This window comes from Periophthalmus magnuspinnatus, chromosome 4 (assembly GCF_009829125.3).
Source record: "Periophthalmus magnuspinnatus isolate fPerMag1 chromosome 4, fPerMag1.2.pri, whole genome shotgun sequence".
NCBI lineage: Eukaryota > Metazoa > Chordata > Actinopteri > Gobiiformes > Gobiidae > Periophthalmus > Periophthalmus magnuspinnatus.
Window position 1 is genome coordinate 30,370,237 of NC_047129.1, and position 246,782 is coordinate 30,617,018.

General features: G+C 39.5%; 7 protein-coding genes and 1 long non-coding RNA gene across 8 annotated transcripts; 4 read left to right on the top strand and 4 right to left on the bottom strand.

Annotated features, from left to right (window-relative positions):
* Positions 1-23,409: 23,409 nt before the first annotated feature.
* On the bottom strand, positions 23,410-49,612 carry cp (ceruloplasmin). Its single transcript, XM_055221346.1, has 24 exons — positions 49,359-49,612; positions 47,031-47,275; positions 46,152-46,364; positions 44,892-45,065; positions 43,850-43,941; positions 42,365-42,527; positions 41,230-41,368; positions 40,212-40,351; positions 38,898-39,038; positions 38,767-38,811; positions 37,246-37,460; positions 35,770-35,920; positions 34,131-34,343; positions 32,814-33,018; positions 32,071-32,210; positions 31,215-31,343; positions 29,891-29,997; positions 29,760-29,815; positions 27,781-27,852; positions 27,610-27,701; positions 25,878-26,017; positions 25,707-25,763; positions 23,631-23,736; positions 23,410-23,554 (listed from the first exon to the last, which is right to left on the bottom strand). Exons 1-24 carry the CDS (start codon positions 49,520-49,522, stop codon positions 23,529-23,531), a joined length of 3,225 nt encoding a protein of 1,074 aa, XP_055077321.1. The 5' UTR covers positions 49,523-49,612; the 3' UTR covers positions 23,410-23,528.
* Positions 49,613-51,608: 1,996 nt separating this feature from the next.
* On the bottom strand, positions 51,609-72,124 carry tm4sf18 (transmembrane 4 L six family member 18). Its single transcript, XM_033965318.2, has 4 exons — positions 71,887-72,124; positions 59,342-59,410; positions 55,182-55,324; positions 51,609-53,702 (listed from the first exon to the last, which is right to left on the bottom strand). The coding sequence occupies exons 1-4, from the start codon at positions 72,064-72,066 to the stop codon at positions 53,504-53,506; spliced, it is 591 nt and encodes a 196-aa protein (XP_033821209.1). The 5' UTR covers positions 72,067-72,124; the 3' UTR covers positions 51,609-53,503.
* Positions 72,125-74,870: 2,746 nt separating this feature from the next.
* LOC117369768 (glutathione hydrolase-like YwrD proenzyme) lies at positions 74,871-96,432 on the bottom strand. The gene is made up of 12 exons (XM_033965102.2): positions 96,333-96,432; positions 95,088-95,241; positions 94,756-94,909; positions 94,129-94,335; positions 88,593-88,745; positions 87,234-87,321; positions 86,358-86,529; positions 81,751-81,907; positions 79,919-80,089; positions 78,585-78,669; positions 76,120-76,215; positions 74,871-75,467 (listed from the first exon to the last, which is right to left on the bottom strand). The coding sequence occupies exons 1-12, from the start codon at positions 96,430-96,432 to the stop codon at positions 75,319-75,321; spliced, it is 1,686 nt and encodes a 561-aa protein (XP_033820993.1). The 3' UTR covers positions 74,871-75,318.
* Positions 96,433-100,786: 4,354 nt separating this feature from the next.
* On the top strand, positions 100,787-108,754 carry tm4sf4 (transmembrane 4 L six family member 4). The gene is made up of 5 exons (XM_033965320.2): positions 100,787-101,006; positions 102,381-102,470; positions 104,247-104,386; positions 106,428-106,614; positions 108,546-108,754. The coding sequence occupies exons 1-5, from the start codon at positions 100,836-100,838 to the stop codon at positions 108,561-108,563; spliced, it is 606 nt and encodes a 201-aa protein (XP_033821211.1). The 5' UTR covers positions 100,787-100,835; the 3' UTR covers positions 108,564-108,754.
* A 1,320-nt stretch (positions 108,755-110,074) lies between these two features.
* On the top strand, positions 110,075-112,366 carry LOC117370001 (transmembrane protein 69). The gene is made up of 3 exons (XM_033965342.2): positions 110,075-110,172; positions 111,111-111,155; positions 111,493-112,366. Exons 2-3 carry the CDS (start codon positions 111,111-111,113, stop codon positions 112,219-112,221), a joined length of 774 nt encoding a protein of 257 aa, XP_033821233.1. The 5' UTR covers positions 110,075-110,172; the 3' UTR covers positions 112,222-112,366.
* A 4,796-nt stretch (positions 112,367-117,162) lies between these two features.
* On the bottom strand, positions 117,163-144,986 carry LOC117370174 (calcium-binding mitochondrial carrier protein SCaMC-1-like). The gene is made up of 10 exons (XM_033965558.2): positions 144,516-144,986; positions 138,616-138,742; positions 136,738-136,825; positions 131,895-132,006; positions 126,457-126,615; positions 124,699-124,851; positions 123,720-123,827; positions 121,765-121,932; positions 120,620-120,770; positions 117,163-119,276 (listed from the first exon to the last, which is right to left on the bottom strand). The coding sequence occupies exons 1-10, from the start codon at positions 144,693-144,695 to the stop codon at positions 119,095-119,097; spliced, it is 1,428 nt and encodes a 475-aa protein (XP_033821449.1). The 5' UTR covers positions 144,696-144,986; the 3' UTR covers positions 117,163-119,094.
* A 1,834-nt stretch (positions 144,987-146,820) lies between these two features.
* Positions 146,821-176,496, top strand: LOC117369676 (EEIG family member 2-like). Its single transcript, XM_033964985.2, has 11 exons — positions 146,821-147,066; positions 155,941-156,061; positions 156,251-156,280; positions 157,941-158,057; positions 159,156-159,202; positions 160,623-160,714; positions 166,504-166,602; positions 169,754-169,982; positions 170,403-170,539; positions 171,733-171,802; positions 171,988-176,496. The coding sequence occupies exons 1-11, from the start codon at positions 146,921-146,923 to the stop codon at positions 172,028-172,030; spliced, it is 1,131 nt and encodes a 376-aa protein (XP_033820876.1). The 5' UTR covers positions 146,821-146,920; the 3' UTR covers positions 172,031-176,496.
* A 36,806-nt stretch (positions 176,497-213,302) lies between these two features.
* Positions 213,303-218,747, top strand: LOC129456194 (uncharacterized). Its single transcript, XR_008648683.1, has 3 exons — positions 213,303-213,483; positions 214,614-214,779; positions 216,122-218,747. It is a non-coding gene; the product is annotated as an uncharacterized LOC129456194 (long non-coding RNA).
* Positions 218,748-246,782: the final 28,035 nt, after the last annotated feature.

Sequence of the window (246,782 nt, forward strand, 5' to 3'; positions counted from 1 at the left end):
CTTAGTAAGAGGGGCTACAGAGAACTTTAGAGAGCGTTATCTTCTTGTCCACACATCTTTGTAATTCCCCACGCTGGTCTCCATAGCGTCCTGGTGATCCTCCATGCGTTCCAGTTTGGAGTAGTGCCGTACTGCTCTGCTAGAAAATACCTTACACCGTATACCGTATCTTTGTTTTGACAACCCAACTCCAAATCTTGTAGTTCTGACGTGTTGGACAAAGATAAAACTTTAGGGACACAAAAGCGCAAATGCAAGATAAGTTCGTGACCTCGAGTTTCAGTTTTCTGCAGCTAAAACTTGGAACAGTCTTCTTTGAGATGTGAAACAGGCGCCGACTTTGACGATCCAGGCTCCAAACGGTTCTGTTTAGCTGTGGATATGACCTTTTAATCTTAATTTTGCGATGATTATTTATGTTTTGCTTTGTCGTGTTGTGATTTTAATGTTGTATTTCTTCTGTAAAGCACTTTGAATTACTTTGTCTACCAATTGCTCTACAAATAAACTTGCCCTGCCTTGCTTCCCTGTTATAATCTGCTAATATAACTCTAATAATAATTAAACCAGCGTGAGTGCTTTGACTACTTTTACTAAATCCTCTTTTAAACCGTGCAGCGCTGATCACAGAATGAGCATCTCTGGGGAGGCCTAATCTCATGTTGAAATAAATTTAAAAAACAAAAAAAACAAAAACAAAACACTACACCCTGAGAATGAAAGCGTGGGCTGTGAAGGTGCTTTGTCGAGGTTTGGTTAAATCTGAAACAAACCCAAGGTCGCTACATCAGAGCCGCTGAACAGAGAGACAGTAACGCTTGTGCCGGTTCCACCTGGAGACTCCGCACGTCCTTGGGTAAACAGTCAAACTCAATCAAAAGATGTCAAAACACAAAGCTACAGAATAAAACAAGAAAAGATGTTTTGGTGCAGAGTGTAAAGCGGTGACGCTGCTGGAGCCGCGACTGTGTATGCTAAAAGTACGCTAAATATATGTGGAAGTGTCAGAAACTGCACAGCAAGAGGTGTTGAGTTCGATCATAGACTGTATATGTAAATGGACATAGCTAACGTGCTAGCTTCAATTCACTTTACATTGAAAAACTGCACCTCTCTCTCTGTAACTGCTGCCACTTTCACCTTAAAATGTTCGTATTAACCCGCTCGACATGATCCTGGTGTTTTTATGTCACTATTGTGTCGGTAAATCCAGATGCAGCGGTTCCTCGTTTATCGCTGGGGTTACGTTCTAAAAACAAATGAAATCCGCAAAGTATCAGCTTTATTTTTTACAATTATTCTCTATGTTTTTTGTCTGTAAAACCCCTCACCACACACTTTATACACTTTTCTCACACAGGCGTTAACATTTTCTCACATTTCTCTCTCGTTTAAACTCTCTCAAAGTTCAAACCTTCGTAGGCGTCTTTGTCGGTGCAGAACGTTTCATCGAAATTGTGGGTTTTGTCGGGGAGAAAACAAATTGCAAACGCACAGCACTTCAGAGTCACACTGCGATCCAACGTTTGTGTAAATTTGAGGCCTCGAAAGGTGAGGGACAACTGTACATTAATAACAGAAAAATCAGGCACTTTCTTTCCATGAGGTCACTCCCGTTAGCGTTAGCAACAGGTTTGATTGGCAGCGTTGCTAAGCGCCCGCTCCCAGCTAAACCAGCAGCATGATAATATACATAATATATATACATACGTAATAAGAAACAGTGTGTTACATTAGAGTCTATTTTTAGTTTATTTTTAAGTTTATTTTGTAATTATTTTAAGCTAATCTAAATCTAAATCTATTATCTTTATTGCATGTACCATTTTCCTGCTGTTCTTGAACTGTGCGGTGCAATACTGGAATTTCCCCACTGTGGGACTAATAAAGGCATATCTTATCTTATCTTATATTGAACCCAAACCTGCCTATTCCTTTTTCAGACTTGTGTATTTGGATTGTTTCCTTGATTTAAGACTGAAACATCTGGAAAGAAATTAAATAAAGTATCAAGTATCAACCATAAAAGCAGAATTATCCTCAAAAAAGTATTCTAAATGTGCAAAATTGTTTAAAAAAAATGATATGAACTGCAAAATAACAGAACGCAACACTTTAGTTAGTTTAGTTTCCATCTATAACGAGTCAGAGAAGTTCATAACTCAACCTTTTACAGCTCAAATCTCATCGTAGAACAGAAAAACAACCAAAAAGTAAAAAAAAAAAAAGTGTCTCAATAAATATTAACCCTCAAAAACGATCGTTCCACGTGTCACGTCTGAACCTTAAGTCGATATCGTGTTTATCGTGACAGGTTTACGTTTGTTTCCCAGGTTGCACGATGGGTAAAAGGCTAGTTCGCTAATCATCCACGTAGTTCTGACCAAGATTAGTTCGAGATCTGGAGATGGGGTTCCTGGACACTGCGGAACCTGCTGCTCCTGACAGGTTGCCCCGGTTACGTTTGAAAAATGGGTCAAATGCAAAAGGACACGTCTCCGCACCTTAACCTGAGCTCCTTCTGAAGCCACAGCTGCTCTGGGGATGTAATTAGAAAGGATTTTATTGCCTAGTAACCAAGAAGCGCACTGTTAAACTGTTAGCGGTTGAAAAGTTACATAGTTCTCCTTTAACTAAAAACCCTGTACCCAATTTTGTCCATGTATTTGACAAAAAAACATGTCTATCCCTAGTACAGATATGTTATATAAGCAGTTCTTGAGGTAAAATAAAGCCTCTGTGTCCCGTGTGCATCGGATTTTAAAGCATTTTACTGTCCGATAATCAGGAAGTGTTTGCATGCTAGTTGTTGTTGCCATTACTGCAATCTCTGGTCTCTGAAAAGCACTTATAAACTCATCATGGTGAATACTTTGGATGCTCAAAATGCATAAGGTAATTGCGGAATAACCTTGAATCGCTGCAAAACCGTGAATTTGTTTTGATTTTAACATTTTTAAACGACAAAAACTGCTGCGGTGCCGTTCTTAGCAGTGTTTTTTTTTGTCTTCTTTGCAGTTCTGTACAGTTTAATTTGTGTAGTCTCGCTCACTGACCCACACATTGCTTCTGTGTTTGTCAGTGTGCTCATGGCTCTATCGTTTGGTGAGTATATTCTTTGGCAGCTGGAGCAGTTCTTTGGAGCAGATGGCGACAGGTTGAGTGGCAGTGCTTTTATTGCAGGGAAATGTGTGATGTTTGGATTGACAAGTAGCAATTCTTCTTCAAAGTTACTGGCAAACTTCTGCAAGAAAATTAACGGGCTTGTGCTCAAACTTATCTTCATGTTAGGACTTTGTTTTAAAGACGGGGGATTTTTTTTTGGAGGTTTCTACCTTGTTATAACACGGTTTCCTCGTCGAAAAACATGTCTGTAGTGGGTTTAGAGAATTTTTTTGTCAGATTTTGAATTTTAAATGAAGCTGAATGTCTCATTTTGAATTTTTTAGCTCTGACAAAACATGTTTTAATTGTTTTCCTTCTGCATTTCAATTGCTTATACCACTAATTGCTTACTTATACTGATAGATACTGTATAACTACCGTAAATTTCGGATTATAAGCCGCTACTTTTTTTCCACGCTTTGAACCCTGCGGCTTTTACAGCAGTGCGGCTTATATATGGAATTTTACTGGATAACGGCCCCTGGGGGGCGCTCTCTAGCTGTAAACGTAAAAGTGAGACAGACGTGGGGAAAGATTCTGCTCTGAAGAATTCACTAGTTTTGATTTTGAACGATCATTTTGCGCATCATGAAATGGATATGATGCAGTTTTTAAGATAAAGAAACAGAAAGGAAACAGAGCAGGGGTCGGCCTTTAACACGCAAAGAGCCATTTGGACCCACTTTCCACATAAAATAAAACACTGGGAGCCGCAAATACTTTTTGACATCTAAAATGAAGATAACACTGTATAATAACAATAATGTAACGGAATAATGTAGGTTTTACTTTCACGGACAAGCCTTCTACACGTGGCAGATAAATATGGCAAAAACAACTTAAGTGCATTAAAAAAATACAACTCACCAAACCGCTGCATCATGCATCGCGCTGATTATGTGATTATGTCTACTCTACTCCGCAGTTTCTTTAAAAAAACAACAACAAAAAAACTCGTAGCGTATCATTTAATCCCAGGTGCTTATTCTCCATGTGCCAAAGCAGTTTTGAAGGTTTCATTGCCTTATTTGCTTTTCCCGTATGTTACGCAGAGCGGACTGTGCGCGTGAGTCACCTGCAGCGACAAACCCAGATTTTAAGTAGGCATTGTCTGTTAAATTTATCTTTCTTTTTCTTGGAGGTCGTAGTCTCCTCTTCTGGCTCCTCAGTTGTCCTTTTCCCCTTTGTTAAAAAGATCTCCAAAGACTTTTGTTTTGGCTCATTTTCACTCGCTTGTGGCTCTACTTTTGTGCGTCGTGTCTGATGTGTTATACGTGAAACGTCACCGCGGAGACAAGAGCAGATAATAAACTTATCACTACATCAAATAGATTTCTGTGGCGATTTCCAGCAGGATTTTCATGATACATCTACGGACGAGCTTATTAGTGTGTCATTAGGGACGGGCCAAAGTTGCTCCTGACCCCTGTGCGCACAACGTCTGAAAATCAGGGCTCTTTACGCAGGACTGTGAGCTGTGTGTGTGTCAGTTCCCAAGCCACGCAGAGCCGCAGTATAAGGCTGAAAGAGGCGCATACGGCTCCGGAGCCGCGAGTTGCCGACCCCTGAAATAGAGCCACTGCACGTAAGCTCGACATCAATGAATCCAACTTGGTCAATGTAAAAAGACGGCAAAAGTTTTCAGAGGAAATAAAAGCAGATTTTCCGTGTTGGTGCAGCTTTATTTTCTAAACCTGCAGATGTGTTCATCCCGTGTTGTTGTCGTGTTGGTGCCAATTTTCAGGCACAGTTTAAAAAAAGCGTGTCGGTGCACCGTCTTTCTGTGTAAATATCTCATGTTACAATATGAAAACCTGCGGCTTTTATTCAGGTGCGGCTTATATATGTACAAAATTGATTTTCTCTTCAAATTTAGCTGGTGCGGCTTATATCAAGGTGCGCTCTGTAGTCCGAAATTTACGGTAGTAGTGGTACTGTGTGGTACTTACAGCAGTACTTATAGTGGTACAAGAAGTGATACTTGCACTGATAATTACTGGTACTAGTACTGTACTTACTGCAGTGTGTCGTATTAAGTGAATGTTTTAAAGAACATGTTGTTATGAGGCAGATGAATGTTTTATTTCATTATAAGTTCATAGAAAATACACAAGACAAAACTGTGAAAACACAAACACTTTATTATAACAAACTTCACACTGATACAACAAACAGACTGAAAAGAAATGTACAATAAAAACAAAAACAAATAAATTATATGTTTTAAATGAACATAACAGTGATACAAACTGGAACTATCAATACTTTAACTGGTATTTTAAAGAGAGACATTATGGCACTAGTAATTACTGGTATTATCTATAGTACTTACTGTAGTATATACTGGTAATTACCGTAGCAGTTACCAGTGAGACAGACTGTTTCCTATTGGCCTTTCTCTTCTGTGGGCGGGGCTTATAGTTATAGAATCAGAGAGATGAGATTTGATCGGGGCTAATTCTGAGCACTCTGTTCCCTACAGCGTTTCCTGGTTGTTACTGAGTTAGATCGACTTATTTCAGATCGATTACTTTTGTCTTGGCATCTTGGATCTTTGCTACGAAATATTTCTCGGCAAATTTTACACTCTGCATTTAGACTTGAAAATATTGTGAGGGTGATTTTCTTTTTATTGTGAAATTTTAAACACAAATTTATATCTAAAATCGAATCAACTGAAATTTAGGCTAAAAATAATTCAAACACGTTTCCGAGTTTAAAAATTCAAAGTAAGATATTCAACAGTATTTTAAAATTCAAAATATAAACTAATAAACTAAACTATAACTTCTCAAACCTGACGTGATGTGCAGTAGTTTCATTAGTGGCATGATTGTGTTGTGGTACAGCTCTGAAGGGGGAGTGAGTTAGCACAGAGAGCAACGGGAGGGGAGACTCTGAAACTGAAACCAATTAAACATTTTAATACGTTGTTTTTGTTGAATATCCCATTTTCAAAAACATGGCAACACGGCAATAATATCCCTTAAAAAACGTCTCGTCTGTGCGATTTTTCCAGTGCGTTAATGTAATACCCCCCATAACGCACTGATAAACACGTGTTCTATTAGTCATATAGTGTATAATTAATTAAAGGAGGATTGTGTAACTTTTCTAGCGGTCTGCCTGTCTCTATGAACATGTTTTTTGCCAGATTTTGTACGGTATATTTAACTTATCGATCTACTTTTACTGCTTTGAAATCCTGGGGGAAAAAAATCTGTCACTGTCTTGTTTCCACGACGACAGATAAGTAAAACGCTACGCCGCGGAACATTCTAGTTGCGCGGTACCCCCTTAAAAAAAACGTCTCGTCTGTGCGATTTTTCAAGTGCGTTTTAGATTCGCGGTGTCATTTTGTTAGATTTAGCTGCACAGTTTAAACACGTCAAAGGGAAAACACATTAGGCTGTTTGGAAGACTGAAATATGAGCTGTTTTGAAATATGAACGGCTAAACTAACACGAGAATCTAACGTGTTTGGGTTGGCGGGATTTACGCAGACTCCTCGGAGAAGACGTATTTACTTTCCAGCCGAGGATATTCTATTACCCGGGTAATTGCAGCCTTTGTGATTTGCTAATGAAATGAAATATGAAATAAAACCCTTTATTACTCCTGGAGGTGTTGTGTCTTTCAGCGAGAGTGTAACGTTACAAAGCCACAAGCCGAAATAAAGTGCAGAACATGAGAGGTATAAAATAAAAACTATAAAATTACGCAGGCATCACAAACATTCGGGCTTTATGGGCGTTCAAATCACAGTCTCGAGTTTACTGCGATTGCCTCGTAGCATGTGGAAACGCAATTATCAAATCAACATCCGCCGACGATTTCAAGCTACCATCTGTACCGGTAGATTACAGAAACGTCCCCCCCCCTCGCCTGCCGCCTCCACCCTCGCCTCCCACGTCCCCACAGCGTTCGGCTCCGGTCAAACGGAGCTCAACGAGGCTCGCGGTTACAAGGGGGAATTTGGAGTATCATAGCAACCAAAGAGCCAATCCGGAGCGAGGATGTTGAAGGTAAAGCCTCTTTCTGTCCACGCCGCTGGTTTAGCAGAGATCGGACGCTTAGCAACGCTGTCAATCAAACCTGTTGCTAACGTTACCGGAGCGACCTCGGGGGGGGGAAAGATGGCGCCTCGTTTGTCTGTTATTAAAAAATGGTAAATTAAGAAGTAATTTAATGAACAGGGATGTTAAGGGTAAACTAAACAGAAGGGGTCTTGCAACTTTTAAACAAAAATAACAGGTAAAGTTAACTAAAACGCAGATTTTACAGTAACATAACACAGTCTTGATTTATGGACAAAATAGCGATAAAAATAAAAATAGTACCAGGATCATGTATAGCGGGTTAATACGCACTTTTTAAGACCAAAACGACGAGCCTGACCGCAGCAGTTACAAAGAGAGGAGCCACAGTTTTTCAATACAAAGTGAACTGGAGCCAGAGTCGATGGAGCCGGGAGAACACCCATGATCGCTTCCTATTTGAACGCAGCTGCTAGCACGTTAGCTATGTCCATTTATATATACAGTCTTTAGTCTCGCCTGCGTTTTCCCGATCTTTTTCTCGGACTTAAGCTAGCACATTAGCAGACAGCGGTAACGTACACAACAGTAACACAACAGAGGCGAGTCGGCCAGTCCAATTACAGATGGTCGCTTTAATAAAATGAAAAAGAAATCCGGCGTATTTTCGGACAATTTTCGTTTACCAATGGCCAGTGGTTAATGATATTTAGCATTCGATCTATAGACTGTATTCACCTTATACTGTTTTTTGCGAGTTATTTTATTTTGTATTTTAAGTTTTAAGTTCTATACGCACAAAGGCGATTTTAAGCCTCCAGAGAAACGGCGAAGTATTGACACAAATAAACCTACTTTATATCATATTTTAGCAGCAAAACTTACCAAATTCTCCATTGAAATTAATTGGTTTCCTGTTTAGCAAAAGTGGGTTGGGTCTAAAAAAAAGTAGACTGAGGTTGACGTCACCCACAGTGTTCAGCTTCAACCAAATAAAGCCAATTGAAGCTAGCAGTTATAGCGTCTAATTTAGAGCCATGGCAACCAATTTGGAGTTCCACAGCAACCAAAGAGCCAATCAGGAGCGAGAATGTTGAAGATTCACGCCGTTTCTGGCCTGCACTGCTGTTTTTTGGCGGGCCGGGAGCTTAACGACGAGGCACGATAGCCGCCCGTCGATCCAACCTGTTGCTAACGCTAAAAGGAGCTACGTTGGGGAAAGAAGCAACCTGATTGGTCTAGCCACGCCCATGTATACACAGTCTACGAATCCAACAAAGTCAACGTAACTGAACTGAACCCACTTCCGGAAGCTGCACGTCGCACTGTCAGGTCAAACGCGCCGTGAATAGTTCTCGTTTATCGGCTCGGTCTTTTATTTTTGAAGTTTGTGCGCTACTAGTTAAATCTCCAAATGACTCCAAACAGCTAACGGTATTTTCTTTCCGCGTTCTATTGGTATGTTAGCGCCGCACATTAACATCGTCAGACGCCGGGCTTATCTCAAATTGGATCATTTAATTGCAGCGTGCTAAAATCTGAGAGACAATGAGAGCGAGTCTGGCACATTTCAGAAACATGCTCATATCCAACTCTCCAATGAACAGTAATCACGGGCTCATTATCTCACATTGAGCTTGTACTGATCTGATCCCATCCACCAATACCACTTTCGCTAAATCACTTTTGGATTTCAGCTCATAATGTACAAATGGGGGAATGATTTGACGGATATGACAGTTATTTTCCGGCCACTGCTTCTAATGTCCTTTAAAGGTGCATTATGTAACTTTTCTATTGGGTGATGTGCCACCTGCTTGTCTCCAGGCGTTGCCACATCCCTGATACATGCAACGTTTTGAAGACAATTCCCCATTCAAAAGGTGTAATAATCTGTTTAAAATTGTTAATCGCTATGACAATGGGCAGTACGGGAAATTATATTATAACAAATAACCAATTATTACATGGTTAAAAGTTCTTAAAGGTCGATTTTGCATAATATGTCAGCTTTAAAGGCACTGTACCTGATTTTTACAATCTTAGAAACAAAAAAACAAACAAAAAAAACAAACAGAATTAAATCATTTTAAATGGTTTTGCAGTGGTACAAAGTTATTCCTCACTCACTTTCAGGGATGTCAAACTCATTTTCACAAAGGGACACACTAACAAAATGGTCGCTCTCAAAGGGCCAGATGTAACTGGAGGATAAATGTAACTAAATGTAACCAAATGTAATGTAAAATAAATGCCACTACTTTTTAATCTTGTTAATTAACTGTTTCTATATTTATCACTTATTCAAGTTACAAATGTTGCATATGAATTTGCATAGATATGAAAAAATGTCTGTGTAACTGTGTATGTCCTGATAAACTGATATTTTAAGACAGTCATACCTTTAATTTACCTTATCGCGGGCCACATAAAATGACGTAGCGGGCCACATTTGGCCCACGGGCCTTGAGTTTGACAGATGTGCTTTATGCATTCAGAACATCCTAATTATTCACCAATTCATTTATGGATGATTTCCACAACTCCCAGAGACCAGAGCGGAGTATTATTGTGACGGTAAAGCTAAGAAACGTAGCATGCTAACTCGCACTTCCTGATTATCATTAAAATGCTTTCTAAATAGGACAACAGATGTAAACTGGCTATTGTGCTAATTGCGGCATATTTACATTGATGATGTTTGTTGACATGTTGATTAATATGCACTGTCCTAATTAAAATAAATAAATAAATAAAAAATAAATAAATAGATGCAGATGACACACAGCGACTTATTCTGACCTGCAAATACATGCAACAAAAACGAAAAAGAGTACAGGGCACTATTCTCTGGAGTAAAAATAAATACTATTTTGATTACATGGGGGTGTTTTGATGCTTTTGTCCGAGCTATTGTCTCATGATGACCTACTGGTATTGTTACTATGGAAACAGAGCGGTATTAGACCCAGTGGACGCTCTATGATGAGGTGGTCTGAATATAAACCTTACAAACACATCCCCGGAGAAACAGGACCACAAACCAATGCAATACTCTAGTGAATCAGAGCCTCCATCAACATAATCCTCCACACGCTCACTCTGATACTCTGATACTCTGATACTGTGATACTCTGATACTGTGATACTAAGGAAAGTACCTGCTCTACCAGCTCAGGTAAATGTGACGTTATGGCCAAGTCACACTCAAATAACAGTTATATTTATGTACACAAACTATGGGGATCCTTGGGTAAAGACTCAAATTAACTAGATCACCTTGTTGCAAAATAAAATGCGGTGTCTCTTCATGGGTTTCAGTTATATTGCGCTAAACTTCTGCAGAATCAATGAGCAAAGTACAAAACCCTGTTAATCTGAAGTGAGATCAGTTTGATTTTATTTGTAAATCATAGGTGACCAATGAGCTCCTTCGTTTCACACGTGTCACTGGAAAAAACAATAAAATCTGATCGATCATGTTTGACCGGGCTTAAGACTCATCAGAGGCGCAGGGACTGGACTGATACAAATCTATATGTGAAGTTGTCAGGATTTGGGTCTTTTGTGTGTTCTGCGCTGTCTTCCGCTTCACTTCTGTGTCTGTACCTGGAGCTGGGCGGAGACTCTGGCACCGCCTCCACACACCTGCCTCAAGCAATCAAGCCTTCGAGTCGAGAAAGGACTGAGGACCCGACACTCTGGGCCAGATCGTCTTGTCATTTTCCAGCATTTTCTTGTCATCTTCCGTTTTTTTCTTCATGTCATGCTCCGGTTTATTTGTTCGCGTATCCACAGTGATCCTGGAACCACTCTGCGCCTCCGTCTCCGACCCAGCTCTCCACGACCGGTACGAACACCTCAGCCTCTGACCCTGCGACCCACAACCTGCTCCAGGACGACTGCCTACGACACCGCTCCCAAGTGTCCGCTCTGTCCACCTTCATTCACAATTCTATATCTGCAAATAAACTCTTGAAGTGTTTCCCGAGTCTGTATCTTTGGTCCCCTCGTCAGTCTTTATAACAGAAGCATAAATATACAGAGACATATCGTTCTGGATTTGTCAGGCAAAATCACTACGGCAGCGGTCCCAATTTTTAATCATTCTGTACCCGTTCTGGATATAAAGAATGAAAAGAACAGGACCTAAAACAGACCCTTGTGGAATTCCTTTAGCCATATAGAAAGTCTGTTAAATCAGATCTCTAAAACGTGTATTGTTCCAGATAGATCTTATTCTGACTGTAACATTTATGCTAGGGGGTGCTGAGTGTTAATTTTGAGTTAATTTTGCATAGAAAAGTCTATCTATATAGACCAGGGGGTGTCAATCTCATTTTCACAGAGGGCCACATCAACAAAACGGTCGCTCTCAAAAGGCCAGATGTAACTGTAAAATAAATGCAACTAAATGTAACCAAATGTAATGTAAAATAAATGCAACTTCTTTTTGTAGTTAATTAACCGTTTCTGTATTTATTACTTATTCCAGGTACAAATATTGCATATGGATTTGCATAGATATGAAAAAATGGCTGTGTAACTGTCTATCTCCTGATAAACTGATATTTTATACAGTCATACGTTTAATTTTCCTTGCTGTGGGCCACATAAAATGACTTGTTGGACCACATTTGGCCCACGAGCCTTGAGTTTGACACATGTGATACAGACTGTAGGAAGGAAAACCAAATTAGTCTGCGCTAATACAGATAATTTAATCATAAATACCTTTGCAGATTAACTCTTTGCATGCAACCACGTATTATGTTTGGCTCTGGGTCTGCTCTTTTGGGCCGCAGAGGAGAAACGTTCGGGCATCCCTGATATAATGAATACGTCAGTAAAGCTCTGGCAGACTTTATGTTCTACCCTTCAGAATTAGCTGATACACTTAAATTAAACCCACAGATACATAACACACGCAAAAAACATCTGTACATAAAATATCTTCTCCATAAAGCCTCTGCATGACATTAACCATCTGTAAAAGCGTCATTTTTTTATATTTTTGTTTTGCTTCGAGTTATTTCTAAAGCGTGACACAGGCAGATGAACAGCTCCTAAAATACCATCTGTAATAGTCTTAAACCCACCTCAATCCTCCTCTATCCTTTTCTATAGCCCCACGCCGTCAATGTAAGACTAAAGCCCTGATAGACAGAGACAAAGACACCAACACGTGGAGCAGCGTGTGTGCAGAAATCCCCTTCACATCGAATTAGCCGTGCGTTAAGCTAACACATTTTGGATGCTAGCCTGTCTCCGCGCTCCCATGATGCCGCTGCACTTATCCAGCCATTAATTGAGCTTATGTTGGATCGTGTGTGGGAGAGATAGCAAGACGAAAAACCCAATCTGTTTTCAATGTGCGTGTGTCGCGGTTGATCAGTGGGAAAAAGAGCAGAACGAACGAAGCCAGGAGCCGTGTAGAGGCTGCTAACTTTGCACCGAGGAAATGTGGAAGCGTAATGTATTTAGATGTAAGGACAGAACAGTGCTTATGTGTCTGGATTAAACAAGCGACGGCGCTAAAATAGGCTGTAAATCCACTCCATTGTAAAACATGTGCGGTAAAAAAGACAGTTATGTAAGTTTAAATATGCAGAGCGTGGATTGACAACTGAAAAAGTCGCATTGGCGTTTCAGAAAATAGGATGCGTTCAAGTGATTACAGCTTTCTAGACTCGCTATAGTTTAAAACGGAGCTGGAGACAGGTCAGAATTCTATGAGATTTGCTGTTTAACTGTCAGATTGTAGATGTGTTGAGCCGTAATAACTGGATCTATCCACATGAAACAAAAACTGGCACCAAGTTCAGCATCTTTAGTGCGATTTTCCATGTTTTTTTTTTACATAGTATGAACGTGCGTTGTGTTCTGCGTCCTGATTGGCTGTTGGACTGTAGACCATTGTCCATCAGTCTCCTCCGTGCCGTGTCTCCTGTACAGTACAGAATGTGTTCAGACAAATTTACATAAACGTTGGATCGCAGTGTGACTCTGAAGTGCTGTACGTTTGCGATTTGTTTTCTCCCCGACAAAACCCACAATGTCGATGAAACGTTCTGCACCGACGAAGGCGCCTACGAAGGTTTGAACTTTGAGAGAGTTTAAACAAGAGAGAAATGTGAGAAAATGTTAACGCCTGTGTGAGAAAAGTGTATAAAGTGTGTGGTGAGGGGTTTTACAGCCAAAAACATAGAGAATAATTGTAAAAAATAAAGCTGACTATCGCAGATTTCACCTGTTGCGGGTTATTTTTTTAACGTAACCTCCGCGATAAACGAGGGACCACTGTACAAATAAACAAAAGTGAGTTTGAGGGTTTTTTTTCACTCCAGTAATTCAATTTGTGGAGCCAGTCCCAAACAAATCTTGCTAAGTTTCAAGATTTGTGGATCATAAGTTTGAATATTTCATGCAAAAAGAGTGAATCTCCTATAGAGCTATTTGGCCGCAACCATCCATCTGAAATTATGACATTATCCAATTCCCCTTACAAGAGACTGGGTCCACGAGAACTTGACAAGACAAGATTTTGACATAATTTATAATGGATACATCACCTATTCAGATGACTTTTTATATTACATTTTTGTCATTTTAGCACAGTGTTTTTGAAATACGGCTTCTTAAAAGGTTAGGGTTGGTCTTTATTGTTCCTCTGCTGCATTTGACCCATCCTTCAGTGCGACCGGGCAGGTATTTGATCCTTATTGGACCCATAGCTTTAATCTGGACTACTTTAGCTGGTGGAGTCTGGCTTTTGCATGTTTTTTTGGATGGTAGAAACCGTAGTGTGTGAAGGAAACCCACCGAGACACAAGGAGAAACATGCAAACTCCACCCAGAAAGGCCCAGGAATCAAAACTGCAACCTGCTCGCTGTTAGGTGAGGGTGCGAGCCATTCAACCGCCGAGCCGTACCACCGCCGTAACTCACAACCACTTAGCATCTTTTGTTCCTATCTAAACGTAACCAAAACACTAAAAATCTCTGTAATTACTGGGCACTGGGTAAAAACTGGCACAAGTTCAACGTCTCCTTTGTCAGTACAAATAAACAAAAGTGAGTTTAGGGAAATGTGTCCTCTGCATTTGACCCATTCTTCAATGCGACTGGGGCAGGTATTGGACCCATCGCTAGATCTTGAAGTATCTTTGGTCAGGGCTACTTTAGCGGGAGGAGGCTGGATTGACAGTAGAAACCATAGTGTCTGAAGAAAACCCACCGAGACACAAGGAGAAACATGCAAACTCCACACAGAAAGGAGTAGGAATCAAAACTGCAACCTTCTCGCTGTGAGGTGAGAGTGCGAGCCATTCAGCCACCGTGCTGGGGTAACTCACAAGCGCTTAGCATCTTTTTGTCCTATCTCAACATAATCGAAACGTTTCCATCAGTCCCGTTGCAATTTTATCATGCGAGATCTTGTTAGCTTGTAGCGTCTTGTTCCATCCCGTAGCGTCCAACCTTACTCAGTGTCAAATACTTAGCGCTTTCTAACCAGTTCCCATGTCTCCTGTCCGGACTGACATGTGTAGTTTATCTAAAGAGACGACATTTAGTCCAAGAGTTCTCCCTACACTGAATGATCACCCAGCGCGTCGACATTCCAGACCCTAAACACCTGATTCACATTCGAGAACAGCGTCGGAATGACACACAGACCTCATCCCTCTGGTTCTGCGGCGGGAGGGGGGAGGAGGAGGCGTCTGGGGAGCGGGAGGGCCGTTGAGCATCATGGTTCTGTAGTTGAATTTGACGGGGCAGTTAGCGCGTCATTGGGATTCAGCTCGGGTCTGGGCTCTGCAGACGTTAGTGGACACATTTCATGGTCTGGCTCTCCTAAATTCCATTTCCGCAGGGCTCACGGAGGAGAGGCTGCGATGGCATCTGCGGACAGTCGGAGCGGTTTTGGCACCAGATATTTCACCGTTTTAAATTGCAGATGTTTGGGATTAATCTGTAGAAAATAATTGTATTAAAGGTGCGCTACGTTGCTTTCCGGGTGCGGGTTCGCCATCTGCTGGACCGTGGAGTATTTCCTTGCCAAGAATATTCCAAAAACCTATTGATCCCGCGTTTTAATAGTGTGTTTGAACATGTCGGCTGGTTGTCCATGGAGAGCGAGAAAAGTCGTGTACCTGATTTCACGCCATGAGTCAGGAACATGTTTTAGAGAGTGATTTTTTTAGCTTCACACCGCAATATGACACAGAAACAACTCTCTGGCATAGTGTCATATGGTTGTTCCCTTGCAGTTTCCAATCTTTAACTATTATTTGCTTTTTTTAATCACTTTTGAAAATGCCCCATGACAGAGAATCAAGCGTCTGGAAGAGTGTCAGGGAGCTGCTGTCCCATAATTCTTAGTAATAATGTGTCTGATTGAGTCACTCCTCTGTCCGTACCTGAGAAAATGCAACGTTAAAGCGATAGATTATATTTTACTGACTAACATTTTCCGTATTTTAGCAGCTTTAACGTGTAATGCATGATGTAAGGAGCATTTATCATGACGAGAGTAATTAAAGGACACAGGCTCGTCAAGTTTAATCGAGGGCGACTGTAGCGCGATTGGTTGAGTATTTGTCCACTGAAACCTGCTCTTGACATAAACAGGGGCGTTAGACTTGTGGGGGGTAAGGAGTGTTGTTTAACCAGGGCCCCGTGCAACAAGGGGCCCCTCACAAAACTGTAAAATGCATTTTTCGTTCGACAATATGTAGTGCGGACATAAACATCACTGGTTGAACGGTTAGATCCACTGACTCACAGGTTGAACGTGCGATTCAGGCTCCCAAAGATGAAAATATGACCATTTAAAGCTGAACTGTGTAATATTCAAGTTAAAGCAATAACATTTCTAAGTAGACAAGACGGTAATGGACCTTCGAACAAAAACGTTACGTAGCGCGCATTTAATTTCATAAACTACAGTGTTTTTCAGTTTAAACGTGAGCTACACTTCATCATAAACTTACGGGTGTTAATCTATTACGCAATAAGTCAAAATAATCAAATGAGTAAATTGTAAATACTGCACCCTTAAACACTGTGGATAACCTTTGACCTCATTACCGCTGTTTTGAAGATTCAGGCTTAAATTAGAGGAAATAATTGGAACCTAAGTGCATTCTGTGGAAAATAAGACCTTAAAGAGTCTGCGTTATGTAAAAATGGACTTGTCAAAACTTCTTATGTGCCCTGTTCAAACATCGGAAGTTTTTTGTTTTGCTTCATTTGCGTCACAGTTCTGTCTGTTTTGTTGTTTATCCCCAGTCCAGCTTCGTTTCCCAGCCTGTCCCAGTCCCTCGTTTGCTGCCTCCCTGTTTTCCCCGCACCTGAAGTTCATGACTAATCAGGGGGGTAGAGCCTATATGTTCTCCCTCTTTTAGTTTGAGTTGCTGGATTGCCGTTTGTTCATGCCATTTGTTTATCTAGAAGACGCACGCAGGCTCTGTATTTCAAACAAACCTGATGTATTCACCGAGACAAGGAGTTTGGCTGAGTCCAGTTACTACCTGCGTGACAATTCGCCCACATTTGAACAATCCTATGTTCCCTGGCGCTGAGTTTTTTGTAAATAAAATGTAACAATGTTTGGTATTTATTAACCATAGACTGCTTATATAAATGGACATAGCTAACCTGCCAGCCGCTGCGTTCCAAACAGGAAGTGATCATGGGCGCGCTACCGGCTCCATCGACTCTGGCTCCAATTCACTTTACATTAGAAAACTGTCACTCCTCTCTCTGTAACTGCCGCTGCCACTCATCATTTTGGCCTTAAAACGTTATTTATTTTGGTCTTAAAACGTATTCATCCGCTCTACATGATCCTGGTGTTTTATTTCTCTATTGTCCCCGTAAATTAAGACATAAACAGCTGCCTTCGTTAGCGACAGGTTTGATTGACAGCGTTGCTAAGCGCCCGCTCCCTGCTAAACCAGTGGTGCAGGCGGGAAGAAGCGTTATCTCCAACAGCCTCGCTCCTGATTGGCTCTTTGGTCGCTATGATACTCGCGGTTGGAATTCCAAACATCAAACTCAGCCCAAAACTCGCCGCTATAACTGCTAGCCTCGATTAGCTTCATTTGACTTGAGCCGAACGCTATGGGTGACGTCACACTCACTTAGTCCACTTCTTTTACACATTTGGTTTCGTTTTTTGGTTTAATATTTCAAAATTTGCCATTAAATTTTCACACTCACACAATCTAATCTAGTCTATTTTAAACGTACTACTAGAAACCGAAGCTTTCAAATCCACCTCTAATTCATTTTTGTGTTATCTGCTGAATCAAAACCTTTTTTATTTCACGTGACATTGAGCAATACAATTCAAACTCTCTCCAAACCGTGCCGTTCTGTGGTACATCTGCTTTTATGACACCCATTTGTAGTCTTATACGGAAACATCATCTCTCATTCTACCACTTCCCCAAAGGTATAACATAATATAATTCAGTTCAGAGTGGCTCTATTTCCCATGAGCCCTCGCTGCAGCGGGGAGGAGACCCGGGGCATCTCACGGAGGGGCACCGAGTTCCCATCGACCCAAGGACCATCAGAGAAGCGACCGGAATAAATATTAAAACAGTAAAACGGCTCGTGCTTAAAGCGGAACTGAGCACGTTTTTTTTTTTTACTTTGAAAATGTATATATGGTATTTGAATAACACTGATTACTGTTTATAATCCAACTGCCGAGAAATTAAAGTACTACGTGACATCACACAGGGCCACTCTGATTACAGCCAGGCGATTACTGATGGATTCAAAATATATATTCAAGTTATATTATGTTATCTCACTGTTCATTTTAAAGGGACTGTAGGTACTGTAATGTTCACTCTTATTATAATCATTATATTCATTTCAATTATGTAAACTATGTAATCTGCACTAATGTTTGTTCTTGAGTCTTGCAGAAAATGTCTTTTGAAAGTTGCAGGATCCCACGGGAAGAAGGTCACTCTGAAACCCTGAAACAGAAACATCTTGGGAATGACCTTTAGAAATGCAAAAACAAAATATATTTCTCTGTGAATTTCTTCATATGTTTTTATTCTGCTTGCAAAGTATGTAAAGTATGTCCCCCATCCCTTGAGAACGCATTTGTAACTAGGGCCCCTAACTAAATAAAAGGAGGAGAAAGAGGGTGGAGACTTCAGAAAGGAGTGAGGTTGTAAACTGAAGGTTTTGCCTCTCCGCTCTTTCTCCTCAATATTGAGACAAAATAATCTCTCTTGTCTTCTCTTCTCTTTTGAACTGTAATATAGGTTAAAAAGGTGAACCTATCAATTACAAACACCTGGCTTCAGGGGCGGAGTTTAAAGTGTAGATACCTGTCAGACCAATCACACTGTCCCTCCCCGGTCACGCTCCCCTTTAGTCCGAGTGTGGTTGTGGGCGGAGTTTAGGCGTACAGTGGTCCCTTGTTTATCACGGGGGTTACGTTCTAAAAATAACCCGTGACAGCCGAAATCCACGAAGTATCAGCTTTATTTTTTGCAATTATTCTCTATGTTTTTTGTCTGTAAAACCCCTCACCACACACTTTATACACTTTTCTCACACAGGCGTTAACATTTCCTCACATTTCTCTCTTGTTTAAACTCTCTCAAAGTTCAAACCTTCGTCGGCGTCTTTGTCGGTGCAGAACGTTTCATCGACATTGTGGGTTTTGTCTGGGAGAAAACAAATTGCAAACGTACAGCACTTCAGAGTCACACCGCGATCGAATGTTTAAAAAAAAAGCATGCAAAACAGCGAGACCGCGAAATGTGAACCGCGATATAGCGAGGGACAACTGTAATCTGATTTTCAAACTGTAAAAAGAGGAAGTATGTAATTAAATCTCTCTGGCTGTGTCCGAACTTCCACACTATTCCCTACAGGGGGCACTATTCAGGGGTTACACCATTTTTAGTGGTGTCTGACTGTCCAGTTGGTGAAAAAGTAGTGCACTAAAAATGTCCTACAATTCTCCTTGAAAAGTAATGTCCAGCGCTGGTCAATATAACCCACAATGCACTGCAAGAGTTGGAAAAACAACAGTGGACAGCGACAGGTCTTTAACTGGACACAACACGACTGAATGAAGCAGAGTGACGCTCCTGATTATGAATAAAAACACAATTAAATAAACCGTTATGGTGTAAAGTTGCTAGCGTTCGCCCGAGCCGTTAAAAGAGTGATAATTTCCACATCTCAGGTAAAAACAAGTTTACGTGAGATCCAGCTTCACAAAAGCTTGCACGGTTATTATTAGTCCGTAAATACTCGCGCGACAGTCCAATTTGATCATTATTTACGACAGAAATCAAGTTTTATCGAAGTTTAGCAGACTTTTTTTTTCACTTAGACCTGGCGTTACATGACGAATGATGAAATGTAGTGAGCTGCGTGTCCGAATCGTGCTATAGAGTGCAGACCTGTGGCGTGAAAGAGGGGTTAGTTTCGAGGTTGGACGTTCAGACGCAGCCTCTGACTTGTCTTCAGCGCTCACAAACCCTTTGGCGCCGTGTTAATATCCACGTCTATAACGGTCCAGGCGTGTGTACATCTTTAAATGGTAAATGGACATATTGCTATACAGCGCTTTTATCACTTTCATGTCACTCAAACGCGCTTTACATCAAGAAATCACTCGCATATTCGTACACCAGTGTGCGCAGACAGTGGGGGCGAGGTGGGTTAAGTGTTTTGCCCAAGGACACAACGACAGCATTGATTTGTGAGAGCTGGAATCGCACCGCCAACCTGTGGGTCAGTGGATTTAACCCTCTGATGCATGAATTATGAAAGCCTTGGTCAAGATCTTTTTCAGAAGTGTTTTTATTCTCAGGACATGAAACAAAATTGTGAGCTGCCTGTAAAAATGAATTAACTTGTGTTCTATTTTAAATAAACAAACACAATGTTTCTTTTTATGCTTTGAAAAACATTTCAACAATTTTGGGGGAATTTCAACTCTGTATAGGTGCAATGTTTAGGCCTGAATAAGAAAACCAATCAAAAACTAAGGAAACAAAAACTACTTGCAGTTACACCGACTGACCACTGAACTGACCTCAATGGAGTGTGGCAGCAGAGAGCACTCTAGAGGCTGATATGCAGCTCCACCATTTAAACCAATGCATTAAAGAGAAAGTTATGTTTTAGTAGCTGTCCACTGCAGTGACCGCTGTGCACCAGAGGGTTAACCGCTCAACCAATGATATTTACCTTAACCTTCAGATCAGAGGCCAAACACTCGACCAACTGAGCTACTATCGTTCTTTTCGTCGTGTTTACTGTTTACCGCTCCGTGTTTTTGATAAATAAAATTCTTTATTATTAGCTGCAGACAGAGTACTGCTTTTTCCAACTCTCTCTAATGGGGAAAAACACCATTTCCTGACTTCTTTCTTCATAGTGTTGATGCAGGGGGTTTAATTGGACTATTGTTGTGGTAATGTAATGATTAAAAGTGTAGATAAAACCTCTGCGTGTGGAAGCCTATAATGAGAGAGTGCGTTTACTTCAAACAGCCTCTTATGGCTCCCAGATAAACTCATGATTCATATTTTTGATTGACACGTCGCCAATTAGGTTTAATATCCCGCCAAATGTCCAAGTTGTTTGTTTATCGCTGGGAAAGGAACAACTTGAGCTCGTACTTGATTCGATGATGAGATGGAAGAGTTTGGGAGCTTAGTGGATAAAGGGTCTCAAAATGTTTTAAAACTAAGCATCACCAGGACTAAACCCAGACTGGACGAGGTCTAAAAGTGGACTAAGAGCCTAAACTAGACCAAAACGTAAAGATGAACGATGGAAATTTCTAATAGTGCTGCTTGATTTTACTGTTTCGCTTAGAACGTTCTATATCAAGGGGTGTCAAACTCAATTTCACAGTGGGTCAGAATTAAAAACTGAGACAAATTCACAGGCTAAACTCAGTATTTATTAAAAAATGACTGCATCTGATGTGTAATGTTTAACCTTTTTATATGGAAACCAACTTTAGTTCGGCTTAAACACAAAATCGGGAACAGCTCAAGCCTGATATTTGCCAGGATTTGTTTGTTTTTTTTTGTGTCCTGTGCTGTTTTTTCCCTCCTCCTTTCTGTGTTTGAGGCTGGAGTTGGGTGGAGTCTTCACCTGTGACGACAAAAGGACTAAGGACCCGACACTCAGGGCCAGATCGTCTTGTCATTTTCCGTTTTTTTTTTTTTTTTTTCATGTCATGCTCCTCTGCACCTCCGCCTCCGTCCCAGCTCTCCCCACGACCGGTACAAACACCTCAGCCTCTGACCCTGCGACCCACAACCTGCTCCAACCAAGACGACAGCCTACGACACGCCGCTCCGTCTACCTTCATTCACATTCATGTATCTGCAAATAAACTCTGCTGAACTGTTCCACGAGTCTGAATCTTTGGTCCCTCCGTCAGTCTTTACGAGAATATTACACACATATTTGAAATAAAAGACGCATATAAATAAAAAAAACTTTTTCTGTAGTAATTAATTTGACCTATGTGACCAGTAGCGTGGTTGCTAATGAGTGTCAACAGAAAAGGAGGAGTGTTTTCTCGCCTCGACTGCAGCGTACTAGCAAAGCATTCTGAGATTTGTAGTATTAGTGGTGCATGCTCTATTTACCAGCAGGAAAGTTCTAACGCACATTTCATATGACCTCACGGCCCAAATATAATTACACCGCGGGCCAGATTTCGCCCCGGGACCTGAGTTTGACATATGTGTTCTAGAATAAAGCATTAAACATCTTACATGTATCCAGTTACAGTTGTTTTAATGCTGAAAAATGATCTTGATAAACACACATTTTTACCGAGAGCGTTGTCGTCACTCCACAGATCTGACGTGTAACTCGGCCTAACTGGTGTCACCTGCTTATTTACCGCTAGTTTAAAGCCATATTGTGAAACATTCTACGCAAAGAAACAACATCCATATGGTAAAAAAGCAAAAGTGGCAGATCCTACACTAGAAAAGTTCCAGATCGCACCTTTAGAATGCAGTAGACTGTATTTCTGTGATATTTAATGTGATAACTCATGTACTTTTGTGTTTGTCTTTTACATAACACCTCCTCCTTCCACCTCTGTATTGTTTTCTTGACATCTCACTGCCAAACGATGCCATATTTTTACTGTCCTGTTGCCCCGTGCACTATAAACGGATTTGACATTTTGAGTTTTATTATTGTTGCCGTGGCAGCTTTGCAAACGCCGTCCGTCTCTTTAAATATACTGTGTGTCCTACAGTCTTATAGTAATAATAAAAAGCACCGCCGTAATAGACGTTACAGCCTGGACACTATAATATCTGCTCATAGAATACATAATTTGTTTGTATTGTGACAGTGAATACAAACAACGACCGAGTTTAAAGCTGCACTGCGTAACTTTTCCTGTGTGTGTGTCAGTATCACACTATTTTCTGACCTTTTATAATGTTGTTTCCTCATCAAAAAACATACACCCGGAGTTGTGTTTTGTTTCATTCACACACGTTAAACCTCCACACCAATCCTTCATATTTAGACTCTAGGAAACACTCTGTTCCACCTTGTGATGTCATCAAGTGGTGATTCAGGAAGTGCTCCACTGTGTTTTTAAACCCCACACAACTTCACTAGAATCATTTGGATGATTTGAGCTCTGGAAATGCCAAATATCTACTGAACTAAAAGTTAAAAAAAAAAAAAAAAGTAGATGTTAACTTGAAAACTACAACTAGATGACATCACAAGGTGGAACAGAGCATTTTGAGCTTTGGAGATGTAACTCTGGGCATGTTTTTGAGGAAGTAGCAACATTATAACACAATTTGAAGCTCACAAGAGTCAATTTTGTGTAATATATGACCTTTACCCTCAACTTTTAACCCCAAACCTATATTTAAGTAGTTACTAAACCTGATTTCTTGTTATAAATCGTCTTTCTTCCTGCTTTATTAAGGCTGAAAATAGTGAAGTTGAGTCTTATTTCTTTTAAGTAGAGTTTTAAATCTGCATTTTAGGTGTTTTGGGTGGTTTTTTTTTTAAGAATATGATGTGGTGACATGTTTGCTTTGCTGACACTAAATGTAATCCTCTATTTAATGTGTAGTTTGGGCGCCCTCTAGTGGAATCCTTCTGCCAGTGTCAATAAAAAAAATCTTATAACATTTAAAACACAAAGGAAAATCTGTATGTTTTATTATCATCAGGCTGAAAATCAAATGACCTTTAATTATAAACGTATTTAAATATAAAACATCTTCAAATTTGGCCTTTTCTGTGTAGCAGTTTGTCCATGTTTTATCCAAAAATGCCTTTCTTCTTTTCTGTTGAATAAAAGTAACACATTAAAACGATATTATTTCATATATTTTACATGTGTGACTTGAAATCGACCTTCACCTTTTTCCCTGACGGTGTAGAGCGCCTCCATCCCTCCTTTGAGATGGTCGGTCACGTGACAGTGGAAGAGCCAGGTCCCTGCAAACTGAGGTCTCATCTTCACCGTCTGCACACAGCACGAGCAGAACGTGAACGTGGACGCGCTCAGGAGACGTTAGACTACTCGTTTTATTTATTTATCTTTATTTAAACAGAGGAACACAATGAGAGCACTTAAAGTCTTCTTCAGGACCCCCCCCCCACGAGGCTCCGTACGATGGGAGACGGAGCTTTATCTTCAGCTGCACCACGACTCTGGACCTGCCTCTCTGTCCCTTTTTTAAAGCTGATCTAAAGACCTTTTTATTTAGAAAAGCTTATTGTTGATGTTTGTAGCTTTTAGTAATTTAGTGTTAGTTTAAAGTTCTTGTATTATTGTAGCACTTTGAGATTCTATGGAATGACGAGTGTATTATAAAAAAAATAAATCATTATTATTATTATTATTATTATTATTATTATTATCAAAAAACAACAAAGAAACTATAAAAGTCCATATAAAACTTTAAACTTATTATTATTGCCATTATTATTATTATTATTATCATTTATATATTTTTTACTATTATTATTACTATTATTACTATTATTATTACTATTATTATTATTATTATTATTATTATTATTATTATTATTATTAAAAAGCTAAACAACAGCAAAACAAAAAAGTCCATATAAAACTTTAAAAATAGGTGCAGGTGTGAGTATAGATTTGGTGCCACAATCGCAGTTTAATAATCCGTTTGTTTTTTGAAATTTATTCTATTTTTGTGAAGAAAATCCGCTCGTCCTTAGCGTTACACTGTACAGTCATGTGATCTGGTATTAAATGTTCCACTATCAATGATTAACAAACAGATGGGAAATTCTGTCAGTTTTTGAAGTCGTTTCTTATAAATTCATTTCATACACTGTTGTTTTCTTTTAACACAGCGATGGCCAAAGAGAAACAGTGACGGGTTTATTTTACTCATAGTTGAAACATGATTAGATTTAAAGGAAATGTCTGAAACTTCCCCCCAAATGTTTTTCTTTAAAGTTTGAAGTTTGTCCGAGGCTCATGCAGTGACTAATAATAACCACAAGACCTGTAATATTATATAACACTATGATATATCTGTTTTTGGAGCCTAAAAAATTGCAAAGTTATTACAATATTTTGCTGAATTTAAAGTTTTAAATTTGCTTTTTGGACTGAAAACAAGCGTTGTCATGGATGTTCAGTTACCACACAGCAGTTTAGCCTGCGCCATGGCTTTAAACTTTTAATATTTTAATTTTTTACGCAAGTTTATGGAAAAAAAAGAGATTAAAATGGATATTTACTCCCAGAATCGGAGCGAGAGTTTTCCTTGTGTCAGTTTATGGACAGTTTTTACGGCAGAGACACTGATTCGTGATCGGCTGCAGGTGCTGGGGTTTATTTAGAGGATTCAGATCAGATCGAGGCCTTTTAGGTTTAAACCAGGGGTGTCCAAACTATGGCCCGGGGGCTAAATGCGGCCCTCAGACAGGTTTTTACTGGTCCTCAAGCCTCCTGCTGAACCGGCTGATCATAAGCAGCACTTTGAACAGCAAAATAAACTATTTCTACCACTATAACCTCAAACATCACAGTGCAGTGTGATACAGACCTAAAATGAATGTGTTTCGAGCTTTATTAATCCACAGCGGCTCTGTCAAAGCGCCGCACTGCATTGATCACCGTCTGTGTTTGAGATGTCGCCCTCGATTTACAAAAAAAAAAAAAAAAATGTGTCCACCTCTGATTTAAACCAATAGGATTTCAGCATTTAAACTGGCAGCCCAAATAAATGACTCATGTGAGGGTTATTTATTTATTTATTTTGAGCTGAGTGTTTGCGATTAAGAATAAATCAGCCTACGGTAAAATCTATATTCGATTGTAACGCGTTTTACTCGCATCTGGGACACAGCACTGAGACTAAACACAAAACGAAACCAGGACTAGAACATGACCAAGCAAATCCATAAACTTTGAACTTAACCTTAAAACATTTTGTGTTTTTTCTTTACCTGAAACGTTGCGGGGAACAGTTCATATGCGTCAGTGCGATGGGGCCCTCCCGCAAGCTGTGGACGCAAAAACAGCAGAATAAATGTCCCAGGTGTTACTGCACATTTAAATAAAGCTTAAATGTCACGTCCCTGGTGTCGCCGTGTATGTAAATAAAGCTGTTTTCTCACCTTGAACTCCACACTGTGCCCGTGCCAGTGCGCCGTGTGGATGTCCGTGTCCGTGCCCATCGCCATCAGATACCAGTACACCTTATCCCCCACCTCCATGTTCAGGCCCGGCACGTTAGCGTACATGTAACCGTTAATCGCTGCAAAACACAATCAATCAATTTTTATCCTTCCAACGGTTTAAATGGTGCACAAGAACTTAACAAATATAATGCTGGAGTCGAAGAAATTCTTGGTTCACTGAAGTCCTGTCCCTGCAGATCGATTGGTCGACAAAACTATTACGTGTCTCTATGTATCTGACCCAAACTGCACTGGTAAGACTACACCTGCAGGGGGAGCTCATGCAAAAACTACTATTTATGCGTTTAAAAAGTGCTACGAATGAATGTGTTTAAATAAAGCGAGATTAAACTTCTGGATCATGAGGTTAATCTACGTTGTTAGACATGAATATCAAAAAAAAAAAAAAAAAATCTTCAGCTAACTCACTCCCAAATAAGTCCTTATAACTTAAATAAAATGATTAATTGACTAATATAAATTTTGGTTGACTAACGCTCCATCAACTGATTAATTAACTACACAACAGCGCTACAACCTCTGCGATATCTGATAAAAAATAATGGATTTTTTTCATTTTTAGGATTTGGAGTGAGCGTTAGAACCGTTTCCATAGCAACAAAGAATTAGAAGAAGAACTACACATTTTAGCTTTCGAATGGTCGTCAGAGTCTTCAAAATGGCGCCTACGTACATTTAATCAAACGCGATTATCGATGTCATAGTAAAATTGTGTGGATTTTTGAACTAACTGCCTGATATCCAATGTTCTGTATGATTTCTCTGAATAGCAAAAGACGAAGGTTAAATCTGTCAACCGGACAAATCGTTGACAGATTTAAACTTTGTCTTTTGCTATGGATCAAACATCGACGACTGAGGGATTACACAGATATTTCTCTGAATAACTCAAACCCTACATCGAAATAACTCTCGTGCAGCAAAATAAACCAACATATGTTTGATCGAGCTGTTAATGGTGGTTTATTCTGATTCTGATTATTTTTCAGACCAAGGTTTAGTTCATTTTCACCTCTGACCTCCCCCCTAAGGTTGTCTACAAAACCTGGAGTGGAGGAAACAGGAGGTTAAAGCAGAACTAAGTAACTTTAGCAGTAGCGCTCCCCCTGCAGGTCGCTTGTGAGAATGCACTCTCGTAAGCGCTCCACCTGCTCACTATCGCTTTTCCTCAGTTTGGTCACATGATGTCGCCGTTCAGCTGATTTGGCGCTGTTTTCTTACCAGTGGAGGCAGGACGACAGCGCCATCTGCAGCCCGACTTCTTCAGGACAGTATCGCAGGTGCGTGAGAGTAAAAAAGGCCCCCTCGTCCCGGTTTACAGTCCCGTGGGCACGTTTCCGGGATACTGGGATACTGTGCTGAAGAAGTCGGACTGCAGATGGCGCCGTCGTCCTGCCTCCACCGGTAGAAAGACAGAAGAAGAAGACAAAACCTGTTTGAACCACTTTGAGGAACAGCGCAAGTGAGAAATCCAAACTGTTAGGGGTGAAAATAAACTAAACTTGTTCTGAAAAAAGAATCGATTAAAATAAATTAACAGAAGACCAGATGAACCTGATTGGACGATAATGTCGCTGTATAAGCTCGTGCGTTTTGAATATATTTCCCAATCCCTACATCATTATTGCACGTGTTTAAATAGTCTCACAGTGCATCATGTTGCTCTCAATAAAGCCGTCTTCACTCTTCAGGTTTGGTCTTGGATTTCTCACGTGGGTCCTGATATTTTCATCCAAATACCTTGAATATAAGAAAAATAGCAAATGCAATTAAATAGAAAAGCTGCGTAATGAGAAGAGAGTTGAAAAATAAACCGTACCAGCTTTCGTTCTCATTAAAGATCAGGAAAAGTGTTGCAAACTCCTCCACCTCCTTCTTCAAACCCAAACTCCTGCAAAAAACGGATCTATATGAGCCAACTGTGGAGTCACATGTGCAGATCTGTCCAGTGTCCAGGCATTTTATTGACTTCTTTGTTGAAAAATTGCTAAATATCACTCCACATCTCATTATTAGTGCAACAGACCTAGTTCCAGTTCTCTTAAAAGTGCAAAACCGCTCGTTCTGCACCGTCCGTTCTCATGAGGATTTGGCGGATTCTTGCCAAAATAAATCAATATTTAAATATCAGACAGCAGATGGGTGTTTAAAACCTTTACGACGATGTAAGCACTTAACCGGAGGAAACGTTTGTGTTTGTAAAAGTAGGTATTTGTGTCTCAAAGCTAATGCTAACGCTAACCTAATCTAAAACTCAAAATAGAACAAAAAAACTACTTTACAAAAACACATCTAATCACAAGTTGACTGTTTTTCTGTGCAAAATCATTCAGTTTGTTGCACTATTTTAGCATCACGTATTCATTTTAATTTCAGTTAGCATTAGCATTAGCTTCAAGGTATAAAAAAACTACTTTTGTAAACACGGAAGCTTCCTCCGGTGAAGTATTTACACCGTCGTAAAGCTCTGTCTGTGTTCATGCATGCGTGACTTGTTTTCCGCTGCCTGGTATTTGAATGTTGATTTATTTTAGCACGACTTGGCTAATTTCCAATCCACGATGAATGGAGTGTGAACAAGCCCCGGGGTCTAAACATTAAAGTCAATGGGCCGTGCTCGATGGCGCATGTCACGAGTTTAGCATTTAGCGGCTAGGTACGTCCGGTCCTGCCTTGCCCATGGACGATGCGCAGTTCAGTTACCTTCCCTGAGACTTTGAGCGACGAGAGCCAGCGCGACGGAGACAAGGGAATAATGAACAAATCACAAATAATAATGTTTATGCTTCTGAGTCATGTTTTAAACCTGTGGCTCATTCACGACAGTTGGACTCGTTCACATCGCTCACACGCTCGTTCATGTCATACCACGTGACCGATCTAACCAATCAGCACTTGAGCTTAGCTGGAACAGACATAGAACGGAGCTGAAGCTTACGATTAAAAAGCGTTTTTTTTTAAAGACAACAGATGGATTGAGCTGAAAATAGATATAGATAATAGAATAGATATGATCTGAAAATAGGTACAAAATTGCCACAAAATTCAACCTTTATGAAAGTCGTAGGTGCCCTGTCTGTCCCTGTCTGTCCCTGTCAGTCTCTGTCTGTCCCTGTCGGTCCCTGTCTGTCCCTGTCTGTTTCTGTCTGTCCCTGTCGGTCTCTGTCAGTCCCTGTCAGTCCCTGTCTGTCCCTGTCGGTCTCTGTCGGTCCCTGTCTGTCCCTGTCGGTCTCTGTCTGTCCCTGTCGGTCTCTGTTGGTCCCTGTCTGTCCCTGTCAGTCTCTGTCTGTCCCTGTCTGTCCCTGTCGGTCTCTGTCTCTCTGTCTGTCCCTGTCAGTCCCTGTCGGTCTCTGTCGGTCTCTATGAGAAAAATCTTTTCTGGCCACTCATTGGGCAGTACCAATAAGTGGCCACTAGTCCAACTCAAGACAACTCTAAGCTACCAAAACATTATCCAGTTATTTTAATAGATCCATGAGCAGTTTTTGAAGGAACCGGAACTTGCCAAGCAGCTCCGTGAAAAGGATCTATCATTATTTTTTTTTAAAGATTGCGATAGTTAGATGAAATACTTGAATTTGACATTTAACTTGCCAAGACTTTTGAGAAACCATTTAAGTTCTCCCGTCATTCATATTATCCGCAGAAAGTGTGTAGAAATATGCTTTGGAAACTGTTTAACTGATAACTTGATAAATATCTAGCACAGGTATGATCCCACCAAACCATGTAATAATTGAAAAAAAACTTGTAAACCTTATCTTCATATTCACTTAATGCGTTTAAACCTGCTCTTACCTGGCCCAGCTGCGGCGGCAGATGACTAATGGACCAATCAGGCCACTGTACAGGTCCTTAAAGAGACACACACACACAGTTAATGACACAGTATCACATAAGCAGGATGTATTTAACGTGTTTTATTGTACTTTAACGACGTCCACGGTGGAGTAATACGCTGACACGGAGCACTCCTCCTGTTCATTGGTGGGTCCGGTGTTTTTAGTCACGTACCAGTAGTAGTTGCGAGTCGCGCCTGGAGAGAAACGGTTTACATTTAAAATCCAGAACGGTGAAGAAAGATTGAATCTGCCAGTCGTGCAAAGACTATCGCCTTTTACAGTTCTTTTACGAAGGTATTTGGAGCCTTATTGCAGCCCTCGGAAAGCATAGTCTGTCGGTGTCAAAACAAACATGGCGGCTTACGAGTAAAAACAAAAAAATACCGGGGACGGAGAAACAGCTCGGCAATAAACTCTTCTGTATCTGAGGTAAAAAAAATTAAGAGTTCTAGCGTTTATTCTGAATGATACAAGAACATTCAAGAGGAGATGACTGAAGCGATGGAGGGAATTGTCAGGATTTGGGTTTTTTGTGCCGTCTGTGTCTTGCCTGGAGCTGGGCGGAGATTCTGGCTCCTCCCACTCACACCTGCAACTCATCATCTATCAAGCTGCACCAAAACGACTGAGGATCCAACAATCGGGGCCAGATCGTCCAGTCACCTTCCTGTATTTGTCCTTGTCATCGTCCGGTTTATTCGTCCGCGTATCCCCTGTGATCCCGCTACTGTTGGAATTACTCTGCACCTCCGCCTCCGACCCAGCTCTCCTCGACCGATACGAACACCTCAGCCTCTGACTCAGCGACCCACGACCTCCTCGAAGACTTCACCACACGACACCTGCTCCGTCAACCTACGTTTACGACAGGACAGTTTCTCTAATCTTAAGTAGGAACTAAGAAGGGCATTAAGGCTAAAGACCTGTCGAATCACAGCTTTGCACAATTCCTCTGTCAACTGTGTAAAACAAATAAACATAAACAACATTGCAGAAGGATTTTCAGACTAAATGGGCGTGAAGTGTTCTTTAGAGGTCCTATTTTACGCAAAGTGTGAGCTTTTATCCACGTTACCTCACCAAAAACATACCTGGAGTTGTGTTTTGTTTTGTTCTGTCTGTGATGAGGAAACAACATTTTAACATAGACTGGAAAAAGCGTAATATGGGCCCTTTGAGCTTAAAAATCTTTGTGTCCTTATCAGACGGCTGTGTGTTGGTATAATTTAAGAATCGAATGTGTTGTAATGTTTTGGAACGGCTGCTATAACGTTCCGACCTGCATCGTTTTCTCGTCGGAAAAAGTTTGAAAATGTTTGCATGTGAATGGGATGGGACCGTGGGGACAAGTTAGATTTACTGATGACAGTTTAAATGCCTCCTTGTTACTTCTTGGCTCTTGGTTTTGTACCTGGTTCAGTTTCCTGGACTTTTGGCACCTCTGTCTTCACTCCGTACGCGTGGATCGAGTACGGCCGAGACGCCATGTTTTTGAAAACCACCTTCACTTTGTCTCCGACGCTGGCGTGAATCATGGGACCTGGGAGGATGGAACAAGAGGATCATGTTATTTATTCTATTTAATTTTTTTAATTCAATCCTTTATAATAGAAACACATTGACACAGAGAAGTCAAACACATTTTCACCGAGGGCCACATCAGCAAAATGGCTGCTCTCAAAGGGCCAAATGTAAATAAATCTAACTACTTTTGTAACTTGTTAATTAACTGTTTTTATTATTATTATTTATTACTTATTCAAGTTACAAATATTACATATGCATTTGTCTAGATGTAAAATGTGGCTGTGTAACTGCGTATCTCCTGATAAAATGACATTTTAAGACCATCATACCTTTTAATTTACCTTGTCAAGGGCCACATAAAATGATATGGAGGACCACATTTGGCTCGGGGGCCTTGAGTTTGACACATGTGCATTAGAGGAACTGCATCTGATTTTTTTCCAATTTATTTGCGTAAAATTTGCCTCACCACAGTACAGATATATTTTAAAAGCAGCTCTTGAGGTCAAAAAATGTCCGCTGTAAAGTAATTATAAGGCGTTTTACTGTCCAGGAATCAGTAGGTGCACTGTTAGCATGCTAGTTGTTAGGGTTACCATGCGACAAAGCCTTCTGTGAACAATTAGCGGTAAGTGAGAAATAACTTTGGACCATTGCAAACCATTTAAAATCAACTAGTTCGTTTTTTTGCGTTTTTAAGACAGTAAAAATCAGGTACAGTGCATTTGCGTTATAATTACCCATAATGCCGAGATGCGCCATATCCGGCGGTCTCTCCACGGCTTTGGTGAACTTATCGTTGGTGTACTGCCGGTAAACGACTTTCTTGTATCGAGAGCCAATGTATCCTCCATCTTTGTCCAGGAAGGCTGTCGCTGGACTGGGTTTGAATAGGGAATAAGTATTATTCATGTTGTACTTTTTGAATATTTCTGATTTTCCTCAAACCACTTTTTAATTTTTTGACACTTTGGGCAGCTCAAGTAGTTTTAAATGTGCTGTGTGAATAAACTTGAGTTGAATTGAACAACCAGTGCAAGTAAAAATGTGTTTTCTCATGTAAGATAATAAATAATGATCATATTTCAGACTCTGTGTCAGTAACAAGAAGGGTAAGACAAGAGCGCCCCCTATCACCCTATCTGTTCATAGCACTATGGAATTATGAAACGTCAAAGTAAGATCAAGTTAATTTATAGAAGAGTTAAAAATTGGGAATGTGACTCATCTCTATGTCTGCAGATGACACCAGTTTCCTCATAAGACCCAAATGCTCCAGCTTCTATGCATTATTGGAACTTTTTGAACATATTTCACGTCTTTCAGGTTTAAAAATAAATTATGACGAATGCAAAGTCCTAAAATTGGGAGCCTAAACAGAACTGCATTCAAAATACAAAGTAATGCACCATTGGCAAGGACTGACAGCCCGGTTAATATATCTGTTCACATGATTCTTTGCAAAGTTGAAGTTAGTGTTTACTTGTCGTTGTTGAGGAAGAGCTGTTCCTCCCAGGTCCTGTTGAGGGCGTAGTCCCAGTCCACCTCCACCGCTGCGATGTAGTAAGTCGTTGAGTGCAGCATGGTCTCGCCCTGCCTCTGGAACATACTGCACTTTTGAACGGTGTAGTTGGCCCTCATGCCCGCGCGATAGTTACTCACTGTGGGGGACACCACCTCAAATTCGCCTATAGGGGGAGCAAGACTGCATTTTAGTAAGGCAACGTAATATGAATACAAATCAAATCATGATCTCATTACTGAGCCATAGTAAAAGCCAAAGTTTAAATCTGTCAACTGGACAAATCGTTGTAGGAGAGAAGACGTTTCGCTGCTCGTCCAAGTCGCTTCTTCAGTTCTGGTCAGATTATTGTTTATATCTGTCTGAAGGGAGGAGCTAGCGACACTGAAACTGTAAACAGCTGTTGTCTCCAGTTTCAGCCTTAAGGAGAAAGCCCTCTGTTTGTGGATATCCAAAATGGGCCTTCAATAGATCTAAAAGAGCTAAAAAAAACAACAAAAAAACAGGACAACAGGAAATCTAAACCTAAAAGGAGAGGTGTTACCATTCCGAAAAACTTCTCAGAATTTTCAGACGGTGTGACATTCCTGTCTTTTTCAAACCCACAAACACTTTAAGACAGAAACTGGTTCACCCTAAGGTCAAAACCCCGAGACACAAACAAAGTAATGTGGTCTACTCCATTCAGTGAAGTGAAGAGTGCAGTGAGCGTTACACTGGAGAAACTAAACAGCTACTTCATAAGAGGATGTGCCAACTCCGTCGTAAGAGCAGCTCAGGACCACAGTCTGCTGTTCATCTCCATCTCAAAGACACTAACCACCTCCTTTGAAGACAGTGAGGTTCAGATCTGTGCCAGAGAAAAGAAATGGTTTGAGAGAGGAGTTAAAGAAGACATTTTGTTAGGAAAGACAATCCTTCCTTCAACAGGAATGGAGGCCTGAGACATGATCTCTCACCGATCTACAACTCCATCCTCAGACTCAAAACAAACAGGAACAAAGAGAACAGTAGGGGCCCCTTAAGGGTTGAATAGGATTGTTAAGGCTGAAGCTGGAGACAATAGCTGTTTAGTTTCAGTGTAGTTAGCTCCTCACTTCAGACAGATATAAGGCAGTGTCCAGCAGTATCTGACCAGAACTAAAGAAGCGGCGAAACGTCTTCACTCTTATGATTTGTCCAGTTGACAGATTTAAACTTCGTCTTTTGCGATGGATCAGACCTGGACGATTGCGGGATTACACAGACAAGTAGTATCGCAGTGTACGGAGCAGTTACCCATGCTGTCGGGCTCCATGGTGACAGTGTGGGACACATGAGGAAACACGCTGATGCTGTCCCTGCGGTTCTGTCTGAAGAGGAAGCGGTTCCCCTCAAAGTGCAGAGAGTTCAGGTCCTGTTCAGAGCCCAGTCCAGAGAGGTGCCATGTGACCTTATCGCCCTTACACATCGTCAGACCCGGGGCGTTTCTGTACACGAAGCCGTTTATGGCTGAGACGGGACAAAGAAAGAGGAGTTTAATGGAAGAAATGCAAGAAAAACAATCGCTTTTCAAGAAAATTGGAAGTTATAGCTTCAGTTGGTTGAGAGTTTACGACGAACGGGACGGTATGAAACTTCCACAGTAGAATAACCACAAAAAATTAAGACTAGGCTGAAACCACACCCCTTCTCCCTGGCATTTAATACTAGATAGACAGGATATACAGGTGTTTTATTGTATCATTCTTATGTAACGTGCGGGGGCGGAGTCAGACATTTTTAGATGTAGGAGCTAAAGGGAGCTAAGGTCTTCCATGCGTTCATTTAACATGTAAATTTAGAGGACACGCCCCCGTCCCATCCCTAATGTCGACCCATGTGATTAATCATTAATAATTAACGTTTGAGTTTTATGTTTACCTAAATTACTTTTAATAATAATTTGGATTTATATAGCACATTTCAGGACGCTCCCTCCGACTACGGTCTCCCATCCGAGTACTAACCAGGCCACGCCCTTTTTAGCTTCTGAGATGTGACGAGATCAGGGTTTGACGAGGACATAGTTTTATTAAAGGAATAGACATACATTATATTTAGAGCTGTATATGACTCTTTTACCTCTACACTGCAGTTTAGGTCAGATACACAGAGATATGGAACAGTTTTGAGAGATTTTGCCCCATTTTAGTTGAATAATTGATCAGCAGAATTTCTTTAGTCGACCACAGCCCAACTGTTCAGATATGCCCTGCCCCTCTCACCCCCTCTCACCCCTGCCCTCTCACCCCGTCTCATCTCCTGTCACCTTCACCCTCTGCCACCCCCTCTGACCCCCTGTCCCTTTTCACCCCCTGACCCCTCACCCCTGTCCCTTTTCACCCCCTGACCCCTCTCACCCCCTGTCCCTTTTCACCCCCTGACCCCTCACCCCTGTCCCTTTTCACCCCCTGACCCCTCTCACCCTTGTCCCTTTTCACCCCCTGACCCCTCTCACCCCCTGTCCCTTCTCACCCCGTCTCACCCCCTGACCCCTCTCACCCCCTGTCCCTTATCACCCCCTGACCCCTCTCACCCCCTGTCCCTTTTCACCCCCTGACCCCTCTCACCCTTGTCCCTTTTCACCCCCTGACCCCTCTCACCCTTGTCCCTTTTCACCCCCTCACCCCTCTCGCCCCCTGTCCCTTATCACCCCCTGACCCCTCTCACCCCCTGTCCCTTCTCACCCCGTCTCACCCCCTGTCCCTTATCACCCCCTGACCCCTCTCACCCCCTGTCCCTTATCACCCCCTGACCCCTCTCACCCCCTGTCCCTTCTCACCCTGTCTCACCCCCTGCCACCCCTCTCGTCCTCTCACCCCCTGCCCCACCCACCCCCTCTCACCCCCTCTCACTCCCTCTCACCCGCCCTCACCCCCTTTCACTCCTCCCTCACCGTGCATCTTGTTGCTCTCCACAAACTCCTCATCGTCCTTCCTCACTGCGGTTGGAGATCTGCAGAAGTTCCGGATGTTCTCGTCCAGGTACCAGCTCTGGTTCTCGTCAAAGATCGAGGCCAAAAGGTGGAACTCTTTGTCATAGTTTCTCTACCAGGAAACAAACAGGTGGTTGGTTTGTTCATTTACATCTTTGAGTAAAGTTCTTGCTCATAGTTTAAAAGTAAGTTAGTCTGACACGGCTCTGCTTCAAACTTCCTCTTTGCTGTATCTCGTCTCACTGCCGCTGTTTTAAACGTCCATGGTGATAATTGGTCACATTTTTATACGGCGCTTTTCCATCTACAAAGTGCGTTACATCACAGAACCACTCACCCGTTCACACACTCTGGGGTGAGGCGGGTTAAGTGTCTCAGAGGATTATTAGTCTAATTGTGACCATTGTGCCATTTATATATGATTATTAGACATGATTTGACTCTTTTTTAAAGTGTGGTTGCTAGGTAACAGTTATGTACCTCTGTGTATGTCATAAGAGCGTTAATAATGCCCTACTGTAGAACATTCCAGGCCAAACAATTATATCTCCATGGAGACAAGCAGATGGCTGATTAGAAATGTAAAATAGTGAACTTTTTAAACTTATTTTCACTCCACAACTGTCAAAAAATGACTAAAATGAAAAGAAAAGAAGAAAAACGCAAGCATCTGAGAGTGAGACGGACAGATAGAAAGATAAATAGGTAGACAGATGGACAGAGAGATAGAAAGATAAATAGGTAGACAGATGGACAGAGAGATAGAAAGATAAATAGGTAGATAGCTAGACGGACGGATAGATAGATAAAAAGGTAGACAGATGGACAGACAGATAGAAAGATAAATAGGTAGACAGACGGACGGACAGATGGATAAAAAGGTAGATAGACGGACGGATGGACAGATGGACGGAGAGATAGATGGATTAAAAGGTAGATAGATGGATGGATAGACAGATAGATAAAAAGGTAGATAGACGGATGGACGGCTGGGTAGATAGATAAAAAGGTAGACGGACGGACGGATAGACGGACAGATTGATAAAAAGGTAGATAGATGGATGGACGGAGAGATAGGTAGATAAAAGGTAGATGGACGGACAGTTAGATGGATAAAAAGGTAGATAGACGGACGGATAGACGGACTGATTGATAAAAAGGTAGATAGCAGGATGGACGGATGGACAGATAGATAGATATATGGATGAAAAGGTAGACAGACGGATGGATAGACAGATAGATAGATAGATAGATAGATAGATAGATAGATAGATAAAAAGGTAGATAGACTGACAAACTGACAGATAGATAGATAAAAAGGTAGACAGACAGATGGACAGATAGATAAAAAGGTAGACAGATAGATGGACGGACAGAAAGATAGACAGATATAACCTGGAAACACCCATATAACCCTGTCTTGAGCCCCAGTCTGACCTGCGCCCCTCTCTTGAGCGTCCCGGGCCTGCAGATGAGCAGAGGCCCCACCAGCCCAGAGCTCGTGTCTTTGACGGGGTCCACGGCCGAGTAGTACAGGTAAGTGAGACAGTCCGGCTCCCCGTCCACCGGCCCCGCCCCGATGGGCACGGTCCACTCGTATGTGTGCACTGTCCCAGGACGCACAAGGGCTCCGGGGGCAGGGGCGACGACTCCTGCAGAACAACAGCTGTTTAAAGGGCCAATAGTTGTTCCTCATCAAAAACAGACCTGGAGTTGAGTTTTGTTTCATTCACAGATGTTTGAGTAACACTTTATTATTAGTCTGTAACATCTCCAAAGCTCAAAACGCTCTGTTCCACCTTGTGATGTCATCAAGTGTTAGTTTTCAAGTTAACAGCTACATTTTACCTTTTGTTCAGTAGAAATTGGCAAATCCCAGGCTGAAATAATCCAAATGATTCTACTGAAGGTGTGTGAAGTTTAAAAACACAACGGAGCACTTCCTGTATTACCACATGATGACATCACAAGGTGGAGCAGAGTGTTTTCTGTTTGAGAGAAGTTGTGCACTATGGAACTTTTCTGGCAGAAGTTTTTGTCTTTGTTCATCTTTGTGTCGCCTAAATTGTTCCACAGTATGACATTAAACATATCTGTCTCCATGGTGACAAGCAGATGATGCTATCAGACCAAGTTACAGATCATATTTGTGGAGAGGCAAGCTCCACAGTGCTATAGTTTGGCAATAACATGTCTATCAAAACAATTTGAACCAGAAAAGTTACATTGTGCTCCTTTAAATCAATTAATTGTCTAAAGGTGATAAAAGATAATAAAAAAAAAAATACTTATGCAAAGTTATTTCTATAATTTTAGATAATAATACAAAATATAAATAAATAAATAATAATAATAATAAAATAATAAATACATAAATAAAATAGAAAATAAAATACTTTAGAAATATGCAGTTATTTCTATATTTTTAGATAATAATACATAAAATAAATAAATAAATATAAATAATAATAATAATAAATTAATAATAATTAAAAAAGAAATTAAAATAGTTTAGAAATATGCAAAGTTATTTCTATTCTTTTAGATGATAATACATTAAATAAATAAATAAATATAAATAATAATAATAATAATAATAATAATAATAATAATAATAATAATAATAATAATAATAATAATAATAATAAAATAATTTATTAATTAATTAAATAGTTTAGAAATATGCAAAGTTATTTCTATACTTTTAGATAATAATACCAAAAATAAATAAATACATAAAATAAAATAGTTTATTTAATTATCATTTTAATTTTAATGACCATATTACACACCCAAGAATGATCAGTTTGCCTTCATGACTTTTTTTTTTTTTTTACAATTGAAAAGAAAATTTGTAGACCTATTTTTAATTTTAATATTGAATTTAAAAAAAACAAAAATTGAAAACTACTCTAAAATTTAAAAAATCCTCTCGCATTCGTAGTCGTTAAAACTCACGTGGCAGTTTCTTCAACTCCCTCAGTGTCCTCTCTGTGTGGGTCTCTGCTCACAAATACAAATCAAGACTGAGATTAACATTAAAACTTAAATAAATGCATAAATAAATCATTTTAAAGTGCACATGTTACCCTCCAGCTCGTTGTGGTAGAGCGTCCCGTCCTGCTCCACGCTGTACTGCACCCCGTGTGGCTGGATGGAGTAAGGGCGACTGGCTTTGTTCTTAAACACCACCCGGATCGTGTCCCGCTCCTGGGCTCGGATCACTGGGCCTGGATAGAGACGGGAACATGGAAGAGTTTATGTGTCCAGAGTGGAGGCAAAAATGAGATGGAAAATAATGTGATTTCAACTGAGAAAATGGGATTAACGTCAGAATATCACAAAATATCAAAAACAACAACATCAGAGCCTCGTTTAAAGACATTTACAACTGTTTTTGAGAGAGATTATGAAGGATGCTGGCATTTTGATGACAGTAAAACCATGATTTTTAGGTTTTACTGGACACATACTTTGATTTTTTTTTCCCAATTTATTCTTTTGGTGAAGATCAAATGCAACTTCGTACAACATAAAACCTGGAAAATCTAAATCGTGGTGTATTTGTTGTCACAGATAGAGCATTTTGATCTGATCTCAGGTAAAGTGCATGTTTGTTTACTCCATCCCGCTCTCGACATAAACGTCATTGGTTCATTGGTTGAGCTGCCGTTGTGTCCTTGGGCAAGACACTTAACCCACCTGTGTGTGTGAAATTTGACCATTATGCATTTTAAAGCGTTGTTCAGTTAGCACTTATTTTCATTTTCAGCTAACATCAAGAAAACCTGGAATGAAGGCAACTGGATGTTAAAGCAGAACTCTTAACTTTAGCAGTAGCGCTCCCCCTACAGGTCGCTTGTGAGAATGCACTCTCCCGACCTGCTCACTTGCGCCCTTCCTCAGTTTGGTCACGTGATGTCGCTGTGACGTGTCCGTTCGGCTGATTTAAACAGGTTTTGACGCCGTTTTCCTACCGGTGGAGATAGGACGACAGCGCCACCTGCAGTCCGACCTCTTCAGGACAGTATCCCAGGTGTGTGAGAGTAAAAAAAGCCCCCTCGTCCCGGTTTAACGTCTCATCGGCACATTTCTGCATTTCGATTGCCTCCTTCTTTCATTTACCGTGGTCAGAAATGGCTTTTTCTCAGGCATGAAATAAACTACACCTTGGTCTGACAAAAGAATCTATTCAAATAAATTATACGAAGACCAGATGAACCTCACTGGACTATTACCGTGATATTTAAAAACTACAAATTACATAAACTGATCCTATCTTAAAGCCAGACTCACTGTTCTGAGCCACTGACTATTTGCTGGAAGCTTCTGACTTGCCTTAACACTGACGTTAATCGTCCATAAACCACAATATTGAGAATGAAAGTGTTTATGTAAATTACCCATAATTCCCAGGTGCTGTTCCTCGGGCGTTCGTAACATCTTGGTCATGAAGCTGTTGTCGGTGTATTCCACATAACGGGCCTTTTTATAACGACTCCCGATGCGCTGGGCTCCTCTGCTCACGTACAGCTCTGCGTCCCTGTGAAGAGGAGGTCACAAGAACATACGATACACGACGGGAGAGAAATGATATATGAATACAGATCATTTAAATAATAAATAACAACAAAAAATAAATAATAAATAAATATACAATAAATAACAAATGATGGAGAAAGCTGTGCCTCAAAGTCCCGTATCAGAGCTTTACAACTTTGGGCCTTTGGTGTGTGAGTGTGTACAGTGAGACAGGTGTTTGTGTGTGTGTGTGTGTGTGTACAGTGAGACAGGTGGGGGTGTGTGTGTACAGTGAGACAGGTGTGTGTGTGTACATTGAGACAGGTGTGTGTACCGTGAGACAGGTGTGCGTGTGCGTGCGTGTGTGTGTGTACAGTGAGACAGGTGTGTGTGTGTGTGTGTGTGTGTGTGTGTACAGTGAGACAGGTGTGTGTGTGTGCACAGTGAGACAGGTGTGTGTGTGTACAGTGAGACAGGTGTGTGTGTACAGTGAGACAGGTGTGTGTGTGTGCACAGTGAGACAGGTGTGTGTGTACAGTGAGACAGGTCTGTCTGTGTGTACAGTGAGACAGGTGTGTGTGTGTGTGTACAATGAGACAGGTGTGTGTGTGTGTGTGTGTGTGTGTGTGTGTGTACAGTGAGACAGGTCTGTCTGTGTGTACAGTGAGACAGGTGTGTGTGTACAGTGAGACAGGTGTGTGTGTACCGTGAGACAGGTGTGCGTGTGCGTGCGTGCGTGTGTGTGTGTACAGTGAGACAGGTGTGTGTGTGTGTGTACAGTGAGACAGGTCTGTCTGTGTGTACAGTGAGACAGGTGTGTGTGTGTGTGTGTGTGTACAGTGAGACAGGTGTGTGTGTACAGTGAGACAGGTGTGTGTGTACAGTGAGACAGGTGCTGACCTCTCAGACGGGGCAGTCGGGGCATAGTCCCAAACTTCTTCTTCTGCTGCAATGAAAATCTCGCGGGTCTCACCGTGGGGGCGGGGCTTGTGTACGTTTGGGAAACACTTCTTAATCTCGAATAAAGCCTGCATCCCAGCTGCAGCAGACAGGAGGAAGAACATATGTGACCAGAAAGAACATATGTGTCATCAGACTAATCGACTTCATCTGAGTCTGTGAGTGATTTATTAATTATAGACAGTTTACTTCAGCACTGAGCTTGTTTGACAGAGCACGTTTGAGTCTCTGAGCTGTTTTTAAATGTTTTGACAAATAAAGTTTTAAAAAAAGGATTGAACACGTATTTGAATTTCTTCACTCCTCACTTAACTACATCTACTGCACGGCCTCCTGCTGTGATTTCTGCCCAACCGTCTGAACGTCAAAGTGCAGAAATTCAGTGAAACGTGGGTAAATGGCGGGAGTAACTATGACTTGATGAAAGTAGCTAAATGCCTCGTCATCTAATTAGCGACGCTCATGAATGGATGAACGAGATTCCCGCTGTCCCCGTCTGCCACTTTGCGAAACCACAGCCAAAGGAACAGGTTTGGCAGAATCAGAAAAGAAAAGAAGATCCTGTTGAACTTGACTCTAGTCACTGTGGAACGTAACGGAGTGGAAGTATTTAAGTACTGTGCTTAAGTATAAATTTTAAATATCTGTACTTTACTTAAGCAAATTTTAAAGCGGATACTGTTACTTGACTACATTTGAAAGCAGTATCTGTACTTTCTATCTTTTTATTTTATCTACTTTATATCTTTGAACAGGACTGAAAAATAACCTGCTGAAAAGGCTGAATTTTTTTTTTTTTTTTTTTTTAACACATTCGTACTTTGAGCAAACAAAAATATACAAATAAAACAAAATTCAGCACAAATCTTTATCAAAATCACTACATTTGAAGCCTTATAAGACCTCAAATCTGCATGAAATACTTGAACTTTTATCTCTTTAAGTATATTTTTAAACAGGTACTTTAATACTTTTACTTCAGTAACAAACGCGAGTACTTCTTCCTCCCCTGGTCAGCCTGATGGCACATGTTCTGTCTCAGCTTTAGTGCAGTGATTGTTATAAAGTCTTGTACCCATGAGGTGGTCGTTGACGTTGCAGGACAGGAGCCAGTTTCCCGTGTTGTCGGCGTCCATCTCGGCCACAGCGGTGGAGGCGGGGAACAGGCTGACGGTGTCTGTGTGGTGATTCTGAACGGTCAGCACCTGCCCGTGGAAGTGAACCGAGTGCATGTCCACCTGAACAAACATGGAGCGGGTTAAAGAGAGCGGAGAATACTGTCTGTGCAGATGTGAACAGAGGCGTGAACTTCAGCCCAGGTTTAGTCCTGGTTTAGTCCTGGTTTAGTCCTGGTTTAGTCCTGGGTTTAGTCCCGGTTTAGTCCCACTTAAGCCCAGGTTTAGTCCCGCTTTAGTCCCGGTTTAGCCCTGATTTAGCCCTGCTTTAGTCCCGGTTTAGTCCTGGTTTAGTCCCGCTTTAGTCCCAGTTTAGCCCAGGTTGAGTCCCGCTTTAGTCCTGGTTTAGTCCCACTTTAGCCCAGGTTTAGTCCCGATTTAGTCCCAGTTTAGCCCAGGTTTAGTCCCAGTTTAGTTCTGGATTATTCCTGGTTTAGTCCTGGTTTAGTCCCAGTTTAGTCCCACCTCAGCCCCGGTTTAGTCCCGGTTTAGTCCCGCTTTAGTCCTGGTTTAGTCCCAGTTTAGTCCCAGTTTAGTCCCAGTTTAGTACTGGTTTAGTCCTGGTTTAGTCCTGGTTTAGTCCCGCTTTAGTCCCAGTTTAGTCCCGGTTTAGTCCCGCTTCGGTCCCGCTTTAGTCCCGCTTTAGTCCTGGTTTAGTACTGCTTTAGTTCTGGATTATTCCTGGTTTAGTCCTGGTTTAGTCCCAGTTTAGTCCCGGTTTAGCCCCGGTTTAGTCCTGGTTTAGTCCCAGTTTAGTCCCAGTTTAGTCCCACCTCAGCCCCGGTTTAGTCCCAGTTTAATCCTGGTTTAGTCCCGCTTTAGTCCCGCTTTAGTCCTGGTTTAGTCCCGGTTTAGTCCCAGTTTAGTCCCAGTTTAGTCCCACCTCAGCCCCATTTTAGTCCTGTTTTAGTCCCACCTCAGCCCCAGTTTAGTCCCGGTTTAGTCCCAGTTTAGTCCCACCTCAGCCCCAGTTTAGTCCCAGTTCAGTCCCGCTTTAGTCCCGCTTTAGTCCCACTTTAGTCCCTCTTTAGTCCCGCTTTAATCGCAGTTTAGTCCCAGTTCAGTCCCACTTTAGTCCCTGTTTAGTCCCGGTTTAATCCTGGTTCTGGATTTGCACCTCTAACCTGTGCGTCAGTAGAACAGACGCTCTACCAACCGAGCTACTGTCAGTAAACGAACAACAGTAAACGTCGCCTAAATAAACCAAATCGAACCATTTTCAGCCCAAACAAGTCCACACAGGTCAGGCACCAGAGAGTACGACTGTTTGAGAACCAGTGTTTTAAAACATACACGCCTCCAAAGGTCAGAAGTGACGCCCCCAAAGGTCAGAAGTGACGCCCCCTGCCTGTCGTTTCCCTCAGTTCGATCATTTTTTGACTGACCTCGTTGCCCAGAGCCATCAGGTGCCAGAAGATCTTGTTTCCTTGGCACATGCTCAGTCCGGGTAAGTTTCCGTACACATAACCATTGATCGCTGCAACACAAATATACGAGAATCATGGGTAACACTTTAACAATGCACTGCACTTTTAATGGGCTTAATAAAACATGAACAAAGACTTAAATCATCATGAACAAATAGTTTATTAAAGGCCCCGTATTAGACTATTTTCTGATCTACGTTATAATCAGAAAATACACCTGGAGTTGTGTTTTTTGTGTTTCATTCTCACATGTTTAACACACAAACCCTGCATATTTCACTCTAACACTCTGTTCCACCTTGTGATGTCATCATGTGCTAATACAGGAAGTGCTCCGTTGTGTTTTTAAACTCCACGCACCTTCATTTCTAGAATCATTTGGATCATTTGAGCCCCGGAATTATCGATCGCTACTGAACTAAAGTTAAAACGTAGCTTAAAAACTACCACTTCATGACATCACAAGGTGGAACGGAGCATTTTGAGCGTCGGAGATGTAGACGGACTAATAATAAAGGATTATACAGACAAGTGCGAATGTTTTTGAGAAGGTAACGGCGACTAAACGCTCTCAAGAGTCAAATTTGCGTAATATAGGGTCTTTAAGAATGATTCTGACTTAGCAACTACTTAAAGCTACCATCTGCACTTTTATTTATTTATTTTTTCACCAGTAGATGGCAGATGTCAAACCTGCTCCACCCCCTCCACCCTCTCAGCTACTGCCTACTATCAGAAAGCAGTAACGTAGACAGCCTCTAGTGGTGAAATCAAGTATTACAACAGGGTCAGGTCTCATACTTTGGAAGACAGATGCAGTACGTCTTAAGCAATACTATGGAATTTTTGATGCTGAGACCACAAGGAAGAACATTTCCATGGTAACAAGACAGGAGAGAGAGGGGAGAAGCAGGAGGTGTTCTGTAGGACTAATCTGGACGAGTCAGGTTTGTGGACATGGGATGAATCGTGTAACATATCGTCCGCGTCGTGTTTTTACCGTGCATCTTGTTGCTCTCTATGAACTCCTCGCTCTCCTTCAAACCCTTCTGCGGATACGTGATGTACGTCTTTATGTTCTCGTCCAGGTACCAGCTGAAGTTCTCGTCCATGACCATGAAGAGCAGAGAGTACACGTAGTCCCCCGATCTGTCGCCGTGGAGATCCAGGCTTCCTACAGAGACAGGACAGTAAAAAAAAACAAAAAAACATCAACATTTATTCTCCTTTTAACACACATTATATTGACAATTATTATTTATTGTTAATTGTAGCAGATACGAACGAGCCTTTAAGTGTAGAGAATTTAAAGGGACGCCATGTAACTTTTCTGGTAGAGTCTTTTATTTGCTTGTCCCCGTAGATGTAATTACTTTTCCTGGAATGTTAAACTTGCATGTATTCAATTACAGGTGTGTTTATTGCTGAAAACAAACACACGTTCTTTCTGTGAGCGAGTTGCCCCTCCATAGACCTGATCTGTAACTTGGTCTACTTGTCTCCATGGTGATAGACATTTTGATTGCCTTATATCAGACGTGTCAAACTCAAACTCACAGTGGGCCAGAATTAAAAACTGAGACAAATTCACGGGTCAAATTCAATATTTATGGAAAAAATGTACTGCACCTGATGTGTGATATTTGACCTTTGACCTTACAGAAACAAACAAATTTTGCTTAAACACAAAATCTGGAGCAACTCAGCTTCATATTACAAACAAATGAGAAATTAAATAAATAAAATAAATTATGTCTTATGCTTTTCAAGTTCCTTTTTAAAGTAAATATTTTTTTACAAGCCAGAATAAATAAATAAATAAATAAATAAATAAATAAATAAATAAATAAATAAATAAATAAATAATTAATAATAATAATAATAATAATAATAATAATAATAATAATTTTGTTCAGTGAAAATTTGACTTTCAAACTTTAAACAGTTCATACCTAGGAGTAGAAAAAGTGTAGAGAAAACATATATTCAAGCTAAATTTGCTGCACTCTGATTTAGCAAAGCATACTGGGATTTGTAGTATTAGCGGAGCAGTGGGTCCCCTCTAATGTACATTTGACATGAGCTCACGGGCCACATATAATTACACCGCGGGCTAAATTTGGCTCCCGGGCCTGAGTTTGACATATGTGCCTTATAGTGTAAAATTCCAGGAAACGTTATAAAATCTATAAAAAACAAGCAGGTGAACAAACCCCCACCAGAAACGTTCCACAGTGCGTCTTTAACTCTGTGTCCAGACCTCTTTTACAGATGATGAGGGGTCCGATGAGGCCGGAGGCGATGTCCCGGGGAGCCTGTGTGTGGGAGTGGTAGAAGCGGGTCAGGCAGTTTGAGTCCTGGTTTGTGGGACTGTGCGACTCAGGGAGGGTCCACTCATACACCACTGTACCACCAGGGGGCACCGCGTCATCCCTCTTCAGCTGGGCATCTGTCCCGTCGGGGTAGAACGCTCCTGGATGGGACAAAGAGGATCAGGAAACGTTTATGAACACAGCACAGATGAGGAAAGTTAGATTAGCTTTAGAAAATATATCACTTTATGTATTTAAATGTGTAAACGTAAAAGCAGACGTGGGTAAAAGAGACAAAAACTGCAGTGATTTACTCAAAAATTATATTAATCAAGTAGAAGTACAAAGTAATGGTCCAAGAAATGACTCAACTAAGTAAATATTTGGGAAAAGTACTACAAATAAGAGTAATTTAAAGAGTAACATCGGATTTATAATGTGAAGTTAATGTAATTTGAGGGATTTAACTTTAAATAATGAATGAAAACTGGTCATTTTCAAAGGTTAGACCCAAAAATGAGACAAACTAACTCAAATTTTGAAGGAACGGTGCAAAAAAACAAATGTTCAAATCGTTTTATATTGTCTACTCAAGTAAAAGTACTGTATGCTGCTGGAAAAAGTACTCTGAAAAGTACAATTTCTTTAAAAAGTTACTCAAATAAATGTAGCTGGTTAGGTTTTTGCACATTTCTGACAACGCACCAAACATTTAACCCGTTTTCCAATACGTTATCAATTTAAATTTCAAAAAGTTTGTGTTTTCCGTGCTGTTTTCAAGTGCGACCTCAGACCCAGCTGTGTGTGGTTCCCGGGGGCCCCCTCACCTTCGTTGCCCTTGCTGTAGTTGAGTCCGTGCGGGTGGATGCTGTACGGTCTGGAGGCTGCGTTGCGGAGCTGCACCATAACCGTGTCGCCCTCCTCCGCCATGATGATGGGCCCCAGCAGACCCAGCCACTCCGGTTTGGTGATCTCTGTCCTGTAGAGGGCGTCTGTGTACTGTTTATACAAGGCCTTTTTGTACAAGGAGCCGATGGTCTGAGGGCCGCGTTTCAGGAACACAGAGGCCTCCCTGAAACCAGACAACACACACTGAAGGAGGCGTAATGGGACAAGACTAGACTGTATTTAGTATATGACAGTCCAGGTGTTTGCAAAGGCTTCGTTTAATTGTAGTGAGAAGAAATGTGTATAAAACCATTTTGTAAAACACTAAAAGCGTATTTTAAAATTTTAACTTAAAGGTCTCCCCTCCTTGTACCTCCACTTTTACACGGTGGAGGGGTTTGAACGCCTGAATGATGTCGTCAGGGACTTCATGCCCCTGGTCGGGTCACACATGGTTAACAGGTCTCTTGGGTTCAGAAGCCTCTTATGACGACTGTAATATCAAGGCCCAGTTACGTCGCCCGGATTGGCCTCACCGGGCTTCACCCTGGAGCCAGGCCTGGGGTGACCAGGTCTTTTCTCACTGGAGGGTGTGTTCCAACTACAGGGGAATCACACTCCTCAGCCTCTCCGGTCTCCCCGGTCTGTTCCAGGGAGAGGAGAATCAGACCAATAGTCGAACCTCGGATTCAGGAGGAGCAGTGTGGTTTTCTTTTCGTTGAACACTGGACCAGCTCTACACTCTCCATCAGGGGCTGGAGGGTTCATGGGAGTTTGCCCCAACCAGTCCACATGTGTTTTGTAGATCTGGAGAAGGCATTCGACCGTGTCCCTCTTGGGGCCCTTTGCTAAGGGCTGTCCGGTCCCTGTATGACCGGAGCAGGAGCTGTGTTCATTGCCGGCAGTAAGTCAGACCTGTTCCCGGTGCATGTTGGACTCTGCCAGGGCTGCCCTTTGTCACCGGTTCTGTTCATTGGACAGAATTTTCAGACACAGTCAGGGGCCAGAGGGGGGCTGATGGCTTCATCGAGCCAGGACCTGGAACAGGCACTGGGGCAGTTTGCAGCCGAGTGTGAAGCGGCTTGGATGAAAATCAACTTCTCTAAATCCGAGGCCATGGTTCTCAGCCGCAAACAGGTGGCCTGCCCTCTGCAGGTGGCTGAGGTAACATGGGCATCCATCCTGATGCCTCCACCGTGTCCTGGGAAGACCCAGGGCATGACTCAGTGTCACAGACTGAGAGCACCTTGGGGTCCCACCGCAGGAACTGGAGAGTGTCTGCTGCCCCTGTGCCCCGGGCTGAGACAAGCAGAAGAAAATGGATGGATGGAACTTAAAGATATTTAACTTTCTGGAGTTGGCAGGATGATTCCATGGAGATAGAAAGTTAAAACTATACTTAGGAACATTCCCCATGGAGATAGATGAGATACATGACATTCAGTGGAATATTATAGCCAAAGGAACAACATTTTTATGGAAACAAGCTGGAGGAGGCTCTTCTCTGGGCCAGGAAATAAACACAACCAAAATAATAAATAAAAACATAATTTATTTTTATTTTAAATTTTGGCTGAAAAGTTGCACACTGTGTCTTTAAACACACTTATTTAATCCACTTTTAAAACCTACACGTTAACAGTAGAGTGCAAATAACACAGGTTTTGTTGTGCTGCGACAGTGACGAATATTCAGCACAAAGAAAACCTCCTGAATCTGAACTCCTCTGGGCTCTGATAGGCTCCTCTGAGGGGAGTCCAACAGTTCACATCAGGCCAAACTAGATGCACTGTTGAGTCTAAACAACTCGCCTCCATGGAGATTTTAGACCTATTTCTTTGCCTGGAATGTTCCACAGCACATCTTGCATCTATTAAAATATTATACATTCTTACTGCGTGAGCTCACCTCTCCACAGATCTGACCTGTAACTTGGTCTGGTGCCATCACCTGCTGGTCTCCATGGAGATATTATCATTTGGCTTGGAATATTCAACTGTAGAGCATTATCTACACAGGGGATAGATACGTTTAATGCTGTACTGTTGAATATTCCAGGCTAAAGAATAACATCGCCGTGGAAACAAGCAGGTGGCAAACACTCCACTGGAAAAATTACATTGTACAACTTTAAAATATTGAGAATGAATGTGATATTAAGCCACTTTACAACAGGTCAACAATCTTTTCTTGCGGCATGACTTCAAATTGTTACAACATATATTTAATTTAATTTAAAATACATATTAAAAATCCCGTTTACTTACTCATCCTCTGCCAGCGTCTTGTTCTGGATAACATTCATCGCACTCGGAGCATAATTCCAGGTCGTTTCTTCAATTCGGATAAAATAAGTCCTGGTTATCGCTGAAACGTGGGATAGGGACAAACAGGAGAGGAGCAGGAGACACCCCAGCCTTAGAGAAGCCATTTTAACACAAAATAAATACAAAATATCTGTCTAAACACTTCCCTGTCCCTGTTTTTCGTGAGGACAGTCGTGTTGAGTTCTGCCCACTCCTGTCCAAACCCACATAGGTTTTATACGATGAGGACACTAAGGGCACTGACCGGACAGCAGGGCAAACGGACCAATCAGACGCGAGAATGAGACCCACAGTTACATAAGGACTCAACATATTACACCCAGGTTTGAATTAAAAGTCTGTTTAACTTTTCCAGTAAATCAAAACTTGTTTACGGTAAAACAAATGTGATGATGCAGTTATATTCTTCACTGATCGGGATAATGGCACGATACTAAAATTTCAAACTCGATTTCGATATTAAAGAATAGACTCGATACTTTCAGCTGTCCGATAGTTCCATAGACACTTTTAAATCTTCAGTAGCTCCTATAATTCTTAAGTTACACTCACCAAATTTTAGCAGTAGATAAACTGAACCTTCATAGATTTTTGACAATATATACGGTTATAATTGTTCACTTACACTTGAACTTATCACTACTTAAACTTGGGGTAAAAAGTAAAAATGACCAAATTTTCACCCTGAACAGCTCGATCCAACACACTTTGCATCACATTTTCAGCATTTCGGGGCTTATGTCTCTTATTTGATCCTCGATATTACGTTTTAAGTCGTTTATTAAGTCGTCTGAGGTTTATTCACAAACACCTTTTCTTTAAGATCGCCCCACAGGAAGAAATCAGGATGAGTCAGGTCTGTGGAGGTCACATACTGCCCCCTGTCTTTGAAAACCACTTATTATTCCTTTAATGGCGTTTACGCTCGGGGCATCTCTGGTGTTAAAATGTCGACGGTGAATTTGACCCATGTGACTCAAAGGTCCACTGTACAATGAGGGTTCGTTCCTCGGTGCTGTATTTGCTCAGATTAATGTGGGAAGGGTCGATCTAAATGCTCTGGAAAAATAAAAGAAACATATTTAGAAACAAAAGAGTTATGAAACAGCGGAAAATCGTTCGAAAGATATTCAGGAAAGGTTCATTTCTGTCCCGTGAATGTGACTTTTTCAGTATTGACAATTGCTCAAATGCGTGTTTAGCTTTGATACTAGTTTTACTTTTAACTGAGCCTTAACGCTGCACTCTGTCACTTTCCTCGTAGGGAGTCTGCCCCCTGTGAAGCCTCCGTGCTGTGCGTCCATAAACAGGAAACAGCTGGTGCGTTCTTGCTTTGTTTTGTTTTGTGGAGCAGTTTGACTCGACACTTAAGTCGCCATAACTGGAAATACTGCGTTTTATCACAAGATCACGTCAAAGTTTAGTCACAGATTATTACTTTATGTTTTAATGTGTCTTTTGCCGTTTTGCGTTCACCTGACTCTGCGTTCTCTCTTGTCCAATCATGTGTTTCGTCGTTATAACCACACCTGCAGCCCGCCCCAGACCCTTGAATGTTCCACAGTATGCCTTTAAACACCTCAGTCTGGTGTTTTAGTGCTCAGAAATACCAAGAAAAACATGCATTCTTACTTGGAGTAGTTGGCTTAAAAGTATGTTATAATTGAAAACAAAGTTAAAGAGGGAATCGTCCGTGCATCAGATAATTCTCCCGTAAATGGAGTTTGGATTTTAGCTCGAGTCCAGGGTTCACCGTGAGTTGACTCTAAATAAATATGACATTGGAAACTCCAGTGTGAGTCCGGGAATCATTACAACACACCGAATCCCCCCGGATGTGTACGGCATTACACAAATATGTATTTTTTGTTTGATTTGATATGCAATTACATTTTTTTCTGTGTCAAATTGCAGAAAAACACCTCGTAGTGTCTTGCCCAAAAGCACATTCACAGTGTAAGATGGAGAGAGCTGGAGTCGAACCACCAACCACTGAGATAATTGACAATTTTGTTTTCAGATTTCTGCTTTTAGGCGACATTTTGAGGACTTTTTAACACTGAAAAGATGTAATATTTGCTTCTGAATGGTTAATTTCCATGGCAACGGTGCAAATTTTTGTCTGAAACCCATGGATATAGGAGCTTCTGGGTCCTAAAAACAAAAAATGAATGAATCGGTAACAATAATCAAAGAAATAAAATGTTTTTAATTCACTTCAACACAAATGGACATTATAAAAATACAGTATTTTCCTACAATATATAAAAAGTCTAAATTCGAAGAAAAAAAAACAAAAAACAAAACCCAAAAACAAACAAATAAATGTAAAACAATATGTAATCTGGATTTACAGTGGGAAAAGTTAAAGGGCCCGTATTACACTATTTTCTGATCCGTTATAATGTTGTTTTCTAATCAAAAACAGACCTGGAGTTGTGTTTTGTGTCATTCACACATTGAAAAACACATAAACCCTGTGAATTTAGGCTCTTCTCAGACAGAAAACACTCTGTTCCACCTTGTGATGTCATCATGTGGTAATACAGGAAGTGCTCCACTGTGTTTTAAACTCCACACACCTTCATTTCTAGAATCATTTGGATCATTTCAACCCTGGAATTTCCGATCTCTACTGAACTTCTACAGGTAAAACGTAGCTGTTAATGTGAAAACTACCACTTCATGACATCACAAGGTGCAACAGCGTTTTGAGCTTTGGAAATGTAGACAGACTATTAATAAAGAGTTATTACGAAACAAAACACAAGTCTGGGTATGTTTTTGAGGAAGTAACAGCATTATAACATGATTTAAAGCTCATAAGAGTCAGTTTTGTGTAATATAGGCGCTTTAATTTAAACCTTACAATGTAGAATTCAACATTTACGTCACTTTTCTACTGTACAACACCAAAGAACAAATAGCTATAAATGAAAAACAGGCACAGATGAGTTTAATACCAGGAACACTTTTCACGTGTTATAATGAGTCCTTTTGGATTTAAAGATAATCAGGATTTACTATGTACAAGATTGTTGACAACTGTGAACTCTCAGGTCGTTTCTCGTCTTTTTGCGTCGGCTCTAATCAGCTGGTAAAATTACAATACAATAATGGACATGGCAAAGAAAAAACAGCCAACCAACAACTGGAATAACACTTTTTCTCTTGTATGTATCTGAATGTAAGACGGGGGCGTCCAAAGTATGGCCCAGGGGCAAAATGCGGCCCATTTTTAAACATTTTTTGGCCCGCAAGCTTCCTGCTGAATTGGCCAAATGATCATAAGCAGCACTTTTAACAACAGATTTAATAATTTCTACCACTATAACCTCAATAATGTTTCAAGCCTTATTAAAAGTAAAAAGGCTCGGTCAAAAATCAACTGTGACGATCACCAAACTGCGGCCCACAGCGACCAATATGTTTATGATGCTATACGAATTGTTTTTTTTTTGTTTTATGATTGTAGAAAAGGTAATAAAAAAACAATACCTGATACAAAACTGAAACTAAAAACTGATACAAGTCAAATTTCGGCTGGATACTTAGCTCTGTGCACAACGGTAGCGGCTAGTTCCAGTCAGAGAGACAGTTAGCTTGACCATTTCCGAGTAATTTTTCATTTTAATTTAATTTATCTATTCATTTCGAGCACACGTATCAGGCACAACCAGAGCACATCTCACAGATTTGTTCGTATACAAGCTCAAAAAGGAGTGGAAAGAAGGAAACTAGTCGATGCTAATGCTAATGCTAACTTGTATAAAATGTTAAATGTGACAAAGCAACAAAATTAAAGATGATGCAGTTATTTTTAGGTGTAGATTATCTCTCTGTCCACTGCCTGATCTGTCTGGATATTCATTACACGCACATTACACACGCTGACCGTCCGTCTGATTGGAGCTACGCGGCTAACGTTGTGCACACGAGCCAATCGCAACTGTTTAAACCGCCATTTTAACAATTACACCCCCCGAACACAGGTGGCACTGCTCTCCCATGACCAGAGTCCAGCCCAGCCCTAGACACAGTGACATTCATTCATAAAATACTACCGTTTTAGGTCAGTTGTATTTCTACGCGTTGAGGCTGTACTCCTGTTTGTAGCAGCAGGGTCGGCACACGGCGTTCACCAAACCGCTGCCGACCTGACACAGACAGATGATGAACTCCAACACGGACAGGCCCAAGAGCACGCAGAGCAGAGTGACGTTCCACTCCACGATGTTCAGCGGCTGGAGACAACGCGACCACGTCTCCGGCTCCAGAAGGTACCTGAGACACAGACGTACTTCAGCAATCCATAAAAATGACAATATCTTATTTGTTTTACAATTAACAAACCGGACGCACCGATAAACGCACTACTTAATGTTCAGTACCGTATTTTCTTTGTTTCATAGTTTGTCCGGAGGTGCGGCTTATACTCAGACGTGACTCATATGTGAAATTATTAAACTATAATTTCACAGTGTCTACTCCTCCTGTAACACTCCTGAACATTTAAATTTCAACATTACGGTAATTTAAAAGACATCTGAGAAAGACTGAACAAAAATGAAACCTGAAAGAAAATCATATTCTGCTGAGCCTGATGAGCCACGCGGAAGAGGAAGCGGCGTTTCATCTACGTCCGGAGTTGGTGGAGTTGTTCTGGAGCGACACCGAGGACGAAAAATTCAACGGATTTAGTGATTTGGAGTGAGATCCAGAGTAAACTTGTTTTTTATGCTTTAGTTATCTGATTAACTGTTAATATCTTACATGGATGGCGCTGGTGTGTGTGTAATACCTGTAAGAAAATTGACTTGGCTCGTTTTCTTTTACACATTTCATATTTAATTTCCCCTTATTTATTTCCTGTTGATTTATAAAACCATAAAAGGTGATCATTTTTCATTTGGAACAATATTGTAAATGTTTAGTTTATCATAAGTCTAGTTTAAGGTCGTAAAAACTACTTCCTGTTTTCCAGTTCAGCCTTTTACGCTAATGCTAAGTCTTACCTGACAGAGCACTATTTAAGAAACAAGTGAAAAGTTTTGTGTGTATATGTGATATCAGCCAGAATTTGTTATATTTGATGTGTTTGCTCGTTCTACGGTGTGAACTGTGACGTAGAAGTAAGACTACAGTGAACATCAGTGAAAAAAACGCATGTCTCTCGTGTTTGTGGACAAGCCACATATGTTACGTTAGCGTAGCGTATCTGATTAACTGTTAATATCTTACGTAAACAAACCAGACACGTGTTCAGTTCTGTCTGTGCTTCATGTCGCTGAATAAATATAAATGTGTTACGTTAGCGTGATGTACTGATATTCACCGTTGTTCTCTATTTTATTGTTTTTATTATAATTTGCCTTTAAAGATAAAATGTCTGTTCTTGGTCTCGGATTTTGTGAAATAAATTTCCCAAAAAAATGCGACTCATACTCCAGAGCGACTTATACTCCTGAAATACGCTACTCAATGTTCAAACTTTGTAAACTATTGTAGCCACAGCTGCCCAGGGGTGGACTGACAAAAGTGAGGCTTCAGTCTGCACCATCAGCTACTCCAACCACCGTCAATCATTCACTTTCACTTTCACTTTACACCATAGGCAGAGAGTGGGTGAAGTGCCTTGCCCAAGAACACAACAGAACTGGTTGGTTTTGCTCCTGTTTTCACTTACTTTTTCATTAACAGCGGTATTTGTCCCATATAGACTCAATCTAATAATGTTTTTAAGTAAACGGAAGCGCGTGTTACCTCCCGGTCTGGTCGTCGAAGGGGTAGATCCATCCAAACGCGGTGAAGCACCGGGGGCCCTGGAGCAGAGCGAATCCCGAGATCACAAAGGAGTAACTGGAGCCGAGGAGACCGACCACAGCCGCCATCACAGAGCCACACATCTGAGAGAAAATCAAAACGGAAATGTACATGAACAAAAAGATTCAACCGTGTTACATATTTGTACGAATCACCTGGACTGTCCAAGAAGGTAACAGCATGACGATGGGGATCAGATGTAGTGTTAAGAATTTTCTCAGTTGAATTATTTCTAAATTTGACCAAAATACGTTTTCTCAAGTTTGTTTTGAACCCAAGACTGTGACTGAACTAGAGTCACCAACCAGGAAAGAACCAGTGCACTGCAAAGTTTGTTAAAGGGTTAGGGTTCATCTGATAATTATTCTTTTAATAAAGGCAAGACAAGGTACAATTTGTACTTAAAGTAATTCAAAGAGCTTTACAGAATAAGAAAGACATTAAAATCACGCAAATAATCACGCACACATTAAAATCACGCAAATAACAAATAATCACAAATTATCATCATAAAATTAACATTAAAACAGAAGAGTGCAGAATAAAACCCTTTCAGTCACATGCACAGATAAACAGAACTGTTCCAGGTTTTAGCTGCAGAAAACTGAAACGCTGAGTCCCCGCTGTTTACTCCTGGTTTAGCCCTGGTTTAGTCCTGGTTTAGCCCTGGTTTAGCCCTGGTTTAGCCCTGATTTAGCCCTGGTTCAGTCCTGGTTCAGTCCTGGTTCAGTCCTGGTTCAGTCCTGTTCAGTCCTGTTCAGTCCTGGTTTAGCCCTGGTTTAGTCCTGATTTAGCCCTGGTTTAGTCCTGGTTTAGTCCTGGTTTAGCCCTGGTTTAGTCCTGGTTTAGCCCTGGTTTAGTCCTGGTTTAGCCCTGATTTAGCCCTGGTTCAGTCCTGGTTCAGTCCTGGTTCAGTCCTGGTTTAGCCCTGGTTTAGCCCTGATTTAGCCCTGATTTAGCCCTGGTTCAGTCCTGGTTCAGTCCTGGTTCAGCCCTGGTTTAGCCCTGGTTTAGCCCTGGTTTAGCCCTGGTTTAGCCCTGGTTTAGCCCTGGTTTAGCCCTGGTTTAGCCCTGATTTAGCCCTGATTTAGCCCTGATTTAGCCCTGGTTCAGTCCTGGTTCAGTCCTGGTTTAGTCCTGGTTTAGCCCTGGTTTAGCCCTGATTTAGCCCTGATTTAGCCCTGGTTTAGTCCTGGTTTAGTCCTGGTTTAGCCCTGGTTTAGTCCTGGTTTAGTCCTGGTTTAGCGCTGGTTTAGCGCTGGTTTAGTCCTGGTTTAGCCCTGGTTTAGTCCTGGTTTAGCTCTGGTTTAGTCCTGGTTTAACACTGGTTTAGTCTTGGTTTAGCACTGGTTTAGTGCTGGTTTAGTCCTGATTTAGCCCTGATTTAGTCCTGGTTTAGCCCTGGTTTAGTCCTGTTTTAGCCCTGATTTAGCCCTGGTTTAGTCCTGTTTTAGCCCTGGTTTAGCCCTGGTTTATGTACTTTGGTGCTGGTCAATTACTGTCGCTCCAAAAACATTGTAAAAATGTCTGTGCAGACGCTCGAGGACGTCCTGATGAAGCAGATTCACAGACAAAACTCTCGACATTAACTGATAATTATTTAAACAATCACGTTAATGCATCAGGTTTAGTAAATCACACCTTTACTGTGTTCTGTTCTTTCAGCCCTTCACTCTGGAGAATGTGGGTGAAGTGTCTTGCTTAAGGACACAGTTCTGCACACGGTTTAACTTGTGAAATCAAACTAAACTGTGCACAACCTGACTAGCTCCAGCCCGACCAGTAAGAACAAACTCCCAACACGACAGCTCGCTTGACCAGAGTGAGGTTTACTAAACGATGGACTCCTCGCTGTGTCTTGGCGATAGTGTGGAGTGAAACAGAGGCGTCCCTCAGTCCTGCAGCTGGACTGTGGTCTGAGCAGAGGGAGTGTGGCCAAAACAAAGAGACGCCTGTTTAAAAAGAGGATTATCATTCAGCTCCAAAACACTGCAGCTAATCAGGCTTTAATGCGCACTCAGAACAAGGAAATAGCTCAGGAATAAGTCAGAGCGGAGCGAGCGACGACTGCGCTCACGTTACATTCACGTTTTTAGCTCTGCGTTAAGAGATTTGATAAGATTTTGTTGGGTTAGACGCTAAAAACGCACAAAATCAAGTTAAATCGGAGTTAATTGACGCGAACGGTTGGAATTTTTACGCATTTTTACGCTGATTTAACCTGATCCGACGCAAAAATCAGCACAGAAGCGGAGCAGGCGACACGAGTGAGAGACTTGTGCACAAAAAAAACACATTTAGCATCATAATAACAGTTCGTTTTAGATTATTATAAGCCGCTCCTGACTATAAGCCGCAGGTTTTCATATTGTAACGTGAGATATTTACACAGAGAGACGGTACGCGGACACGCTTTTTAAAAAACTGTACCTGAAAATTGGCACCAACACGGCATCAACACGGGATGAACACACCTGCAGGTTTAGAAAATAAAGCTGCACCAACACGGGCCATCTGCTTTTATTTCCTCTGAAAACGTTTGTCGTCTTTTTACCATTGACCAAGTTGGATTCGTTGATGCCGAGCTTACGTGCAATGGCTCTATTTCCTTCCTTTCCTTCCTTTCCTTTCATGATGCGCAAAATGATCGTTCAAAATCAAAACTAGTGAATTCTTCAGAGCAGAATCTTTCCCCACGTCTGTCTCACTTTTACGTTTACAGCTAGAGAGCGCCCCCCGGTGGCCGTCATCCAGTAAAATTCTATAAATAAGCCGCGCTGTTGTATAGGCCGCGGGGTTCAAACCGTGGGGGAAAAAGTCCGAAATTTACGGTAGATGTATTCAGATTGTGGATGATTCCAAAGGGGAAACGCACTCCCGCTCTCAGTTTGAAGCGTCTGAGCTTTAGTCGTTTCTCTTAGCGATTGGTTTGTAGTTAAATGAGGTTTCACATTGGCTTCTGTCATATAATTAAATATAAAAAGAGTAAAAAAGCGGAACGGATCTGTCAGAATTCAGATCTGGAGCCTCCAACCCCAGCTCCCTACAACCAACTTCTGCAATTTTCCTTGTAATAAACTGTTCAATTTTTAAATCCTGAGTCTGCGTCTTTGATCCACCAACGTCACGACAGGATCCAAAAGATTCGGATCCCACAAAGGAGCCAAAGGTCCCGTCACTACGAACAATGTGTTTTGATTTGAGTGTGGACTGTGAATGGATAAAACACTTTTCGATATGATTTTACCAGTTTGAAAATGTCCACAAGTCTCACACAAGGCTAATTTTATGCCACATGTATATTTAAATTTAATGCCTTTACTTTTATCAGACAAAAATCACTAAAGCATTTAAAGTTTAAAAACCTCATTGCATAACATTACAAATATTTGATCGTTGAAATGTATTTTTGTAGGTTTTTTTTTTTATGTTTCTGCAACTTTTAAGTGTTCTGCGTTGTCTTTGTTCAACATAAAAACAGAAAAAAGATGAATTTCTGCCTTGGTAGATGTTCCATTATGGTCCAGAATTATGAAAAATGAAGACCGTTGCTATAGCGATTAACAATTTAAAAATACGTTATATCTTTTGAATGGGGAATAATGACTTTTTACATTTTAATTTAAGACTAGACTAAAAACTCACCTCTTCTCCCTGGTATTTAACTCGACACAATACACAGGTGTTACTGTACTTTTCCTATGTATTGTATCATCTGTGTACTTATTTTTAGTTTTGTTTTTTTTGTTTTTTTTGACGTCAATGTGAAGCACTTTGATCAGCTGAGGTTGTTTTAAATGCACAAAAAATAAATAAAATTGAGCTGAATTAATCACATTTGTTTTCATTCTGTTTTATATTTTCTCTTTTCTATTAAAAAATAAATAAATTAGCAATAGATAAAAGACAGTTATAGTTATATTTCATGAGTTGATGCAGGTTTTAAAGTTTTACAATCGTCATATGGAGTCAAGCATCCCAGAAAAGTTACATAATACAACTTTAAGAGGTATTTAGATAAACTATTTTCTATCAGAACAGTGTTTTTTATTTATTTTTTTAGTGTATGACTCATTTGAGGTTGTATCTCCGCGTCTCACCATGAGGCTCTCGTTCCAGCAGCAGCCACATTTCCCCAAAGTGATGAAGACGACAGCGGGAACCAGCATCTGCCGCACAAACACACAAACTAATTACCCCCACGGTGAAACGATAATGCAAATATTTACTTAATGATGTGTTCAACAGAGTCAAAAACACATCACAGTTATGGGTGATTTTATTGGAAACACGCTGTCGACTTTAAGAGGTAAATACAAATGGTAAACAGTCACTTTTTTATACAGAGCGTTTTCAAAATCTTCAAGACAAAGCACTTTACATCAAGACGAGGAAAGTTTATTTGTACAGCACAATCGTACACGAGGTCATTCAAAGTGATTTACAGAATAAGAAACACATTAAAGTCACAATATAAAAAATCATCATAAAATTAACATTAAAAGAGAAAAGTGCAAGTCCATGTTTAGTCCCAGTTTAGTCCTGCGTTTGTTCTGGTTTAGTCCTGGTTTAGTCCTGGTTTAGACCTGGTTTAGACCTGGTTTAGTCCTGCGTTTGTTCTGGTTTAGTCCTGGTTTAGTCCTGGTTTAGACCTGGTTTAGACCTGGTTTAGTCCTGCGTTTGTTCTGGTTTAGTCCTGCTTTAGACCTGGTTTAGTCCTGGTTTAGTCCTGCGTTTGTTCTGGTTTAGTCCTGCGTTTGTTCTGGTTTAGTCCTGCTTGAAACTTGTTTTAGTCCTGGTTTAGTCCTGCTTTACTCCCGGTTTAGCCCTTGCTTAGTCCTGCATTTGTCCTGCTTTACACCTGGTTTAGACCTGGTTTAGACCTGGTTTAGACCTGGTTTAGACCTGGTTTAGACCTGGTTTAGACCTGGTTTAGACCTGGTTTAGACCTGGTTTAGACCTGGTTTAGTCCTCCTCATGTGAGATGGTTCATGTGGGAGATGTTCTTTGGTGCTGGTCCATGGAGAGACTTGTTCACACTGAGCTGCTTTAAAGTCTCTGAGCCACAGGAGCCAGAGACCTGAGCACAGGACACATGTGTGAAGTACTTCCTGGTTCTAGTCCTGACCCGAGCAGCAGTGTTCTGGATGTTCTGGATGTTCTGGATGTTCTGGATGTTCTGGATGTTCTGGATGTTCTGTTCTGTGTTAAGGCTCGTTTGGAGAGTCCAATGAGCAGGACGTTACACTCGTCTAATCTACTGGACACAAATGCAGGACAAGTCTCTTTAAGTCTGGTTTTGACAGTTTACCTTTGGTTTTTACAGTGTTTTTTTAGATGGTAAAAAGCTGCAGATGTTATTGATTTGATGTGGCTGTTAAAGTCTGAGTCCTTTATTACCTCTAGATTTCTCGCCTGATTTGAAGGTTTTAGAGAGAGAGAGACTGGAGGTGACTGTTTCTCTATGTTTATGACAAAAATGGAAACTTATCCCAGGATTGAGATCACGATTTAAAGTTTATCATCTCTAATCACAACTGTTAAAGGACACAACTAAATATGAAGACAGTTTGAGGTTGACACACCCCAGAAAAGTTACATAGTGCAACTTTTAATAACTATAACAGCCCCTAAAATGATCTTGTTCGCACATTTTAAGCTGAAATCACAATTGAAATTCCTGTCTGAAAAAAACCAAAACAAAAATGACATGTTTCCTGAGTCCAGCCCTGACACAACTTTATAACGTTTACACAGAGTCAACGCCAAGGCCAGCGGGTCAAAATGGCGTCCTTACATTCTGCTTTAAAACACAGGGGAAGATGGAGAGAGGAGGAGACGAGGAGGAGGAGGAAGGAGATGAAGAATGGGAGGAAAATGGGAGAGGAGGGAATTTGGAAATTGATGATAATGTGTTGAGTTTCCTTTTCCCGATGCCCAGAGCGTTTTGCAGTGTTTTACTCATTCACTTGTACTATTGTAGCCACAGCTGCCCCGGGGCAGACTGACAGACCTGAGGCTGACAATCTGCGCCTCTGCCCCCTCCGGTCACTGTCATTCTACGCAGTTTGGGTGAAGTGTCTTGCCCAAGGACACAGTGACAGTATGAAAGAGGTCTGCAGTCAAACTACAGACCAAGGCCTGAGGAGAGGGAGAGAAGGATGGAGGAGTGGAGAATGGAAGAAAGATGGATAGGAGGAGGAGGAGGAGGAGGAGGAGGAGGAGGAGGGGGGACAGAGGGGAAAGAAGGAGGAGAGGAGAGAGGGATGGAAGAAAGATGGATAGGAGGAGGAGGAGGAGGAGGGGGGACAGGGGGGAAAGGAGGAGGAGAGGAGAGAAGGATGGAAGAAAGATGGATAAGAGGAGGAGGAGGAAGAGGAGGGACAGAGGGGAAAGAAGGAGGAGAGGAGAGAAGGATGGAAGAAAGATGGATAAGAAGAGGAGGGACAGAGGGGAAAGAAGGAGGAGAGGAGAGAAGGATGCAAGAAAGATGGATAAGAGGAGGAGGAGGAAGAGGGATAGAGGGGAAAGAAGGAGGAGAAGAGAGAAGGATGGAAGAAAGATGAGGAGGGACAAAGGGGAAAGAAGGAGGAGAGGAGAGAGGGATGGAAGAAAGATGGATAAGAGGAGGAGGAGGAGGAGGGACAGAGGGGAAAGAAGGAGCAGGGAAGGATGGAAGAAAGATGGAGGAGGAGGAAGATAAATAAACTATGGAAGAAAACAAATGTATAAGTGTAAAATAATGACAGAAGGGCAAGAGGAGGAGAGGAGAGAGGGAGGAGGAGTGACAGAGGGGAAAGAGAGATGAGGAGAGAAGGAAGGAAGAGAGGGGGGAAAGAAAAAGAGAAGGGGCAGGAGAAAAATAGGAGAGGGGGAGGAGAGGAGATGGAGGGGGAGGAGGGGAAGGGAGGAGAGAAGGAAGGTTGAGTGGGGAGATAAAGGGGAGAGAAGGGAAAGATCAGTGCAGAGGAGAAGGAGAAAAAAGAGAGGCAGGTGAGATGGAAAGGTGATAGAGAGAATGAGGACAATAGGAAGAGAGATGGGGAAGAGGAGTGAAGGAGAGGAGAAAACGGGAGAGAGGGAGGAGAGGAGAAGGAGAGGGGGAGGAGGGTAGAGAAATAAGTGAGGAGGAGAAAAGGAGAAGACATAAGAGGTAAAGGAAGAGAGGCGAGAAGGAAAGGTTGAGCAGGAGAAAAAGGGGAGAGAGGGAGGAGGAGAGGATGGGAGAAGGGAAAGAGGAGTAGGGAAAGATGAGTGGAGGGGAGGAAGGAAGGAATGAAGGAAGGAAGGAGAGAAGGGAGAGTGGAAGGACAGGGGGAGAAGAGAAAGAGGAGGGATAGAGGAGTGAAGAGGAGGAAACGAGGAGAGAAGGAAAAGGGAGAGAAGGGATAGAGGAGGGGAGAAGGAGGAAAGAAGGGAGAGGGGGGTTAGAGGAAGAGGAGGGGGCAAGAAAGCGAGGAGAGAAGGACAAAGTGAGAGGAAGAGAGGAGGGATAGAAGGGGTGGAAGGGAGGAGTTGAGGAAGGCAGGAGAGAAGGAATAGGGGGAGAAGGATAAAGTGAGAGGAAGTTAGTGGAGTGGAGGAGTGGAAGGGGGGAGGAGGAGTTGAGGAAGGAAGAAGATGGGAGAAGGGGCAGAGGAGTGAGGAGAAAAAGGAGAAAGGAAGGAGGGGTGAGGAGAGAAAGAAGAGGGGGGGAAAGGACAGAGGGAGAGGAAGAGAGGAGTGGAAGGGAGGATGAGAAAAAGGAGGAAGGAAGCGCACTCAAAATAGATTTCTCAGAGGACGTGTCTTCGAACTTTGACACTAATTCATTTTGTCGACTTCACACAAATATGAAAAACATGTGATTCCAGGAAGTTTTGGAGATTTTTAGTTTTTTGAAGATTCCACGAGCTGCGTTCAAGTGACGTCAGGACATTTTAGTTTAAAACGGAGCTGGAGGAAAGAGGTCAAAGGTCAGAATTTGCTGTTTAACTTGTCAGATCGTAGAGTTCTTGACCTGGTTTCAGTCGAGCAAAGTAACAAAGTAAAAGTAGTAAAGTACCGTGTATTTCAGAGAATAATCTGTACTTTCTCCTTCACTATGATTTGAACGGGACTGAAAAGTAAAAGTATTTTTTTTATTATTGTCTGAGACCTGAGATGTTCATAGTTTGAGCAAGAAAAATACACGAAAAAAAGAAAAACATAGAAAAAAAAAACTCAGTATAAATCTGTATCAAAATCACTACATTTAAAGCTTCATAAGACTCAAAATATGCACAGAATACTTTTACTTTTTACTCTTTAAGTACATTTTTAAACAGGGGGAAAGGACAAGAAGGGGGAAGGAAGAGAAGGGACGGAGAAGTGGAGGGGGAGAAAAATAGAGAGAGTATAAGTAGTAAAGTGCCGCGTATTTGAGAGAATATTTGTACTTTCTACTTCACTACGATTTTGAACGGGACTGAAAAGTAAAAGTATTATTTTATTATAGTAAAAAAAATATACAAAAAAAAAGGAAAAAAATAGAAAAAAATATTGTCTCTTAAAATACTTTTACATTTTACTCTTTAAGTACATTTTTAAACGCTTAAGTAGATTTTAAACTTTTACTTGAGTGTCTTTTTGCTCCAGTATCTGTACTTTTACTTAACAAAACAGAGTACTTCTTTCAGTACTGCCTGGTTTATAGTTTATATACTAAGCCTATCCACATGAAGAAACGCTAAATACTGTAGTTTTATCACAAAAACTTCAGAAAGTGATGCCGTCGTTCAAATCCAAACACACGATAACTGTCAGTTGTCAAGATCCCAGTCTGTTCTGTGTTTTGTTGTGCTGTTTTCCCTCCTCCTTTCTGTGTCAGAGCCTGGAGCTGGGCGGAGTCTCTGGACCCGCTCAGCTCCTCTGTCTCCGACCCAGCTCACCACGACCAGTACGAACCTCACACCTTCCGACTCGGCTCACTTGGACCGGTACGGATCACCTCGTCTCTGGCCCGTGATCTACTTCTGGACTACAGCAAACAACCCCCGCTCTCAACTGTCTGATCCATCTACTGTCATTTACACGTTAAAAATCTGTAAATAAACATTGTTAAACTGTTCCCCGAGTTCTGAATGTTTGGTCCCCCTGTCAGTTTTACGACATCGGTTGAAAAGTAATTGAGCAAAATGTGTCCCAGTGCAGATATATTGTAAAAGCAGCTCTTCAGGTTTAAATAAGCCCAGTTTGTGCTGTTTTGATTGAATTATAAAGTGTTTTCTTGTCCGGTTAGCATGCTAGTTGTTTGCTAGTTTTACCGTGATGGCAAAACTCTGCTCTGGTCTTTAAGCGCTGGGTAAATTTCTTATAAACTCATCACTGTGAATAGTTAGGATGTTCAGAATGCATAAGGGAAGTGAGGAGTATTTTTGGACCAGTGCAAATTATTTAAAATGAATCAGATCAGTTTTTCATGTTTTTTTAATAATAAGATACGGCGTCTTTAACCCTCTGGTGCACAGCGGTCACTGCAGTGGACAGTCACTAAAACATAACTTTCTCTTTAATGCATTGGTTTAAATGGTGGAGCTGCACATCAGCCTCTAGAGTGCTCTCTGCTGCCACACTCCATTGAGGTCAGTTCAGTGGTCAGTCGGTGTAACTGCAAGTAAATTTCCACTGATTGGTTTTCTTATTTCCTGCATCAGAGGGTTAATATGAAATGTTTGTGGGACCAATCCTGAATAAATCAAGATAAATTTCAACATTTGTGGATCATAAGTTTAAAGATTTCGCTCAAAAACAGTTAAGAGTTATAATGACCCCTGACCTCTGACCTCCATCTGAAATCATGACGTCATCAGGTTCCAGGAAGTTAATGCAGTTTATTCACTTTTTGCGCCTCTGGATCGCCCGTCCTGACTGTGAGTCCGGACGATAAGACGCTTTTCCAAACTGGTTCGGAGCACATGCGTTTTCCATGAATCCCTAATTATTCCCCCGATGATGGAAAGTCCTGGTTCGGCCATTTCCTTTTTCCTGGATCAGGTGTGGAGAAAAATAGATCCGAATTTTAAAACAATGGGCTCAAGTTGGCTGTGGTTTTACTCACGTTTTTACAGTGAAGGAGAGGAGGAGAAAGAGGAGAGATGGAAAGGTGATGGGGAGAAAAAGAGGAGACAATGAGAGGAGGATAGGAAGACAGACGGAGCAGAGGAGTGGAGGGGAGGAGGAGGAAACGGGAGAGAGGAAGGAGAGAAAGAAAAGTGAGGAGGAGAAAAGGAGAAGATAAGAGAGGTGAGAAGGAGAAGAGAAAAAGGGGAGGGGAGGAAAAAGGAGCGAGAGGGAGGAGGAGAGGATGGGAGAAGGAAAAGAGGAGTGGAGGGGAGGAGGAAGGAAGATGGATGAGAGGAAGAGAGAATGAGGAGGGGGGAGAAAGGTTAAGTAAAATATGGAAGAAAAGAAATATATAAGTGTAAAAGGATGACAGAAAGGCAAGAGGAGGAGAGGAGAGAGGGAGGAGGAGTGGAAGAGGGGAGGAGGAGATGAGGAGAGAAGGAAGGTTGAGAGGGGGAAAAGAAAAAGAAGGGGCAGAAGAGTGGAGGAGGAGAAAAACAGAGAGGGAGGAGAGGGGAAAAAGGGGAATGGAGGAGAGAAGGAAGGTTGAGTGGGAGATGAAGAGGAGAGGAGGAAAAGATCAGTGCAGGGGAGGAGGAGAAAAAGAGGAGAGAGGGAGGAGAGTTGGAAAGGTGATGGGGAGAAGAAGAGGAGAGAATGAGAAGATGATCGAGAGATGAGGCAGAGGAGTGGAGGGGAGGAGGAGGAAACCGGAGAGAAGGAGGGGAGGAGGAGAAAAGGAGGAGAGGACAAGAGGGGGAAAGAAAGAAAGAAGGGACAGAGGAGTGGAGGGGGAGAAGAATAGAGAGAGGGTGAGAAAGAAGGTTGAGTGAGGAGAAAAAGGGGAGGAGGAGAGAACGAGAGGAGGAAAGGAAGAGAGACGGAGGAGGAGAAAACCGGAGAGGGAGGAGAGGAGAAGGAATAGTGAGGAGGAGAAAAAGAGGAGAGGAAAGAGGGAGGAGGAGAGGACAAGAAGGGGAAAGAAAGAAAAGGGACAGGAGTGGAGGGGGAGAAAAATAGAGAGTGAGGTGAGAAAGAAGGTCGAACGAGGAGAAAAAGGGAGGAGGAGAGAATGATGGGGGAAAGGAAGAGAGACGGGACAGAGTGGAGTAGAGGGGGAGGAGGAGAAGTAAAATAGGAGAAAGGGAGGAGAGAAGAAGGTGAGGAGGAGAAAAGGAGAAGACATGAGAGGTAAAAGAAGAGAGAACGAGCTCAAATGGACTGTGTTTTTACTCATTTTTACAGGCCGTTATTGATAGTTTACAGCAACATCACGCCGGACGGGTTCTACATGTACGTCTATGGCAGAATGTTCAGCAAAAACGCAAACAGGTTTTAAACAGCACATTTTCAGGAGTCTGTGATCAAAACGAGCGTCCGTGGTCCTGTTTACGTGTTTGACATTCAACAAAAAATGTGAGCGTGACTGACTGAGAAACCGTTGGCTAACGCTAGCTAGCTCGTGATTATAACGTTATTTGAGAGGAAGTTGTTTAACAGCACGAATCAGCTCACCTTTTGTTGTAGATCAAACTAAGTCAGCTCTTTCCGGTCAGATTGTGTTGAAACGAAGATTAAAGTCGAACTTGAGTGACAGAGCTTCAGACGGAGCAGTGCCACCAGTTAGCATCATGGTGGAATTTGCTGTTTGAGTGTCAGATTACAGATTATTTGACCTGGTTTATGGTTAATATCTCTGTAATTACTGGGCCTATCCACATGAAACAAAAACTGTCACAAAGTTCAAAGCCGTCTCTGTCAGCGTGAATGTGGTGCCCCTTGTTATCAGTTAAAACGACTGTAAAGCTCCAAGACTAAAATGGAAAGTCAGTGGAGACAATCCTGGAGTAATAATCTCAGGGATTGGCTCGTAATCCACTCACGCCATGGAAAGATATAAGAACCATAAACACATCCATCACATTACTGCCACTGCAACTCTAATTGTCTTTAAAGGTCACATGTCACACAAAATTTGTATTCGTCTGTCTACATCTCCAACGCTCAAAATGCTCTGTTCCACTTTGTGATGTCATGAAGTGGTAGTTTTCAAGTTAACAGCTACTTTTTTACCTTTTGTTTCAGTACAGACTGGCAATTCTAGAGCTGAAATAATCCAAATGGTTCTAGAAATGAAGGTGTGTGGAGTTTAGAAACACAGTGGAGCACTTCCTGTATCGCCACATGATGACATCACAAGGTGGAACAGAGTGTTTTCTGTCTGAGAAGAGGCTAAATCTGCAGGGTTTTTGTGTTAAACATGTGTGAATGAAACAACTTTTCCCATTTTAAATCCAGACATATTGCTTTACATTTATTTGTTTGTTTTTGTTGGGTTTTTTTTTTTAGAATTTAGCCTTTTTATATATTGTAGGAAAATACTGTATTTTTATAAGGTCCATTTGTGTTGAAGTGAATTAAAAACATTTTATTTCTTTGATTTTTTTGTTTCGTTTTTCGGATCCCCAAAAGCTCCTATATCTATATCTATCGGTGCACCGTTGCCATGGAAATTAACCATTCAAACCCGAATATTACATCTTTTCCTCAAAATGTCGCCTAAAAAACTGAAATCTGAAAACAATCTATCTCTGTGGTTGGCCTTTATGCAATTTGACACAGAAAAAATATTCCAGTGAAGATGTATGGAGTTTAAAAACACAGTGGAGCACTTCCTGTATCACCACATGATGACATCACAAGGTGAAGCAGGGTGTTTTCTGTCCGAGAGAAGAACTCAGCCTAAATATGCAGCATTTGTGTGCGAAAAACAAAAACTCCAGGTATGTTTTTGATGAGGAAACGACATTATTACACAGATCAGAGCATGGCGTAATATGGGCCCTTTAAGCGTACACTGCATTCGATTCATTTTCACCCCTCTCTCTCCGCTCTCTCCGGGCTTAAGGTCGTTTGGTTCTGCGGCGTGGAGCGGGCCGATCACGCACACAGACCCTCATTGTTCACAAACAACAAACAACTTGAGCTGCTGCGAAGGAAGTTGTAAGTTTTTTTTTTCTGTGACAAAACCAGAATGGAGAAAAGACGAGCGTCAGCCGTTGCGTTTGGGGCTCAGTATCACGCATGTCATTCGCCGTCAAAGGGAGCGCACTGATATCGGAATCTCTGTGTTAATGAAACGTTAGCAATTGACGATTAAAAACAAAATATGACGTCTTTTAAATAGCCAACTGTCCTGAAAATGGCACCGTATAACAGGACGCTGGGAGGTCACGATACTTAAATTGACTTAAAATCGACTTGATACCACGATGATGATAAAAATTACTCAACAGAATGTGATTTTCAACATTTCAACTTTCTTTTCTAGTTCCACGCGTCCTTATATCTGTGTAATCCCTCAGTCGTCCAGTAGGTTCCATAGAGGTCCATGGGCGTATACTAGTCTATGTGTCTTATACTTGTTCTGATTCAGCTCAAGATAATGCTAAAGATTCAAAAAAGGTTCATTTCTGTCTGTGAATGTGACTATTTAGTATCGATACCTGCTCAAATGAGTATCTAGTTTCAATACTTGCTTTAATACCGATTAGCATCTGATTTTTGACACTTCTGACAACCCTACTGTGAATATGTTATTGAATAAAGGAACACAGGCATTAGCATTAGCATGTATTATATTTTTTTTTTAAAAGCAGAGGAGCAAGAACACAGCCCTGTGGAGCACCTCAGCCGAGTCTGTGTGTTTATGACGTTTTGCCTCCATTAATACACGTCTCATTCAAAAAATTCGATAAAACGGCGTACACACATCACATAGCGTTAGCAATTCCACAGCGCAACCACAAATTGGACGTCATTGGGAGTGGGATCAGGTAAATTTTGGAGTAAACGTAGGAAATTCAGTACACATCGAGCTCCATAAGATGAGTCTAAAGTTGAATTCGAGCACTGCGCTATGATAAACAGGAAGTCAGCCATATTGGATTGAAATTTTGTGGTCACTTTTACTGCTTTTGTATGAAACCAGTCTAGAATAATATTGTAATGTGTGAGCTACTGTGTCCAAATCATTTCCCTTGTGGATCAGTAAAGATTGTCCAAGTTTAAGCTGTGATCTGACCCGCTTGCCCCCGAGTCCTGGAGACATACAGGTCCTGGAGCGATGGGAGGCTGCAGTGGTCTCAGTTTAGCACACTGACGCTAACCAATGATGACCTTTCTTATAAAGCCCAAACTACCTTGTCACTGCTCTTCATATTTAAAAAAAAAAAAAAAAAGTAGAGGAGAAAGAACACAGCCCTGTGGAACACCTCAGCTGAGTCTGTGCATTTATGATGTTTTGCCTCATAAAAACACCACCATAAATACATGTTTCAATCGTCTTATGTTAAAGCAGAAATAACTAATTGGTCACAGTTAAAGACACGACAGAGTCACATGGTTCAACAGTGTACGCTCTGCTCAACACGTCCATTTCTGTTTGGAGTTTGACGATTTAAACATAAAAAGCCAAACCACCTCATTTCTTTCTGATCATGTTCCCTCTGATAACGCACCATTTTCGCAGTGTACATGTCCGTTAGTAATCTTAAAGCTCCAGAAATCAGAGTATAATCAGATTTCGGCGTGCATGTGAACAAGGCCAGTGGATGTGGCGACGCTCGGCGAAGTGTCTGGCCCAAGAACGCAACAACAGTATGCGCTCGGGGACTTTTGATACACAAACTTGATGGGTTCACAGTGTTTACAACTGTTTTTTATCATATGTTCGAGGTTAAAAAGTCCACAAATCTTATAAAGAAAGGTGTCGTCCAAGAAAATACTATTCGATTCTTTTTTGTTTATAAAGCGCACTTAAAAAGAACTTCATCTGACCAAAGTGCGCCCCATAAAAGCCCTAAAAAAACCAACTACGTCTGACTTATTTATTATTTTTAATCAGCTAATACAGTACTGGTGTGTGCAGTCATCTGATCTGAACACGAGCCAGTAACTATGTCATCCGTGTGGAAGAGCAGGACTTCCTTTTCAAAAGCATTGTTCTGTCATTTCCTCTCTTTCTTTGCAAAGTGGCATTGGGTAAACATTTAGATTTTGCATACAGGCTCTTAATTAGACGTACTTGAGATGTTTCGTAACTACAGTCTCTGCGTTTGAGTTTGAACGTCGATGGATAACTACATATGTTTGGGAAGGACAGTTAACATCCAAAGCAGATTTAAAAGTAAAAATCCTATTTTAAACTGGGCACTGAATGAATCACCTAACGAAATAATAGTTTTAGTACTTCAGATTCCAAATAGTTTTGTTTTCATGACAGTTTTAGTCAGTATAAAGTTGGATTCTTCCTTTAAACCCCATCTACGAGTGATGGAAGAAGTACTCCGTTTTGTTACGTAACAGGGAAAATACTCAAGTAAAAGTAAAAGTATCACATGAAGAAGTCTACCTAAGTAAAAGGATTAAAGTGCCTGTTTAAAAGTGTACTTAAAGAGTAGAGTACAAGTATTTGTGCGCAGATTTTCAGGTTTTATAAAGTTTCAAATGTAGTGATTTTGATTATTGTGCAGAATAAAACTTTAACCTTTTCAGCAAGTCTCAAAGAATGACAAAAAATACTTTTACTTTTTAGTCCTGTGCAAAAATGTAGTGCAGTATTTACCCAAGTAAGATACTGTACTACAGATTTATGCTCAGAAATGTAGTGAAGTACAGATTTATGCTCAGAAATGTAGTGAAGTACAGATATATACTCAGAAATGTAGTGAAGCAAAAGTAAAAAACATTAACTTTAACATGTACTCAAGTAAAATACAGATACCTAAAAGTACAGCACTTTACTAATTTTACTTTGTTACGTTCCAAGTAAGATACTGTACTACAGATATAAACTCAGAAATGTAGTGAAGTACAGACATATACTCATAAATGAAGTACAGATATACACATAAATATAGTGAAGTGAAGTACAGATATACACATAAATATAGTGAAGTGAAGTACAGATATATACTCAGAAATGTAGTGAAGTGAAGTACAGATATATACTCAGAAATGTAGTGAAGTGAAGTACAGATATATACTCAGAAATGTAGTGAAGTACAGATATATACTCAGAAATTAAGTGAAGTACATATATATACTCAGAAATGTAGTGAAGTACAGATATATACTCAGAAATGAAGTACAGATATATACTCAGAAATGAAGTACAGATATATACTCAGAAATGTAGTGAAGCAAAAGTAAAAAACATACACTTTAACATGTACTCAAGTAAAATACAGATACCTAAAAGTACAGCACTTTACTACTTTTACTTTGTTACATTCCACCAGTGTCTCCATAAATGAATGTTGTTGTGTCATTGGGCAACACACGTGCATTACTCACAGTGTCACTACTTTAAGAAATCCTACTCTTTTCTTTGGAAGTTACTAATACTCTGTTTAAAAAATGGGTCTAGTTTTACATATTCAGTGACGTTATCCAGATACACAAGCGTTTTGATATGAAAAGACACTAATTTAGCGCAGAAAATGGTTCAATTATGAGAAAATACATAGAAAATTCAAGTTGAAGTAGTTTTATCACTCACCAACACTCCTCCTCCACCAAGTCCTCCAAAGTACCAGATGAACTGGGCCAGTCGATCTTCCTGCAAGTATCTGATCTCCCCCATCGGAAACAACAGGAGCAGATTGGCCACGATGGAACATAACGACAGGGGCACCAGGGCCATGCCTAGGGACCGCGCGAATCCCACCGAGCAGCACATCTTTGGGGGGGCTACTACGTCCAACAACGTCCTGGGGTAGAGTGGATCCAAGCAGCTGGGAGAGAGGAAGCCAGAGAATGAGTGGTTTTGTGAGGGAGCGTTAAGCAGCCCCCCCCCCCCCCCCCCCAACCACCACCACCACCACCCGCCTCCTCCGCCTCCTTAATGATACAGACAGGAAGTGCACAAGGAACACCGGACCAATGGGTGAAGAGGTCCTAAGATCCAGCCCGGAGGAGTTCGTTCCCATCGCCTCTTATCCACGCGCTTCCTACAAAACAAGAAATGAAACTATAAACGTTTTTCTTGACATATTAACAGAGCAGATTGTGGTTATCTTAAAGAGGATTTGGGAAAGCTTATACAGGGATGTGTCCAGAAGTTTTCAAAAGAACGTTTTTTACATTTAGAGGGAAAAGTTGTCAGCTGATACTAAGCCGAAGGACGTCTGTTTAACAAATCCACACGTGGTTTATGAGTGTGAGGAAATCCAGCTGTGGAGGACGTCAAGAGCATTAAAACATCTGTCAACACGTCAGTACGAGGGAAAAAAACTAACAAAAACATGCAAATTATGAAATTATAAAGGATATTTAAAGGTGCACTATGTAATATACTTTTCTGGTTGAGGATTTTCCATAGTTTGGTGTTAAATAATCAGTCTAAATACATACAACATATATACCATAGACTGTATATATAAATAGATGTAGCTAACCTGCTAGCTGCCACGTTCCAAACAGGAAGTGACCAAGAGTGCGTGTCCGGCTCCATCGACTCTGGCTCCAGTTCACTTTCTATTGAAAAACTGTGGCCCCTCTCTCTGTAACTGCTGATGTCAGACTCATCATTTTCGTCTTAAAATTTTCGTACCGACCCGCTCTACGTGATTCTTGTGTTTTTATTTCACTATTGTATCCGTAAAAAATCAAAATATGAACATTAATAACAAGCGAATCAAGCGCCTTCTTTCTCTGAGGTCACTCCTACTAGCGTTAGCAACAGGTTTGATTGACAGCGTTGCTAAGCGCCCGCTCCACGCTAAATTAGAGTTGTAGGCGGGAAGAGGCGTTATTTTCAACAGCCTCTCTCAGGATTGGCTCTTTGGTTGCTATGATACTCGTGGTCGGAATTCCAAATATGGAAATCGGCTCCAAATTCGTTGCTATAACTGCTCTAGCCTCGATGAGCTTCATTTGACTGGAGCTGAACGATGAACACTTCTTTATACGGTCTATGATGCATAAATACATTCATACATAAATACCCCCCACCAGAAAAGTTCCAGAGTGCCCCTTTAAAAGTCAAACTGCACTTTTGGACATAAGTGACAGTGAAAGTAAAAACTGGTGGTTGGAAGTTGTAAACCCTCGAAATCTTGGAAAATTTGTGACCTTCGTCTTCTGTGTTTCCAAGTGTAATTTATTTTGCGTTCACTTTCACTTTGAGTTATATTTTTGAGTGGATTATAGAGACGAAGATGCTAGGAGTAGATAGAAAGTCAGGAAACACCTTCACCAGATCTGTTTACATTATTTCTGCCACAATCTGCTCGCACACATCCTCAAATAAGCTCTACCGCATTCACAACTGATGCCAGCAGGGGGCGCAGACACTAACCTTGTCATTCTTTATACTGTGTTCAATCAAAACCTTTCTCCTCTACAAAACAAAACTACAAAAATTAATCACTTTGTCACGTTTAGAACCACCAAGAATGCACCACATCCTGTAATCTGGAAGTGACCGCTAACAACCCGCCAAGCTAACGACGTGTTTGCGGCGCGATAGATTAGCGCAGATTAGCGAAAAAAGGCCGACGACGAACACAGCGTCTTTCACGGTCCGGACGGCTCCGTACCAGGACTTAAGGAGATCAACTACATTTCAAAGCCGATTTAAGACATGCTTCTGTTCTTGCACAATTGCTTAGAAAGGCATTTTAATAATAATTCAACTTTTGAATACAGTTTCTACGGACAGAGAACGCTACTGCAGTTATAAACAGTTCAATTACACAGCCTAAAGTATTTGAAACTTGTTATTAGGCCATTAAACGAACTGTATGCAGCTTTCACTCTTACAGTTTAAAAAAGCCTTAACCTGCAGACAGAGACGCAATCAACTTTTTCTCTTTTTTATTGTTTATTTGAAAAGGCACAGATACAACAAACGTAGATTAACAATTCAGTGATATAATGCAGGTATCACAGTGTTTATATCCAAGGCTAAGTCGTCCTCAGTTTATGCACAGGCCTCATGTGAAGCTCAAAACCTCCAGAATTCACTCCCTGAGCTGCGAAGGCTGCACTAGCACTGATTCATGTTTGTTCTGCAGGTGCTGGGGTTTAGGTAGTGACGATTCAGATCAGACAGAGGCATTTTAGGTTTAAATCAACTGAATTCTGGCACTGAAACTGGCAACACAATGAGAAACTGACGTGAGGCTCGTTCTGGTTTCTGAAAGGTCTTTTTAACCCTGGAGAACCTAAGAACCATTTTCTTCTTTGGAAAATTATGAACAATCCATTAAATTACAGCTATAAATTCAACACTGAAATATCCACTTTTTCAATTTTAACCCTTTATTTCCTAGTTTAGGATCAGGGCCCTTAAGAATATGATTTATCCAGAAACAATATAAAATGTACAACTACTACACATTCTGCAAGCTATTACTAAAAAGATGAACAAAAAAAAATTTGAAGACAATTTTGTTTGAGTAGTTGTGGTCAGCCATCTTGTCTTTACCATTATGGCTCATTTTAGTTCAATATTCATCCACTAGGTGTCACTATGCAGGGGTCAGAAGTGGCACTCTGGGCTTAAGTTGAAGTTAAATTTGACTTCTTTTTTTTTTAATTATATTTTTTTCTTTTTGTTCATTTTGGGTAGCGGTAGCAATTAACTGCGGCCAAATTTGACCCCGTGAGTTCTCCAGGGTTGAAAACACATGACAAAGACATATTTTGGTACAAATATCACAATAAATAACAGTACACTTCAGAGGCACATCATAAATATATGTAAACGTTATTACAATAATTCTATAAAGGCACTGATCATTGTTGAGGTAGTGAGAGGATGAAAACGACGGCTTTGGGCAAGTAGCACAAAGATCAAACATGTAATTATAAAAGTACCTTGTATTTTTAAAAAAACTGCATGATTAGAAAATACGACTACAAATAGATCAAAAGACCCATATCTTTAAAAGCTGTTCAAATGATCATCTTATTGTTGTGTCTGTTTCTAAAATCCCTGAGCACATCCGTCCGCTCGAGGGTCTGATCCCGCCCACAGCACTCTCGGGATTGGACGATCTGTTTGATTGACAGATGGATCCCACCAGTTACCCACAGTGATGATCTGGCCCCGCCCAAACTGACACCTCATGTGACCTAAGAGTGAAGCGGCATGAAAGAGAAAAAAAAATGACTTGAGCTGAAACAGGGAAGCAACAGTTGAGCTCTGAATCAACTTTAATGGACGTTTTGTACATTTTTGATTTGAAGATAAATATACTATTTTTCTGAAGTATAACCATAATCGGCAGAGGATGAAGTACTCAATTTTGTTACTTAAGTAAAAGTAAAAAGCTAAAAAGTTACTCAAGTAAAAGTAAAAGCATCACATGAAAAAAATCTGCTTAAGTAAAAGTAAAGTACCTGTTTAAAAATGTACTTCAAGAGTAAAAAGTAAAAGTATTTCGCACAAGTGTTGCTCATTTGTTAAAGTGTAAATGTAGTGATTAAAAATTATACATATTTTGGTCAACAGTAAAAATATGAACCACTTTCTTAATTTTTCTTATGAATGTTGTTTCTTTTTTTTTATTTTTGTTTGCTCAAAGTCAAAAACTTTAGTCAGGATGTCAAAAAAAAAAAAACTCAAATCATATGAAAAGTACAGATGCCTGCTCTCAAACGTACAGAAGTAAAAGTATTCACTGTAAAATGAACTTAAGTAAAGTACAGATACATAAAAACTCTACTTATGTGCAGTACTTTACTACTTGTACTTCGTTACCCTCCACTTCTGACCATAACCTACCTGTAACTGGGCTGTTTACATTATGACCTCTCCTCCTCAGCTCCTCTGCTACACTTTGGTCAATACCTTCTTCTAAATTCACCGTCCACTGTCCATCTGCACGAGACAAACAAAGAAAAACGTCATTATTATGTTTTACGTATCGAAACTGGGACTAAACTAGAACTAAACTTAGACTAGACCAGGACTAAAACAGCCCAAAACTACATCTAAAGTCTAAATCAGGACAAAACTGGGCTCAAAACTGGATCAAAACACTAAAAAACGCCATCAGAAGTGGGTAAAATATTATAAAAGATAGTAATAATTATTTTTGTCAATGCTCATTTTAAATACTTTTTAAAGGGCCCATGTTATAATGTTGTTTCCTCATCGCAAACAGACAAACTGAAGTCGTGTTTTTTTGTTTCATTCACACATGTTTAACACACCCTGCATATTTACACTGTTTTCTTCTCTCTAACTGAAAACGCTCTGTTCCACCTTGTGATGTCATTGTGTGGTAATGCAGGAAATGTCCCACTGTGTCTTTAAACTCCACACCTTCACTAGAATCATTTGGATCATTTCAACTGTGGGACTGTCGAACTTTGAAGCCACAGCCATTGTTTTAGTCTCATTGAAGCAGTTTCACTCCAGCGCCAGAAGATACTGGAGACTTTTTGTTGCGAAATTCAAGGTAAAAAAACAAAACAAAGGGCAACAGCTAAAAGTTATTGTAGTGTATTATAGAGAGAAAACGTAACTGTTAACTTTAAAACTACCACATAAAACAAAAACAAAAATGGGGAAAAGCTCACAGTAGACAATTTTGTGTTATATGGGACCTTTAAAACAACATAATCAAGTTTGTTGAATATACACTGCCTGGCCAAAAAAAAAGTCGCCACCTGGATTTAACTCAGCAAACAGGAGAAAGCAGGGAGAGATGCACAGAGAGAGAGAGAGAGAGAGAGATGCACAGAGAGAGAGAGAGAGAGAGAGATGCACAGAGAGAGAGAGAGAGAGAGAGATGCACAGAGAGAGAGAGAGAGAGAGAGATGCACAGAGAGAGAGAGAGAGAGAGAGATGCACAGAGAGAGAGAGAGAGAGAGATGCAGAGAGAGAGAGCAGGAGTGAGAGACCGAGACAGAGAGAGAGAGAGAGAGAGAGAGAGAGAGAGAGAGAGAGAGAGAGAGAGAGAGAGAAGCAGAGAGAGGAAGAAGCAGAAAGAGAGCAAGAGGCAGAGAGAGAGAAATGGAAGCAGAGAGGGGCAGATAGAGAGGGAGAAACAGAGTCAGAGAGAGATGCACAGAAAGAGACAGAGAGGGAAAGAGGGAGAGGGACAGAGTGAAAAAAAATCAGAGAGGGACAGAGAGAGAAAGAGAAGCAGACAGAGAGAGACAGAGACATCATTTTCACACATGGATCGTCCACCACAGAGTCCAGACCTTAACCCCATTGAGAATCTTTGGGATGAGCTGGAGAAGCTTTGAGCAGCGTCAGACTCGACCATCATCAATGTGAGATCAGGGAGAGAAATTAATGCAACACTGGATGGAAATAAATCTTGTGACGTTGCAGAAGCGAAATCGAAACAAAGCCACAGCGAATGTGCGACGTGATCAAAGCTAAAGGCGGAACAACCAAATATTAGAGTGTGAGACCTTATCTTTGTGGCGACTTTTTTTTTGGGCCAGGCAGTGTATATGAAATCAACATGTTTTTAAAGGTCCTATATAACTGTTACCTCCTCAAAATCAGACCTGGAGTTGTGTTTTGTTTCATTCACACATGTTTGAGTAACTTTTTATTATCAGTCTGTGACATCTCCAAATCTCAAAATGCTCTGTTCCACCTTGTGATGTCATGAAGTGGTAGTTTTCAACTTAACAGCTCCTTTTACCTTTAGTTCAGTAGTAGATTGGCAATGTGATCCAAAAAAAGTGAAAAAAGTGATCCAAATTATTCTAGTGAAGGCGTATGGCGTTTAAAAATATGGTGGAGCACTTCCTGTATTACCACATGATGACATCACAAGGTGGAACAGAGTGTTTTCAGTTTGAGAGAAAAACGCAGCCTAAATATGCAGGTTTGTGCGTTAAACACGTGTGAATGAAACAAAACACAACTCCAGGTCTGTTTGTGACGAGGAAACGACATTATAACAGATCAGAAAACAGCGTAATACGAGCCCTTTAAACAGATCGTCATAGAAATGAAACCACGATTCAGTTTTTATCGCCCTCCACCTAAAAAAACGAACATAGTCTCATCTACAGCAATAAACTACAAATAAAAGTGATATATTTTTAGAGAGCGTTAGAGGAACTTGTGTGTGACTAAACAAAGAGGCAGAGCAGTGAGGAGGATGTGGATAATATGAATCATTAATCAGACGATAATAAATAGATTTTATGGCAGAACGTCATAAAACTGATATTTCCCAGAGCAGCTGTGAGTTTCTGTGCGGAGAGAAGTCGTACTTTTCTGGTCGTAGTGAACGTAGACACGAGGAGCGTCCAGAGCCTGTTGTGGATTCATCCCAAACTCCAACATGTTCAACAAAACCTGGAAATTAAGTGAATGAAATCAGTAATTCGATTCAATAAAAATAAAATAAACTGATGTTGAGGGCAAAAAATAGTATGTAGCAGCATTTATTATGAGTTACCCAGTGGTGGAATATAATGAAGTACTAGTATTAAAGTACTCATACCTAAAAATGTATACTTAATGGCATTTTAAAGTGGATATTTTTTTACTTTTACTTCACTAGATTTGACAGAAGGTATCTACTTTCTACTCCACTACATTTTGAACAGGATTGAAAAGTAAAAGTATATTTATTTAATGCTGAAAAAAAATTATATACAAATAAAAACAGCTAGAAAAAAAAACGAGCAACTAAATTATTAGGTTTATGTTAGCAAAATTCAGCACACATCTGTATCAAAATCACTACATGCTTTAAGTGTATTTTTAAACAGATTTAGTACAAAAAAAATAAAAAATAACATGAAGGGTGAGCGCATCAGTGGGTTGAACGATGTACTGCAGGAGCTGTTCAAGGATCCAGAGGGTGAGTCATAGTGGAAGAAACTAAGGCGCTAGGACTTAAAATAAAAGTCTTTTATTTTGGCAAAGTCAGTCTTCTTGGTCTTTTTCAAGGGAGAGTCAAAGATTTAAAAAAAAAAAAAACACCAGGTGGCCTTAAATATAAAATCAGAATCACGTCAGATGGTCATGTGGCGTTGAGAGACCAAGGTATTTTAATTTTTTTATGTGATACTTTTACTTTTACGTGAGTATTTTTTGCTCTAGTATCTGTACTTCTACTTCAGTAATGAGTTCAGTACTTCTTCCACCATTGAAGTTACCACATTTCATGACCTGTTGTTCCATTCATATCAAACTTCTGTGTTAAAATTATTGTCAAAAAACCAAAAAACACCACTTTAAAAAAAAAAAAAAAATCACGATTAATGACACTGCGACCACTTTGTTTAATAGAGCACCATTCCTTTATCTTTAAATCAGACTTTATGTTCAAATTAACTTCACATTATCATTCATAAACAGCCAGATAACTCCATTTTTGCTTTTAAATTTGCTTTTTAGCTTCAGTTTTAACAAGTGAGACATAGATTTCATGTTGCGTTTCCCCAGTGACTTGCGTATTATTGTTTCCATTTTCACTATTTTCATTTGTTCTATATTTTGTGTGGAGGTTTTTAAAGTGCTTCATAAATACAGTTAATATGGCGCCTGTTTAGCCACGATTATCGCTTTAACCAGTAGAACCTTGACGTGTTTGTACCTGGACATGTCCCTGCGGCTGCATGAACGCCCCCATGACCCCGAGAGCGGCCAGGAGCTCTCGTGTGTTTGAGTCGGTGAGCAGAGCGCAGATGATGGTGTGGAACGGCCGCTTCCCTCCGCAGATGACGTTTGGATGTCCTCGGATCAGGGAGAAGTTTGCGCCGCGATTCTGAGGACACAAAGTAAGACGCCGAGTGTGAAAAAGTCTAGACACTACTGATCGTTTGTTTTCTTTGGAATACAGTATCTAAGCAGTTGTACTTAGGATTTTCAACATTTAGTTTTGCACCTACTGTGGGACGAATCATTTTATTTTACAACACAATACAAGTGTAGCTAATACTGACGTCTTTAATCTGCTGACAGTGTCTAAGTTAAATGTAACTAGCAGTGAAGTGGGACTAAACACCTAAACTCCGCCCACAACCGCACTGCAAACAGAGCTACTAAACTGAGGAAGGGCGGGGTCAGGAGGTATAAAAAAAAAAAAAAAAAAAAAAAAGAGTGTGATTGGTCTAACAAGTCTCCACACTTCAAACTCCGCCCCTACAGACAGGCGTTTGTAATCGGAAACACTTGGCTGTAATCCAGGCAGTCTTGAGTGATGTCACATAGTACTTGAAAAATCAGGGGGTTTTTTTTCGCTTTAATACAGGTTTATGATTGTTGACGTTTACATTACATTTGAATCTGACTTTAATTATAATATTGCGGTAATGGAAATGTGTCTCCCTGATCTCTTCTCACATTTAAGGCAAATTTTAGAAAAGAAAGAACAACTTTTTTATTATTTTATTATTTTTGTTATTATTTTATTGATTTATTTATTTTTTATAATTTATTTATTTATTTATTATTTTATTATTATTTATTTTTTTATTATTATTTTATTATTTTCGATGTCAAGCATATCCCTCCAGACTCCGCCCCTCTCCCCTCGTCACGCTCTTCTTTACTCCTCCAGGTACAGCCCAGTTTAGCAGCTCCATTTGCAGTGCAGATCTGTTCTTTCTCTACAGTTTTCGTCTTTGGACCCAGCACGCAAACACAACTTTTATCAGAAGATCTCGGCTTTTGCTCAGGCAGCCTTTTCTTTTCAAACCGACAATGGAATCAGCTCCAGAGAGTCTGAAATTGTCTGTAGAGTTGAAGAATTTTACGAGAAATTTGAAAAAAATACATGTTAGATCATCAAACGTGTCCAAATCCGTCTGGTTAATGTGTAAAAACCTGCACAAAATGATGTTTTATATTGGTCTGGACTGAAGAAAACATATTGCATTTGGACATTTTACTCTGTTTTACTGCTAATGTTAATAATAATCTGTTAGTTTAATAATGTAATTGTAATGAAATGTGTGTTTTCATGTGTGTTCAGCTTCACATGGAAAGCAGCAGTAGCTAAATCTGGTACAAATCGACTTTTATTTTGCGAGATTAATGAATTTATACATGTTCCCTGACAAATAAAGCATAATAACTAATTACTGTCCTGTCAAATTTTGTAAAAAGTCAATGGACCAACGCCTAATTACTTCATGTCTGTATCCATAACTGTTTTATACGCAATACAATCTACGTTTTGAATACTTTTTGGATCAATTTAGCATCATTCAGCATCACAAATCTAAACTTAAGCGCTGCCAGACACTGAAACATGAGCTCTATGTTGTAACGACGTCTCTGGCCTTTTGACACCAGCTCCGGAGTTGACCTACAGCTGAGCACACATGACGTCCCGTAGCTTTGTTTGGGTTTGCTGATTAGACTCTGAGTGCTGCGTGCTGATGTAACGACAATAAAAATAAAACGAGCTTTCACATTTCAGACCTGCAAAGAGAAACCGCAGCCTTTGGGGACCAGCCCGGAGCCGAAGCCGAGGTAGTTACTGTTGACGAAGGAGCAGGCGTTCCCCTCGCTGTCGATCACGCAGAAGTACACCGTGTCACTTCCTGTCTGCAGGCCGGGTTTCACTCCCTCCGTTGCCCTGGAAATAAGCAAATTAAAGAGCCCGTGTTCAACTATACACTTCTGATCTATGTTGTAATGTTGTTTCCGCATTCATTCACACACGTTTAACGCACAGACGCACAGATTCTTCTCTCAAACAGGAAACACTCTGTTCCACCTTGTGATGTCATCATGTGGTAAAACAGGAAGTGCTCCACTGTGTTTTTAAACTCCAAACACCTTCACTAGAAGCATTTGGATCATTTTTCAGCCCTGGAATTGACCATTTCTACTGAACTAAAGGTCAAATGTAGCTGTAAGCTTGAAAACTACCACGTAATGACATCACAAGGTGGAACGGAGCGTTTTGAGCTTTGGAGATGTGGACAAAGTGTTACTCAAACATGTGTGAATGAAACAAAACACAACTCCAGGTATGTTTTTGAGGAGGTAACAGCATTATAACATGACTTAAAACTAAATATGGGACTTTTAAACAAAAAAAAAAGTTTAAATTTCATATTTTTAACATATTTTAAATTTTAATATTGTAAAATCAGCTTTTAGGGTCAAAATGAGATCGCTGCGTGTTGTCTGCATCCAATTATGAAGTGTTTTTATCATCCGCAAATCAGGAAGTGACGCTGGTGCACTGTTAGCATACTAGCTGTTAGCATTAGCATGATAGCTCTGTCTTGAAAACTCAGCGTGGTGAAAAATTAAGAATGGTGAGAATTTGTTAAGAAAAGAACGCATTTGGACCATTGCAAACTGTTTAAAATTAACTACGTCTGTTTTCCATGTTCTGTGAGTTTTTAAGAGTAAAAATCTGATACAGTACTTTTAAATTTTACTATGAGATATATCAGTACACGATTGTAATAAACGAAACAAAAACACCAACAAATTCAGCTTTAGTAGACTTTAAAGAACTCTGTAACTTTTCTGTCAGGGTTCCGTCATGTGCAAGCGCGTGTCTCCATGTAAGTGTTATCTCTTTGCCTTGAATGTCACACAGTACGGCATTAAACGTATCACTACAGCGCGATGTGACATAAGGCTAAACTATTGTGGTCTCCAGGCAACTGAAGCTGTAAACTTCACCTGTCATTTCCTGCTCCGCTCTGTTTTATTCCCCATAAAACACACACAGTAAAATAAGGCTAAAAGAGGTCGCTCTGGTCTGAACAGTCTCCACTTAAACCCCATGACCCAGTGCTAGTGCGGCCGCTGCAGCTCAGGGAGTCAAGTCTGGAGGTTCTGAGCTTCACATGACGCCTGAAAATCTTATGTGTGTCTTCTATTCCTGGGGTTTAGCTTCTTCTTTACAGGCACCATTTTGAGGACCCTTTTACCATTCATCCAATATCATATTTTTATTTATTTAATTTTTTTTTTTTAATGCGTTTTATTGATTTTATGTACAGTTAGTTATTAGTCAAATTAAATGAGCACCTATTTATTTTTGATTGTTGTTCCTTTTTATTTTATGTCACTTTGTCTCTGTGCAGCACTTTGGAAACAATTTGTTTATGAAATGTGCTATATAAATAAAGTGGATTGGATATTTTGTCTTAGTAATTGCTATGGTAACGGTGCAAATTTTTCATCACTTTGCACTCATGGTTGTTTGGGCCACAACACAATTTTTTTTTTTTCCACATACGAGGTCATTAAACTGTCTGAAAGGCGTCGAAATCAGCAAAATGGCTGCTCTCAAAGGGCCAGATGTAAAATAAATCTATAAAACTACTTTTTTTACCTTGTTAATTAACTGTTTGTGTATTTATTACTTACTCAAGTTACAAATATTACATATGCGTTTGCCTAGATGTAAAAATATGGCTGAGTAACTGCGTGTCTCCTGATAAAAATGACATTTTAAGACCACCATACCTTTTAATTTACCCTGTCGAGGGCCACATAAAATGATGTGGAGGGCCGCATTTGGCACACGGGCCTTGAGTTTGACACATGTGCATTATAGTTTAGATTCAAGATGGACTTTGTTAAAGGCAAATGTCAGCAGCTCTTCACATGAAACACTTTGTTCCAAGAGGCATAATTGTTGTTTCTCATTTTGTTTTTACTCAGGACAAATGTTGCTGTGTTCAGGCGCTTAATAAATAGTTTTTGCAAATTATTATTCAAATGTGATATTATTTTGTTCTATCAAAATAATTAAAAGGTACAACGAATGTCTTCATACGTGCACATCATTTTTCTCATAATGTAAAAAGATAATTGATATTTTTTACACTCATCAGGTCCAAATCAGCCCAAATAACAAAGAGAAATTAATAAAAAACACCAAGAACTCAGGTCAATCCATACGTCCATACACTGAGAATGAGAAAAACGTGTATGTTTCCTCCGTCTGCAGCTTCAACTGTGGATTGTAGTACTTTGTTAACAAGGATATTTCATAAAACATACCTCAAATTATGGCAAATACAACACTTACGGTTATAGTTCACATCTGATAATCTTGTTTTATGTGCGGTCGAGATCTGTTCCTCTACATTAGAAGTAAAAATCAAAATATGTTTGTAAAGCGATACTGAGTTTTAATTGTGTGTCAATAACTACACACTTATAAAGTTCACATAAAATAAAACAAGCTCATAACGTTCATATTAAACTGTGGTGAATGTAATGAGTGTGAACAGAGAATTACTTTGGAGTTTTATGGGTCTGTGCCGTGTTTGTGTTTAAGACGAGATAAAGAGCTGAGGTCCAAAGTCCACCAGAGACGCACACACATGTCCCTGTCCTCGTATCTGTGAGGACAAATACATGACACAATATACACAATATACACAATACACACAATACACAGGTCTGTTATGGCAACGCATCACCACAGAGACATACACAGAGACATACACAGATGTACACAGAGACGTACACAGAGATGTACACACAGATGTACACAGATGTACACAGATGTACACAGATGTACACAGATGTACACAGAGTAAACACAGAGATGTACACAGAGATGTACACAGAGATGTACACAGAGATGTACACAGACGTACAGAGACGTACACAGAGACGTACACAGAGATGTACACAGATGTACACAGAGATGTACACAGATATATACACAGATATATACACAGAGACGTACACAGAGACGTACACAGAGACGTACACAGAGACGTACACAGAGACGTACACAGAGACGTACACAGAGATGTACACAGACGTACAGAGACGTACACAGAGACGTACACAGAGATGTACACAGAGATGTACACAGAGATGTACACAGATGTACACAGAGATGTACACAGATATATACACAGATATATACACAGAGACGTACACAGAGACGTACACAGAGATGTACACACAGATATACATAGAGATGTACTGTGCGATTACTGTGTCAGAAACTCTAAAAAAAAACTGTCTCATTAGGAAAAAACACGATTTAACCACAAAGTATCTCTGAGTGTCCAAAAAAGGGCTTTATAGATTTGATAATAGTAGTAGTGGTAGTGTTAGTAGAATTAGTGGTGTTGTATTAATAGTGGTAGTGGTAGTAGAAGTAGTGATAGTAATGGTAGTACTACTAGTACTAGTAGTGGCAGTGGTGGCTGTGGTATTAGTAGAGGTAGTGGTATTAGAAGTAGTGGCAGTAGTGGTAGTGGTAGTAGTAGTAGTAGCAGTAGTGGTAGAGGCAGTAGTAGCAGTAGTGGTAGAGGCAGTAGTAGTAGTAGTGGTAGAGGCAGTAGTAGTAGAGGCAGCAGTAGTAGAGGCAGCAGTAGTAGAGGCAGCAGTAGTAGAGGCAGCAGTAGTAGAGGCAGCAGTAGTAGAGGCAGTAGTAGTAGTAGTAGTAGTGGTGCTGGGTGCAAGTTTTTCTCTTTGTCAGTTTATGGACACACAGGTTTCCAGTACCTGAACCTTCATATCTGTGAGTTCAGATTTATCAAATATTTGTACCGTTGCCATAGCAATTATTAAGAAATCAAAACAAAAATCTTACATATATTATATCATAAAAGGTCCTCAAAATGGTGCCTGTAAACAAGAAGCTAACATCATAGAAGATAAATACACGTTTTTCTCATCCTCAGTTTATGGACAGAATAATCAACTTAAGAACAAAACAGCTAAACATTAAATCACGGAAATAGAAAGTAAAAACATTAAAACATTCTCCATGGAGATAGATAAGTTATGCCATACTGTGGAATATTATAACCAAACAAACTACATTTCCATGGAGACAAGCAGGAAAGAATACTATCACCATAGTCTGACGTTTGGTTAAAAATAAAACAAATTTGCGTCATCTAATCTTTCAAATGAGGGTGAATGTGTTGCCAGGGGTGAAGCTGAAATGTTCCACAGTGGGGCTTTACAATTAGATTTATTTATAGTAGGTGAATTTAGCATTGCCATGGGTGACGCTGCAGTGTGGAGTCGTATCTAAAACAAACAAAAGGTGCCTGGTTCTCCCTGGCACCGCGACCCACCTGTCTGTGCTGATGCTCCGGGCTCTGACGCGGCCGTAGCTCTTGTCCAATAGGGCGTCGACGGGGACTGTCACGTGACCCGGGTCGCCGAGGTAACGCAGGACGTCCACCTGGGTCAGTCGCACGGCCTCGGTGAAAATGTGGATGTAGTCCGCGCTGTTATGGCCCTTAGCTGTAAACGCACAAGAGTCAGCAGGAACCGGGAGATTAGTTTACGACAGGTAAAGATCATAACGAGAGAAATTTACTGTCAAAAGGTGACAAAAATGTGCAAACTGATTAAGGTTTTTAAAGCAACACTGTAACTTTCTGGAGATGGTGCTACATGGTTCCAAAGTAAAAACCACAATTTGGAACATTCTCCGTGGAGATAGGTAAGTTTTAGGACATACTGTGAAAGGTTGTAGCCAAAAGAACATTGTTTCCATGGAGACGAGCAGGCTAAATAAGAGTCAGGTTTGTGGAGACGCAAGCTCATTCACGGTAAGGTTACACGGTGGGGCTTTAAAAGTCCTAACAGTGTGCTGTGTAACTTTTCTGAGGTTCCAGAAAAGTTACGCAGTGCACCGTGTAACTTTTTTTGATGATGTTTCTCTATGGAGATATTATTCCTTTGCCTGGATTGTTCCGCAGTATGGCATTAAACTTCTCTATGGAGGCAAACAGCGTCTGTGTAAATTTGCTTGGTATATTTACATTTGTTTAATAAAAATGTTCATTAATGTCTCAAATAAATAAATACTAAACACCTGAAAAGTTAAAGTACATTTTTTTTAAAGTATCACTATGATTGTTATTAAGTCGATGCTATAAAATGTCGACATATCATTAGTATCGAGAGTAAAACTAAACATTGACCTTTGCCCTTTGCCTGACCTTTGAGGGGGAAGTTGTCCAGGATGTTGAGCAGCAGCAGAGCGGCCAGTCCCTGCCCGTTCGGAGGAGGCTCCCACAGAGTCACGCCCTGGACACACAGTACACAGAGTTTACCATGAACAGAGACTATAGTGATTATTATGGAGCCCAGTGTTTGATCTGGAGTCAGTCCTTTAGTGGAGGGAATAAGTGACACGTTTAAAACTACTTCAGTCGTGATATTATGCTCAGGAGTTAGTGTTAAACGCCCGGGAGAAGAGGTGGGTTTAAATAAAGTGATTAAAACAAGGGCTGCTCATGTTACAATAGTCTCACAGTTTGAGTCATTTGCCAAATTTGTGTCAGTCACGCTAGTCGTTAGCTTGACTTTATTTTCATTATTTTATCCGCCAGAAATGGTTGAAAATGTTCTCTGTCAATTGAAGTCTTAGTTGGTCATTCATCTAAGTAAATAGAGTTTGCAAAGAAAGTTTCTCAATGTTTAGTTTTAGAAAAATACTTGTAAAATACTGTATCTTTGTAACGTGTCTGTGTAATCCCTCAGTCGTCCAGGTCTGATCCGTAGCAAAAACCGAAGCTAAATCTGTCAACTGGGCAGATTTAACTTCGGCTTTTGCAAAACACATTAAATATCACACCCAAACTGTTCTGCCTCACAGTTCTGCCTGTTTTGATTATCCCCAGTCCAGTTTCATGTTCCAGTCCTTTGTTTGCTTCCTCCCTGTTTTTCCCGCACCTGAAGTTCGTTTTTAATCAGGGGTGTAGCCTTTATGTTCTCCCTGTGTTCATTTGGAGTTGCTGTTTGTTCATTTCGTCTGTTCAATCGGTTGTTTGATCATTTAGAAGACATGCAGACTCTTTAATTTTCGAATAAACTTTATGTATTGACCTGGACAAGGAGTTTTTCTTGGCGGTTTTCTTGTGTTGCACGTGAGTCCAGTTTTTCACCAGCGTGACACAAACCAGTTAACCTTGCTGTTAGCTCGGGCTTTTTCGCTGTTAAATGTGGTGTTTACACAAACGTTGGACTTATATTTAACTTAAAATAAAACTAATTGATGCATATTACATATAGTTTGTCCGTGCACGTGTTGCCGTAGTAAATTAAAAGCGTTTATGCGGGAGCTTCTGGGCTTGTGCGTATCAACATTTGGCACAAATTCAGCACAGAGTCAAATTGGGGAATCACAAAACCCATTCACTGGTTTCAGGAAAATAATTCTTCCTGTTTTTTAATGAGCTTTCCCCATTCAGAAGACACTTTGATTTGAATACCGCCATTGCAACAGAATAAATGTGGAGCTTTGTGACAGTTTTTGTTTGCTGTATTCACCACACACCAGTGAAAAACACACTGACCTTATACTCGATGCTGACTGGACGAACGACCTCACTGTTGTGTTTCTTCAGATCCTCTTCAGTCATGACGCCTCCGTTTTCTCTGAGGACGTCCACAATCGCTTTGGCCACTCTGCCTTGGTAGAACGCCGGTTTACCGCGCTCACCCAACTCCTACGAAACAAAGTAAAACATATGAATGGGTGATATTATTTTCTTTTGGCTGGTTAAATCGGGCAAAACTGGAAAACTTTTAGAATGGTCTTGGTGTTTATCAGAACTGTACAAACGCACGGTGATATTAATGAAACTTTGTGTGGAAAATGAAAGTCTATTAAATACATTTTATACATTTTTCCTGGACATTGTGGCATCAAAATTGGTACCATCCAGAGAGAGTAGAGATCAAAACTATGAATAACTTATAATCATTTTTAACAAGGGAAATACAACATCTGAATATATTATGTATCTGTTTATTTGTTGGTTTTTTTTGTTTTTTTATTTTATTTTTTTTGGACAATGTGGATGCTTCTGTCAAACTGTATATTCATAAGAAACACACAATATATGTACGCTCAGTTCTTTTTTATGTCAAGTACGTAATGAATATGTATAATGCAATTTCTGCTGATGTTTTTTAATGGAGGAAATTTGCAAAAGGTAGAAATTCAAATCTGGATGAGATCATTTTCATTATTTTACTCTTTATACATTTTTATTATTATTATTACATTGTTTTATTTCTATATTTATTTTGTCTTTATTGTGTATTATTATTATTATTAATACTAGCTAATTTCTTTTCTGTGTATATGCCCATCGGGTGAATTGTAATCTGTAGCTGCAGTTGAAAACAATACTTAAAAATAAAAATTTGATCACAAAAAAAACAAAAAAACAAGGGAAATCCAGTCGTTCTGCAGAGGCTGAACAGGAGACTCTTGAAGCTGATCATTAAGGTGAAGACACACACTCTTTCTGACTGATAGGAAATACGAGAGACAATCTGAAGCGTACATTAGCTAGTGAAATGTTTGGACATACCCTCTCATTCAAGTTTTTTTTTTTTACTACAAGGTAAATACACTAGTAGAGTTATTTAAGGTTTTGTAGGCGTGGACAGGGGGTAGAGAAAAACAGACATTTTCTGAGCATTCAAGCTTCAAATCCAGGACAATACGGATTACTCTAAGAACATGTCTACAACTGTTTAAATGTTAAGTGCATGGTGTAAATGTTACTTCTCAGTTTTTTATGGTCTGTTTAAAATATAAAATCTTAATAAATAGTTAAAGCTCCTATATTACAGTCGTCCCTCACTATATTGTGCTTCACCTTTCGCGGTTTCGCGGATTTTTTTGTGTGCAATTTTTCATGTTTTTTTACATCGTCTGATCGTGCATTGTGTCCTGCGTCCTGATTGGCTGTTGGACTGTAGACCATTGTGTCCTGTGTCCTGATTGGCTGTTGGACTGTAGACCATTGTGTCCTGCGTCCTGATTGGCTGTTGGACTGTAGACCATTGTGTCCTGCGTCCTGATTGGCTGTTGGACTGTAGACCATTGTGTCCTGCGTCCTGATTTGCTGTTGGACTGTAGACCATTGTGTCCTGCGTCCTGATTGGCTGTTGGACTGTAGACCATTGTCCATCAGTCTCCTCCGTGCCGTGTCTCCTGTCCAGTACAGAATGTGCTCAGACAAATTTACATAAATGTTGGATCGCAGTGTGACTCAAGTGCTGTACGTTTGCAATTTGTTTTCTCCCCGACAAAAATCCACAATGTCGATGAAACAATGTCGTTCTGCACCGACAAAGACGCCGACGAAGGTTTGAACTTTGAGAGAAATGTGAGAAAATGTTAACGCCTGTGTGAGAAAAGTGTATAAAGTGTGCGGTGAGGGGTTTTACAGTCGCAAATGTGCAACGTTTGTGTGTTAAACGTGTGTGAATGAAACAAAACACAACTCCAGGTCTGTTTGTGATGAGGAAACATTATCACAGATCACAAAACGGTATAATACGGGCTCTTTAAATTATGACAAAGACAGTGTGGGTGAGCTAATAGTGAGGGAAAACCATTACAACATCGCTCGTAGTAGTGTATTGTGTAAACTTTAAATACCACTGTGACCAAAACTATGAATGAAGTCATAAAACAAGCCTCTAATCAATGGGAGTTCTCTCATTATGACGCATGCATTACTTCGCTTTTCCTGGTCTCGTCTGACTTAATGAGAACACGGGATTCTGGGTGGGACAAAAACACACAGAGACTCACTGAAGAGGAAACAGAACTATGACCCAAAAGTATTTAGCTCATGGCCATTGTTTAGGCCGTTAGGTTTACTCATGCAATCTGTAGTTAAAATCTGAATATGGAGCGGGTGGGTCATGTGTACCAACATTTTTGACTAGAATGGATCTCAAAAAGTATATTTCAAGGTTGTTAATATAATACAGCTGGGTAGAAATGCAGAATTATTTGTCTCTGGACTTTTTTATACAGATGAACCACTCGTACATGAGATAATACGGTTTAAGACAATACAATATGGCTCATACAGAACATACAAAATACAAACTCAAGTGCTAACTATGGTAATTAATTAAAAACGCTGATGCTTTAGTGGATTTTCCTCTGGCTAAAAATAGACTAGAAGTGAGTTATGAGATTACAATCGTTACGCAGGACTTGAGTAATGGTTAAGTTGAAGAGAAGAATTAATCAATAAATACTTAAAATAAGACAAAGAAAGTCAAACACTCCACCTTGTACACACAGAGGACTTTTACAATGAAAAATGGTTTTATACCAGGGCGATATGGGAAAGAAGGCGCCTGATTTGTCTGTTATTAATGTTTATATCTTGAGTTACAGACACAAAAGTGAAATAAAAACACCAGGATCACGTAGAGGCGGGTTAATATGAACATTTGAAGAGTAAAATGATGAGTCTGACAGCAGCAATTCAATACGAAGTGAATTGGAGCCTGAGTTTATGGGGATAACACCTGGATTTATCTAAGCAAATAGGTCCGAGCCTCCTGCAGTTGGTCTATTCTAGGTTCAGCAGAATGAGGTCAGCTGACACCTGAATAAACTGAATGACCAGGTTATTCCATCAATGGATTTTTTTTCATATTCCAAGATGATAATGCCAGGATTTATCGGGCTCAAATTGTGAAAGAGTGGATCAGGAGCGTGAGACAGAGAGAGAGAGAGGGAGAAGAAGGGAGAGAGAAAGGGAGGCTGAGAGGGAGAGAGAGAAAGAGAAGCAGACAGAGAGGGAGAAATGAAAGCAGAGATGGACAGAGAGAGAGAGGAAGCAGGGAGAGAGGGAGAAACAGAGGTAGAGAGAGATGCACAGAGAGAGAAAGAAGCAGAGAGAGGAAGAAGCAGAAAGAGAGCAAGAGGCAGAGAGAGAGAGAGAGAAATGACTGCAGAGAGGGACAGGGAGAGGGAGAAACAGAGGCAGAGAGAGAGATGCACAGAGAGAGAGAGAGAGAAAGGGAGGCAGAGACAGGGAGAAGCAGAAAGAGGGACAGAGAGAGATGCACAGAGAGAGAGAGGAAGAGAGAGGGAGGCAGAGAGGGAGAAATGGAAGCACAGAGGGGGAGACAGAGGGAGAAATAGAGGCAGAGAGATGCACAGAAAGAGACAGAGAGAAAGAGAAGCAGAGAGAGGGAGAAACAGAGGCAGACAGAGATGCACAGAAAGAGACAGAGAGAGAAAGAGGGAGAGGGACTGAGAGTGAAATAAAATCAGAGAGGGACAGAGAGAGAAAGAGAAGCAGAGAGAGAGATGCACAGAGAGGAAAAGAGAGAGGGAGGCAGAGAGAGAAAGGATAAAGAAAAGCAGAGCAGGAGAAGCGGACAGAGAGAGAGAGAGACATCATTTTCACACATGGATCGTCCACCACAGAGTCCAGACCTTAACCCCATTGAGAATCTTTGGGATGAGCTGGAGAAGCTTTGAGCAGCGTCAGACTCGACCATCATCAATGTGAGATCAGGGAGGAAAATTAATGCAACACTGGATGGAAATAAATCTTGTGACGTTGCAGAAGCGAAATCGAAACAAAGCCACAGCGAATGTGCGACGTGATCAAAGCTAAAGCCGGAACAACCAAATATTAGAGTGTGTGACCTTTTTTTTTGATGGTGACTTTTTTCTAGTGCAAACAGTTACTGGGTTGGTGGCGCAATCTCTGAAAAGTGACAAGATAAAACTAAAACTGGAAGGATATAACATTTTTAGTAATAGACATATGGTGCTTTTTGTCTGCTGTATAGTTATAATCTATGACAAGTGTGGATCATTATGTTTTATTTTGGGCATTTGAAATTGCAATATTCATCTAAAACAACTTAAAAGAAACTATCAAAGTAGCGAGCGTTTGTGTCAAAATAACGATGCCGAATCCTACACTTCAAGAACGACTTCGAGAGGGTAAATGAGACCGGAAACAACTATAACACGGTCGCTCAAAATATGTTAAGTTAGCCATGGTGGTTCAACTCTTTAAAGTGTTTTAAGAGCGACTATTTTAACATATTTAAATGTCTGCGTCCCTGCTCCATTCCTATATACGACAATTAAATGCCGTTCTATTAGTAGAAGTAGGAAAGGGTGGCGTCCGCAAACCCTCATGAGGAAGCAAAGGTTTCACTTTAAAGGATGGAGGGATGACAGGAACGTTAGTGAAAGAGAAGGACTTATAGCTGCGATGCACAATGAACCAAAACAGAAGAGGAAAATGTACAGAGAGGATGGGAGGAGACAGGAAAGAGGGGAGGAAGAGGGGAGATAGGAAAGAAAAACAACAATGGAAACGTATAGTACAGCACTATACCACCACCAGTTTACTACACATGACAGACCAGGAGTACTTCTTAGTTACTTTTCCAACTTAGTGATAAGATATTAAAGATATTACCTGCCCAATGATACGTCAACAAAAAAGTGAGGAAAAAGCTCTCAAAACTATCACGGATCTCTCTGTATTCGACCCAAACAGCGCTCACAAGACGACACCTGCACAGGAATTCATGCAGAAACAACTACTATGAAGAAAAAAGTACTAGGAAAATGTAAATGTATTGAAAATGTATTTATATAACAGATTCCACTTATGAATCATGAGTTTAATCTGCGTTTTTACATATAAATACACAAAAATACCTTATCTTTAGCTAGCTCATTCACTAAACTTCTCCTTTGTCCCATATAAAGTCTTAGAATCGAAATAAAATTGACAGAATCTTACAGCTAATCATAAGTAGGGTTCAAAAAGGGCTTGAGAGAGATCGCTAAATTACCGAAACGTGCATGGATAACATTTAAAACTTCTTCAGACATGTTTTTAATGAGGGAACAACGTGAAAGAAAGCTAAAAAAGAGTTTATTTTGTATAATACCTCCTTTTTAACAGAAGAATACCAACAAAGTATAGAAATTTGTTTGTACGGTGATTTAAATGCATCTTTTTTATTGTTTGTAAAGTACTTTTAACTGAATTGCGTTTGACTGAACCATTTAAATCCATGTATTACCCTGAGCGTCTGAGCGAGGGCTGGGTTTCTGAAGACCTGTCCCGACTTGGGTGCCCGTCCCTGGACGAGCAGATCTGGACCCAGGGCTCTCCCGGCCGCCTGGAGCTCAGAGGCGCAGCGACCCCAGTGATGAGCGGTCAACTCGGCCACCGGAAACCCCCCGTCGGCCAGCTCCACGGCCCCCCGCAGCACGTCCTGGAGGGGCAGCTACCAGAGGAAACACATGTGAGACTATGAGCTCAGCGGAAACACCAGCGGGAGGAAGAGTGACGCACTGAGGGGAGACGTGAGGTGTGGGGAAAGACGCTGATTGGCGAGATAAAACGTTTGGTAATGTAGATTTTATGAACTCACAGGGAAAATATTTAACATTTTAACTTTACTGCGCTCATTTTACGGGTGGGACGTAGGGCTGGGTGAAAAAAATCTAACTGTGAGCTCATCCCTGTGACGATCTGGCTTTTATTGTGATTATTTTTTGGGATTAACTCACCTCATTTACTCATATGTTTGTTTGAAAAGAAACAAACGCGAAAAGAACTAAGATTTGACTGACCGTTATGATGAAAGTCTAATAAAACTGTAAATAAGAGCCACTGATTTGTGTTACTTCGTTTGGATTCTAACCTTGCGGCTCCCAAACATTTGCAGTGTGTCGCACCAACAGGCCGGAGCTCCCGGTACAGTCACGTTCAGGGCGTCAAACACAGGGGGCGGGGCTTCTGCACTGAAACCCCGCCCCTCCATGAAATCCAAGGACTGGGCCTCAGCAGCACGACCACTGAGGAGAGAGGACTTTGGTCAGCGCGTATTAAGAGCTCAGACAGAAGTGTTTTTTGCCACAGTAAGGGAAGCAGATAGGTTTATTGTCACACTGCGGAACATTTCAGGCCAGAATATAACAGACCCTCCACTTACTCAGGCTAGAACGTAATAGAAGGTTATATATTTGTCAGTACCTTCCATTCAGCCCCTGTATCTCTCCCGTGTGTGCGTTATAGAACAGGCAGAAGGCGTCGCCCCCCAAACCGGTGCTGCACGGCTCAGTCACCGCCAAAGCTGCAGCCACGGCAACCGCTGCATCTGCGGCATTCCCCCCGCGCTTCAGGACGTCTGCGCACAACACGTTAACAACTATTACATTCTCATTATTGATAAACAAGATTCAAATGTTTTAACTGTGTGATTTTCTGGAGGTGGCATGTCATTTGCATTATTCCATGGAAATAGAAAGTTAAAGCACACTCAGAAACCTTCTAGAGAAAGAGATTTTATGCCATACTGTGGAATATTATAGCCGAAGGAACAGTATTTTCATGGAAACACTGAACAATGCCTGGCCAAATAAGAGCCAAGTGTGTGGAGAGGCAAGCTCAATCAGAGTAACATGTTTTTCAGAGCATTAAAAACAACGAAAATGAACACAAAAAAAATCTAGTTTATTCTTTTGAGTAAAAAGTTGCATACTGCGGCTTTAATTAATAGAAAATGATGTGGTCAGTGTTTCATTTTGCATTATTTTGTATCTAAAGTGTTGAAAGTGGCTGCGTGGCCAGGCTGATGTACACACTATAATAAACTATAATGCCAGCTGCACATAGCTGTGTTAAACATGGAAGTGCACAAGAATTATACTTTAATACTTAATAACTACACATTATTACCCTGACTGTGTACAATCTGTAGTGTAGTAAATATAGAGTGACCAGATTTTTTAAAATGAAAAACTGGGACACATCGGGTTGGGTTGGTTGGTAATAAAAAAATATATATATATGAAAAGAGTAATTAAAAATATGATTATGCCTCATTCACACTTCTTTCAACACTCTCTTATATTTAATCTGAGAGACCTGGTGAGTGTCAAACCAGTCAAAAATAGAAACACTTGGGACAAACGTGTGGTTTTAGCTAAATCCACTGGGATAGAGGACACAAGGCTCAAACTGGGACTGTCCTGGGTCAATAAATGCAATAAATGAGTAAACAGAGACGTCCTTTTACCTTAAACGACCTCTGTCCTCAAATCATTTAATATATCACACTTTTTTTTTTTGCACGTTTTAGACTTTACTACATGCAAAAACCTGTATATCCAGTTAACAAAGCAGGGTAAGTTATAAATACAAACTTTTATCATTTGTTTATAAAGTTTATCCCTGGGTCCGTTCACTGGTCTCCATGGAAACAGCCCTGTCACTCACCCAGTCCTGCGCTCGTGGCCAGAGTCTGACTGGACGCTACGCACGCGCTCAAACTGACCACGGGCGAGCGACGAGACGAATAAAACACCTGGTCCGACATAATGTAAAGCTTTAAACATGCAGGAAGGACTCAAAGTGTAAACTAGAGCAGCTGCACGGCGGGTCTGTTACCTCCAGCCCGATAAAGATGGACCTTAACGTGATCTGGGCTCGATTGAGTTTGTCTGGACCAGAGAGCAGCAGATCACAGATGACATCGATGCTTAAAATGACTTATCTTCTCTTGCTGTTATTTTTGCAACGTGGCCAAGCCTAGAAGTTTTAGTGATAGTATTTCATATTCCAAAAATATTTAGGGGATACTTTACACCACAATCCATATCTGTGTACAGGTCAGATCTAGGGAAATGGGGTACCTTACTGTGGTGGGACTAAAGTGTTGTGCTCATTTAAACATTTTATGTATCTGTACTTAAGTAGATTAACGTTTTACTTTTACTTTAATACATTTGAGAGCAGTATCTGTACTTTCTACCCCACTACATTTTTGAACAGGACTGAAAAGTAAAAGGTTTTTGTTTTTTGTTTTTTATTGAGACCTGCTGAAAAGGATGAGGGCTTATTTTTAACATGTTCATAGTTTGAAAAAAAAAAAAAAAAAAAAAAAAAGAAAAAAAAATAAAAAAAAAATTTAAAAAAAAAATAAAACCACAAAAAAAAAAAAAACAAAAATAAAAAAAAAAATACAATCAATTCCATTGTTTCATCTCAACAAAATTCAAATCTGTATCAAAATCACCACATTTGAAGCTTTATAAATCCTCAAAATCTGCATGAAATACTTTGACTTTTTGCTCTTTAAGTACATTTTTGCGTGGGTACTTTAATACTTTTACTTAAGCAGATTTTTTTTCTATCTGTGCTTTAACTTAAGTAACAAAACTGAGTAGTTTTTCCACCACTGTTACCTTACTATATATTTTAAAACTCAAACTTGAATTATGACGCAGAATCCACAGTAAAAAAAATATATAGCCCAGATTATTACTCTTAATTTCATTGAGGATTTTTTTATTTTATTTTGTTTTATTTATTTATGTATTTATTTTTATTATTTATTATATTTTTATGTATTTATTTATTTATTTTTATTATAATATTTGTATTATTATAATTTTTATTCTTATTTTATTATTATTATGTTGAATCATTATATATTATTTATATATATTTTTTATATTTATGTATATATTATTTATATTTTACATATTTAAGCCAAATTACTATCAATAAAATACACAAATAGCACAAAAATGTATGTCACACAGGGCTGGAATAAAATAAAAAACTAAATAAGTCCTTTATTATAACAAATGGGATGCCAATCTGTCAAAGTTGTAAGAAAACTGTACTTTTTATTGGCAAATGTGAAATATTCTGTTTTATTTCAAACCTGGTCAAAACTCAAATTCAGATTATTATTTGCATTTACGTGAGACACACATTAAACTACACACCATCTGAAAACTGTGTGACTTAAACGATTGTATTTCCATCAGTGCAGAAGCAGATGGGGGTGCACTACATGTCTGCGGGCTTATAAATAGACGCAGACATACTGTACATATGTGAGTACACGTATGTGACATGTATCTGTGTTTGCTGCAGGTTATTTTAATGAATCTGTTGCTACAGCTTTACATGTTACCTCAGTATTTCACAGAAGTGCAAACTCTATGATAGATTTATTGTTTTTCAAAGGTAAATAAACTAGAAATCGACCGATAGGGGTTTTTTTCATGGACGATGCCGATACCGATTGTTTAAAATCCAGAGAAACTGATGTCTCACAAGATCTGCTGATATTTTTGGACCGATTTTAGACCGATATTTTTAGATTATCTCCCACAAACTCACCCCCAGCCCTGTTTGAGTCGGATAATAGAGCAGTGTAGTCACATTTTGTGCAGTATCTTCTTTGACCTTATGTGTTTGAATGAAGCTTTGTTCATATTTTTAGACAGGCACAAACCAAATATCGGCCCTGGTGGAGATTTAAGGCCGATAATACACAGGCGGTACACAAAAAAAGTACAAATATCACCCTGATATATCGGCAAACTGATGTATCTGTCCATTTCTAATACAAACTAATGATCATTGATGGAAAACAATGAAGTACAAGTAGTAAAGTACTGTAATTAAGTTGAATTTTAAGGGATCTGTACTTTACTTAAGTAGATTTTACACGGGATACTTTTTACTTTTGAGAGCAGTATCTGTGCTGTAGAACGTCAGTCTCTTGTGGATGGTTTTGTTGTGGCACTATTTTAGTACAATTACAACAAGAGCTGTGTTTATGTCAAGGGTGGAAGAAGTACTCAATTTTGTAAAAGTACTGATACCTGTGCAATAAAATACTCAAGAAAAAGTAAAAGCATCAACTGAAAAAATCTACTAAAGTGAAAGTATTAAAGTACCTGTTTAAAAATGCACTTAAAGAGTAAAAAGTAAGTGTTTTGTGCATAGTTTGAGAGTTAATACATGTTTAAATCTAGTGAATTTTGTTCAACAGAAACAACTGAATCGATCATTGTTTTTTTTATTTGCATATTTTTGTTTGTTCAAACTATGAACGTGTTAAATATAAACCCTCAGCCTTTTCTGCAGCTCTCAGACAATTATGAAAAATACTCAGTCAAGTAAAAGTATCACATGAAAAAATCTACTTAAGTAAAAGGATTAAGGTGCTTGTGTACTTATAGAGTAAAAAGTAAAAGTATTTCACGCAAGTGTTATTATATTATTCTATTGAGGCAAGGCAAGTTTATTTGTACAGCACAATTTGTACACTAAGTAATTCAAAGTGCTTTACAGAATAAGGAGGACATTAAAATCACACAAAAAAACATAATAAAATTACCATTAAAACAGAAGAGTGCAGAATAAAAACCTCTCAGTCACACGCACAGATAAACAGAACTGTTTTGAGTCTTGATTTAAACAATGTCAAAGTAGAGGCCTGAGTCACATCTTCAGGAAGAATGTTCCAGGTTTTAGTTGCATAAAACTGAAATGCCAATTCCCTATGTTTAGTCCTGGTTTAGTCCTGACTCTGGGCACCAGCAGGAGGCCGGTCCCTGAAGTCCTCAGAGTGTGAGATGGTTCATGTGGCTCTAACATGTCAGAGATGTATTTGGTGCTGGTCCATGGAGAGACTTATACACAAGCAGAGCTACTTTAAAGTCTATTCTTTGAGCTACAGGAGCCAGTGCAGAGACCTGAGCACAGGACTTATGTGTGAAGTACTTCCTGGTTCTAGACCTGAGCCACAGGACACATGTGTGAAATACTTCCCGGTTCTAGTCAGGACTCAAACAGCAGTGTTCTGGATGTTCTGTTCTGTCTTGAGGCTCGTTTGGAGAGGCCAGTGAGCAGGACGTTACAGTCGTCTAATCTACTGGACACAAATGCAGGATAAGTCTCTCTGAGTCTGGTTTTGACAGTTTACCTTTGGTTTTTACAGTGTTTTTTAGATGGTAAAAAGCTGCAGATGTTATTGATTTGATGTGGCTGTTAAAGTTCAAGTCTGAGTCCATTATTGCCTCTAGATTCTTTGCCTGATTTGAAGGTTTTAGAGAGAGTCTTGTCTGAATTTAGATGGAGAAAGTTGTTTTGGAGAAAGTTGGAGAAAATATTGACACATATTTTGGTCAACACAAACAACAGGAATCAATTTATTTTATTTATTTATATGTGTTTACTCAAAACTGAAGCTTTAACTCAAAAACTTTAGTAAGGATGTTTCCACGAACATGGTCAAAATAACCCCTCAAATCAAACGAAAGGCACTTTTTACTTTTCAATCCTGTGCAAAAACGTAGAGTAGAGTAGTAGAGTAGGAAGTACAGATACTGCACTCAAAGGTAGTGAAGTAAAAGCAAAAAGTATCCAGTTTAAAATGTACTTAAGTAAAGCACGGACACCTAAAATGTTTTACTTCAGTACAGTATTTTACCACTGGTTTTAAGTAGTAACTCAATTTGAAAGTATTTTAAGTGTTCAGAATGCAGTACTCTGAACGGTGGACCGTCCAGTATTCCTCCCATCACATAGACGTATTATTTATTGTATTTTTTATTCGGGCCTACACAATTAGTTTATTAAAATATATAAAAATGTAGAATAGTAGTATTTTCATCCAGTTGAAGTTGATAAATCCCAATGGGCCGTGTCTGTCACTTCCTCCTGTACCTCACAAACCTCATGGTGGATTATTAACAGGCCTATGTGACGCTCGCTAATACCTCTGTGTGCACTTCATGTTTGTTTTAGCGTTTTAGCTCCTGGCGTGTAGGACTGATGGCGAGGAGCGAAGGGGGCGGAGTCACGTGACGAGGGAGCGCAGGTATAAAGCCACACCTGGAGCAGAGAGCATCCTCAAAACCCGGACAGCTAAGTATCCACGGATCATAGTTTTGGTTGTGAGTCGTTGTCAGAAACATGTGTTCGGGTAGTTTTGCGAAGTGTCTGGGGATCAGCCTCATCCCTTTGGCGATCGTGTGTATTTTGTGCAATATTTTACTGTTTTTTCCTGGAGGTATCGTCGTGGAAACGCAAAATATCACGGATCAAGCCTTTTATTTCGGCGGCATCGTGGGATCTGGAGTCCTGGTTAGTAAAAAAAACAAAAAAACTGCTATTTAAATGGACTAAAAATAAAAGTTACACAGTGCAACTTCAAGTCAGAGTTTAAAAGCGCACTATGGAACTTTTCTGGTGGAGGTCTCCATGGTAACGTTGCTTTGAGTGGAATGTTTCACAGTATGATGACGTTAAATTGAATCCATTTTGCAGTTATTCCGTGTTATAGATGTTTTTATTGCTCAAAAACACCTCGAAAACCAAGCATTCTTATTGAGAGCGGGCTTGCCTCTCCGCAGAACTGACCCGCAACTTTTCTTAGTGATAGATAAGATTAATTCCATACTGTGGAACATTCCAGGCCAGCGTAAACATCTCCATGGAGACAAACGGATGCCAGATTCTGTTCAACATATGTTTAAAACTTGTTCTATAAATGTTAATGGGTCAATAGTGGTGGAGAAGGTTAAGCGTTCACCCAAAAACCAGATGGTAGCTGGTTCAAACCTTGATCTAAAATACTGTGGTTGTGCCGTTTAGCAACATACTTCAGAGTTGTATTATTTTTATATTTTTGCTCATTGTTATGAAAAACTCTTCTTATATTATACTCGCACAGTTTAAGTCTCTGTCTATGGATTTCAGAATTATGAAAAATTAGGACTGTTTCCATGGCAATTAACAATTTAAAGGACACAAATGGAAAAAAAAAGTCAAAACCTATGAATATTTCCTAGTAGTGATTTAAATTTGATTAAACGACGAGTCAAAAGATAAGACCAAAAATTACAGTAGCAAATTTTTCCTTTACATAATTAATCTTTGCATATTTTTTACTGATTTTTTTTTTTTTTTTTTTTTTTTTTTTGAAAGAGAAAAACATGGATGGTTTTTAAAAATAGATGTAGAAATATTTATTTATTTATTTCAGTGTGGACAGTTTCCATAGAAATTGAACCAATAAAACAATTACAATTTTTCTTCTTTTTTTTTCTTTTTTTTTTTGAAAGAGGAAAAACATGGATGGCTTTTAAAAAATAGATGTAGAAATATTTATTATTTTTTATTTATTTATTTTATATTTATTTTTTATTTATTTCAGTGTGGACAGTTTCCATAGCAATTTAATTAACCAATAAAACATATCAAAATCATTATCAAAAATTTATTAATCGAAATCATCTTAACAGCTAAATTAAAATGTCTAATATCTACTGAAAAAAATCCCATTAATATCGTTAAAATGAGGAAGTGGGGATATAAATAAACCCATAAATAAAAATGATATGAAATAGTATTATCTGTGTGTTTTCTCTGTTATCGCTGCTGCATCTCGGAGCGTTCCTCCTTGTTCAAATAGAGGAAGAGACTTTATGGTTTTACGATCCTGTGTGTTTGTTTCAGATGATCTTTCCCGCTCTCGTGTTCCTCGGCCTCAAGAACAACGACTGCTGCGGTTGCTGTGGAAACGAGAGCTGTGGGCGGAGATTCGCGGTGAGTGAACTTTGACTTTTTCACGTAGCGCAAACGAAAACGGGACGCAAAGATATTTAAATGCTTTCGTCCTACTTTTAAAACAATGTCCTGGTTTAGATGCAAGTTACGCTTTAGTTTTCAGTCTGATTTAGCCTTTATTTTAAAATTTAAATCATTTATAAGGCTAGAAATGCTTGATAATCACCGTAAACAGTTCACAAACTTTGCCTGATCTGAGTCAAATAAGATGCAGTCAGTGTAAATATATTCAAATAAGTACCTTGTATGTAAGAACTGCATCAATACTTTTATACAATTCTGTTTTTATTCTGTTTAAACGTTATAAAGTCTAACTCATGTGATCTATAGTTGATGTAAAGTAAATTTCTGTCACTAATTGTGCCAGTTCTCAGCCTGTATAAACCTTTTTCAGCTTTCTACCATGTTATAACATCATTCCCCCATTAAAAACATGCCTGCAGAGGTTTGTACGTCGTCTATGCACGTTTGAGTAATCTAGCGATCTCTCCTGGCGTCTGTTTGAACCCTCGTAGCGGTTAGCTATACGATCCTGTCCAAAGTTTAGCCCACAAACCGACGTCACCCATGCTCCCACACACCCTATTTTCCATAAATGTTCAAAAGCAGAATACAAAATAATACGCTACAACTTCACAAATCAGATTTGATTGCAGTGGTTTCATTAGCATTGAAACTTTTTAAACAAATTTCTTGTTTTTGGGGATTTTAGCCATTTCAAAACTTTTCTAGACTTGGACTTGTGGACCACTGAATCAGGATTTGACTTGGACTTGCCTATTTTTGACTTGGACTTGACTTGGACTTGTTTGTCTTTGACTTTGGACTTGACTCATACTTGCACGTCTTTGCCTTGGGACTTGACTTGGACTTGTGGACCACTAACTCAGGACTTGACTTGGACTTGTGGACCACTAACTCAGGACTTGACTTGGACTTGTGGACCACTAACTCAGGACTTGACTTGGACTTGTGGACCACTAACTCAGGACTTGATTTGGACTTGTCTTTCTTTGACTTGGGACTAGACTTGGACTTAACTGTCAGTGACTTGGGACTTGACTTGGACTTACCTCTGTTAGACTTGGAACTTGACTCATTCTTGCCCGTCTTTAAGTTGGGACTTGACTTGGACTTGCCTGTCTTTGATGTGGGACATGACTTGGACTTGCCCGTCTTTAACTTGGGACTTGACTTGTACTTGCTTGTCAGTGATGTGGGATTTAACTTGTACTTGTAGACCTCAGAGTTGAGACTTGACTCATACCCTGTCAGTGACTTGCGACTTGACTCGGACTTGTAGCCAAACCCTGAGACTTCCTTGAGCCTTGCCAAACCACACCTCAGTCCCACCTGCGTCTGTACCTTTGCGACCACTAACTCAGGACTTGACTTGGACCCGCCTGTCAGTGACATGGGACTAGACTTGGACTTTTGGACCCTTGACTTGAGACTTGACTCGTACTTGCCTGTCAGTGACTTAGGACTTAACTCGGACTTACCTGTCAGTGACTCGCGACTTGACTCGGACTTGAAGCCAAACCCTGAGACTTCCCTGACCCTTGCCCAACCACACCTCAGTCCCACCTGCGTCTGTACCTTTGCTGTTCTCACGACTTTCACACAGAGCGCTCTTGTCTGTTGGTCGATACTCGGGGCAGGTGTGGGCGTCGTGCTGAACAGTCGTCCATTGTGACGCCTGTTTAAAATGTGACATATTGTAAAGTATTGATTACCTTTCTTCCTTTTACACAGATGCTGAGTTCTATCCTGTTTGCGGCGGTCGGGGTCCTCGGAGCGGGGTACTCCATTATAGTCTCAGCTGTGGCCATAAACCGGGGACCAAAGTGTGAAATTTATAATAACGGAACATGGAAGTACCCATTTGAAAACGGGTAAGATATGAAATTTAAAGGGCCCGTGTTATGAAAACAGACCTGGAGTTGTGTTTTGTTATAGTATATAATATAGATTCTATAGAAGGTTGCACTCAAATTTGCATAGATGTAAAAAATATGAATGTGTAACTGCGTATCTCCTGATAAACTAACATTTTAAGGCAGTCATACGTTTTAATTTACGTTGTCGCGGCCACATAAAATCACGTGGTGGGCCGCATTTGGCTCCCGGGCCTTGAGTTTGACACATGTGATATAGAACCTTTAATTGAAATAACACAATATGATTTATAAAGAGGCCTACTTTCTTCCAAACTGTGCTTAAACTGCATTTCACAGATTTATATATTTTTGGTTTGGTGATGTTGTATCTGCAGTAAATATTTATCATAATTATACATAAGTTAAGCAGCAATTTGTGAAGAAAAGTAGAAAAAAACGTGGTAAAATACAGGAAGTAGCTGTGAGATCTAAAACAGAAACCTTCTATATATGTCGTCAACTGTTATTTTTAAGATTCAAGGACACTTTTTGCACAAGGACGGCATTTTTCTGACATTTTAAACACTGATTTAACAAAATAAAGGTGTTGTTATTTATTTTTAGTTCTCCAATCATAACTGTTGTGTAGTTCAGTCAGGTTTTTGCAGTATAAACATTATGGTTGCCGGGTAACATCCCTCTACTTATGTCATATATCTGTCCAAACCATAGACTGTATATATAAATGGACGTAGCTAACCTGCTAGCTGCCGTGCTCCAAACAGGAAGTGATCAGGTTTGCGCTTCTGGTTTCATCGATTCTGGCTTCAATTCACTTTCTATTGAAAAAACTGTCACACTTCTCTCTGTAACTGCTGCTGTCAGACTCGTCATTTTGGTCTTAAATGTTCGTATTAACCCGCTCGAAATGATCCTGCATTTTTTATTTCGCTACTTTGTCCGTACAGAACAAGATATGAACATTAAAAATAGACAAATCAGCTGCGTTCTTTCCCTGAGGTTACTCCTTCTAGCGTTAGCAACAGGTTTGATTGACAGTGTTGCTATGCGTTCGCTCCCCACTAAACCGGCAGTGCAACATCCTGGCTCTGGATTGGCTCTTTGGTTGCTATGATACTTGCGGTCATAATTCCTCTGGCTCATTAACTGTAGAAAGAAGTGGATTAAGGGAGTGTGGCGTTAGCGATAGCGTTCGGCTCCAGTCAAATGAAGCTCATCGAGGAAAACAGGAATTAAAATTATAAAACTATAACCTTCACCAAAAATCACAAAACTAGAAAAGACTGTAAGTAACATTTTAAATATAATGGATGAAATAAGTATCCATTCATCCATTCATTTTCTCCACTAATCTGCTAATCTCTGGCTGCGTCGCGGGGGCAGCAGTTTAAGCAGGGACTCGCAGACTTCCCTCACCCCGGGCACTTCCTCCAGCTCCTCCCCCTAACACTGAAAATATGTGAACCAGTTTTCTCCTTGTATAAACTCAACACTTTTTTAGACGTGTTTTTCAGATGCGTTGAGTTTCCTGATTGTAATTTATTGCGACCAGTTACACTCTGCTTGTGTTTTTGTGGGATAAAATCAAAATTGATACAGTGTTAGTGATAGTAATAGTAGTAATCTTCCATTTGCTGACTCTGGAGACTAAAAACACTGACTAAAAACAACACTTTGATAAACAAGAATAGGGATGTGACGATATCAAAATGAAAAGAAACATGACTAAGATTATTCATGATTGCAGGCAGAACAGTCAAATCCTTCATTCATTCACTTATACATTGTATAATAGAGCACCATTCTTGTACGTGACCAGCTTTATCTGAATAAGAAGAGAGATTTAAAAAGAACATATTTTACAATCGCAACGCCAACCTGTGGATCAGTGGACAAACAAACACCCAACTGACTCGATTCTGCTGCTAGAATTTTCGATTTTAGCTCTTACGATTACATTTTGAACCGAATAACCTCTTTACCATCCCGGATTAAGCTGAAACTAACCCCGCTTGCCCTTCCTGTGTGCGTCCAGGGACTATCTGAAGGACACGTCGCTGTGGGACAAGTGTAAGGAGCCCAAAGACATCGTGCACTGGCACCTGTCCCTGTTCTCTGTGCTGCTGGTGATGGGGCTGATCCAGGTGGCTCTGTGTGCGGTGCAGGTGGTTAACGGCCTCCTGGGGGCGCTGTGCGGGGACTGCTGCGGCTGTTGCGGAGGGGTGAGTCTGTGTTAAAGCTGTGTTTAACGGATTTAATGGATTTGACTGATGTTATTTCGGTTTGGGCATGTGTAAGAATGTAAAATGATAGTAAGGCCAGTATAAGTTTGAGCACGGAAGCTGATATTAGTGCAAAACAATAACAAAATAATAAAACAAAAAGATATTTAAAAGTTGAAGGTACCGTGTGTAACTTTCTGGATGATTCACCGCCAAAAGTTGAAACATTCTCCATGGAAATACAAACGTTTTATGGCATAGTGTGGAATATTATCGCCAAAGGAGCAACATTTTTATGGAAACAAGCAGGCGCAGGTGCTCCTCCAGGTCAAATAAGTCAGGTTTGTGGAGATGCAAGCCCACTAAAACACTAAACACAACCGTTTTGGCTACAGTCATAGTTCCTGTTGTAAATTACTAATAAAAACGCACCCTTTTCCGTTGGCATTTATCACACAGATTGATACGTTCGTGATGCTCGGAATGACACACATTCTTAGCCAAAGCGATTAAATCCACGCAGAGACAACCAGCTGACAGATTCTCCACTAGAAAAGTTGCACAGTGCAGCTTTAATATCATTATCAGGCCAAAACGTGCACATGAGATCAAACTAGAGACAGAGTAATAGTGTTTTCTACGGGACAGCCCATGTTAACTGTGGTCGGCCTTATAGATAAATGACTAATGAGCTGTATTAAACAAATCGACCTTTTACACGGTTTGACCAGCCCGTGACGAACCCGTGTGAGTCAGTCAGGCCCGTCCTGGTGTCGGTGTGGGACAGGGAGGGTGAGAGAAGGGACCCAGAGGTTTCACAGATAGATTATAACATACTGATATGAGAAAAAGAGGCATTATATTTTGTGGTGCTGTTAGGACCTTTAGGTGTTTTGTAGATTAATCGGTTGATCGAGTCTTCATTGACCAACATTTATGTTAGTTAAGCAATTATTTTATGTAAATTATGAAGATTTATATGGGACAACAGCAGAAAGGAGAAGGTAGTCAGTAACAGAGCTGAAGATTTGGTATTTTTTTATATTTATACATTTTATTTTATTTATTTAATTTATTTATGCATTTGTTTATTTTATGTATTTATTTATTCATTTATTTATTTATGTATTTATTTATTTATGTATTTATTTAAAAAACATATCACCTTTATTTTCCATCAGGACACAAATCAAATGCTTTGTTGATGCTTCCTATTCAGTTGAAGGAAAAAAAGAAAAGGCAAAAAGACCAGGTTAAACTTGTATTAACAAATTTAATCCGCCTTTATATAAATACACTGGTTCCTAGTACTTTTTTCTGCATAATAGTCGTTTTGCATGAACTAGCCCTGTAGGTAAGGACATGTTTACTCAACCAAAAACTTGTTTAGTGGACGACAGCCCCGTATATTTGATAACTGTTGTACTGTTGACTGTTGTACTGTTGTATTTTTGCATATGGTGATAACAATGCAATATTTGAATACACATTTTGGCACAATAGTTCCAGTTAAATTAAAACCCAAAGTGCACAAACCTTTATTTACGAGTCAAACTGTGTAACCCAAGACTTAACGGAGTCTAAAACCAAGACCAACCCAAGGCTAAAACAATTTTTGATGAATATAATCCTGTCTAAATCTGGTTTTGTATAGTCTTACGGCATTTAAATCTCATCTAATCCATAATTGGTGCATACTTTAAAAGGTTACATAATATGGCTTTAACCTTTTAGACAAAAATCGCGCTGAAAAAACATAGAAAAACAGGCTTGCACTTGCTTTGTCCACAAACCTGAGTCTTATTTGGGCCTCCTGCTTGTTTTCATAGTTGTTCTTTGGCTAAAATCTTACAGTACACTACTTTACTACTTGTACTTTGTTGCTTAAAAGTATCTGAGTGTTTTATGTATGTGTTTTCTTTCCGTTTCAGAGCGATGGAGCTGTGTGAGGGGATCTGGGAGCACTTGTACTGTATTTATTCGAAGTTCCACAGTGGACCGGGGGCATGTTCTGTTTATATTATACTAAAGTGCAAAGGGCGTATTGATTCCTGTGTTTACCTCATAACACTGGAGATGACAGAGCTCTTTAGACACTGCTATAATGAAAGTTACTAATAAAATGTTTACCCTCTGAGAACAGTGTGAAGCTTCTGTGTTTTTCTTGTGGCTCTAATGAAAAATCTACTGCACACATACTGTTAATATTAAGGTTATTTTTGGACCACGCGGTTGATTATTTTTACTACACAAATATTTACATAGCTCTCTCAAACTTTCTTGTCTCCATGGAGATGTCATTGAACAATGGCATTAAAATCATGTAGCTCTTATTTATCGCAGGTGTTGTTATTGGTAAATGGTCAGATTCTCACATTTCAAAGCAATTTATATAAAAAAAAAACGCTCACCCGTTCACACACACATTCATACACCAGTGTTTTGCCCAAGGACACAATCACGGCATTCATCTGTGAGAGCGGGAATTGCACCGCCAACCTGCGCCAAACACTTTACCAACCGAGCTACTGTCGCGTGTCGCTCATAAATAACTTGAATACCTTGAAAACATGTGTTGTTATTGGAAGTGGGCTCATTTCTTCACAGATCTGACTTGTAACTTAGCTTATTGGTGTAACATCTAAATGGAGATCGAAGTAGGTGGCCTGGAAAGTTACACAGTCCACCTTCAAGTCTAAAATATGTAATAACTGATAAATAAACTTGTTAGCCTATGAAAAAAGTTACAAAAGACAATTACAGTTATTGTGAAAGTGCAGATTTGCAGATAAAGTCTTCCTCTGTCTGTCTGTCTGTCTGGTTTCTGTGCTTGCGAAACTGCTCACATCCTCTTCTGTCCCTGGTAGCGTCTCGTTTATGAAAATTTTGATGTTTTTTGACCTTTGATGACCCTGTAAACCCTGTAAACATCTCACCTAAAACCCAGACTATTTGTACTCTCCTGCCTTCTGTACCCTGTGTGATTTGTACCATATGAAGCTTCAATAAAAAGAGACAAAAAACATTTCTGTTTGGACCAATGTTGAGATTTTTACACTGAGATTTACATTGACATTTTTTTCCACAACAAAAACTATATGACCAAAGTAATCTGAATATAAGGTGGAAGACGTGATCAACCTTTTGGGACCATAGACAGTATAAAGAAAACACATGCAGTCTATGGCTAGGACAATAACTGCTGCGTGTCATAGTCCAGTGTTTCATTCTCATGACTAGACTGCCCTCTAGTGGAAAAAGTAGTGAAGAATCAGTCAAGTGACACATTTACAAACCAGGGAACCAGCTCCGCATTGAACACGTGTAATATTCAAACTGGGTCGTGTTAATAAAGTTGTGTAATTTATATAAACGCAGTACTTGTTGTTGGACTCATGCGGATTTATAGTTGACAGGCGGAACCAACGTTTTAACAGTCATCGCACACACGGAAGGAATATACTGACGTACAACATGGACGTGTGCAGCTCTGTGTGTTGACCTCGGAATTATTAAAACTTGGATTAAAAGGACTATAAATGTCTATTTGACGACAAGGTAAGTGTAATGATGAGTATTAATCTGGTTGGACTCTATTGTCAGTGCATTTAAAGTACATTTAATGCGGGTTGTAGACATAACCAGCCCCCAATCTAAACTAAACCATCTATGATCTAAACCCATTTTGCCCATCTATACAGTACTAATTTGATCCACTTTCTTCACGGTGTTTTAGAGTACAGATTAAAGGATCCGGGAAAGAAAGCATCTCGCAAATATCTCATCTAAAAATGTAATGGGAGTGGATCTGTTTTGACCAGGTCCCTCAATTTATGGCATCACTTTAAATCTGCACCAGAATCTACAGATTTACTGAAATACTGGTCTATGTATGGCACTGGGCGATATGGTATATAATTACACTGTTTTCAACATTATTTTCCTGATTATAAACAATACAGACTTTTTAATCATCACTATTTAACTAGGATGACCAGATTTTCAAAAATATCGACGCACTGGGTCAGTATATAATTTGAGGAAGTTCTGTCTGTGTATTTTAGTGAAGTAACTGACCATATATTGCCCCCTTAACTGTCCTTAGGAATAAAAAAAAAATAAAAATAGGGACATCCCGTTTAGCCCTGGTTTAGACCTTGTTTAGACCAAGTACAGACCTGGTTTAGTCTTCGTTTAGAAAAAATATGGACACCTGAGACATTTCTTTTATACAACTGGGACAAATCAATGGTTTTGGATAAATCCGTTGCAACAGGGGACACAAGGCTCAAAACTGGGACTGTCATTAACCAAATTTTTTCCTCCAAAGTCTAAACTCATTGACAGAATCTCAGTCTCAGTTAAAATATGAATACTGGCACAGTTCTACATTTTGCCATTTTTTCCTTTACTATTGATAGAATTATTTGACTGTCTCCATTAAAGGTTTATTATTTGTGTCATTGTCATAATAAAAGGAGCTTATTCTTTTGTAGATGTTCCATTTTGTGTTAAGAAGAGGGGCCTTAATTTCCCACAAGGTATTTTAATCATTATTTTATATTTATTTATCTACCATATTATTATAGTTTAGTCTGTTAAAAGCTCTTATTGTTTTACAAATAAATATAGCTTCATAAAAGGTACATTATGTAACTTTTCTAGTGGAGGACAAGCCTTGCTTGTCTATATGGAGATGTTAAGTGTCTGCATGTGCAAAAAAAACAAAAAACTAATTGAATAAATGCAAGAAAGATGAGGGAACATTCCAAACAAAGCAATAACATCTCCATGGAGACAAACAGGTGGTAGACCCCCCCCCCCACCAGAAAAGTTACATAGTGCGCCTTTAACATTGTCTCTCCTTTTCTTTTGCAGCTCTCTCCTTCAGTCACCTCCTCTCCGAGATGCTGGACCTCCTTCCTTTCTCCACTCTCTCATCATGCTACAGCTTCCTGTTTCTCCTCCAATCACAGATCAACGGGACGCCTAAGACCCGCCTCTTACCATCCAACTTATCCTGTATACTCCCACCCCATCCACTCCTCCGCTGTGCGCCTCAAAAAACGTCCCCAACCGGAACCTCCTCCTCGGGAACTAGACCTGCTTCGTTACGACATGAGAGACTTGCCCAAAAGCCCCAAACCTGCTTTATATTTAGGTTTCTCTGGGCTCCTGCCTTTTGTCTGCCCGACACTTTTCATGGCAGTAACTGAAAACTTCATACCAGAAATCGCATACGCCCAGGTCGCTTATGGGGCCTCGATATTGTCATTTCTAGGTGGGGCTCGTTGGGGTTTCACGCTTCCTCCCAGCAGCCCGGCTAAACCTGATTGGATAAACTTAGCCAATAGCGTCGTGCCGTCTCTTTTAGCGTGGGTTGCCATGTTGATGAGCGAAAATATTGTGCCAGCGACTACTATGGTGATTATGGGTTTGGGTATAGCGCTTCATTATGACTTGGCGCTGCTGCCCACTTATCCCAGCTGGTTCAAAGCACTGCGGTCCGTTCTGACTGTAGTGGCGTCCTTATCGCTCCTGGGGATGTTAGTGGTGTACAGGGTGTTCCCTGAGAAAAAACTGTTCGCTAAAGATGAAGATATTTAAATTAAACTGTGGTAAACTTGCTTGTGTGGTTTGGTACTTTGCGTTAGGGTTCTGGAAAGTATCGGAAATCAATTGATACTGAAACTAGTATCGAAACTGGAGTACTATGGAACCGACCTGGACGACTGAGGGATTACACAGATATAAGGCCACATAGAGATGTATAAGAAAGTACTATGTTTTAATGTTGAAAATCACATTGTATTGTCTAAAGAAATAGGATTGAAATAGAGAAATTTGAGTATCGTGACAGTACAACACACTATCCTTTTTTTAAATTAAATATTCATTATTAACTTTTTTTTTTATCCTGTGTTCAATTCAAGTTTATTTCTATAGTACATTCAAAACAATTTTAGCTGATCAAAGTGCCTCACATAAAAGTCAACAAAAAACAAATAACAGATCTGGTTTAGTCCTGAATTAGACCTGGTTTAGACCTCGTTTACACCTGGTCAAGACCTGGTTCAGTCCCAGTTTAGTTCTGGTTTAGTCCTGTTTAGTCATGGTTTACACCTGGTTAAGTCCTGGTTTAGTCCCGGTTTAGATAAAATTGGTCAAAAATATGGACACCTGAGACATTTCTTGTATACAACTGGGACAAATCAATGGTTTTGAATAAATACGTTGGAACAGGGGACACAAGGCTCAAAACTGGAGGAATAAATTAGGATAATGACAGTCCCAAAGTCTGAACTCATTGACAAAATCTCAGTCTCAGTGAAAATATAAATACTGTCACTGTTGGCACATTTTACCAAATTTCCTTCGCTATTGGTAGAATTATTTGACCGTCTCCATTAAAGGTTTATAGTTTGTGTCATTGTCATAATAAAGGAGCTTGTTCTTTAGTAGATGTTCCATTTTGTGTTAAGAAGAGGGGCCTTAATTTCCCACAAGGTATTTTAATCATTATTTTATATTTATTTATCTACCATATTATTGTAGTTTATGATGATGTTGTCCTGATGGCTTCTTCGAGCCAGGACCAGCAGGCACTGGGGAGGTTTGCAGCCGAGTGTGAAGCGGCTGGGATGAGAATCAGCTCCTCCAAATCCGAGGCCATGGTTCTCGACCGGAAAAAGGTGGCTTGCCCTCTCCGGGTGGGTGGTGAGTCTCTGCCCCAAGTGGAGGAGTTCAAGTATCTCGGGGTCTTGTTCACGAGTGAGGGAAGGATGGAGCGTGAGATTGACAGGCGGATCGGTGCAGCGTCTGCAGTGATGCGGTCGCTGTATCGGTCCGTTGTGGTAAAGAAGGAGCTGAGCCGGAAGGCGAAGCTCTCGATTTACCGGTCAATCTACGTTCCTACCCTCACCTATGGTCATGAGCTCTGGGTAATGACCGAAAGGATAAGATCATGAATACAAGCGGCCGAAATGGGTTTCCTCCGCAGGGTGGCTGGGCGCATGTAACAGGTATATGGGGTAAAGACCCGAGTAATAGTGCTAATACCTTGGGCTAGGATCAGAAGACTAGGGATTCGGCTCAAGGAGAGAGTGATAGAGACAGTATGCTGCAGTTGGTACCATGTATTAAAAAACATGTAACACAATAGACAAACAATGGCCATACACAAATAACAAATTGATCAGTGAAATCCAATGATAAAGTTCATCCAGTAATTGTTCAAATGCCCACAACCCAACATAGGACCATGGCCTCAGTCAGTACAGTTCAATTCAATGTGACACAATCATCTGAATTTCAGTGAAAATAAGTAGCAATTGCTAAAGTCTCAATCTGTCACAATACTTAACTGTATCAGTCACTAATCCTAATAAATACAATGTACAATATGAGGCGACATTAATCATGTGCATAGAAAGTGCGCATGCGCATTTGAGTATTCGGACATTTAGTGTTAATTTATCCAAATCAAAAACATGATATTCATAACAACTGTGACTATGACATGATGTAAACTGGCAAAAGATGTGATGCAAGTTTCATAATATTTGCTTAAAACCATCGCAGTAAACAGGGGTTAAAACCCAATGCTAACCGCTCATTAGAATTGAATGGAGCGTGTTACTGCTAGCAAACAAACGGACTCACCGATTCCCCTTTATATTATGAAATCGAATCTCATCCCTGACGTGGCATTTCCTCGATGGTCGGTACCTATGGTTGAAGAGTAAGTTTGACGAAGTTGGAGAGTTGTTATGACAAAATGAACGTAAATGGCAACTTTAAACCTACCGGCGTCGCATGCTCCTCGCGCCTCGCACCTGCACCGGTGTGTGGAGCTGCTAATATGGACGCTGATTGGCCAAAACGAGTCACGTGAGCGGGCATGTGGAAATTGGCGCAGCGGAGGAGAATGAGAGAGAGAGAGAGAAGGAACTGATATACCAGGAAATCCGCAATTTTCACCGGGGTTACACGCACCCTTAGAGATAGGGTGAGGAGCTCGGTCACACAGGAGGAGCTCGGAGTAGAGCCGCTGCTCCTACACGTTGAGAGGAACCAGTTGAGGTGGCTCGGGCATCTGCTCAGGATGCCTCCTGGACGCCTCCCTAGGGAGGTGTTCTGGGCATGTCCCACTGGGAGGAGGCCCCGGGGAAGACCCAGGACACGCTGGAGGGACTATGTCTCTCGGCTGGCCTGGGAACGCCTTGGGGTCCCACCGGAGGAGCTGGAGGACGTGTCCGGGGTGAGGGAAGTCTGGGAGTCCCTGCTTAGACTGCTGCCCCCGCGACCCGGCCCCGGATAAGCGGAAGAAAATGGATGGATGGATTATTGTAGTTTAGTCTGTTAAAAGCTCTTAACTTAAGCTGACCAAAGCGCCTCACATAAAAGTCAACAAAAAACAAATAACAGATCACACGATACAAGAAAAGAACAATAAAACACCTGCATATCCTGTCTAGCTCGTGTTAAATGCCAGGGAGAAGAGGTGGGGTTTCAGTTTCGTCTTAAACTGCGTTAAAAACTGAGGCGCTAATGTCAAATGTGACTCATGAGCGATATTTATTTTACATTTTCATTTGTTTATTTACATGATTACGCTGTGTAACCTCTAAAATCGGTGAATAAGGAAACATTAAACACGACTTCACTGTTTTCTGACTCGTCCGTCTTACTTTGGCACATTTAGTCCTGGCCGTGATCCTCTGCTTCTGTTTAAAGTGTAAATTGTCCTTGTGCTGAGATCATCCACTAAAGGAGCCTGACATCACAGAATCAGGGATTAGGCTCATTTAAGTCTTATGTAACTGGACACAGCGGGGACATGTCACAGCCAAACAACACACCACATGATACTAGACACTGACGAGAACATGTACAGTGACGCACAACTAAATACATGACCATTTGCACACTGAATATTAGCATAAATCTTGAATTGGACATTTTATTCACGTTTTATCTAGTTTAGTACAGTGCTGGAGTGTCACAAACTACATAACCCTCTGATGCATCTGCCTGTAAAAATGAATTAACCTGTGTTCTATTGTAAATACTGTAAATATATAAACACATGTTTCTTTTTATGCTTTCAAAAACATTTCAACAATTTTTGGGAAATTTTAACACTGTATAGGCGCAATGTTTAGGCCTGAATAAGAAAACCAGAGGAAATTTACTTGTAGTTACACCGACTCACCACTGAATTGACCTCAATGGAGTGTGGCAGCAGAGAGCACTGTAGACGCTGATATGCAGTTCCACCACATAAACCGATGCATTAAAGAGAAAGTTATGTTTTAGTTGTTGTCCACTGCAGTGACCACTATGCACCAGAGGGTTAAGTATACATTGTAGGTATTTGTACTTTGCTTGAGTACATTTTTAAGTGGATACCTTTTACTTTTACTTCACTACATTTGAGAGCAGTATCTGTACTTTTCTACTGCACTACATTTTTTAACTGCACTGAAAAGTAAAAGTATTTTTCATTACTGTTTCAGACCTGTTGAAAAAGGCCGAGGGTTTATTTTTAACACGTTCGTAGTTCGTAGTAGCAAAAATATACAAATAAAACCAGCTAGGAAAGAAACTATCAAATCAATTGTTTCGTTTCAACAAAATTCAGCAAAAATCTTTAGCAAAATCACAACATTTGACGCTTTATTAAATCTGAAAATCTGCGTGAAATACTTTGACTTTTTGCTTTTTAAGTACATTTTACATTACATTACATTTTAGTACAGGTACTTTAATACTTTTACTTAAGCAGATGTTTTATTTGCTACTTTTACTTGAGTATTTTTTGTTCTTGTATCTGTACTTTTTCTTCCACAATTGTTTTTTTTAAGGCGCTGGCAGTTGAAATAATACATTTTTACTGAGGTAGAAGTTCATCTTTGGCTCATCGCCGCCACGTAAAAACAAAACAAGGACAAAAGGAAAAATACTTGGTAAAATACTTTGTAAAACATCAGTATATTTCTGTGGTGAACGCGTTTAAACTCCTGCTGCGTTCAGAAAGTCCACAGCACAAGGGACAAAAGACTTTTTAAAATCAGACTTTGTTGCTAATGAGACTCTATAGCGCCTCCCGGAGTGAAGAAGAAGCTCAAACTGTGGGTCCAGGCATAATTTCATACTAATAATTCATCTTGTTTGATTAAGAAAAACAGTAAAATCTTGAACTCAAATCAAAATGTAATAACTATAACTGTTTTTTCCAGTTTTTTTTACTATGAGAAAGGCTTTAAAACTCTTTAAAACTCTGAGGGCTCTCTTCTTTCTCATTAAAAACAAAAAAGCAACACCAATTTTTCTTTAAAATATACTCATGCTGTTGGAAGTTTTGCATCGTCGCCATAGCAATTAACAATTCAAAGAGAAATACATCTTTTGAATTGGGAAACGTCCTCAAAATGGCGTCTATAAACAGGACGCTGATACTCTTGAATAGCTGCGTCATAGAACAATCACAGCCACGTAATATAATGTGTAATGTAGTAAATGTAAATGAGCAAACAGAAAAGTCTTAAAATGTCAATATTTTTATTAAAGTAAACATTTTCTAACAAACCAAAGGCTTTATAATCATAGGGACAATGACATAACAAGGCACGTTAAAAATATGGCCCACCTCAAACAACAGCATTTAGATGGAAATACAGTATTGCACGTTTGTTTTCTGGTTTTTAAAGGTCCTATATTAAGAAGAATTTACTCTTGTGATGTTTAAGTCATGTTTTAATGTTGTTACCTCATCAAAAACACACCTGGAGTTGTGTTTTGTTTCATTCACGTGTGTTTAAGTCGCCTTTTACGGCTCCAAAGCTCAAAGAGATTGGAAATGTTTGTGATGAAGAAACAACATTACAACATAGATCAGAAAATAGCATAATACGGGCCCGTTAAACCTTCAAAAATGGAAACTTTTAAACAAAACGTTTAACTTTTGGACGTCTTTACTACACTTTCTTTAACTAATTGCATATTACGTTTTCCCAGGTTCATTACTTTGGTTGAAACACGTGTCAAAAGTTGTGTTTGTTACAAATATAGAAATATGATTGTACAATTCCGTAGTCAGTGTAATACCTCCTGTTAGCACTCGCTTGCCCTTTTTAGCACCTCGGCTATACATTTTCTGAATACTAATTTTGAGTAAAAAAGTAACTGGGCCAGAATAGAGTTACTTTCCTAAAATAAAAGAAATACATGACGGTAAGTGATGGCATATTTTGGCTTCAAACTGCACAAAATCAGTGAGAAAAAGCATAAACACAGCTCTTGTAGTGAGACATGTGAGATTTTTCCTTCTCTGATCACTGAAAAATGAATACAGAACAAACGGTGAAAGAGATATAAAGCTATTTTTAATCCTACGTCGTGTGTTTACGATATAATTTAAATGCAACTCTGCGTAAAAAGTGTTCAAAATGTTCACAACCCAGTACTCTGTTTGGACTCTGTATCAGAATATGCTGCAAAATCCATTTTAATGCAGGTTTTCAGTTTTTTGTAAATACATTTTCCAAGTTTTCTTCCCATCACTGGCATTAAATGTCCAGCAGAGGGCGACATTTAGTTTTAGTGCAAGAAATAACTGCATAAAACAGCTTTTTTTATAGGTTTGTGGTAAAAAAAAAAAGAGCTGTGAGTGAGTTTGGAGTAAATTTACATTCATTTAAATCATTGTTATGTATGGGCAGAGCTGGATTTTAAACAATCTGCATCGTGAAAAACCCCGTATCTGTCGATCTCTAATTACAACAAATAAAAAGTGTCGTCCAATAGTGGCTCTAAAAAGTTTAAATAATTGTGTATAAACCATGACAAGGTGCATCATGGACTTTTTAACACCAACAAACACTAACGTATAGTGTTATAATTATTCAAAATGACTCATAAATCACTTGTATTTTGCAGTTTAAAGCCACACCGCGTAACTTTCTGGAGGTGGCACGTCACCTGCACGATTCCATGGAAATATAAAGTTAAAACCACGCTTCAGAACATTTTTTTGTGGAGTTTTATGTCATACTGTGGGATATTTTAGCCAAAAGAACAAGATTTCCATGGAAACAAGCAGGAAGAGATCAAATAATAGTCAGGTTTGTGGAGATGCAAGCCCACGCACAGTACGGACACATATTTGAATGGAATAAAAAACATCCAAAATGAAAAAAAAAACAAAAAACTTTTCCTCAAGTCTATTTTTCAGTTAAAAAGTTACGCGATGGGGCTTTAACTAACTGTACATTGCTAATATTTTTTTTACAAACACTCACTACTACACTGACTACGGCGACTCGAGCCACACATTTCATTTTAAAGCTGCTCTTTGTAAACAACACGTAGAACCTCAAAATGTAAAAAAAAACAAAAAACGACAGATTTATTATGGCTCCGTTGAATCTTTGTAAAAGGGGTAAACATGTGATGTCTCCTCGGCTCCTGATTGGTCGGTTACTTCTGTATACCCAGGCCTGAGCGCATGTACTCGTAGACCACGTAACTGATGCTCACAGCTGGGATAACCTTCATGAAGTTTGGGAGAATCCCGCGGTAAAGTCCAAAGAATCCCTCTTTCGCCACGATCTTCTTCACCATCCGGCCCATCGGCATCTGCTCCGAGCCCTCCACAGACGCTGAGAGAGAGGACGTTACGTTAGTGTGCGTGGTTAATCGTAAAGCAAGAACGAGCCTCACGCGAATCTCTCATTTGGGTTGAAATTCATCTGTTTAAACCACAGACTGTATAAAGAAGTGGAGTGAGTGAGTGCGTCCAGTCAAAGCTCATCGACGCTTGTGTTTTTAAGATTCAAATGATTTTCTGTGCCATAAAAACATTTCATTGGAAAGAAAAGAAAAGTATATTCCATCAAATTCTGCAGGATTCCGGTCTCTGCGGCACCATAAAAACTCCAGATAAAGTGGAAAATCATAACCTCTCACCAGTCAACAACATCGCCAAAAGAAAACGACTCTTGCAGTTACAGCGGCGAATTTGGAGCCGAGTTTCATATTTGGAATTCCGACCACAAGTATCATAGCAACCAAAGAGCCAATCAGGAGTGAGGCTGGTTTAGCAGGGACCTGAAGCTTAGCAGCACTGTCAGTCAAACCTGTTGCTAACGCTAGCAGAAACGACATCAGGGAAAGAAGGCGCTTATTTGTCTGTTATTAACGTTCATGTCTTGATATGAACAGACACAATAGTGAAATAAAAACAGCAGGGTCTTCTAGAGCGGGTTAATACGAACATTTTAAGAATAAAATGTCGACCCTGAGCGCAGCGGGGGGACAGTTTTGACAGCAATGGAGCCGGAAGTGCGCCCATGATCACTTCCTGTTTCGAATGCTAGCAGGTTAGCTATATCCATTTATATACACGGTCTGTGGTTTAAACGTAAAAGTGCTCTGTCTGATCTGAATGGTCACTACCTAAACCCCAATTAATCAACGCTAGTGGAGCCTCTGCAGCTCAATGAGTGAAATCTGAACTGGAAAATCTTTCACGTGAGGCCTGACCTGTCCATTTACTGAGAACGACAAAAACTTTCCTCCTTTATATGTCCTCTACACATCACTGTTTCTCGAACTCTGCTACGTCTCTCTGCTCCCTATGGTCGTACTCGGGGACCACCACAGGGAGCACCTTTGGATTAATCAATATTTAGAAAGTCCCTGCTCAGACTGCTGCCCCCGCGACCCAGCCCCAGATAAGCGGAAGAAAATGGATGGGATAGAAAGACTTTATTCATGATTTACTATCATTTTAGACAATTGTTTAGCCCTAATTTTGAACTGATATAGTCTTTGTTTTCCGAGTACAACACCAGATCTAAACCCAAATATTATCTTAGGTGGTACTTTAAAAAAAAAACTCTGCTTTATCTGCACGTTAAGGCTCCGGAAACACAGGTTCAGCTCACTTTTTTTAAACAGTAAGAGCGCAGGTTACATAGTGTTGCTTTAAGTCTGTGTGTACCTGCCGCCTGCATGCGTGTGCGGACGAGGGCGAGGGGGTAGCTGGCGATCTGCCCACAGGAGCTGGAGATGGTGCCACAGGCGAGAAGCACCAGGACCCCGGGGTTGGCCGTGTCTTTGGCGTAACGAGACAGCCACATGTTCTTCAGGGACTGGAGCAGAAAACGAGACGGGATTTAATTACTACTACTATTTATTTACTTTACTACTACTTGCTCGTCTCCATGGAGAGGTTAAAACTCCGCCTGGGATGTTCCACAGTATGATTTTAAACACGTTCATCTCCGTGACAAGACAAGTAACAGGTCAGATCTGTGGAAAAGCGACCACACTTACGCGATAATGCTGCAGATTTTTCAGTTACAAACGATAAGAATTACAATGTATTTTTCAGCAATAATGTCATACTGTGGAATATTTCAGGCTAAGCAATAACATTTCCATGGAGATGCGCAGATGGTGGACTATTTAACAGAAAAGTGCTACTCCGTTGAATTTAATTTGGATCATTGTCTTAAAGAAATATCAGTGTCATAGAATATCACATTAATGCATGAATTGGGAGTGTTCTGTTACCATAGCAATAAAAAAATCCCATGTTATATATTAAATTGCCTATTAAACATGTTATAATGTTGTTACCTCCTCAAAAACAGACCTGGAGTTGTGTTTTGTTTCCTTCATTCACACTTTATTATTAGTCTGTAACATCTCCAAACCTCAAAACGCTCTGTTCCACCTTGTGATGTCATGAAGTGGTAGTTTTCAAATCAACAGCTCATTTTTACCTTTAGTTCAGTAGAGATCGGCAACTCCAGGGCTGAAATGATCCAAATGATTCTAGTGAAGGTGTGTGGAGTTTAAAAACACAGTGGAGCACTTCCTGTTTTACCACATGATGACATCACAAGGTGGAACAGAGTGTTTTCAGTTTGAGAGAAGAACTCAGGTTTGTTTGTGCGTTAAACATGTGTGAATGAAACAAAAAAAAACCCACAACTCCAGGTCTGTTTGTGACGAGGAAACGTTAAAACAGATCAGAAAATCGCGTGTTATGAGCCTTTTAAACAATTCAAAGGTAAATATTTTATCTTTCGAATGCAGAAAAACGAAAAACTCTTCATAAAATTGTAGGTTTGAACAGACCTCGTAGATGGCCAGGTCGATGCCGGCGTACGGGATAATGCCTAAGATGTTTGGGACGTAGCCTTTGTAAAAAGCTTTCACTCCTTCTCTCTTCAGGATCTTCTTGGCGCAGTCGAACATTCCCGAGTACTGCCCGGTTTTCCTCAACGTGAGCCGGGTTTTCATCACCTCAAAACAGGAAAGGCAAAGGTCAAATGATGATATAGTAGTTTAAATGAAATCTGAGCTGGTGGCAACGTGTGGAAGTTAAATTCTTAAAAGCAGATCATTGACTTTTCAGAGATTTTAATCGTGTTATAGTCGTTTCTTCCTCTCATTTACGCTCTCGGAGTCGTATTTGGAGTCGTCTGCGTAATCCCTCAGTCGTCCAGGTCTGATCTACAGTAAAAGCCGAAGTTAAATCTGTCACAACTTCAACGTTTTATCGAGCTGAGAGATTTAACTTCAGCTTTTACTTTGTATTTGGAGCGATCCGTGCATGTTTGAGTCATCTTTAATCGCTTTTTATCAGTTTCAGGGTTGAGTCTCCATCCTCTTTTATTTATTTTTTCCTTTTCGTCCCTTTTTTTCCTTCCTTTCCTTTCTTCCTTCTTTTTTCCTCTTTTCCTTTCTCCCTTTCCCAGATGATACACGTAGGATTTGGCAGTGTTGTGTAGTCATTTTGGTGCAAATTTTTTTTAAATCTGCTACTCGCTAGTGTGATCTACATCTGTCCATAGGGGGCGCCGACAGCTACTCTGCTCTTTCTTGCGATGACGTTCACGGCGACATCAGCTCCCATTGGACACCACAGTTTTCTAACACGGAAGTCATCGGATTTGTTTCTTTTATTACGTTGTTTTAGATGAATATTGTGATTTAAAATGTGCAAATTACAGCACAATGATCCACAGCTGTCACAGATTATTACTTTATATCAGACACAAGTGCAGTATGTCTCCTTTAAAATGCCTCTGGAGTTTTATACGTACTTAGATAGTTAGATACAACAAATCAAAACATATAAAATCACATGCAAATTAAAACCCTAATTTTAAATAAATGTTTCTGCACTGTGTAACTTTTCAGGTGGTGTGTCCGTAACCTGTTCTTCTCCATGCAAATATTACTGCTTTGCCTGGAACATTCTATAATACGGAATTTAAACACCTCCATCTTGTGTTTATTTAACTACAGGTTCTTTATTGCTAACGACATGAATTCTCGGGCTCGACTCTCCACAGATCTCGTCTTCTTTTAACATTCACAATACGTTTTTTTTTTTTAAAGACAAGTTCATAAGACACAGTAAATACATCTCCTAACGTCTCTTTGTTTTATTGCTGTGAATGCGTCCTGACATCTCCATGGATATGAGCAAGCGACGGACTCTCCACCAGAAAAGTTACATAGTGCATCTTAAACATATTGAGATAATGAAACTATTCTTGGGGCGTTTGATACGACGTGTTTTGCAAGACTGATGTTAATCCTCGATATAGTAACAGAATGTCCTTTTTCCCTGTAGACTTTGTTTGGTCCTGGTTTAGTCCTGGTTTAGTCCTGGTTTAGTCCTGGTTTAGTCCAGGTTTAGTCCAGGTTTAGTCCAGGTTTAGTCCAGGTTTAGTCCAGGTTTAGTCCAGGTTTAGTCCAGGTTTAGTCCAGGTTTAGTCCAGGTTTAGTCCAGGTTTAGTCCAGGTTTAGTCCAGGTTTAGACCTGATTTAGTCCTGGTCTAGACCTGATTTAGTCCTGGTTTAGTCTTTGTTTAGTGTTGGTTTAGTCCTGGTTTAGTCCTGATTTAGTTCTGGTTTAGTCCTGGTTTAGACCTGATTTAGTCCTGGTTTAGTCCTGGTTTAGTCCAGGTGTAGTTCTGGGTTTAGACCAATAATTAGTCCCACTTATGATTTTGAAATGCCTCACAGTCGTCTCCCCTGAGTGATATGAACAGATCCGATTGGTTCGACTTCGTTCTCACCTCCATGGGATAAATTGCCGTCTGCGCCGTGGCTCCGGCCAAAGATCCGGCCATAAACCTCTCGTGTGTTTTGACTTTCCCGGGTTCACTGGAGAGAAGCTTCTTGTACTGCACACACCACATAACAACAGGTTTTATTGCAACTCCTTGATGGTAATAATGTGGATTTATTCACAATTTCACCGTTACAAAACCCAGCAAAAGCCGTTTGTGGTCATTTTTTGTTTTGTTTTGGTCCCTGTGATTATGAGAAAAGCAGAATGACATGGAAATGCTTTTAGTTGACAGATCCCACGACTAAAACCAGTTGGAAATAAACCCAAAATCCACTCCAATATCTCAATGATGTGTCTCCAGTATATGAAAAGTGCTTGTTTTCCGATCAACTACAGGATTAGCAGTATTTATACAAAAGAAAACCTTGTGAATTGTGAATTTAGTCTTTGCAGAACGTATTCAATTCAATCTTTACTAAGAACAATATCAGTATCTGGTTCATAGTTTGTATTATATTTATTTATTACTTGTTTATAAAGGTTCTATATTACACAAAACTAACTATTATGAGCGTTTTGTCATGCTATAATGCTGTTAACTCCTCAAAAATAGACCTGGAGCTGTGTTTTGTTTCATTCATTCACACTTTGTTATCAGTCTGTCTACATCTCTAAAGCTCAAAACACTCTGTTCCACCTTGTGATGTCATGAAGTGGTCGTTTTCAAGTCAACAGCTCCTTTTATCTTTAGTTCTGTAGAGATAAGTGGCATTTCCAGAGCTGAAATGATCCAAATAATTCTAGAAATGAAGGTGTGTGGAGTTTAAAAACACAGCGGAGCACTTCCTGTATCACCACACGATGACATCACAAGGTGGAGCAGGGTGTTTTCTGTTTGAGAGAAGAACTCTAACACCTAAATTAACAGTAAAAGTAAAAACATCCTTCGGTTTGATCACGCTTCATAGTCAAACGTCACAAACCTGCTCATAGGCCATAAACTTGATGGCCGTCTCCGGGGCGATCTTGAGGACGTTGATGCCGTTGCCTCTCCACAGAGACGTGACTCCGCCCTCTTTTAACATCTGCTTGAACCCGCCCACCAGGCTGATCTTGTTGCTTTTGGACGCGTGGACCTGACAGTGCACATGTCACACGTTATTACACGCAGTCGTAATAAGATAATAAACGGCAAAGTCAATCCGGGCCTCCCAAAGTCAAATTCAAGCATCGATTTGCCGTAAGTAACGTTTCAGTGACTTTAAATGGTTTATATTTTTGAGCAACGATGGCGAAAATACATTCAAAAGATGCCAAAACATATACGGTACAAGTGACAATCATAGTCTTATAATTGTTCCATCTTTTTTAACATTTTGATGCACAGAAGGACTTTTTGTTGGATTGTTCTCGCCAACTCCAAATTGTTCAGAATATTTTTTGTTTTTTTGTTTTTTTCACTCAATGTTTATCAACTCTACTTTATTTCTGGTGTCTTAAAACCTTAAAAATCTATCAAATTAAATAAATAAATAAAGATCCAGACAAGAAATAATACATAAATAAGTACAAACATATTCACTACACTATAAATATATATAGACTATTTATATAAACACATTTATACGTGATCTATAGGGCTGTAAAATGGACCGAACCTGGAAAAAAAATAAAATAAAATCATGCAAATAGGCGAAAAACTAGCTCAAATTTTTTATAATGTTTACATAATCTTATATTTGTCAAAATCATGAGCTTTTGTTTTTAAAAATAAAAATAAATTTGCCCCTTAACGTTTTGTAAACTCGCTTTTTGTGAATATAGATGTTATGTCCCTCTACATTCTGACACTGAGGCAGAGCTATGGGAAACACAACAGACAAAATGTTTCTTTGCTTTTTTTTTGTCTTTCTTTGTCCACGGAGCTGTAGTTTTCGACCACAAACTCAATATTGTCTCAGCACACAGACTCAAACATTACGGGAGAGAAAGGTTCAGTTCAGCTGTGTCTGATCCCAAAGTTTGTGTCACTGATAAATGTGAGTAAAGTAAAAGTACACATACAAAGGTAAAAAGTTACTCAAGTAAAAGTATTCTGTGTGATCTCGCAGTCGTCAAGGTCTGATCCAGAGTAGAAGTTTAATCTTAAGTACTTGTTTAAAAATGTACTGTCAGTGTAAAAGGTAAAGTAAAGTGTTAATTTGTGTTTAATATTGTGATATTAAACACAAAACACAAAATGACACATATTTTGGTCAACAGTTGCAATACAAATCAATTTCTTAATTTTTCTCATGAATTTTGTGGATTTATTTTTGTTTTGCTCAAAGCTGAAGCTCGAACTCGAAAACTTTAGTCAGGATGTTTCCACAAACATGGTAAAAATAGTCCCTCAAATCATATGAAAAGTACTTTTTACTTTTCAATGCTGTTCAAAAATGTAGTGGAGTAGAAAGTACAGATACTGCTCTCAAATGTAGTCAAGTAAAAGTAAAAAGTATCCACTGTAAAGATACCTTAAAATACAAGTACAGTATTTTACTACTTTTACTTCATTCCCTTGCACCACTTTATTTAGTTGTAGACGTTTATATTTGTAACTAGACTGCAGCAGCTCTTTCATATTTAGATGTTTTGAGTTTTTACAGAGGAAAACGTCTTTACTCTCTATTTACTCTGATACACCTTTTCCATTCATAATAAAGTCCCATTTATTACACTTCCATACGAGCATCTCTGACCTGCATGAAGACCTTCATCCTGTCCAGAGGGGCCGTCCCCGTCCTGGACACGGCTCCGGCCATGGCTCCTGCAGAGAGCTGCTTCCACCACAGCCCCGAGGTCTTCTCCTCCTCCGTGAACTCATCCGGGATGGTCAGACTGTCCCCGATGTCCAGCACCTACAGCAGGAAAACGCAGAATTCAGGCTTAATTAAACAGTTAAGGCGTTTAATCACTCTTAATTAACTATTTGTTCATTATGAATTAAGTATTTCTTCATGTTTTATTTAGGAGCTGTGAGAAGTAAACAACAAAGTCCCGACGACGCTCATTACTGTCAAAATCTAGTCACTTTCACCCTATTTGTTGTAAATCAAACGCCTTAAACAATTTGTGCTTTACAGATTTTAGAGTATAATGACGTCATACTGCCAGATGGGGGCGCAAGAGCCAGTTTTTCCTATTAATTACATTGTACTTTGTCATAAAAACATCCAAAAAGTAAATTCACAAATGTAGAACCTGATCATTTCTATTAGTGACTAGACATTAACTTTGTGTATTACAGCAAAAAAAAAAAAAAAAAAGATTTTAACAATAATAATTTTAACTCTGCCCATCTGTATTAAATAATGTTGACTTATATAATGTTGTGACGTCATCTGAAACCCAGCAGTACCGTTGACGCTCGCATTGACCACAGGCTCCTGAAAATGTGTTGTTTAAATCCATTTTGTAGTTTTTCTTGGACGTGTGCATCGTGTCGCCATGGTAACTGATTCACATACAGGTCCAGGAAAACTGCCGGGTTTGTTCTGTTCTGCAACAAACTGCTGCATTTAAACTGGACCAGAATGGGGCGTAAACACGTGATTTAACCAGGAAAAACCAAGCAGCAGTACTGACAATTTTCTGGCTGTATTCACACACAAGTCATCCGCACATGGGACGTCCTAAAAGCTCGGCGTTTGGTTCGGGGGCGAGACTTCACATTGTATTGCATTCTGTTGGGATTGGTCAGACGCGCTTGGATGACCTTTGTGGGGAAAAAAAAATGTAAAAAGACAATCAGGTTAAGAGTAGGATCAGAGTTAGGTTTAGGAACAGGAAAGTTTAGGGTTTTGGGATGGATTTGTAACCCTGAGAGAATGTCCCCTAAAGTTATTTTAATTAAAAACTGGTTATGATCAAACTAAACCTGTGTTATTTAAAGCGGCAATGTGATTTTAACTTTTCTGTAGAGACATATTTGAATGTTTGGGCAAAATATGGAATAGGAATAGGAATGTGCAACTTGGGAACTGTGCAATGAGTGTAGTGTGCAATTTAGGGATCTGTGCAATGAATGTAATGTGCAATTTAGGAATCTGTGCAATGAGTGTAATGTGCAATTTTAATTTTGGCCCTTTTGTGACCCCAGCGCTTGGAACAATGGATGAAATTTAGACTTTAGCTATAATCCGGTGTGTTTACATTTATGTTGTATCATGTATGTTCATTAGCACCGTCCCAATCAAATAAATAAATTAAAAAATAAATAAACCTTGGCAAAACTGAACTGTAATTCAGACAAAATAAAATTACACATAAAACGTATCATTTAACTGTATTTAACACATCACAAAAACACCGTTAATGCCACTAAACCTTAATATTTACATCTGCTCATAATGAAACTCACTCTCCATAAAAATGTTAGTTCGCTTTGATTGTCATGGAACGTTAAGCCTCAACCCCGGACGAAATGCCGAGAATTTAGGGAATCCCACCCCTGCGTATTCCTGGTAATTTACCCGGGAAATTGCCAGATCAAAAACGCAGGTAAATCAGATCTGGTTTCGTTCACACGTGACTCTGTTCTGGAAAAATGCATGTAAATTCGCGGATTGAGGCTAAAAATGTGTTAGATGTTACATGGAACAATCATTTTTGGGGTTCCATATTATTATATCGTGGGGTTTCGTGCTTTTTATTTGTACTAATGGAGAATATTTTGTTATTTTTCTGTTCTACGATAAGATTTGAGCTTAAATAACTAATTATAGACACAAACGTACTATTAAGAGCTTCATTTGTCTATGTTTTCATTAGTTTATTAACCGTATTGTACATTTAGAGTGTTTTTTTTGGTCCTAAACCTACCTTAAGGTTATAGAGTCAGTTTCAATATTATCGTTTATCGTTTGTATCTACTTTAGCAATACATCGAGCTTCAAAATGTGTTATCGTGACACGCATAACTGCAATTATTAAACATAAAGTGACTGTACCATCTCCACTTCCACTTCGTACAAAAGTCCATCGTCCTCAAAGTCCACGATGAGCAAAGTCCTGTGAGCTCTGAGCTGAGACTGAGACTGCATCCTCGCATACGGGACGTCCCCCCCCAAGTCCCTCACACGATCCTGAGCAGCTGTCCGGTCACATAGCGAACACGTTTGTCCCAAAAAGTGAAAAAAACTCCATTTAAAATCCTCTCCGTCTCTGCCATAGATCAACAGATTCCTGGGACGTTTGGAGACGCTGCACTGCGCTCTCTGACTTCTCCTCTGCCGCTTCTGTTCCTGCCGTACTTCCTTGAGTTAATCCCTTCAGAGGAGCATTTTAAATTAGCTAATCTCCGCTGACGTCGGGGATTAGACACTGGCTGGACCGGAGTTTCCGAGTTCAAGTCACGGCAACGACTTTCACTGGAGCAAAAATGTGTGAAAGCTGCAACGTGTGACTTTCCGGGACGCCTGATCGTGATGTTATTGCTTTGCAGGGAATGTTTCCAAGTATGGCATTAATCTTCTCCATAGATACAAGCAAATGTAGCCACTAGACCAATTTACAGGTCAGATCGGTGGAGAGGAGAGCACGCTAAGTATGTCAGCCTTGGAAGATTAAGCAATAAAGACACTTGTAATTGGATGAATGTAAGGTGAACAAGTGTAAAGCAATATTGTTGAACCTTCCAGGCAAAGCAATAACATCTCCATGACGACAAGCATGCCATTTGATACCACCAACCGGCTTACAGATCAGGTCTGTGGATTGGCGACCCCGCTCAATAACAATGAATGTTTTATCAAAGTCATTTAAAGCAATAAAAACACGTGTTATTGTTTTGCCTGGAAGGTTCAACAATATGGCATTACAATTATTTACCAATTACATCTCCATGGCGACAAGCATACCACCAACCGGCTTACGTGTCAGGTCTATGGATCGGCAACCCCGCTCACAGTAAGAATGAATGTTTTATCAAAGTAATTTAAAGCAACAAAAACACTTGTAATTGAATAAATGCAAAAAGTAGAAAGGTGTAATGGCATATTGTGGAACCTTCCGGACAAAGCAATAACATCTCCATGGCAACAAGTGTGCCACCATTTGATGCCATTTGACTTACATGTCAGGTCTGTGGATAGGCGACACCGCTCACAGTAAAAATGTAATTTAATGCAATAAAAACACTTGTAATTGAATAAATGCAAAAAGTTAAAAAGTGTAATGTCATATTGTGGAACTTTCCCGGGCAAAATAACATCTCCACGGAGACAATGAGGTGGTGTACCCTCTACCAACAAAGGTATAGTGCATCTGTAAACTTGTGCGCAACTCTTTTGTAATATCCAGGCAGAAAAAAAACAAAAAAAACAACAATTTGTCACAATTATTTTCGATGAATTGAATCTCTGGGGCAATTAATCAGTTTTATCAGTGGATTATAGTGATTTTTTGCAGTTAAATCTTTATGATCAATACAAATTAACACATTTTCAGGTTTCGTTTTCATTGCATTTTTCAAAAGCGTCACATGGTCTGACTTTGTGAATGAAGCTCTGATCCTGGCACAGACTCCGAGTGTCACTGCCAAACCGACGCTAAATCCGGTAACAGGCTGTCGCTTTCATTCACAACTTTCACTCGTCCAATGGGGATCTACAACACCTGATGTTTACACGCAGCCAAAAGGAGACGGTAATGAACAAAAACACAGAAATGAAGTAAAAATTCAGTTCTATGTTGTGCTGTGTGTGTTCAGTACATGACTCCACTATAAAACTTAAAGCCAACGCAAACTGAGACTCTTTGGTGATTTCTAGAAGTAAATTTCTCATTTATTTTTCCCGTAGAATTTACTAAAAAAAGAAAAAAATATCTTAAAAACTTAATAAATCGCAAAGTTATTACAGTATTTCACCAAATCTTTCATTTTAATTGTGCATTTTGGACTTAAAGCACCTAACTTATGGGTATTAGTTAGCATGTAGCTGTTAGCGTCGGTGATGCCTTTGAACGACAGGAAAAATGAATGAAAATTTGATTTTCTGAACTAGCGCGAACTTCGTATGGGCGAAACTGAGACAGAAAACAATGAACATGTTTACAATGTCCTCTTTTTTTTTTTTTTTGACAGCACTTGTGACGTTAAAAGACGACGATAGTCACTTAAAGCTAACACGGTTTCATAAGCACAGATCTATGTTTATAGCTGCGACAAGGGCTGCGTCTAAATTCGTCGGTTGCGCACCTCAAGGTACCGTTCGAAGTCCCCGGCGGTCAAAGGGTGGTACTCCATGTATCCTCCGTCGACTGCAAAGGCCGTGCCGAAATGAGATTGGACCACGTCACCAAGGAGCGTACGTCAACCGCTATCTGCGCGCTTACGTTACATCGCCTAGCAACCATGACGTCTGCTGACTAATGAGCTAAATGTTTAAAATGGACACCGAAATAATAACGAAGTAAAGGATTAATCTTTCCCTTTGAATATCAACAGGCAAATATAACGTTCAAGGTGAGTTTTTTTCCCCACGTGTTTCTAGTATTACATAATTTCAAGAAAAGTCTGCTCGGATTCATGTTTCGTTCAATGCCAATCTCCGTGGAAACGCTAGAAACGCAGGGCACATTTGTCGTCCGCAATCGTGGGGCATGTGAAAAGGTACAGGCCTTGATGCGTCGGAAGTGACATAAGTTTCCTTCAAATGCAGCCGACAAAGTGTGAAACCGTCTAACTGAGACACGGCCAAAAAGTGTACGCGGGAGGTTGATGTAAGAAGCTAGGCTAGGCTAAGTTAGCGATGACCGGCAGTTTGTGAGAGACACACGCTCTGTCATGCTAGATTATTACTAAATTATTTACATATTTGATACAATTTGTAGTTGAACATACGATTTTTGAAGGTAGCTGTCTCTCGTTTGATGAATAAAACCAAAAACAAAGCTACAAATCAACTGTGAAGTTTCTAGTTGGACCCGGAAGTGACATCATCTCTATAACAACTCTGTGAATGACTTGTAGTGAGATCACGCTGGAGGGTTGTGCATGTATGTCTATGGATGAACGTTCATTTACCACAGAGACACAATGCACACATTAGCAAACGCCGCTAAAATGGATTTAAAGAACACATTTTCAGGAGTGTGTGATCAATGCTGACGTTCTCCCCGTTTTCCAGTCTCTCACCGTGGAGTGTTTCCAGTAGCGGATGATTTCCTGCAGGTTTGTGGCCGGGTTAAACAGGAAGTGCTCTCTCCACTCGGACCAGTCCACAGTCATGGTGCCGTTCACATCGATACTGCAACAAACACACACAATTCGGCTGGTATAATTCAAAAATAATTTAAATATTCATCCATCGATCAATTCAGTCATTTCTAATCATTAACATTCAGCCTGGGTTTGTTTTAATGATAACTGTGAGATTAATTGATCAGCAAAACGTTAGTCTGTTAGCTATAGCGCCTGGCAAACTCACTGTTAGCGTCACTACTTCCTGTCCAACCGTATCTCGATGAGGTTTTTGCAGAGTCACGCTAAAATGAACAGATATTTAAAGAAGAGACGGTGGACAGTGACTTGAAGGCGACTGACAACATGTTAAAGATTAAACAAATGAGGACACTTCTGCGTTTAGAAAGGAAGGTGTTTCCGCCTCAATGCTAATGCTAATGCTAATTTTGACGCATGAAAAATGTTAAAATGACACCACAAACTGAAATAATCTACATATAAAAAACAAGAGTAGTTTAATAGGTTGCTTATTTTATATTTTATGCTTTTAATAGAAGTTATCATTAGCTTTAGGGACATTGTGAGCTAGCTAGCATGCTGCGAGATAGCATTTGTCCACTGCATTTGATCCCGTTTCTTTAATGATTTAAAAACAACAAATTAAAATGTTATCAAAAATTAATATAAGGAAGCTTTTTTTCGTAATATTGCGCAGCCCAACACCGGGGAATGTCACTTACCATATTTTCCGCACTACAAGGCGCACCTAAAAGCCTTTAATTTTTTCTCAAAAACCCACAGTGCGCCTTATAATCCGATGCGCTTTATATATGGATCAATATTGGTCAATTATGACACCCGTAGTCAGGAGGCGTCGAAGTAATAGCGGTAATAACCCTTTAAGGACTGAGCACACTATGGGCCAGTACAGCTCACCTAGACCTAGACTTTTATTCGTTTTTAGCCATAAAAATCATGTTAAATGAAGTATCAGAACTTACTGCATTTTTTCACACAACTACTTCTATTTTACACATCCATCCGTATTTTTTCTTTTACGCATCGAATAAATGACTGGGAAAATCCCCGCAGCCCCGCGCTCTCATTCAACACCTTCAGGACAACAGAGGCAGATTAATGTAATGACGGTAAAATATTTAGACAGCCCCGTGTCTCCGCTTTGAGACGCTGTTTGAATTTACATGAGAGCACGACTGGGCGCGGAGTTACGCTGCTGGAAAGTCCCGCAAGTCTAACGGCGACGATAGGATCCGACGCTATAGGGATAACGGGGAGACAGCGCTGGGCGACATATGACACAATCTGCCAATGGATCGCGGATGCCTGGGCTGATATATCAGTCTCAACTGTGGTCCGAGTTTCACGAAGGCAGGAATTGTCACTGAACTGTTAAGACAACAGCAGCGACACGGATAATGGCGATTTTGACGAGACAGAATCGTGCACTTTGAATGAGCTCGACCAACTGTTCAACTCAGACACTGAAGAGGAAGAACTCGACTGATTCGTGAATGAGGAATCAATTGAAAAAGTGAGGCTTTACTTCTTCACGTGTTTACAACTAAACAAGGCTGGGAGATACTGTGAATATGGACATTAACGTTTGAACAACGTTGAGTTATTGTTATTGCGTTGCACTATTTCGAGAGTTACTATATTGTGATGCATTAACTTGTTTTGTGAGTGAACAAAGTTTTCAGAACGTTTTTTTTTTATTCTATTAATAAAGTTTGACTGACTGACTTATCTGTTTTATTGACATTCCCTTTAGCGCAGCTCCATCTCGTGCATGCATAACCCCAGATACTACAGTAGTTTATATTCTATGCGCCTTATAACGCAGTGCGCCCTATATATGAAATTTGTTTTAAAATAGTCCATTCATTGAATATTCCGATGCGCCTTTTAGTGCGGAAAATACGGTAATGTTACTTAAATATGACACATGGCTCAGAACAGCAGTAATCCCTAGATACCCTATACAGTAATAATCTATATATTTCACATGTTATTCTGCGATATATGAAATGCATTTTTACTGCAGTACTTGTAACTACCAACTGCCCATTCTGTTGATGAAATGCATGTATTTTAATGACAAAATCAAGTGTATTGCATAAACAAACTTAATTACAATAGATTCAGTTATTTTAAACTCTTTTAGGAGTCGAACAGGCTCACAATAGGACTTTTCGATTCAAATCAACTCAAATTAGTTTCTATAGCGCATTTAAAACCACTTCGGGTGACCAAAGTGCAGATAACACATTTATAACACATTAAATACATAGTAAAAGTACAAATAAAACACCTGTATATCCTGTGTAGCTAGTGTTAAATGCCAGGGAGAAGAGGTGGGTTTAAAGTTTAATCTTACACTCTGTTAAAAACTGAGAGGATCTGCCACAGAAAAAGGTTAAACTTGGTTAAAATGATCGACTGCGAGTTTGTAATGTCATATTCTTCAGCTCTGTACGACATTGGAAAGCGAATATGTTTAAACAAATACTTCCTAAAGTAAAAAGCAGCTCTAAAATAAACAGTGCCTGATGTGAATGTAAACACAGAGGCCTATATTTGTTTGTTTTAAATATGTTGTTTCAAATATGATCTATTTTTTCTGTCTGTAATGGCCAAACGTCGTCCTGTCCTGTTTACTAAAGTATAACTGTAGACTGAGCTCTTTTAGTAGTGAGACACCTGCTGGTCATTGCTTGTCACAGCACTTTTAGGTCATATTAAATCTGATCAGAAAAAAAAAATACTAGAAAAATAATGAGTAATAAGTCATTTCAAAATAAATAAATGCATAATTAATTGAGCATCTGTGTAATTTGCCTAGATCTTTAATAAAAACCCTGTTAAAAAGGTGTTGTACCCGTTTTGTACAGTCTTAAAAATGTGAAAAACAACTAATTCATTTTAAATTATTCACCGCGATGAGTTTATAAGCACTTTTCACAACTTTCACAGACCAGAGCGGAGTTTTCCCATGAGAGTAAAGCTAATAACAACTAACATGCCAACGGTGTACTTCCTGATTATACAACGCTTTATAATTAGGCCTGTCACAATAATCACTTTATCGACTTATCCAGTATATGAAACCTAGAACAATATTTTTGGGGTCAATATTTATCATGTGTACGATTTATTTGCGCTACTGGGAAATTCTGTTGTTATTATTTGGCGACATGAAAAGATTTAAGGAGTAAAAGGTTGAATTGATAACATCTATAGTCGTTAGTTTGCATCTGTAATGAGCCAAAGTGTTTAATTCTCCTGTTTATTTATTGCAGTTCATGTTTTTTTTTTACAATATTGTAGATTTAGAATAGTTTTTGTGGTTTAAATCTGCTGTTGGGTTTTTGTGTCAGTGGCAGAAACTATTTTAAATTAGTTATTTCAGTATTATTGTCTATATTTACTTCAGCCATTTATCAAACTTCAAAATATGTTATTGTGACAGGCCTATTTATAAGTATTGTCAATTATTATTATTATTATTATTATTGAATAGCCATCGTAGTCTAACAGAAATCTATGAGAAATACAAATAAATAACTGATTCCCACATGGATAGAGTTAATAAAATAAAAGTCATTGGTGGAAGAAGCACACAATCTTGTTACGTAAGTAAAAGTACAGTTACAGGAGCAAGAAATACTCAAGTAAAAGTAAAAGTATCACGTGAAAAAAAAATCAACTTAAGTCAAATTACCTGTTTAAAAATGTCCTTAAAGAGCAAAGAGTAAAAGTATTTCCTGCAGATTCTGAGATGTTCAAATGATTGTGATTGTGATAAAGATTTGTGCTGAATTTTGTCAGATTTTTTTCAATTTGTTCAATTATTTTTGTTTGCTTAAATTATAAACATGTTAAAAATAAAGCAGTTTTATCAGCAGCTCTCAGACAATTACACCAGTCACAATAGCACGCTGTGAAGCTCGATATATCGCTACAGATAAACGATACTACTGAAACTACTTTATGTCACTATTTAAAACGACTGTTTCATTAAAATACATGAGCTGCAACAAATAAACACCAGAATGTACCAATAATTAGCCAGAAATGAGACTTTTTCACCCCTCTACAGCTCAAATCTTATCATATTGCAACAAAAATACCCAAAATCTTCCCAGTTTTGCAAATAAAAAGTACTCACGATAAATACTGAGTGTTCCAGGTTTCATATATTGAACAAGTTAAATAGTTATTATCGTGACAAGCCTACAGACAAAATGAATAATGCTTTTACTTCTCAGTCTTATACAAAACTGTAATGAAGTAGAAAGTAAAGATACCTGCTTTTAAATGTAGTAAAAGTAAAATATATCCACGTTAACACCTAAAATTTGTACTTTAACACTTGTACTTTGCTACGTTCACTACACTGGGCCTTTGCATATTATGATACTGTTTATTCCAAAGCTAAAAAGGAGAATCAATAGGTGTTAAATGATTGTATTTGTCAGAGTCTTACCTGGTTGTACATCACTGTGGCCTACGTAGCTACTGTAATACTATTAAACAAAGTACAGAGTATATGAGCTTGTGTCTATTGTTGAGTGAAATGCTTAGAATGGGTGTCCCGCCGCCTCTTATCTGTCTGTCACACTGGTTCACGCCCACAATAGAGCAGATCTTCTTATTGATGACGTTTTTACTGTAAAGTTTATGAGCTACAAATGAGCTGGACCGACACCGTGACGTCTTAATGCACAGCGTGTGTTTAATCCGTAAACTTTTATGTGTCTTTTCATCTCATTACCTCTGTAGAATCTTCTCCGCCTCCTCTTTACTGATGTCCAAACCCAGATCGGCCAGCGACTGCTTTATCTCCATGAAATCGATTTGACCTGTGACAAAAAACACAAACATATGTAACAGACGTGATAACATGGAAGATTAAATATATTTGCTGTTGTTTCAGATTAAATGGCAGTTTGTAAGAATGAAAATAAAGCTTGTTTTTGTGTGAGTCGGATTTATTTCACTGGAAAAAACATTGTGTCTGTGAGCGGGCTTGCATCTCCATAAACCTGACGCTTATTTGGCCTAAAAGACGGCTCCCACCCGCTCGTTTTCATGGAAATGTTGTTCCTTTGGCTGTAATCCTCCACAGAATGGCATAAAACTGCTGGTATTTATCTCCATGGAGACTGAAAGGATGGTTTATATTTATATAGTGGTGAAGGAGAAATGGTCACATGGTTTTCATACAGCGCTTTTCCGCCGTTAAAGGGCTTTACATCAAGGAGCCGCTCAGCCATTCGTTCACACGTTCGTCTGTGGGAGCTGGAATCATGCCGACAACCTGTGGGGCAGTAGATCTAACCTCCAACCTTCAGATCAGTGGACAAACGCTCTACCAACTGAGCTACTGTCGCTTTTCAAGACACCAAAAGCGCTTTACGGTGTACAGTTGTCCCTCACTATATCGCGGTTCACCTTTCGCGGATGTTTTTAGTGCAATTTTTCATGCTTTTTTACATCGTATGAACGTGCGTTGTGTTCTTTGTCCTGATTGGCTGTTGGACTGTAGACCATTGTCCATCAGTCTCCTCTGTGCCGTGTCTCCTGTACAGTACATGTGTTCAGACAAATTTACATAAACGTTGGATCGCAGTGTGACTCGGAAAAAGACCCCTGCACCGAGGCCTTCAGTGGAAAAAGACACTACAGACAAAAGAGGCGCGGTCAGAGAAATTGTGAAATACGTGTGAGTCACTATTTATATAATTTCTTGTGCATCCAACCTTGTTAAATTTGAAATGTGAGAAAATGTTAATGCCTGTGTGAGAAAAGTGTATAAAGTGTGTGGTGAGGGGTTTTACCAGGTCTGAACCAGGTCTAAACCAGGTCTAAACCAGGACTAAAGCAGGACTGAACCAGGAAAAGTGAATTAAGTGTGTAGTGAGGGGTTTTACCAGGTCTAAACCAGAGCTAAACCAGGTCTAATCCAGGTCTAAACCAGGTCTAAACCAGATCTAAACCAGGTCTAAACCAGGACTGAACCAGGAAAAGTGTATTAAGTGTGTGGTGAGGGGTTTTACCAGGTCTGAACCAGGTCTGAACCAGGTCTAAACCAGGTCTAATCCAGGTCTAATCCAGGACTAAACCAGGTCTAAACCAGGTCCAAACCAGGAAAAGTGTATAAAGTGTGTGGTGAGAAGTTTTACAGCTGCAAATATTTGAAGAGAATAATTAAGAAAAATAAAGCTGATACTTCACAGATTTCGCTTATTGTGGGTTATTTTTAGAACGTAGGGACCACTCTCTTATTCATTCACTCCACTCTCGGTGGTGGTAAACTACTATTGTTGCCACAGCTGCCCTGGCACAGACTGATGGACGCAAGGCTGCAACTCTGCGGCAACGGCTCCTCCTCCTCCTCCGAACACCACCACCAAAAGTCACTCACCGGCACCACATTCATACAAGACAATGTGGATAAAGTGTCTCTTTTAAGGACACAACAACAGTTTGCATCACTGTGTCACCTGGTCTCCCATCCCAGAACTAACCAGGACCAGCTCTGAGTTTTAACAAGAAGGTTTGGCCACAACAACTGAAAACTTGAGTCATTATACGTCCCGTCTCTCAGGTCAAACTAAACCTGTGTGGAGCCTTAATGTGGATTTCGTACCGTCGTTGTTTTTGTCCAGACTCTTGAACGTGAGTCGCAGCTTCTTCTCGTGTTCCTTCAGATATTTGGAAAACTCCTCAAAGTCCAGGCCCTCGTCTTTGTCCTTGTCTCCGGAGGAAACGATTTTCTGAAAAAGACAGAAAAATAAACGTTTAACCTCCTGAGACCCGAGCTCTTGCGGGACTTTATTTGCAAAAACTATTAAGTGCTTGAACACATACATTTTGTGTAAAAAACAAAATGAGAAACAATTGTGCCTCTAGGAACAATGTGTCTCATTTGTGCTGCTGACAGGTGCAGGAAGACGTATGCCTTAAAAAAAAAAAAAAAAAAAAAAATTAAATAAAAAAAATTTAAAAATTAAATAAAATACAATTTGAAAAAACTAAATAAAATAAAAAAATAATACAATAAATGAATAAATAAATAAAAATAAATTTAAAATAAGTAAAATAATATATATATATATTTAAATACAATAAATAAATAAAATAAAAAATTATACAAAAAATAAATTAATTAAAATAAATTAAAATTGAAAATAAATAAAGAAATATTCAAAATTGACCATGTTCCTGTTGCTGTTCTTCTAAAAATTTGCACTGTGGCCTAAACAACCCAAAATGTGTTGTCCACAGATGAGGACACCAGGTCTCAGGAGGTTAATACAAGAATTTCATTTATTTGATGCAAACTTTATCCTAATGTGCTGTTGTACAAGTATCAAAACTAGATACTAATTTGTGCAGATATCGATACTAAAAGTCACATTCACAGGACAGAAATGAACCAAGTATCGAAATCGAGTTTGAAATATGAGTATGGTGAAAACACTAGAATGTATTTTATTATTCAGATAGAGTTTTATGATTGAGAATGATAAACAGACCTGCAAACCTATTGGAGGAACAGTTTTAACACTCACATATTCCAGATATTCAATTTTAAGGTGGAACCGAACACTGTATTGGCCCTTTTTGGTGTTTTGGATGATCATGTTTGTACATTTTAGTGCCACAAAAAAATATTTTGCGTTACTTATGGCACGGAGGGCTATTTTATTCAGGTGGAAGGACACGAACCCTCCTTCACATTTACAGCGGCTACAGGATGTCATGTCCTGTCTGAAGCTAGAAAGAAATAGTTTTACATTCAAACTAAATATCAATGTATTTGAGAAGACATGGGGTTGTTTCCTACAGTTATACCCAGCAATAAATACAGCACCTGGTGTAAATATTCTACCTGTGCGCTGAAGGATATATCAACTAATAAAGCTTCTTAGTTGGATCACACATATATATGAAAACACTGAATTCATATATTAGTTTGAATACTGTTTGATGAAGTCACACATTGATTTGAACACTGTTTTTATGCTTAAACACTGAAATCGTTATAATAGTGCGGTTTAAATGCAGCATTGTGTGTTCTGCATAACGGGAGGCAGCTGGGTACTTTGCAGAAACTCCTTTACAGAGATAAAACAGCCGGAGACGACTCATGGCCGAAAAACAGACAGTCGGGAGTGTCCGGGAGACGTGAACAAAGTTTCGAAGGAGGAACCAAGACGTGCACCTGCTCAGCGTACTATTTGTGCATTCATGATTGTTGTTTTTTTACCTTTGGGTCAAGGGAGAGCGCCTGGCTTAAGTCCCGCGTACGTTACGACTGTTTGGGCCAACGGTCTGACCCAGAGCTCTGTATTAGATTGTATTTGTCAGGGAATAAATGTTTGTGATTTGAACTGATCAAATCCAGCCGTCATTTTTGATAGATTTTTGGGTGCGTGGGTTTCTTATTTATTTTTTTGTGGGTTTCGCTTTACACTTTGTTCTTTCTTTTCTTTATTTTTGTGTATTTTTTTATTATCAGTTGTTGTTCTATTAGTTTTCAGTTGTATTTGATCATTTGCAAACAATGAACATATCTTGATTTAACAAAAAAGAGAGAATGATGAACGGATTAACCAAAAACTAATGTGCGGGTTGGAAAAAGGGAACCGTTTGCCACTTTTGACTCATCGCTTAGGAAAACGAGGAAACTTGTAGATATAAAAATAATCCTACACACAACAAAGCTCCAAGCAACAGGAGAGAGTGCTCAAATGTACTAACTTAACCCATATTTGAATAGAGATTTCTTTATTATTATTATTCTTTTCTAGATTTCTTTATTCTTCTTTATTCTAACAGCAACAGTTATACACAAAAACATGTAAATACAACTCCTCCGCTCGTGTTATAAAGTACTTTTAAAGGTCCTATATTACACAAAATTGTCTCTTGTGAGGTTTAAGTCGTGTTATAATACTGCTACCTCCTCAAAAACACATCTGGAGTTGTGTTTTGTTTCATTCACACATGTTTGAGTAACACTTTATTATTAGTCTGTCGATATCTCCAAAGCTCAAAACGCTCTGTTCCACCTTGTGATGTCATGAAGTGGTAGTTTGAAAGTCAACAGCTGCTTTTTACCTTTAGTTCAGAAGAGTTTGGCTATTCCGGGGCTGAAATTATCCAAATGATTCTATAAATGAAGCTGTGTGGAGTTTAGAAACACAGTGGAGCACTTCCTGTATCACCACATGATGACATCACAAGGTGGAACAGAGCGTTTTCTGTGTGAGAGAAGAGCACAGCTTAAATATGCAGGGTTTGTGTGTTAAACGTGTGCAAAAGTGAGACACACTTGGGGAAAGATTATACGCTGAAGAAGACACTATTTTTGATTTTGAACTGTCATTTTGTGCATCAAACACGCAAAGAAATGAAAATGATGAAGCTTTTAAGATGGAGGCAACGGATCTGTTCATCAAAGAAGGAAATAGAGCCACTGCACGTAAGTTTGACCATTAAAGAAGGAAATAGAGCCATCGCGCGTACGTTTGACCATTAAAGAAGGAAATAGAGCCACTGCATGTACGTTTGGTATTAAAGAAGGAAATAGAGCCACTGTACGTACGTTTGACCATTAAAGAAGGAAATAGAGCCACTGCACGTACATTTGACCATTAAAGAAGGAAATAGAGCCACTGCATGTAAGCTCAGCATCAATGAACCGATGTTGCGGTAGCGGGAAGAACTTAAGTCAATGTAAAAAGACGAAAAAAGCTTTGAGAGGAAATAAAAGCAGAAGGCTCTTGTTGGTGCTGTTTTATTTTCTAAACCTGCAGCTATGTTCATCCCGTGTTCATCCCGTGTTCATCCCGTGTTCATCCCGTGTTCATCCCGTGTTCATCCCGTGTCGGTGCCATACTGCCGATTTTCAGGCACAGTTTAAAAATTAAAAAACAAACAAACAAAAAACTAACAAAAAACTTTCCTTGTACCATCCTTCTGTGTAAATATTTCATGTTACAACATAAAAACCTGCGGCTTTTATATGTACAAAACTGATTGCCTTTTAAAAATTAGCTTTCGTGGCTTATATTCAGGTGCGCTCTATAGTCCGAAATTTACAGTATAAACCCATCTATATTGGTTATTTCTTCTCCTTCCTCCGTTTGTGCTGGAATTTGACCTATTTAATCGATTTTGTTCAGTCAGATCCATGTTTTTGCCTTATAAGGTCGGGCAGGACAGAGAAACCCCAGAGGACAAAGTCGGCTTAATAACGTGATATGAGACAGTAATGAGTTAATGACCAGTGTGTCAGAGTGTATCACATTCCTGCAGTGGCCTTGTTAAAGCAGTGACTTCAGTGTTATCAGGCAGGAAATGGGTAAAACTGTTTGGACAGCACAGGTGGGACCCTTCGAACGCCAAAGCACCCGTCCCAGTGTGAACTTTGAGACATATTTAGTAAAGGAAATCCCATTTACACTTTGGTTTATATTTATTTGTGTAACGTTTTTTTGTTCTTTAATGTTTTTGTGCTGCATTTTGAGCCTGTCGTACGTGTTTTCTGTTTGGTTATAATGCTCTTATCTCATCAAAAACAGACCTGGATTTGTGTTTTGTTTCATTCACACATGTTTGAGTAGCACTTTATTATTTCTGTCTACATTTCCAAAGCTCAAAATGCTCCGTTGCACCTTGTGATGTCATCAAGTGGTGGTTTTCAATTTAACAGCTACTTTTTACCTTTAGTTCAGTAAAGATTGTCAATTCAAGGGCTGAAATTATTAAAATGATTCTAGAAATGAAGGTGTGTGGAGTTTAAAAACGCATCGGAGCACTTCCTGTATCACCACATGATGACATCACAAGGTGGAACAGAGTGTTTTCAGTTTGAGAGAAGAGCTCAGGCTAAATATGCAGGTTTGTGTGTGAATAAAACAAAATTCCAGGTCTGTTTGTGATGAGGAAACAACAGAACAACAGTAGAAATGAAGTAATGCACGTTTAAAAAAATACAACAGTGACACATGAATGAAGAGGTTTCCCTGAGAACTTTAACTGCAATATTTATTCTGTAGTATTTGAATCCAACTTAAGTATTCTGTTCCTAATAATAATAATAAAAACAACATGCAGTATGAAGGTTATTAAGATGATGCAAAGTTGTTCTGGTTTGACCTAATTTGGTTTTGACAATGAGCTCCTTGTAGTGACAAAAACATGATTTTTTAACCAACGCTCTACTTCAAATGTCCTACTTTATAAAATACAAAATACTAATTATTGGTTATATTTGTGTTATGTCTAATGTCTGGCTGCTTCTAGAGAAAGTAGTAGTAAAAGTAGTAAAAGTTGTAAAAGCTGTAAAAGTAGCAAAATTGCCAGTAGCAGTTGTAGAGGTAGTAGCAGCCGAGTACTATCTGTAGGGTAGTTGTACCAGTAGAGAGATTACCAAAAGTAATAATACAAGTAGTAGTTGTATTGTAGTAGAAGCAGTAGTAGCCCAGTGCTTCTTTTAGTAGTAGTAGCAGTAGCAGTAGAAGTAGTAGGAGCAGTAGCGATAGTAGCAGCAGTAGTAGTAGCAATAGCAGCAGTAGTAGTAATAGTTGTAGTAGTAGTAGTAGTAGCAGTAGTAGTAGTAGTGGCAGCAGTAGCAGTAATAGTAATAGTAGTAGTAGTAGTAGCCAAGTAGTATTTGTAAGGTTGCTGTTGTAGTTGAAGGGTTATCAAAAGTAGTAGTACAAGTAGTAGTTGCATTGTAGTAGAAGCAGTAGTAGCCCAGTGCTTCTTTTAGTAGTAGCAGTAGTAGTAGTAGTAGTAGTAGTACTAGTAGCAGTAATAGTAGTAGCAGCAACAGTAGCAGCAGCAGCAGCAGCAGCAGCAGTAGTAGTAGTAGTAGTAGTAGTAGTAGTAGTAGTAGTAGTAGTAGTAGTAGTAGCAATAGTAGCAGTAGTAGCAAATACTTTTACGTTTATTGCAGTGGCCTAACTTATCTGAACAGTTGTCCTCCTCCCATTTGTATTTTAATTTCAAACCAGGAACAACCGGATGGATCCACTTTGATGTGATTGACGGGCTATTTATAAAACCACAATTATATCTACAATACAATACCCTAAGATGCAACATAAAGAATTAAACATGCTCTCTGTAACTTTTCTGGAGGATATGCCACATGCTCGTCTCCATGGAGATGTCATTGTCTGTCTGAATGTTCCACAGTGGAGCTTTAGACATATATATATAACCTAATGTAATAGCTAGAAAAACATCTCCACATTTCTAACGTGTAACTTGGCTTGGTAGCATCCTTTACTTGGACTCCATGGCAACAGATACATTTAATGCCACACTGTGTAATGTTCAAGGTAAATAAACAAAAAACATCTCCATGGAAACAAGGCAATGAAGCCTTCCACGTTTAAGGAATAGGCTTGTGCTACAGCAGTTTGCGAGTTTTCGGGATTCCATAACTTGTTTTTTTCCATAAATTCCCTCATATTTGCGCCATATTTGTATCGCTTTTACGCATTTCCCGTAGCGCAGTTGCCTCTTTACCTGTGCGGCTCCTTTTCCAGCCTTGAACCCCATCGCGGCCAGGCCTTCTCGCAGCTCAGACACATCCACTTTTCCATCTTTATTCGTGTCCAGTTTGGCGAACAGCTCCTCGTACGTTTTGGATGCATCTTGTGCGCAATGACAATCCGTGAAAAAGAACTTCCGCAAAGACTGGTACATTTTAAACAATAAAAAAAGCAAAAACCTAAAACCTAAAACGCTAAGAAGGCAAAAATGCTTAGGAAAAGACGCAAAGGAAGCGACCCAGACTGCGTAATTCTGCTCTGGAAACAAGTCCTGGTGTTTTAAAGTGAGTTTCTATGCGCACGCTGCAAATCAAATGACGCAGGGGTTTTCATAGATTCCTTTTGCCTAATACTAGTAGTAGGAGTAGTAGTAGTAGCCTAGTAAGTAAATATTTCTAGGCAGAGGTAGTAAACTGGCAGCTGAATGCGGATGAGGAGGGAGGCGATAGTTCGCTTTAGGTCGGGCACCGCCTCCTCTTCAATACTTGCAAGTAGCGACACACCCTTTTTCAAGAGCAACATAGCAGGAACAGTTTTTTTTTTTTTTTTTTTTTTTTTTTTTACTATACTAACAGCTCAACGCTCCAGCCATGCCACAAAACTTTTACTTTAGAGGAAATATATTTTTGCATTAGCGCGTTAAGCATTATGCGACCCAAATATGCAATTACGCACGTTTTACGCACGTTTACGCACGGGATTTTCTTGGCTGGTATAGAACATAATAGATTGTATGGTTATTACAGTGCATTGCCATCCCCCTCTGACTGCTGCAGGCACTACTGAGGTTTGTGGTCAGCTCTGTTTGATGAGTCATACTCGTAGGAATCTCTGGTAACAGCTGCCCCAGGCGAAATATAATTGGTAATACGGGACTTTCTAGTTTGAAGATGTCTAAATTAACTTTATTTTACCTGTTTAGATTGCTTACAGTCTTAATGTCACTTCACTGTTTAATAAGAGTCAAGTCATTTGAAACTATAGGCTTTGGCCAAGAAGTAGCCCTATATTTTAAATTGCTTGTAAAATTGTAATCTTGGTTGTTTCTTGAAAAAAAAAAAAAAAAATGGGGGGAGTATTCAAAATGCACGAACAACAGCAACTTCCTTCAAGAGAATAAAAATAAATAAATAAATCTTTGAAATCTGTGTAATGGTGTAGTGTGCCATTTTGACCACTAGAGGGAGGCAGACTCACATGTGTAATGGTGTAAGATGGAGTTGTAATACTGTGAGGTTGTGTGTTTGTCTGGACCTAGTTGCACATCCTGTAACCAAAACAATGATCAAATGTTAAACCAGTCATTCATTTAAAAATACACTTCCTGTTGTAATGGGCAGGTCTAGTCTTTATTCTAGTCGTTTAAAGAAGTGCAAAATTAGCTTTATGTTTTTTTGTTTTTTTTATTCTTCAGGCAAATTCTCAGCTGTTTGCTCTCATATTCTTGTATATTTTACTTCCACAACAAAATATTATAAATAAAATTCTATTGTATTTAATTAGCTACTCTATTTTTCCTTGTGGATTAATAAAGCTTGGCTAATCTACTGTAATGTGCATATGGGACCAAAGTGTCTTGCTTGGGGGAGAATTTAATAGGCAACCCAACCCAATTTATGCAAAAATATATCATAGTATGACCTAAAACTTACTAAATATTGTAATTGAGTAAAAGTATTTTTTGGACATTCGATCTGATTATTTGAGGTTAATGTAAATATTCAAAATTGTACCATATTTTTCAAAGGATAGTCCACAAAACAACTTACATACATCATTGTGGCTTTTTTGTTTAAGCTTTTGGAAATAGTGGATAAATATACTTCAGAAAACACTCTGTTCCACCTTGTGATGTCATGTCGTGATACAGGAAGTGCTCCTGTGTGTTGTCAAACTGCACACCTTCACTAGAATCATTTAGATAATTTCAACTCTGGAATTGCCTATCTCTACCAAACTTAACGTAAAAGGCAACTGTTAACTTGAAAACTACTACTTCATGACGTCACAAGTTGGAACCGAGCATTTTGAATTTTGAAGTGTTAGACAGACTAAAAATAAAAAGTTACTCAAACATGTGCGAAGGAAACGAAACACAACTCCAGGTATGTTTCTGACGAGGTTACAACATTATAACAACAGTTTTGTGTAATATAAAACCGTTAATATTCATTTTTTTTATTTTGGAGTTTTATTGTGGAATGCCTAAACCGGAAGTCCGTGTGGCGCGTGTTTCCGGTCTGACAGCCAGCTCTGTTTTCATTTACGGTTTCGCCTCCTCTTCTCCACCACCAGTGTCTCCTCTGCCTCTGCCCGACACAGCCGTCCCCGTGATGTCCCTCCTGTGCTCGGCGTCCCCTCTCCACATCTGAGCGGTGCATGGATCTAATGATGATGAAGAAGAAGAAATTCAAATTCAAGGTGGACTTTGAGCTGGATGAACTGTCTTCTGTGCCCTTTGTCAATGGAGTGCTCTTTTGCAAAGTCCGACTGCTGGACGGCGGATTCTCAGAGGAGTCAACTCGGTAAGAAAAAAAAACACACACACCAAAACACATTTTATTATTACATTTTCTGCAAACTAGCACCCTGCAACAGCTGCGTTTTGAGCTAAGGCTAACTGCTTTCTTGCTAACACGTTATTTCTTTACTAACGTTTCAATGGAGCGAATATTTTGGACCTTTGCGCGCCAATATATCATGTTTTTTGCGCTTGATTAGCTTAAATGCATTCATATGAGCTGTTTATTAAATATTATACGGATACGTTTGTAATAAAGTGAACAAATTGTGCAAAAATGTCACCATAAATCTTTGTTTGGGCGACATCTGGTACTTCCCCGCGGCTGCTCCAGTGTTAATGATTATTGTGATAGTTCAACAAAGGACAAAAGGCGATTGTGCAAATAAATATAGAAATATAATTGTGTAGTGACCTGAATGGCTAAGAATAGGTTTTGAGCGTTTTTAATACGTGGCGTTATTGGGTTGTAAGAAGTGAAAGCTCATATTCTAATTGATTGTGTCATTAAAGGTGCACTATGTAACTTTTCTGGGGGATCTGCTACCTGCTTGTCTCCATGGAGATGTTATTGCTCTGCCTGGGATGTTTTACAGTATGGCGTTAAACTAGACTATATCTGATTCCCCATGGAGTCAAACAGGTGATGCAATCAAAGTTACCAAGTCAGGTCTGTGGGAAGCAAAGCAAAGCAGGTTTATTTGTACAGCACAATTCGTACACAAGATAATTCAAAGTGTGTTACACAATAAGAAAGACATTAAAATCAAAATACACCAAGTTAAAGAAGAAATAATCACAAATAATCATCATAAAATTAACATTAAAGGAGAAAAGTGCAGAATAAAAACCTTTCAGTCACATAAACACAGATAAACAGAACTGTTTTGAGCCTGGATTTAAACATTGTCAAAGTCTCACAAAAGGCAAACCCACTCACAGAATAGTGCATATTTTTGCATTTTTGCCATAAAAAATAAATAAAAGTATCTATGTATCTATAAAAGTATAGATACATTTAATGGCATATTGCAGAGCATTTCAGGCAAAGAAATAACATCTCCATGGAATCACCAATCAGACAGCGGACCCTCTGTTAGAAAAGTGACTCAGTGCGCCTTTATGTCAAAGGTCTGAAATGGCACATTGCATAGATTATTGTATGTGCAGTGAACAAGATGATTTCTTTTCCCTCTCTTACATACTACCATTAATTATTTTAGGGTTATGTTTTAACCAGTGATGGAAGAAGTACTCAAAGAAGTACTTTTGTTCCTTAAGTAAAAGATACAAGTATCACATGAAAAAATCTACTTAAGTAAAAGTATTAAAGTACCTGTTTAAAAAAGAAAGTATCTCATGCAGATTTTGAAATCTTATAAAGCTTCAGATGTAGTGATTTTGATAAAGATTTGTGCTGAATTTTGTTTGGTAGAAACAGCTGAATAGATTTTTTTTCTTTGCTGTTTTTTATTTATTTTTTTTGTATATTGTTGTTTGCTTAAATTAAAAATGTGTTAAAAATTAACCCTTGCTCTTTTCAGCAGGTCTCAAACAATAATAAAAAAATACCTTTACTTTTCAGTGCTGTTCAATAATGCAGTGGGGTAGAAAGTACAGATACTACTCTCAAATGTAGTGAAGTAAAAGTAAAAAATATCCACTTTAAATTTTACTTAAGTAAAGTACAGATACATAAAATTTTTACTTAAGTAAACTTACTTTACTACTTATGCTTTGTTACATTCCACTGCTGGTTTTATCTTGTTGAAAGGTTTCACAGAATACTTCATTTACATAGGCCAACTAAATGATAGTTAATTATGCAGCAATATTATAGGAGTATTTAATGGTAACAACAACCAACGCAAATTTGTCAACGCAAAATGAAAAAAATATGTAAAACTCTTATATGGTAGTTATAGAATACAGTGTTTTATTGTATCTTGAAACTCTCTATCACAAAATCTTCAGTTGCAGTAATGCACATATCACTTGAAACTTGGTCTTTCCTCTTGACTTTTATATCCCTCGCAAAGTTCTTACAGGTATGTACAAAGACGGAGAACATTGAAAACCCCCAGAGTCGTTTCATTGTGAGTGGTAATTGTGTTATGGGTTAAACAGATCTCGTTTGGTGAGAGTGACTCGGTGCGTGAGGGTCCAAACCGTTGCTGTAAACATGAATAGTGTTTGTGTGGCTGTTAAAACAGGATGTATCATGTCAGTCTGGTTGTGGTTTGAGAGATTGAAAGCACATTGGTGAGAGACGTGAGGCATGAATATTTTGTCAAGTAAAAGTGCTCCAGACTCCAGAGCGATTTGAGGGTGAACTGAAACTCAGTGTTTATTTAAGCCATTGCAATATATTGTTTTTAAATTACCCCAACAATAAGGGTTAAATAAATAACTTTGACCTTGACATACAATACAACACATACTCTGTACTACACATTTATTAATATTCCAAGAAGCGCTGATTTCATCTATTTAAAGAATATTAAGAATTGACATTTTCTTTAAGTTAAAACAAAACCGAGTGAGTTAGAACTCTATAAGTTTAAATTATTAAAATAAAATAAATAAATATTGGCTTCACAAACTAGTCAGAGTGACATGTCTGTGATATTAAGGACCTTTTAAGTGTAGAGTGAGATGTCTTCCTTTTGTTTCAATAATTGATCTTTGATGTCTTTCCATAGTTTGCCTTTAATTTGAATTATTTTATTTTTTTTAATTAACAGGGTTTCTATCAAATAAAGTGAAACGTCCAACAGTAGCATCGGTCTGTCACGATAACGAAGTTTGAAGTGCGATATATTGCTGAAGTAAATATAGATGATAAACTATATTAAATATTGAATATTAAAACCAAAACATAAAGCAGAATTACCCCCAAAAATGATTCTAAATGTTGTTGAAAATATGAACTGCAGTAAATAAATAAATAACAGAATGCAACACTTAAGTAGTTAGTTTGGATCTGTGAGTCATACGAGTTCATAATTCAACCTTGTACAGCTCAAATCTTATCCTAGTGCGGAAACAAAATGTCCCACTAGTGCAAAGAAAAAGAATCTGTGAGAAATATTGACCCCCAAAAGTAACTGTTCCATCTAACATGTGTTGAAGGAGGACAGGCCTACACACAGACGGTATGAGAAAGACGAGCATTATTTATTATTATCGTTTTTATTTATGTATTTTTTATTTTTACTTATTTTCATTTTATCCATTTATTTATTTATCTTTTTTTTTTTTTTTACTATTTTTTTCCTATAACTATTTCCATTAAGTACCAGTCTTCCTTCCATTGGATTCCTCAGGTTGGACAGTTCAGTCAGTACTTCAGTGTAAATATCACAGATGCTCTCCACATGTGCAGGTTATGTAAGAGCAGCCGCTGATTGGCTCTGAACCTCATTTGAACCATGTCTTGTCACTTTATAATTTATTCTTTCTTTTGCTGCCGACTAATGGAAATAAAATGCTGTGTTGTCTGTGACATGACTTCATTCCTGATTATGTAACCTCCTTCTGTTGGCTCGCTCTGATTTTAAGATTTATTTGTTTTTTGTTTTTTTTATCAAAGATTAGCTCCCAGATAGAGACACAAGTTTTTCTCACTCTCAGGCCTCATGTGAAAGCTCAGAACCTCCAGAATTCACCCACTGAGCTGCAGATTATTAATATATTGACTTATTGTTCAGTATATAATGGATAAACAGTATTTTTTTCAGGCTCTATTTATCGTGTATACCTTTTGGGGAAAGCTTTTCTTATTTTTACGTCGTATTAGGCTTATATGATGACATTTGAGTTGTACATGGTCCCATAATTAACACACGTAGCACATTATAGAAACTAGAACTACTTTGATGTTTCGTTGTACTATTTATATATTGCTGGCCACATTACGTTTCATATCATTAATTTAAAAAAAGGTTTACTGCGATTATCCAGTTTTGAGCTTATTGTGAATGTGAAACTGTCATGATAAACAACGATACTGAAATGAATTTAAGTCAGAATCAATATCTTGCAAAAGTCAAAATTCTAACTTTGTTATCGTGACAGGCCTTGGTGCACTAGACTCATGACTTGCAGGTGCTGGGGTTTATGTAGTGACCATTCAGATCAGACAGAGGCATTTTAGGTTTAAACTGACTGGATTTCAGCATCGAAACTGGCAACACAAATGAGAGAGTCGTACGTCTCATTCTGCTTTTCTGATCGGATAATCGTCTCGAATCAAAACACTAAATTGTAACATAAACAACTTTGTCATCATGTCCGATGTTTTCCCAGTAAGAATAAATCAGCATTGTTACCAGTTGACTTGAAATGTCTACCTTTTATCTCATGACACAGTTGTAGGTCACGTTTATGGCATTTCAAATAAAAATCTTACATACAGTTCTTTATTTAAAAAAAAAAAAAATCTCTCCAAAGGCTGTCCAAAACTAGAATGCGTTGGTTTGAGGGTTAGACGGTTTGAGTTACAGCTTTCTTCACTCCTCATGTAATTCTGTAAAGAAGATGGAAGTCAGGTTTTGAGTTCACATTAGGGTGATACACAATATTGGAGTTTATTCTGATACTTCATATGGCTCTTAAAACTTTGCAATAATATAAATATCACAGTACTTAATATACTTATTGATGCAGTAATTACAGTTATATTAAAACACATGTTCATGTCTTAATGTTAATCAAAGTGTCTCGAAATGAAAATTTAAAGGACCTACATTATGCCAAATTGACTCTTGTGAGATTTAAGCAATGTTATAATGTTTATACCTCCTCAAAAACAGACCTGGAGTTGTGTTTTGTTTCATTCACACTTTATTATTAGTCTGTCTATATCTCCAAAGGCCAAAATGCTCTGTTCCACCTTGTGATGTCACGAAGCTGTAGTTTTAACAGCTGCTTTTTACCTTTTGTTCAGTAAACTTTGGCAATTCCATCACAGAATATATCCGAATGTTTCTAGTGAAGGTGTGTGGAGTTTAAAAGCACAATGGAGCACTTCCTGTATTACCACATGACATCACCAGGTGGAACAGAGTGTTTTCTGTTTGAGAGAAGAACTCAAGCTAAATCTGCAGGGTTTGTGCGTTAAACATGTGTGAATGAAACAAAACACAACTCCAGGTCTGTTTGTGATGGGGAAACATTATAACACAGATCAAAAAATAGTGTAATATTTGCCCTTTAACAGAAAAAAACAAGACTATATCAAGTGAAAAAGCTAAATCATAAAAAAATCTAGCTTTACAAATGTTTAAAACTGGTAAATTTCTGCCAGCTGAAGGAACTTTGCGTTATTCCTGTATCGATTTTTGCATTAGCCAATGTTACGATATCCATACTTTTACATATAGCGCAGCTGTAGTTCACATCCTGTTCATGTTAACTTGAGCCAGGCCCTTTTCCTGACAGAACCACGCAGCCTTGACGTTAATACTTCCCAGGGAATAGTCTCACTTTTATTACGTCCACCGAGGAGTTAAGTTTGCGTCTAGAATTTCCTTTGACGTCGATTTTTGTCAATGTACGCACACAGTGATGGCGTTTATTCGCTTAAGTTTGGCCAGAGTGAGTTGCGTCTCGTGTCTGAAGCTAACGCGCATGTTTTGGTGCTGCCTGATATTCTAGTGTTGTAATAGTGCGGACCGAACGCGTCAGATGTTTGTCATGCTCTGGAGAACATCCAGCGCACATCTGCAGCTTCACTCAGCCACACAGAGGAGGAGTAATGACTGTGACGTCCAAACTGCTTTAATATGGAATGTGCTGTGATAATCGATACTAAAGCGAGCGTCGAAACTAGACACTCATTTGAGCAGGGATTGATACTAAAAAGGTCACATTCACACACCGAAATGAACCTTTTCTGAAGCTTTAGAATGATTTTGAGCTGTATCAGAGCAACTATAAGACACATAGACGAGTATACGCCTATGAACGACTATGGAATCTACCTGGACGAGGGATTACACAGATACACAGACGGCATAGTAATATAAACGAAAGTACTACCATTTAACGTTGAAAATTACATTCTATTGTCTAAAGTAAAAGTGTTTATTATCATTGTGCTATCAGAATCAGTTATAGAGTCTATTTCTTGTCGCGATACTAAAATTTCAAACTTGATTTCGATGCTAACACTAGTTTATTAACAATTATTTTAAACTCCATACACCTTCCCTTGAATCATTTGGATGATTTCAGCCCTGGAATTGCTAATCAATACTGAACAAAAGGTAAAATGAGCTTGGAAACTACTGCTACATGACATCACAAGGTTTGGAGATGTAACAGACTAATAATAAAGGGTTACTCAAACATGTGTGAATGAAACAAAACACAACTCCAGGTCCGTTTTTTGAGGAATTAACAGCCTCAGCCTCACACTTAAAGCTAAATGAGTTAATTTTGTGTAATATAGGACCTTTAAACCGAGCTCTGTATAAACTGCAGTAGAATCGTACCACTAGAGTGTGTTGGACATGGAATATTGCACAAATTTATACAGTACAGTGACTTTGAGCATATAAAAACCTCTACATTAGTCCAATGCTGTCCAAATGTATTTAGCAAAGGAGAGAGTTGAAGCATGTCTTGCCAACAGGAGGTGAGGGAAAAAAAGAAATTCTCTAAATCTTTAATGGTCCTATATTACACAAAATTGACTCTTGTGAGATTTGAGCCATGTTATTATGTTGTTACCTTCTGAAAAACATTCCCAGAGTTGCGTATTGTTTAGTTCACACACTTTATTATTAGTTAGTCTATATCTCCAAAGTTCAAAATGCTCTGTTCCATTTTATGATGTCACGAAGTGGTAGTTAACAGCTATCTTTTTACCTTTTAGTTCAGTAGTAGTACAGAATAAAATACGCAGAGTTTGTGTTAAACATGTGTGAATGAAACGAAACACACTCCAGGTCTGTTTGTGATGAGGAAACAGTATAATATAGATCAGAAAATAGTTTAACATCGGCTCGTTAACGTGCAAAGGTGGAGTCACTCAACGGTCATTTCACAACGGCGTCGTGAATGTGGAAGAGCTGAAATACGTTACAACCAATTACATCATTATTCCGTGTAACAGTCCCTCTAAGCCACAGCATTAAGGCTTCATGTTCTGCTGTAGAGTAGATTTTCATGAGTTTTGTGAGCGGCAGACGAAGGCGCTTTGAGGAGGGAGAAGAAAAGGGGGGGTGCGAGAGAGGCCATCTGTGCCATGGTGATGCAGCCCACGCACCACGGCTCTATTCATTTCCACAGCATCGGTTACACCTATAGCCCCGACTACTGCCGCTAATCAGCACAGAAAACGTTAAGTCAGGTATCAAGGTTATATCTGCAAAGGGATTTAACGTCGATTACAACCCCCCCCCCTCAAACCCAGCCCTGTGGTGATTCCGCGGCGCAGTTTTAAGCCCCAAGCAGCAACATGTGGTTATTTCATCTTTTGGTTTATCCCCGGGCAGTCCAGTCGTGTTACATAATCGTTAATAAAACAGACTTGGGAAAGAAATGCTCTGTTAGCATCTGTATCTAATCAGATTTCAGTAAATGCGAAACTGAAGCAAATGGGTTTTAGTCTTGAACTTTTACTGTGTTTGACTAAAGCTGCGTTTTTGTGTGTGTTTGTTTGTTTTTAGTTGATCAGATTGGCGATTTAACTGACAGGACTATTAGCCAATCTTTGGGCATTTATTGACATTATATTTAATCATTTGCTTGTGGTTTAGAATAAGGTTGTCAATAAAATTATACCATGACACTAAACGATATTTAGATACCAAGTCCTGAGTGATATCTCTGTTTTGTTTTTGTTTTTTTTTATACAGATCTGGCCACCACTCCCTCTGTCACGTCTCAAGCCAGAACCAAACATAATCGTCCAGTCAGATTTGTTTATTTCAGTGACGCATGTGAAACGAAGAAGCTCATTGGTCGCCCATCATTTTGAATAGAATTTCTCTCACCTCAGATTAACAGTTTAGTGCTTTGCTCATTGAGTCTGCAGAAATCCGCCATGTTTTTCAGTCCCCTGTGATATTTTTTTCCTTCGTTTTTTTCATATTTGTTTTGATATTGATTGGCCAGTGCGTGTCCCTGATTGGCTAATCCACCCGTCAATCCAGACCTGTCACAATAATCACTATGTCGACTTATCGTTCAATATATGAAAGTTGGAGCAATATTTTTTAGGCTCAGTATGTATCATGTGTATAATTTCTTAGCAAAAGTGTTGATATTTTTTATATTTTTGTTGTAATATGATAAGATTTGAGCTGAAGAGGGTAGAATAAGTGACTGTGGCTAATTACTGCTTCATTCTGTTATTTATGTGCCGCCGCTCAGACCTTTTAATGAGACCGTTTATTTAAAAATGGTTCATTGAGATCATTTTTCTCTTTATCGTTTTATCTCAGTGGCAAAAAATAGTTTCAATATTATCGTTGCACATTTCTGTAGTGATGTATCATGCTTCAAAATGTGTTATCGTGACAGGCCGATGTCAGTCACCCCCAGCTGAACTCGGGGAGATTCAGCGATGACGGACCAGGCTAACATCTTGGAGAAGTGTCTGGATCCAAAGCAAAAACAATATGAACAAAATCAAAAGTATTTCAGAACTTTTCTCCTGTGAAGTCAGAGCTACGTCCTGTAATTTTCGTCTAATCCAATCCTCAAAAACTGCTTCTGGACTGACGTAAAACTCACCACCAATTAGTACAGACTGGAAAAAACATGTTACCTTTCATATAGCTTTTAAGTTTTAGCTGAATATTATGGTTTATAATTAAAAATGTGGTGTGTATTATCACTAAACGGTCTTTTGTTTTGTGCGTTGTAGGGAGCAGGTGCAGGCCAACTGTGTGCGCTGGAGGAAGATGTTTTCTTTCCCCTGTAAAATGAGCGCTAACGCAGGGACCGGAGTGCTGGACCCCTGTGTGTGCAGAGTATCTGTGAGAAAGGTGAGGGGCTACACTTCACATCACTGTTTTACGGGAAAGGCCTGTGACGTTTAGTTGAAATTAATGCACAACATGTCGCAATTTGCTAACGGTCCACAACACAACAGCATAAAAATACAGCGGGTCAGTGGTTAGAGCTCGACTATCCGTAAAATGAACTCCACTGATTTGTCCGTTTGTTTCTTGCAGGAGCTGAAAGGAGGGAAGGCCTACGCAAAGGTATAGTAGTTCATACATGTGTCATTGTGTTTATATAGTCCTTACATCATAACCACACAGCTCCAGCCCTGTTCAGTCTGCAGAGCCCTGAGCACATACAGCAGAAGGCCCCACACGCCTGAAGGCCCCACAGCCTGGTAGTTGTATGTTCTACTTCAACGTCACAAAGCCATTCTGTGCTTATTGGCATTTCTAGCTTCTCAGAGCCTCCACAGTCAGTGTAAAGCTGATTTTCTACATCTGTCACAATAGTCACTACACCGACTTATCATTCTATATATGAAAACTGGAACTATATTTATTGTGATCAGTATTTATCTTTGCACTTCTGGGATTTTTTGTGTGTGTTTTTTTGACTATGTGATAAAGTTTCAGCTGTAAAAACCTGAATTAATAACTTACACGACTCATTACACATGCAAGTGTTTCATTCTGCTGTTTATTTATTGCAGCTCATGATTTTTAACAATATTGTACATTTAGAATAGTTTGTGGTTTTAAATCTGCTGTTGGATTTTTACGTCAGCGCCATAAATTAGTTTCAATATTATCGCTTGTCGTCTATATTTACTTTACAGCAAAATGTTATCGTGACAGGCCTATATTCAACTTCTGATTGTGGGGATAATTTTGAGTCATGACTAAATCGTGGGGTCAAAGGTCAAACCAAAAACGAGCTTACCGTGTCTATGATCAATCTTTGAGCTCAGTCGCAAACCGGGACCATCTCTGCCCTTTTCCTTTTCACTGGCTACGTTCACACTGCAGCTCGAATTTCTTTTTCTTTTATTTTTTTTCTCTTTTTTTTGCCCAAATCTCATCTGTGATTTTTTTCATATCGGTGTGAACAGCCCAAATCTTTTTTTTTTCTAATGTGACCCAGGCCAGTTTCATATTTGTGAATAAATTGTATTTGAATCTGATCTTTTGCAGTGTGAACGCACAAGTCACATCTATCTGACTTTTGCTGCGCTGAAATGCTACACGCGCCATATTATTTCACTGGAAAAAGCAGCAATGAAACACAATTAAACATTAATGCGTGTCAGACAATAGTAGTGAAGCTCGAAAGTGCAAGTGCAGTGAGGTTTTACAGTGTTATTTTAGGAAACAAAGTATGACAAAGACAAAATATAAACTTCTGCCTATTTATGGAAAATGATAACTACTTTTGGATTAGTATGGACTGAAAAATTGTGGTTTCTCACTAATAGTTTTTGATGTGACAACAGCACAACTCCAGTCCTGTCCTCTTCTGCACATCTGGCCACTTCAGGGCTGCTGGGCTCACACATGAAATCAGATTTGAGTCAGTTTTATTTGCAACGTGAACAGCCTCCCCAAGAGCATGAACGTAGCTTTTGACTCAATTTTACACGTGAAAACAAACCAAGAAGGAGAGAAAGTAACTCCCTGCAGACCCTGGGGAAAGAATGTACCCGATTTGTCTCTTTATTAATGTTCATACCTTGATTTATGGACAAAATAGTGAAATAAAAGAACCAGGATCATGTAGAGCGGGTTAATATGAACATTTTAAGACCAAAATGACAAGTCTGACAGCAGCAGTTACAGAGAAAAGCTGTAAATGATGTTGTTTTTGTATTAAAAGTTTGATGTGGTCCTGCCCTTATATTATCCCTCTTATTTGTCTTCACAGCTCGGTTTTGCAGATCTGAACTTGGCAGAATTCGCCGGCTCTGGAAACACGACTCGCAGGTGTCTCCTGGAAGGTTACGACACTAAAAACACAAGACAGGACAACTCCATTCTGAAGGTAACACTATAGATGTCACTGCTGTTGTGAATACAAACATGATATTTACTCTCCTGTCGACACAAACTGAACGACAAGACTCTATATACTCCACGAACGAGGGACAGGAGAGAGAGAGAAAGAGAGGGAATTAGAGAGAGAGGGAACGAGAGAGAGAGGCAGAGGGAATGAGTGAGAGAGAGGGGGAACGAGAGAGAGGGGAACGAGAGAGAGAGGAACGAGAGAGAGAGGAACGAGAGAGAGAGAGACAGAGGGAACGAGAGAGAGAGGGAACGAGAGAGAGAGGGAACGAGAGAGAGAGAGACAGAGGGAACGAGAGAGAGAGGGAACGAGAGAGAGAGGGGGGAACGAGAGAGAGAGGGGAGAACGAGAGAGAGAGGGGGGAACGAGCGAGAGAGAGCGGGAACAAGAGAGAGAGACGGAGAGGGTATGAGACAGAGGAAGAATGAGAGAGGGAACAAGAGAGAAGGGACATGTGAGAGAACATGAGAAAGAGAGAACACGAGAGAGAGGGAAAGAGAGGGAGGTTTTGGGTTGTTGAGTACTTTGTTTCAGTGCTGCAAAGTTAATGATGAGGCAAATGTACAAAAATGGCAAAATTGATTTAAAGTAAGTCTGTTTTTTGAGATTTAAGATGAGCCTGAATAATTTGTGTTGAGATTATGGGTTTAAATGGTCTATTTTCATTCTGCATTCTGTTGTGGGTGCTAGCCATACAAGTTTTTTATGCACATAAACTTTTTTTGTTTGTTAGTTGTTAGTTTATTTTCAAATCTGAAGTTCACACAGAGACAGAGGCGGCTGCTTGTCTTCACTGTGTTCAGTTTGTTTCTTATCCATCGGCACAGACAGAACTGCCCCAGTGTCAGAGCAGAACACGACATCGGTTTTATCAATGGCACGAATCCTGTTTAGTCCTTTTACATCTGTTCTTGGGCTTGAACCATAGGTGCCATAGTGATTCACATTTTAAAACTGAACATTTTTTGAATAGTGAAAAGTCCTTAAAATGTTGCATATACTGTAACAGGAAGCTAAAACTCATGAATAGAGTGAAAGAACTTACTCTTCACTGTTTAAACTGATTTTATTTTGCAGGTGATTATCAGCACACAGCTCATGTCGGGAGATCCTTGTTTTAAAACGTAAGTACAAGTCAAAAAAACACTTCTTCTGTAAACTTTCAGTTCAAAACGGAAAAATTTATTCTGTATCACCGAGCATTCGAAACAAAACCATGGCGCCATAATATTTTGCAAATGTATCAAATCAACATCTACATATAATGAAATCTGCTGGTGAATTGTAGAATTTCTTGGATGTATCAAATGAGTTTTCCAGCATAACCTGGAAGAAGTGTCTAAAATCAAACGTCTAATGTCCAAAATGTATTTTTTTGTTGTCATGTTATCCTATCAATCTGGTCTAGTCCATTTATTTATTTTTATCAAATGTATTACCAATCCTATTATTACTACAATACAATAGTCTGAATGTGGTGCGTGAGTGTTGGTGGTGATCAAAAGGGCCGATGGTGCAGATTGACAGCCTGGTTTCTGTCCATTTGCCCCAAGGCAGCTGTGGCTACAGTAACAGCAGAGTGTGGAATGATTGAGTGATGCAGTGTAAAGCGCTTTGGGTGTCTTTAAAGACGCTATACGAATCCAATGATTAATTAATTCTCAATACGTTCTGATTTTCTTCTACATTTTTCATATCACCTCATACAAAACTCCCGTCTTATTTTCACAGCCGCTAGTTTACACAGTGGAAAAGCTTTGTTCTAAATCAGATCAGACAGAAGTAGTTTTACTCTGAGGCTGAGCGTGACCCAGAAATGATTCACTGACTGCGGCCTGGGTGTTTCAGCCAAATCTGACTCATTTTTATTTTATTTAAATGCCAAAGTCCCACAGGCTTGGACTCCCCTAGAGCCCACACATGCTGCTCTTTTGTGCTGAACAGGGTCAGCAGACAATCCGGTTAAATGCTGCTTCTAAGTTTAATCCATTAAAGTCCTAAATTGAATGAGTATTTTCATCTAAACTATTTGGATATTGCAAAGTTTGGTCCTGGTTTGTGCCCTGTTTAATCCTCATGTAGACCTAGTTTGGTGCACTTCTAGTCCTTGTTTAGGTTCTGGTCTAGTCTTGGTTTAGTTCTAGTCTAGTCCTGGTTTAAGTCTGGATTTAATTCAAGTTTAGTCCCAATTTTGGCTTTAGAATTTTGAGTATATCGTCTATAATCTGAAAATTTTCAAAAAAGATGCGAAAATATTGATTTAAATCCTACACTAAACATGTTTGTGTGTTTATTGCAATGAAAAACTTGCATCTCCACAAACCTGACACTGGCCTGATTTGTTGATTTTAACTTTTTATTTCCATGGAATTATGCAGCCACCTCCATAAAGTTACATACTGTACTTTTAATTTCACAGTTCATCCGTAACCAAGAGTTTTAAGACACATTTTAGCTCATTATAAACAAAGATATCACCAACTTTGTGTGCAAATTAAAGAGAGTGTTACACTAATGTGCTAATAGTTTCATATTGTCTCCCAGGCCCCCGTCCACAGCCACAGTGGTGGGTCTGCAGAGCGATGGGGAGGGTCTGCTCGAGGAAAGAAAAGGTGGAGACTCCCAGAAATCCTCAGGTGAGACTAAATTAACTGTTGTCAAACTTAGAGCTGTGCAAATAATCGAATCCGAATCCAACAGTTTCAAAATAGGTAAAGCTGGACTACGACACCATGTTTCCTCACACTGATTCATCTTGATTTTCAGTTATTTTTATTTCATTTATCTAATTTCCTAAACAGAAACAATCCAAACTTTGATCACTGCCAACACAAAAATCTAATTGCTTATGAAATCACTGATGACTAGAAATCACTGAATCTTAGTCTTGATTCAAATTTGATTAATTGCACAGCCCAATCAAAGTTTAGAGCCTGTCCAATGTGCGGTTTGGAGTAGAGTTCAGACTTCTATCTATTAAAAAATAGATTTGTTTCTGTTAAAGGTCCCATATTACGCTTTTTTTTTCCTGATCTGTTATAATGTTGTTTCCTCATCACAAACATACCTGGAGAAAACAGTCTGGTCTGTTCCACCTGGTGATGTCATGTGGTAATACAGGAAGTGCTCCACTGTGTTTTAAAACGTATAAGGTCTCTCTGAACTACCACTAAATGAAGGATTACTCAAACATGTGTGTGTGTGAATGAAACAAAACACAACTTTAGGTCTGTTTTTGTCCTTGTTATAAATTATAACATGGACAAAAGGTCACGAGAGTCATTTTTGCGTTATATAGGATCTTTAAATGCCACCCAATTTATGAATACAAGTAAAACATAATGTTTTTTTAGTCTGTGCACATCTCCAGACCCTCGCAGCTGCAGATGTATAGTGAGGCATCAGCTCCATTCGGCTGTTCTAAACCACGTGCTGCCTGTTCATGTGTGGAAGCATCGTGTGGCGTTTAAGTCCTCCTGGAATCTGGAGCTCTTTCATGTATAATTTAAACTCACTCACTCTTAGATTAGCTACAATCTGCTGTGACCCTTGGGTTGTGAGTGGATAAAAATAGAGCCGTGCGCTTGTGGGATGGGGGCTGTGGAGTTGTTAAAGATGCTCTCTATAATAGCTTTCTCTGCATTTGGGCCATTTTGAGTCTCAAATGTCATTTAAAAGCAGACCTATTCTGCACAATTGACTTTTCAGAGCGTATAGCGACCATAAGCCTGTGTCGCTTCGAGAGGAGTCCGGGTCCAGTACCTCGATCTGACGCACTGTTATTTGGAAAAACTGAATGACTCACGAAGTGCGTTTTATGGTGTTTTAATCAGTTGGTTCCACAGTATCTAAGCAGGTTACACATACAAAGATGGTAAATTGTAGGCCTACAGAAAACTGGTATGGTAACGAGCATAAAAATAAAGCGGTCAATGAAAAATACGGCTACTCGGTGTCTCCTCTCTCCACCTGTCAGACAGCAGGAAACCCGATGCCTTTGTACCTCCCAGTACGTCACCCTTGCCCACGTGAACCCCGCCCCTTACGCATTGCCATAGCAACCAATACATCATATGGCTCCTACAGAGCGTTTAATCATGTTATAGCTGTTTCTCCTTCGCATTTAACATCTTGGAGTTGTATTTGGAGTGATTTGTGCATGTTTGAGCAATATTTAAGCATTTATTTTCAAGACGATTGAGCCCTCGTTTTTCACACGTACACGCCCACTGCTCTGGACTTACTTCGTTTTTCAGTTTTATTTTCTTAATCGATGATACCCGTAGAATTTGGCAGTGTCTTGTAGTCATTTTGGTACAAACGGGGAAAAAAAAAAAAATCCCCTACTCGCTAGTGTGATGTGCAGCTGTCCATAGGAGGAGCCGACAGCGACACGGCTCTTTGTTGTGATGACGTTTTACGGTGTCAGCTCCCATTGGGCACCGCAGTTTTATATCGTAGAGTGCAGCAGATTTGTTTCTTTCATTAAGTGTTTTTTAGAGATTTTTAGAGATTTAAATTGTGCAAATTGTAACACAATGATCCACGGGTGTCATAGATTGTAACTACAGCAGACGCAAGCACAGCAAGTGTTCTTTAAGTGCATATGATCAGTTACACATGATTTATATTTAAGAATTCACTAAAAATCTTGCCTGTTTTATTTTGGTTTATAATTTTACTTCCTGGTTGGACACATGCAGCAGATATGACACATGTAGAGGTAATTCTTTAACTGTTAGTGTAAACAAGAGCCAAAACTTGTCTAAACTGCACAGTAATAGTTATGATAATACAAATAAGAAAAAAAAGACTAATAAAAATAAATTACAACACCTTTATTTTGTTAAATTAATGTTAAAACAGCCAGAAAAATGCCTTTCTTGTATGTAAATTGTGCGTCCCTGCATTTTGGGCGGTGGTTTAGGCGTTGTTTAAAACTCACCACTGCTTCCTGTATTTTTGTGCTTCCCTACTTCTTTCCAAGTTCATATTTCAGTCTCTGCCCAGATATTACTGCTAATGGACGTGTTTTAAAATACGCACTGTAACGTAAATCCCATTTTAAAGCACAATTTGAAAAAAAAAAAAAAAAGATTAATTGATAAATAGATTGTACAGCCCTGCACTTTCAAAGAGTCTGTGAGAGATAAGAACAAGTCCGAGTCACTTATAGAGTTATTAAGTGATGATGTCACTTCCAGGTCCAACTATAGATTGTGTAAAGAAGTGGACTGAATGAGTGTGGCCTTATTCAGCAGACAAAAGATAGTTTCACAAGTGTATGTTGCACTACAAACTGTATCAAATATGTAAATAATCTAGTAAAAATCTAGGATAACATAGTATTACCAGTGTGTATTTCCAGGCCCGTCAACAGAAATATGGCTTATATAGTCCATACTCTAGTATAAATTAATAGGCAGAGGTTCCGATTCTACGGCCCGGGACCACAGACCCCTTTGTCTCACATGTCGACTCCCATGTTTATATCTCACCGCTAACGCTACCTCGTCCCAGCCTCTTACCTCAACCCCCCTCGTACACTTCCTGTCACAGTTATAACCATAGATCTATGTTTATACCCGTGTTGGCTTTAAACGACTACAATCTGCTTTTAACATGAGATGTGTTGTTGCTAAAACAAGAGGAAACTGAAAACGATGACCATGTCTAAATTCAGCTGATGCACCGAGAAGACTGACTTAAATGACTTGACAAGCCTTTTGATAGTCTGTAGTGACATCATGCTAGGGGTGTTCTGCATGTATGTGTATGACGGAAGCAATTCATCAATTATCACGGTGACACACGCACACATTAGCAAACACCCCCCCAAGAACGTTTTTAGATTTTTCTGTGATCTATACAAGTGTTCATTGTCACGTTTGGGTGTTGTACTTTCAGCAAAAAGGTCAGAGTGACTAACTGGAAAAACTGTTGGATAATACTAGCTAGCATGTTATTTGAGAGGGACTTGTTTAACAGTAAAAATCAGCTCACCTGTTGTAGTTCCGACTAAGTGAGTTCTTTCTGGTCAGACTGTGTTGAAATAAAGCTCAGATTAAAGTCTAACAAGCCTCAGATAGAGCAGCGCTTACAGTTGGCGTCACACCCCCAGGGATGTGGATGACGTCAGCTGCAAAGTTGGTGTTAAGGTGTTAAGTCTGATGTCACTGACTGGCAGTATGTGATATACACACTGGTAATGCTGTTATGCTAAATTATTACTACATTATTAATAAGGAACAGAAACAAAAATAGATCAGCTGTGAAGTTTCTGGTCAGACCTGGAAGTTAGAGATATGCGGGATGACATCTGACCCGTGGGTTGGGACGGGCTGGGAAAAAATCTATTTATTGCGGCATGGGGTGGGGCGGGTTATATTTTCACAGAAGAAAAATCTGTAGGCTATTATTACAATAGCCTGTTTTTTTTTTTTAAAGCAATCTAATATTCATCTACATTGGCCTGTGCTTGATTATGTTTGATATTAAAGTTTAGTTAAGCACATAACCGGTGCAATTAACCTATAACCTGACTCCCCCACCCACACATGCCACATTAGCCAGTTACAACCATATACCACAGTTAACGGAGTCAAAAAGAAGAGATTTGGAGACTGAAGATGAGGTAATATTTTGTTTAAAAAGAAAACTGCAGCTTTTTCATCATACTGCCGGATTCACTCCCTTTATGTCTGTTTTCAAGCACGTTTTTTGCTAAGCTAAAGCTGCATTTATTGACGTATTTTTACTTTGTATTTAATGATTGCGGGTCGGGTTGTGTAAATAGATTCTGCTGTGCGGGTCGGGGCCATACATTATCAGACATGCGGGACCCATCTCTAACTTATAGAGCTGTTAAGTCGTGATGTCACTTCCGCTAAACAGTTTAAATACCTACTTCCTCCAGTCGTGGTTTGAAAGTCGGGTCCTTTCAATTCCAATATGACTCACAGAACAGGAGGAGCAGTCTGTGTCTTTTCCAGCCGCATCTGAGTTTGTGGTGACAGCTTCTGTTTGGTTTCTCACATCCCTTTTGTTCATCTTCTGTTGCCACGGAGACGGCGTCAACCAATTCCGAAGCCGTGCATTTATTTCCTCTGCTGCAGAAAAGTGCGTCTATTCTTGTGGCGATGACTATGCAAATGCTCGTGGTATTAAAGGCGCATTATGTAACTTTTCTGGTGGAGGATCTGCCATCTTCTTGTCTCCACGGAGATATTACCACAACCCCAAAACAACTCGTACTTTGCAGTGACGTCACGGTGGTGGGTGGGGTTCTGTTCTGTGTGTCTGTGGCGGGATGTTCAGCAGTTACCATGGCGCCACGATGTACACAAATGGTGCCAAATAAAATGTAAGATGGTCTGAAAGCGCAATAAATAAGGACAAAATGGAGTTGAAGTAGGGCTGTATCACATTAATGCAAAGTCATTTTAACAGCGACAGGTTTTTTTTAATTAATCTTGTTAATTTTGGCCAGGTTCTGCGAGTATAACACTTCCTTAAAGGCTCTTACTAAATTAAAGTCTCTGTATACTCCCACCGCAGACAGTCTTATTGTGAAAGAGTCAGACAGAGCACATTAGTGTGGAGCAGCAGAGCCACAGCAGTGTTTAAATGAATGGACGCTGACGATAATAAGACATATCCTAATGTCACTGCATCACATTAATACAGTTAGGTCTGTGAGAGAAGCACACATTTCCAGATGGTATTTATGTTATGTAAGCAATAAGAAAAAGAGAAAAATGCAAAATATGTTAAGGTAAATGTGTTGCATATACATAAAAAAATAATAGATTAATCGTGAGTTGACAGGACTCTGGACAATCATGCAGTTAATCACAGTTAAACATTTGAATTGATTGACAGCCCTAATTTAAACAACACATTTTCAGTGAATGTTGAAGACATCAGCTGAAAGGTCAAAATGTAAACTCCTCCATTTAATGTAGTCCTGGAGTCCCACTGCTCCTGACAGGTTGTCCCAGTGGCTTTGAAGGACGGGTCAAAGGCAGAGGATAAATTTCCTCCATGGATAAATGTAACTTTACCTAGAATGTTCCACAGTATGGCATTACACTTGGGGGATGAGCAGATGACGCTATCAGGCCAAGTTACAGCTAGGTCAGATCTGTGGAGAGGCAATCACGCTCACTGTAGGAATGGATGTTTTACAAGGTATTTTTGAGCAATAAAATCACCCGTAAGGAGGTAAGTTTCATGTCATACTATGGAATTTTACAAGTAAAGCAATAACATCTCCATGGAGACAAGAAAGTGGCAGACCCTCCACCAGAAAAGTGAAAGAATCCCTCAAAATCGGTATACAATGTCAATATTTCAGTAAATACATGGTCATTGTAATGGTATCAAGATAAAACACAAGTGATGGAACTCTATGTTTCTCTTGCAGAAAATCGAGAGGGGAAGTGTCCGGTTGTTTCTGATGATCTGGGAGGGTGTGGTCACTCTCGGACGTCCAGCTACGCCAGCCAGCAGTCCAAAGTCTCAGGTAAACTCTACACTTTGTATGTAATGTTAAAGCAAAACAGAGTAACTTTCAGTGATAGAGCTCCCCCTGCAGCTCCCTAATGAGAATACAGTCAAGGAACAGACCATGGATAAATCTCTTCGGGTGTTGTCACAGTTATAATGATGTTACCTCCTCAAAAACAGACCTGGAGTTGTGTTTTGTTTTGTTTTTTTCATTCACACGTATAACTAACACTTTATTATTAGTCTGTCTACATCTGCAAAGCTCAAAATGCTCTGTTCCACCTTGTGACGTCATTTAGTTGCACCTACTTTTACCTTTAGTTCAGTAGATATGAGCAATTCCACAGCTGAAATGATCTAAATGATTCTAGTGAAGGTGTGGGGAGTTTAAAACACATAGTGGAGCACTTCCTGTATTACCACATGATGACATCACAAGGTGGAGCAGAGTGTTTGATGTTTGATGAGGAAACAACATTATAACATAGATCAGAAAATAGCTCAATATGGGCTGTTTAACAACACGGGCAGGTTTTAGCATATTTCTGATTGATGACCATAACGTTGTCTGAATATCGATACAAAAACAAAAATAGGGCGATTTAATTTTGACTGATATACGCCCTTGTCTTGTGATTTTCTGAGCAGCTCTTGTCTCTGGACTGATTGATGGCGCTGCGTAAATGTGGGAAGTGTTCTGCTAAAAGGAGCAAAGTGAAAGTGTGTGTGATTGATCGCGGTTCCATTTGTGTCGGATCAGATGACCGTAATCAAAGATGGAAGTGGAGTCCGATACGCCTCACAATGATACAGCAATTCTCTCCCTTTAGAACGAAAAGGTGCACTATGTAACTTTTCTGTCGAGCGGTTCGCCACCTTGCTTGTCTCCATGGAAATGCCTGGAACAGGGGTCGGGAACCTTTTTAGCCGAGAGAGCCAAAAAAAAGTCACATATTTTAAAATGTATTTCCGTGAGAGCCATTACAATATTTTTTAACTCTGAATACAACTAAATGTGTAAAGTTTTAAACAAGACCAAGAATTTGAGAGTATAAGAATTCTCTGAATATATTGTTAATATTTTTTTTAATAACATCTGTGGGAGCCAAGTTTTGGTTTACGTTTGGTAATGCGCAAATTCAGAGTGTTAATATGTTAATGTTAATAAATGATGTTTTATGTTAATATTTGATTTATATGTATAAGCCACACTTGTTTTATTGTATTAATGTTGATTTTGGAAAATATCTTAGCATTGTCATTATTGAAGTTTTACATAAATATGTTACCGTCACTTTAAGAGCGATAGCGCGCTTGAGGGAAAACAGCACGCGCTGTGAGAATGTGTTAGTTGAGGCAGCGCATAAAAACGGAGCCAAATGGTTTTTCTTACCGTAGTATTGTTTATTTTTGATAATTACTTGATTTGATTACTTCTGTATTTATGTATAATTTATTCATTACTTATTGTGTTAACAAATGTCAGCTAAGATTTATCTGAGAGCCAGATGCAGTCATCAAAAGAGCCATGTCTGGCTCACGAGCCATAGGTTCCCGACCCCTGGCCTGGAATGTTCCATAGTATGACTTAAAATCTCTCTGTATATCCAAGTAAACAAGCAAGTGACACTATGATGTTACTTATCTTCTGTTTTTATTGCCAAAAAAACCTTGAAAATCATGATTTCTTACTGTTAGCAGACTTGCGTCTCCACAGATCTGACCTCTCACGTGACCTAGTGGTGTTATATGTAGAGAGTAGAATAAAATATCAATATGAATAGGTGTCAAGGCATTTTTAAGAATACCCTCTATTGTATATATAGGCCTGTAATATTTGCCTATTTTAAAGTGTGATTTTTTTTCTTGTGGATTAGAAAATTATCAGAAAATAAACATCTTTGTCATTAAAGGCTCAGCATTAATGAATATTGTATGAAGGACATTAGCAATTCTACACGAGGCATTTATATGTAGTTTTTATGAGATAGCAGTTTTATAAATTATTCATTAGTGAAAACACATGAGCGTCTAATGTAAAAGGGTCATTAGCTCAGAATAATGGGGCTCATGTTACACAAGCAGGCTATTGTCTGTTCATAAATGCGGCATTAAGATGTGATTATGGGCAGTACTTTTAAATGGACACTACTTACTAAATAGTTGACAGATGAGGAGGTGAGTGAAAGTTGTCATAGTTAACATGTTGCTTCAATCTGGAACATTCTCAAGAGCCTTGAGCCTCTCCTAAAGCAGCACTCGGATCTGTTAGATCTAAGTCCTGCTTTTAATAGTGTCGATGATGGGATCCTCTTACAGAGACTAGAGGACTGGGTGGGCATCTCTGGCACTGCCCTAAACTGGTTGAAATCCTATCTAGAAGACAGGAAGTACTTTGTTGAAATTAGGAACTATCGCAGAGCACATGGCCCTGACCTGTGGGATGCCCCAGGGGTCAATACTGGGACCCCTGTTGTTCAGTCTCTACATGCTGCCATTAGACCAGTTAATACGCAGCAATAATGTGTCTTACCACAACTCTGCAGATGACACTCAGATCTATGTCTCACTGCAGCAGGTGGATATGGACCAGTGGATTCACTCACTACATCAACAGATCAGTGTGTGGATGCAGAACAACAGCACACAACAGCTAAAGAGGTTACGGGTTCAATCTTCAGGTCGTCCGGGCATTTCTGTGTGCACGGAGTTTGCATGTTTCTTCCATTGTCTGGGTTGGTTTCCTCTGGGCGCTCTGGTTTCTGCATCACACCAAAACATACAATAGGTAAAATCCTGTAGCTTAAGGTAGTCCTGACCAAGACTAGCTCAGGATCTGGAGATGGGTCCCTGGACTGGGGCACCCACTGCTCCTGACAGGTCGCTCCAGTGGCATTGAAAGATGAATGAAATGCAGGGCAAAGTTCCTAATGCTGACAATAAAAGACAAGTCTGAAGTTGCCGTCTGTGTTGGCACTTTCTCTTCAATTTCTGTGGGCCAGTCACCTCCAGACTCTCTCTCTAAAACTAAATCAGGTTAGAAATCTAGGAGTAATAATGGACAGCCTTTCAAATTAATAATATGAGCAGCTTTTTACCATCTAAAAAAAAACAGTAGGACAGAAGAGGTATAAATCTTTAACCCTTTTGTCTTTTGTCCCTTCCAGGCTACAGTACGGGCCACTCGCGCTCCTCCAGTATGACGGAGTTCAGCCATCGCAGAAACCACTCCATCGGCAGCACATCGACTGGGATCGGCAGCATTCCGGAGCCGAGCGAGGAGCGGGAAAACCGGACGTGCCCAGTTTTACCAGAGCACCCGAACACATCGCCGCCCAACAGCACCGCTAGCTCCTCCCCTGTCCGGAGCGCGTCGTCATGTGAACGCCTCAACAGGTCGGACGGGTACTACCAAGGCTGGTTTAGTACTAATTTAAAGGCCCTGGACTGATGTGTAGTGTATAAACAGCTCTTGAGGTCAAAATAAGTCAGCGGCGTGTTGTCTGCTTGTAATTAGAAAGCATTTTATTTCATTGTAATCAGCAAGTACACGTTGGCATTCTAGTTGTCAGTTTTAACGTCATGGCAAAACTCCTCTCTGGTCTCTGAGAGCTGTGAAAAACGCTTATAAACTCATCACGGTGAATAATTAGGATGCTCTGAATGCATAAGGTATAAACACAAGGACAAGTTTTCTTCTGGGAACTCGGCGTCTCCATCAAGCGCCGGGATGTGCCTAGGACCATATAAATAATATAATTTTAACGGTTTATTCAAATTACCGGTTTGCTTAAAGCCTCTGTGCTGTTTCCTCAGACACCCCGTGAAGCAGGACTCGATGGAGTCTCAGTTGAAGCGAATGGACGACACTCGAGTGGACGCTGATGATGTGGTCGAGAAGATCCTCCAGAGTCAAGACTTCACCCCAAGTTTACTCGACTCCAGCGCAGAGGGTGAGGTTTTATCATTATAGATAAAAATATGCTTTTATTTTGATACATCTTTGGCTAAAAAGTTACACAGTGGAGCTTTAATGGACAGGTCTACTGCCAGTCCTCTGTCAGTAAAAGCAGAGTTCAGACTTTAGAGTGTAAATGAGAGTACTGAGAGTTTGCCATTTACACAAAAGTATAAGCTAGTGATTCAAAGTCTCACGTTTTCTTCACCTTGTCCCTAATGTAGATGAATAGAGGTCAATAGAGGAGCTTACAGTCTACTGAATCAGAGCAGACATGTTGGTGCTCCACACACTGGGACACTGCTGATGTCCAGTGCCCTGTCTCGTGTTTCCCCTGAGTCACTGTGCTCTTGGAGGACATTGTTTTTCCTTCTCAAGGTCTCTGCGCTCAGAGCCAGACCCACCACTGCTGTCAATAGAACAGAGTATTTTTAGATCGCCTAGCAACAGACTCTCTATGACAAGCTTTGCAGTCAGACCAACGTGTGTGTTTCCCTGCATGGCATAACATAATATACAGTACATAAGTCTAAATGTTTAAGTCCCCAATAACCTTTAAATCTATAATGAAATAAAAACCCTGCTGTAAGACTTAATAAACTTGTTTAATCAATCACTTTAAGTAAGCTACTAAAACATAATATTACAAATTAGTTGACTTTAACATTCAGCAAGACTTTATACATATTTTAAAAGTCAGAGGTGCAGCACAATTTTACTTTTACCATCTTCTTGTCTCCATGGAGATATTATTGCTTTGTGTGGAATATTACATTAAATGTATGTATGTCTATGGAAAAAACGCCATCAGGCCAAGATACAGATGTTTCTACTGCTCAAAAATATTCTGGAAACACCCGTCTTTACTAGTAGTAGTATGGCGCCTTTCCATAGATCTGTTCTGTAAGTGAATAATGCAAGATTAATGCCATATGGTAAAACATTTTAGGACAATCTCCATGGAGGTTGTGCTTATTTTCCAGTATTTAGGGAAAAAAAAGCTTATTTTCTGGTATTTAATTTGAAACCGTAAGAAACGCAGATGTTTGAGCTCAACTTGATAGAACTTGATAAAACTTGTTTCACCCAAAATGTGCCTTGGTTATTATTCACACGCTATGTAATAGTTTTGAAGAGTCAAGAAGATATGTGTAATTTTAATTTAATCGTATACTGTGTGTGTTCCAGAGGAGGGTCTGCGCTTGTTCGTGGGCCCAGGAGGAAGCACCGCTCTGGGCAGTCATCACCTCCCCACCAGGTCAGAACAGTGACACTCAGCATATATATATGAAAAAATAACCTGTGAACTTTACTGTAACTTGAGTTTGTGGTTGTTGCTGAAATTCAAAATCTTAACATTGGTATCAATAAGTATTGGCCTATATTTCCTCTCATTTGTCTCACTCGTCTTTGTCTTTTCTGAAATCTTGATCATATTTTTAGAGTTGGAGCCGGGGCGTATGAACAAGTCGTCATGAAGCGTTAAAATCAGACCAGACGAACTCGGAGGAGCTCACATGTCTCTGCAGCACTGGGTCTCAAGTCTGTGAACCGCCAAACAACGCCCCCTGGTGTTTAAACCTGCGTCATTACACTGCAGGAGGCTTGAACATGGAGGTTTATCATCTCAAAAATAGACCTGTGAAATGAAGTAAAGAAAAGAATCTACTAACAGAAACGGTCAGAAAATACAATTACGAAGGATTTTGTGACTGACTGGACCAAGCTAAACTAAAAGACTTGATTTCAATACATTCCTCTGTCACTCTACAGCAGTGACTGGTATAAAGCTGTTGTTGCTAAAAGCTGCTGTTGCTGCTAAACTGTGGTCCCTGCACTTTCGTTGAAGGACAATTTATTACATTGATTTGATATAATTTTTTTATTTAGATATTATTTGTGTTTTTTAGACTTATTTTCGTGTTCGAAATTCATTTTAGTCATAATTTACCAGGGCAATGAACCAGACTGGAGTTCACGCAGGCAAAGAGGTTTTCCTCTCAATTTTAAAGGTGTAGTACGTAACTTTTCTACCGGAGGGTTCGCTACGTCCTTGTCTCCATGGAGATGTTATTGCTTCACCTGGAATGCCCCACACTATGGCATTAAACATATCCATCTCCACATTAAGCTGTTTTGTAAGGCAATAAAATCACCTGTAAGTGATTAAATGCAAGATGGAGACGTTTAATGCCATACTGTGGAACATTCCAGGCAAATCAATAACATCTCCATGGAGAGAAGCAGGTGGCTGACTCTCCACTATAAAAGTTACATAGTGCATCTTTAAACACATTTACTTTTCATTTTAGTTGAAGACATATTTGGCTTATATTTAAGTCTTGTTAGTCCATAATTTTGACCATATTTTTCCTTGTAAACGAAAGTATTGTCTTATATAAATGACAGGGCTATTCGGGTTAATCTTGTGGTTTTCGAATGAGTTGGACGTGATTATATTATTGATACTTTGCAGCCGACGTCATCAACATTCTCTGGGGGTGTGATGCTAACTAGATGCACTGCTCTGTCTTGAGCTCCATTAGACTTTAATCTGATTTTTATTTTAGCACAATCACACATTTATCTGGAACTACAACAGGTGAGATGATTTGTGCTGTTTTAACAAGTCCCTCTCGTATAACAAATAACAGTGCAGTCACAAGCTAGCTAGCATTAGCCAACAGTTTTTCAGTTAGTCACACTCACTGTTTTTGAAAATTAAACACCTAAACAGGACCATGAACGCTCGTATTGATCAAACTTCTCAAAATATGCATCTATTATTTTTTGAGTTTTCAGCGTGTGCATTGTCTCCATGGTAAATCCTGAACACTTCACGCTGGGGGTGTTCTACATGTATCTCTATGGTGAAGTATCAATTCACTGACATGTCCTCTCTTTGTACCACAACTTTTAAAGCCAATTTAAAAATACTTTCTGTCCAATATTCCAACATAATGATATGAAAATGTACTGTTCTGTGTTCAGCTTTGGAGAATATCACTTTTTTTTTTTTTGAATAACCTTTTCCCTCGACTAATCATAGGACTGGGTTTTATTTACATTTGAGTGATTTGAGGTTTTAAATGGGAAGGAAAATATAAGGTTCCTCTATAGGATTTCCATGGACTTGTCAAATCCTAGTCCATTGTGTAACTGTTTCCAAAGCTTGTTCCTTTTACATATCTGGGGTTATTTTTGTCAAGTAGGATTGGGCAATATGAGGAAACAATTAGGGATACACCGATACGATACTGGCAACAGCGCTAATCCAGGACATTTAGTTGGATCGGGTATCGGTCCTATGATATCGGTTCATCCAATATCCTGGTTGAGCCTTTAATTGGATGTAATAAGACTTTCTTGGCTGATGTAGGTCTAGGATTTCTCATAATATTTTAACTTTCATTCATAGAAAGTGGATCCGTTTGGGCTATTTCCCCAAAAAACATGACAATTCTCAGATCTTACACTGGTATTAATATCGAGTAGTGGCAGATACTTAAAGACAAAGTATCGATATCAGGCTGGATTGGTGCAGCCCTAAAAGCAATTATATATTATCACAATTTCATAAGAGTAAATCAGAGTTTCCAAACCACGGAATGCAATAATACGCAAGCCATTTAAAGGTAGTAGGTGAAATTGAACAGTATTTGAATTAAAATGTAAATATGTGTTTTGGAGGATCAATATAATTTAAACAAGCAAATGTATTGGCAATAATTGACAACATACTGCTATAATAAACACACTAATTTGCTGAGTAATCAAGTTAGGGGGCACTAGGACCGTGAGACAAACATTAAAGGGCACTCAGAGCATAAACATTGGACAAGATTATGATTTTGATTTGATCCGACCATGTCCAGTCAGTATCTTTATTAAAGTCTTTAAAAAGTGACTAAACTAAAGCCATCTACTCCCTCTAAAGCTTCACACTTCACTGTGATTGGTTCGATCCACCTGTCAATCACTCAGCATAAGACAGAGGGTGACCAATAAGACGAGAGGGCGGGGAAAAGCACTGGGTCGCAAAAATATTGATAATCACAAGAAAATATAAGTAAAATGGACAAAAAGGTAGAACTTATTGAGTAGGTTCTACGTTAGACTTGGGTTTGTCTTGGTTTAGTCTCTGTTAAAGTTTCATTTTGACACAGTTTGACTAATTTACCTGAAGTTATTGTACTAAAAAGTGTATTAAATAAAACATTGCATTAATACCGTCATCACTATACAAACCCGATTAGTGAATATAACATCTTTTTTCTTAAATCACACAGGTGTAAACTGAATCACAATAATTAAAATAGTTTATCTCCGTATCGCCCAACCCTGCTGTCAAAACATCTCTCACTTCTGACCAGAGTCGATGTTTTAAACTGTTGCTTCTTATGATTTAGGGACTGTACAAAGGTTATTGCACTGCCAGTGTAGAGATAGTTGCTTCTTTATCTAAACAGCTGGTCTGTTCATATCAATAGAAATAGATACGCCAGATATTTAACTAGAAACTGAAAAAACACCACCATAGAGCAGCTCGTGCTAACTAGCCTTTAGCTTTTAGTCATTCCTAACCTCGGGAGTAATCTCAGCTATTGAAAAGCCTTAAAAGTTGACAGATTTTGTTGGGAAAAAGTGGATTTTTAAAGGCGCTGTACCTGATTTGTCATCTTTAAAATTGCGAAAAACTAGTTAAATTTAAACGGTTTGAAGTGATCCAAAGTTATTCCTCACTTACCTTATGAATATTTAGGATACTTGGAAAACATAATTATTTTCCGTCACGGTAAAACTAAGAGCAGCCGGCATGCTAACGTGCTCTTCCTGTAGCTCGGACAATAATACACTTTTCAATTTCATGCAGATTTACTTTGAAATCAAGAGCTGCTTATACAATATATCTGTAAAGAGGCTCGTTTTGCTCAAATACATGTGAAAAATCAAGTACAGAGCCTTTAAGTAGATGTAATGTTTTTCTGTCACTTACAAAATATAAAATTTAAAATGTTTTATTTCAGTTTTTGCCCATAAAGTTACATTGGCCCTGCCTGTCGTCAAATTGTAGAATGTGTTTAAAGTGCATTTGACAGTTTTTTTGAATTATTACTTTGTTAAAATGGTTCCTGTGGTAAATATTTCTCTGTTTTACACCGGTGAAGTGGCAGTTTGTGAATAAAAGTTTAGAAAAATTACAGGAAGTAGTGCTAAGTTTTAAAATGGAACCTCCCTTATGACAATACACAAAATCTCCAAAATGCATGGACAGTTTATGTACAAGGAAGGCGTTTTTTTGACGGTTTAAACCTTTATTTAAAACTATTGTTCCTACTATTAATTCGACAGGATTTGGCGCTTGTTAACATTATAGTTGCTAGGTAAATTATGGAATTACCCCTCCGTATGTCATATCTGCTGCCGTGTCCAACCAGGAAGTAAAATGATAAACTTCACCAAAATTTTTAAAAAGATCATACAGTTTTTTTTTCCTAAATCTGAAATATAATTATCTTAACAGTGTTTTACGAGTAGCCCAAACCTGTCATCTGCACTTTAAACATTTTGAAAACCATTATAAAATCCAAATGAGTTGTGAATGAGTGGTGAGTTTATTACAAAGATGAGCTAAAGTGGCGTGTACCATTTTGTTGTAAGCCATAGTAGAGGTAGCGCTCCTCACCTTAGACTAACTGTGCACAAATCTGTGTCTCTGTTCTGCATGCTCCCGTGTCTGTCAACCGGTAAATAAACTTCATTATATTTAGGGCTGGGTACTGTTAAAACATGCAAAAGAAAAGGCTCGGTCGCTATTTCGATACTAGACTAATACCGGCAATGCATTTTAAGACGATGTAATGTCATTATTACAAAACAAGAGCTTTTTCTCAGCGTGTGGTCTTAAGTTATAGATTTTTTTTTAGGTTTTTTAGTTAGTATCAAGTTCAATTTTTGACCCTAAACCAAAATATCTATCATCTAGTATGTTAGGATTTATAATTTAGATGTTAGCTGTAAGACTCTGTTCAAACTTGAGTTTCCATTGGTCTAAACTACAGGATTAGCAGGTTTTATACCGCATAACTATGATGAGATGTTTGCATTCGAATTGCAATTTAAATTCTTCTTTCAAAAACAAAAACTTGCACCAAAACTGTTTAACAAAGTTTCATTTCAGGTAGGGTTTTATACCAAATGAACAGCTGCCCAGCCCTAACCCTATACATCTCTATATATACAACATTTTAACATAAACATCGTCTCGTGTCCATTTAACCTGCGTCACCAAAGCTCCGTGTCCATCAGTGTTCGATAATGTTTTAACTCCGTGTCGGGATTCCCATGTTTGTCAGAAATTGTGAAGCCATTTTTAAAATTTTGAATATATATCTTATAATTCCTTTTCAATGAACTGAAGCCATGTGCTACAAAGTATGCATTAAATAGTGGGTATCATTTTCTACATGTCATTTTCAAAGTGTAATTTAATTTTTGTTCATTTGTTTTGTTTTTATTTTAAATGTGTGCCATATTAACAATGTGTACAAAGTGTATCGATTATAGCTAAAGGCCCGTATTACACTATTTTCTGAGCTGTTATGATGTTGTTTCCTCGTCACAAACAGACCTGGAGTTGTGTTTTTGTTTCATTCATATTTGTGTCGCACTCAGTTTGCGTATTTAGGCACTTTAGGAGTTCTTCTCTCACATTGAAAACACTCTGTTCCCACCTTGTGATGTCATCAAGTGGCAATACTCCATACACGTTCACTGGAATCATATATTTGGATAATTTGCAGCACTGGAATTGCCAAACTTGAATCTACATCTATTGTTTTAGCCTCGTTGAAACTTCTTCTCTCCTCAGTACATCAGATACTGTACTTTTTCTGGCAAAGACAGTTTTTAAAATGGAAACAAATTAAGGTTATTGTAGTGGATTGCAGAGTAAAGCAAAGTTAAACTGAGGATAAAAGTAGCTGTTAACTTTAAAACTACAACTTCATGACATCACGAGGTGGAACAGAGCATTTTGAGCTTTGGAGATGTAACAGACTAATAAAAAAGTGTTACTCAAACGTGTGTGAATGAAACAAAACACAACTCCAGGTCTGTTTTCGATGAGGAACAACATTATAACACGACTCAAATCTCACACGAGTCAAGTTTGCGTAATATAGGACCTTTTAAACGTTTTTAACTGCACTGTGTAAATGTTCCACCACCTGCTTATCTGCGTTGAGATATTTCTAGGGTCAGAATGTTCCGCAGTACAGATTTAAACTGGACTATCTCCATGTCAAGTTACATGTCAGATCTATAGAGAGGCGACCCCGCTCACAGTAAGAACGCATGTTGTTTTTCAGCGGAGGGAATTAAAACATCTGTAACTGAACCTCCACGGAGACGAGCAGGTGGCGGACAACCCCATCAGAAAAGTTACAAAGTGCAGCCTTAAGTTCTTTCTTAAGCTAAAAATTCTGTCTTTTTTTTGACATTTTTACATTTATATTTCAACATCTCGGTTTTGTAGCGCACGGCCCAAATCTCAGCTATTTCAACTGTCAATTTTTGTGATTTTTTTGTTTTATTTGTCGATGTACCGATGACTTAAAGTGGGACTAAACACGTTAACGCCGCCCACCTTTCCTTCCACATTTCAATTTAGAGCTGCTAAACTGGGCTGTACCTGGAGGACTAAAGAAAAGAGCGAGGGGGGAGGAGAGGCGGGGTCTAGAGGTATAAGGAATACTGTCATTGGTCTAACAGGTATCTTCAAACTCCGCCCCTGCAGCCAGGTGTTTGTAATCAGAAACACCTGGCTGTAATCAGAGCAGTCCTGTGTAATGTCACATAGTACTTGAAATTGAAACAGACAATGCTATTAAAACACCGTATACACAGTTAAGTGTTTAGTTCTACTTTAACTACGTCCGCGCAGGTCTGGTCTTGTACAGGTACCAAACATGTTGATCCAAACATGTGTTTTTTTTCTCTTCTGTGAAGTTGTTCTGTCAAAAGTGAAATGTTCCCTTGATGTTTTCAGTGGATCCTGTGACATCAGCTGTCCCAAAGTCAAATGTACTAAAGACTCAATGTGCCCCACACTGTACAATTAAATGGTTCAATCCTGCAACTGTGGTTTGTATCAATGTAGAATAAAACATCACATCAGCAACTGGACTAAACCAGGACTAGAAATAAACCAGGACTAAAATAGAACTAAACCAGGACTGGATGAGACCTAAGCCAGGACTAGAACTAAACCAGGACTAGAACTAAAACAGGAGTAGATAAGAAATAAACCAGGACTAAAATAGAACTAAACCAGGACTAGATGAGAAATAAACCAGGACTAAAATAGAACTAAACCAGGACTGTATATAAACCAGGACTAGAACTAAAACAGGACTAGATGAGAACTAAACCAGGACTAAAATAGAACTAAATCAGGACTAGATTAGAAATAAACCATGACTAGAAATAAACCAGGACTAGAAATAAAACAGTACTAGATGAGGACTAAACCAGGACTGGATGAGAAATAACCCAGGACTAGAAATAAACCAGGACTAGAACTAAAACAGGACTAGATGAGAAATAAACCAGGACTAAAATAGAACTAAACCAGGACTAAAATAGAACTAAATCAGGACTAGATGAGAAATAAACCAGGACTAGATGAGGACTAAACCAGGACTGGATGAGAAATAACCCAGGACTAGAAATAAACCAGGACTAGAAATAAACCAGGACTAGAACTAAAACAGGACTAGATGAGAAATAAACCAGGACTAAAATAGAACTAAACCAGGACTAAAATAGAACTAAATCAGGACTAGATGAGGACTAAACCAGGACTGGATGAGAAATAACCCAGGACTAGAAATAAACCAGGACTAAAACTAAATCAGGACTAGATGAGAAATAAACCAGGACTAGAAATAAACCAGGACTAGATGAGGACTAAATCAGGACTAGAAATAAACCAGGACTAGAACTAAAACAGTACTAGATGAGAAATAAACCAGGACTGGATGAGAAATAACCCAGAAGTAGAAATAAACCAGGACTAGAACTAAACCAGGACTAGATGAGAAATAAACCAGGACTAAAATAGAACTAAATCAGGACTAGATGAGAAATAAACCAGGACTAGATGAGGACTAACCCAAGACTAGAAATAAACCAGGACTAGAACTAAAACGGTACTGGATGAGAACTAAACCAGGACTAAAATAGAACTAAACCAGGACTGGATGAGACCTAACCCAGGACTAGAAATAAACCAGGACTAGATGAGGACTAAACCAGGACTGGATGAGACCTAAGCCAGGACTAGAACTAAACCAGGACTAGAACTAAAACAGGACTAGATGAGAAATAAACCAGGACTAAAATAGAACTAAATCAGGACTAGATGAGAAATAAACCAGGACTAGAAATAAACCAGGACTAGATGAGGACTAAACCAGGACTAGAAATAAACCAGGACTAGAACTAAAACAGTACTAGATGAGGACTAAACCAGGACTGGATGAGAAATAACCCAGGACTAGAAATAAACCAGGACTAGAACTAAACCAGGACTAGATGAGAAATAAACCAGGACTAGAAATAAACCAGGACTAGATGAGGACTAACCCAAGACTAGAAATAAACCAGGACTAGAACTAAAACGGTACTGGATGAGAACTAAACCAGGACTAGATGAGAAATAAACGAGGACTAGATGAGAAATAAACCAGGACTAGAACTAAACCAGGACTAGATGAGAAATAAACCAGGACTAGAAATAAACCAGGACTAGATGAGGACTAACCCAAGACTAGAAATAAACCAGGACTAGAACTAAAACGGTACTGGATGAGAACTAAACCAGGACTAGATGAGAAATAAACGAGGACTAGATGAGAAATAAACCAGGACTAGACTACCCTCTGGTTCTAAGTTAATATAAGTGTAGTTACTATAAAGTGCTACCTTACAATGTCACACATGCAATATGTAAAGTTTATTTAAACATTTAGAAATACATTTTCCAACTCAAACGTTACAACCACCTTTAGTGATAATATGTTGGGCACATTTCTTACACTTTTGTGCACGTCCCACCAGGGGGAGGAAAGACCCAAGACACGCTGGGACTGTGTGGAAATGGAAGTTTGTGCATCCTGCTCAGACAGCTGCCTCTGCCACCTGATCCCAGACAAAGGAAAATAAAACAGACGGATCTTTTTTGTTGCCATTTATTTATTTATTTTTTACACCTAATCTATAGTTAATTTCTCCACTGCGACAGCAAAGCCAATACAACTTAAGCCTCTGTACCTGTTTGGAGGAGCAGAGCAGAGTTTGACCATTGGTTCATCTATGTAGGTAACATGTATGTGTATATATGTATATTTACATATGTACGTATACATATATAAACATCATGGACAAGGACAACCAAAGCGTCTCTGTTCAGTATTTACCTTTGAGAAGCACAGTTGCCGTTTGACTCTCCATCACCTGCAGTTCTCCGTGGGTCCTCAGGAGGTCGCTCTTCTCCACACGCTGCAAACAGTGTACAGTGAATCCCAACTAAAACTGATGCACATCTTTCACTGACAAAATACTGAGAAATTTTTTCCACAATATTGGCTATATCTGGCAATATCTGTCAATTACTATTGATATTTTTGTCTTTAATGAGTGAAAAATATCAGCCCAGTGCATCAGTTCTTTGTCACTGGTTCTGTTCATTTTCAGAACTTCTAGCAGCAGCCAGATGAGTCGGACTTCCACAATATAGCAATAAACTTGACTATCTCCATGGAGACAAGCAGCTGGTGGCACCAGGCCAAGTGACACCTCAGATCTATGAAGAGGTGAGCCCGCTCACAGTAATAATGAATGTTTAAAAGAGATTCTACAGCAATAAAAACATCTATAACTGAATAAATACAAGACATACAAGTTTAATGCTATACTATGGAACATTCCAGGCAAACCAATAACATCCCCATGGAGACAATTAGGTGAAAACTCTCCACCACAAAATATGCATACTTCATCTTAAAGTTTGGATTTTGACAAAATATTTCTACTTTGAAATAGTTTGTATTGATTATAGTCACTACATTTGACTGTGCTGTTTGCACATTCACCTCCTGTGTGTTTGGTCCATGTCTCCTCCTTCTCTTCCCTCTCTTCCCTCTCTTCCTTCTTTTCTCTGTCCCTCCACCTCCTTTTTAGTGCTCGGTCCAGAACAGCACCACACGGAGCAGCAGTCTCCACAGCACGTTGTCCTTCAGACTAGGGTAGATTATCCTGTGCAAATTACACACGTTATGAAGAAACTAAACTAATGAAATGATGCAACTCAATACAGATACTGATGATAATGGCAATAATGTGTTAATTATATAAAAAACAGTATGGAATTTTAAACTCATTGCCTAAAAAGTTATATTTTATTGGTAGGGTTAAGATACACTATTGTCCCTGTATGGAAATGTGTCCTCTGCATTTGATAATTGATGATCATCCCACGCAGGCTGGCTCCGCCCTGTTAGCTCAGAATATGATTGCTAGTCTAGATTGACCAGGTAAGACTAGCACACAGAATAGCTCAGGGAAGCACAGTGATAGTGACGTTAGGGAGCAGTTTAGACCAGTGAAGCACAGCTCAGTCAGAGGGAACAGCTCCAAACAGACAGAGACTGTGTGTGCCCCACGTACAAAAAGCACAATAAAAACACCTCTAAACTCTGACAAGGAAGCTGTCAGATCTCATAACTTAATAAAAATAAATAAATGTGCCGCAAATAAACAAAATGATAAGTGTGTAAAATGTGGACTGCTAAACATCAGGTCTCTTTCCTCCAAATCTCTTTTAATAAATGAACTAATTGGCGACCTTAATATTGATCTGTTAGCCCTAACTGAAACATGGCTTCGGGAAAATGACTATGTTAGTGTTGAAGGATCCCAGCAGGGGTCGCCAAAGGATGCGTGAACGTGACGTCACACTGCTATAATAATGCTTAAGGTAGTTAAAATGTTATGCTAAAGTTATGAAGTAAATATCTGAAGTTATGAAGTAAATATGACTGATTTACCGACTTATCTATATCAACTTGCTAAATTTAGACTCATCTGTTAAATGGGTATTTGATTAGCTTTATTCTTTTATTTGATACGCTTATGATATTATGATTATTAAAGGTGCCTAAGTTACTCAATTGGTTAAAAGAATGTTTTAACTAAAAGGACCTTATGGATGTGCTAATGTTGCTAGTTTATGCTAGTTGCTTGTTATATCTTTAGGACTGCATTTATAGCTTGTTTTGATTTTATGATGCATTTAAGTAGCAATCTGATGCTAAATGATTTAATGGTACATTATAGTATAACCAAAGTGCCTTTTGTTTTATTTTTACTTTTATGCTTTTATACCTTTTATACTTTTATACTTATTAAAATTTTTCTTAATAATTGTAAGATCAATGTTTGACAGTATGAACTGGGCTGGCTATAACTGACATTGAATTAAATGCTTAAATTTGCTCTAAATTGAAGTTAAGACAAAGTTCATAAGTTCAGTGAGTTTGAGATAAGTTCAAGACACAGCTGCGCAGGTGCAACTCTACAGTTCGCTGGGTGCACAGGAACTGACCATATTTGGAAACTTTCCAGTTCACTGAGTGCACAGGAAGTGACCATATTTGGAAACTTTCCGGTTCACTGAGTGCACAGGAACAGACCATATCTGTAATAGAGGGGAAGTACCTAGTGGGCAGGCCACACTTGCTGTCAAACACTGATTGGTTCTTGAGATTTGGAAAGCCCCTTGTAAACTGTATATAAGCTGTACTCATTCTGCAAGCAAACGGAGATCTCTTTGACGTGGAGACTTTGTGTTTCACACTCATTGACGCATTTCCCCGAGGTCTTTTTGACGTGGAGACTGGGCAGTCTCGCACCCAATTAGTCACCTCAAGTGCTTGCCACCGATTTGGGTGAGAGCCTTTCGATTCTTGGAAGCCTAGGAGTTTAGGTGGGACCCGCCTGTCTACCATTGAGACAGTTGCCAGAGTCTCTCACCAGATCCAGGACCATATCGAATCGTGCCTCAATTGTACCCACCGGCTGAATGGGTGTAGGTAGTTCGATACCTGACAAGTCTGGATTAGATGTGGGACCCGCCTGTCTACCATTGAGACAGTAGCCAAAATCTCTCACTGTTCCAGGTCACATTGAACATACCTGACTTAGAACCCTCGGTTGAAGTTCGCTTGGCAATAAACACACAAAAAAGGCATTTACTGACTACACCTCATTTTTGTCTCCACACTTGATCTCCTCTTCTTTTAGCTAGACTAAAAGTTTAGTAGTTTATAATTCTACACGCAGGAGACCAGATCTTCGTAAGGTAGGTTTTTTCACACTTTCTTACACTTTTCTGGGCTGGTCCTGGTCCAACCTTGGGAGGTAAAAGGGTTTTAAAGGGTTTATCAATACGGGTCATCGGGTGTCTCTCCCTCAGGTAAAAGTTGTTAAAGTTGCTCTACCACTGCGGTGATTCGACAGAGGTCAAAATAAGTCCGCTGTGTACTGTCTGCATCTAATTTTAAAAAGTTTCATTCTCCGAGAATCAAGAAGTATGCGGTTAGCATTAGTTGTTAGCGTAAAATACACTAACTTTCAGTCAGTGCATTGTTCTGCTAATGTAGCCAGTTTAAGTAATTTAAAGCTGATGTAGCCTTTTGTTTCTTGGCCAAACAACTTAAAGCCAAGTGGTTGTCTCTTTGTTCAAAGTACTTTAGTTGAGCCAAATGTAAACGTGACAGGGCCATGAGTCTCACTGATTCACCCTCGCTGTGTGAAGGAGAGGTTTCACAGGTCTTTCCTTCCTGCTGCTGTCAGACTGTACACTTTTAACACTGAACATGTGTCATTTAACCATACTTATGTGCAATATTCAAGTCACTTTACGAAGATGTTATATTAGAGTCTATTTTTAGTTTATTTTTAAGTCTATTTTTTAAATTATTTTAAACTATTTATCTATTATCTTGTTTTATTGCGTGTACCATTTTCCTTCTGTTTTTTAACTGTGCGGTGCAATACTGGAATTTCCCCACTGTGGGACTAATATCTTATCTTATTTCTGGAAGCTTCTTGTGCGCACGAAACCACCTACTGGCCAAGTGTATAATCACAGGCAGCTGTATCTGAACCATAAAATGGCCGTGTCACAATTCACCAAATGGATACCCTTCCAAGTACCCGGCCAAAAATGTATACTCCTCAGTGTAGTCAGTGTTATTCTAAATTATTGTGTATCTTTTATGCAAGAAAAGATTTAAAAAACTATCTGACCAGCTCAGAAACACTTTATAAAACATATTTGAACAATAATCAATATATATACAAGATTATGCAGATTGTACTTAGGGTTAGGTTTTTACAGCCCTTCCTATAAAAAAAGTCAGGCTTTTGAAGCTAAGACATTGATTTTGCCAGGTCAAATTTTTTGGAATGTTTACTAAAGACTATCTGAAGTTCTGCAGCTTATGAGTTTGTAATCTTTAGTAAAATATCATTTTTGGAATATTTAGAAATGGTTTAAAATCAGTGCATTGATCATTATGTACAATAACAAGTGAAAAAACAAAAATAAGAAAATCAGAAATTATTTTATATTTCAGTGAAGAGGAAATTGAACAATAAATCAACAGTGCAATATTATATACATTTACAAAATGAACTGAAATATAAACACGAACAGTGAAACATTATATACAATAATTTACAAAATGAAGGGCTTTCAATGTCTTTTACAGTTCTGATTCAGGCAGAGTGCGGTACATCCTGAAACAGTTCCTGTCCACCTGCAAGCAAAGCCCCACTGTACACTCCTGACACTGCCAGGGAGTGCAGCGTTTACAGAGCACGCACTGACGCCGTCCCATACTGGCCTTTTGCCTTTTTGATTGTCCAGAACTGGTGGGGACAGGGAGGTGTTTGGAGGTGGGCACTTTGGGCTTTGTTTTTAGGGGAACTCCTAACAGTTGTGATGTGAGCATCTCCTGAAAGTCCTGCCTTGTGGGGGGTCTCTCGCCACGGATGGTCGACATCTCTTTGAAAATAATAAAGCTGGGGACTTCCGGTTTGGCTAATGGCGGAGTATGTACAACACCGGGAGAGCTCTGCTGAAATCCTTAAAATACTGGTCAAAAATCCTGCTAAAACACAGTGTGGCTACATCCAGAATATCTCTTAAGATGGGTAAGACAACAAAGAAGCCTATTTCAGTCCAAGAAGAGCCGGTGGAGGAAGAAATACCTCAAACCAGCGACAACCAAGACATTGCATGTACCGACAGTGCCGCTAGCAACCAAGGTGCTACGCTAGCACGAGCCGTCATGGAAGCGATGCTGCTACAGCTGGAAGAACGAATAATTTCAACTTTGTCCGCCAAACTTTCAGCAGATCGTGCGTTGATTGACAGTCACGACCAGACAATACATCAAATTGAAACATCATTAAACGACATGGAGAGCCGTATATTGGCACTGGAGTCCACCTGTGCCCTCTTAAAAAAAGAAAACGAAGCGCTAAAGCTTAAAACAGATGACCTCGAAAATCGTTCACGGCGTAATAACATCCGTGTAACTGGCTTACCTGAAAGAGCTGAAGGCCCACGTCCGTCTGCTTTCCTCGCTGAATGTTTGAAGGAGGTTTTCGGTCCGGACGCGTTCCCCTCCCCGCTGGAAGTTGACCGGGCTCACCGTGTCAGTGTCCGCACACGGAACCGGGATGCTCCGCGCCCGCTTATTGCCAGGATTCACCACTACCGGAATAAAGAACTCATTCTGAAGCTTGCTTGTGAAAAGGGACGACTCCTCTACCGCAGCACAGAAATCCACATTTTTCCAGATTACAGCTCAGAGGTCTCCCAGAAGAGAGCAGCATTCTCCGAGGTCCAGTCCCAGCTCAGATCCGCTGGATTCCCGTACAGAATGTTTTTTCCGGCTAAGCTTCAGGTCACGGACAAGAATGGACAGAATATAACTTTCTCCACACCAGATGATGTACGCTCCTTCCTCGCCGACGTGCTTAAGGACTGATGAGCCCACTTCTGTCGCTGTCTTGGCTGCGATCAGGTGAGCCCAGACCGGGCCGCTCCTCGGCGCGCATTTCCCCGCTCTCCCTCCCTCCCTGATGCGCGGCTCTCGGTTCGTCTCGCCAGTGCATCTCCACTGCCCGGTATGCATACTGTATTTGGACTGATGGTTTTGCCCTAGATTTTTTTTTTTTTTTTTTTTTAACGGAAACAAAAGAGTTGTTCTATAAATATGTTGTATATGTAGGCTGTATTCTCTACAATGGACAAATCTGCTCTAGTTTATTTTAGCTTTAGCCAGCATTATATTTTTATTATCCTGTCCTACAGTTACTTTTCCTCCAGTTTTTTCTTTACTTTAAATCATACAGTACAGTATAGCATTGTTTCTGTCTTACGTGTGGGCTACGTGTGTTTCACATTAATCAATATTTGTAATGTGATATTCATTCAGGTTTTCAGAGTTCAAGAAGTTTAGTGTGTAGTGAGTTTTTCCTTGTCACTCACTAAAGGACTGAGTTTGCATATTTATTATGTTGGTTTCTAATATTATATTAAATTGCAGTTTCTATGTCTTTTTATTATTTTTATTTTTCCTTTTTAAATGTTTTCCCTTCCGCTTTTTCACTCCAACCTCTTTATGTGTCCACACAGACTTGTTACAATTTAGGTTAAGTTTCCAGGCTCATTTTGAGATTATCACAATACTTTTCTCATTATGGCAAGCATAACCAAACATGGGAAAAATCATAGCATTACTTTTGTCTCTTTAAATGTGAAGGGTGTTAATAATGTGGTTAAAAGACAGAAAATAGATACTTACCTTAGACAGTTGGGAGTGGGTGTGGCCTTCCTCTAGGAAACACACTTGGGACAGGGCCAGTCCAAATTACTTAAGAAGAACTGGGTTGGCCATGTTTTTCATTCAAATTTCAGTGCTAAAGCTAGGGGCACTGCGATCTTAGTGCATAAGGACATACCATTTCAGTTAGAAGAAGTCATCTCGGACTCAGCGGGACGCTATGTAATAGTTAGGGGTCATATGTTCTTTACCCCTGTTATTCTGCTGTCTATATATGCCCCAAACTGGGACGATGGTGTTTTTTTCACTAAGCTCTTTGCTACTTTGCCCAGCCAAGACAATTACAATATTATAATAGGAGGTGACTTTAACTGTGTTCTCGACCCCAACCTTGACAGATCCTCCAATAAGCCACAATCACTGTGCAAGCCTGCCAAAGTTATTAATAATTTCAAAAAACATGCCGGTTTATCTGATATTTGGAGGTTCCACAACCCTAAAAACAAAGCTTTCTCCTTTTTCTCCAATGTCCACCACACTTACACTCGTATAGATTATTTTTTAATTGAGAATAAACTACTGGAAAAGATCCACTCATGCACTTATCATAGTATAACTGTGTCGGACCATGCCGCTCTGTCCTTTATTCTGGAGTTACCGGACTGCCCCAGACCAAGGCGTAACTGGAGATTCAACACACTTCTGTCAGATGAGGACTTTACTAAAGTTTTAACTACCGAAGTTAAGTCCTTTCTTGATACTAATAAATCCCCGGAAATAAGTCAGTCACTCCTGTGGGAGACCCTAAAGGCATATCTTAGAGGGCAGATAATAGCCTACGGCTCAAGAACAAATAAAGCAAGAAGTTCCAAACTCAATGATTTAACACGTATGATTGCAGATATAGATGAGCAACACTCAACCTCCCCGTCACCATCTCTTTACAAGGAAAGGCTGAAGCTGCAGACAGAGTATGACTTATTGTCTACAGACAAGGCTACACAATTAATACTCAAGGCCCGTCATAACAGCTACGAACACGGGGATAAGGCAAGTAAACTACTAGCCCACCAAATTCGGCAAAATAATGCTTCTCGTCTCATTACTAAAATACAAGATGATAGTGGGGAAACAATTATTACCATATACCATATATAACCATGCCAAAATAAATGACACTTTTAAAGAATTTTATGCAGAATTATACACTTCTGAAAATCGGTGTGATCTTCCTGAAATTAATTCCTTTTTGGATGAATTGGCTTTTCCCACTGTCTCTTCTGAAAAACTGCCAGCACTTGATGCTGAGATCTCCATAATTGAGATCAAGGATGCTATTAAGTCATTAAGGACAAACAAAACACCTGGTCCAGATGGGTTTGGTGCTGAATTTTATAAGAAATTTGTGGAGGAGTTGTCTCCTCTTTTACAGGAGGTTTTTAATGAATCTCTGTCAGTCGGCTGCCTTCCACCAACATTACAACAAGCTGCAATTACTGTTCTGCCAAAAAAAGACAAAGATCCACTGAAATGTAGTTCATATCGTCCAATCTCGTTGCTCAATGTGGATTATAAAATTTTAGCCAAAATTTTAGCCTCTCGATTGGAGGGAGTTCTGCCACAGATCATCTCGTTAGATCAAACTGGATTTATTAAAGGAAGAGATTCCACTTCTAATGTTAGAAGACTTCTTGACATAGTGCACACTCCACCTGGTCAAAATACTGAAATTGTCCTATCTCTGGATGCAGAGAAAGCCTTTGACCGGGTGGAGTGGGAATTTCTGTTTGCTACATTGAAGAAATTTGGCTTTGGAGACTGTTTCATTTCCTGGATGAAACTACTGTATTCCGAACCAGTTGCGTCAGTCATAACTAACGGACAGCAATCTCGATATTTTCCTCTCAGGAGAGGCACACGCCAGGGATGCCCACTGTCCCCACTTCTGTTTGCATTAGTAATTGAACCGTTAGCTATTGCCCTCAAGGCATAGAACGAGGTGGTGTACTCCATAAATTGTCTCTTTATGCAGACGATTTGTTGCTTTATGTGTCTGGCCCGCAGTCCACAATCCCTTTCATCATTGACTTGCTGGACCAGTTTGGGAGACTATCAGGTTATAAAATTAATTTAGATAAAAGTTTATTATTTTTCCTAAAACAAGATGATGCAGTGCCCTCCCTAGATGTACGGCAGTTTAAAATAGCTAAAAACTCTTTTAAATACCTTGGAGTGGAGGTAACGCGCACCTTACCATCACTTTTTACTAAAAACTTTACTGTCCTGTTAGAAAAATGCAAACAAGATTTAGAACGATGGAAGGAACTCCCCTTGTCAGTGGCAGGAAGGGTTAATATAATTAAAATGGTAATACTGCCAAAATTCATATACCTCTTTCAAAATATCCCCGTTTATTAGGAAATCATTCTTTAAATCATTTGATAAACTTTTAACCTCCTTCATTTGGAAAGGTGGATCACATAGAATTAAAAAAGCTGCTCTTCAAAGGCAAAAGAAAAGGGCTGGGCTTGCACTTTCCAATTTTCTCTACTATTATTGGGCATGTAACATACAAAAAATTCTTCACTGGGTCCATCTTGACAACACCAATCAACCTGAATCTTGGGTGTCCCTTGAATATGCCACCAGCCATATCCATTTAGGCTCACTTGTAAGTGCTTCTGCCTCTTCCATTGTACTATCAAACTCAATTGTCAGCCAAACCATCAAAATATGGACAGTTTAGAAACCATTTTGGTTTAAAAAATACCTCTATTTATGCTCCTGTCTGGAGAAATCATAATTTCCCTCCTGCCTCTTTAGATGCTACTTATCGAACTTGGCACATGAAGGGTATCAAATCTATAATTTATTCTGATGGCCAATTCCTTTCCTTCTCTGATCTGAATCAGGCATTTCAGCTATCAAAATCAGATTTCTTCAGATATCTACAAGTTAAGAACTTTGTACAAAAGAACTTCCCCTCTTTCCCCATTCTGCCAAATGATACTTTATTAGACAGCATCCTCGCACTTTCCCCAGCTAAAAAGAAGTCCATTTCCACTTTATGCAACTTAATTAGTAACATTTGTCCATCCCCACTTGAGGAAATTAAAAGGCGGTGGGAGACCGACTTGGGCCTTACATTGAGTGATGAGATGTGGGGGGCCTCACTTAAACGTATACATGGATCCTCGATCTGCGCGCGGCATGGTCTTATACAGTTAAAAGTGGTTTTAAGAGCTCACCTTACCAATGCAAGATTGGCGGACATGTATCCTAACACAGATCCCTCCTGCCCTCGCTGTAGAGGGCAGCCAGCAGATCACATTCATATGTTCTGGTCCTGTCCTAAACTTGCCCCCTTCTGGTCTGACATTTTTGAAGCATACACAAAGATTTTTGGCAAGGCCGTTTGCCCTAACCCTTTAAGTGCTATATTTGGGATTACCCCCACTGATTGCTCTCTATCAAGCAATGCAAGGGATGTGATGTCATTTACTTCACTCATTGCAAGAAGAGTCATCCTACTTAATTGGAAACAACAATCCCCACCTACTTTCGCTAGATGGATAAGAGATGTTATGTATTTTTTGAAATTGGAAAAAATTAGATACACGTTAAAGAGAACCATACAGCAATTTTTAGAGACCTGGACTCCTTTTTTAAATTATTTTGAGGGACTACTAACACCTCTCAATGAAGATGAAGGGAACACTGACTGATTTTATCTGTACATTTTTTTTTGTGTGTGTGTGTGTTTTGTTCTTTGTTTATTATTATTATTTTAATTCTGTATTAGTGCTATTTTTTTATATTGATATTGCGTATTTGATTTGTTTGTGCATTTGCTTTCAGTACTGTATATTCCATCCTTGCTTTGTTGTTTATTTGCAATACCATTATTTCTATAATGCAATGATGATAATGTTTTAAACCTCCTGCTAGAGGTATGTCTTGCTGGTCAGATGTACCTGAATATTGTATTGCGCATATAGACAATAAATGTAATTAAAAAAAAAAAAAAAAAAGAAAATAATAAAGCTGTTGGTAACAGCAATGTCCAACATGTGTTGGAAAACGGTGATGTACCACCTCCGTGTTTTTCTGTGGACCGTGTTAGTGCCCAGCAGCTGGTCAGACGTGTCCACTCCTCCCATGTAGCGGTTGTACTCGCCCACCGCTGTGGGCCTCCACCGCAGCACCGTCTCTCCAGCGTACACCGAGTGGACATTTGCACACATGGACACCTCCCTTGTGTCCATCCACTTCACAAATAAAAGGTCTCCGTCCCTCAACCAGCGAATGGACCCTCGTGGAGATCTCTTTGTCAGGGCGTTCTCTGTTGTTGTGGGAACCCCGATCCTCCCCTGCCTGTAAGTTCCACAGGCTCCAAACCCTTGCTGACCCAGGTGGTGGAATAGTAGTGGGCTGGTGTAAAAATTGTCACAATAGACAATATACCCACTTCCCAAGTAGTCCTTGTTGACAAGGGAGGAAAAGACATCAAATGAAAGTCCATTCACTGAGCTTTGGGATTTGGACATTCCAGTGTACAGCTGGTAGTCGACGGTGTAGCCATTCTTGTCTGCCAGTACAAAAAATTTCAGGCCCCATTTTGTAGGTTTGTCCCTCATGTACTGCTTGAAGGACAGCCTTGCTTTGGTGGCTACCATCCGTTCGTCCACCGAAATGTGCTGTCGAGGATGGTAAACAGCCATGCAGCGGGTCCGCAGCATGTCAAGAAGTGGCTGGACACGGTGAAGGACGTCATACTTCTCAGTTCCCCTGGCTAAGTCATTTTGGCCATCTTCTTCAGGGTCACTGATGTGGAAAAAGGACAAAATGCTCTTGAACCTGTCCCGTGTCATGACCGTAGCGGGGAAGGGCACTTCAAAGATGGTCTGTTTTCTCCAGAAGTCTGTCATTTTAGGGAGGTTCATCACTCCCATGTAGAGCAGAAGACCGATGAATTTCTTCAGCTCCTTAGGGGTTACATCAGTGATATTTTCTCCCTCTCTCCTGGTGTCGAGCTGCACTTTTGTTAGTGTTGGAGCATAGTAACCTCCACACCTCTGCATCAAAAAACCTGGAGAAAATGTCGAGAGGAGTGTGTATCCCACTTTTTAGAGGAGCTTGGATTCCTGGTGTCCGCCTGGGAACAAACTTCAGTTTTGGTGGCGCCACATCAGGATCCTCTTCCGTCTTCCATGACCTGGAAGTGGGACTAGGTGGTGTGCAGCTCCTGAAAGTGCCCCCCCTGCGACTACTGTGGCCACCAGATGGTTCATCTCTCAAATTCATACTGCAAAAAAAGAAAATAACAAAAACAATTTTTTGTGTGATAATTGTATGATAACATTTTGATAAAAAGACAGATTTGCTTCAGTTTATTACTTACTCAGGTGAATCTGGCAAGACAGTCTCTCCTTCGCTCACTGCCTACTCAGCACTGTCCACCTCCATGGAGACACCCTCCTCTATGAGGTGCTGTGGTGGCTTGGGTACCCGTGCTGACCTCCTCAAACAATCTGGGTTTACTCCTGATGTAGAAGCTGGACTGTGGGGTGACCTGCTCCTGTCACCTCCTCTCTTTCGCCCCCGTGGCCTACAGCGACCCCTCAAAGGTTCCATGACATGGCTTGTTGTAAAAAAAAAAAACATAATTTAGTTGTCTGACAGTTGCAATAACAATGTTGTAATAAATTATATCAGTAATTATCAATGAACAGTGTGTTTTGAACATGCACTGTCTCTGAATGACTCACAGCAGATTTTATTTGGTGTTTCTATTGTGCCAATGAATTTGTTCACAATGCATTCATAATTTAGTGCTTATGTGTCTAATGGTTTTACATATGCATATACTAGATTAGTATTTTATTTACAATACAGCAAACAATACTATTTTTGGCGCTCCAAAAACTTCTACGCGCGCCAATACAACTCGCGCCAAGCAGCTTTACTCCCGCGTAATACAGATTTGCGCACGTAGTATCTACTATAGAACACCAGTACTGTACTTTGCATGACTTTACAGAAATAGCAGATTTACTGTAACATACAAGCCTTCTTTGCACGCTAGTTGTTATAATTTAGATAATGAAATGTCGTCTTTGACGACACTTACCTGAAGTGAGAGGACCGCAGACCGGGTGCGTCTTTCTCGACGCTCTCCGCCACAAAATCCACCTCCTTCTTCCCTGTTTTTCGCTTTGAAAACATGGCCAAATAATACTACCTGCCCAACGATGTAAATGATGGCAAAAACTTGACTGAACGAACTGTAACTCCCACTACTACTGCGAGGCTCTCGAGAGTGACGCCTCAGCAGTGACTGTGAGAATCCCCGCGCACCTGCACTCTGATTGATCGTCTCCGAGGGACGACATAAGCATATTACCGTAATGACAGTAACACATTTAAAGAGCCCCATGCCTCTGCTTTGAGACACCGTTTGAATTTACTTGATAGTGCAATCGGTTGCGGAGTTACGGTAAAGTGGAAAAGTCCCCAACCGCGAATCTATCGCCGGCGATTGCATCCAACACTATAGGGTAAATTTGCTAAGAATGTTTAGCTAAAGAATCATATATGCTTATTTTGCTATTTTTATGAATCTACCTTATTGTACCTTTAATGTCACGTTTATAGCTTGCTTTTGATTTAATGATGTTCCTTAAGTAGAGATTTGATTGCTAAAGATTTAATGGCATATTATCATGTATTCATGCATGTCCTTTAATACTTTTTGATGGTTTTTACTTTTATGTTTAATTTTTACTTGTGCTTGTAATAATAACAAGGTGACGATTGCAATATCAATATTTGACAACTTAAACTGGGCTGGCTATAGTTCAAACTAAATTGAAGTTTAAAACAAAGTTGAAAAGTTCAAATTTAGTTCAAGCTGAGTTCAAGATGAGCTCGTGCTCTCGGTTCACTGAGTGCACAGGAAATGACCATATTTGGGAAATATGGAAAGTCCCCCAAACCATATCTGTGAATATGGGAGGTGCTTTAGGATCTGGCCATATTCACAGCTAAAATTTGATTGGATCTCAAAATCTGAGAAGTTCCTTGTAACTGTAAATAAGCTATGCCCATTTTAAGAGCCAGAGGAGATCATTTTTGAGAAGGGACAATACGTATCTCTCACTCACTGATATCTTCTGTTGTTGCCTCGACCCAGGCTGCAGGTCGATCAATCTCTGGCTAATTGATATTGCATGACTCTCCAGTCCATTCACGGTGTGGATAGAAAGTGCGACTAGGATCAGCTTCTACGCTACCTACCCCATCTCAGGGTGAATTCATGGTGATGCATTTGTAGTCCGCTGGGGGCTACTTGGGAATTCATTTAATTGCCTGTTTCTATTGACATGATAGCTGTGTCTCGGACGTAAAGGTCTAATCTCATGCTATATCTCTAATTGTATTGACGCTCCTGCATCTGTAGCCCATTCATAACTCTTGAGCAATAAACACCCAAAAAAGACACTTTACTGACTGCATCTCATTCTTGTCCCAACACTCGATCTCCTCTACTTAGAACTACACACAAAGTTTAGTAGTTGGCAGATCGGCCTGCCAAGGACTCAGTCTTTGTGAGGTAAGTCTCCACACTTTCTTGCACTTTTCTTAGCTGGTCAGGGTCCAACCTTGGGAGGTAAGAGGGTTTTAAATAGGTTGCTAGTACGGGTCATCTGGTGTCTCTCCCTCAGGTAAAAGTTGTTAAAGTTGCTCTACCTCTGCAGTAATTCGACAGGCTTGTTAAAGTAAATTTTCAGAAATGTACTGTAAAAAGTACTGTTCAAGGTAATATGGGTCAATTCACGTGGAAGCTTGAGGGCCAAGAAAAATTGGTCTGCATTTGGCCCCCGGGCCACAGTTTTGTCATGCCTGCTATAAGGTAAGTGAGGAATAACTTTGGACCACTCTTTTTCATGTTTTCAAGACAGTAAAAATGAGATAAGTGCAGACATAGTGCAGCTTGAATGACTAGTTTAGTATTTGGCTATTTGCTGATATGATCCTGGGGAATTATCTTATTGGTATGGATAACTAGTCATAGAAGTAAATTATTTGACCCCTTAGAGTCCAGATAACAATTAAGATGATCCAAATACAACTGCGATTATTGAATAACCGTTGCAGCTCTAGTTCCAACTTTCATTTACTGAACGATAAATGAATATAGTAATTAAGTGTAGTAAAAACAGTTTTTTTCCCCAGGCACACTCTGCCCCCTCTGTCCACAGACTACCTACAGCCTGGCTTTGAGCAGCTGTTTGGAGATGTACCAGGGGTCTGTGACCGAACTCAGATGCACCTGGCTGTCAGTATAGAGCTGTGAGCCACAAGAGGGCGCCAGAAACACAAACATAAGGAAGGAAGGAAGGCATTAGTTACTCAGTACTGCAGCAGTACTCTCCCAAACTACTTTTTTCCCCAGGATCACATCAGCAAATAGCCAAATACTAAACTAGTCATTAAAGCTGCACTATGTCTGCACTTATCATCTCATTTTTACTGTCTTGAAAACATGAAAAAGAGGGCTGCAGTGGTTCAAAGTCATTCCTCACTTACCTTATACATTCCAAGCATCCTAATTATTCACAGCTATGAGTTTAAGCACTTTCCACAACTTTTCAGAGGCCAAAGTAGAGTTTTATTGTTACAGTAATGCTAACAACAACTAGCATGCTAACCTCGCACTTTTTGATTCTTGGACAATACAACGTTTTATAATTAGATTCAGAGAGTACACAGCGGACTTATTTTAACCTCAAGAGCTGCTTATTCAACATATCTGTACTGGGGAAATAAAAATCGATACCTGCTCTTTAAAGACCCTGTACCTAATTTCTACAGTCTTAAAAATGTGAAAAAAATGTTCTTTAAACTACACTGCCTGGCCAAAAAAAGATCTCACACTAATATTTGGTTGTTCCGCCTTTAGCTTTGGTTACGGCGCACATTCGTTGTGGCATTGTTTCGATTTTGCTTCTTCAACGTCACAAGATTTATTTCCATCCAGTGTTGCATTAATTTTCCAACCAGATCTTACATTGATGGTCGAGTCTGACGCTGCTCAAAGCTTCTCCAGCTCATCCCAAAGATTCTCAATTGGGTTAAGGTCTAGACTCTGTGGTAGAAAATGATGTCTCATGCTCCTGAACCACTCTTTCACAATTGGAGCCCGATGAATCCTGGGATTGTCATCTTGGAATCTGCCCGTGTCATCAGGGAAGAAAAAAATCCATTGATGGAATAACCTGGTCATTCAGTATATTCAGGTGTCAGCTGACCTCACTGACTGTTGCTCAACCGAGACCTAACCAACTGCAGGAGAGGACCTGACAGTGTATTTGCAAAGTTTTTCCCACTTTCTGAACACATTCCTAGCTAACATCCTAATTATTCTCAGTGATGAGTTTATATTTGTTTTTCACAATTTTCAGAGACCAGTGTGGATTCAGCATGCTAACACAGTCCACTATTATTTTCCTGTTTTGCGAACAATAAAAACGCCTTATTAGATGCGGACTAGTTTTGACCTTGAGCTGCTTTTCCAATGTATCTGTACTGGGGCAAAACTAATTTTACTTTATTACGTGAAAAAATCTAGTACATCCACTCTAATTTATTATTTGTCCCTTGTGTTTGTTCTTCCGTCAGTATTGAGCACTTGATTCTGCCCGACGTGGAACACTTCTCAGACGTCTTGTTTGGACGTGTAGACGTCATCATGAGCACCCCAGACTCTGAGTTCAACCTCTGTTCCCTGGACTCACTGGCTTCAGGCACCCAGGCCAGTTCGAGTGGACCAGGACACAGTTCCAGTCCTGGTGAGAGACATCATAATCAGGACTGTCACCATAACAAATCTTGAAGTCTGATGCATTGTCAAAGAAAATGCTAAAGACTATTTAAGCTCATGATTTTGACAATATTATACATTTTGAATAAACAAAAAGCAGAATGTGTTGTGATAAATGTTCAGAATGTGATTGGTACTTTTATCCACATGTGTTGGGACTGTAAAGACGTCAATATATTTTGGAAAACTGTACATTCTTATTTAACTAAAATGTTAAAGAAAGATTTTTGTTTCAACCCACTTATCTTTTAAATTAATGATTTTTCAAAATTATTAAATTGGTCCTTTTTTCACGAAAAGATACTACTGGCAGGGTTGACAGGAGTCTTCAACTCCCACCTCCGGGAGAGCTTCTCCCTGATTCCGGGGGAGGTTGGAGACATGGACTCCGAGTGGGCCATGTTCTCCACCTCTATTGTCGATGCGGCTGCTCGTAGCTGTGGTCGTAAGGTCTGTGGTGCTTGTCGCGGCGGCAATCCCCGAACCCGGTGGTGGACACCGGAAGTAAGGGATGCCGTCAGGCTGAAGAAGGAGTCCTATCGAGCCTTGTTGGCTCGTGGGACTCCTGAGGCAGCTGATGAGTACCGGCGGGCCAAGCGTGCCGCGGCTCGGGCAGTCACAGAGGCAAAAACTCGGGGTTGGGAGGAGTTCGGAGAGGCCATGGAGAAGGACTATCGGACGGCCTCAAAGAGATTCTGGCAAACCGTCCGACGCCTCAGGAGGGGGAAGCAGTGCTTCACCAACACTGTTTACAGTGCGGGTGGAGAGCTGCTGACCTCGACTGGGGATGTTGTCGGGCGGTGGAAGGAATACTTTGAGGATCTCCTCAATCCCACTGTCACGTCTTCCGAGGAGGAAGCAGAAACTGGGGACCTAGAGGCGGACTCGTCCATCACCCTGGCTGAAGTCACTGAGGTGGTTGGCAAGCTCCTCGGTGGCAAGGCTCCGGGGGTGGACGAGATCCGTCCTGAGTGCCTCAAGTCTCTGGATGTTGTGGGGCCATCTTGGCTGACACGTCTCTGCAACATCGCGTGGCGGTCGGGGACAGTACCTGTGGAATGGCAGACCGGGGTGGTGGTCCCTCTGTATAAGAAGGGGGACCGGAGGGTGTGTTCCAATTACCGGGGAATCACACTCCTCAGCCTTCCCGGTAAGGTCTATTCCAGGGTACTGGAGAGGAGAATCCGACCGATAGTCGAACCTCGGATTCAGGAGGAGCAGTGTGGTTTTCGTCCTGGTCGTGGAACACTGGACCAGCTCTATACTCTCCATCGGGTCCTCGAGGGCTCATGGGAGTATGCCCAACCAGTCCACATGTGTTTTGTGGATCTGGAGAAGGCATTCGACCGTGTCCCTCGTGGTGCCCTTTGGGGGGTGCTCTGGGAGTATGGGGTCCGGGGCTCTTTGCTAAGGGCTGTCCGGTCCCTGTATGACTGGAGCAGGAGCTGTGTTCGCATTGCCGGCAGTAAGTCAGACCTGTTCCCGGTGCATGTTGGACTCCGCCAGGGCTGCCCTTTGTCACCGGTTCTGTTCATTATATTTATGGACAGAATTTCTAGGCGCAGCCAGGGGCCGGAGGGGGCCTGGTTTGGGAACCACAGGATTTCATCTCTGCTGTTTGCAGATGATGTTGTCCTGATGGCTTCTTCGAGCCAGGACCTGCAGCAGGCACTGGGGCGGTTTGCAGCCGAGTGTGAAGTGGCTGGGATGAGAATCAGCTCCTCCAAATCCGAGGCCATGGTTCTCGACCGGAAAAAGGTGGTTTGCTCTCTCCGGGTGGGTGGTGAGTCTCTGCCCCAAGTGGAGGAGTTCAAGTATCTCGGGGTCTTGTTCACGAGTGAGGGAAGGATGGAGCGGGAGATTGACAGGCGGATCGGTGCAGCGTCTGCAGTGATGCGGTCGCTGTATCGGTCCGTTGTGGTAAAGAAGGAGCTGAGCCGGAAGGCGAAGCTCTCGATTTACCGGTCAATCTACGTTCCTACCCTGACCTATGGTCATGAGCTCTGGGTAATGACCGAAAGGACAAGATCGCGGATACAAGCGGCTGAAATGGGTTTCCTCCGCAGAGTGGCCGGGCGCACCCTTAGGGATAGGGTGAGGAGCTCGGTCACACGGGAGGAGCTCGGAGTAGAGCCGCTGCTCCTACACGTTGAGAGGAACCAGTTGAGGTGGCTCTGGCATCTGCTCAGGATGCCTCCTGGACGCCTCCCTAGGGAGGTGTTCTGGGCATGTCCCACCGGGAGGAGGCCCCGGGGAAGACCCAGGACACGCTGGAGGGACTATGTCTCTCAGCTGGCCTGGGAACGCCTTGGGGTCCCACCGGAGGAGCTGGAGGACGTGTCCGGGGTGAGGGAAGTCTGGGAGTCCCTGCTTAGACTGCTGCCCCCGCGACCCGGCCCCGGATAAGTGGAAGAAAATGGATGGATGGATGGAGGGTTGACAGCAGCGAAAAAACTGCTGGCCCTTCGCTGGCAAACATCCAACAACTTGACTCTGAGTCACTGGATTAATACCTTTCACTATATCATCAACATGGAACTATCAGCTAAAATGCATGTAGCCAAAACAAAGACTCTTATTATGGAATAAAACCTTATTGGAACTGGAAAATCTTAAATAAGCAAGACTGTGTGCATATGTGTATATGTAAATATATATATGTATAGTGATGTATAGCGGTATATGAATACATTCATACTTTGCACATATATATATATGTTTTTAATGGAGTAGGTGTGTGTATATATGTATGTACGCATATTGGAAGTATCTATTTAGTTATGTATTTTGTAAGTCTATGTGCGCATACACACAAACAAATATGCAATGTTTTGATCTTGTACATATGGAGCCCAGGGAGGGTGGGTAGGATATCACCATGAGCTCAGAATGTTTTTTTGTTTTTTTTTTTTTTGGGGGGGGGGGGGGGGGTGGTATCATTGTGTTTGTTGTTCTGTTGTTGTTATAATGTAAACAATAAAAATTTGATCACCAAAAAAAAAATGCAGAATGAAACACATTAGTGTGTCGATAATGAGTATTGTCACGACTACTTTTTATTATTTAAGTACAATTTAAAACAGGTACTTTAATACTTTTACTTATGTGGATTTTAAGTGATACTTGAGTATTTTTTTCTCCAGTATCTGTCCTTTTACTTTACTTTTAGTTCAGTTCATATTTCAGTCTTTTTGTCAGTTCTTTTGTTTTTAAAATGAACAGAATTCTATTATAAAAACAAACCACAAATTTGATTTCATTTGTCAGAAAAATCCCAATAAGATACTTTTCCCAAATCATTCAGCCTTACTCTGTTACTTTTCTGGTGCGTCATCTTTTTGTTTCCATGGAGATGTAAATTCTTTGCCTGAAAAGTTCCACAGTATGACCTAAAATTCATCACCAGAAGTTTATTGTTCAAGCATATTTGACATCTCCACATCGATACCTCAGTTAATGCCATACTGTGGAACATTCCAGGCAAAGCAATAACATCTCCATGGACACAAGCAGCTGATGGAGATTTCTAGTTAGTGTGTATGTGCAGCAGGAGACAACAGCAGCGCCAACTTTCACAAGTGACCAAAATAAGTTGCTTTTAGCGTCACATTTCTATTTATTACACTATAACGCTGAGTTGACCACTGTATTTAATATTGGTATTCATCTCTTATTTACCCCTGCGGGTTTTAAAACACAATCATATTTTGTAGCGCAGCCTAGAGTCGTGTGCACCTGCTCGTGCTCAGGACCTCCATTTCATACAGGACAAAAATAGACCGACAATATAAACATTAATGCAGACATAATGCTCAGTAGTACAGTTGTCCACACTCCACATACCCCGAGGTACCACATTTGGGAACCACTGAATTACTCTATAAAAACAGGCTTGGGCCCATTTAATAATCCATTACTATATTCATAATTATTAAGTCATCAAATCCGCCCACATGAACCAAGCAAAATGTTGTGTAGCCTAATGTTAGGTTATATTCTCAAAAACAACAATTGTGTTGGCTTATTCTAATATTTCTACTCAAGTATAAATTCACATTAATAATGTTGTGTTCTTAATAGACTATTGAGAAAATAATGTGGGACAACTGTGTGCTGTCACATGTCTATTGAGACTATTGAGAAATCACCAAATTCAGGTCTGAATCACACAATGCAGTACTTGGAATACACCACAAATAATGACTTAAGCAACAGTAAAATAGTAGCTGTAACAGTAAAATAGGCCATTTGAACTGGTCAGAAATGATGTCATGCACCTACAGTTTTATTTTTGGTCTGTCTAATCCAGATATACAACATAGGCCTCTTTGATGATATGTTACTTAAGTAGAAGTGGTAGTATTAGAGCCCGTAGTAGTAGTCTGACTTGCTCTAGCTACAATTTAAAGGGTGTTTATCATTGTCAAATGTATTGCAGAAGCTGAGGATCTTCCAGACTACTTTTCCGACGAGGACGTCCCAGGTCCAGTAGGTTTACGTGGATTCTGGCATGTAGATAGCTCTTCTGATGAAGAGGGTTTGAGTGATGTAGACTCTGGTCTCTTTGAAGAGACTCCTGCAGCTAAAGAGCAGAAGCAGGCCCAAGAGAAAGAACATCTTGAAGAGGAGTACAAGGAGGAGATTGAAGAATGTATCGAAAGGCTGAAAAGGCTTCGGCCTTTTCATTCTTTTGGAGCTGCAGAGCCAGAGCGTCATGCCCTTATCCCGTCTCCTGAGCAGCGAGCCCTCCCATTGACTGCACTCTGTTTTCCTCCTGCTTCCCACCCTCTTCCTGTGGGTCCTGCTTTGAATGTCATTCCTCTCAGGGGATGCAAGCGCTACAGAGATGAAGAAAATGAAGGCCCCAGCTCCAAGCGGCCACGCCTCTCCTCCTTTGACCCAGGCCCCTCCACCTCTGCAGGGGTGTCCGAGGGCTTCAGGCACAAGGGACGCAAGCGCTACAGAGATGAAGAAGATGAAGGCCCCAGCTCCAAGCGGCCACGCCTCTCCTCCTTTGGCCTAGGCCACTCCTCCCCTGATCCAGGCCCCTCCACCTCTGCAGGGGTGTCAGAGGGCTTCAGGCACAAGCAGTAAAAAGCTAATATAAATGCTAATGATGATTCAAGTTCCACCAATTTGGCAATTGTGCTTGGAGAAATACGAGACTCTTTAGGAATTCCAAGACGTCGCTTCTATTATTTTTTTGGTTTACACTGGTTAAGTCAGATTTGGAGACTTGAATCAACCTTGTTGAGATGACATGCAGACATCCTTGACCTGAGGGGAAGGATGAACAGTTGAGTTGTTGATGTTGATTGAAAAGCTGTTAGATTTGGAGAGAGTGGATGGGATGCCTACTAGGAGGACTTCTGTTTTGGAACTGTTAAGCATGAGAAAGTTAGTGGAAAACCATGCATTGATTTCCTGTAGGCAGAGGATAAGGGAGGATAGTGGGAGTGATGACGAGGGCCTGGAGGAAAGGTAGAGCTGGGTGTCATCCGCGTAACAGTGAAAGTGAATGTTGTGCATACGGAAGATGAAACCAAGAGGGAGGATATAGATGATAAAAAGGAGGGGCCCAGGACAGAGCCCTGGGGGACCCCAGCGGATAGAGGGAAGGTGTTGGATGTGTATGATTTTAAATTAATGTATTGTGTGCGGTTGGTGAGGTATGAGGTGAACCAAGTGAGTGGGATGTCAGTGATACCGATGGAAGATAGTCTATGGAGGAGAAGGCTGCGGTTAGATTGAGGAGGATGAGGATGGAGAGTAAACCGGGATCAGCTGCCATGAGGAGGTTTGTGATTTTTATGAGTGCGGTTTCTGTGCTGAGGAGGGGCCCAAAGCCTGATTGAAACTGTTCATAGAGATTGTTTTTATTGGAAATAGGAACGGTGAAGATGAGTCCTGCTCAATAATAAGATTCGCCTGCTTCACAACCAAAGAGGAGGTTTTATGCAAAGCATGGACCAATAAGACGGTGCTTCTGGAGGGACGAAGAATTTATTTTGACCAGGATTATCCAAGTAGCTTGCTCAAATCAAGTAAGTCAGTGGCACAATTTACCTTACTTTTAACAGCACCGTTATCATTCACTAATTCAAAAGCACAAAAAAAAAAAACTCCAACTAAGATCACCATCGTCTTTATCCTGTTCCCTTTCACGTTTTGCGGTTGCACGCATAACAGCACAGGATGTAAAAACATTTGGATATTTTTGGGCGAGCTCATCAAAGCGAGAGCTTACAATTGGGACAGGTGTCACTTCAGGTGTCACTAACACTTTGCTACCTGCTAGATCATCATTGATGACTGAAACTCCCGCTCTTGGAAAGTCAGAGCGCACTCCCACAACTGCGTCCCCGGACCACAAATCTGACTGGATCATAATCTTGTGCAGGGGGACCCCGATGTCCTGCATATTAAAACTACGCACAGGGACATTGGATGCAACAGCAGTGTCTCCCAACGGCGGCAACACGCCCTCGAGTACAAAAGACTGGGAGGCTGTAGTATCCGGTAATATTTTCACTGGGACCTTTTAACCACGAGCATAAACAGACACAAACCTGTCCAAACAAAAGGCTTAAAATCAGCATAATCACAAGGTTTTCCTGGTAACTGTGACTGGCTAACCTGGTTAACGGTTTTAACCAAGGTGACGGATTTTGAATTTGTTTTCTTTAACACTGGACAACTAGAAACGATGTGTCCTTTCTTCTTACAATAGAAACATGTTACATCATTAACTTTACTCACCATTGGCTACAAAACTTACAGGATCTGTATGAGTAGGCACATTTTTAACAGTTTCTCTGCCATTACAGCTGTTTCTCTCCAATTTCCCAAAACCTAAAGGACTCTCAAACACTGCCTTGTGCGTTAACACATACTCATTCAACAACACGGCGGCCTGACTTCTAAAACTTTCTCATTCAGATGCGTAGTCACTTTTTGGGGAAGGCAATTTTTCAAATCTTTCATCAGAATTAACTGTTTTAGTTTGTCCATATTATCTACATTATGAGGAGCACCACCTGTCAAACAAAATTTCTTTCTCTCGAACAAAGTCAACATAAGTCTGATTGTATTTTTTCCTGTTTGCAAAACTTTTGCCGGCATGCTTCTGGGACTAGTTCATACACATGGAGAATAGCAGTTTTTACTTTTGTGAAAATCTAAACTATCCTCAGCGGAGATAGCTGCGTAGGCCTCCTGTTCTTTTCCAACCAGAGTACACTGCAATAATAAAGTCCACTCTTCTTTTGGCCATTTTATTGTTTCAGCAATTCTTTCAAAGATTGTAAAATATTTATCAACATCCTTCTCATTGAATGGAGGCACCAAACGTATATTTTTACTTACATCGAAATCCGTACTGGATCTGAACTCACGTGACCCAATCCCAAGCTCCAGTTCACGCAGTTGAATCTCATGCTGCTCTAGTTGTAAATCCTTTTCTCGTAACGCCAGCCTTCTGAAATCATCTTCCAGCTCCTTCAAACAGACAGCCTCGTCTGCTGCACCAGGCGAGGGTAAACATGGACAGCACAGCTGCAGGAAAAATGCTACGCTCCACAAATGCTGACAACACCTCAGTTTTGATCATTGACTTCTTAGATTGTTTAGTGACCACAACCCTTTAATGTTCAGCTAAAATGAGCAATTGGTCCTTCATACACCTATGAGAGGCTGCCAAAGTGGGTGCCTTCATAAACTCTAGGTGGAACTCCATCTCCACCTAGAATCCTGCAGCCTACACTAAAACAAAGGCAACTGCACAATCAAATGATCCACGCACAAAATAGCCTCCTACCCCGAAAGACCTATCTGCTCAAAACAATAAAAAAAAAAAACAACGCTCAAAATGCTTCAACTACAACCAAAGTCACAACACATTGCCCAATTATGTCACAAATCAAACGTGGCACAACCTAAAGTTACTGCAAAACAAACAAAAGGCAACTAAGGGCACAAATATGACTGCGTTAGGGTTTTTAATTTATTGACTGTTTTTGACGAGCCCCCATAAATATGTTACGACCCAAAGGAATCAAACATGTTTACGAAAGGAAACAGGAAACAAGGATAAGGGCTGTGGATTTTGTCAAAAGTGAAAGACGGGAGAAAAAAACCCTTACACAAAAAACAAAGTAACAAAGAAAAGAGACCGTGCTGAGCCAACCAATGTAAAATAAGGACTGTGCTCAGAACAGGCCAACCCTATACAGAGCCATAGAAGCTGCCACCCTAACAAAATGTGAACGATTCCTGAGCCTCTGAGCCTGTTCTTCTACAACAGATTAGAACCCAACAGAAACTTGGTGGAGGATGCGGGCATTATCAACAACTGACTGATTTTTATTTATTTTCTTTCTTACAGGGTTTTCACTGAAGGTGTCGGGGGATGTGCCCATCAACAGCCTGAGGTGACGACCTCGTAGAGTCTCCATACTGACTGACATTCTCCAAAGTAGTGGTCGACCTAAATAAAAAGGTAAGCAGAAACCTCTTCTATTGAAATACGGATTTCTGCATATTGGATTCTTTTTTGCTAATTTTAACTTTGAGTTTGCCAGATTTTATGCCAATGTGTGAATGATTTTAATGTGTATGTGCACAAAGTAAAGACGTTTATTATTTAAGTACATTTTTAAATGGGTACTTTAATACTTTTACTTATGTGGATTTTAAGTGATGCTTGAGTATTTTTTTCTCCAGTATCTGTCCTTTTACTTTACTTTTAGTTCAGTTCATATTTCAGTCTTTTTGTCAGTTCTTTTGTGTTTAAAATGTGAACTTTGAACAGAATTCTATTATAAAATCAAACCACAAATTTGATTTCATTTGTCAGAAAAATCCCAATAAGATACTTTTCCCAAATCGTTCAGCCTTACTCTGTTACTTTTCTGGTCCATCTTTTTGTTTCCATGAAAATGTAAATTCTTTGCCTGGAATGTTCCACAGTATGACCTAAAATTCATCATCAGAAGTTTATTGTTCAAGCATATTTGACATCTCCACATCGATACCTCAGTTAATGCCATACTGTGGAACATTCCAGGCAAAGCAATAACATCTCCATGGACACAAGCAGCTGATGGATTTCTAGTTAGTGTGTATGTGCAGCAGGAGACAACAGCAGCACCAACTTTCACAAGTGACCAAAATAAGTTGCTTTTAGCATCACATTTCTTTTTATTAGACCTTATTTATACAGGCAGTAATTGAATCAAATAGTGAGCTGGTTTCAGGGTCAGTTTGAGTGAAATGGAGGAGTATGATGCAGCATAATGTAAAGTTGGTTTGACCAAAGTTGGCGACAGAACGTCCCCTGCGCACTATATAAGTGGCCTGCTGCATCAATCAGTTCTCACTTGAACTGTATTTAATATTGGTATTCATCTCTTATTTACCCCTGCGGGTTTTAAAACACAATCATATTTTGTAGCGCAGCCTAGAGTCGTGGGCACCTGCTCGTGCTCAGGGCCTCCAGGAAAAAAATAGACCGACTATAAACATTAACGCAGACATAATGCGACATGGCCACAGTGCACTGCTCAGTAGTGCAGTAGTCCACACTCCACATACCCCCGCCCCTCCGTTACTATATTCCGTTATATATATACCGTATATACCGTTATATATATATAAAGGTAGAGGTCGACTTGAAAACTACCACTTCATGACATCACAAGGTGGAACAGAGCATTTTGAGCTTTGGAGATGTTACAGACTAATAAAGTGTTACTCAAATATGTGTGAATGAAACAAAACACAACTCCAGGCCTGTTTTTGAGGAGGAAACAGCGTTAGAACAAGGCTAAAATCTCAAAAAAGTCAATTTTGCGTCATACACGAAACAAAAATCTGTGAAATCCTTTGCAGCATTTGGACCGCGTGTTTGTTTGGACAGTTAGTTGAGAAAGTTCTTCCATATTCTTGTGTAAACCCGGTTAAACTTTGTACCTGAGCGAGCAGGTTGATGAGGAACACGACCAGGTAGTTGGCTCCAGCTCTAAGGTACTTTACGTAGAGCCCAACGCTGATGGTGCCCTGAGCTCGCGTCTCCTCCACCACAGTCTGCACCGCCTCCGCCTACAACCACAGCGCACATGAGTCTGAGCGATTAACGAGGCATTCTGGGTAAAACGACAGCGGTTATGTTGTGAAAGGTTTAAAAATATATCGATTAGTTGCAGCAGCATTGGAAAAAAGCAGGAAACTACATAGACCATGATGCTTTGCTCCATTTTAGAGCAACAAACAGGAAGAAAACAAAGGCTGTGACTGAATGTCCACACTAGGGGGCGCCATTTAGAGGTCATGCTGTTTTTAGTAGTGTCGGAATGATGACGGAATGAGTGGAAAAACTCATAAATATTTCCCACAATGCACCCGGAAAAGTAGTGACTTGTTGGTCACACGGACATGGAACATTTTAGACAAATCAACCTGTTTTATGTCGGATTTAGCAGAAAAACTTTTCCCAAATTCGACACTGAAAAGAATGAGATTCCCGCTAAAATGGAAAAGAGTTCGAGTGCGATTTAGCAGCGTTTAGAAGCGAAAGTGGGCGTGGCCAGGTCAGGTCTATAAGTGTAAAGCACAAACCGGGAGCTGCTCTCCATCTTTGGCCGAGTGCGCGGACGAGGCCTGAGACAGCACTGAATTCTGGAACAGGGTTCTGGTTCTGATCTACGTCTCTGGGGCAGGTGTGAGACTCCTCCTCCTCCTCCTCCATCTGCAGCAGAGACGTGAAGTCCAGCCCCGAGTGCTGGAGGTCTGTGTACGTCCCTTTAGCAACCATGTGACCCTGGACAAGAGCAGGACAGAGTAAACACAAGATTCACCTTGTTCACCATCGTCATTTGGGTTTTATTATTTCGTCTGGAGCTGCTGATCTTCACAGAAAATAAGTTCTATATGGAACTTTTGAAGCTTCCCAGAAAATCGTTGCAGTGTTGATTTGTTGTTGCACATAAACATGAAACATTTGACACAAACCAAACTACTTTATATAATATTTCAGTGCAGAAATGTTTCCCAAATTCTCCACTGAAAGGAACAGGATTTCCACTTAACCGGAAATGCTACTACACAGACAGTGGAAAAAGTGGGCGGGGCTAAATAAGGTCAATCACCTGTTAATGTTACTTCATGTGTTAATTTGTATTATCAAAACACAAGAGCAGATTTAAACCAGAAAAACAGAACAGAGCAGAGACTGAAAACAGAATTTATTTCCTTAAAACAAAAATAAAATAAGACAAAACTGATCCGTACATGTTATGGAGACTTTTTTTTGTCTCTCAAGTAACGACAGCACAACTAAAATTCAAACATTCTGAGTCTTCCTGGGCTTGACTACGAGTGGTGTATCATCTACAGTATCAAAAAACACCTTCTGCTCCTCTCTCACTTCTGTCTCTTGTTCATCTTTCAGCCCAAAGATCTATAGATTCAACATACAGTTTATTTGTATTTATTTATTAGTACAATGTCTCACCTAAATCTAAACTTTAAAGCCCATATGACGTTACTCCCTGATCTGTTCTAATGTTTCCTTGTCACAAACCGACCAGGAGTTGTTTTGTTTCATTCAAACATGTTGACCAAAACCTGCAGATTTAGACCAGTTCCATCTTGTGATGTCATCAAGTGGTAATACAGGAAGTGCTTTGTTGTGTTTTTAAACTCTACACACCTTCAACAGAATCATTTGGAGAATAATTTTATCAAACTGTCTTTAGTCTCCATTTTTTTTGTTCTGTTACTTAGTTATGTTAATTTTCTTTATCACTAAAATAAATATGGATGTGCGTTAAAACATTTGATTGTACTTGTCCTGCAAAATCAATTCAAATATATATATATATATATATTTTTTTTTAATTATGAGAAATTACAGAGCAAATTTGCGTTTTTTATTTTGCTATTTATCCTTTAAAATAACTGAACATTCATGTATATATCTTTTATAAACGGCTCCTCTCGCCCAAACACACTGACCTGTGGGGTGGGTCAGCGTGGTTCTGCTGGAATAAAACGTCCTCTTTTTGAAATAAAACGCTGCATTTTTGTGTTAAACTTGTTTGTAGGTTGAATATTACTTTGCAGCTTGGTCACAAACACAGCTAAAGTTCCACTATCTCAAACTTTAGCCTCATTTCAGCCTCAGTCAAAATGGCCGACCTCAGACACATCAGGTGATTCTAGTCGACCCTTTGATTAAGAGGTAACTCAGCCAAGTACTGCCCCCTAGTGTCCACAGGGAGAATACATGTACATCACAACCTGCAAGGACAATTATTCTACAGTAATCTTTAATCTTTGTTAGGATATGAGTAAATATTCTTAGGCAACACACAAACCCTGCACATTTAGGCTGAGTTCTTCTCTCAAACTGAAAACACTCTGTTCCACCTTGTGATGTCATCATGTGGTGATATAGGAAGTGCTCCACTGTGTTTTTAAACTCCACACGCCTTCATTTCTAGACTCATTTGGATCATTTCAAGCCTGAAGTTGCCACTTATCTCTACTTCACTAAAGGTAAAAGGAGCTGTTAACTTGAAAACTACCACCTGATGACATCACAAGGTGGAACAGAGCGTATTGAGCTTTGGAGATGTAACAGACTAATAATCAAGTGTTCCTAAAACATGTGTGAATGACACAAAACACAACTTAAAAGCTACAGGAGTCAGTTTTGTGTCATATAGGAGCTTTAAAACATTTGAGTTGACAGAGCAGACATTTGTTTGACTTTAGTTTCATCTGTTCGGGCTCAGTAAACACAGAACAGTAGAGAGTGTAGTAACAGTTTTATATCAAACCTCTTTAAGGACGCCGATCTGATCAGCCGCCTTCAGATAGTGGAGCTGGTGAGTGACCAGGATCCGAAGCTTCTTCTTCAGGAGGCCACAGATGCACCTAGGACATTATAAGAGAACTAACAGGTTAAGGACGTATTTGAATGACCTTGTGCATGAATTGTGCTGTACAAAGAGCTTTACAGAATAAGACAGACATTAAAATCACAATACAACAAATCAAAACATAAATAATCATCATAAAAGGAACATTCAAAGAGAAGAGGCAGAATAAACCCCTTTCAGTCACAGCAGATAAATAGAACCATTTGAGCCTGGATTTAAACATTGTCAAAGTCGAGGCCTGAGTCACATCTTCAGTAAGAATGTTCCAAGTTTTAACTGCACAAAACTCAAACACTGATTCAACATGTTTAGTCCTGGTTCAGTCCTGGTTCAGTCCCGCTTTAGTCCCGGTTCAGTCCCGGTTCAGTCCCGGTGTAGCAGGTATTGGGCCGGTACAACCACCGCTACTAGTTTAAAATATTATTTGTAGGGGAGAGTTGGTTACTGAAATAAACAAAGTGAGACGGAGACATTAATTTCGTGTTGTCTTGGCTCGCTGCTACTGACGCCAACTTTATTTTTACATAAGCACATTGTAATTTCAAATTACATTTCACATCTCATTGCTTAATTAGAAAAAATAAAAATAAATAAAATGGTTTACAAACTAACAGCCGGCAACTGTTACATTCACTTGTGTACAATATAAATCAGGAAAACAAGTCCTACTGAGCTCAGTGGTATTTCAGTCATTCAGTCACAGTCAAATGTTCAAAAAGGAAAGTTCCTCGTTGTGGTAGTTTGAGTTGTTACCACATGATGATCAACAAGAAGAATAGAGAAAGTTGCCATTCTCCATTGACAGTTCAGGGTTCTGGGACAGGCTCGTCATCTCCTCTGAGAGTCTTCTGAATCATCTCCAACCATACAAAAGCTAGCCTGCATAACAATAATGTATACAGCTAGTTAAAAATCCATTTCCATTCTCTAATCTTTGTAGTAGTAGCTATAGCTTTGTTTCTTTTTCTCTCGAAGTATCAAGTATTGTATTCCCATTGTACAATTTACAATATCAGTAACATACATGCATGTTTTAAACTCAAAATATCATTGTTACACATGAAATTGTTTATTTCAAATGCAACAATAACAAATTGAATCGCTCCTTTAATCTTAACTCATTAACCATGTGACTTGTGATTAATATTTTTATCCAATTAAATTAGTAAACCTTATCTGGTTTAGCATTGGATTACATGCTTTTGCATAAAGCATCTACATGTACATTTAACATCAAATAAACATCACATTTCCCCCTGAAATAGTGCAAAATTAAATAAAAGTACAGTGACATTTATTGTCAACTTAACTGTTGCTTTAAAATACTGTAAAACAAGCACACATACGTTTCATATTGACGTTAAGTAGTAGTTTACCACTCGCGATTAGCATTGGCGATTAGCGTTAGCATCACGTTAGCTTCACATTAACTTCACGTTAGCTTGTAATGAGCACATGTTCACTCATCAAGATAATGGTTTTGCATGAACATGTACACTGTCACAGCCGCTCTGGTTCACTCAGGGAATCAACTTAAAATAGTATAAACAATTTCCCAAATAGAATTCTAATTTTGTACCATATTTACATCAAAATAATTCAACGTGCACTCACCAACAATCTGTTAGCTTAGCAATTTAAACAGTTCGTCAACCAGCCTCTCTCGTGTGTGTCCAAAGCGTAAAAGAACGAAAAACTAAGATGAACCTGACATCACATCTGCAGGAGGTGGGACTTAATTACTTTAGACAAATAAGAAGGTCATTATCACACTTCCTCTTACAAAAATAAACGTTGTCAAAAAAAAAAGAGTGCATTAACATTAGGAAAGAAATAAGGCACGTTTTCTCTACTGGGTTACACTTGTCAAACGTACTGAAGTATTGAGTATTGAGTCTAATCCTTAGTATCAAATTCAAGTTTGAAATTTTAGTATCGTGACAACACCGCTCATTATTGACTCAAATTTACTAATGTATTTCATTCTGCTTTTTGTGTATTAAAGCTCATGATTTCGACAATATTATACATTTAGAATAATCTTCAGTGTTTTCTTCGACAATACATTAGTCTTCAAGATTTGTTATCGTGACAGGCCTGATTTCATGTGATAAAGTAAAATTATTTCTTCCTCAGTACAGATATATTGGAAAAGCAGCTCTTGGGAGTCAACACATCTGGACAGAACTGGCTTTAAACTAAATTAACTTATTTATTAGAACATTACAGCACTTTAAAATTACTGGAAGCACTTTAGCCACATACGCACTTTATAAATAGGCACTTTAGACCATGGAGTGTGAATTTTTTGCGATCTGTGGAGTTGTTTGATTGTTGTTTGTGTTGTGATGTTGAGGGACTGCGAATGAAAATTTGCTGTGCAGCAAACTTCGGCACATTTACACGTGTATTTTTTACTGGTGTTTATTAATGTGCATTGTCCCCTTTAGACAGACAGACAGACAGACAGACAGTCAGTCCCCATCTTTATCGTTTGCAAACCAGGAAAATAATGGTGGACTGTGTTAGCATGCTAAATCCACACTGGTCTCTGAAAATTGTGAAAAGCAATTATAAACTCATGGCTGTGAATAATTAGGATGTTAGCTAGGAATGCGTTCAGAAAGTGGGGAAGGGAACACTTTGCAAATAGTTTAAAGATAGCTTTTTTCCCGCATTTTTCCCGCATTTTTAAGACAGTAGAAATTAGGCACAGGGTCTTGTAAAAGCAGGTATCGATTTTTATTTTTGTTTACCCAGTACAAATATGTTGAATAAGCAGCTCTGGAAGTCAAAATAAGTCCGCTGTGTACTGTCTGCATTTAATTTTAAAAAGTTTTGTTGTTGTTAGTGTCACCCAGGTGTAAAATACACTAAATTGCAGTCATATATATAAATTCCCATTTTCTCTGTGTCAGTAAAAGCGCCACATGATGACGTTTCACTCACTTGAACACCTCGACCAATCGCGTGTGAGCGGTCCATCCAATGCAGCCGCGCTCCTCTCCCGCCACAACTAGAAGGAAGCGAAACAGTACAGCAGCACAGGTCTGGCTTCTCCGCTCTTTTTTGCCATAAATAATGCCATCCGTGTCCTAAAACTTTCGCTACATGTTTTAAACTTGTAGGAGCTCTTACCACCACCACTGCCGCTGGATATAGACCGCTGCTAGCGATATTAACGGGGGATTTGGTGAGTGTTTGTTTGTTTTCCACGGAGCACCTTGTTTCACCTGTCATAAATCACGGTGCATTGTTCTGCTAATGTAGCCCATTTAAGTAATTTTAAGCTGATGTAGCCTTTTGTTCTTTGGCCAAACAACTTAAACTTTATTCAATGCACTTGTTGAGCCAATTGTAAACTAGTCATGTCATTTTTGAACCACTTCAACCAATTGGTTCGTGAAAGGATTCATTTCTGGAAGCTTCTTGTGCGCACGAAACCACCTACTGGCCAAGTGTATAATCATAGGCAGCTGTATCTGAACCATAAAATGGCCGTGTCACAATTCCGGCCAAAAATGTATACTCCTCAGTGTAGTCAGTGTTATTCTAAATTATTTATTGTTCAACAGAAGAAGAGTCAAGGTGTCGTTGTTGCAGCCGTTTATTTTTGTTGAAATTGAATGGAGTAAGGAATTAATCTCTATAAGGCAGGGGTGTCCAAACTTTTCTCATTAAGGGCCACATATAAAAACACAAACAAAGCTGAGGGCCGATTGAGGTATTCACTGTATTGGTCACCAATACAGTGAATACTTCAAATCTGTTATTATTATGTCAGGCTGAACCACTAGACCTTTACTCACGCTTGCATCCTCAATGGGACACATTAAATATTTGATATGGGCTTGTTAAAGTAGATTTTCAGAAATGTACTGTAAAAAGTACTGTTCAAGGTAATATGGGTCAATTCACGTGGAAGCTTGAGGGCCAAGAAAAATTGGTCTGCATTTGGCCCCCGGGCCACAGTTTTGTCATGCCTGCTATAAGGTAAGTGAGGAATAACTTTGGACCACTCTTTTTCATGTTTTCAAGACAGTAAAAATGAGATAAGTGCAGACATAGTGCAGCTTGAATGACTAGTTTAGTATTTGGCTATTTGCTGATATGATCCTGGGGAGTTATCTTATTGGTATGGATAACTAGTCATAGAAGTAAATTATTTGACCCCTTAGAGTCCAGATAACAATTAAGATGATCCAAATACAACTGCGATTATTGAATAACCGTTGCAGCTCTAGTTCCAACTTTCATTTACTGAACGATAAGTGAATATAGTAATTAAGTGTAGTAAAAACAGTTTCCTTGTTGTTTCCCCAGGCACACTCTGCCCCCTCTGTCCACAGACTACCTACAGCCTGGCTTTGAGCAGCTGTTTGGAGATGTACCAGGGGTCTGTGACCGAACTCAGATGCACCTGGCTGTCAGTATAGAGCTGTGAGCCACAAGAGGGCGCCAGAAACACAAACATAAGGAAGGAAGGAAGGTATTAGTTACTCAGTACTGCAGCAGTACTCTCCCAAACTACTTTTTTCCCCAGGATCACATCCGCAAATAGCCAAATACTAAACTAGTCATTAAAGCTGCACTATGTCTGCACTTATCATCTCATTTTTACTGTCTTGAAAACATGAAAAAGAGGGCTGCAGTAGTTCAAAGTCATTCCTCACTTACCTTATACATTCCAAGCATCCTAATTATTCACAGCTATGAGTATAAGCACTTTCCACAACTTTTCAGAGGCCAAAGCAGAGTTTTATTGTTACAGTAATGCTAACAACAACTAGCATGCTAACCTCGCACTTTTTGATTCTTGGAAAATACAACGTTTTATAATTAGATGCAGACAGTTTACAGTGGACTTATTTTAACCTCAAGAGCTGCTTATTCAACATTTCTGTACTGGGGAAATGAAAATCGATACCTGCTCTTTAAAGACCCTGTACCTAATTTTACATTCTTAAGACTGTAGAAAAAATTGTTCTTTAAACTACACTGCCTGGTCAAAAAAAAAAAAGGTCACACTCTAATATTTGGTTGTTCCGCTTTTAGCTTTGATTACGGCGCACATTCGTTGTGGCATTGTTTCGATTTTGCTTCTTCAACATCACAAGATTTATTTCCATCCAGTGTTGCATTAAATTTCCAACCAGATCTTACATTGATGATGGTCGAGTCTGACGCTGCACAAAGCTTCTCCAGCACATCCCAAAGATTCTCAATGGGGTTAAGGTCTAGACTCTGTGGTAGAAAATGATGTCTCATGCTCCTGAACCACTCTTTCACAATCTGAGCCCGATGAATCCTGGGATTGTCATCTTGGAATATGCCCGTGCCATCAGGGAAGAAAAAATCTATTGATGGAATAACCTGGTCATTCAGTATATTCAGGTGTCAGCTGACCTCATTCTTTGAGCACAGACTGTTGCTGAATCTAGACCGGACCAACTGCAGCAACTCTGTACATATTTGATTAGTTAAATCCAGGTGGCGACTTTTTTTTGGGCCAGACAGTGTATTTGCAAAGTCTTTCCCACTTTCTGAACACATTCCTAGCTAACATTCTAATTATTGACAGCGACGAGTTTATATTTGCTTTTCACAATTTTCAGAGACCAGTGTGGATTTAGCATGCTAACACAGTCCACCATTATTTTCCTGTTTTGCGAACAATAAAAATGCCTTATAATTAGAATCGGACTAGTTTTGACCTTGAGCTGCTTTTCCAATGTATCTGTACTGGGGCAAAACTAATTTTACTTTATTACATGAAAAAATCTAGTATATCCACTCTAATTTATTATTTGTTGTGTTTTTTCTTCCATCAGTATCGAGCACTTGATTAAGCCCGACGTGGAACACTTCTCAGACGTTCTGTTTGGACGTGTAGACGTCATCATGAGCACCCCAGACTCTGAGTTCAACCTCTGTTCCCTGGACTCACTAGCTTCAGGCACCCAGGCCAGTTCGAGTGGACCAGGACACAGTTCCAGTCCTGGTGAGAGACATCATAATCAGGACTGTCACAATAACAAATCTTAAAGTCTGATGTATTGTCAAAGAAAACGCTTAAGACTATTGAAGCTGTTAAGGCTTTCTATAGCATAAATCTTTATTTGTATTATTATGGATCATTTGACCTAACCTTCATAATACCATCTGTTATGTATGTTATGTTGTTATGTCTTTTCTGTGCGTCTAGCGGCCTCCAGCCACTTTTATTAGACTAAACTGGCAAGATTGTTTTGGTGGTATAAATATTCTGTATTGTTTACATTTGTCAGCTGAGGGCGAGACAATATTATACATTTTGAATAAACAAAAAGCAGAATGAAACTCATTAGTGTGTCGATAATGAGTATTTTCACGATGCTAAAATTTCAAACTTGATTTCGAAGGATAGACTCAATGCCCAATACTGAGTCCGATACATCACAATAATAAAAACAGACAGTAACTCAGTTGGTAGAGTATTTGTCCACTGATCTGAAGGTTGGCGGTTCGTATCCCACTCAATGTAAACATCATTGGTTGAGCGATCAGATCCACTGACCCACAGGTTGGCGGTGCAATACACTGGTGTATGAATGTGTGTATGAAAGGGTTGGCTGGCTCCATGAAGTAAAGTGCTTTGAGTGTCTTGAAGGTGGAAAAGTGCCATATAAAAATGTGACCATGATCTTCAGCTGTGCCAGAATAAGTGTATCAAGTATAAGACCACATATGGTCTGTGGAACCTGCCTGGACCACTGAGGGATTACACAGATATACGGCTGGGGCTATAAAAGAAAGTATTGTTTTTTTATTAGCATGATATCAGAATGGAGTCTGTTCCTTAGAATCAAAATCAAGTTTGCAAGTTTAGTATTGTGAACACTATGACTCCATATTTCCACTAATGTTATGATGAATACAATACAATAAGAACTTTTATTGCACGTTTCTTAAGTCTGTTAAAATTGAACATTGTGCAGTGGCAACAAATACATGAGGTCTGAAAAATCTCACTGTCCTCCAATAAGAATATGTTTGGTATGAAAAAATACAACCTCATAAACACAAACGGCTGAGTTCACAGTCAGTAACAAAGCGCACCAAATCATAAATGTATTCTGTTATTATAGGATATATTTGAACATAGAAAGTCGTCTCATTGTGAAGAGGCTCAGACTAGAAATGTGTCTACAAAAATACAGATTATTGTTACGATAAATGTTATATCAACTTATGGTTCAGTATATGAAACCTGGATCAATATTTTTACATTTCTGGGGATTTTTTTTTTTTGTGGCTATATGATAAAATTTGAGCTTTAAAAGGCAGAATTAATGACGTCTATGGCTCATTACAGATGCAATCTAACGACTGAAGTGTTTCATTCTGCTGTTTATTGCAGCTCATGATTTTTAACAATATTGTAGATTTGGAATAGTTTTTGTGGTTTAAATCTGCTCTTGGGTGTTTGTGTCAGTGGAGTAAATTTGTTTCAGTATTATTGTTTATCTTCTATATTTGCTTCAGCGATATGTTATCGTGACAGGCCTACATGACAGTTACGCTTTAAAAAGTGAGTTGTGTGCAGTTTTTGGACGCTTGTCCAATAATAGAGCTGCAAGTTTAATGGCAATGGAATTGAAATCATAATTTAAAAGACTGTAGCTGAACACAAAGGCTGCAGTTCAGTATCAGCATTTCCTCCACAAACAACAAAGTTTCTTACCCCATAAAAAAACTGCTAGTTTAAACCTGTAGTTTATGTAAGAACAAACGTGTTCTGAAATGCAGTGGTGTACAGATTTTAAAGTGGATACATTTTATTTTTACTTCACTGCATCTGAGAGCAGTATCTGTATTTTCTACTCCACTACATTTTTGAACTGGACTGAAAAGTAAAAGTATTTTTGTTAGTTTGAGACCTGCTGAAAAGTCTGAGGGTTTATTTTTAAGAAGTTCATAATTTGATCAAAACAAAAATATACAAATGAAAACTGGGAAAAAATGGAATGTAACAAAAGGAATTGTTTTTGTCGAACAAAATCCAGCACATATCTGTATCAAATCATTACACTTGAAGCTTCATAAAACCTCAATCTGCACAAAATACTTTTACTTTTTACTCTACAATGGGTACTTTAATACTTATGTGGATTTTAAGTGATACTTGAGTATTTTTTTCTCCAGTATTTGTCCTTTTACTTAACTTTAATTCAGTTTATATTTCAGTCTTTTTGTCAGTTCTTTTGTGTTTAAATTAGTGGTTTATGTTTTTATAATAGAATTCTGTTAAAAGTTCACATTTTAATTTCAATTGTCAGAAATCCCAATAAGATACTTTTCCCAAATGTTCAGCCTTACTCTGTTACTTTTCCGGTCCGTCATCTTTTATTTTTATTTTTATTTTTTTTCCCAAATGTTTTTATTAGGAACATCAATAAAGAAAACAAATTACATTGGAATAACATCTAGTTGTCCTTGGTTTTTGTTTTTGTTAATGAACATCCTCCTCTCACCCCATCTCAGCCCAACATATAAAACGCATACCACCAATTAAGTATTCACAAATACTACAGACATCACAAGAGCCAGGTACAAGCAGACATTCATATCGACAACACCTGCAAATTTGTGAAATAGGAGATAAAGCATTGCCACACCTGGAAAAATCTGTCTGTACGTCCTCTTAATGTGTATTTCATTTTTTCAAGTTTCAGAAAATGCATCGTATCTCTGAGCCATAGAGAGAAAGAAGGACCTTTAGGCGATTTCCAATGTAGTAACAATAAGCGTCTCACAATTAGAGACGTAAATGCTATAATGCCCCTCTGTGTGGAAGTCAACGCAAGTGCTGAGTCAGTGATCCCAAATATGGCAACAAGAGGACAAAGTTGCAGGTTTACACCAAGAATAGCAGACATAGTGGTGAAGTAACTAGACCAATAACAGTGAAGATTAGGACAGAAAAAAAACATGTGGCTAAGGTGACAAGGGGAACCATTGCACTTAACACATTTGTCTTCAATTTCTGGGTACATTTCAGAGAGTCTTGATTTAGAAAAGTGCACCCTATGTACAACTTTGAATTGGATAAGACACAGACGAGCACAGGTAGTAGTAGATCGTATTCTATCAATGGCATCCTCCCAGAGATCCTCACTCAGTAATATTCCCAACTCCTTTTCCCATGCATCTTTAATTTTAATGGTTGAATTGTCACTTAGTGACAAAATGAAGTTATACATCTTAGATATCAGCCCTTTCTGATGGGGATTATATGACAGCAATTTTTCCCAGGATTCTGTAGGAGGTACGGAGGGGAAATGAGGAAAACACTAACAAAATCACGGACCTGAAAGTAACGAAACAAATGAATACGATATTTTACCAATACCACTGTTGTACCAAATTGAAAAAAATGAGTCAGAGATAGATGGAGGGAATAAGGTTGTTGGTTAACGGGCCTTGGGAAGAGGCAGATATAAATCTAAATCGCCGTCTAAACTGGTACCAAATTTTAAGCGTGTTAAGAACCACCAGATTATCAGTGTATGATGACGGTTTTGTGGGTATTGAAGAAAAAATTAGAGCTGAAATAGATTATCCTCTACAAGACAGAAGTTCCAACTTGCACCAAGTGGAGTCTGGTGATTTCAACCAATAGCAAAGTTTGTGGATATGAGCTGCCCAGTAATATGACTGAAAATTGAGCAATGCAAGACCTCCGCTCAATTTACATCTTTGCAACAATGATTTTCGGACTCTAGGTGGTTTCCCATCCCAAATAAAAACACCAATAATCTTGTCTAATAATTCAAAAAAATGTTTTGGCACAAAAAGAGGAATCGACTGGAATAAGAAAAGAAATCTAGGCAAAATATTCATTTTAACAATGTTAATCCTACCAATCAGGGTAAGGGGGAGACTGCGCTATCTTTCAAAGTCAGAATAAATTTTTGAAATAAGAGGTGTAAAATTGGCAGATGCCAAAGTATGAAAAAAGCGGGTCACATTTACCCTTAAATACTTGAACCCTGTGGGGCTCAGTTTAAAAGGTAACTCGGACTGTTGGAGATTACAAGCTGGGAGGTTTATCGGGAAGCATACACTTTTCTCCCAGTTCAATTTATACCCAGAGAAAGAGCTGAAATTATTCAGAATGTTCAAAACTGTAGGGATAGAAATATGCAGACGATTTGCTATTATATTTATCTGATCCTGCTATAACGACAGTTTGTAATCAATCCCATTACGAGCAATCCCCCTAAATTGAGAGGAAGAGCGTAAAGTGATGGACAATGGCTCAATTGCAATAGCGAAGATTAAAGGCGACAGGGGGCAGCCTTAAGACTAAAATAGTCTGAGAAAATATCATTGATATGAATGCTAGCTTTAGGAGAGGAATAAAGGAGGCGAATCCAAGAAACAAATCTATTACCAAATCAGAATTTAGACAAAACTGCAAACAGGTACCCCCACTCCACCCTATCAAAAGCTTTCTCCGCATCAAGAGAAATAACCAATTCTGGAGAATCAGATGAATGTTTAGAATAAATTATATTCAGAAGGGTGCGAATATTAAAAAATAATTGACGCTCCTTTATTAAAAAACATTTTGCTCATTGGAAATAATCAAGGGAAGTAGCTTCTCCAACCGGGAAGCAATTACCTTTGCCAATACTTTTACATCTGCATTTAACAATGAATAAGGGCCTATAAGAACCACATAATGTAGGATCCTTGTCCTTCTTGTGGAGGAGAATAATAGTAGCAGGTGTAAGTGTTGGTGGTAAAGCACCTTTTTCTAGTGATTCATTAACCCCTTAGCATTCCGTGTCATTTTGGTGAAATTGCCTTTGTTCTGACCTCTCCAAATTAAAATAATCACCATTATTGAACCCTCAGTAATAAATGCACAAGTTTGGGGTCTTCGTAAAGGTAACACCCTATAGTTTTACCCAGGTGTCAGAATCAACGTACGTTTGTCTGCTGAGCATTTATACACTTTGGAACACACATTAAAAAAAAAAATTCTCATCCTCGCCAAAAAAAAATTGTGAAAATGAAGGTGTAGAAAGCTGCAGTAGGAGCTGGGGCCAAAAATACGCTATATCTCAACTGACAAGATTGTTGACCACTTACATTTCAAATTTGAGGTCTATACCTATAAAAATGAGAGTTTTACAATCATTTTATCATGAGTAAGTCCAGGCCTCTCCAAACCTATCCGAATGAAAACATTTGGAGAACGTTTGGAAAAAGTGCAATAACTTTTGAATGTTTTAACCCACAGACATCAGTGAGGCTCTACTGAAAACTCACACAGAGAGGAATCTGTATCTGCACAGCTGCTCTATTACTGTACATTTATATATCATATCAAAACACAATATAAAATGTATATTTGTATATAAAATACAGTCAAAACAAGTGCTATGGGTCAAAATAAATATATATTTACAAACCACACACTGCAAACAATCAACAAACACACACACACTTCAAAATGTAAACAAACACACACTGGAAACTAAGAACACACTGGACATGATTGTACAGTGAGACAGTCATCCTGCAACAGTGGCTCAGTGGTTAGAGCTTTGGTCCCGCAACCTGAAAGTTGGAGGATCGAGTCCCACTCGGACCAATTTCTGTCATTGTGTTCTTAGGCAAGACACTTCACCCAAGGCCAAGTGATGTCAGGGGGTGCAGATTGGCATTAGCTAATGCTAATGATTACACATGATACACATTTGACCCACAATTAAGTGAATAGCAGAATAAACCACGCTTACCAATCAGGAACAGCATCCAGTCCATCAAAACATAAGGTCCTCTACTCCTGAGTCCACCATGAGATCTTCACTCGGTTCAACAGGTGGTGTTGAGGCGGGCTCAGGCTTGGCTGTAGCTAGCGGTGCAGCTGACGGGTTAGCCGCAACCTGTACGTTAGGCTTCAGTTGTGTTTGAATAGTATTACGGGTCTTAATCTGACTCTTTCCAGCCATTCTGAAGTTGACTTAAGCTGCCTTGAAATTCGATGAGAAAAAAATTTACTAAATTTGTGACTCAGTGCGCGGAAAATAACAATTTTATTTGGTATTAGCAGGAGCTCACGAACTCACGTGTTACTCCATGGACCGCTCGGCCACACCCCCTCCGGTCCGTCATCTTTTTGTTTCCATGACGATATAAATTCTTTGCCTGGAATGTTCCACAGTATGACCTAAAATTCATCATCAGAAGTTTATTGTTATAAAGCGTATTTGACCTGTCACTTGGCCTGGTGGCATCAACGTCTCCACATTGATACCTTGGTTAATGCCATACTGTGGAACATTCCAGGTAAAGCAATAACATCTCCATGGACACAAGCAGCTGATGGAGATTTCTAGTTGGTGTGTATGTGCAGCAGGAGACAACAGCAGCGCCAACTTTCACAAGTGACCAAAATAAGTTGCTTTTAGCGTCACATTTCTTTTTATTAGACCTTATTTATACAGGTAGTAATTGAAGCAAATAGTGAGCTGGTTTCAGGGTCAGTTTGAGTGAAATGGAGGAGTATGATGCAGCATAATGTAAAGTTGGTTTGAGTTTGGATATAAAAGAAATACTGATATAGCGACAGAACGTCCCCTGTGCACTATATAAGCGGCCTGCTGCATCAGTCACTTATCACTTGGACGCTGAGTTGACCACTGTATGTAACATTGGTATTCATCTCTTATTTTTAAAACACAATCATATTTTATAGCACAGCCTAGAGTCGTGTGCACCTGCTCGTGCTCAGGGCCTCCATTTCATACAGGACAAAAATAGACCAATATAAACATTAATGCAGACATAATGTGACATGGCCACAGTGCACTGCTCAGTGCTTATCCCAATATTTCTACTCAAGTATAAATTCACATTAATAATGTTGTGTTCTTAATAGACTATTGAGAAAATAATGTGGGACAACTGTGTGCTGTTACATGTCTATTGAGACTATTGAGAAAATAATGCACACATCACCAAATTCAGGTCTGAATCACACAATGCAGTACTTGAAATACAACACAAATAATGACTTAAGCAACAGTGAAATAGTAGCTGTAACAGTAAAATAGGCCATTTGAACTGGTCAGAAGTGATGTGGGCCTTTTTGATATGTTACTTAAGTAGCTGTGAGGAGTAGTAGTAGTAGTAGTAGTAGTAGAGCCTGTGGTAGTAGTCTGACTTGTTCTAGCTACAATTTAAAGGGTGTTTAACATTGTCAAATCTGTTGCAGATGATGCAGACCCTGTGGTTCTTCCGGACTACTTTTCAGACGAGGACGTCCCAGGTCCAGTAGGTTTACGTGGTTTCTGGCATAGAGATGGCTCTTCTGATGAAGAGGACCTGAGCGAAGAGTTTTTGGCATCTGATGAAGAGGGCTTGAGTGATGTAGACTCTGACGACAAGAGTCTTTCTGAAGAGACCAAATCTGTTGCAGATGATGTCAAATCTGTTGCAGATGATGCAGACCCTGTGGTTCTTCCGGACTACTTTTCAGACGAGGACGTCCCAGGTCCAGTAGGTTTACGTGGTTTCTGGCATAGAGATAGCTCTTCTGATGAAGAGGACCTGAGCGAAGAGTTTTTGGCATATGATGAAGAGGGCTTGAGTGATGTAGACTCTGACGACAAGAGTCTTTCTGAAGAGACCAAATCTGTTGCAGATGATGTCAAATCTGTTGCAGATGATGCAGACCCTGTGGTTCTTCCGGACTACTTTTCAGACGAGGACGTCCCAGGTCCAGTAGGTTTACGTGGTTTCTGGCATAGAGATAGCTCTTCTGATGAAGAGGACCTGAGCGAAGAGTTTTTGGCATCTGATGAAGAGGGCTTGAGTGATGTAGACTCTGACGACAAGAGTCTTTCTGAAGAGACCAAAGAGCAGGAGGAGGCCCAAGAGAAAGAACATCTTGAAGAGAAGTATGAGGAGGAGACTGAAGAGGAGGAATGTATCGAAAGGATGAAAAGGCTTCAGCTTTCCTCCTTTGACCCAGGCCCCTCCTCCCCCGATCCAGGCCCCTTCACCTCTGCAGGGGTGTCCGAGGGCTTCAGGCACAGGGGACGCAAGCGCTACAGAGGTGAAGATGATGAAGGCCCCAGCTCCAAGCGACCACGCCTCTCCTCCTTTGGCCTAGGTCACTCCTCCCCCGATCCAGGCCCCTCCACCTCTGCAGGGGTGTCCAAGAGCTTCAGGCACAGCAGTAAAAAAGTGCAAGGATTATTACATACATTTTTTCATTAAGGTTTCCAAAGTTTTCATGAAATCCTAAGGTTTTGTCATCGGAGCAACTGCTGGCTAAGACGATAAAAGTTATGAGTGAGAAAGCAAACTGATTGACCAAGAGAGCTGGTCCCGAATGGAAAATCTAAGTGTATAATATCCCAGAAGGAGGGGAGGGTTCATCAATGGTGACTTTTGTGGGAAAAGTACAGTTTGGACATTCCCCATTACCCTGGACATTGAAAGAGGCCATCAGGCAGGAGCCCCCAATCCAATAGGAACGGTGAAGATAAGCCCCGCTCAATAATAAGATTCACCCTGTTCACAACCAAAGAGGAAGTTTTATGCAAAGCATGGACCAATAAGACGGTACTTCTGGAGGAACGAAGAATATAGTTTGACCAGGATTATCCAAGTATCCTGCAGAAACGCAGAGACTATGCTGAAACCAAACAAGCACTTAACATCCAATTTTAAACCCTTTACCCTGCTAAACTGAGGGTATTTTATCTAGATGGGACAGTGCTTTATCAGATGGCGGAGGAGACGACAGCAGACGTGAGAACCAGGGGATTCCCAGTCACAAAGATTACACTGAAGAAGAGCCTGGCAGAGCAGCTACAGCGGACGATGTGGATTTACAAACATGTTTTACTCTTATAAGTCTGGCTGTAGACGAGGGCCAGATCATCTACGATCCTTATTTCAAAAAAGCTAAACTTCTAAAAATCATTTGAAGTGAAAGATAAAGAGGGGAGATGCCATCCCTAAGGAATTATTACCCAGCAGCACAGATGAAGACCGTCATAAACCGGTATGATGTATCATATTATGCTCAGTGGAAAAGTATTGAGGAGAAAACCTTTTCTGTCCCAATACAGGCAACCTTGAGAGACCCAAATATACAGAAATATATACACTCACCTAAAGGATTATAAGGAACACCTGTTCAATTTCTCCTTAATGCAATTTTCTAATCAACCAATCACATGGCAGTTGATTCAATGCATTTAGGGGTGTGGTCCTGGTCAAGACAATCTCCTAAACTCCAAACTGAATGTCAGAATGGGAAAGAAAGGTGATTTAAGCAATTTTGAGCGTGGCATGGTTGTTGGTGCCAGACGGGTCGGTCTGAGTATTTCACAATCTGCTCAGTTACTGGGATTTTCACACACAACCATTTCTAGGGTTTACAAAGAATGGTGTGAAAAGGGAAAAACATCCAGTATGCGGCAGTCCTGTGGGCGAAAATTCCTTGTTGATGCTAGAGGTCAGAGGAGAATGGGCCGAATGATTCAAGCTGATAGAAGAGCAGCGTTGACTGAAATAACCACTCGTTACAACCGAGGAATGCAGCAAAGCATTTGTGAAGCCACAACACGCACAACCTTGAGGTGGATGGGCTACAACAGCAGAAGACCCCACCGGGTACCACTCATCTCCACTACAAATAGGAAAAAGAGGCTACAATTTGCACAAGCTCACCAAAATTGGACAGTTGAAGACTGGAAAAATGTTGCCTGGTCTGATGTGTTGAGACATTCAAATGGTATGAGTCAGAATTTGGCGTAAACGGAATGAGAACATTGACATCATTGGCAATGAGCCACGGAGATCTCTTTGGTAAGGGACATTACGTATTCTCACTTACTGACTTCTTCCGTGTTGCCGTGACCCGGGCTGTAGGTCGTTCTATCTCTGGGAAGTCTGGTATTGCGTGACCCACCTGTTCACTCACGGCGTGGCTAGAAAGTGGGACTAGTTTGAGCTTCTGTGCAGGCTACCCCATCTCAGGTTTGGATTCTGGGTGGTATAACAGTAGTCCGCTGGGGACTTTACCTCTTGGGGGTTCATCTGAATTGCCTGTCTTCTAGTCACATGAGGGCCGTGTCTCGAAACGTTTATGCTCAAATCTCACATCAATCCAGCCTCAATTTGTAGCCCATACGAATCTCGATCGGCAATAAACACTCAAAAAAGACACTTTACTGACTACATATCATTCTTGTCCCAACACTCGATCTCCTTTACTTGTAGCTAGACAAAGTACAGTAGTTGGCAGATCGACTCGCCTGGGACTAAATCTTCGTGAGGTAGGTCTTCACACTTTCTTGCACTTTTCTTAGCTGGTCTGTGTCCAACCTTGGGAGGTAAAAGGGTTTTAAATAGGTTACCAATACGGGTCATCTGGTGTCTCTCCCTCAGGTAAAAGTTGTTAAAGTTGCTCTACCTCTGCAGTAATTCGACAGGGGTCAAACACTGTATTAGTATGGTGTTCCTAATAATCCTTCAGGTGAGTGTAGATGGGTTGGGTGCACTCTCTCTCTGTGGAAAAATGTAGTGAAAAAGTATAAATTGGATACAGACATCAGCTTTGAAATGGTATGCTTATGATGCCGATTTTTTTTTTTACCAAACCGATTAGATTCACGATTCAAAATGTGGTCTTCTATGGGACTACCATTAATAAGCAAGTTGATTAAAGATGGTAAATTGATTAGTTTTGAAATACTGAGACATAAATATAATTAGGAAAAGCAAGATCTTTACAGATACTGGCAAATACAGCATTACATAGACTCAAAGATTCATATGTTGTCAGAGGCACCATTCCTGCTTCTTTCCCCCATAGTGTCTTAACCTTCCCAGTTGGGTTGGACTAATATATCAGAAGAAGAATGGACATCTATATGGAAACATAAATGAAAATATCAATGGAAATGTACTGCCTCACTGTTATGACCAAAGGAATCAAATATGTTAATGTGGCACAAACGGGACCTATGATGCCTGTCAAGTGTGGCGACCAAATAATCCCTATCACCCACTTTCAATCAAGTAAGGCCCAGTATAGCGCACTTGCAAGCTTGACCCTGGTATTGGTAACAAAACTAAAACATTTTCACCGGGCTCAAACACTTTTAGCTTTGCATTTTTGTCAAACAAGGACTTCAATTTTAGCTTGTGCAACTTTAAGATTTCCTTTCGCAATTTCACACGCACGACACAGCTTAAGTTTAAAGTTTACTGACATAATCCAAAAGATTTTTTTCGGACTTCTCGGACAACTATTGTTTTTTCAGTAACTTCAACGGGCCACGTATGGGGTTTGGCCTGTCTGAGTTGGTTTTTGCACACACCGGAGACTCCTGAACCACTTCCTGAATAGCAAACATTTGCAAATGAACCCCTTCATCTCAGTCTTTTTTTAACTCTAGGCAGTAAGTGCGAAGCATAGTTTTTAAAGTCTGGTGGAAACGCTCGAGTGCGCTTTGACTCTCGGGTGGTACGCGCTGGAATGACAGTGCTTTATGTTCAACTGGTGAAGGACCTGTGCAAAGATTTTAGACAAAGTTGGAACCCTGGTCAGTCTGAACAACACGAGATAAACCAAAAAGCGAAAAAAAACTTTGAGTGCTTTCACGATGAAGGGGGGCTCTGCAGGATACTCCCTTACAGAGATAGGACCGTTGGAGGAGTCTCAAGGCCGAAAAACAGACCGGTGCAGTCGGGGAGGTTCGAGAGAGGTGACCGAGGCCGGAGAGGAACCAAGGCGTCAACCTGCTCAACATAATATTTGCATATTCATGTTGCATTTTTCTCCTTTGGGGCGAGGGAAAGGCAGACAGACCTGCTGCACATTCGAGGGTTAGATTATTTGACACTGTACTGTATTAGATTGTAACTGTCAGGGTAATAAACTTTTGAGATTTGAACTGATCGAATCCAGTCGTCATTTTGATAGAACACGCCTAACAACAACCACAGGAGTAAGTGATTTTACGAACGGGGAAAACTTCTGGAAAGCGGGTCGCTGCGCACATGACAGTTATCTTGTTTCCAGACTCGGTGCGAGTCTGGAAACAAGAGCGGACCCACACAGTCAACCAACATGTGTTCAAACGGTTCACCAACAGCTGGGATAGGATACAGTGGCGCTGGAGGAATGACTTGGTTTGGTTTTCTGGACACCTGGCACCAATGAGATGATTTACAGTGGCGTTTGATGTCGCCTTTTAACCCCGGCCAAAAAAAAAAAGACGTAGAATACGGTCGTTTGTTTACTTCACACCGAGATGACCGGACGGTGGATTACCATGAGCCATTTTCAGTATGTCTGGGCGATATAGAGTGTGGATAACAATTTGCCAAACAACACTCCACTCTTCAATAGGATAAATATTCAAAGGCGTCCATTTACGCATCAACAACCCGTCCTCCACAAAGTAACCAGTGGACATTGATTCAACTTTATTACCGCCTACAGCCTCATCAAACAATCGGGCCAACGACACATCGGACCTTTGATCAGCCCTCAACTGCTGTTTGGACAACGGCAGTTTGCTCAAATCAAGCAAGTCAGTGTCACAATTTACATTACTTTTAACGGCACCGTTATTGGAAAGCCAGAGCGCACTCCCACAACTGTGTCCCCAGACCACAGATCTGACTGGATCATAATCTTGTGCAGGCGGACCCCAATGTCCTGCATATTAAAACTACGCACAGGGACATTGGATGCAACAGCAGTGTCTCCCGACGGTGGCAACACACCCTCGAGCACAAAAGACTGGGAGGCTGTAGTATCCTGTAATATTTTCACTGGGAACTTTTCACTGGACAACTAGAAACAATGTGTCCTTTCTTCTTACAATAGAAACATGTTACATCATTAACTTTACTCACCATTGGCTACAAAACTTACAGGATCCGTATGAGTAGGCACATTTTTAACAGTTTCTCTGCCATTACAGCTGCTTCTCTCCAATTTCCCAAAACCTAAAGGACTCTCAAACACTGCCTTGTGCGTTAACACATACTCATTCAACAACACAGCGGCCTGACTTCTAAAACGTTCTCATTCAGATGCGTAGTCACTTTTTGGGGAAGGCAATTTTTCAAATCTTTCATCAGAATTAACTGTTTTAGGTTGTCCATATTATCTACATTATGAGGAGCACCACCTGTCAAACAACAAAAACAAAGTCAACATAAGTCTGATTGTATTTTTTCCTGTTCCGAAAATTTTTGCTGGCATGCTACTGGGACTAGTTCATACACACGGAGAATAGCAGTTTTTACTTTTGTGAAAATCTAAATCTCGGTGGAGAGAGCTGCGTAGGCCTCCTGTTCTTTTCCAACCAGAGTACACTGCAATAATAAAGTCCACTCTTCTTTTGGCCATTTTAATGTTTCAGCAATTCTTTCAAAGATTGTAAAATATTTGTCAACATCCTTCTCATTGAATGGAGGCACCAAACGTATATTTTTACTTACATCGAAATCCGTACTGGATCTGAACTCACATGACCCAATCCCAAGCTCCAGTTCACGCAGTTGAATCTCACTCTCCTCCAGCCGCTGCTGCTCTAGTTGTAAATCCTTTTCTCATAACGTCAGCCTTCTGAACTCATCTTCCAGCTCCTTCAAACGGACAGCCTCGTCTGCTGCACCAGGCGAGGGTAAACATGGACAGCACAGCTGCAGGAAAAATGCTACGCTCCACAAATGCTGACAACACCTCAGTTTTGATCACTGACTTCTTAGATTGTTTAGTGACCACAACCTTGTAATGTTCAGCTAAAATGAGCAATTGGTCCTTCATACACCTATGAAAGGCTGCCAAAGTGGGTGCCTTCACAAACTCTAGGTGGAACTCCATCTCCACCTAGAATCCTGCAGCCTACACTAAAACAAAGGCAACTGCACAATCAAATGACCCACACACAAAATAGCCTCCTACCCCGAAAGACCTATCTGCTCAAAACAATAAAAAAAAAACAACAACGCTCAAAATACTTCAACTACAACCAAAGTCACAACAAATTGCCCAATTATATCACAAATCAAACGTGGCACAACCTAAAGTTACTGCAAAACAAACAAAAGCCAACTAAGGGCACAAATATGACTGCATTAGGGTTTTTAATTTATTGACTGTTTTTGACGAGCCCCCATAAATATGTTACGACCCAAAGGAATCAAACATGTTTACGAAAGGAAACAGGAAACAAAGATAAGGGCTGTGGATTTTGTCAAAAGTGAAAGACGGGAGAAAAAAACCCTTACACAAAAAACAAAGTAACAAAGAAAAGAGACCGTGGTGAGCCGACCAATGTAAAATAAGGACTGTGCTCAGAACAGGCCAACCCTATACAGAGCCATAGAAGCTGCCACCCTAACAAAATGTGAACGATTCCCGAGCCTCTGAGCCTGTTCTTCTACAACAGATTAGAACCCAACAGAAACTTGGTGGAGGATGCGGGCATTATCAACAACTGACTGATTTTTATTTATTTTCTTTCTTACAGGGTTTTCACTGAAGGTGTCGGGGGATGTGCCCATCAACAGCCTGAGGTGACGACCTCGTAGAGTCTCCATACTGACTGACATTCTCCAAAGTAGTGGTCGACCTAAATAAAAGGTAAGCAGAAACCTCTTCTATTGAAATACGGAATTCTGCATATTGGATTCTTTTTTGCTAAATTTAACTTTGAGTTTGCCAGATTTTATGCCAATGTGTGAATGATTTTAATGTGTATGTGCACAAAGTAAAGACGTTTATTATTTAAGTACATTTTAAAACAGGTACTTTAATACTTTTACTTATGTGGATTTTAAGTGATGCTTGAGTATTTTTTTCTCCAGTATTTGTCCTTTTACTTTACTTTTAGTTCAGTTCATATTTCAGTCTTTTTGTCAGTTCTTTTGTGTTTAAAATGTGAACTTTGAACAGAATTCTATTATAAAATCAAACCACAAATTTGATTTCATTTGTCAGAAAAATCCCAATAAGATACTTTTCCCAAATCGTTCAGCCTTACTCTGTTACTTTTCTGGTCCATCTTTTTGTTTCCATGAAAATGTAAATTCTTTGCCTGGAATGTTCCACAGTATGACCTAAAATTCATCATCAGAAGTTTATTGTTCAAGCATATTTGACATCTCCACATCGATACCTCAGTTAATGCCATACTGTGGAACATTCCAGGCAAAGCAATAACATCTCCATGGACACAAGCAGCTGATGGAGATTTCTAGTTAGTGTGTATGTGCAGCAGGAGACAACAGCAGCGCCAACTTTCACAAGTGACCAAAATAAGTTGCTTTTAGCGTCACATTTCTTTTTATTAGACCTTATTTATACAGGCAGTAATTGAATCAAATAGTGAGCTGTTTTCAGGGTCAGTTTGAGTGAGATGGAGGAGTATGATGCAGCATAATGTAAAGTTGGTTTGACCAAAGTTGGCGACAGAACGTCCCCTGCGCACTATATAAGTGGCCTGCTGCATCAATCACTTCTCACTTGAACTGTATTTAATATTGGTATTCATCTCTTATTAACCCCTGCGGGTTTTAAAACACAATCATATTTTGTAGCGCAGCCTAGAGTCGTGGGCACCTGCTCGTGCTCAGGGCCTCCAGGACAAAAATAGACCGACTATAAACATTAACGCAGACATAATGCGACATGGCCACAGTGCACTGCTCAGTAGTGCAGTAGTCGACACTCCACATACCCCCGCCCCCCCCGTTACTATATTCATAATTATTAATTGATCAAATCCACCCACATGAACCAAGCAAAATGTAGTATAGCCTAATGTTAGGTTATATTCTCAAAAACAACAATTATGTTGGCCTAGTTGGCTTATCCCAATATTTCTACTCAAGTATAAATTCACATTAATAATGTTGTGTTCTTAATAGACTATTGAGAAAATAATGTGGGACAACTGTGCTGTTACATGTCTATTGAGATTATTGAGAAAATAATGCATACATCACCAAATTCAGGTCTGAATCACACAATGCAGTACTTGGAATACACCACAAATAATGACTTAAGCAACAGTGAAATAGTAGCTGTAACAGTAAAATAGAACTGGTCAGAAGTGATGTCATACACCTACAGTTTTATTTTTGGTCTGTCTAATCCAGATATACAACATAGGCCTCTTTGATGATATGTTACTTTAGTAGTAGTAGTAGTAGTAGTAGTAGTAGTAGTAGTAGTAGTAGTAGTAGTAGTAGTAGTAGTAGTAGTAGTAGTAGTAGTAGTAGTAGTAGTAGTAGTAGTAGTAGTAGTAGTAGTAGTAGTAGTAGTAGTAGTAGTAGTAGTAGTAGTAGTAGTAGTAGTAGTAGTAGTAGTAGTAGTAGTAGTAGTAGTAGTAGTAGTAGTAGTAGTAGTAGTAGTAGTAGTAGTAGTAGTAGTCTGACTTGCTCTAGCTACAATTTAAAGGGTGTTTAACATTGTCAAATCTGTTGCAGAGGCTGCAGACCCTGTGGTTCTTCCGGACTGCTTTTCCGATGAGGACGTCCCAGGTCCAGGGTTACATGGCTTCTGGCATGTAGAAAGCTCTTCTGACGGAGAGGACCTGAGCGGAGTGTTTTTGGTGGCTGAGAAAGAGGGCTTGCTAGACTCTGGCTACAGCAGTCCGTCCGTAGAGACCGAAGAGCAGGAGGAGGCCCAAGAGGAAGAAGCAGCCCTCCCCTCGACCGCACCCTGTTCTCCTCCTGCATTGAATATTATTCTTCTCAGAGGACGGAAGCGCCACAGAGGTGAAGAGGATGAAGGCCCTAGGTCCAAGTGGCCACGCCTCTCCTCCTTGGGACCTAGGCCACTCCACCTCTGCAGGGGTGTCCGAGGGCACAAGCAGTAAAAAAGTGCTAGGCTGCAAATGCTGCAGTATTAGCAGTGGTAGTAGACAAATTATATTAAAATATATTACCAATGCAGCAGTGATTTTGCAGAGTGTGACTGGTTTTGTTTTTTTTTTAATGGTTAATTTCATTCTATAACTAGATATCCATACCAAGTACTACAGTTCTTTTGTTTATGTATTTTTGCAGCTTTTTTTTTTTTTTTTTTTTACAATATTGTACATTTTAAAAAACTGTTTACTGGGATTATCCTGCGTCATGGGAATCAGTGACAGTTTTAGTTTCAGTATTATTCTTTTTTCAGCTACTTTCTATGGCAAAATATTGCACTTGCGCAAGTGTGTTATCATGACAGACCTACTTTTTTATACTTGTTACTATATATTTTCAAATATAGAATAGCTACTGCCAACCCTATATTAAATGCATTGTGGTTTTAGAAAGTGACTTGTTCTTCTGAGACTATCTGCAGAGAAATAATAAATCTAATACTTATGCAGTGTTGGGACGTAACTGAATGCACGTACCAGTAGTATTCAGAATACTTATTTTTAGTAACTGTATTCTGGTACAGTTACTGTTTAATTTGTTAGTGTTCAGAAAATAGTTACTTTTCTAAAAATCAATTGAATACATTGAAGTGCTTCATCACAGAATTTAGACTTCAAAGTGCACATAATTAGTGATAGGAAATGAATTATGAAAATAAAGCGATTTTAAATTTACCTGCAAAATATCAGTTGTGTAACTCAAGTATTCTTCTTGTCATCTTGTTTTATTTGTATATATTTATCTTGGCAATAATCTAGGCACCTGCTAAAATAAAATGATTTAAGACCAACATTTTTTCCTCATTTTTGCTCCATTGATGTCAACTCCCACCAAATGTTGATTTAAATGCAAAAAAACATAACGCTACTTAACAACACTCAATGCACGTCTAATGTAAAGCTAAAAACGTTAGCTTACACTTAGCTTATATACAAATGTAGGATCGACCAAATCTTTTTTTCCAAAAAACTAAAATAAATGTTATCTAACTTACTTTCTTAGTTTTGTATTTCTAAATAACATTCAGGTGTTTTTATTTGTGAAGCGGTGAGCTGAAAAACGGCTCCATATTTAGATAAAGTTTAGACTAAACGGTCAAGGTCAAAGGTCACGTTTGTGTTTTCCAGATTTGTAAGAAAGTTCATCCATCAAAACCAGATAAATAATATGAATCAAAGCGCTGTTCTTTTAAGTTAATACCTGAATCGATATATATAGATAAGTTGCGTTTTTATTTATAATAACATTTTTCATCTTCAACAGGTGAGGAGGTTGTGTTATGCTGCCCTCTGCTGCTTTGTCTCATACACTGCATTTTTATATTTTTGCTGTTTATCTCAAGATATTTAGTATTTATTTTTGGATAATCAATTAGGTGGCAGACCCTTCACGTGAAAAGTTACGTAGTGCAACTATGCATCTATTTTATTTTTATCTCGATGTAGTTTTTATTGTGGTGATTCAGTCTATCCTATTTCTACTGGATTGCTGCTACAATAGATAGACCGTTGTAAGTCTGTGTTTTTTAGGCTATTATTATTATTATTATTATTATTATTATTATTATTATTATTATTATTATTATTATTATTATTATTATTATTATTATTATTATTATTATTAACATCATCATCGTCACAAAATAGTGCTTTTGTTTATTAGTTTTGCTCATATCTGGTGTTTGATTCACTGCGCAGCCTTGGTCCTCCAGCCTCTTCTTCTGTGTTTTCTGTGTTTTTGTTTCTTCTTCGTGTGAACTTGTCTTGCCCCTGGTATAAATTCGGGTTTTCACCGCTGTCTCTTCCCTTTGTATATCCAGTATTGGAAGAGGTCACATCTGATTTACATCTGATTTACATCTGTAATTATCTTTTACTTGTATTTAAGTTGATATTGAGCTCTGATGTTGCTCCGTTGTTTTCATTTTTTTCATGTGAACAAGTCCGTTATCTTCTCTCCTGTAGTTTGGGCTGGACCGATAAATAGCGGCACCTGTTGATCCCCAAAATATTCATTTTATTTTTTTCTAGAAAAAAAATATAGAAAGAAATAAAGAAAATATATGCTTTCTGCTTTTGCAAACACCCAGATAATTTTGTTTTGTGCTGTTTTTTAGGTGGAGAGTCTTCTTCAGCCACTACAACCACGTCCTACTTCAGTCCACTCTGTGCCCGGTAAAACACTTAAAGGGCCCACATCACTCTGTTTTCTGATTTATGTTCTAATGCTGTTACCTCCTCAAAAACAGACCTGGAGCTGTGTTTTATTTCATTCAGACATGTTTGAGTAACACTTCATTATTAGTCTGTCTGCATCTCTAAAGCTCAAAATCCTCTGTTCCACCTTGTGATGTCATGTCACCTTTTAACCTTTAGTTCAGTAGAGACAATTCCAGGGCTGAAATTATCCAAATAATTCCAGTGAAGGTGTGTGGAGTTTAAAAACACTATTACCACATTACATCGCAAAGTGGAAGAGTGTTTTCAGTTTGAGAGAAGAACTGAACTAAATATGCAGGTAACATGTGAATGAAACAAAACACAACTCCAGGTCTGTTTGTGAAGAGGAAACGACATTAGATCAGATTAGATCAGAAAATAGTGTAATATGGGCCCTTTAAACAACACACTTTCACTGTATCAGCTGTATTAAGAGATCCATATTTGCAAGTTGACATGTGCTGTGTGTTTTGTGCAGTGGGCAGGATGGCTCTGTGGGACGACTACTCCAATGGCAGAAAGAGGCAGAGGGTCCTGGAGGACAGGTACGGCACAAGGACTTTACTGGGAGCTGCCTGACCTCAGACTGGATCAGGGTCAACACCAAGAACTGCCCTCACTGCTTCAGCCGCATCCAGGTCAGAACAGGTTATGCATGTTTTTTATAATTATGACCTGGTTTGATGGGATCTTAACTGTGGTAAATATTTATATAGTTTTATATCAATTAAGTGACAATTTGGGGGGAAAAGTTGAGAAAAAAGTAGAAAAAATACAGGAAGTAGTGCGGAGTAAAAAAAAAAAAAATTGTCATCAACACAAAAATTCTATCCAAAATCCTGGAACATTTTACAAGCAGACAGTTTGAGTTTAAACCTTCACCTTCAATAAAATAAAGGTGTCACTGTTTATTTTTATTAGTCTAATACCATAATGTTAACATGGCTCCAAACGTGTCTAAATCGCATGTCATATCTGCTGCCTGTGTCCAACCAGGAAGTAAAATGATAAACGTCACTTAAATTAAAAAAGATTTTTTAGTAAAATATTAAATATAATGATGGTCAAATTAGTAGTGTGTCGTACGCACTTTAAATGTAGTGTTGGATAATATATTGGTGTTAATGGAGCACAACAGTGAACTCCCATAGTAAATTTTCTATACATTTTTCCCATTCAAATATAAAGAGTTCAAGGGCATCAAAGCTTCGTGCTAACTAGGTACATGCTAACTAATCTCTATAACAGCTGTTTTAAGTCAAAAAATCACATTAAAAAAAACGCATGATTTGACAAAATGTTTTAGTAACTTAATGGTTTGTAAAGTTTCAGACAAGTTTTACATAAAATTGTAGCTCTTGTGGTCATTAGTTACCACAGAGCTGATTAGCCCTGAGCAAGCTTTCAGACTTTTAATATATATTTTTTGTTTGGAAAGCTTATGGGAAAAAAAGAATGAGAAATGTACTTCTGGAACTGGGGGATGGGCGGTCTCTGTTGAGCTCCGTATCGGCCAAAATGTGGGATTTGTTTATATATTTGCTTTTGTGTCATAGTCTAATTTCCTTTTTTTTAAATTATTTTCGGAAAACTGAAATCTGTTTACTTGTAGGTTGCCAACTGTATTGAATGATGTCATACTCGTAGATGGAGGCAACAACCAGTTTTCCCCCATCACACTGTACTTTGCCATGAAATATCCAAAAAGTAAATGCACAAATGCTGAATCTGACCATTTCTATTAATTTCTAGACATAAAAGCTCACTGAATTACATTACAAAAGTCTGCATTCGAACAATATTCATTTTAACCTCATCTGCATTAAATATTATTGGCCTATAGGATGTTTCGATATTGCTGGGTTTCAGATGACGTCACAAGTTAGACCAGGCCTATTCATTTAATTAAAACATAGTGAAAGTTATTATATTTCAGATTTTAGAAAATATTTTTTACTTTGTTTCTTAAAATTTTGGTGAATTCATAGCATAGTATAATTTTACTTCCTGGTTGGAGATGGGCAGCAGAAATGACACGCGCAGAGGTGATTCCAGCTGTTACCTAGCAACCAAAAACAATCAAGATAATGCAATATTTATAACTATCCACAGACTGTATATATAAATGGACATAGCTAACCTGCTAGCATAGACGTGGCTCCTGCTCTATCAACTCTGGCTCCAACTCACTTTCTATTGAAAAACTGTCACCTCTCTCTCTGTAACTGCTGCTGTCGGGCTGGCACTCCCTGCTAAACCGGATCTCGCTCCAGATTGGATCTTTTTTTGCTGTGATACTCGCAGTCACAATTTCCAATATGCAACTTGGCTTCAAATTAGCCGCTATAACTGCTCTAGCGTCGATGAGCTTCATTTGACTGGAGCTGAACGCTGTGGTGATGTCACACTCACTCAGTCCGCTTCTTTATACAGTCTATGGATTAGACTCATAAAAATAAATTACAACTCCATTCTAGTGTTAAATGAAGGTTTAAACTGCCAAAAATGTCTTCCCTGTGCATAAATTATCACTGCATTTTGGATGGTATGTTGTTGTTTTTTATTTGTATTGTGATTTTAATATTCATTTCTGGCTCTCTGAAGTACTTAAATCATCTCGTGGACAAATTGTGCTCTACAAATAAGCCGTCCTTTTATAAATTCAAATCTGGGGCAGCACTGAATCAATGTTAATGCACCAAAATGTTATTGAGCCTGTGTTAAAACGTCCCATTGATTTAAATGTGCTCGGGTCAGGTCCATGCTCCACTCTCACTAATGCAGAAGCTCGTTTACAGCAGCAGGTCTAATGCTTCACACGGGACATATCGCGCTGTGTTTGGGGCTTTATACGGTGCCTTCACATCCTAGAATTCGATCAGGTTTTAACCTCGGGCTTCCCTAAGGACCCACTGTTTCACTTACTTCACTTTATGCTGTAGACGCCAAATTTTGTCGAAAGGCCTAATTCATGTTGAAGATTTTAGTAAAAAAAAAAAGTTTGCTACTGTATTGGAACACTATATTTTTCATACTTTTTTGACTAAATTCAAAGATCTATCACTGCTCTAATCAAAAATATCATTTTTTAAAAGAACCTATGCATATTTAACCAGTTAAGTGCGTAGCGTAAAAATAGGGAACATTTTTCTATGTGTCCCAGGAAGCTTCAGGTTTGTCTAAAATTTGAAGTTTGTGGCATTTTTAGTTTTTGTGTAGCAGCAGTTTAAAATCTGAGTTGTTCTTCCTGTTGATTATACCAGGGCCTTGGGAAAACTGCAAAATGACCTAAGTGATTTTTTAATCTTCGTGTATAAATGGGAATATAAACAAATATTCAGGTATCAAGTGAAATTTGTCAATTTTTGGTATTTTTCATTGCCTTTCCCTTAAGTTAAAACTGACAAAAATGGTAAAAAAAAAAAAAAAAAAAAAAAAAAAAAGATCATGTTTTCTCAATAAAATGTTTGTTTTATTGTCATTGCAAGTACCAGTTTGTTACATGTGGATAGGTCCAGTAATTACAGAAATATTAACTATAAACCAGGACAACAACTCTGCAATCTGACAGTTAAACAGTCCTTAAAGGGTTAAATAGATGGTAGAAAACGCTGAGTACATTATAGACCAGTATAGCTGACCTAGACTTTTTTTTTTTAGCCATAAAAATCATATTTTACCTCTATTTTACAAATCCATTCTTTTCCAGTGATGCGTCAAATAAGTGTGTAATACCAGTTTAAAAAGCAAATCAAGTTATTTCAATTGAATCAGTAAAAACTAAAATACGTCATATTTTACATCAGATACGTATGATTTCCTCGTTGAGAATAAAGCTGCTCACTTGCTGCTACATTTTGATATTTCTTGTGACTAGGGTTGTCAAAAGTATCAAATGAGACACTAATCGATACTAAAAACTAATATCAAAACTAGATACTCATTTGAGCAGGTATCGATACTAAGAGCTTCACGTTCAATGTCCGCTGACCTGAAGGTTGGTGGTTCGAATCCCGCTCTAGACGTAAACATCATTGGTTGAGCGCTCAGATCCACAGACCCAGGTTGGCGGTGCAATTCCAGCTTTGAGTGACTTGAAGGTGGAAAAGTGCTGTATAAAAATGTGACTGATGATTTTGAGCTGTATCAGACACATAAGACACATAGACTAGTATACACCCATGGACCAGTAGATATAAGGCCACATGGTAATTACTTTTTAATAAACCCTCTGTCTTATTGTCAAATAATGTGTCGACATGTTGCTGTTTGGTTTGTTTTACCTTCAGGATTAAACTGGGCTGTGTTCACACTGGAAAAACACTGAGATACTGAGACTATAATCGGACTAAACCTGGAACTAAACCCGGATTAAACAAGGACTAAGTGTGAACGCAGCCTCTGAGAATTAAACTTTTTTGTGTTTTTAAAGGTACAGTGTGTAACTTTCTGGAGGTGTCACCTGCATGATTCCACGGAAATAGAAAGTTAAGCCTTACTTCAAAACATTCCCCAGTTTTATGCCATACTGTGGAGTTTTATGGCCAAAAGGAACAACATTACCACGGAAACAAGCAGGAAGAGGCCACCCTCCAGGTCAAATATGAGTCAGGTTTGTGGAGATGCAAGCCCACTCACAGTAAAGATGCATGTTTTTTCAAGTTTTTCATTGCAATTAAAAAACTTTTGTTGTGGCTAAAAAGTGACATACTGTAGCTTTAAGAGTGCGTTTACATTTGCGCATTCACTACAATAAAAGTGGGACTAAACCTGGATTTAACCTGGACTAAACCTGGATTTAACTGAACTAAACCGGGACTAAACCTGGACTAAACTTGGACTTAAACTGGACTAAACTTGGACTTAACCTGGATTTAACTGAACTAAACCGGGACTAAGCCAGGACTTAAACTGGACTAAACCTGGATTTAACTGAACTAAACCGGGACTAAACTTGGACTTAAACTGGACTAAACTTGGATTTAACCTGGATTTAACTGAACTAAACCGGGACTAAGCCAGGACTTAAACTGGACTAAACCTGGACTAAACCTGGATTTAACTGAACTAAACCGGGACTAAACTTGGACTTAAACTGGACTAAACTTGGATTTAACCTGGATTTAACTGAACTAAACCGGGACTAAACCGGGACTAAACCGGGACTAAACCGGGACTAAGCCAGGACTTAAACTGGACTAAACCTGGACTAAACCTGGATTTAACTGAACTAAACCGGGACTAAACCTGGACTAAACTTGGACTTAAACTGGACTAAACTTGGATTTAACCTGGATTTAACTGAACTAAACCGGGACTAAACCAGGACTAAGCCAGGACTTAAACTGGACTAAACCTGGACTAAACCTGGACTAAACCTGGACCGCTCTCGACGTAAACATCACTGGTTGAGCGCTCAGATCCACAGACCCACAGGTTGTCGGTGCGATTCCAGCTCCCACAGGTGAATACTGTCATTATGTCCTTGACCCACCTCACCCCAGCGTTTGCGTACACTCGTGCATGAGTGTGTGTGTGTGTGTGTGAACGGGTGAGTGGCTCCTTAACGTAAAGCGCTTTGAGTCACTTGAAGGTGGAAAAGCGCCGTATAAAAACGTGACCATGATTTTGGCAAAGAAACAGTCCACAGCACAGAGCGTTTAAATGGAGATATTAACTTTTATTGCACGTTTCTTAAGTCTGTAAAAAGTGAACATTGTGCAGTGGCAACAGATACATGAGGTCTGAAAAATCTCACTGTCCTCCAATAAGAAAACACTATTTTCAAGTATGTGTTTATGAGGTTGTATTTTTTTCATACCAAACATTTTCAAACATAAACGGCTGAGTTCACAGTCAGTAACAAAGCGCACCTTACAATATCAAATCATAAATGTATTCTGTTATTATAGGATATATTTGAACATAGAAAGTCGTCTCATTGTGAAGAGGCTCAGACTAGAAATGTGTCTACAAAAATACAGATTATTGTCACGATAATTGTTATATCAACTCATGGTTCAATATATGAAACCTGGAACAATATTTTTACATTTCTTTGGGGATTTTTTTGGCTATATGGTAAAATTTGAGCTTAATTAATGATGATTATGGCTCATTACAGATGCGAAATAACAACTAAAGTGTTTCATTCTGCTGTTTTTTTATTTTATTTTATTGCAGCTCATGATTTGGGTGCTTTTGGGTGTTTGTGTCAGTGGCATAAATGTTTCAGTATTATTGTTTATCGTCTATATTTGTTTCAGCGATATATACATGTGGACAAAATTGTTGGTACCCGTCGGTTAATGAAAGAAAAACTCACAATTGTCACAGAAATAACTTGAATCTGACAAAAGTAATAATAAATAAAAATTCTATGAAATTTAACCAATGAAAAGTCAGACATTGCTTTTCAACCAGGCTTCAACAGAATTATTTAAAAAAATAAACTCATGAAACAGGCCTGGACAAAAATGATGGTACCTTTAACTTAATATTTTGTTGCACAACCTTTTGACGCAATCACTGCAATCAAACGATTCCTGTAACTGTCAATGAGACTTCTGCACCTCTCAGCAGGTATTTTGTCTCACTCCTCCCCAGTTGTCTCAGGTTTGAAGGGTGCCTTTTCCAGACGGCATGTTTCAGCTCCTTCCAAAGATGCTCAATAGGATTTAGGTCAGGGCTCATAGAACGCCACTTTAGAATAGTCCAATATTTTATCTTATCCATTCTTGGGTGTTTTTAGTTGTGTTTTAGGTCATTGTCCTTTTGCAAGACCCATGACCTGCAACTGGGACTAAGCTTTCTGACACCGTCCAGCACATTTCTCTCTAGAATCCCTTAATAGTCTTGAGATTTCATTGCACAGATTCAAGACACCAGCTCCAGAACATAACAGAGCCTCCTCCATGTTTCACAGTAGGGACAGAGTTCTTTTCTTCATATGCTTCATTTTTACATCTGTGAACATAGAGCTGATGTGTTTTCTGAATAATATGTGCAACTGTAGTCACGGGAACTTCAAGCTGCTTGGAGATGCTCTTATAGCCTTTACCTTTAACATGCTTGACTATAATTTTCTTTCTAATCTCCTGAGACAACTCTTTCCTTTGCTTCCTCTGGTCCATGTTGAGTGTGGTACATGTCACCAAACAGCACAGTGACAACCTGCAGCCCTATATATAATCCCACTGACTGATTACAAAACTGTAGACACCTGTGATGCTAATTAGTGGACACACCTTGGATTAACATGTCTCTTCGGTCACATTGTTTTCAGTCTTTTCTAGGGGTACAATCATTTTTTATCTTGTTTCCTGAGTTTATTTTTTTTAAATAACTCTGCTGAAGCCTGGTTGAAAAGCAATGTCTAACTTTCATTGGTTAAATTTCATAGAATTTTTATTTATTATTCATTTTGCCAGATTCAAGTTATTTCTGTGACCATTGTGAGTTGTTTTTTTTGTTTTTTTTCATTAACCGAAGTGTACCAACAATTTTGTCCACGTGTGTATATGTATATGTTCCCGTGACAGGCCTACGTGACAGTTTCTCTTCAAAAAGTGATCGTGTGTTTGCAGTTTTTGAAAGCTCGTCCAATAATAGAGCTGCAAGTTTAATGGAAACGGAATCGAAATCATAATTTGAATGAACGTAATTAGCCGAACACAAAGGCTGCAGTTTTTCCAAGTATCAGCATTTCCTCCACAAACAACAAAATGTCTTACTCCGTATAAAAACTGCTAACCCTGTAGTTTATGTCAGTACAAACGTGTTCTGAAACGCAGTGGTGGGACGTAGTAAAGTACTTAAGTAAACTACAGATACCTAAAATATACTCAAGCAGATTTTAAAGTGGATACGTTTTACTTTTACTTCACTACATTTGAGAGCAGTATCTGTACTTTCTATTCCACTACATTTAGATTTTTGAACTGGACTGAAAAGTAAAAGTGTTTTTGTTACAGTTTGAGACCTGCTGAAAAGGCTGAGGGGTTATTTTTAACACGTTCAGAATTTGAGAAAAACTAAAATATACAAATAAAAACAGCTGGGAAAAATGAAGGAATGGATCAGTTGTTTCTGTCGAACAAAATTCAGCACAAATCTGTATCAAAATCATAAAATTTGCTTATAAAACCTCAAAATCTGCACGAAATCCTTTTACGTTTTACTCTTTAAGTACATTTTACAACATGCACTTTAATACTTTTACTTAGTAGAGTTTTTCAAGTGATACTTTTACTTGAGTATTGTTTTCTCCAATATCTGTACTTTTACTTAACTGAGTACTTCTTCCACCACTGTTGAAATTTGATTCTTGTATTAGTTCAGTTTTTATTTCAGTTCATTTTTCAGTTTTTTGTCAGTTCTTTCGTGTTTAAAATGTGAACTTTGAACACAATTCTCTTATAAAAACATAAACCACAAATCTAAGCTCAACTCTTGTCAGAAAAATCACAATAAGATGCTTTTCCCAAATCGTTCAGCCTTACTCTGTTACTTTCCCGGTCCGTCATCTTTTTGTTTCCATGGAGATGTAAATTCTTTGCCTGGAATGTTCCATAATATGACCTAAAATGTCCCTATATTGCAGTGAATTCATCAGAAGTTTATTGTTGAAGTGTATTCGATCTGTCGCTTGGTCTGGAGGCATCAGCGTCTCCACATCGATACCTCGGTTAGAAACATACTGTGGAACATTTTTGCAAAGCGGTAACATCTCCATGGAGACAAAGCAAGTGGTGGACGCTTCCCCGGTGAAGTTATGCAGTGTAAGTTTAACAAAAATCATGATTTAATGTCAAATAATGTGTCGACATGTTGCTGTTTGGTTTGTTTTACCTTCAGGATTAAACTGGGCTGTGTTCACACTGGAAAAACACTGATATTGGGACTATAATCGGACTAAACCTGGAACTAAACCCGGACTAAACCAAGACTAAGTGTGAACGCAGCCTCTGAGAATTAAACTCAGGCTTTTTTCTGTGTTTTTAAAGGTACAGTGTGTAACTTTCTGGAGGTGTCACCTGCATGATTCCACGGAAATAGAAAGTTAAGCCTTACTTCAAAACATTCTCCAGTTTTATGCCATACTGTGGAGTTTTATGGCCAAAAGGAACAACATTTCCATGGAAACAAGCAGGAAGAGGCCACCCTCCAGGTCAAATATGAGTCAGGTTTGTGGAGATGCAAGCCCACTCACAGTAAAGATGCATGTTTTTTCAAGTTTTTCATTGCAATTAACGCTACCAAAATGAAAAAAAGTCTTATTTTAGTCTGTCGTGGCTAAAAAGTTACATACTGTAGCTTTAAGGGTGCGTTCACACTTCCGCATTCACCACAATAAACGTGGAACTACATCTGGACTAAACCTGGACTAAACCTGGACTTAAACCTAAAACTAAACCTTCATAAACCAGGACTAAACCAGGACTAGAACAGAACCAAACCAAGTCTACATCAGGCAAATTTTAGGACCAAATAACAACAGGTTTAGTTTTAGGTTTAAGCTCTAAAACTCAAAACGATAAAACCACTTGTTGTTTTATATTTGAGTAAAACATTTTAGCTGAAAACCCCACACACAGACAGGACTCACTCTCTCAGTGCACGCTCAGGTCAATATGAAATCACATTAAAACTATGTACAGTTACAATAACCCATGTGTTTGGTGTTGTACATATTTACAGTGTTTTTAAAATCGAAAACATGGCAGAAGAGTCACTGTAGATGTATAACAGACCTGGATATGGCTTTCTCACTGTTTTTCCTAATGGCCATTTAAAGTATTGCACAAGTCTTCTAGAAATTCAGATTTTCATGAATATAAATCCTTCTTGTCGACAAAATTAAGTCACGTTCTAGACTTTGATGGACGGGGGGGTCTATATAACTCTATGGGAGATTCACTTTTTTTTTGTTTAGCCAAACTTATGTCGAACCAAATCATTATTTCTCCACAAACTCGTTATTTTAATCTTATGGCTTGAAGTCCTTTCAGCTGACGACAATCGCATCTTTGGGGTTGAATACCGGCACCACTGTCTGAAGTGGAAGTGGCTCTTGTGGAAAAATACTTTCACTTTGTTGCGTTTTGTCCAGTTTTTGTTTCACATGGATAGTCCCAGTAATTAGAGATATTAAAGAGGGGGTATTATGCAAAAGTGGCGTTATAACATTGTTCCTTCATCAAAAACAAGCCTGAAGAGGTTTTAAATGTCGTACATGGACCCGACCAACCCCGTACACGACCCACAATCCTATGTCACCCATATTTTTTCATAAATATACAAAAACATGATACAAAACTACACTACAACTTCACAAACCTGATGCGATGTAAGGTAGTTTCATTAGCGAGATGCAGCTGATTGTGTTGAGAGTGACTTAACGCAGAAAAATCAAAACAAAAACTTACTAAAGATATATTAATTTGTTGTTTTCGGCAAATACGGCATTTTCAAAGCAATAAAAAGTAACCTGAAGACGTAAAATACCCCCTCTTTAATCATAAATCTGCCAACTCCACCATAAAGTTCTGACCTTTCTCCAAACCCGCTCCATTTTAAACCTTTAGGGATTCTACAATATTGAGAAACTTTACAATTTAACATCTGATTAAATGCACAGCCCTACAGAATGTTCCAGGTCTAATTGCACACCCACACTCTTATTCACTCTTATTCACTCTTGTTCACTCTTAATGTTTCTTCAGCCTGATTCACACCAAAGGCACAAACCGCGTATTTACACTTGGCTGAAAACACAATATAACACTGCTACTACGACTACAGAAAGTTCATTGTGCTTTGTTTTCAAATCAGAATACACTGATTTTTTTAGAGTTCTAGAGCTATAATACACCTCAGCTTCAACAGCGCCCACTCTGGTCACTTTTGGCATCGTCCTCTTGAAGCTTTTGTACCAACCACACGTCGCTTTGTCTCCAGTACAGGCTTTTAGAAAGAATCAAATAGACAAAATATCGATTCATTTACAGTACGATCTAGATTTGTGTGTGTATCACAATAGTACCATAATTTAAAATACCTTAAAGTACCTCGTGACGTCGTATATATTTATATTTCCCAGTAAAATATTTGATTTTTAAGCCAAAAACAAGGTTGGAACTGTTTGTAACATCTAAGTAAGCTTCATTTTACTGTGGTACTTGTAGACCTGTCACGATAAATACTATATCTACTTATGGTTAAATATATTTTAGATCAGGGGTCTGCAAATTTTAACAGCAAAAGAGCCACATTAGCCCATTTCAAACCAAATTAAAGTCAA

Excerpts from the sequence above, each read along its gene's own strand:
- cp (XM_055221346.1), bottom strand. The coding sequence starts at position 49,522 with ATGGCTTCTCTAAGGCTGGGGTGTCTCCTGCTCCTCTCCTGTTTGTCC. Across the intron at positions 34,344-35,769 it reads GGAGAGCAACAAGATGCACG|CCATAAACGGCTTCGTGTAC; the intron begins GTGAGGGAGGAG and ends GTCCCGTCTCAG. Across the intron at positions 29,816-29,890 it reads CCACCGTGGACGTCGTTAAA|GACCTGTACAGTGGCCTGAT; the intron begins GTACAATAAAAC and ends TGTCTCTTTAAG.
- LOC117370001 (XM_033965342.2), top strand. The coding sequence starts at position 111,111 with ATGTTCCATTTTGTGTTAAGAAGAGGGGCCTTAATTTCCCACAAG. Across the intron at positions 111,156-111,492 it reads GGGCCTTAATTTCCCACAAG|CTCTCTCCTTCAGTCACCTC; the intron begins GTATTTTAATCA and ends TTTCTTTTGCAG.
- LOC117370174 (XM_033965558.2), bottom strand. The coding sequence starts at position 144,695 with ATGTACCAGTCTTTGCGGAAGTTCTTTTTCACGGATTGTCATTGCGCA. Across the intron at positions 124,852-126,456 it reads GGATGAAGGTCTTCATGCAG|GTCCACGCGTCCAAAAGCAA; the intron begins GTCAGAGATGCT and ends GTGCACTGTCAG. Across the intron at positions 120,771-121,764 it reads TCGACCTGGCCATCTACGAG|TCCCTGAAGAACATGTGGCT; the intron begins GTCTGTTCAAAC and ends TTTCTGCTCCAG.
- tm4sf18 (XM_033965318.2), bottom strand. The coding sequence starts at position 72,066 with ATGTGCTGCTCGGTGGGATTCGCGCGGTCCCTAGGCATGGCCCTGGTG. Across the intron at positions 59,411-71,886 it reads TTGGTGGAGGAGGAGTGTTG|ATGCTGGTTCCCGCTGTCGT; the intron begins GTGAGTGATAAA and ends TTTGTGCGGCAG. Across the intron at positions 53,703-55,181 it reads TTCGACGACCAGACCGGGAG|GTACCTTCTGGAGCCGGAGA; the intron begins GTAACACGCGCT and ends TCTGTGTCTCAG.
- tm4sf4 (XM_033965320.2), top strand. The coding sequence starts at position 100,836 with ATGTGTTCGGGTAGTTTTGCGAAGTGTCTGGGGATCAGCCTCATCCCT. Across the intron at positions 101,007-102,380 it reads TCGTGGGATCTGGAGTCCTG|ATGATCTTTCCCGCTCTCGT; the intron begins GTTAGTAAAAAA and ends TGTTTGTTTCAG. Across the intron at positions 104,387-106,427 it reads AAGTACCCATTTGAAAACGG|GGACTATCTGAAGGACACGT; the intron begins GTAAGATATGAA and ends GTGTGCGTCCAG.
- LOC117369768 (XM_033965102.2), bottom strand. The coding sequence starts at position 96,432 with ATGTCGGACCAGGTGTTTTATTCGTCTCGTCGCTCGCCCGTGGTCAGT. Across the intron at positions 94,336-94,755 it reads AAATGTTTGGGAGCCGCAAG|CTGCCCCTCCAGGACGTGCT; the intron begins GTTAGAATCCAA and ends TTCCTCTGGTAG. Across the intron at positions 76,216-78,584 it reads CGTTCACTACGACCAGAAAA|ATGGACAGTGGACGGTGAAT; the intron begins GTACGACTTCTC and ends TGTCTCGTGCAG.
- LOC117369676 (XM_033964985.2), top strand. The coding sequence starts at position 146,921 with ATGGATCTAATGATGATGAAGAAGAAGAAATTCAAATTCAAGGTGGAC. Across the intron at positions 166,603-169,753 it reads CCAGCAGTCCAAAGTCTCAG|GCTACAGTACGGGCCACTCG; the intron begins GTAAACTCTACA and ends TGTCCCTTCCAG. Across the intron at positions 170,540-171,732 it reads ACTCGACTCCAGCGCAGAGG|AGGAGGGTCTGCGCTTGTTC; the intron begins GTGAGGTTTTAT and ends TGTGTGTTCCAG.